At 36.1% G+C, this 267,185-nt stretch overlaps 26 protein-coding genes, 2 long non-coding RNA genes, 1 other non-coding gene and 3 pseudogenes across 42 annotated transcripts; 12 read left to right on the top strand and 20 right to left on the bottom strand.

The window, feature by feature from the left end:
• The first annotated feature begins 21,957 nt into the window (after nucleotides 1-21,957).
• LOC147551848 (uncharacterized) lies at nucleotides 21,958-23,567 on the top strand. The gene is made up of 3 exons (XM_086667662.1): nucleotides 21,958-22,401; nucleotides 22,532-22,661; nucleotides 22,824-23,567. Exons 1-3 carry the CDS (start codon nucleotides 21,999-22,001, stop codon nucleotides 23,515-23,517), a joined length of 1,227 nt encoding a protein of 408 aa, XP_086523788.1. The 5' UTR covers nucleotides 21,958-21,998; the 3' UTR covers nucleotides 23,518-23,567.
• A 1,527-nt stretch (nucleotides 23,568-25,094) lies between these two features.
• On the bottom strand, nucleotides 25,095-33,288 carry LOC147551847 (zinc finger transcription factor YY1-like). 2 transcript variants are annotated; one of them, XM_086667663.1, is made up of 7 exons: nucleotides 33,058-33,288; nucleotides 31,536-31,963; nucleotides 30,444-30,502; nucleotides 28,512-28,711; nucleotides 27,495-27,584; nucleotides 26,507-26,650; nucleotides 25,095-25,941 (listed from the first exon to the last, which is right to left on the bottom strand). In XM_086667663.1, the coding sequence occupies exons 2-7, from the start codon at nucleotides 31,610-31,612 to the stop codon at nucleotides 25,381-25,383; spliced, it is 1,131 nt and encodes a 376-aa protein (XP_086523789.1). In that variant the 5' UTR covers nucleotides 31,613-31,963; nucleotides 33,058-33,288; the 3' UTR covers nucleotides 25,095-25,380. The 2 variants fall into 2 exon arrangements, with proteins under 2 accessions (XP_086523789.1, XP_086523790.1); XM_086667664.1 differs by lacking the exons at nucleotides 30,444-30,502; nucleotides 33,058-33,288 and having other exon boundaries at nucleotides 31,536-31,929.
• An 860-nt stretch (nucleotides 33,289-34,148) lies between these two features.
• On the bottom strand, nucleotides 34,149-38,946 carry DNK (P-loop containing nucleoside triphosphate hydrolases superfamily protein). The gene is made up of 6 exons (XM_086667661.1): nucleotides 38,794-38,946; nucleotides 36,956-37,913; nucleotides 35,937-36,404; nucleotides 35,372-35,749; nucleotides 35,220-35,287; nucleotides 34,149-34,634 (listed from the first exon to the last, which is right to left on the bottom strand). The coding sequence occupies exons 2-6, from the start codon at nucleotides 37,601-37,603 to the stop codon at nucleotides 34,427-34,429; spliced, it is 1,770 nt and encodes a 589-aa protein (XP_086523787.1). The 5' UTR covers nucleotides 37,604-37,913; nucleotides 38,794-38,946; the 3' UTR covers nucleotides 34,149-34,426.
• Nucleotides 38,947-42,989: 4,043 nt separating this feature from the next.
• Nucleotides 42,990-55,846, bottom strand: ABCD1 (peroxisomal ABC transporter 1). Of its 2 annotated transcripts, none has more exons than XM_086667658.1 (25): nucleotides 54,438-55,846; nucleotides 53,459-53,669; nucleotides 53,056-53,329; nucleotides 52,664-52,888; nucleotides 51,429-51,626; nucleotides 50,804-51,258; nucleotides 50,378-50,513; nucleotides 50,225-50,303; nucleotides 49,540-49,778; nucleotides 49,125-49,435; nucleotides 48,943-49,051; nucleotides 48,605-48,860; nucleotides 48,412-48,520; nucleotides 48,161-48,251; nucleotides 46,976-47,100; nucleotides 46,722-46,871; nucleotides 46,570-46,642; nucleotides 45,509-45,689; nucleotides 45,272-45,430; nucleotides 44,716-44,877; nucleotides 44,402-44,638; nucleotides 43,984-44,144; nucleotides 43,832-43,884; nucleotides 43,666-43,744; nucleotides 42,990-43,566 (listed from the first exon to the last, which is right to left on the bottom strand). In XM_086667658.1, exons 2-25 carry the CDS (start codon nucleotides 53,518-53,520, stop codon nucleotides 43,480-43,482), a joined length of 4,011 nt encoding a protein of 1,336 aa, XP_086523784.1. In that variant the 5' UTR covers nucleotides 53,521-53,669; nucleotides 54,438-55,846; the 3' UTR covers nucleotides 42,990-43,479. The 2 variants fall into 2 exon arrangements, with proteins under 2 accessions (XP_086523784.1, XP_086523786.1); XM_086667660.1 differs by having other exon boundaries at nucleotides 53,459-53,615; nucleotides 54,438-54,855.
• Nucleotides 55,847-56,898: 1,052 nt separating this feature from the next.
• Nucleotides 56,899-62,543, bottom strand: LOC147551844 (serine/threonine-protein kinase SAPK7-like). Of its 2 annotated transcripts, XM_086667657.1 has the most exons (10): nucleotides 62,224-62,450; nucleotides 61,930-62,075; nucleotides 61,749-61,823; nucleotides 61,552-61,653; nucleotides 61,408-61,461; nucleotides 61,235-61,327; nucleotides 61,045-61,137; nucleotides 58,414-58,518; nucleotides 58,220-58,318; nucleotides 56,899-57,479 (listed from the first exon to the last, which is right to left on the bottom strand). In XM_086667657.1, the coding sequence occupies exons 2-10, from the start codon at nucleotides 62,047-62,049 to the stop codon at nucleotides 57,144-57,146; spliced, it is 1,077 nt and encodes a 358-aa protein (XP_086523783.1). In that variant the 5' UTR covers nucleotides 62,050-62,075; nucleotides 62,224-62,450; the 3' UTR covers nucleotides 56,899-57,143. The 2 variants fall into 2 exon arrangements, with proteins under 2 accessions (XP_086523783.1, XP_086523782.1); XM_086667656.1 differs by having other exon boundaries at nucleotides 61,930-62,543.
• Nucleotides 62,544-70,142: 7,599 nt separating this feature from the next.
• LOC147551843 (uncharacterized protein At1g01500 pseudogene) lies at nucleotides 70,143-71,353 on the bottom strand (annotated as a pseudogene).
• A 1,327-nt stretch (nucleotides 71,354-72,680) lies between these two features.
• Nucleotides 72,681-79,726, bottom strand: TH1 (thiamine biosynthesis protein). The gene is made up of 10 exons (XM_086668100.1): nucleotides 79,080-79,726; nucleotides 78,680-78,931; nucleotides 78,120-78,194; nucleotides 76,839-76,914; nucleotides 76,662-76,737; nucleotides 75,345-75,479; nucleotides 75,099-75,163; nucleotides 74,825-74,952; nucleotides 73,627-73,883; nucleotides 72,681-73,479 (listed from the first exon to the last, which is right to left on the bottom strand). Exons 1-10 carry the CDS (start codon nucleotides 79,182-79,184, stop codon nucleotides 72,951-72,953), a joined length of 1,698 nt encoding a protein of 565 aa, XP_086524226.1. The 5' UTR covers nucleotides 79,185-79,726; the 3' UTR covers nucleotides 72,681-72,950.
• Nucleotides 79,727-87,252: 7,526 nt separating this feature from the next.
• On the top strand, nucleotides 87,253-90,583 carry LOC147551841 (patellin-3-like). The gene is made up of 4 exons (XM_086667655.1): nucleotides 87,253-88,858; nucleotides 89,444-89,568; nucleotides 89,659-89,800; nucleotides 90,000-90,583. The coding sequence occupies exons 1-4, from the start codon at nucleotides 87,386-87,388 to the stop codon at nucleotides 90,252-90,254; spliced, it is 1,995 nt and encodes a 664-aa protein (XP_086523781.1). The 5' UTR covers nucleotides 87,253-87,385; the 3' UTR covers nucleotides 90,255-90,583.
• A 2,125-nt stretch (nucleotides 90,584-92,708) lies between these two features.
• On the bottom strand, nucleotides 92,709-94,879 carry LOC147551840 (alpha/beta-Hydrolases superfamily protein). Its single transcript, XM_086667654.1, has 3 exons — nucleotides 94,709-94,879; nucleotides 93,855-94,144; nucleotides 92,709-93,342 (listed from the first exon to the last, which is right to left on the bottom strand). The coding sequence occupies exons 1-3, from the start codon at nucleotides 94,823-94,825 to the stop codon at nucleotides 92,811-92,813; spliced, it is 939 nt and encodes a 312-aa protein (XP_086523780.1). The 5' UTR covers nucleotides 94,826-94,879; the 3' UTR covers nucleotides 92,709-92,810.
• Nucleotides 94,880-96,029: 1,150 nt separating this feature from the next.
• Nucleotides 96,030-98,904, bottom strand: LOC147551839 (MICOS complex subunit MIC10-like). The gene is made up of 3 exons (XM_086667653.1): nucleotides 98,656-98,904; nucleotides 97,804-97,949; nucleotides 96,030-96,235 (listed from the first exon to the last, which is right to left on the bottom strand). Exons 1-3 carry the CDS (start codon nucleotides 98,786-98,788, stop codon nucleotides 96,191-96,193), a joined length of 324 nt encoding a protein of 107 aa, XP_086523779.1. The 5' UTR covers nucleotides 98,789-98,904; the 3' UTR covers nucleotides 96,030-96,190.
• Nucleotides 98,905-105,355: 6,451 nt separating this feature from the next.
• On the bottom strand, nucleotides 105,356-115,638 carry LOC147551838 (uncharacterized). Its single transcript, XM_086667652.1, has 13 exons — nucleotides 115,305-115,638; nucleotides 114,662-114,827; nucleotides 112,016-113,364; nucleotides 110,928-110,935; nucleotides 110,339-110,514; nucleotides 109,682-109,742; nucleotides 109,228-109,326; nucleotides 108,977-109,071; nucleotides 108,082-108,195; nucleotides 107,795-107,862; nucleotides 106,705-106,815; nucleotides 105,983-106,208; nucleotides 105,356-105,697 (listed from the first exon to the last, which is right to left on the bottom strand). Exons 3-13 carry the CDS (start codon nucleotides 113,266-113,268, stop codon nucleotides 105,584-105,586), a joined length of 2,325 nt encoding a protein of 774 aa, XP_086523778.1. The 5' UTR covers nucleotides 113,269-113,364; nucleotides 114,662-114,827; nucleotides 115,305-115,638; the 3' UTR covers nucleotides 105,356-105,583.
• A 2,803-nt stretch (nucleotides 115,639-118,441) lies between these two features.
• LOC147551837 (uncharacterized) lies at nucleotides 118,442-122,342 on the top strand. Its single transcript, XM_086667651.1, has 3 exons — nucleotides 118,442-118,692; nucleotides 121,229-122,060; nucleotides 122,149-122,342. The coding sequence occupies exons 2-3, from the start codon at nucleotides 121,229-121,231 to the stop codon at nucleotides 122,163-122,165; spliced, it is 849 nt and encodes a 282-aa protein (XP_086523777.1). The 5' UTR covers nucleotides 118,442-118,692; the 3' UTR covers nucleotides 122,166-122,342.
• Nucleotides 122,343-126,936: 4,594 nt separating this feature from the next.
• Nucleotides 126,937-150,399, top strand: EBS1 (EMS-MUTAGENIZED BRI1 SUPPRESSOR 1). Its single transcript, XM_086667650.1, has 37 exons — nucleotides 126,937-127,632; nucleotides 129,129-129,563; nucleotides 129,675-129,828; nucleotides 130,667-130,838; nucleotides 131,306-131,379; nucleotides 132,198-132,294; nucleotides 132,379-132,491; nucleotides 132,617-132,732; nucleotides 133,833-133,890; nucleotides 135,333-135,485; nucleotides 135,591-135,689; nucleotides 135,791-135,958; nucleotides 136,966-137,034; nucleotides 139,118-139,203; nucleotides 139,599-139,761; nucleotides 139,907-140,041; nucleotides 140,151-140,256; nucleotides 140,353-140,447; nucleotides 140,547-140,659; nucleotides 140,839-141,040; nucleotides 141,336-141,404; nucleotides 141,574-141,719; nucleotides 143,164-143,265; nucleotides 144,010-144,157; nucleotides 145,065-145,121; nucleotides 145,218-145,348; nucleotides 145,607-145,695; nucleotides 145,854-146,206; nucleotides 146,301-146,384; nucleotides 146,893-146,957; nucleotides 147,071-147,173; nucleotides 147,310-147,468; nucleotides 147,598-147,738; nucleotides 147,838-147,881; nucleotides 148,273-148,387; nucleotides 149,205-149,357; nucleotides 150,007-150,399. Exons 1-37 carry the CDS (start codon nucleotides 127,466-127,468, stop codon nucleotides 150,181-150,183), a joined length of 4,911 nt encoding a protein of 1,636 aa, XP_086523776.1. The 5' UTR covers nucleotides 126,937-127,465; the 3' UTR covers nucleotides 150,184-150,399.
• A 951-nt stretch (nucleotides 150,400-151,350) lies between these two features.
• On the top strand, nucleotides 151,351-154,674 carry LOC147551835 (protein FAR1-RELATED SEQUENCE 6-like). Of its 2 annotated transcripts, XM_086672044.1 has the most exons (4): nucleotides 151,351-151,848; nucleotides 152,145-153,190; nucleotides 153,563-153,700; nucleotides 154,089-154,267. In XM_086672044.1, exons 1-4 carry the CDS (start codon nucleotides 151,823-151,825, stop codon nucleotides 154,157-154,159), a joined length of 1,281 nt encoding a protein of 426 aa, XP_086528170.1. In that variant the 5' UTR covers nucleotides 151,351-151,822; the 3' UTR covers nucleotides 154,160-154,267. The 2 variants fall into 2 exon arrangements, with proteins under 2 accessions (XP_086528170.1, XP_086528169.1); XM_086672043.1 differs by having other exon boundaries at nucleotides 153,563-154,674.
• Nucleotides 154,675-155,796: 1,122 nt separating this feature from the next.
• Nucleotides 155,797-160,137, bottom strand: LOC147551834 (uncharacterized). 2 transcript variants are annotated; one of them, XM_086672162.1, is made up of 9 exons: nucleotides 159,415-160,137; nucleotides 159,183-159,323; nucleotides 158,334-158,843; nucleotides 157,650-158,084; nucleotides 157,096-157,265; nucleotides 156,851-157,019; nucleotides 156,363-156,590; nucleotides 156,151-156,266; nucleotides 155,797-156,070 (listed from the first exon to the last, which is right to left on the bottom strand). In XM_086672162.1, exons 1-9 carry the CDS (start codon nucleotides 160,132-160,134, stop codon nucleotides 155,899-155,901), a joined length of 2,661 nt encoding a protein of 886 aa, XP_086528288.1. In that variant the 5' UTR covers nucleotides 160,135-160,137; the 3' UTR covers nucleotides 155,797-155,898. The 2 variants fall into 2 exon arrangements, with proteins under 2 accessions (XP_086528288.1, XP_086528289.1); XM_086672163.1 differs by having other exon boundaries at nucleotides 158,628-158,843.
• Nucleotides 160,138-160,199: 62 nt separating this feature from the next.
• Nucleotides 160,200-163,410, top strand: LOC147551833 (protein FAR1-RELATED SEQUENCE 6-like). Of its 2 annotated transcripts, XM_086672333.1 has the most exons (4): nucleotides 160,200-160,591; nucleotides 160,888-161,933; nucleotides 162,306-162,443; nucleotides 162,832-163,010. In XM_086672333.1, the coding sequence occupies exons 1-4, from the start codon at nucleotides 160,566-160,568 to the stop codon at nucleotides 162,900-162,902; spliced, it is 1,281 nt and encodes a 426-aa protein (XP_086528459.1). In that variant the 5' UTR covers nucleotides 160,200-160,565; the 3' UTR covers nucleotides 162,903-163,010. The 2 variants fall into 2 exon arrangements, with proteins under 2 accessions (XP_086528459.1, XP_086528458.1); XM_086672332.1 differs by having other exon boundaries at nucleotides 162,306-163,410.
• A 1,129-nt stretch (nucleotides 163,411-164,539) lies between these two features.
• On the bottom strand, nucleotides 164,540-169,658 carry LOC147551832 (uncharacterized). 3 transcript variants are annotated; one of them, XM_086671556.1, is made up of 10 exons: nucleotides 169,375-169,658; nucleotides 168,158-168,878; nucleotides 167,926-168,066; nucleotides 167,077-167,586; nucleotides 166,393-166,827; nucleotides 165,839-166,008; nucleotides 165,594-165,762; nucleotides 165,106-165,333; nucleotides 164,894-165,009; nucleotides 164,540-164,813 (listed from the first exon to the last, which is right to left on the bottom strand). In XM_086671556.1, exons 2-10 carry the CDS (start codon nucleotides 168,875-168,877, stop codon nucleotides 164,642-164,644), a joined length of 2,661 nt encoding a protein of 886 aa, XP_086527682.1. In that variant the 5' UTR covers nucleotide 168,878; nucleotides 169,375-169,658; the 3' UTR covers nucleotides 164,540-164,641. The 3 variants fall into 3 exon arrangements, with proteins under 3 accessions (XP_086527682.1, XP_086527683.1, XP_086527684.1); XM_086671557.1 differs by having other exon boundaries at nucleotides 168,158-168,883; nucleotides 169,375-169,656; XM_086671558.1 differs by having other exon boundaries at nucleotides 167,371-167,586; nucleotides 169,375-169,500.
• Nucleotides 169,659-170,040: 382 nt separating this feature from the next.
• On the top strand, nucleotides 170,041-176,729 carry LOC147551831 (YTH domain-containing protein ECT3-like). Of its 2 annotated transcripts, none has more exons than XM_086664791.1 (8): nucleotides 170,041-170,514; nucleotides 172,195-172,259; nucleotides 172,986-173,139; nucleotides 173,219-173,292; nucleotides 173,848-174,351; nucleotides 174,934-175,146; nucleotides 175,327-175,500; nucleotides 176,310-176,729. In XM_086664791.1, the coding sequence occupies exons 2-8, from the start codon at nucleotides 172,206-172,208 to the stop codon at nucleotides 176,451-176,453; spliced, it is 1,317 nt and encodes a 438-aa protein (XP_086520917.1). In that variant the 5' UTR covers nucleotides 170,041-170,514; nucleotides 172,195-172,205; the 3' UTR covers nucleotides 176,454-176,729. The 2 variants fall into 2 exon arrangements, with proteins under 2 accessions (XP_086520917.1, XP_086520918.1); XM_086664792.1 differs by lacking the exon at nucleotides 170,041-170,514 and adding an exon at nucleotides 171,008-171,137.
• Nucleotides 176,730-177,684: 955 nt separating this feature from the next.
• Nucleotides 177,685-188,731, bottom strand: TIC40 (hydroxyproline-rich glycoprotein family protein). Its single transcript, XM_086664790.1, has 14 exons — nucleotides 187,578-188,731; nucleotides 186,673-186,769; nucleotides 186,416-186,473; nucleotides 186,277-186,294; nucleotides 184,038-184,317; nucleotides 182,679-182,785; nucleotides 182,510-182,585; nucleotides 182,067-182,145; nucleotides 181,926-181,966; nucleotides 181,365-181,410; nucleotides 179,783-179,877; nucleotides 179,346-179,449; nucleotides 179,226-179,273; nucleotides 177,685-178,059 (listed from the first exon to the last, which is right to left on the bottom strand). The coding sequence occupies exons 1-14, from the start codon at nucleotides 187,795-187,797 to the stop codon at nucleotides 178,003-178,005; spliced, it is 1,326 nt and encodes a 441-aa protein (XP_086520916.1). The 5' UTR covers nucleotides 187,798-188,731; the 3' UTR covers nucleotides 177,685-178,002.
• Nucleotides 188,732-189,696: 965 nt separating this feature from the next.
• LOC147551828 (KTI12-like, chromatin associated protein) lies at nucleotides 189,697-195,718 on the bottom strand. Of its 2 annotated transcripts, XM_086667926.1 has the most exons (10): nucleotides 195,639-195,665; nucleotides 195,267-195,518; nucleotides 194,116-194,219; nucleotides 193,277-193,333; nucleotides 192,963-193,048; nucleotides 192,018-192,103; nucleotides 191,672-191,787; nucleotides 190,546-190,596; nucleotides 190,333-190,418; nucleotides 189,697-190,084 (listed from the first exon to the last, which is right to left on the bottom strand). In XM_086667926.1, the coding sequence occupies exons 2-10, from the start codon at nucleotides 195,418-195,420 to the stop codon at nucleotides 189,916-189,918; spliced, it is 909 nt and encodes a 302-aa protein (XP_086524052.1). In that variant the 5' UTR covers nucleotides 195,421-195,518; nucleotides 195,639-195,665; the 3' UTR covers nucleotides 189,697-189,915. The 2 variants fall into 2 exon arrangements, with proteins under 2 accessions (XP_086524052.1, XP_086524051.1); XM_086667925.1 differs by having other exon boundaries at nucleotides 189,697-190,083; nucleotides 190,332-190,418; nucleotides 195,267-195,718.
• Nucleotides 193,496-194,106, bottom strand: LOC147551829 (uncharacterized). Its single transcript, XR_015237341.1, has 2 exons — nucleotides 193,835-194,106; nucleotides 193,496-193,739 (listed from the first exon to the last, which is right to left on the bottom strand). It is a non-coding gene; the product is annotated as an uncharacterized LOC147551829 (long non-coding RNA).
• Nucleotides 195,719-205,803: 10,085 nt separating the features above from the next.
• On the top strand, nucleotides 205,804-206,970 carry LOC147551827 (uncharacterized). Its single transcript, XM_086667924.1, has 2 exons — nucleotides 205,804-206,070; nucleotides 206,251-206,970. The coding sequence occupies exons 1-2, from the start codon at nucleotides 205,933-205,935 to the stop codon at nucleotides 206,797-206,799; spliced, it is 687 nt and encodes a 228-aa protein (XP_086524050.1). The 5' UTR covers nucleotides 205,804-205,932; the 3' UTR covers nucleotides 206,800-206,970.
• Nucleotides 206,971-207,426: 456 nt separating this feature from the next.
• TRNAH-GUG (transfer RNA histidin (anticodon GUG)) lies at nucleotides 207,427-207,498 on the top strand. The gene has a single exon. It is a non-coding gene; the product is annotated as a tRNA-His (tRNA).
• A 708-nt stretch (nucleotides 207,499-208,206) lies between these two features.
• LOC147551825 (protein YLS7-like) lies at nucleotides 208,207-214,180 on the bottom strand. The gene is made up of 4 exons (XM_086668771.1): nucleotides 214,048-214,180; nucleotides 212,048-213,478; nucleotides 209,842-210,119; nucleotides 208,207-209,365 (listed from the first exon to the last, which is right to left on the bottom strand). The coding sequence occupies exons 2-4, from the start codon at nucleotides 212,673-212,675 to the stop codon at nucleotides 208,556-208,558; spliced, it is 1,716 nt and encodes a 571-aa protein (XP_086524897.1). The 5' UTR covers nucleotides 212,676-213,478; nucleotides 214,048-214,180; the 3' UTR covers nucleotides 208,207-208,555.
• Nucleotides 213,477-222,335, top strand: LOC147551824 (putative aldo-keto reductase 1; annotated as a pseudogene).
• Nucleotides 222,336-222,584: 249 nt separating this feature from the next.
• Nucleotides 222,585-223,395, top strand: LOC147551823 (perakine reductase pseudogene; annotated as a pseudogene). Its single transcript, XR_015237467.1, has 3 exons — nucleotides 222,585-222,698; nucleotides 222,809-222,962; nucleotides 223,110-223,395. The product of XR_015237467.1 is annotated as a perakine reductase pseudogene (transcript).
• Nucleotides 223,396-226,271: 2,876 nt separating this feature from the next.
• On the bottom strand, nucleotides 226,272-233,495 carry LOC147551822 (monooxygenase 2-like). The gene is made up of 5 exons (XM_086670285.1): nucleotides 233,163-233,495; nucleotides 229,981-230,055; nucleotides 229,686-229,890; nucleotides 227,107-227,335; nucleotides 226,272-227,026 (listed from the first exon to the last, which is right to left on the bottom strand). The coding sequence occupies exons 1-5, from the start codon at nucleotides 233,387-233,389 to the stop codon at nucleotides 226,443-226,445; spliced, it is 1,320 nt and encodes a 439-aa protein (XP_086526411.1). The 5' UTR covers nucleotides 233,390-233,495; the 3' UTR covers nucleotides 226,272-226,442.
• Nucleotides 233,496-234,759: 1,264 nt separating this feature from the next.
• On the bottom strand, nucleotides 234,760-236,374 carry LOC147551821 (shaggy-related protein kinase kappa-like). Its single transcript, XM_086670436.1, has 4 exons — nucleotides 235,676-236,374; nucleotides 235,411-235,503; nucleotides 235,245-235,304; nucleotides 234,760-235,182 (listed from the first exon to the last, which is right to left on the bottom strand). Exons 1-4 carry the CDS (start codon nucleotides 235,700-235,702, stop codon nucleotides 234,856-234,858), a joined length of 507 nt encoding a protein of 168 aa, XP_086526562.1. The 5' UTR covers nucleotides 235,703-236,374; the 3' UTR covers nucleotides 234,760-234,855.
• Nucleotides 236,375-239,987: 3,613 nt separating this feature from the next.
• On the top strand, nucleotides 239,988-240,584 carry LOC147551820 (uncharacterized). The gene is made up of 3 exons (XR_015238068.1): nucleotides 239,988-240,077; nucleotides 240,184-240,394; nucleotides 240,494-240,584. It is a non-coding gene; the product is annotated as an uncharacterized LOC147551820 (long non-coding RNA).
• Nucleotides 240,585-242,130: 1,546 nt separating this feature from the next.
• On the bottom strand, nucleotides 242,131-243,962 carry LOC147551819 (small ribosomal subunit protein mS77 (rPPR2)-like). The gene is made up of 2 exons (XM_086668598.1): nucleotides 243,281-243,962; nucleotides 242,131-242,315 (listed from the first exon to the last, which is right to left on the bottom strand). The coding sequence occupies exons 1-2, from the start codon at nucleotides 243,960-243,962 to the stop codon at nucleotides 242,131-242,133; spliced, it is 867 nt and encodes a 288-aa protein (XP_086524724.1).
• Nucleotides 243,963-251,971: 8,009 nt separating this feature from the next.
• LOC147551818 (shaggy-related protein kinase kappa-like) lies at nucleotides 251,972-257,503 on the bottom strand. 3 transcript variants are annotated; one of them, XM_086670287.1, is made up of 13 exons: nucleotides 256,833-257,503; nucleotides 255,425-255,694; nucleotides 255,146-255,238; nucleotides 254,977-255,036; nucleotides 254,617-254,889; nucleotides 254,194-254,268; nucleotides 253,735-253,791; nucleotides 253,416-253,556; nucleotides 253,291-253,341; nucleotides 253,110-253,205; nucleotides 252,794-252,877; nucleotides 252,595-252,697; nucleotides 251,972-252,397 (listed from the first exon to the last, which is right to left on the bottom strand). In XM_086670287.1, exons 2-13 carry the CDS (start codon nucleotides 255,572-255,574, stop codon nucleotides 252,309-252,311), a joined length of 1,272 nt encoding a protein of 423 aa, XP_086526413.1. In that variant the 5' UTR covers nucleotides 255,575-255,694; nucleotides 256,833-257,503; the 3' UTR covers nucleotides 251,972-252,308. The 3 variants fall into 3 exon arrangements, with proteins under 3 accessions (XP_086526413.1, XP_086526412.1, XP_086526414.1); XM_086670286.1 differs by having other exon boundaries at nucleotides 255,425-255,690; XM_086670288.1 differs by having other exon boundaries at nucleotides 255,425-255,668.
• Nucleotides 257,504-258,108: 605 nt separating this feature from the next.
• HSD5 (hydroxysteroid dehydrogenase 5) lies at nucleotides 258,109-261,504 on the bottom strand. Its single transcript, XM_086670123.1, has 6 exons — nucleotides 261,205-261,504; nucleotides 260,029-260,221; nucleotides 259,262-259,347; nucleotides 258,994-259,125; nucleotides 258,700-258,867; nucleotides 258,109-258,613 (listed from the first exon to the last, which is right to left on the bottom strand). The coding sequence occupies exons 1-6, from the start codon at nucleotides 261,385-261,387 to the stop codon at nucleotides 258,293-258,295; spliced, it is 1,083 nt and encodes a 360-aa protein (XP_086526249.1). The 5' UTR covers nucleotides 261,388-261,504; the 3' UTR covers nucleotides 258,109-258,292.
• Between the last annotated feature and the right edge of the window lie 5,681 nt (nucleotides 261,505-267,185).

Below are 267,185 nucleotides of genomic sequence, written 5' to 3'. Positions count from 1 at the left end.
AATTTTTTTCCTTTGTAAAGTTCTATAATTCAAGAACACCTATAATTCATTATTATTTGAGCTAGAGTTGTTATTTTCACATTTTCAATGTTTATTTAGACATATGTTTTAACGTTTATCCAGTTTCCTAATTATCTCCATCTTTTATATTGTTTTCGTATTTTATGGGACACAAACATCATAAATATGATGTAAAGTGAACCAGATCAATACACTGAAAACCGTTTATAATCAAATTCTTTTCGTGGACTCATAAATTGAAATGCTTACCAAAATTTAAATTATTTTAAACAAAAAAAAAAGCACTTTGAGTCGTATCTTTTGATTAAAGAAATGTTGAAGGCTTCTTTCCTACTTCTTCGTTACCAATATATAAGTAGTTAAGTACACCACAACACTCTTCATCACAAAAAAAAAAAAAAGTACACCACAACAGTTTTTCTAACCAAGCAAAAAGACTAAACAACTTTAGAAATAGAAATGGATGATGAAAATACTCTGCTTTTGACTCTAACCCCACAGCTGAGCTCACTTTCGTTGAGAGAGATGTATCCATGTGGGCAAAAGAGAAAGAGAGAGATTTGAGGTGACTGTAGTCTGTAGGGACGAAGAAGGAAGAGAAGTTAGTTTGAAACCGTCAATCAACAACATACCTCTTGATTCCGTCAACATTTGGTAGCCGAAGTAGTGAAAATGTTGACATCAACTCTAAACTCTGAAGGTCTCAAGTTCGATTCCAAGAAGAGGTGTTTTCTATGAGTTTTTTTTATTAAAACCAGAATTACATTCGTTAGTGAATTGATCCACATCATTACAAGGTATTCGATTGTTAATTCCTTTGAGAACTACATGAGAGCTACATAAGTAACTTTTAAAGTGCCTCATGAAGGGAAAGGAATAAGAAGACACAATTATAGAGAAAAAAACCCAAAAAGTTGAACAAATAAAAAGATACTCAAGATCGAGAATGAAAAGACCCTAAAAGTCGACAAAAATATTGTACTAAGATTAAAGGTGCCCCAACCGAGAGAACCACCGCCACCATTAACGGATAAAGTTCAACTTCCGAAGCCTTCATAGCATGTTGACTGTTGATGTAGATTTTTTTTTTGAAATCTGGTAACTTCATTCATTGCCGAGGCTAAAGGGATTACAAATTCAAAGTTACAAGAAAGAAAACAAAGCATAACTCTAACTCTAATTAGCTAATAAAGCTTGTTGGGCTAGCTCGTGGGCCAACGAATTGGCTTCTCTAGGGCAGAATTAGAGTGCCCATAGCAGGTTGGTTGAGAGCAGCTGTTGGGCCTCGGCCAGTAGTGGTGCTATCCGCCACGTTGTTTGATCTCCACCGTCAGATAATGCATCTATGATAATCCTGCTGTCCCCCTCATATAAGACCCGTTGTAGCCCTAATTCATTTCCCATTTGGAGAGCCATCAGACAAGCTCTTGTCTCTGCTTCAAGGGCCGACAAAACCTCAACCTTCATCGATTTGTTTGCGATTACTCTTCCTTCCTTGTCTCTCGCTACTGCTGCTATAGCTGCTCCTGATCTTGAGAAAGCTCCGTCGAAATTGATTTTAATGTTGGGTTCAGTGGGGGGTATCCAGGAGAGATTACTTGAAGTGAGTGTTGAACTTTCAGATCTGTTGAAGAAAGCTCTTGATTTTTCAAAAGAAATATCGATTATGTGGTTGATGTTGAGGATTTTGTTGGAGAAGCATGCATTATTTCTTCCCTTCCAGAAGTTCCAAAGCAGATAAACACCATACACCAAATCTCTTTCGTTTTTTTTTATTTTGAAGTAATTTTTTTTTAAGAAAATTACTGGATCTGGTTCATACTCTATATCCATTTTATTTGCTGCTGCATGTACCATCTCTATAAACCGAGGGCAAGATCCAAATAAATGATTCAGAGATTCTGGTTATAGATGGCAGAGATGACAGGTTGGATCTATATTGTGATTTGCTCGACTAATACTGGTTAGTACAGGTAATCCATTCATTACTACTTTCCATAAAAATAAGCTCACCTTCGTATCTATACATGTATTGTTCCATAACTTGCTCCATGGGAAGTCTAAGATTGGTCTATTGCTTTGAGTATTTGAAGGAGTTGAAGGAGATGTCCTTCGACCAAGGTGACAATGCGAACAATTTGTCGGATAGGACAATTGATGTGGAAGATCATCAAGTCCGATTGATTTAGGGATCGTAGAGTTGTAGCTAGAGACCAACTACGATCGTCGAATTACGAAGTAATTCGCGGCTAACTTCGATCGGATCCTACAACGGGTTACACATAAGAGTGACAAATTGATCTAGGATATGACTAGTGGGAGTGAGATATAATCATGGGAGTGTCCCATAAACATATCTCATAGGCCTAAAAAGGATTTAGGCAAAGATAGTACAAAAAGGCAAAAAACAGGGTTTTGGGCCTAGACCGGTTCGGGTACTTCTAGGACTCGGATTGGGCTGAATTTTGGAGGGTTAGTTGCTGATATAATAAACATTATATCTGCCAATTTTCGTAGTGTTTGGACACCTCCTCCTTAGGGAATTGAGAAAATATCAATAGTTGCTATTTTCGACTATTTCCCTAAATCTTATTCTAAAGGGTGTTTTAGGAAACCTAAAAGGAGGTGAATTCTTATTAGGGTTCTATATAAAAACTCTTAGGGCAGAGAATAAGGTGTGTAATTTCTCTCTAAGCTTTCTTACTCTACCACATCAAGTAGAGAGGAGAAAGTGAGCTAATTCCCATTAACTATCTATCTAGTCAAGAAGAAAGGAGTTCTTCTTCCAACCACCATTGGTGTGCTAGCTATACAACAAGGTGGGAGATCAAGTTGATTACTCGTGTCCCAAGTAGAGGAGCTACACTTGAAGCTCTTGGTCTTCTTTAATCAATTCAATTAGTTCGAGGGAAAAGCGATTAAGGTAATCTACTATCTCCATTAGTTTAATTACTAGTTTTGCATGATGATCTTGGGGATACTAGTGTTAGACATTAGATGTCGTTATCCGCTATAAACACTAGTATAAAGGTATAAAACCCTACAGTATTGTTTGTGATTTGTTTGTAGTATGATTTTGTGGAAAAAATCCCTTTTGGATGAAGGATCCAAACCCATCTATCTTCTGTCCAGCTTTGAGAAATAGGGATCTTTAAAATTTCCTTGGCCGATTCTTCAATGAAAAGGTCATTTACTCTGACTTCAGACTGTTGATGTAGATTACATAGGCATAACCAAGAGAAAAATATCTGGTTTTGTCTATGCAAACCCTAGTTGAGATAACCGGACCAATTTGGCTAAACAGGTCATGCAATTGTTACAGATCTATCAAGATCTCCAACATAGAAAGACACACTTCCATGCAGGGGCGTGTTTGAGGGGGTGCGACCGGTGCGGTCGCACCGGGCCCCCTCAAACCACCAATTTTTGTGAAAGAGATAGGGGCCCCTAAATATGGATAGTATTATAGTTTGCCAGTCAATAATTATCTCAAAAAGTAATGCAGCCTAGTTGGTTAACCTCTTACTTAACAACCTTGAGGTCTCATGTTCAAAACTCCTCGTTGGCAATTTTTATTCATTTTATCAACTCATTATTGCCTGTTTTTGCATATAAAGATTCAGGAGAAAAAAAATATACACAACTTGTATTTATCATGATAAAAAAAAATTTATCTACCTTTGTTCATTTGTGATATTTACTAAATGTATTAGTGCGCAAAAAAGTTACGTTCTAATATTATCAGAGAAAGGGCCCCAAATTTTTTTCGCACCGGACCCCCAAATTCTCAGCCACGCCACTGCTTCCATGAACTCCAGTTTGTTGATCATCCACTCCGACACCCGCTATTAATCCTACTACAACACCACCACCATTGTTCGCCATTAAAACAACACAAATAGTACCGACGAGGATCAAAAACTCAAATTATCAGCAATCGATTATCAATGGATACAACAGCTACCACACCGATCTGGAACCCTAGAAACTAGTTATGGAGGGATAACAGACTACTAAGGAAAAGTAAAAGACTCCGGCGAAGGGAGAACCCTTGAGGAAAAACTCAGATCTGTGAAAAGGGTTATATATATATATGTATATATAAATAACGTGGGTTATTAAAATATAAATAACGTGGTTGGGCTTTAGGTTTGTTCTGGTAAGGGTTACCCGTATAACATTGTGGTGCATTGCATATAACCCACAGTGTAAATAACAAAAATGGGCAGTATATTGACACTGGAAGTTTTTTTTGGTTTGGTCTGGGCTGCTAAGTTTGGGTCCAATTTAGCTATATATTGACAATGGAAGTTTTTTTTTGAATGAGATTACTCAATACAATACCTTTAAGCAATGTGTCTATGTTAAAGAGGCATCACGTTTACTAGCTATATAAAAACTAAAAATGTCCCTGATTTTCAAGTATAGGATATACCCGTCTTACAAATCCCATTTATGCAAAGGAAAATCTTATATACACTTAGCATTTTTACTTGAACAAAATATACCTTGGATGCAACTGTATGTAACATAAAAAGGTGAGTGTATTTAAAACAAAAATGAGTACTCCATCTCCAAGAACTTCATGAAAAAGGGTTAACGTAGCAATAATGGTGCCCAAAACTATATCGGCGCTTCCCTTTAAAAAAAGGAGAAACATATTGTACTATCTACTACTAAAAGATGGTCTTAAAAGATTAATAAAGGCACTTCCTTTTTAATCTCAATTATTTCTTCATTGTTTCTCAATTATTCTCCTTGCAATCTTCTTCTTCTTCTTCTTACACAAAAAAAAAAAAGCAAAAAAATATTATAGAAAGTAGAAACCACTCTTAAAAATTAATAGAGCACATTTCTATCCATTATTCATGTTGCAAGCTTGATATTTTTATATGGTGTCATGAGCATATGGTTTTTCTTCTCGAATAGCTTTTCAAAAACAATTGATGTGGCATATATGGTGCCGAAAATTATGGTCACGATTTTAGGGAATAAAGAAAAATCTCTGGGATATAAATTTTGTTCAACGAGATTTGAATTCAAAGACATCTTCATTTTAAATCCAAAAATTAGATATTTTATTCTTCTCCCCTTAATCTTCGTCTCCTCATATCTTTCTCTTATCTCTTCCACTCCTTCTCTCTCCTTATACGATAATAAAATAAGTATTATATCGTTTCTTAGCTCGAAGATAGTAAGCAATTCAAATTTTATATTCACAAAATCATGTTCATCTACTAGTAAATTGATCAATCTCAAGAAAACAAGTGAACTAAATTGAGGATGTAATAAGCATACTCATTATCATTTGTGTTTGAAGATTTCTAACATCAAACCCCATATTCTTCTATTTTCTTACTTGAATGTGTAGAAGTTCCAAAGACCTTCCTCCACGGAATCAATTACCCAATACTCTTAACTACAACACCATGGGGAATCTCCATTAAGGTTGTGTTTGTTTTTTGTTTTTTTCAGATCTGAAATCTGAATTGGACACCAATTCAGATTTCAGATGTTTGTTTTTGGATTTAAAGAAATCTGAAATTTTTGCTGAATTGGGTGATGGTCTGAATGGGCTGAAAAAGAGTCCATATGTTTCAGACTTTAAAACAAGTCTGAAAAATAAGTCCAACATCTGAAATTCGACAAATGACGTTTCTGCCCCTGTATTTTAGATTTTTTTCTCCCGCCGGCAACACCACCAGAACCACCACCGGCAACACCACCGTCAACACCACCAAAACCACCACCAAAACCACCACCGGCAACACCACCGTCAACACCACCGTCAACACCACCGTCAACACCACCAAAACCACCACCAAAACGACCACCAAAAACACCACCAAAACCACCACCAAAACCACCACCGGCAACACCACCAAACCAAACAACAACAAAGCACCACCGGCACACCATCAACACAAACCAGCACACCATCTCACCACCATCACAAACAGTCGGACCACCACCACCATCACAAACAGTCGGACGCCACAACCACCACAAACAACATCACCGTGGTTTGGCTTATTGTTGAGAGAAAGATAGAGAGAGAACCAGAGAGAAGGTGAAAGAGATCCGACAACTTACAATCGGTTAGAGAGAGAGATGGCGACATGTTTCAAGAGAGAGAGAGAAGGAGAGTCGGCGAGAGGCATCCAGAAAGTGAGAGAGTAGGCGGGAGGTTGGAGTTCCGGCGAGAGGTTTCCGGCGGGGGGAGAGAGAGAGGAGAGGCAGACTTTTTTTTTTTGTTGAAAAGAGGAGAGGCAGACTTGTGGAAGAGGAGTATAATGAAACCCTACCTAGGGTTTCTAATATTTTTATTCCCAACCAACCTTAGGGTTTGTTTGGCCATATATGTAATGAGGGGTATAATTGACAAATTCTTAATTCAGCCCCAACTATTCAGACATAAAAAACAAACATCTAATTCACAAAATGGTTAAGCTAATTCAGATTCAGCCAATTCAGTTCAGCCAATTCAGATTCAGCCAATTCAGATTCAGAAGCATATAAAAAAACAAACACCACCTAAACCTTCAGTCTATTACGTTTTTATTAAAACGGTATATCAATTAGATTTTGGTTATTACAAAATAAATTTCTGAATACTCAACAAAAAAGTAGTTTAATCAAAAATAGGGTTCTTGTTTATCCAATTGTACATTCACCCTAACTCTGGTTGACATTGTAATTCTTAAAAATTAAAATCGTAATCAGAGAGGGAAATAGATTTAGAGAGAGAGAGAGGCTCTAAGGTTGGTGATGGTCGAAAGTTACGGTGGTGGGAGAGTGAGGTGAAGATGAGGATGAAGATAAAGTTCAAAATCAATTAAGTCAATTTTTAGACTGAAAAATGAATATATTCTATAAGTCAATGTTGATCGACTGGGTCATTATTCACATCAAAATTTTCTTTATGTCCAAAAATATCCACTAAAATTATTATAAGTGCAAAAAGAAAAATTGTGGTAAGATTAGTTAAGATATCTTTCCAATATTAAAATATATTTTTCATAGACAAAATAAATTGATATATTTAAAAGATATATAATCAATATTTCCTAAAGTATTCATCATCTAACTATATATGTAGTTGATGTCTTGCGTAACCCTTACAATTTTTTAAATTTTGGTTAAAATGTATAGTTAGCAGCAACCACTTCTAATTCAAACGTGATTTGACCCTTCTGGAAAGAGTTTGTAAAGAAAGTGGAAAAATGAGTGAAAATAATGATAGACAGGTAAGTTTTGTTTTGACTCCAACCACTCAATATCCTTTACCTTTTTTGGGCCTAACACAACCCCTAAACCTAATGGTGATTTGTTGACCGGGTCGAAAGGCTGTTAGCATCCATCTCTGTTAGCACCAGGCTCAACCGCTCTTTTCTCTATTAACACCGTCAAACTATGTAGGCACCAGTCAAGTGGAGTTAACCCTAACCCCTCCATCCATCTCTTACAAAAATTTCTCTTCCTCCATTTAGACTTTCTCTCTGACGTGATTTAGCTAGCCAGCAAAAGCTTCTTCCTCATCTTCTTCTTCTCCAAGCCGAGGCAAAATCCTAAGTCGTCCAAAAGGCAACAACGACAATGGTGTCGGATTTCTCACCGACGGTGGCAATACCGAAACAACCTTGAGAGACGTCAATAGCCCGAGGATTCGTCTGAGCTGTTCAAGTGCACGGTGATCTCCAAGGTTGGAGACATAAGCGCACAAATAATCAAACTGAGGTCCGGCTAAAAGACCTTCAAGTTCTTGAAGAGCTTCAATCAGTGATTGTACACAGTGAAGTCCAACTGGATTTAACTTCAAAACCATTGTTCCTTCAAGCAAGAAGCAAGGGACCTGCTTGTCTATCTACAAATTTCACCAGGAAATCAAGGTACCGATCTGTTTGGATTTGGGAAGTACAACCTGGGAATGAGTTTGACTGTGTTTCAGTTTTGCAAGGACACTCGCAGGATGTGAAGATGGTTCAATGACGTCAACATATGGATATTTTATTTTCTTGTAGCTATGATAACACCATTAAGGTACAAAAAGTTCAAAAGCATTTCATTTGGTTCCTTTTCAGATGAAAAACTCAATTAAAATGGCTGGCCTTTAGGTTTTATTAATTAAATGGTGATAACGTCTTCTTAATGCAATTGAAGAAAAAAAACTTTGTTTTGAAGAAAAATGAATTAGGGTTCATTTTGTTTATTTGGAAGAAGGAAATGCAAGAAGCAAATGAAGGTTAAGGCCACCCACATTAAAACCGGTGCTTATAGAGAATTCAGGTCAATGGCCATTGACTCCAGTCAATAAAATTTTCGGATGCTAACAGCCTTTTGACCCGGTGCCTTCAGAAGCACCCATAAGGAAAAGACAAAAAAGATGAAAACAAAAAGTATATTCAACCCTCATTTTGAGTTTCTCACTCTTCTAACATGTTCAGTCGTGGAGAGAGAAATCCTTATTTTCTCACAGGTTGTTTAAATGAGGGTCCAAAGAGGCGGGTCATGTAGACTTGTTAAAAATAACGCTAACGTTGAAAGTCAATCAATACTCCAAAATTTAATATCTTGTTCGAATTTAATTCTCTACTTGATGAGTAAAAAATTATCAATGTACTTTTATCCCATAGATCTTTTCCTTTTTCGAATGAACACTTTAATCGTCAATTGAGAATCTCAGATTTTAAAAGTTATATAAAGACCCTTAAGGCCATTCTACGAGGGCTTGGAAGCCCATTTGTATCTATATCTACTTTATTTATTGCCCATATTACATGGGATAAATTTTGATAATAAATTGCTTCTACCGAAACTCGATCCCAATACCTCATAGGTTTTAGAGGGAGTGGTCAACCACCGCATCAAAGTGTGGTGGACCACATATGATACAGTTACGAGATTACAAGTCCTGAAGTCCAGTAAATATCTAAGATCTAATTACAACTTTTTATTTTATATACATAAATAATATTTGTCATGATAAACCAACTCAATCCCTTATCAAAGGGATAAGCTTGACAACCCGTTTTTTTCGGAGTTTGATAAAGATTGCATCGAACGACTGATATAAAATTATCTTCATGTAAATCGACTCAAAATAGAAGGGTATTAATGTCAATAATTAAAATAAATTTTAATACACCAAAATAAGTTATGATATCCCTAAAATAATTATCACCCCACATATCTTAACGTCCATTGCCCTGTGTTTCTCTCTTATTTGATTTTCGATTTGTTTCTCTCTCCCTCTCTCCATTTCTAAAGTTTTAAGAAGATTTTATGTCCAATCTCTCACTCCCTCTCTTTATGTTTTGGTGTTCTCCCAGGTCCATTTCTGCAATTCTTTTGGTTTGATTCAACCCATCTCTCCCACTCTCACTATGTATTAATTCGAAGGCCTAAGCCAAAAGTGATAGAAACCTAATTTATACTTAAATTACATATAATCTTTAAAATTAAGATATATTTACAACAATCAAATTTTAGATTAAAACTTTAAACTAACTATAAAGATCACATAATCTATAAATAAAATCTACATGTTTTAGTTTTAAATAAATTTAAGAATTTAGGTGTAAAAACTCTGACATTCATCGAATATTTGTTGGATCTGCTATCAACACTACAAAAATCGCGAGTATTGCCGACGGTCAAATATATGCCGACGAAAAAGAAGTGCGTCGGCAAGCTAAAAAATACGGAATTTCCCCGGGACGACCTATGCCGACGTCAATTAGTAAAAACCGTCGGCGGAAGTCCAATAGGACCGACGACTCTTCCTAAAACCGTCGGTGACTATTTTATCGCGACACATTTACATTTGTCCGTCGGTAAAGGCCGTCGGCAATATTCGCGATTTTTGTAGTGCAAACTTATTAAAAAAAAAATAAAAAATTGTCAGACTTGAGGCCTCTTTTGTGTTGCGGACCTTAGACCTCTTTCATTATGTTTAAATTAAGTGACTATCGTACTCATCATATCTTCATGATGTATCAATGCCTTGTAATGACTAACGTAGATCGTAATCGATTTTTAAAAAAAAAAAACATAAAGAGCCAAAGGTATTTCAACAAAAAATAAAAAACATAAAGAGCCAAAAGAGAATGAGGCCATCAGACTGACAGGAGGAAAAAAAAAATACTAAGACCTTACTTATCCCCACCAAATGAATAATTAAACTACAAGTTAGGTTACCTGACTATAAGATCAATTCTATCTCTTCCATCCCTCTTTAAAATCTTGGGTGGTGGACCACTCACTATAGAAGAAAATAAGGAAGGTAATGCCTAACAAAAAAAGGTGTACTTGTAAGTTGCAACTACAAAAAGATGTGTCAACAGTTGGTAGCCCAAGTGGTTCCAAGGTGTTGACATAAACTCCAGAAATCCCTAGAAGTCTCAGGTTCAAATCCCAGAGAAGTGGAATCTTTGGTTATTTGATTTGAGATTATTAGGGTGTAAAATAATGTAGTTGGGCTTTAGGCCATTGTCTTATTGGGCTATAGGCCCGGTCTTGTTTCAGTTTGAGTGGGCAGTTATTGAGCGTAAGGTTCAAATCCCAGAGAAGTGGAATCTTTGGTTATTTGATTTGAGATTATTAGGGTGTAAAATAATGTAGTTGGGCTTTAGGCAATTGTCTTGTTGGGCTATAGGCCCGGTCTTGTTTCAGTTTGAGTGGGCAGTCATTGAGCGTAAGGTTCAAATCCCAGAGAAGTGGAATCTTTGGTTATTTGATTTGAGATTATTAGGGTGTAAAATAATGTAGTTGGGCTTTAGGCAATTGTCTTGTTGGGCTATAGTCCCGGTCTTGTTTCAGTTTGAGTGGGCAGTCATTGAGCGTATCACATCTTTGATGTATCAATGCCAAATGTAACGACATACGTAGATCGTAGTCGACTTCCAAAAAAAAAAAAAAAAACTACAAAAAGATGTGTTGTAGAGTGGTAGTAACATAGTTCAACAAAAAAAAAGGTCGCGGCTTTGGGGAATAAAGAAAATTCTCGAGGGAATCCAGATTTTTTTTAAAGTTCTCCGGAGAATAAATTTTTATAGGGAATACAAAATACATTTTTTTGAAAGTTCTCCTCCATCTCATCACCTCTCTCTGCCACCTAACCTTCTCGCCACCTCATCATCATCTTCTCCGGCTCGCCGGCCGGCCAATTTTCCGGTCGGCGACCTTCAAACATAAAAAAAAAAATTATCTTTTTCCTCTCTCCTCTTTCTCTCTCTAAATTTTTTTTTTCTCACAATCACTCTTCTCTCTAGATCTGGTTCACCAGATCTAGAGAGAGAAAAGAGTGATTGTGAGAAAAAAAATTAGAGAGAGAAAGAGGAGAGAGGAAAAAGATAAATTTTTTATTTTTTTTTAATGTTTGAAGGTCGCTGACCGGAAAATTTGCCGGCCGGCGACCTTCGCCGGAGAAGATGATGATGAGGTGGCGAGAAGGTTAGGTGGCAGAGAGAGGTGATGAGATGGAGGAGCCTTTTTTATAGCATCTTCTAAAATTAGAAGCCCCTTAGCAATAAAAAGAAACATAAAAAGTCAATCTTATTTGACTAGTTTTAAGAAAAATCTTTATTCCCCAGAGAATTTTCTTTATTCCCAAAAGCCGCGGCCAAAAAAAAAGAGTGGTAGTAACAATTTTTTCTGGTAAGTAGGGACCCACAACATGCATAATATATTGGTGATGTACTGATATCAGTTAGAAGGTCCACTCCACTCCGCTTAACCGAGTGGATTAGGTCCATTTAATTATAGGAAACCTAGTAGGATTAGGATTCCTATTACAACCAAGATTGATGTAATTTAGATAAACATATACTTAGATATAGTTTTATATTTCTTAAACACCTTCTTGTAAACCTATATAAAGGAATTAACCCATAATGTAAAATCAAGTTATTGTGAATAAACAAAGGTTTTACCTAATCTCTCTCACGATCAACATATCATCTTCTTCTTCTCGATTTCACCGAAGCTCTCTCACTCCATCTCTCGGTCTCACCCGAAGCTGCTACATAGCTCTCTCGGATTCAACCGAGATCACTCACTCTCTCGCTCTCGGTTTCACCCGAGAGCCATTATCATAGCTCTCGGGTTCAGCCGAGAGTTCTTACTCCTCCTCTCGATTTATACCAAGAGCATCTTCTTCTCACTTCTCGGCTTCAACCGAGGTATTACTACATCACCCTCGGCTTCATCCGAGTTGATCATCAAGAGGTTATTACCTCTTCACATGGTATAAGAGCCAGAATTCAATTTTTTTAAAGATGACTACTCCCGAAACTTCAGAAACCTCTCAAGTTCATCATAACATCAATAGTGGGCCGTTTGATGTCCACCATTCGGATTCCCCCACTACTATTCTTATCACACCCTCCTAACCGGTGATAACTGTCCCTCATGGTCACGAGGAATGACTAAAGCCTTAAGAGCTAAAGCTAAGTTAGGATTCGTTGATGGAAGCATCGAAAAACCAACCGATCCTAATGAACTAGAACAATGGGGACGATGTAATGATCTCGTTTCCAGTTGGCTCATCAATTCCGTTGATCCACCTCTTCGATCCTCCATCTTATATGATGAAACGGCCTCCGACATATGGCACAATCTCTATGATCGTTTTCATCAACGTAATGCTCCTAAAATTTTCCAATTAAAGAGAGCGATTTCTTGTCTTAGACAAGACAACTCCGATGTTTCTACGTATTTCACCAACCTCAAGGCTCTTCAAGACGAACTCAATTCCTTGATTATCACCGAGCCTTGTACATGTGGACATGGTCGTTCCTTACTTGAATGAACAAATCAAGATAGGGCCATGGAATTTCTTCAAGGACTTAACGGTAGATTTTCATCTATTCGGAGCCAAATTTTATTGATTGAACCCTTTCTTTCAATTCTTCGAATCCATTCACTTATTAAACAAGAAGATGTTCAACAAAACTTAGTCACTCTTATGAGTATTGACTCCAACAATGCGGCACTTGCCGTTGGAAACAATGAGTATAATCAAACTCGTTTTAACGGAACCGAGAGACAACGTACAAAGCCCTCGTCCTTTTTGTGAAAATTGCAAGATTCATGGTCACGATGTTACCTCTTGCTACAAGATACATGGGTATCCACCCAACTATGGTCAAAGAGGACGAAAGCGTACCCGACAAGAACCCATCAACCTCTCGGTTTCAGACCAAACCGGTCAGGGGGTGCCTACAGCAACCTCCTTCACTAATGAGCAATACCAAGGTATATTGGCACTCCTTGACCGCAATAGGCAACCAACCGCAACCAATTGTCACGGCAACACCAACAAGGATCCTCTAATCAACCTTACCGGTAAGTACTACTCTTCTTTTCATCCTCCTTGGGTTATTGACTCGGGAGCCATCAAGCATATTTGTTCAAATATATCTCGATTCTCCTCTTATTCCCTTGCACCACCGGATTTATACGTCCGTTTACCGGACGGTTCACGGGTAAAGGTTGAAAATATTGGTACCGTCTATTTTTCCAATAGATTCTATCTTGAAGATGTTTTTCATATTCCATCTTTTCAATTTAATCTCATCTCTATTTCTCAAATTTCTAAATCACTTCGTTGTATCGTCTTATTTGACCGGAATTTGTGTCTTTTTCAGGACCGAACAACGAAGACGAAGATTGGGCATGGTAGTCTTCATGACAACCTTTATTTCCTTCGCACGGAGCATCCCATCCTTTCGATTTCTAGTCTAGCCAAAGATAGTTCTAGTAATGAGTCTTTTGTTTTATGGCATTGGCGTTTAGGCCATCCATCTTTTAGTCGTTTTCAATATTTTCATTCCAAACTTCCATGTTTGAATTTTAAATTTTTATCTAATAAAGTACCGTGCGATGTTTGTCCACTTTCTAAGCAATGTCGTTTACTTTTTCCATCTAGTACCACTTCTTCCTCTCACATATTTGAGTTGGTACATGCGGCTTTATGGGGACCTTTTCCGGTCCCTTCCACCCCCGGGTGTCGATATTTTCTCACCCTTGTCGACGATTATTCACGTTGTACTTGGATATTTCTTATGGATTCTAAGTCCGAATCAAATAGAACAATTATGAATTTCTTTACCTATGTCTCAACACAATTTAATTGTAAAATAAAGACCTTTCGATCGGACAATGGAACCGAATTTATCAATTCCTCTCTACAAAGTTGGTTTATCGAAAAAGGGGTTACCCACCAACGTATTTGTACTTATACACCTCAACAAAACGGGATAGTTGAACGTAAACATCGCCACATCCTTGAAGTGGCACGTTCCTTACGACTCCAAGCTCACTTCCTCTCTCTTTTTGGGGAGAGAGTGTTCTCACCGCGGTTTATTTAATCAATAAATTACCGACACCCATTCTCGATGGTAAATCTCTCCATGAAATCCTTATAGGTGTTGCTCCCAATCTTTCACATCTACGTGTCTTCGGATGTCTTTGTTATGCTCGAATTCCTTTGGTTAAAACCAAGATGGACGCCCGCTCTTTCGCCGGTATATTCCTTGGATATCCCAATGGACAAAAAGGTTATCGTATTTACGATATCTCCACACGACGAATTTTTGTCTCAAGAGACGTCACATTCGTTGAAAACAAGTTTCCCATGTCCCCCTCCTACTATTCGGCTACACCAAACCGCTCCGATCCGGAACCGTTTCTCTCCATCGAAGACGATGACACTTTCATATTTCCAACGACCGGCAAAAACCCCACCGTCTCGGCACCAAACAGCAGCACCATCACCGATGGAGCTGCTGTTCCTGACGCCCTTCAGCAGATCACCGATTCAGGGGTGCCTTCAGACACCCTTGTTGGACCGGGTCCCGGTCCGTTACCAACAACACCATCACTCGGGGTGCCTTCAGCAGCTGCTAATGACACTCCCCAACCAGGAACGTCCCCAGCAGCTGCGGACAGACATGTCCCCGACGACTCTTCGTCGGACTCACCACCTTCTGAGGCTAGTTCCGACCAGTTGGTTGAAATTTCCGGCCGTCCAACACGGTCTCGCCGACCACCATCCCACTTGGATGATTATGTGTGTTCTAACACTAGTTCCGTCAAGTACCCACTTGAAAACTACTTCTCCATCAATTCATTCTCCACATCTCATCAACAATTCCTATCTTCGGTATTGACTACTACCGAGCCTAGCTCCTTCACTCAAGCAATGAAGTCGTCTCATTGGAAGGAAGCTATGGCCAAAGAAATCTCCGCTTTGGAAGAAAACAAGACATGGTCTGATGGGCCTAAAAGGTTACCCTAAAAGGTCTCCACCCGATGGTATACGGGCGTCAAGTAATAGTTCCGGTAAGACCGGTTCGTTCCTCAGAGACTAAGTTAAACTAAATTCTAACCTTAAGACTATTGAGATTTAAAAATGGTTTGATGGTAGTAAAATAAAAATAAAATATAAAACTCAAAAATAAATAAAGAAATAAGTCGGTATTCAGAAAAAAAAAAAAAAAAAAAACCTAGGGTTTTCGAATCCGTCTTCCTAACAATTCTAACGACAATTTAATTTTGATCTAATTAGAGAGTTCTTTATATAACTCAGGTTTTAGTCCAAGAACGGTCTAAAAACCCGGAAGATTTTATCGTTAAAATAGTAAAAACTTTAATAAATTTACCGAGAAAATAATTATTATGACTTCATCTAAAACCCTAGATAGAAAAGATTTAGCTACTCATGCTAGAAACGATAAATATTTGAATTAGTATAAGAAAAAGAAGAAAGAAACTTAACTTTTCTGCGATTTTCCCACCAAGCAGAGCCTAAGGAAGTGATTTCCTCCTGTTTTTCCAAGAATTCTGCCAAACGCACCCTCTGAGGAAACGATTTTCTCGTCTTCCCAGAAATGGATTCTCTGAGAGAAAATTATTTTCTCATCTTCTTCAACTTACTTTCTCTCTCTAACTGTCTGTTTCCTTCTTTATCTCCTATTTTAATCTCTCTCTCTATGTTTTCTCTTTCTCTCTCACTAGAAACAAGAAACAAAAAGAGAGAAAAAAGAATCGAAAATAAAACAGAGATGATAATTGGTTTTCAAAACTCTAAACAAAACTCTCTGTTATTGATCCTTCTACAATCTCTCTCTCTGTAATCTCTCTATCTCTCACAAACCATGGGATTACAATCGAAAAAGAAAAATATAATGATTAGAGTTAAAAAAAACTTTTCTCTCTCTCTACTGTTCTCTTAAAACCGAAATCCAACTCCCCTCTAAACTGTGTTTTTTTTCTTCAAACCCGTCCTCACTTCTCCCTCTCTTTCTCTTTTATAAACGCAAACAAATCGAATCCCATTTCAACTCCCAAATCTTCCTCCAATCTCGGTCATCTCTCTTCCATCCTCTCGGTTTTAACCAGCTCTCCCTCTCTCTCTACAATCCTAACAACAATATCCTCCTTCAATCCCTCTCTCGGGTCTCATCTCTTCCTCCTTCTGTTTTGATTTCGAATCCTTTCACTCCCTCTCTCTCGGGTCTCTTTAAACTGTTTGAATCAGTTTACATGAAGCATTAGGTAGAGACGAGAGAGAGGAGGAAATAATCTTGTTTCAAATATGGTTGTTTGGTGTGAGAACGATCTGGTGTATCGCGAGCTACATAAAGAAGTTGAGACAGTCCATCGGATAGAACTATTGTACACGTGCCACAGTAACTTCCACTGGATTCGCCTGTGGAGCATCGAGGGTCAGCTGTGTCTGAACACTGAATCAATCCCGAACAGCAATCACGTATTTAACCCACCTGTCCCAACATCAATACCGAAAGAATACCGCTTACGACCAGATTATTCCGCCTCCCGCTAGATCTGCACCACGTGTCATGTAGTTGACTGGGTTACAATCTTTGACTCCGATCTTTGACTTGGGCTAACTCTCTCCTCCAGACTCCAATTCAACTCCCGTTTTCGCCGCCGGACTCGTCTTGAACTCTACTTTCATCCGAGCATCAAAATTTCCAAAATCAAAAAATGACTAAACTGCCCCTCATGTGTGTCTTTCTCCCGATTTTAACTGTTTTTCACACCGAACTCCGTAAAAGACACCTGAGAAGGAAAATCAAACAAATGATCAGAATAACCTGCTCTAACTGGACTAACTAACCCGAGTTAAGAGATTCAGATGGGACATTTTCATGTCTCATCATGGTCCATCACTGATCTTCCACCCGGCACGCGACCTATTGGTTGCAAATGGGTATACAAAATTAAGTTTAATTCCGATGGTTCCATCGAGCGCTATAAAGCTCGTTTAGTAGCTAAAGGTTACACCCAAATCGAGGGACTCGACTATAACGACACTTTTGCCCCAGTCGCTAAACTCGTTACTGTCCGTGTTCTCCTATCTATTGCCGCCGTTAAAGGCTGGTCTCTCCACCAGTTGGATGTTAATAACGCCTTTCTCCAAGGCGATCTACATGAAGAAGTCTACATGAAACTTCCTCCCGGATTTTCATCTCAGGGGGAGTCTAAAGTATGTCATCTTCATAAATCTTTATACGGTCTTAAACAGGCCTCCCGTCAATGGTTTTCAAAATTTTCCTCCGTTCTTATTGAACGAGGTTTTTCGCAATCTAAAAGCGACTATTCTCTCTTCACTTTCCGTTCGCACTCCACTCAAATCTTTGTTCTCGTCTACATAGACGACATAATCATCACGGGAAATAATGATAATGCTATTTCCAAGTTAAAGTTATTTCTTAACAAATCTTTTTCACTAAAAGATTTAGGTTGTCTACAGTACTTCCTCGGTATCGAAGTATCTCGCTCATCGCAAGGCATTTTCCCATGTCAACGGAAATATGCTCTTGACATTCTAAAAGATTCTGGCTTAACTGTGGCACGTCCCTCTGAATTTCCCATGGATCAAAAGCTCCGTCTCAGTCCTACCGACGGTATTCCTTTAAAGGATCTGTCAGTCTACCGCCGACTCATTGGCCGATTACTATACCTAACGGTCACACGACCAGACATCACCTTCGCAGTAAATAATCTTAGTCAATTCATGCAAACACCTAGTCAAGTACATTTAGATGCTGCTCATCGCGTTCTACGATACTTGAAAGGCACCCTTGATAAAGGAGTCTTCTTATCAGCAAAAAGCTCTCTTCATATCACAGGACACTATGACTCAGATTGGGCAGGTTGTCCTTCAACCCGTAGATCAACTACTGGATATTTTACAATGATGGGTGATAGTCCACTCTCTTGGAAATCAAAGAAACAACCAACGGTTGCAAAATCATCTGCAGAAGCAGAATATCGAGCTTTGGTCATTCGCACTTGTGAACTACAATGGCTCAAGTATTTACTACTTGATTTTGGAATTGATCACACAGACCCGATGACAGTTTACTGTGACAATCGGGCCGCAATCCACATTGCTGATAACCTCGTATTCCACGAACGTACGAAACACATTGAAATAGATTGCCACATCGTTCGTGAGAAGAATAAAGACAACGTCATTGTCACTCGCTTCATCACTTCAGACAACCAGTTAGCGGATATCTTCACCAAGCCACTTGGAGCAGAACCGTTCAAGAACATTATTGGCAAGTTAGGCGTTACTTCCATTCCCGCTCTAACTTGAGGGGGAGTGTTAGAAGGTCCACTCCACTCGGCTAAACCGAGTGGATTAGGTCCATTTAATTATAGGAAACCTAGTAGGATTAGGATTCCTATTACAACCAAGATTGATGTAATTTAGATAAACATATACTTAGATATAGTTTTATATTTCTTAAACACCTTCTTGTAAACCTATATAAAGGAATTAACCCTTAATGTAAAATCATGTTATTGTGAATAAACAAAGATATTACCTAATCTCTCTCACGATCAACATATCATCTTCTTCTTCTCGGTTTCACCGAAGCTCTCTCACTCCATCTCTCGGTCTCACCCGAAGCTGCTATATAGCTCTCTCGGATTCAACCGAGATCACTCACTCTCGCTCTCGGTTTCACCCGAGAGCCATTATCATAGCTCTCGGGTTCAGCCGAGAGTTCTTACTCCTCCTCTCGATTTATACCAAGAGCATCTTCTTCTCACTTCTCGGCTTCAACCGAGGTATTACTACATCACCCTCGGCTTCATCCGAGTTGATCATCAAGAGGTTATTACCTCTTCGCAATATCCTATAGGTTTTGAACTTTGAGCTTTATTTCATGAAGTCTGGCGCCAACCCTATTAAATATTGGATTATTTATATATATGGGCAGGATCTGAGTTGCTCCCAATCCTTTCAACAAAAAAAAAAAACAAAAAAAGTTGCTCCCAATCAACCGCACCATCAATGGGTATGGGTGATGGAATGAGAGTGGACGCAAGTTTCATCCACCTTAATGTGTGATGGATCAAGGGATAGAAAAGAGAAACTTAGAGAAACTTTATTTCGTGATCTTAGTTTTGTATGGTTCCTTCATCCTTCTACGTCTTAAATATTGTGTTGGGTGATAATGTACTCTAGAAGATCGAGAAGAGTACATTGAATTTTGTAGAAATTAAATTTTTCTAGAAGATCTCTAATAATGGAAGTCTCTCCTAGAGAGAGAAAGGGGAGAAGATAGAAAGTGAAAGAAGATATATGTTAGGGACTAAAACATAAACAAGAGAGAAAAAGAAGACAAAAGAACAGTCTTGGAAAGTTAAAATCTGACTTCTTAGCCAATGCATAGAAAATCACAAATGATCATATCGGCATTTCTCGTACTTTAAAGGTCACGCGGGAATCCGGTTACACATTAGGAAGCCAATCGGGAAATAACCCTTAAAAAAAATATAACCATGTATATTATGTATAATCATCAATTAGAATCACAAAACATCAAAAATCCGAATTAACAATCACAGGTTTAGGTCCACAAAAATCTCAATGTACTCAATCTAAATGTGCATTTGCTTGAGAAGTGGATGAAGAACATGGAAGTCGGTGGTACTTTGCAAGAACACAATTATCACAAACACCGCAATTCTTAAAAAAACTAAAAAAAATAATATTCGAATTGATAAGAGAAAATGCTCTAAAATGGGATGGCCTAGCCGTAAATGACATACATTACATTTTATTTTAATTTGTTTCTAAATTTTTTGAAGTTCCTAAAGATTTATTGCAATCTAAATGAGCAGATGCCACGAATGGATATGCTCTTAGAGCATCTCCAATGCGGCCCCCAAAAAGGAGCCGAAGTTTTCTCCCCTATTTTCCAACAAGTTGTCGGGTTGGTTCGGCGCCACTACAGAAAGAGCGGTTTGGTTGGTTACTGGATCTAATCCTCCACGAAAAGTAAGAAATCCTGCGTATTTTGACCAATTCAAGGTGAAAAATGGGGTTGCTCTCTTGACAAAACTTGGATACTCAAATTGAAAAACCCAAAACTTGGACTCTCTCTCTTAGAGCATCTCCAATGCAACACTCAACTTACAAAACTCAATTTGACACAGAGAACTACTTGAGTTTTTGACAAAAAAACACTCTCCAATGCAACACTCAACTAGAGTATCAATATGATGTGGCAACAATAAATATTGAGATACTCAAAAGAAAACTCAATTGTTGAGTTTTCTTTTGAGTATCTCAACATTTATTGTTGTATCTCAATTAGTCCCATCAACATTATATATATTAAAATAAGAACCAAAAGTAAATCTAAAGTAAATGTTGAGTTTTTTTGAGTGTTGCATTGGAGATGAATTTTGAATTGAGTATCTCAATAGTGCAACCTAGGAAGAGAAACTCAACTTATACCTGACACATTGGATTAATTGAGTTTTTGTTGAGTGTTGCATTGGAGATGCCCTAATGCAACACTCGATTTCGATCTCAAAATGATGTGGCACCATTTAATGTTGAGATATCTCAAAAAGAAACTCAATATATTTGAGATTTCTTTTGAGGATCTCAATTGATCACTCAATATTAAAAGCAAATCTAACCATATAAAAAATGACACCTAAATTATTTTTATGTTTTTTTAGAGTGTCGCATTGGAGATGCCTTTGAATTAAGGATCTCAACATTAACATCTAGGAAAGAGAATTTCAATTGAGCCCTTGACACATAGGATAATTTAAGTTTTTTTTGAGTTTTGCATTGGAGATGCTCTTACAAAATCTATATACAGTGTTTTCTGAAGGATTTACAAGATATTAATTAATAAGATGTATATGGTACAAATAATACAATAATCTAAAGGGATTAGAGTGACAACAAAGATTACACATTAATAATTCAAAATTTAAATTCAAATCCCTCATTTACTCTTTTAAGAATGATCACGTACAACTTTCTTCATTAATCTTTCTCTAATCTCATGAGAAATCATCGATTAAGAAGATTGGAGCGGATATGCAGCACGGTCAGCCTAGTGAGATTGGCAAAAATAGAAAAATGTAATTAGTAAGTTAATCAATGGCTTGTGAAATTTATTAAGAGGTGAATTGTGAAATGATTATTAGAGTATCCTCACTTAAAACCATCCCTAGATAATTTCCATTAAAGCCAAGAATATCTTGTAAATTTAAGTATATGTAAATATCATTAAAAATGTATACAGACCACTTTCTAACAATTTGCTTCGGACCTCAAAAATATCCCGACGGACTCTAGAGATAGAGAGGGAATGAGAGACTAAGCGTGGTGGACAGTGGTGGTAATGAAGATGAAAGACAATTTCTTTATGCCTTCTAACAATATTGTACTCCTCCAAGCACACATAAATCAAATTTAAACAGTGGTATAAGTACAATGAAAATCTTCTTAATATTCGACACGTTGATTCATTTTTACTAAACGATGATAGAAAAAATTTAAAATTTGAATATAAAAAACCAATTTTTATCTAGATGAGTCGGCATATCAACGATTAAATAATTATTTTCTTTCTACTTACAGCATTTTGGATCAAATCTTTCCATCCACAAAATATGTGGACTTGATGGATAGGGTTTGTTCTTGCCTAAAAGAAACAGAGGAAAAGAATCAAGTAAAAGTTAGACGATACCCTCTTTCCTTCCTCCTCCTCGTCCACTGGCACCACACTGACTCTTACCTACCTACCAAATCCAGATTTCTCCTTTTTCATTTAAACCTCTCATCTTTCTCTTTCTTTACCACCTACTCTCTCTCTCTCTCTCTCTCTAGAGTCAAATTTCTCCTTTATTCCTCCCATTTTATATTTTCTCTCTCTCTCTCTCTATCTCTTAACATGGGACGTTCACCTTGCTGTGAAAAATCACACACAAACAAAGGTGCATGGACTAAAGAAGAAGATCAAAAACTCATTGACTATATCAACCTTCATGGTGAAGGTCGCTGGAGATCTCTCCCTATATCTGCTGGTACATATATATATTTTATATCAATCTAATTCCTACCCATCTTTCTAAATTCATTTTCCTTTTATGGGTTCTCTTTGATTTTTCTCCTTCATCATTTTTTTCGACAATTCACTCTTCTCTCTCTCTATAGGTTTACTTCGTTGTGGTAAAAGTTGCAGACTTCGATGGATTAATTACCTACGTCCTGATCTTAAAAGGGGGAATTTTACTGATGAAGAAGATGAACTCATTATCAAACTCCATAGCTTACTCGGAAATAAGTATTCCCCCTTTCTCTCTCTCTCTCTCTCTCTCTCTCTATATATATATATATATATATATATATATATATATATATATATATATATATTATACCTTCACTTTCTCTCTCTAGATCAATCTCATATGGGTTTTGTTTTGATTCTTCATTATTTTTCTAATAGATGGTCTTTGATTGCTGGACGATTACCTGGAAGAACTGATAATGAAATCAAGAATTACTGGAATACATATATAAAAAGAAAGCTCTTGCGGAGAGGAATTGATCCTAAAACTCACCAACCCATCTTCAAGAACAACAGCAACAGCAGTAGCAGCAATGGTTCTTCTTCCTACCCAGAAATCATTAATGGTTTTTCTTCTTACCCAGAAATCATTAATGGTTTTTCTTCTTACCCAGAAATCAAAATTGGATCATCAATTACTAATCAAACTCATCATCTTGATATTGATACCATTAAAGATGCATTGTCAAAGAGCAATAGTACTGGTATGACTGTTGAGATGGATGATCATCATCAATCAGAACAACAACATAAACAAGTAGAAGAAGAAGAAGAAGAAGACCCAAGTCTTGATCTTAATCTTGATTTATCATTAAGTCTTCCATTTCATGAATCACAACCTATTTCATCAAATAGTAGTGCAGAATCAAAGGCAAAGCCTTCTGAAGAACAGACACTATCTTCTTCTACTTGCCAAGTGTTTGATGAAAAGCCTCGACCAACCATCACTACTCAATCTGTTTGTTTTTGTTTCAATTTAGGGTTTCATAATACTCAACCTTGTAATTGTGATCAATCCCTGCCGTCCGGAATGACCATCTCTGCTAATGATCTTCATAGATATTATAGATAGCTGAATTAATTTTAATTAATATATAATCAAAATATATATAGTACATCAAATATTTCTTTCTTTTGTGTGAAAAGATGAAAGCACAAAAGTTTTAGTATTATTCTTTTTATATTTGAAATACAAAATTTAGGCTGGCAATTTTTTGAAGCAATTTGAGTGTAGAAACTTTTAAAAAGATTGAATTCTTCAAATCTAGGGATATGGAGAGTTTGAACCCCACTACCTCACTCCACTATAGATGGATAGTGTTGAAGGGATTTTCTAGTTAGGTTTTATTTGGATCTTTATGAGGACTACTCTAGCATAGGTTATAGGTAGTGCACTGCTAGTTGTAGATAGCCACAATTTTTTTTTTTCTCGAAAGACCCATACATATTAGAATTAAGTTTTGGAATGTTTTTCCAGAATGTATTGTCTTGAGTTTTCCTGATCCATCTGGCTAGCTTATCACCAAGATATTGTGATTTCTGGTTGTGTAGGAGAACTGAATACTGTTGAACTTAGAGATGAGAGCTTTGACTCGTTAAATGTGAGTTGCAGAATGCCAATGCATTGTGTTCCAGAAATCGTGCAGATGTCGGATTGGACTTTCGTTGTCGCTTTCAATAATTATGTGCTTGTAGTTATAAGTAATCGCCCATCGGACTTCAAATAAAATGGCTTTGGCTTCACTCTCCTCGCTCGAACGAGCTCCAAGAGTTTCTACTTTTACTTAAATGAATTTGACATGTGAACCATAAACAATTCTAATACAATTGTTAATATCAATAAACGAGATATTTGTTTTAATTTATAGTATGGGTAAAGTGGCGGAGTCCAACGTTGAGAACATAATCGTCTAGTAGTTTAAACTACACCAGCCAACAACTGGTAGCCCAGTTGGTCATTGCATATACTTTGCAATGCTGAGGTCCCAAGTTCGATCCCATGGAAGTGCAAATCCACTTTTTGTGGCCACTTCACTACCCAGAGTCTTGTGTCCCGCGAGCACGGGTTATACCCTCTTATATATGTATGCGAGACACTTATACATGTATATGAGACAATGACTAAAGGGTTGCTCTGCAACACTAAAATAAACTCTTTTACTTATTCAAGTAGAAAAGTAAAAAAAAAAAGAAGAAGTTGGTAATGCAACCATTCCCGACTTGACTGAAGTTAAAAAATTGACTTTCTTGTAGAGATTGCCCGGAGGTTCAGCCCAGGCATAAACCAGATCATCTACCTGCCTATATATCATTGTGACAATATTTTATACATCATTTTTAGAAGTAAAAATTGAAGTGTGACATTCTTAACTATCCAATCTTGGTGTGTACATTTCAACCTTGTAACTTTGTTCTTCATTATGCTTCATTGAAGTTATAAAGTTCTCTGGATACGAAGATTAAGCTTTCATCTTCTAGTTCAGGCAGGAGAAAAAGCATGCACTTACTTATATCAGCTTTGATGGACTATAAGGTCCTAATAGAATTGAAGATTATATACACAATATAGCTGATTGTATTCCCTAATGATAATAATATAATTAATACTTTGGCCATATAATCATCTTCATGCCATCTCTATAAGTTATCTCCAAGAAGTGAACTTGTTAATATACTTGTAACAGAAAATTACTCATGGCTCCAAAAATAACAGACAATACCAACTGAACTACCTAACATTTGGATGTGTATATAAGTTGGGTTTAAATAGTAAAACAGAAGTTGGGACTTCATCAAAAAAAAAAAAAAACAGAAGTTGGGTAATTCAAAGCACATCAAAAAACTATAAGAACAAACCCCCCTGATATTTACCATGAGGACTACGATTATATAACCACTTAAAACAATGAACTCTTTCATAAACAGAGACTTGAATCTAATCCTCGTCCTCTGTCTCTTCATCATCTTCATCGTTGTTATTTTCACCATACCTCCACCCATCTTTTTCAACACTATCACGATCTTCTTCAGTTTCTTCACTATCTTCTTCCTCGTTCATGTTATTGTTCAACCAGTGTTTTCTCGTTACATTTACATTGACAGGAGCAACATTTGGTAGTGCCCGTGGAGGTGGTACTTTCTTCTGCGGAACTTTAGCAGGTTGCTGTTTCATGATTGGTTTTGTTTTTAGTCGCTTAATGTTCTTTCCGCTACTGTTTTTTCTTGCATATGGATCTCGATCACTACCCTCATCCATGTCAATGTCAGCTTCCGACTGGTGTTTACCATTATTCTCTTCTGGGTTGTGACCGGGATGCTCTCTTCGTAAATGTAGGTTCAGTTTATATTCATGAATGTAGGATTTACCACAACCTTCATAAGGACATGCATAAGGACGATCGGAGGAAGCAGAGCCGTAAACCACAGTAGGAGGTTTTGTAGCAACAGGAGTTTTTTCTAAAGGCGGTGCTTGTTTCATGATATCCGTCCCTGTATTCTGATGCATATATATTGGAAACTCATATCACTATTTAGGGTTATGTTCAAACAACATACTAGCACGTTAAAAACATTGGAGGTTAATTACAAGGTTGGTTTACTCGAACTCAGCAATTGGGCTCAGTCCCACAAACTTACGAGTAACTAAAAGGGAGGGTGGTTTACTTGAGCTTGGCAATGGCCAGAGTCTCACTGAAGTTTGCTGAACTCGGTCCTAGTGCAACCCGAGTTTGCAGGACTCCACGAGCCCCCTCTTTGTTTCTTTCTACATTTTCTTGCATCTTATATGCGTATGTTTTCTATACACACACACACACACACATCGAACTGTCTTTGAGTTTTATTTTGTTCGAACAATCTAATGTAGTATGAACAAAACCTACCACTTAATTGGGTTTTCAAGAAATCCTATATTGAGGTTACCAAACAATTTATATCAACCGCCCAAAGTCGTGACTTTTGTCCACCACTGTGCATAAAGTGGAAAATATTCACGACTGAAGCAAAATCAGGATTTCAGAGAGTTACTACCAGAAGACTATATGATCTAGAGGAAAACCAACCTTTTCATGGTGAGCCTTGATGTGTGATTTCAGCTTGTACTCATGAGCATACCTCTTCCCACAATCAACATATGGGCAAATGTGATAGTTTTCTTGTGAATGTGTCTTCATATGTGCCCTCAGGTTAAAATCCAGAGAAAAAGCCTGCATATCCAGAGAATCACGATCGATAAACAAAAATTCCATATATTGGTTTCAGCTATGTAAAACTGCGGATTCATTGGGCGTTTTTGTATATACTATTTAATTTTGTGTCTTGTGTTTATACATATATTAACTAAATAGAATGTCATTTATTGTTAGCTCATGATATTTAATCAAGGTAAAGGGGCTTCACAAGTCCAAGTAGACATATGAAAACCGTCAAAGGACTTCAAACCATTCAGACCAACAACATCCCAAAGAGTGATCAAACCTTTAAATCTATTTGTATGATTCTTTCCTAAATCTCCTAAGGTATAGACTTGAGGAACTATTGTTATAGTTATAGTTGGTAGGTGGTTTTAATAATCTGAAATTTGAAATAATTTACGTGTAATTTTAGTTGTTATGCTGTTTTATCCTTCATTGGAGTTAGATCTTAAAATATGTTACGTGATCCAATTGATGTGTTTTCATCTTGCAAAACAAGTACGAATTTGAAAGACGACTCGTTTTAAGATATGAGTTTAATAGGGAAGTATATGCATACAAGAGCTCAAAATATTCAAGTATTTACACAAACAAAACTCAGATTCAACGTCAGAGTATAAACAATAAACACAACCTTAATCTAATCAAGAGATTTATATGGAGCCTGCCGTTTATAAGAACCAGGAGAATCCTATACTTCTAAAGCATGAGATAAGAGTGCCAGTCGTAAAAGGACAAAATTCATAATCAATATGCAAGAAAATACAGCCAATGAGACATAAGATAAACAGTAAAACTTCAAGAACCTTGGTACATTTCGAAATAAATAAGAACTTGGAGAGCACAAGATGATCACCTTACCGCAACCTTCATGAGGACAAAAGAAATGCTTCTCTCCAGTATGGATAAGAAAGTGCCTTTTCAGCTTGGAACTGTCCAAAAATTTCTGCAACAGAAAGACATGAAGCAATTGATTGTTCTTGAACTGATAGTGTGGTCTGGAAGGGTGGAGATGGAAAACAATATCACAAGGTTCAAACTCCTTCAGGTTAGAAGGGACGATTATGATACCATTAGGTACAAATCTCTAGGAGAATATATATGTATACTACATGGGTCATATTCATATACCTACTAAAATATCATGAACACTGAACCAAAACATAATTAACAAATTAGAAATATAATCCATATGAAATGAAACATATATTTTGCACACGTAAAAGCAAATGCCATAAACGTAGATCTTTTACCCCATAACTAGAGACAAGAAATGTAAGCTTTACTCAAGTCCATGAAGTTTGTAAAATACCATTTGAAACGTTAAAAAGAGAACTATTATTTCCTAAAAGAGAAATACGAACAGAAATTGGACCCTGTAATGAATAAAAAATAATAATTTTGCAACTGATATTGGTAGATCTTGTCATGCCGACGACTTGATATAAAAAACAGAGATTTTCGAACTATCTAGGGTCAAAAAGAAGAAGAGTATGCAAGGATAACAAGAGAAAACTGCAAGCATATTTCGAACATCTGAGGACTGAGATGACATGGGGCGAGCAGATATGGATATTTCCATTGATTCACGAGGAAAGGGGACCCTTATCAGACTTGACCAACTCCGAGTTGGTCAACAAATCAACCTCAACTAGGGAATTATCAAGTCACTAAAAGCATAAAGCACATGTTAAAGATGAATAATTCGGCTAAAATAAGATCTCTGCAGATGAAAATTCAAGTGACTTCCAAAGATTTAAAACATTGAAGACATCCAAGATCCCAAAGATCTGCCTGTAGGTGTCATAATTTTGTCTTTGACAAAATACAATTTAAAACAGTAGTGAATAATGTAAAATAATGAAGATAATACCCGTCCGCATCCATCATAATGGCAAACATATTGTCTCTCCCCATGGATGTGAGAATGCTTCCTCAAGGCCCCAGCATCAATGAAAGTTTTACCACAGCCTGCGTAGCTGCAAAGGAAAAGAACTTCTGTCGTCGGTTCTGGTTCTGGCTCTTGTGCAATGGGCTCTTTACGTTTGCCTTTTGAAGACTTTAACTTGTCCACTAAAAAAAGGTAAAGCATAAGAATAAGAATAAATTTACATGACAAGTTTAATCAAAGTTTTGCACAAGGGGAGTATTCATTTAGCATAAATCACCCACGGATTGTTTGTAGAAAATGCATTATTTTGTTTTGATGACCTCTGCTCCAGTAAATGTTATATTCTACATTCCAACATAAGCTAACCATCTAACTGCCCGACCTGATCAGTTGTCTTGTATACAAACATTACCTTATTGAAAGTTGAAACAGAATTACACTAGACCCATTTGCCAACGAGTATGGATATCTAGGAGATCGGAGATCCTACTTACATTTTTCATTGATCAAAAAGAAAACAAGACTACAAAGCTACTAGAGGAAATACTTTGGGCTACAACACAAAAACACCAAGCATAGAATAAAACTGCCGGAATGCGGGGGCTAATTGCTACTTGCAATCATTCTAAGAATTAAATATCATTACAGGTGAGTGGTTCCCTTAGCCTTGAGGAATTTTGAAGGGATAATCCTTACATAGGAGAGAGTTAATGACGATAATCTAGAGCTCGATTTTGGTTGAAGGTGTTAAGCAATAATTTGACTAGGTTAGGATTATAAGAATTAGTTTCTATCTTCATTAATGTTTGTAACAGGTTTTACTTAGTTATTTAGGAGGGATAGCTTGTTATTTCTTGACTGTTTTTTCACAATTTAAGGTTCGTAGTTGCTGAGCCAAATATTGGTCAGCTTTGACCAGTCAAGAAGTTAACATGTTGACCTGAACTACAAGTGTCGAAGTCCACATGCACATGAGCGAGCCCTCCATAGAGCCATTAACGAGGTGGATCCAACAAAGCTCTACCACCTGAGGCTAACTCTAACCACAGACAATGTTGGGAGGTCGAGATAAGTCTCCTACGCACCTTGGACCTTGTGTTGGCCCAGAGGCAGATAAAGAAATGGATTCGAGATAGCTCTGATTCTGCTTTCATCATGGTAACAAAGTAGTGAGGTCTATTGAAGTCAGCTCGGCACCTCGAGTTATCCTTGCCTAGAGAGAACGACAGTTACGCGGAAGATTCGCTTCTCGCCCACGAACCATTATTGTAAGAAGATAAGCACTTGATTAGATATTATCTTCTAACGAATAGAACACGTGGCTCACATCAAGCCGGTGCTTTGCCACCGCTTTCCAAACCCATATAAGCATATCAGGTTAAAAGGGAGAATTCCTTCACGCTCTCAGTGAATTACTTCATAACCTGCAACACTTGACCGATTTGAGCGTCTGAATGACTTTCTCACAGGTCTTCCCACCTCCCCAACCCAACATCTCAGATCACATTCAGTGGAGAAAGGACATTGAGTAGAGTTTACAAGGATCAATTTTCTAGGAGATACCCGGAAAACCACTTTCAGACAGCATCAAAAGCCAAATAATGGAAGAACTAAAAGAGCTCTGTAAGGGTAAAATTCCAATTAAGATGTTTGATCCTATGGTTTCGTTGTGTTTGTACTTAAGCATATGATAAAGCGTTGAGTAAAAAAAGGTGTAGTACTAACACAACCATTCTGACACTGGGTTATCATCTATTTGCTAGAGAAACCTTTTCCTGAATCCAAGAAATTGACTTCTACAAATACCATTTTATGCTGTTTGTAGGTCAATACTAACTACATCTACTAACTAGTAATTTCCCCTCCAAAAAATAAATACTAATGATTTTGATTTTAAAAAAGAACGATACATACCTGACACCCATTTCAAAAGAAAGCATTTACCACCAGTTGCCACAACATCTTGTGGCACCCTGGAAATAAAAATTGGTCACTGTCAAAGCCTATATTACAAAATTTAGAAAGTAGAATGAGACTTTTGCTGGTAAAAACATATGGCTGGGAAAAAACATCAGTTAGGAAAATTATCACATTTATGTGACCATGCCATTAAGGCGAGAAAAGGTATAACAGGTTCCCACAACAGATCCTAAACCAGTGCTAACAAAACTTTAATGGTAAGTAAACTGCCTCCTACTTTCAATAAAATATCAGTGATGTGCTTAAGAATTACAAAACCGTGTGAATATGAAAGCAATGCATTCTGGGCTCAAATAGACAATCTAGTAGCCTTTATTAGGTATCTTGAGTTAAAGAAGATATACATCGTCTTTTTATAAAAACAATATCTCGCGTCTGGTTTAAACAAAAGGACCAAAAGAACCAGGAAAAAAACAGTGATCATTAGTAACGGGAATGACGGCATGTGGCAAGAAAACTGAAGTTTGTCAAGAAAGTTTACGACGGACTATTACGGAATAACAATAGCTTTTTGAAAGCTGGTTTTAAGAACCTTGGGAGAATGAATATTGAGACCTACTTACTTGTAAGAGAAGAGAAAATACTTTTAAGCTTCAATGACACTAGACTGAAGGCAACTAAATTTTTTTATTTACTTAACAATATATAAAAACAAATCTAGGGTTTCTTTCACCACCAACTCAGAAAACTGAAAGTCTGAATCTTTATACAAATTAGTAAAAGGGTAATTATTTATAAACCTGGAACCTCAATTGACTAAATGCAATTTGTTTTTTTCTTTTCTGGATGGACAATGTAATCCAACTTTTCTATAAACAAACTGAAAAAGAAGAAGTTTAATAATTTCAATCACTAGATCAAATAACCAAATAACCAAATTTGCAGAGTGTAATCATAAATTGGCACTTCAAATTTGGGCAATTTAAACACAAACTAGAAATGGGCAATTTAGCAAATATTGAAAGAATAAACAGATAGAAGAAGCAATGAAGAATGAAAGAAGTTGTTGATTGATTGTATTCTTACCATTCCTTAACCCATTTGACAGCAGGAGCCTTGGACTTTGGAATTGCTCGTTTCTCATATAAATGGTAATTATCCATCAAGAATTGATCCTACAGCTAGGGTTAGGGTTTTTTGAGAAAATAAGAACACAGACAATGATGGGTAAAAAGATAGAGGAGAGGAAAAGATGAAAGGGGTATGAAGAATAAGAAAGAAGAAGAATTAAAGAAAAACGGGGTTGAATCCTGATCTCATATTAACGTCATTAACAATCATGGAAACAAACTAATGGTGGTTTTATCTCTCTAGAAGAACTCTAGCATTTCTCCCCCTCTCTCTGTCACACACATGGAAGACTGGTTGATGGTTTTGTCCTCTGGTATTTACAGACCTAATTGGGCTCATGCCTGTTCACAAAGCTCAAAAAGGTCACTTCCCACCAATGTTTTCTAAAGGGGTTATTTAGAATATAGACCCCAGTTATTTACCTATATTAGGGATCCACCCCCAAAACGATAATGTTTTAGGGGTTACCCCCATTCTCTATTTTTCCGTCAAAAGCCCGTTAAGTTGCGAGCGTGTCAGTCACGTGAGTTTCTTTTGACAAATTTGCCCTCCCCATCAGCTTTACAGTTGGGGGTCTTTCCCTAAATAGTTGTTTTACAGTGGGGGTCATTCACCATTTTAACACTACTTCCTATTTTTCATAAGAAAGTTGTGATTTTAGTGAAAACAAAGTTCAACCCTCTTCTATGTGAGTAACTAGGTCGAGGTTTAACCTGAGTTTTGGAGTTCAGCTATAATGGATTTCTAGAAAAGAAGGTTTTAGATAATTGCCAGCTAAAATTCAGAAGTTTTTCAATCTTTTTCTCTTTTTCTCAAGATCATACTGTTATTCGTGTAATGTAGTTGGTATTTCAATCTGTTCAAGATCAAGATCAAGAGAAAAAGATTGAAATACCAACTACATTACATGAATAACAATCTGATCTTGAGAAAAAGATTGAAAAACTTTTGAATTTTTTTTCAAAAGCAAAGAACTTTTGCTTAATTGCTTCAAATTCAAGATCAAGTACTAAATTGAAGAACACAAATTTACGAAGAAAACATTAAAATTGAGCATAATGACTCAAACCTAACAATTATCTCCAATTTTAGCTGGCATTTATCTGAAACCTTCTTTTCTAGAACTCTATTATAACTGAACTCCAAACCCAGGTTAAACCTCGACCTAGTTACTCACTTGGAAGAGAGTTGAACTTTGTTTTCACTAAAATCACAGCTTTCTTATGAAAAGATAGGAAGTAGTATTAAAATGGTGAAGGACCCCCACTGTAAAACAACTATTTAGGGAAGGACCCCCCAACAGTAAAGCTGATGGAGAGGGCAAATTTGTCAAAGGGAGCTCACGTGACTGGCACGCTCGCAACTTAACGGGCTTTTGACGGAAAAATGGAGAATGGGGGGTAACCCCTAAAGCATTATCGTTTTGGGGGTGGATCCCTAATATAGGTAAATAACTGGGGTCTATACACTAAATAACCCTTTCTAAAATAACACTATTTTTTTTTCTTTTTGGATATTTTAGATAAATAAGAAAATTATTCGGAGTACAAAGTTTTAGGTGGAAATTTTTCTTTTTGTTTCTTCCAAACACTACCTACTTTTAATATTTTCTTCTTCCTCCATCTTCTTTTTCCACCACCATCAATTTCGACGACCATTAACTCCGACGACCATTAACTCCGACTGCCATCTCTCTCTCTCTCTCTCTCTCTCTCTCTCTATTTTTCTATTTTCCAACGAAGGGGAGGTCCCTTTCGTCAGAACCCTCGTCTGGTTTTTCAAACAAAGGCTCGTCTAGAAAATCAAACGAGGTTGTCTGATTCTACCAGAGGAAGGAATCTTTCCTTCGTCTGGTTTTCCAGACGTATGGTTACGACAAAATCCCTTCGCCGGAACTTAGAAAGAGAAGGATGGAGAAGAGATAGAAGAGGCAAAGAAGTTGTCGGACAACTCCGCCCTGCAACTTCTGTCAGTGACTTGAAAGTTGTGTTTGGGGATTGCTTTTTGGATTTTTCACCTTTTTTTTCCCGAAAACTTTTGTTTCCTCACACCACCCACCTTTTCTTTTGTTGAATCCATTTGAGATGGCTCATGTTTTGGAAAGATCAAACTCTTCTCCAAGTTTTAAAATTCTGGGATGGAAAATTTCGTTATTTATCCCAATCCACCACCATTGTTCTCTTCCCACCTTCCAAGATTATCAGCAAATTTTTTATCGTGGACATGAATAGAAGAGAGACTAGTAGGATCAGATAGGTACGCCAATCTGTGGTGGCGTGTCCGCCATTGGTGGTGGGTGGAGGAAGAGAAGAAATTACAACCAAAATGTTTTTCAGCCGTGATACGGTGATACCTAAATTCAATCGGGAAACAGGCTGGCATAGTGTCATTTTCCAAACCCTAAATTATACCACCATCAACACCAAAATAAAACTTTGCAACCTCTCCCAACACCAAATGTCCAAATATCAGTTTTCTGCAGATCTTTTCTACCATCTCTCCATTAACTAGTGATAATCTTGTTCGAGTTAGATATAAGTATTTGAAAAAGAAATACTAAGACACAAACAGAAAATTAATATAAGATTCAGAGAAGTCAAGAGTAAAATACATTAGGCATCCGAAAATAGATAAAAGATCCAAAGATCAAGAGAGTTAAAAGAAAAGTAATCTCGGTTTTTTTTTACTTTTACAACCCAGACATGCTCTACTTGTTATGGCGAAGCGATTTTTACAAAACTACAAGTAGAATAACAAAATGCACGTAACAGTTTAAAACTATTTCCTGGATCTCTTCTGCGGTGAACTCGGGATCAGCAAAACCAGAGAGGAACAAGAGAGAACGGCTACCCAGACAGGACCGACATAGCTCGTCTAAAATCTAGGGAATTCAGAGCCGACTCTGGGAAGTGCTTCCTATCCGGTACCCATAATCCTTTTCCAGGCATTAGTATATTTTGATTTGAAGTTCTTGCATTATCGCCAACTTTTGGACAAGGAACTTCTTTCTTTTTCTTAACGAACTCAAAGAACTCAGCCACTTGACGAGCATACCTTCAAATACGAAAAGTCAAATGAATATACAGGAAAACGAAGATAACAGAATTAAATCTTCGGAACATGCAAAGACTAAACACGAGTAAATGATATATCGAACAATAAAGCCACCAATAATCCTATATAATTATATCATTCTAAGTTCAGTTCCATTGTCCCATGTATTAACAATTTAGTAGTCCTGCATATGATCTATTAGAAGAATAAGACACCTCTATAGACCGTTTTTTCACATACGGTATACCTGGTTTCCTTCTTTAAAACAATAAAGGAGAGGAAAAATAGAACTTTTCTTTTTTGAAACAGTAAGAATTCGAACCCTGATCTCTCCACAGTAAAGACAAACATGTAACCACTTGACCAAAGTGAGTCTCATCATAGCCAAAATAAAGCATAAATGGTAATCCGTCAGCAAGCACGTAAGAGCCTTTTAGCTCCATATCAAACTTTATCTAGTGCCACATGCTGGTTGCTGGACCAACAGAAATAAGCATAACTAGTTGCAACTACTTATGTGACAAACTTTCTATGACTAACAAACATAACTTTATACTAGTCAAAAAGCATGGAATGTGATCTTACTGCCTCTTTGCATCGATATCTTTGTTGAAATCAATGTTAGGTTCGCAATCCAGAACTAAAGCAGGAACCTGATAATAAACAATGAAACCTCAGAGAATATAAAATGAGAAATGAAGGATTAAATTCTACAAGAAGATATTAAGTTGACTGACCTTTTGAATACTAGAATGCATATGGTCGCCCTCCAAGTAGAAAACCCTATCTCTTATATCAGGATGCAAGGATTTATCCATATGAAGGGGTAGCTGACTGACAGACAATACACCATGGTTGCCGCTCTCGAAAGGGAATAACCAGCTCTCGTGCTTTTCATGTAAACCTCGCAAATAGTCCAAGGAAACACCACCTTCCTCTGCCCTCCTCCTATGCATCATTCGCTTGTGGCAGGTATCAGGGCTTGCTCTCAGATAGATGAATCCATCAGGGATCAGTCCAGGCAGAGTTGAAACAACTGGGTCAAACCATGAATCATATATGCTTATCTCCATCTCATTCATCCACTTTGCTTCATGTACAGCTCGAACAAAAACCTTTATCATGTAATATGTAGAACTTAGAGAAGGCATAAAGCTTGCTAACCCCAAAAAAAGATTAAAAAAAAAAACTTATTTGAACATCAGAAAAAAAAAACGAAGCAAGATTTTCAAATTCAAATAGAGAAGAGTGCGCAATTCGGAAGTATAATTATGAAAAATCAGTACAGAATTGATCTCGTACCATTCTGTCACTGAAAACACTCCTTTCCATCAGTCTAAGTGGTTTAACTCCACCGGAGGATTCTCTTTCCTGCATGACCCTTGTTACGAACACATAATTTTGGAATGTATATGCATACCTCTGTGGCTCAGCATAGAAAGCATCCAATATATTGAAGTGATCGGGTCCAATATCTTGCCACTTAGAAATAGGTTCAGGAACCACCTCAACAAGATCTTGGAGCTCAATGGTTTCATTCGCTATTCTCTGAAGAAAAGTGGTCTTCCCAACACTAATATTTCCCTCAACACAGAAAGTCAATCTTTTGCTATTAGAAGGCTTCCTATCTGAGTTTGGGCTATCCTCTTTTACCTCTTCATCTACAGTCTCTTTGATGAATGACGTTATACTCTCAGCATGGTTTTTGTGAATAATCCCTACAGAAGTTTGCAAGTATTCAACCATTGTCTCATTAGCCTTCCCAAAAAACTGCACAGGAGCACACATTGACAACTTATTAGGGAACAATCTTATGCTAATAAAGAATAAAAATGGACAACAAGACCAGATACTTTAACTCTCTAAGGATAATGCTTCAAATTAACTAGGTAAGTGACACTTTTTTTAACTCAAGACAATTATCACTTTGACAATTCACACACGACGGCAGCTTAAATAGTTTTATGATACCAAGAACCTATATATGATTTGTACATTAAATCATATATACATTAAATAATAGATACAAGATATTCAGCCGCATATCCACCAAGCTTATGGATTAGAAACCATGCCAAGATATGCAACATAATCACTATATCAAAGAACATAAGTTGACTCAAGAAACTATATACAAATATATTCAAAATAATATCAATATGTTCAAATTGCACTTATTCAGTTCAAAGCTAAACATTTATATCAAACAACAAACTAGAAAAGCAATTAAACTTCTTCTAGCACATTTTTGGTACCCTAGATATGGGTAACTGCTGATATTTGTATAGAATGACAAAGTAGAGAGAGAAAGGGTTGATTACCTTATCTTTGTATAGTTGTTTGAGTTCAGCAACTCCTTCAATACCCTTATTCACAAGTTTCCTCAAATTTCGAGGACCAACACCAGGAATTGTCAGCAAATCAGGATTGCCTGGAAGACTGGCACCACCACCACCGCCGCCGGGAGACGAACTTCTCTGTCTCCTCTGAAACCTAGACGGCTTATCTTCACAAGCTGACGAAGAAGAAGAAGATGATGAAGAACCATCTTTAGCCGAAACAACTTGAAACCCATCACCAGTTTTGGTGTGAAACCAAGCAGACCTAGAAGAAACCGATGATTTACCCTCTTTAAAAACTACCCAAGCCCTACCAGGTGAAGAAATCCCATTATGAACTGAACAACGATAAACTCCTCGATTACAAGTAGAAGAAGAAGAAGAAGAGAAGAGAGCAGAAGCAGCAAGCTTTTTAGAGAGAGAAAGAGTGTTGTTAGTTGTAGTGGTGGCGGTTATGCCTCCGACGAAGGTGGTGGCGGTCATAGGTGGTAACAAGGGAAAGTTAAGAAGAGGGAGGAAGTTCAAATTCTTCTTCTTCTTCTTTGTAGAATCACTGATTCCAGATAGAGGAGTGGGGAGTGATGTACAGATAATAGGGCCGGGAGGGCTTCGCCGTAACAACTTTTGCATCACTAAGCATTTCACATTAACCTCCCTCTCTCTCTCTCTCTCTACCCTTTCCTCCGACGATTTTGATGATGAAGAATGAATGAAGATGAAGATGAGGAGAGAGAAAGTGCAGATGTTTTGAGCGGGAGAAAATGTCAAAGTGAAAGCTGAAAAGTTCAGGGGTTTCGCTGCTGGAGTCTTGAAAAGAGGGGTTTTAGGGTTTTGGAAGAAGATTAGTCCAAAATAAAGAGAGTTAAATTGGGAAGCGGATAACGGATATATCTATTCGATGGTCTCCTCGGATTTAGTACGATCCAACGGTTCATAACTTCTGTTTAGAACATTGAGATAACTAAATTTTAAGATGACTTCAAAATGAAAGCTACAATGTCAAAATAGTCTTGACTAATAAGTTCAATCATCTAAACAATCCAAATCAGAATGAAACTCTTCTGGATATTGTTTGTTGTTTACATAACCACAACAAAAAAGTATACTCAACCCCTCTCCGGGGACTCCCACTTGAACCGCCTGTGAGAGAAACAAGAGTTTCTCTCTCCTCTCACATGTTCAGTCACGTGAAGAGAGAAACTCTTGTTTCTCTCACAGGCAGTTCAAGTGGGAGTGCTAGGAGGCGGGTCATGTAGACTTGTTGTAACCACAATCATACAATCTACAGCAGGCTCTCTCTCTGATAAGATATTGTTTGACTCTCATGTGAAAAACATTCTCTAATTCCTTCCACAACTATCGGTACAAATATTTAATTGTCGAACTTCTCTGAGATGGACTCTGAACTTCAATTGATACTTTTGCAGAAGGTTTATTCTTTGATAGATTCATTCAGTTATCTTTCGAACTAACTTTAAGTTAAGTTGATAAGTACGGGAACCTTATCACAAACGTAAGATTTAGTAATCGATCGTAAATGCAAGATTCAGTAAGCATAGCATTCGTTTAAACAACCCCTAAGCTTAGGATTAGTTCAAACAAAACCCAATTACAAATTAAGAAAATCCTAAGAAAGAAAAAGTAAGATTAAGTAAGTTCAATCTAATGAGCACAACCAAACAACAAGTAAGCTCAACAGCTAATCAATAAAAACAACAACTATTATGCGAGACCAACCAACAATAACAAATATTAAGAAAGATCAACAATAATAACAAATATAAGGGAGAAACACTAAGTATGAACAAGCTGAAACAAACCTATGACGGTTGAGAGAGAAAGAGGGAGAGAGAGAGCATATGGTTCTTTAGGGTTTAAGCAACAATAAATTCAGTAAACAACAACCTAGGATTTCAGGGTTGGGTTGCTGAACCTGGAAAACATGAAATCATAATGCTTAAACAATCCGACACATTTGAAAACAGAAACATCAATAATAATTTAGGGTTTTAGGGTTGCTTTGTAGGACCCGAAGAACATGAAATTGAAATGCTTAAACAAACTAACAAATTCGAACGGTTGAAATTGAAGTACCTAGTTTTTCAGGGTTCAGACAACGACAAACTTCTCCCAAAACTTAGGAATTCCTCTGTTAACCAATTCCATCGATTTGAGTATGATTATATGTGTGATAGCATCTACTATACCAGGAATGTTAATGAACCCAATTATTGCAATTGTTCAGGATGCCCTTTTTTAGCTTTTAGGGTATATTTCTTAGTTCAAGATCCCTCTTACTAACTGGAATCAAAGAATTAGTAGATCCGTTCTGCCTAAAATGGGAATGGTTTGGGGTTATGAACTTATAATCTGAAGATCGACTTGATTATAAGTTCATTCCACACCGGACCAGACCGGAATAGGATTATGTACATTCTTACTGTGAGAAGGGGATTCGAGCGTATGTAAATAGATACTATGTTTATATATGGATCCCTACGTCGTTACATTCCATTTAGGATTAGAAATAGGCGTAACCGGGACCTGCTTTTTACATATCTCTCATTATTTAGGTACCATATTCACTTCTTTGGGCTTCTATTGAATCGAGAAGTAGGTTTGATTGTACATCTTTTTGATATATCTAAGATATCCTCCGAATAATTCAAACCGAAGCAATTGGATGTCCGACTCGGGCCAATATGACATGCGATAGAAATACTCCAACACTCCACCTTTGTCATATATTCCATACATCACACTAGATAAATATCATATTCATGGAATACGATTCACTTTCAAGATGCCTTGATGGTGAAATGATAGACACACGAGACTCAAAATCTCGTGCTAAAGAGCGTGGAGGTTCGTGTCCTCCTCAAGGCATAATATTGAGAATGCTCATTGAATGAGCAATTCAATAAGAGATCTCGGATCGAATCGATATTGATAGACCGAGTCTCTGTTGATACGAAGTGGACTCCCCATTCATTAGATAGAGAAGATCTCTAAAATTTCGTGATCGGCTGCCGAACTTATTCCAGTTCCAACAACTCGGACTCGGATCAAGACCTAACTATCGAGACTTTGGGTTATCTTAACACATACTTTGTGAAATGGTTCATCGATGTTTGTTGCCGGGGGCAACAAGATCAAGTTGGTAAGGATCAAAATATTCCTTCATGTTTCCATTGCTCCCTATGATCGATGATCATAGAGGGCCCCTTTACCATTCTGTATAAATGGGTTGTTCTATTTGTACAGATATGGTAGAGGGGCACATCCAATCCTTCTTTGTCTATTAGTTCCCAGCTAGTTGCTTCAGCGCGGGGTAGACCAGCTTGGTAGCTCGCAAGGCTCATAACCTTGAGGTCACGGGTTCAAATCCTGTCTCCGCAACATCATTTTTTTGTCAATTTTTTTTTTTCTGGTCTGTAAACCGCACTCTCTACGCCACCATGTTTTCTTGTCGGTAAACACCTTGAAATCAGACCATTATCTTTCTCAAAGGTCATCTTCTCGTTGTTGGCCGTTTTAATGATGAAAATCATGGAAATAGCGAGAGTTAAATTTCTTAATTCGATAAAAACAAATTGATAAAGGTTTGAGACTTGCCCACTAAATGGGTATCCAAACATTTCATAAATTTTCGTTTAATTTTTTCTCCATTGAAAGTATTGGTTTGTTAGAAAGCAAAAAAAAATCCCATGAACGTAACCTACCAGAGGTACCAATCCTCTCCATTTGCAAAGAATTAAATTTAGATTTTGGCCAATATTTCGCCAAATATGGAAAGAGAAACGTTTTGGTCATTTCGCTACAAACATTTTGAAATTTAACACCTTGCATCAAACATTGTTAGGAAAAAGTAGGTAAATTTGGTTTCGGTCAGTGTTTCAGTAGACAAGAAAAGGGAATGATCATACACACGTAAAGTCGACATTGTTGATGGGTTAGTACAACATATTGGCCACAAAAGCTCCCAGTGGCCGCGCACCTTTATTGGAAATATAATCGGTGGCCAATACGCGGGCAACTGTTTTTCTTATATGGACAACTATCTTATATGTACAACGCAAAAAAAAAAAAAATTATATGGACATCAATTTTTAAGGGTACAACTCTCTATTATTTTCACTCAAGTCCTCTTAGAATCAGATGTATTATTTGATGACCTCACTCTTTCTCCATAAACCGTGGGTTAGTTTAGTCTTCATCTCTTCTATTACTTGTTCTTCATCATCACCCAAATTTGTAGAGAGCGAAATTCTTTGGAGAAGCATTGGTGGTTATGGCATCAAACAAAGGCAAGGGAGTTGTTGTAGAATCTTCCCAAAGACAAAGGTTAGAACCCTAAAACTCTAAAACCAACCATGAAGGAGAAGATGGTACTGATGGCAGAGAAAATCAGAGAAGATGTGGAAGACGAAGATGGATCTGTTGGTTTCGACTCTGAAAATGAGGGTGAAGAGGAAGATGAATCTGGTACTTCGGGTTGTGCAAAAATATGGCATAACAGAACATCACTTGCGACGAAAATCTGGCATAATCAGAAAACTTGCCAGATTTCCGTCGCAACTTAGCTTCTGTTATGCTATATTTTCGTCGGTTTTCTGCGAAAATATGGCATAACAGAAGCTAAGTTGCTAAGAAAATCTGGAAAATTGTCCGATTTTGTCAGATTTTCGTCGCAATTTATGTTCTGTTTTACCTCATCAATGTCATTAATGCCTATTATAGAAACGTCTGGTAAAACTTCTTCAGGTGCAGATTGAGAGATTTTGTCTTCTTCATCCATTTAGGGTTTGATAAGAAAAATGGTAGAAACTACAGTTTACTTTTAGTAGAAGTGAAGAAAGAAGAATAAGACTAAGAAGAGATTTTGTCTTCTTCATCCATCTAGGGTTTGATAAAAAAAATGGTAGAAACTACAGCTTACTTTTAGTACAAGTGAAGAAAGAAGAATAAGACTAAGAAGAAGGAAGAAGATAACGAAGAAGACAGTTTAGGTTTTCAATCTTTAACTATTATTTTTGTTAGTAGTCCACATGTTACTAATTATTAGTATTTAAGACTTTATGGAGTTGTCCCCTTATTAAATCAAAGTCAACTAAGTCAAGCATAATTGACTCGCATCGGACCCGAAAATAGTTGTCCATATAAGAAAAACGGTTGTCCGCGTATTGGCCACCATATAATCCAGTAGCGCGTCGAGAGCATCATTTTAGTGACAAAACCATAAAGTTGGGACATTCTCCAGACAGTGTGAATAACCTATTAGACTACAAAACCAGGAGGTTATGGCAAAATCTAATAAGATTTGAAAGATCAAATTGAAAAAGATTTCCGATCGCAAGTTTTCTTCTCCATCCCATAAAGATATATATATATCACCAAAGATGACAGTACTTAGAGGTGGTAGTGGTGGTGGGAGGAGGGGGTGGTGGTAGTGGTGGTGGGAGGAGGGGGAGGAGGGGGAAGAATGGAGATAATAGTGGTGGTGGAGGTGGCTGAAGTTGGAAAGAGATGACGAAGAAGTTTTGTTCCCCGAAAAGTTAGACAAAATCCACATTACTCCTGAAATTTTATATCCGAAAATTTTCTTGCTTCCCCAAAGTGACAAGTATAAAATAACTGCCTCCGTACCATCATTTAATATCTAATAAAGTATCCCATTAGACATGATTTTTAACAAAAACTTAGAAATCTTACGTAACACTTTAAGTTTTAAAGTTTAAGTGTGCTTTTGGAGATGCTCTCAGCCTAGCATCATAGCATATTAAAGAGAGAATATGCTAAGCTCATTCTTACACTTATTCTTACATTTTAAAATTAAGTCAGAAAACCAGAGCTAGAGTTCAGCCAAATTAATAACACTGAGGTATTACCCTAGAAGCAGAATGACTTCATTGCTCCTTCGCCAATTACCCTTCCAGTAATAAAAAAATGGGACCACTGTTTTACGCTATAGCATTAATCACAGTTGGTATTTGGTAACAACAGCGGAAAACAGTCATTCGAAATGAGTTTCCATTTTACTAGCATCGATAAACCCAGCAAAGAGCACTAAAACCAGAAGTTCATCAAGTTTACATACCATAACTGGTGATGCCCTAGATTTCTCTCATTTTATTTTGTAGGATGATAAATGATGAAATGGAATCGCGTATTCAAGGATTACACCATAAATTGGACATATCCATGCCAACCTAAACTGACACAGATATGCATATACACAAAAGACTTTATTATGTACTTACAATTCTACTCCTTCCTTATTACTAAATCACCATGTCATTCTTCATGTCTTCCAGCCAACTTCTTGATTCCCATTTTGGCTCAGAATGACATCATGAACATAAAAAATAAGAAGATCAATACCAACCTTGTCATATGAAAGTAACAAAACTTTGCTGTACTTACCCCCCATCGATCTTTTCAAGCACCGATTACGCTTGCCCCAAGGATAACCCGTCTAGATCTTTTCAAGCATGTCGTTATCTTATTTATTGTTTAATTGAACGGAGCTCCCATTTGCCTTCTCCATCGATTAACCGTAACTCCAATGAATGGAATGGTATAAGAGCCGGTCTCTGTGACAATAGACGTATATAAGAATGTTAACAGAAAATCGGCGGTCGATAAATTTTTCCAGTCGAAAGACAATTACTGGATAGTGGAACATGAGTTACCTGTGAGGAGGTAACAACAGTTATGCCCATGTCACTTGCTATCCTGTATAGGTGCTCTTCAACATCTATACTTGTAGCACTGAGAAAAACAAAGATCATTTGGTAAGTTTAGGTTCAGGATTTCTATCTTCGACAATGAACTACCGGAAAAAGGAAAAAGACGTACTTTGTACACTCGTCCAGGATGCCGAATTTCGGGTTGTGAAAGAACAAACGAGCCTGGCAAGCATAATATGGAAAAAATCAAGATAACCACTCTACCAATGATAAAAATAACAATTAACTAGAATCGGCATTTGATAGGGTTGATGGACATACCATGCCCAGTCTTTGCTGTTCCCCGAGAGATAGAATGTCTTCCCAATTTAGATCAGCATCCCATCCTCCTCCTTGCCTCTCTAGAAGGTACACTAATCGAACATTCTCTAGTATAGATCTCAAATGGGTGTCCAGCACATGCTTAGCATCGGAATTTTCACCTTACAAAAATTAAGTAACAGATTTTTCAGGGGAAAACAATAACAACAATAATAGACGAGCCAAACTGCAAGCAGATAAGGTACAGAATAGATTAGGGCCCAAAAATCATCGCATTTTTATTGAAACTCGTTGGTTGTGGAAAGTTCAGTGAACGATGTAATTCTCCTTCACACTAAATGTTCTTGCAAGTTTTGAAAACAAGAAAATTCCTTAAGAGGTGGTGGTGAAGACAGTGTTCCTTTATGCAACAAATTACCTCTTCCGGACATTTCCAATGCTTTCAGTTCTGCTTCCTCTAGAGAAAGTGGATAAATTATTTGATCCCTTAAAGTTCCCAAACACGTATATGGCCGCTGAGGAACATAGAATACACCACCACTTGTTTCTTTACTTCCACTCATATTTTGGCAGGGTCTAGTCAACCTTCCACTTACAACAGGCCATAGACCTCGAAGGACTCTGAAAACAGAACTTTTCCCACTTCCATTGGGACCTAGGAATTTCAAGAAAAAAGATTTATCAGAATCATCCCAAGTTCCTGAAAGGAAATGAGTATAGTTTTTCACTAACCTGTAACAAGCAGACTTTTGCCTGGTGTTATATCGCATGTCAACTGCCTAGCTAGGAGTTTCTGTGTAGGGGTGATAATATCCACTTCAGAGAAGGAAATCTTATCGTCATCAACAATCTCACTTATCTGGAGCGAGGATGAAGAATGAGGCAGAGGAACCTCTGTGCAACAACAGTGAATAAGAAGAGTTTATAACTTCCAAATGATTTGTTAAGAGAGAAAGCAGTGGAAATCCGTTTCAACGAATATAACCATCCACCAGCTATCTAAGAAAACTTCCTCTACAATCGGATAAAAAAAGTAGCAGAACGGCAGAAATAAATATAGATTTGATTTGAGAAAAATGGAAGACGCCAAATCTTCGTACGCCAAAATTAACATGTCTATTTAACCAAGACCAGCAGAAAATTGGGTCTTTGGCCCAATACCCTGTTTCGATAAATGCCCCCAAGGGTACGTAAGGAACACACCAACTGGGCAGACTAAAAAAGAGTGATGCGCACAAAGTTGAAAATAGAAGGGTAGTAAATGTGACCATGAGAAGCTGATAATTACCGTTTTGAGCAGCATCAAGAAATTCTTCAAGTTCAAAAATTCGATTAATACCACCAGAAAGCTCAAGAAATTTCTTGTTTAACTCAAGGATATCGCCAAAGGCTAAGAAGCTCTGTGATACTACTGATGCTAGGAAACGCAAAGCATGTGCCAGTTCACCTGTATGTAGTCAAAAGAATGAGGATGAGACCAACATACCCTCAATCGTTAATCTCGACATTCTAAAGATCCGTTCACCTTGAGTAGCTGTTAGTGCCCTATCTCCCTTGTGATCCATAGCATATAGCAAACTGAGTCCCCAAGTAACATTGTGTGGGAGCTGCTTAGTCACAAAATCATCCAGTATACCGAAAAGCCACTTCTTCCTCAGAAGTAGCCTAGAATGATCAAGCAGGTTAACGAATCTTGAATCAACCATCTGTTCAATATTTAGCATCTCATCAATACTTTGAAAACTGTCAGCATATTAAGAATTCACACACCTAATTCCTAAAATTGAACATGTGAAGATAACCCAAGATTGTGAACAATACAGTTTCAATGTAGAGTGGGTTTTGAATTAGTCACAAGTAAGTAACTAGCGCAGCAAATTGAACAGACTGAAGGGTCACACTGATACTTGGTTTAGACAGGACAGGATGCTACGCCAGGCAGACCAGTTATCATATCAAATACAAGTTCGTGACAAATTTATGATCCAGTGCATTTTATGATGCTCTATTAATAAAGAAAGCAAAATAAAGAAGCGTCACTAGCTGACTGATGTAAGCTTTTAGGCGGAAGTTTCTTTAGAGGTTTCACATTTAAGCTAACAAATGATTAGCACTTAACTATCAACTTTATATTAAGATAACACATTCAACTTTAGCTACTTAATTTGATACTCTGAGCTACTTATATAGAGATATCTGCACTATAAAAACTCTACAACATACTAATGCCCCTAAAACTTGCTGCCGAGATACATATCAACCTTAGGATTTTCTCCAGTCATGATGTATCTCGAAAGTAGTAAAATATAACCCCTCTACAACTTTTAAGGAAATTAACAAATAAAACCTAATTTAGAAGTAAGTGTAAGAAGAATTTTGTTAAGCAAGTTTTTCCAAATAATTTCCCATAACAAATGGAAATAAGTAATCTAAAATAAATAAAAGTTACTAAAAAGATAGCGTTGATTATGTCGCAGTGAGGAGCTAATTGTGGATGTATCAACCCAATTGTGCATGCATCAGATATATTCTGGAATTTAACCATAGAATAAGTGCTGAAATTATTAAAAGAAAAAAAAAACTTACAGCTTTTTCTCGAGAACCACCACCAAAAAATGCAACAGATTCAGCATGGGTGCGGAGTCTTGTATGCATAAACCTGATCAATTAATCATGATATTAGGTAGAATGCATCCACACAAAAATATATTGAGAACGAAAATGAAGCTCGGGATAACCTAAAGGTTCCTTCAAGTTGTTGTTCTTGACTTGCTAGGTCGCCGAATTCAGGTGTGACACTCCTTAGGAAACCCAGACCCAGTAACATGTAAGTGTATAAAATGGCAACTCCTCTTTGGCCAGTTAGTAACTTCATTCTCCATGTAAACCTGAATATGTTGAGTAAGAAGATGAATGAAGCATGAGCATCTTTAAACTTAAAACTGCTGAATTTATTGTCTAATAGGCATGAATAATAACAATGTATACTCACCAAAGAATATCAACTGAAGGCTTTACCATTCCTGTGAGAAGTCCTGACAAGTCACCGGTCAACTTTTCCACATCGTGTGTCATTCTCTGATCCGCATCAATATCATCACCTGACATGTGGAGTACCTACAAGGGAAAGATGTTGAACATGTATCTCAGTTCTTGAAACACCAATAGATGTCTAAAGAAACTACAAGGACAACTAGGACATATCAGGTCAGCTCCAAGATTCATGTGCATGAAACTTGCAAATTGATTCACACTACTTCATTGAGTTTTGGAAGCGCAAACACAAACAGCACCAAATGCGTAGGTCAGGCAGGTAACATAGTTCGACCTTTCAGATATGAAACAAATCCACCTAATGAATGTTCACTGATTTAGCAGCAAATGTGTACGCCAGGCAAGTAAAACAGAGTTCACTCAGTTTAGAAAACACTTTATAGAAACATTTCATTCAATGTGGAAATATTAGGAAAGTCATGAAAATGATGGAATTGCTTCTTAAGTGATGGAAACATTATAGAGATTTTTTTAGAATGTCAACAAACGATTAAAGAAAAGATTTTTGTAGCTGGTTTTTCAATAATAATCGTGGTGTATAGAAGTTACAAACCAACATTAATAGTCGTGTTAGATGCTCATATAAGACATAGAAGGTTGCAATAGGAAATATGTGTAGTCAAATACTAATTAACTAGAAAAATAGAAGCATTTTGTGGACCCCATAAAATTATTCCAGACCACGAATCTAGTAGGTAAACTGGTAAAGTAACTAACTGGCTCAAAATATATGACAGCTATTGCCACCAAAATTTCTTATAGGTGACTGTCAAAATCAAAATCTTTATGTCATCTTGACCTCAATATATCTGAATTCAATACCACGTTTAGAAGTCATAAATATCGTGCATCCAGGATAATGTTTCTCTGTGCATGTTCAACATCATTCTCTTCGCAACCACCATCCACATTCACTACCTAATGTGCAAATAGCGCATTCCAAAATCCATATAAGTATTTAACCACCAATTACAGTTGTTTAGTTAGCCTTCAGCAAAGAAATTCACAGGTAGACGAGACATGGTTATAACATAACAGACAAACAGACCCTACGTGTCTTATAAGTTATAACATAACAAAAGCAATTTCAGATTGTTACATGCTTATGATCATACTCAACTACCTTATGAAACGCATTCTGCCTCAGGTAGTTTTGCAGTAAATGCTGAGTCAAACGAATTCTCCAGCCCAAAGCCAGTCTGGCTGCCAAGTATCTGGGAAGTAAAAAGGACAAAGTAAGTTATCAAAATATAGTTTTCTACAAGGAACATATTTGAACAGTCTCCCATTCACATTTTTAATGCACGCAGATTTTTAGGTAAAATTTGTTATATCAACTTCCCAACAAGGATATATCTTCTCGAGTTGAGGTACCTCAAAGAAGGTGCAACAATAGAATTTGCTGCACTTTGAAGCACACTGATGCCCGTTAATTTAATAAATGCTGCCTTATCCTGCTCAAGAACATACTTAACACTGGTCCCTGTAGAACAAAGACTTAGTTAGATAAAAAAAAAAGAGACATAGAAGAACGTTGATATGTGAATCACATGATATTTGGACTAACCGTTCAGAGTAGCAATACGGTCTGAGATCCACGTCCTTGATACAACAAGTAAAGCTACAGCAAAAAGTTGAGCTCCCTGTCTATCAAGCAGTGTTGGTACCAGCACTTTAAACATTGCAGCAACCCTCAGGGGCAAAGCCCTCGGTGCCTTTTTTAGCTGGGGAACCAAAGGCAGTGGAACCTTATGGTCTACAGCAGGAGACATTTTAATTACTTCTGCATCATATGGTTGTGCTTTGGGTGAAAATGCAGTATCCTGTGGAAAGAGAAACCCCAGAAGCATTAGTAAAAAAATAAAAGTTGTATTGCAATTGAACTCAACCTTTAACAACTAAGACCTTTCTAGGAGCAAAAGCTCGTTGAACAGTCATTGCATCACTTTGGCGGTCTGTCCCAGATGGCACACTCATATTGGTTTCAGTTTCAGCGTTCTCTGAAGAATCATCCCTACAGAATTCAGAGAAGTCAAGAATTCAAATCCTGATGTTGTATAGAAGAGACTAATAGCTCGAGTACTCACAACAATCTCTTATGATGAACTCTCCAACCTCCTTCCCCATCCAAGGACAACACAATGTCATGGAAAGCAACAAGTGCAGGGCGATGTGATATCGTAATGCATGATGTTCCCATTGCTCGTACTTTAGCACAGAAACGTTCTTCCATGTCAGTGGTAACAGCACTTGTGCACTCATCAAGAATAGCAAACTTGGGCTTGTGGTAGAACAGCCTTGCCATTCCCAATCTTTGTTGCTCTCCAAGAGAGAGTTCCTCACCCCAGTTTATCTCTTTTTCCGAAGGGTAACGATCTAATAGATACTCAAGGTCAACCTAACGGAAGGAAAAACTGTCAAATATAAATCATTTACGAGTAAAGACCACCAGAATAGGGCCCTAACAACACGGAGTTTACAAAAGGAGAGAGGAGGGCATACATTTTTCAAAAGCTCTACCATTCCAGCATCTGTAAGTGGTTCTGTTTCTTCACTCGCTGTAAGAGGGTAAATTAACTGGTCGCGAAGTGTCCCTACAGCTGTATATGGTCTTTGTGGAACATAAAATATCTCCTTATTGAGATCAGAACCAACCCCAGGTTTTACAATATTGCCAGATACTAGTGGCCACAGACCTCCTAAAACTCGGAAAAGAGAACTTTTTCCGCTACCATTTGGACCTTCAGAGAAAATATGAAATATGTGAGTACTCAACGCAAAAACACTATTTCAACCATGTCGATTCAGGGATCAAGGAAAGATACTAACAAAATAGTAATATATGAAACTCTTAAATGAACTAATCTAGCGTCAAATGAAGTTGCATCGCTCAAAATAGTAATATATGGAACTCTTAATTTTAACACCAAATTTTCTTTTTGGTAATGCAAGCAAAAAGAATCTCATGCAAGACATTAACGAAAGCATATCAAACTAAAATTCATCAGCATACAACACCTATGTAAACTTATCAAGGAACAAAAAAAACGTATTCTAGCACAATGAGAATAAAACTTAAGCCTACCTAGTTAAAGCTCATAAGAAATATAAACATCTCGAGAACAGGCTACCAACAAATCAAAGGAGAATGGGTAGTCCAGATGGAATACGGTCTACCAGAACTTACCTGTAATTAAAAGGTTAGATCCTGATTCAACCCTTAGACTCAAATCATCAACCAGCACATTGCCTGTTGGTGTTACTACCTGAAAGCACCTTTACTAATGAGAACGCCCAAATAATATGCTTCAAAACAAAGATAAATCATGTACTGTCGTACCTTGACACCAGCAAACTCAATATAATTAGCTTCACTTGAAAAATTCCTACTTCCATTTCTTTGGATAACAAATTTATCGTGCATACTTAGCTCCCTTGAGATGACCATTAATTCATGAATACGGTCAGCATAACCACTGAAAAAGGAAAAGAGAAATTTCAAAGCTTCAGTGGGTCCAGTAATCCAGTGGTAGATCTAGGTAGCAAATGACTAATCAAGGAAATAACCCAGGCAAATAAAGGAGACTTCAAGTTTCCAGCCAATAAGGAATTTCTCAAAAGTCTAGCTAACCAAAATTGTTCCATCGCATGTATTAGTTGTTCTAGGTAGTAACATTTCAGGAATTATAAGGGCATGCAACATGACCCTACGTTTGATATGGAGAAAATGCGTAAGCTGCAAGCCGAGGATAGCTGAATCAATTACCTGAGACGATTTAACCGCCTTGAACTGATAGAGAGAGTCCCCAGTGACTGAAATAAAGATATTATGACACTTGTATGATATCTTAGATTGCTCAACATCTCTGCCCGTCCCAAAGTTGAAGCGTCAGGTCTCAGAGTGCCAGAAAAAAATGGCTCAATAATCAGGATAACTGCAACTGTAGCACCAAGATACTTCAAAAGGAAGTCTTGGATCATCCCAAACCACCAATGATCATGTAGAACAAGTTTCATGTGCTCAACAAGTGTGTTGAACTTCTGCTGAATATGAGATTCTTCTCTCTTCTCGCCTCCATAAAATGCTATACTTTCTGAATGGGTTCTTAGCCTTGAATGAAGCTCCCGATACTCCCCCTCAAATTGCTGCTCTTTGGACATCAGTTTCCCAAATGCAGGACTGAGTTTTCCAATCAGTGCCCCTGCCCCTGTTACGTATGCCTGAAAGTAACAAGGAACGAGATTTCACAAACTTCCAGAGAAGTTAATGAGAAAAAAACTAACTTGAAAAAGGGAACCAGCATCAATGGGAATCATGGACTAAAAAACCCGAAGCCGGCACTACTTTATAGAACTGTAAATAATTAGAAAGTCCGTGAAGGAAGGAGTACCAATATCCAAACAAGATATTTAGGGCTTGCATAAGAACACAAACGCCAAGTGTACAGTAGACCATCGGTAACAGCAGTCAGGTCCTCCTGTATGAGATCACTTAATTCTGAGCAGAACCTAGGTATGTCACTCGCTATTCGTTGTTCTGGATTAGTGATTCGTCCATCAACATGGGACATTTTGTAGTATGCCATATTCTGAAACAAAAAGCAACCTTATAAGTGTAATAAAAATGCAAGTTAAATCAGATGTATCAAATAATATGATATAGATAGTTACATAGTTATGCTTATACAGCTGGATACTCTTCCCAACCTACCTACTCGGTCTTGTAGCAGTTTCACAGAAACAGGTTCCTCATTCACCTTAATGACTACAGAGAAAAACTCTCCTTTTTCCAGGGAAAGTAAGAACTAAGGTGTAGCACTAAATTATTTAATTACTTAGTGAGTAGCTACTAGACATTACCATATGAAGTTTATCTAGAACTACATAATCAAACTCAAAAGGCTGAATCTAACAGAGAATGCTCTTCTTCACCAGAGATCAGCTTGAAAGAAACTTAGCCAATGAGTCATGACTATTAATTGAGACATACCCATGTTTCTATTGATTATGTCAGAAGGACTGAGTACCGAAGTGTATTGCACCCAGCCAACTCCGACTAAGGGGGCATGCAGGATCCGGTATCAACTTCATGGTTCAAATGTCATATTACATTCACACATGACACATGTATACAAGCCATTTTAAGTGATCATTTTTTAACATGTAGCATAATCTAGGAATGTTGGTGTCACCTTAAACACATACTATGACCATGTGACGTGTAATGAAGTGCAAAATGCACTAAAAAAGATGAACCCTACGGTTCTCATTAACCTAATTATTTCTCATTAACTTAGTAAGCATCTTATACTAAAGACACACATATGTCAAGGATTTTATTTTTTTTCAAAACCTAAAAGAGAAGGTTGGTCTCCTAAAAAACTGGTTCGCAGCCCCCTCTGTGAGCTTTTCTTTCTTTCAGCAAACCTGAGTTGTTTGAGAAGACCAGATTAACATAAATGCGTTTATTGCTCTACTAGTCTACTAATGTGAGAGAGTGATTATCTCATCTTAATTTCACATCAATAATGTACCAATTGCCTGTAAAACTAGGAAAAACAATGGAGTATTATATAACAATCTAATATTAAATGATTAACAAGTAATACTACGCTGCACTACTAACCTCAAAATAAGTTGAATGGATAAGGTCAGTCAATATTTTTCTGAATCGGAGACTTAAACTCCCAGTAATGTACTTCGAAGTCGAAAATAAGGTTGATTGAAGAAAACATAAAACAAGATTTTCAATGATCAAGCGTAAAAAGATTGGTATACGTCGAAGAAAAGCAGCCCGAAATAGGAATCCTTGAACTTTCGCCAGTCTATTGCTCAAAGTGGTTCGTAATGCCTGCAAAGTAAGTATTGAAAAGGTTTTAAGGTTCATATACTCCCCAAATCCATGTGGTACACTTGGATGACAATAGAAACTTTAGGGACACATTTTAATGCAACTATACATATCAAACAACAAATAAATGAATAAATCAAGCGTCAGTCGAAAGGAAACAGACTGACCACTATAGCAACAAGAGTAAGAAGGTCTTTTGCACCAAGTCGGCCCATCCGAGACAGAAGAATAGCTGCTAGTATTTTAAGTGATCTCAATCTTCCTTTCTTTGGTTCCTTCTTTACAACCTTACCACTTCCATCCACTTTATTTGAACGTTTGTTATCACTAAGAGATTCAGTGCAATTACCAGAAGAATCAGATTTTCTTCGGGAACGTGACTGCATGTATGCAGCTGTTCCACCAGCCACTAATACACTTGTGGCAACAGCCAAGATTCTCCTGATTGACAGTAACAAAAACATCAATTCTCCAACTGCATTGATGGCTAAAGAAGAAAACAAATTATAGAAAATAAAATAGTAAACAAACTACTAATAAAGAAAACATTGGCACCGGAGTTGGTAATACCTTCTCGAAGCCAAAAGACTTCGTCCATGCTCAGTCAACTGCAATAACTGAAGAGACGGCATAGTCTTGATACGAGTCTTTCAGCCAAGTGTATTAGCAGGTGGTAATTTATCTTGGTGATTGAAGGAACCGTAACTCTAACATGCTACCATACATCCTACAGCAGAATCACATGAACTATGAGCTGTTCGCAAGCATGTCTTGGTAAAAACTGCAAGGAATAATTAATTGATATAATTACAATGAAGGACTTCCATTGACAAATTCCAGGAAATGAGATGGTAGCATATGTGTTATCGGACCATGTATTAGTGGTTAACCACGTAGAACGTCTCGACTCGACTCTTGACCAAGAAGGTCATAGTTATGAGACACCAAGGTCGTGATAACAGATTCTTATTCATACAAACTATATTATATATATATATATATAGGAATAGTAAATCCAATGTTAAATAACTTGGTAAGCTAAAGTTACACTAAATATACTAAACTTGTTCAATAACCTCAAGTGCTAACAACCAACATTACACTTAAGATTTATTTTCGCTTATTTGTAACATCATATATAAATTTGTAAATTTGAACTTTGTTAACCTCTCTAAGATTGAGTCTTTACCCTGACTCAAAACAGAGAAAAACAATCCAACTGCCCTATCATGGAACGATAAAATTGTTTCAAGATTAAATAGTCAATTTACATTGGATTCTTATTAATCCCAACTCAAAAACCTTACTTGAGATAAGAAATTTTGTTTCAGTATTTCACTAAAAGTGTGGACTTTGAGATTAATACATTGAAATCATTACTTCAAGATCATTAATTTCGTTCAAGATTTGTATATAAAGTATTGAAGACCCACAACAAATCAATTTTGAGCCTAAATCCATGATAAGCAAACAAGAAAGAAAACCCACAAATCATGGAAGAAGATAAAAAAGGCTGAGGATCAAAACCCCAAAATAAGAAACAATTTACCTCAATCGAAGCTGAAAATTGATTCAACAGCGATGACCAGATGAGCTACAATAGCAACTTCAGAAGAAGTATTAATCGAAAATTGCACACCTATGTTCAAACTTTATCTATCTAACATCTAAATAACCAATCAGATAACAAGAAGTAAGAAACCCTAATTTAATTTAACCTATTCCAGAAACCCTTTAACAGAACGAGTATAAATCCCAATCTTTTGCGTTTGAGTGCGTGCTAGAAAGAGAGAGAGAGAGAGATAGAAATGAACAAGAAACTGTTGGTGAGAAGTCTGAGAAACTTTACAAATGTGACGTCATGACTTAGGGCCAAGAGAAGACAAGGGTACAATTGTCCAACAAGATATATACAAATTCTGCTGCCACTAAATTTGATGGTTCGATGGGCTGCAGAAATCTAGACCATTCATCCGTGACTTTAAGAACATACCTATCTACAACATCTGTCAACATTTGATAGGAAAGAAAGGCTAAGTTCTAGGGTAATATAAAAATAAAAAATTAACCCACTATGTGAGACTTCCACATGTGGTGAGAAATAAGAATTTTTCTCTCCTCTCACAAGTTCAGTTACGTGGAGATAAAAAATATTGTTTCTCTGGCATGCACTTAAAGTGGAAGTCTAAAGAGACGGGTCATTTAGCCTTGTTGTTCAGTATAGGCGTGTGGCATGAGAAAATCCCAAATCTAACCCCTCTGTGGCTCCATCCATCTTTATAGGGTTACGGTGCATTAAATTTTCTTCTCAAGTTACACTAACTTTTGGACTGATTGTATCTGTAAGAGTTTAAGGTAAACAGTTGATTGGTTGATGTTTTCTTTCACTATTAGGAGAAGTAGAGTTCGGATTTGGTTGATTTGGTAGAATTTTGATGATTCCTGGACTAGTTGGAGACTTCGAGGTGTTTGAAGGATTGAAATTTATAGGCATACTGGTAAGTTCTTTTAAGTTTTCCAAATTATTTGTGGATAGTGATTTTGATCTTGCAGGTGGAAATTTGTGGGAGTATTTGGAGTTGATTGAAGGGTTGCAAATGTCTCAAAGTGAAAGGGAAAGAGAGAGAGAAACACATGAGAGATAGAACATGGGAAACGGTTTTCACATGTGGAGGGTGAAAAAAAATTTAGGCTTTTTTCCTACATTTTTTCCCATGAGAAAACGGTTTCACATCTTTTTTTGTCTAACCAAACACTAAATCCACCTTCCCGTGAAAACAACTTTTTCGCCTATTTTCCCACGTAACAAACCGATGCTAAGTTAAAATTTGGTTTTATTTAGGCCGCTAATTTGGGGAAATAAGATAATTATCCAGGAAAAATGTGGAAACCCCAAAACACATAAACCAAACAAACCCTTAAAGTCGTCGGCAGTAAGTCGCCGGCCGGAGTTAGCCGGAGACTTTGTTCTCTCTATTGTCTCTCTCTTCCCTCTCCATCTTCTCTCTCTCCCTTTCTTCTCTCTCCGTCTCCCTCTCCCTCTTCTCTCACTATCTCCGATGAATGGGTTCTGGTTTGAAGCCAAACGAGATCTGATCTCGTCTAGAAACCAGGACTCCGGCAAAAGGGCTCCTCCCCTTCGTCGGAGATTAGAGAGAGAGAACAGAGAGAGGGAAAGAGAGAGAGAGAGAGAGAGAGAGGGAGAGAGAGAAGTTGAGAGTTGTTGGAGATGACTGGGATTTGTCATGGAGGTCGCCGGAATTTATGCTGGAAGTCGTCGGTGTTCATGGTAGAATTGGAAGAGGAACAAGTTGAAAATGTAAGGGTTTAAGTGTTTGGAGGAAAAAACATATATATTTATATATATATCCACCTAATATTTTGTACTCCGGATAATTTCTTTATTTCCCCAAATCACCCACCTTTATTTATTTTTCATAAGTTTTATTTTGAGGTGAAGTTATTTAAGTAACTGATTAAAAAGATAATAAATTAATTTTTATGGTTTTAGGCACCACCATGACTTTTCAAAATACTCTTCCAACCCAATTTTTTATTGGGTTCTTTTATGGATGACTTTGGCTTTTTCGAGCTCAGATGTTTTTTATCAAATGATCCAGAGAGAAATTCCGAACTTTTGTTTCTGTTAAACGAATTTGCTAGCGTTTTCATCTTGTTCGTTGTTTATGTTAAACAAATTTTGGTTATTGTATGAGACCGACTTATTAGGATTTTCAACTTGTTTTTGTTAAACGAATTTTATGTTAAACAAACTCTAGAGAGAATTTTGCAAGCCTTCGCAAACAATTTGCATGCCTTTGAAGAACTTTGAATATATTTGCAAAAAGTTAGCAAATTTCTCAACCAGTTTGCAAGCCTTTGCAGGTGCAAAGTGCTTAACAAATTTTACAAGTGCAAAGTGCTTAAGGAATTTTGCCGTGCACAAGGCACCGGTTGTACCCTAGTAAATCAAAAGAAAGAAATGGGAAAAGAAAAAAAGAGAACTATACTTTTAATAAAGTTACACCCATCTATTTCACACAACTCTGGATAGTTCAGATTATCAAACGTGGGTTTAAGTTATACCCATCTTAAACCCCATATTTTAGACTTCAGAGCTAGAGTAGTATAACTTTTTATACAAACATCAAAAGCATCCTCTAAGAGTAGTTCCAAATTCAAAATTAGCTTAAGATTTAAGAAACTTGTTCTTGTAAAATAATATAACAAGGGTAAGACAGAGTGAAGGAAACCCTTAACTGATATGGAACTCTCCACTTGCATGAACTTCCTTAACGCGCTTTTCGTATTCATCTTCATCGTCTGTATCTTCTTCTTCTGCAGCTGCTGTTGGTTCCTTAACTTCTTCTTCCTCTTCTTCTCCTCCCCATCCGAACCCACTAACAGACCTGGAAGACGGTGGAGGAGTTCTCGCTTCCTCAACGATTTTCATTATGTCTTCGACACTTTGGAGGGAAAAGCTAGTTGGGGTGTCTCGTTGGTAATACATTGCTTGGGCCGACTCTGTTAGTTCCCTCGGCAAGTTCTTCAGGAACCATGGATGACTCTTGATTTCCTTCAGAGTAATTCTCTGCAAATTTTACTCAATGCTTAAGTTATTTTAGAACTATGAAAGTAAGAACCAGTAAATGAAATGTGCCGGTGATTTTCAAAATGTTAGGATTTGATGCACGTGTTGTAACAAAGACTCCTCTTTGTATTGGGTGTAATATGCAATGCAAATGCGAAAAATGGCATATGTAAGTAAATTAAATTTATCGATATCAGGATAAAGGTAAATTTTCATAATCTTAAAGGTCCATCACCTATTTATTTGTTATTAGATGCTCTCGCTAATTATTCACAAGCGCCATGACCACCTGTGAAATTTCATGGCACACAAAGCCATTTGAAGTAGTAGACATAAACCAAACGGTTGCTACGTATGTCTAGAATCAATTTCATATACTCAATATCAATAACTATGGCTCTCCAGCTGGGGCATGATTAGCCCTAGGCTTAGAGGTTTACATCAACCATTATAACCGATGCTGTAGAAACATTTATTCACCAATTCAAGGTCAATATAAGCATCAATGGAGGTCAGCTTAATGAAGGGCGCGTAGGACTAGGGAACCGATTATTTTGTCGTAAAGCCCATTAACCTACCCTTATTATGCTTTTGCATTGTAATTTTCTACTTACTTCCATAATTTACTTTGTATTTTCTTCTTTTTCTCTCTCTCTGAATCATAGACTAGCTAAAAACACTAACTCGAAAACAAACATTTTCTGAACTAAATGCTTCGCTATTTTTGAAAGTGCACGTACCCGGGATGGATGGGCAACAAATATGCGAGAGAGGAGATGCTTGCAGTCTTGAGATACATGAACGTAGTCGGGGATTTTGTACTGAACAGCCATTATTCGCTGCAAAAGAAGGGGTATTCAGGAAACATAAACGATTATGTAGAGAAGTTATGAAATCAATATGATACTAATCGAAGAAAAGGAAGGACACTTACTCCAATAGTCTTCCTGAAATTCTTGGGATCCTCTTGATCTTCAAAAGGGTAAGCTCCCACCAACATAACATAAAGAGTTACTCCACATGACCAGACATCAGCCAACTACAGACACATGTAAAACAACTCTTATATGTAAATAGACCCTTGAGTGAAACTTAAACTAGTAGTTGAAAGTGTCATATTGGTATAACACAGTATAGTCTCTAAATTATGAGGCGGCGTTAGCCTACCATTCAATTCAATCTACCGAATCACCACTCGTTCAACCTACCAAACCTTTAACTAATGCAGATTTGTTGGTCGTTATTTTCAAAAGAAATATATTCATAGCTGAAAGCTTTGACAAGCAGAAATGGACACAAAAAGCAAAACAAGGCAGGATAAACCTATTTTGTAACTTCATCCATCAAGAAAATGTAGCTGGTCATTGAAGTTCATAAAGAAGATTAATTAGCAATAACACACACTGATTTCTTCATAACATCAAGGGCTTAAGATATATCCAAAACATAACAAAAAAAATTATTATTATCTTTCTCTTCTTTTTTCCGGAAAATATGTATACATTTCAGTTAATCATAACATCAGAAAAGAACCATAACAATAAGTGGGTTGATATTTAAGAAATAATTCTGAAATAAATAAATTGAACAAGTATCGACAATAGAAACTTATGTGCCAAAAAATCAAGCCAACTAGTAACTATTAAGTAATAAATATTTAAATTAAGTAACTTTTCTATCCTTTCTTCTTCAAGTTGTATGTCTTGATTTTTGAACAATTAGATCTTTACTTCGTCTTCTTGGTAGGGGGTTCCCGAAATCATAGTTCCCCGAGCCAGACGAAGAGTTTCGGAGACGGATACCATCCCCTTCATTGGAATAGTGTAGAGAGAGGGAGAGGGGTGTCTGGTGATGGTGGAGAGAGAGAGAGAGAGGTGGTTATTGAAGGAGAGAGGAAAAAAGATGAAAATAAAATTAATTCCAATGAAGTTCAACGGCAAAGGGTTGGCTGAGGATCCTCGATCGCCTACTATGGAAGAAGAATAGATGAAGTAGAGGAGAAAGCGAGAGAAATGAGGTGGCTAAAAGGATTTGAGAAGAAATTTAGGGTAGAACCGAAAAGAGATAAAAAAAATTCGGGGGCCAAAAGGAAGCACAGACACAATAGGGGCCAAAATGGCCAGTTAGTCACACATTGGGTGCTAATAAGGAATTAATCCTACTTCAAAATACTTTCGACTTGACCATAAAACATTATAAACTTCAAATTTTCCATTCAAGTATATTGATGGCTTTCTATTCCAATTTATTTGAATGGTTTGAATAAACAAAGGTCACTGAAGCTTCACCTAATAATGGCTTTGAAATGTCTTTCGTATATTTAGTAACAGTGACAGTGTATATATGATGACTACATAAAGATTTCATGTGTCAAACATTTATTGCAATTTCTCCAACAAATTATGTTCTTCCTTTGGATTCCTTTGGAAGAAATAACAAAATTCACCACCGGTGGTGCACTCCTTCCAACCCAGCCGGTGGTGCACTCCTTCCAACCCAGGAAGGTTTAGCAATTGGCGCTTACTCTTTATACTTGTCCTATACTCTTGTGCACTTTCTAGGAACTACTTAATGAGATTTCTCACCCTAAGTGAGCAATTATTATAGCCTTAGGCCCTTAGTGTAGGCAGCTGTCATAGAATTTCATTAAGCATAGTAGTCGCTTGTTATAGCCCTGGTGGATTGATGTAGAGGCAAGGGGACTATCAAGGCCCCCTTGTTTTCATTATATATTATATATAATACGCATTGAAAATTAAAGCCCCTCCTCAGATAAAGAATAACTTGTTGTAACTTTATATCGCAATCTACTGGCAACCGAGTTGGTTAAGGCGTTAAAGCAGCATAGGCTCGAGACTCACAAGGGACATCCCTTGTCATCTCATCACACAATCGATGCAACCAATGCCTACAATAATGACGTTTAAACTTTTAAGTTTGTGATAACGAAGAGCAATACAGTTGCCCCACGTGTTGTCTTACCTTACCAAGTCAAACACTTGTTCTAATATGTTCTAGTTCCATCCTCCATTATCTCTATACGATCAAATCAGGATGAGATCTGCTATTAATAGGATCCAAGTCTTTTGTTTATTAAAAATTTTCTCTATATAACAATAAAAAAATGTGGATATTGACAATGATATGGATCTACTTTTCTAAAACCTAACATTACTTGTCTGTATAAAATATCTACTCATGTATACTCATATAATATATGAGATGACCTAATACTACAAATTAAATGCAGCCATTTTATCCATTCATTTTTGCCCATGAAACTCCTCACAACAACCCATTCCCCACATGACCCACCCATTATTCTTTCATAATGAATAGTTATTACTATGAAGCATCCAAAATGGACCCACTACTACAAAGTGTGCTGTTTAGTAGTCAATCTTACGTCAACAATGTGGGATCCACCACAATTTCGTGTCCATTCATATAATCAAAGAAACACTAAACGTGGCACTTTATTCTACCAACTTGGTCCACACGTGTGAAAACTACTAGCATTAGCAAATAAAATAACCCATAAATTTGAATGAAATTACAGTTATACCTTTCCGTCGTATTCTCGTCGTGAAAGTACCTCCGGTGCTATGTACGCTGGTGTTCCCACCGTTGATTTAGGTCTCGAATGAAGCAAAGATGACTGTCATTAAAATTTCACAATTATGCCCATATAAAGTAATCAAATTTACAAATCCTGCCATTGAAAGAAAAATATTCATTTTATTTAGGTCACTTACTTTTGAGTACCCAAAATCGCAGATTTTCAGGCGTGGAGCTGGACTTCCATCTAAGAGTGTGTTTTCAAGCTTCAAATCTCTGTGACAAATTTGCTGGAAAAAGAAGAATCAAGAACATAATTAGAATCGAGATTTAGGGCAAAACTTCTAAATACCAACTAAAATTTCTTTACCAAGAAATGACAGTAATTGACGCCTGAAATGAGCTGCTGGAAGAAATATCTCGCCTGAAAGTTTCATGATTTTTTCAGAAATTAGTGTTGAAATTTGAGGAAAAAAATGAATGAATGAATCAAGAGATAGAGAGAGAGAAAGACCTCATCTTCACTAAATCTTCCAGCGTTACAGATTCGCTCAAAGAGTTCTCCACCAGCTGCATACTCCATAACGATAGCGATATGCGTTGGAGTCAAGACGACCTACAATCAAAATCCAGTAAAACCCTAAGAAACCGAAGAATTGAATCAAAAATCATAATCTGTTAAATTGAATCTAAGAAAAAGAGAATCATCACCTCCTTGAATCTGATAATATTTGGATGACGAAGAGATCTATGATTTATGATCTCTCTCGCCACATTCTCATCGATCTACAATCAAAATCCAAAAATTTGTTCAGAAAAACCAGAGAGAAAAACTAGAGAGAGAGAGAAATAAAACCTAAATATCCAGATAGATAGGTAGATAGATAGATACCTTGTGACCTCGCTCGATGTATTTCATGGCAACAAGTTCTTTAGTTTCCTTGTTTCTCATAAGTCTAGCAACACCAAAATTTCCAGATCCAATATCTCTAACAAGTTCATACTTCTCCATTTTTCTTATCTCAATAAAATCAAAACCTAATAAAAAGAGAACCCTAATTGAGATTAAGTTTCAGATAATGAATATAGGTTTGTACTAGTAATCTCGATTTGGTTAAACAGAGATCTTGAAAAACGCCTTTTTTTCGAAAGTTGATAAAAAGAGAGGGAAGAAGATCGGAATTACAGAGGTGAAATATTTAAAGGAAGAAAGCATGTGATGAGAGAGTGATTTGAAAAATGGACATTAGGTCACATCCTTCAAATTCTATCCATTATTTTATGATTTTCCTTCGATCTGTAAAAACGCCGTTCTCTGAGGAAGGAGAAATTGGTAGGATAGAGAGAGAAAGTAGAGAGAGAGATAGAAAGAGGAATTCTGATTCTTTCTTTTTTTACTACTCCTAGTACGGTGAGTAGAAATTGAGGAGTGATTGTTCATGGCTTCTTCCTCGGTTTAATCCATTTTGGCCCCTAAAAGTGACCAACCAATCCAATTTACCCCCTAAAGATCACTAGTTTTCATAATGGTCATGTATTTAATTTTCGTTAGTCAAATTTGACGGTTAGATTTTTTATTCTCTTTTTGTCCTTCTTTTCAAAAACAATTCCCTATAGGGGATATGTAACTCTTCTTAGTCGAAAAAGGAGTAAGCGACAGGCGATGACCAAGATTTTCAGCAAGCGACCACCACCATCATCATCATATATTTTTTTTTCTTGTTATTATATATCTTCTTTAATTTGTCTTCTAGTTTCATCCCCAAACTATTCTTCGTCAGATCAAATTCTTTGAGAAGTGTCGAAGACAAACGAGATACTTCCCTTGGATCTGTTTTTGTGTGATGAAGATGAGAGGACGTTTTAATCCATTTTTATTGATCTTCAAAAGATCTATTTTGGGGAGAGAAAATAATAAAAGTAAAGATGTATAGAGTAAAAAAGATAGATGATGATAGGGGACGTTGGCGGTGCTAATGGAAGGAAATAAGATGAAGGTTTTTTTTTTTTGTCGTATGAATAGGCCCTGGTGAGTGGTAGGTCGGTAGTCTACAACGACCCCTACTTTGATAAAGAAATATAGATAAGACATGAAATGAATTCATTTGAAACAAAGGTTGAAAAGACTAAAGTTAACTAATGAAAATTGAAATCGATGCCCATTTTAGAAGTTGGTCATCTTTAGTGGCTATTTTGATGAATCGAGAGAGAGAGAGAGTTGATGTGATAGCTAGTTAGAGGGGTAAAATTGCTCTTGAGTAAAATATGGTGGTAAAAAAGATATGGTCAAATCCTATTTGGCTCCCTAGTTTATAACGAATAGTATTTTTTACCTTAATTTATTTCAAAATACAAATTTAGTCCCACATATGTTACATCAATCCTTCACGTTTGATTGTTTATATTTCCTACTGTTTCCATCATTATTTCTTTCTCTCTTATTTTTTTCAAGTTAATTCTTATTTAGCCCCCTACTGACCAGCTTCCTTCATGGCTCCTTATTTTCTGTAAATTCAAATGTGACCCAATTTTTTGATGTAAATGTCCTAACTACCCCTCTTATAAATATTTTTCGAAATAAAATCAAAAAGAAAATTTGAATTCCACCTCACTTCCCTCTCCAACACTCATATCTTTCCACGTCACCTTTCTCTATCTCCATCTCACCTCTCTCTCCAACTCACATCTCTCTTTATCTCCAACTCACGTCTCTCTCCCTCCAACTCACCTCTCTCTTCTACCACACGGTTGCCGACTGAAAAGTTTTTCGGGCGGCGACCTAAACATAGAAAAAAAACTCTCATCTCTCTCTCTCTCTAAACACTCCGACGAAGGGGTTTCCCTTCGCCAAAGTCAGCATGTTCACGAACAGACCTTCAAGGTGAGTTGGAGAGAGAGAAGTGAGTTGGATAGAGAAATGTGAGTTGGAGAGAGAGAGATGTGAGTTGGAGAGAGAGAGGTGAGATGGAGATAGAGATAGGTGACGTGGAGATATATGAGTAATGGAGAGGGAAGTGAGGTGGAGTTCAAGTTTTCTTTTTTATTTTATTTTGAAAAAATATTTGTAGGAGGCGTAGTTAGGACATTTATATAAAAAGGGTCATAAAGGAAGCTGGTCACAAAATAGGGGGTCAAATAGGCATTATCTCTTTTTTTCCCAGCACTTCCACTCTTTTATTCTTTCAACTATGAAGATGTGGCTCTTAACAAAAAAAAAAAAAACTATGAAGATGTGGATTACTGGAAGGTTGGAAATCCTCAACAAATATAAAAGAATCTTCTTGACTTCTTTACCTTAAAAGAAGACGGTTTCCTTTGACGATAAGCCCAACTTGAAAGAAGAAAGAGAGGGCGAGAGAGAGGAAGGAAAAACATGAAGCGAAAGAAGAAAGATAGACAACAAAGATAAGTATCCACTGTAGAGCCAGGAACTAATTAACAAGTTCGTCATGTATCTACTCTGAAAACTCGAAAAATCACACGATGGATAGTTAAAGTAGAAATTCATCCTTTATTGAATTGTACTAAATGGTACGAGTAACTTAAAAATAAACTAAATGTAAGAATATGATGACGTAAAGGTCTTTGTGTAGTCTTTTAAGCGCAAGATATATTTACTAATGCCGCTCATAAAATTTATTTAATTTACGATCTATCTTCGTATGATGTATTTATTATGTATCCATATCATGTAGACATGTAATGAACATAATGGTTCTTTGGAATCCACGTCAATGTCGGGATACAAGATGACCCATAACGGCTTACGAACGAAACAATGGAAGCGGCCAAATTTTCAATTAGTATAATATTAACTGCACCAGAAGTCAACCAAACAACCATGCTACCTTAACTCCCACTTTTAACTACATTATACTATTCCATATTTGAAGGACAATGACATTTCTACACAAAGTTCTTCCTTTACACTTTGACACGAGATAAATCAAATAGTTACTTTCAGTTATTTTCTAGAGATACTCATCATCCCATCTCCAAAATACCGAGAATAACAACTAGATCTAGCTTAAGAGAAATGCTATTTGGTCGGAAATTTGTAGTCGACTACAGACCGACAGTTGATGTGGACGGTTCCTATTGATCTGGGTGTTTTCTCTCTCCCCATAGTTTGACCAGTTTGAGTAAACCACATTAAATTCTGGTCTCTCATCCGTCCAACCAATAATATAGTATTCGCGTAGCAACATATGAGAGACAGTTTCCAAATCTTACGGTTATTTCTTAAAACCGTCCAAATAGTCCAGACTCCAGTAGCAGGCTGGGTTTTGGAAGGACAGGGACGGTGATACAATGCTGCCGACACTCATATAAATAACACTCTAAACCTCATTGGGATGCATGCAACTAAAAACTGATGGCACATGCTGTGGCATATACCTTCCTCAACCTTCACGTGATCTTTCAATGCACTTTTGTCCATTTGGTACACTTGTATTTCACACTCTACTGCTGTACCAAAACGTTAGTAGATATTAATCTATATTATTATAGAGAAATAGTCGTTATTTGAGTCAAAGTGCGTTACATAATAATAAAAAACAATATCAACAAGTGGTAGTCCAGTCAGCAAGTACATATATTTCGTAATGCGAAGGTCTCACGTTCGATCTCATAGAAGTATAAATCTAAGAATATTGAAGTTGCGTATAAATAAAATAGTTTATGTGGGTTGTAGGCCATTTAATTCGTCAGACTTTTAGGTTTTTTAATTTCGTCGGATTATAGGTCAGTAGTAATTTGATAGTCATCGTGCTTATCACATCGTATCGATGTATCAATGTCTTTGTAATGATCGTTGTAGTCAAAATTCTAAAAAATAATAATAAAAAGTAATATTTTCTTTGTAAAGAACTAAAAATTATCAAAATATTATGTATAATTGTATCCGAAGTTTAAAATATATTGACATATGAAGCACATGAGGTGTCCCGAGTAACGAGCGCCCTCTAGTCTCTACCGCCCGACGGCCCAAGGAAGCTAAAATGGACAACGGTTATTTCCCTAATGGCCCCCAACTTTGTGACCAGCTTCCCGCCTGGCCTCCTACTTTACGAAAAATACCCATATGGCCCCCTTCCGTTATAACACCGTCACTCTCTCTCCTCCGTCATGTTTTCTCTCTCTGTCAAGTCACGCCACATCATCTGTTACGCCACCTCATCATCTTCTCCGGCATGGGTTGCCGGCCGGCCAAATTTCCGACCGGCGACCTTCAAATTTTTTTTTTCTCTCTCTAAAAAAAATTTCGTAAAGTATAGAGAGACAGAGAGAGAGAAAAAAAAAATTTTGAAGGTCGCCGGCCGGCAACCCATGCCGGAGAAGATGATGAGGTGGCGTAACAGATGATGTGGCGTGACTTGGCAGAGAGAGAAAACATGACGGAGGAGAGAGAGTGACGGTGTTATAACGGGAGGGGGCCATATGGGTATTTTTCGTAAAGTAGGGGGCCAGGCGGGAAGCTGGTCACAAAGTTGGGGGCCATTAGGGAAATAACCTTTTTTTTTTTTTTTTTTGAAACTTATCTCTTTCAATATGTGTAAATATACTCCTGTACTCTTATAACAATAATGTACCATTATAAATACTTCATAGAGAGATCACTAAATTTTGCCCTTTGATTACTATTTTTTTTGAGAAATCGACTACGATCTACGTTAGTCGTTATAAGGCATTGATACATCATTATGATGTAATGAGCACGATAACCGCTTAAGTGAAACCAATAATTAAAGAAGCTTAAATTACTTTATTTAGTTCCTACATTACACGAGATAAATCTTGGTGATAATCTGCTTCCACCGAGACTCGGTCCTAAGACCTCATGGGCTTCATAGGATGTCCTACCACTACACCAAAAGGTGGTGGACCCCTTTTAATCACTATTAGTGTCTTTTGCGTTCTTCATTAATATCTGTTAGAGACTCGTAATTTCACATGCTATAACAACGATAAGATTCTTTTTTTTTTTTGAATCATCGGTTATTAGATTTTCTTAAATCTCACTTTCATCATTTCATTATCAAAGGTCAAATCTCCAAACTTTTCTACATCTTTTCATCAACCATCACACGCGACCATTATCAATCTAGATCGGACAAGGTCCATTCTCGAGTTTCTTCGAGAAACCTAACTTTTTTTATCTCCATTTTTTTCCTTAGGGTTCTTCAAGAAACCCTAAGCTTCCATCGTTTGTTTTCTCAGTTTCTTCTTGAAGATCGAGACCCAAGCCTTGTCGAGACCTCACCGTCTGACTCCATTTTCTGAATCCCAACTTTCGTGCTCTGGTCAACCATATGTGAGTCCCTCGACTCTCCTTTGCTACACCATTTCAACTCCTACACATAATCCTAATACTCCATTCAAGGAATTATCACTTTCTCTCTAGGTTATAAACGAGAACCACACCACCACAGTTGAGTAGACCCGCAAAGTCTGTCGGTGTAGCATACGACTACATCATCTCAACCGAGCATCACGGTCTATTAACCAAACCTATATTAATCTATCAGGTTTGTGCTAAAACGGGATTGAAGGTCCGATTTCAACTGAGACTTTGAATTCACTTTCTTAAACTAAAAAACCCCTTTCTGATATGTGTTGCCGGTAAGGAGTCAAGGAGATGGTGGGGTGTACTTGGAAAGACACTCTGACGCTCAAGTCAGATCAGAGTTGCATCAAATGTTGAAGGTAGGCCTGTAAACGGTAGCTTATCGGATTGGATATAGGCATATCCGTATCCGATAATTATTTGACCAATATTATAAATCAATATTCGAACCCGATAATATTAACGGATATCTAAAATGAAAACAAAATTTTATATCTAAATAATAAATCTCAACCATACATTTTATATGTTATTATTAATAAATTTTTATTTTTATTATTTTTTTATATTACTTAACGGATACTTATATTTATCGGATCGAATATTGGTGTATCCGTATCCCATAAGCAAATTTCCTATAAGGAATATACAAATCCGTATCCGATATCCGAAATTTCGAATATTTTCTTAAAATTCGAATATGGATACAAATCGGATGTCAAATATTCGAGTGTCCATTGACAAACTTAATCGACGGGTAAGGATTGGATAACTTTTCAAGACAATTGTGTTGTTTATACTTTCTTGCATGCATGGGAGTGGTGAATCAACGACTTAAAGAAGGCTATGTGGTAGGATCATTAATAAAATCTTTTCTATCATAGCGAATATGATGGAATTTCGAGTTAAGGCAACTAGATATTTGACGTTTCTGTGTGACCGACATTTTTCTTAGACAGAACAACACTCAAGATGTCAAGCGTACTCGTCCAGACCTCTCAAATTAGTCAAGGTATGGACATTATGTTAGTCAAAATTAGTACTAACCTACCCCCTTAAGTATAGCAGACTTATTAGATTCCCATGGTCACTTGTTAACATCATTGCGTATCCTCTTTTTCCTTGAAGGAATCTAATCATTTGCTATTCAATCATTCAATATTCATAAGCAAATCCTATCAAGATCACATGTGAAACCACTTTGATCATTAGGTTGTGGGACTCTAGCACATGATAAATTTATGTTTTCTCCACTATATAGACTACTTTTTTTTTTTTTTTGTTGAACTATATACAAACTACTTACTGACTAAAACAACTATCCAATAACTGTTGTCGTATCATGCATGCAAATGTTTTAGAGATGATCAAACCCTTGACAAAAAAAAAAAAAAAACATTACAAACAATTCAATGGCGAAATATTAAAGAAAAATATTTGTTCCGTCAAAATAATTTGTTTTAATAGTTACATAAACCAACATTAATATGGACACCAAATGCAAAATAAAGTCTAACGGCAATTAGGTCCGAAAAAATTGAGGTAACGGCAATTCGTCCATCTACTTGGGGTGTCTCTTACATTTTTAGTAATGACAAAACAAAAATGGTATTCCTAGTTTCTCTCTTTTGATTTTAGAGGTAATTTCTAGAAAGGTCAAAATAATATTGAAAATGAGTAGAAAAGCACAAAACATTTGAAAATTATTATTCATGTCAAAAAGTGTGCAAATACTAAAATACCATTTTTTGTCATTTTGTGTAACTAAATTCTTTTATTTTTCTTTAAACTTTAAATCGATATAACTTTTGTTTGAGATGTCGGATTTCTATAAAAATTATATATTTAGAAATGATTTTTCATTAGCTTTCTAACAAGATCCACTTTCAATACTTTTTTTCTAAAAAAAAAAACCCAGAAAAAAACGGCGTTTTTTTGGCCTTTACGTTTTTCTGCAAACTTGTTTGCAGCAATCTGTTATGCAAACGTGTTTGCAGCAATCTGTTATGCAAACGTGTTTGCAACAATCTGTTATGCAAACGTGCAAATGTGTTTGCAACAATCTGTTATGCAAACGTGTTTGGAACAATCTGTTATGCAAACATGTTTGCAACAATCTGTTATGCAAACATGTGTTTGCATAATGTAAACTGCAAATGTGTGTCTGCATTCATCTGTATGCATTGCATTTCTACAGCAATTTTCAACGTCCATCTGTATCGATCCCCGTACCTCTCCCATGTTAAGCGAGTGCTCTACCATCTGAGCTCATCCCTTCTTGATGAATGTTTTAAGCTACATACATTTATACAGAAGAGAGAGGCAGAGAGAGAAAGAGAGAGAGAGAGAGAGAGAGAGAAAATGGGGACAAAGTGATTTTGTTACAAGATCTTTTTCACATGAAAGAATGCTCAACTCTAAAAACAATAACAAAAAAAGTAAATTAAAGGAAAAAACATGAATGAACATATTTGTATGCACTCACAAGCTTACTCTAATTCCCCCACAAAAATGAAAGAAAATAACATCTCCGCAGTGGAGGAGTCATCCAGTAAGGATTTCCCCTTACGTAGAAAACCCTCATCAAGAAGAAGTAAAAGGAGAAAACTGAAAAAAAAAACTAAATTTAACCATCTAAATGATATACTACCTCTGCTCACTTCACAATGTTTATACAAACGATTCCGTAGTCCTAGATTAACGGAACAATCTTTCGCTTGAAACAACTCAGGGGAGTCGGGCAAGAAGATCAGATTTCAAATGAATCTTCTTCGAAATGCTCTAGTTGTTGCTTGGTAAGAACGCATTAGAAGACCAACGCCAATTTCGGTCCCAACACACATACCCAAACCAATTTCAACGCCAACTCTAACACCATAATTGAACCACGAGAGTTGTCCATCTTCATCGTAGTAACTATCTTGTGAGTTATAGAAATCATTTGAAAGTTTCCCCTATAATTCATAATCATCAAATTCTGCGTCTATTTCCTGTTGAAGCTCAAATGGGATTAGAATTAGTTTCAAGAAGAAAAATAGAAAGAACATGAAAAGTATCGTAAGCTGGTTAATATATCAATAGTGTAAAGAAACTAAATACAGAAAATTACTAGTCATAAAAAGAAAATCGATATAAACCTCTTTGAAATAATTCGGTGAAACAGGCGACACTATACAACACTAAGTACTGTTCAATACAAAACTTCGATAAAAATCCCCAATCATCCTTTGCTCCTAATCTCTTATATACGTTCCAAAAGAAGTCGTGAAAGCAAAGTACCGCTAATATCACACCATGTATATTTCTATATACTAGTTTAATTTGAATTGAGGTTTTAAAATGGAAGCAATTATACAGAATTTCATATTAAGATTCATTTTCTATACAAAAGACACACATCCATATCCTTGGATCTTCAAAACATCCACATATCGATCTTATTAAAATTTTGCAGATATGGTAATGGCTTATGGTGTCCTTGGTAATCGATATAACGAAACAAGACAAATAGGTTCTAAAAGGAATTGGTTTCCCACATTACGGAAAAAAGTGAACAATTTTCATCTAAAATCATCCTAAATACAATTGCCTATGAATCAAATATGCAATAGTTAATCAATTCACAAACAATCAAATCATAAGAAAGGAATTTGCTTCAAATTACCTGCAAGTTCCTGTTTCGAAAGACACCATTCATGGCTTGTGGGAGTTTCTCAGTTTCTTCATCCTCAAGAATAGCATCAAGAACTCCATGTCTGAGTGATTTTCGTCTAGGGCTAACATGAATCGTCTTTGTAAGAAGGCTATGAAATCCCAAGTTTAGGCTGAAAAAAAAGCAGAAGAACCAGATGAAATTGTTGAACTTGTATAACAATCCATACTCCACCCTTTCTTAGGATCAGTCTCCAACTCTAAACTCCTGATGATCATCAAACCCTAAACTACCATTTCCCCATGGAAATCCCATCCGTTCTAACGACCCACATAATATCTTCCTTCTCGTAAAACGAATTACACTTTTCAATCTAAAAAAAATTACACTTATAAAAGTGAATCTCTGAAGATGTAGTTTTAGAGAGAGAGAGAATGAGAAATTTTGAGATTGATAATGACGAAGAGATCACCTTTACTACGATTAGAGTGAGTTGTATAAGTGAGACAGTTCTGATCGGAAAGCCATGAAATATTCTGCACGTGTAAACTAGGGTTTCGCCAGTTCACAAATCACAATGAAATCCGATACACCATTATTGCTACTGGTATTTGTTAGGACCAGTAATACTACTACCACCACCGTTTTCGTGGAGAAGATTCGAAGAAGAGGAATCAAACAAGGAGCATCGAAGAAGAACAAAATGCAAACCCTAGAAGATAGGAAAATAATTTCGAATTTTTAAGAAAGTAAGGGAAGTTTGATGTGTAAGGGTATTTTGGGAACGAAAAAATAGAAAATGACCTGATTGATAATTACTCATATTATTTTAAACCTTATACATCATTATCCATAATATTATAACAACTTTTAGTTAATAGAAAAAGATGATGGTTTTTTTAGTTATTATGATAATTTTCTGAACCCAAATAGTTATTTCCTCTTGATTTTACACGAAAAAAATATCAACTAAACCATTTCTTTCTCTCCATCATTCTGGATATCCATCAACAAATCGAAAAATCTGCTTCATGAAACAAACTCGTTAATGGACTAGAGCAGTGAAATAATGATTGGTTTTGTAATCATCTAATGATTGGTTTTGTAATCACGATCTATGTTTCTTCTGTTTGGGATTTGATTTTCGGTTTCGACGAAATCAAAATGTGAACAATTTTGTTTGCAACGTATCTGTTAAGATTTTTGACGAGATACAGATTTTTTTTTATTTTAGTTCTCTCCTTTTGTCTTCTTGTTTGATTTATTATCTTGTTTCCGGTTTTAATTTACTCTTATGTTTGACGTGCTTTTGTTTCTCTGTTTTCGAGCATACGAATAGAACCAAGATGATCAGATTTGTTTAATTAGGTTCAGATTTATTGAATCTGGTTTAGATCTTGTTTGCTCTATTTGGACCAAGATGATGTAATTTGTTCGATATTTTGAATCCTGACCGAACTACTGCCTTTGTTGTTTAGATTATTATATTTTGGTAGATAATATATTGACAAATAAAAATCGAACAAAAAATTATTGAACCCCATGTAAGTCAGAATGTAGTTTGACTTATTCGACCTCTACTTAATTGGGGGACAGAAAATGGAAAAGACTCTGAAAAATTCAGTAACAAGAAGAAAATGTCTAAAGATTAAAACAGTCGTATATTAGAAGCAAATAATTATACTTTAATAGATCCAGTAATTGTTCACAAGAAAGCATTTCCTCACATCGTAACATAAACTTGGTAGATAAATATTAATCCACTAATCATTAACAGGATGGCTATGCTCAAACCTAACACAATGGGCCAAATTATTACCAATTTATAAGAACCAGTATGGGCCTCCAAAAAATCTCAATCAGAAAGCAGGAATATCCAAGCAGGAATATCCAAGCAGGAATTCTTTCAATCTTATTTCTTCGGTATTGATCTAGTAAGCACAGCTTGCAGTTTCTTAGTCTCGTCATAAACAGATTCACGATCAAACAATGCCGATACTACAGCAACTCCTTTCAAATTAGGGACACCGATTTCCATCACAGAGCTTGCGTTTCCCATACCAATACCACCAATAGCAACCACAGGTAGTTTCGAAGCTAAGCAGACAGTTTTCAGCCCATCTAAGCCAATAGTTAGGTTGTTTTCTTTTGTTAACGTTGGGAAAACACCGCCGCTTCCGATATAATCTGCACCATCAACCCAAGCTTGTAAAGCTTGCTCTGGTGTCTTGCAGGAGACCCCAATTATTTTCTCGGGCCCAAGAAGATCACGGACCAGACGTGCTGACATGTCAGATTGGCCAACATGGACACCATCAGCGTCAGAGGCAAGGGCAACATCTACTCGATCGTTTATCAGTAGAGGAACTCCATGGGAACGAGAAATTTTCAAGCATTCCTTGGCTAACTCCACAAATTCCCGTGTGTCAGCCTCCTTTTCTCTGTAAAGTCGAAGGAAACTTTTTCCTTTTATTAATATTAGAAAGTACAATTTTCAACGAACAAAGGTTCGAAGTCTGAGAGGGTTCTGATGTTGATTCAAGGTTCAACCCTAGGTTCAATTTAAGGCATAACACACTGGCACTAACCTGAGCTGAACAATGGTAGCACCTCCTTGTATGGCAGCTTCTACAGCGACTGTTATGGAGCGCCCCCACTTCCTATTCATCCTGGAATCGGTAACCGCATACAGGAGGAGATCATTTGGATCGAAACCTATCCTCCTAGAGGACCTGCTGAAATTATGCTTCAGCTTGAACAGGTGATCGAATGGACCTTGAGGCCCAGTTCCAATAACAATGTCTTTACCGTATTCTAGGGCTGTCTCCACATAGCGTTTTGCCACCTGGATCAACTCAGAGAAAAGATATAAGAATCTCATATTCTAAATACGCCAAGTAATCAGAAAGAAGAACAAAGCCAATAACACCTGCTCAGAGAATAGGAAGTTTCACGACCCGATTAGCTATTGGCTTATAGTATCAATCGTCAAGTTAACAAACAAGGAAACAACTTCCGAAACAAATAATTCATTTAGACTCCTACGATTAAAAATGGTTTCAGAAATCAAGAGTTACAAGAACATACATCAGTCATGTAGATGAAACTAATTCTTACATCCATTATCCACATTCCATCCCCTGGCTTTATGTCATTCCTGCTCCTAACTTGTGATGCACACGAGCTGGAAAGCAGCCTAGACCCACATTGCTTAGGAAGAGCATCTGTGAAGGGATTATAAGCAGCTTTTCTAAATACTGACAAAGCCTTTTTGGCACGCTTGGTGCCTAAACTAAACGATTAGGTGAGGAAGCCGGGGTGGTCTAGGTCAGGCACTTGCGGAAATACGCACGTACCTTAATACCGGAACCTAGGGTGGTGGCTGAAAAGAAATATATGACCAATCTGGGAGAGTGAGTGTTACATTAAGCTCCTGGTAAGAGGATGTCTCTTGATTCTTCTTATCACTTTCAAGTTTCAAGCAATACAAAAATCACAATTCCAAGACCATTATAGACTTTCTCATGAAAAGGAACATCCTAAAAGTTTGATCGTTGCACACAAGGTTTATTTGAACACACTCAGTTACACTGACAGAAATTTTGATTAGGTGAAGGAACACTATGAAAGTAAATACATGCACCATGTTGGACTAAGCTCTCCTATTGCAAATCATGCATAAATGTTAAGACGTAAGAACCACACGAATCTATTTAAACAACTAAGTTTTTGCCAAGTTCATTGCAATTTAGTAAGGATCTGAAAACATAAGAAGATAAAGATTACCTGAACAGCAGGTAACATGGGTGAACCTTTTGCTAACTCAGCCGCTATACATGATGCCAAAGTGCAACCAGTTCCATGAGTATTACGAGTGTATACACGTGGTCCACGTAACTCGTGAAAATTGTCTCCTAAAAAATAAGAAGAATCGACTTGAGGCATTGAATTTGAATAATAGAACTTAGGAGTCTTGATGCAAGTAAAACCATTACTACCCGAAATAAAAGGGAAAATAAAGTAAAATGATGCACCGTTTTTAAGAAATATATTAGTCTACCATCAAAGAGTATATCGACGGCATCTAATGGAGCAGGGAGGTCACCACCTTTGATAAGCACATGTCTGGAAAAGAAAATGTGATATTGTTAATCTCAACAGGAACCATGTTACATTCTTCTCCTTTTGTCCCAAGGAATTGAGCTCTTTCGTAAGACAAAATTATTCTATAAGTGGGTTCTGTTGTGTTCTTTAAAGAGCATAGAATCAAGGCCAAATTCTGACTAGAAGAGAGACTACAACTAACCGCGGCCCAAATTGATGGATAGACTTCGCAGCAGAGCGCATGTCAGCAACTGTTTCCAGTTGCACGCCACCAAGTAAAGCAGATGCTTCTTTCAAGTTTGGGGTCACTATATCTGCCATTGGCAGAAGTTCCTTCCTATGATAAAGGTTCTAGAAAATTAGAGTTGCAGTAGAGTTTTAACAAAATTTAATAAGCTTAATGGAGAAGAGAAAAAATAAAATCGATAATCGTCTTGCATAAGACTTCCCACAATGCAGCTTCAACACACTCCACTTCCAATTCAGTTAAAGAAATGCAAATGCTTCAAGATAACTTAAGGAATAACCTTCATAAAGGAATGGAAGTTTATATGCCAAAAATACTTTAGGAGATTGTTCAACCCAAAGCTTTGTCCTCCCTCCCTCAATGTTTCTTTCATAAATAGCTATTTCCCATCAAAACAGATAAACTAAAAGGACTAGAAGTTGGCAAACTTTTAATCTTTAACAAGCATAGTCCGTAAAGGTAATTCATTTGTGTATCCTGGTGTTTCCTTTTATGTTATTGTCATCATTTACCAAATAAAAAACTCAGAGCGAAAAACAACTTTTTCAAGCCAGTTACCCAGTGGAAATTTGTTATAGGCATCCTCCGCCAATAAGTACGCACACAAATTCAGGTAACTCGACATATTTTTATTTCGTAGCGAAGTAAAAAGGTCCACTTATGTGTATCGAATCAGCCAAATCCAATTTGACCAAAACAAAGAGGTACACTGATGTTACTCAACCTTCATAATCATATTCTACTTCAATCGTTTTGTGATATACAGAATAAAAATTTGATATTCATACAAATGGAGAAGGTGATTCAGGTTTCTGCAATTTGCTAGCTCCCAAAGGCAATAGACCATTAGTCACTAAGGAAATACGATCAACTATCCTTTTTCTTCTTCATTATCAGCACCATTTTCCAGTTTGTTTAAATGGACTAGATAATGCAAACCTCTTATCAAGCTGCCAACTCTAGCCCATCTACATCTCATATGCACAATTCGATCTAATATACCATTTCTTTTATGCAAAATCATACTATTCTAAAATAAGAAGTATATGTGAGTGCTTTGATGTATAATAGACTTTCATAGGTTTTCTGACAAAAAAAACTTCTATAGGTTTTCTAAGAAAAAAACACTTCTATAGGACCACTTCCTTTATTTGGATGATGAGCTTATGCAGTTGTCTTTAGTTTATACCCTTTGGGAAATTTGGGATCAACAGTGTAATGTTTTACAGAACATTATTCGTCTTCTACTCAAAAGCATTCATAGTTACATACCAAAGGCCTGCGAGGATCGAAGGACCAGCTAGTACGTCACCGCTAGTAGATACCATAACCGGATCAACTACTAAAGCTGCCTTCAAAGATGTGCAAAATCAATTCAGAAGATGCCTCAATTGCAGAGATCTTATCTTTTGAAAAGAAATAAGGAATGAAAGAGTAACTGTTACATACCTCTAACCTGAAATTCCTTGAGAATACGGCATAAAAGTTTGACTACCTCGATAGAAGGAAGCATACCAGTTTTTACCTGAAAGCTTACCAAAGGCAAACTCTTGTCAATTACATTAACTAACAAGTAACAACCAACAATTTTCAGCGTCTCAGATCTTAAATGATTAATTGGCCAAACAATACCAAATTTAGTTCCCATTTAAAAATCCAGAGAATGCTAATTAATCTGGTCACCGATTACAATATCGTCTGTATACAATGGCACCTTCCTCGACCAAACACAGTTTACGGTCGCTCTATGTGGACAGGGATCTACAACCAAAAGATGAAGCTAGATAGGCTTACATTGGTTAAAGTTGGCAATGGCAAAGCAAGAAGTTTTGGCACGATGCTTAGTGTACTACAACTCCTATGAGGTACGTACATGCAAATCTGTTTGTTATTGCTACAGAGAAGGAGGGAGTGACGCAGGAACACTAAGAGAGAAGTTGGGAAAGGAACAACTGAAACCTCCATTTAAGAAGAAACTTCAACGACTGGGCAGATTGAGTATGTTGTGCTATCACTACACTTGATTGAGCACGTAAGAATTACCAATGAGGATAGAGAAGTAAAGGAGATGAGGGCATGAGTATCAAGAACGGGTACCTTAAGTTTGTCAATGCCAACGGAGAAAATCAAAGATATACTACGGAACTCTGGAATATAAGGTCTCCCAGCAAAGTAAGCTTTGTTCTTTGGGCTGCAAAGCTGGCAAAATTGCCTGCTGAGGATCAACTTGTAAGAAGATGATCGCTCAGGCCTAACAGATGTGGTGTATGTAAGAAACAGACCGAAAATGAAAACGAACAAATAGGTGGTCTTTCTGGCAATGATAAATAAAAGTTTTCCCCTCGCATCTTGGTCATTTTTACTTTTTCGTTATTCCGTGACCACCTATTCATGCATTGTGAAGTATCCTTCTTAAGTTCGGCAGTTCTTTCTAATAGCCTCAACATCTCTAGGTGCATGCCACAAAACTTCCATATGTTGTTCGATCAATGGGAATCAACTCACAAACCAAGAGAAGGAAAGCAAGTCTGAAGCTTAATACCCCATACAATTGTATGCGGAATTTGGAATCAGAGGAACAATATTCAAGGGGAAAACAGTGAAGACTGGTGAAATTTTCAAGCATTTCTATACAGCTGGTTAGGATTATGTATTTTTTATGTCCTAACACCATATAAGACTAACAGTTCGACTGACATGTGTATTAATTATCACCATTTCATGACTTACCACATCAACGTCCATGTCACTCAGCACAGACCTTAATTGTTGCTCAACAAAATCCTCTGATACAGGACTAACGCCCTGATGACAACAATAGATGTAAAAAAATGAGTAATCTTTAAAAAATAACAAAACAAATTTCAAGTTTAACGGTAAACAATAAAAGCTTTTTGGTTTTCGAGAGTGTTGTCCTGCTCTAAAGTTAAAATTATGAAACTTCAGTATTCAAATAAATCTCGAATTCTATTGAAACCCAAATCATTAAAACAAGAACGTAAAGGATTTTCATTCGACGTGTTTAGAGCAACTTCAAAATTGTTTTTTTGTGTTGTCAAAGAGTTTAAGGGTTTGGTTTTTTTGCTAAAAATGGGAAATGTTCAACAGTGACCTGCCAGTGCAAAATTTGGAAAATCACAAGAAATTTGCCAATTATTTGCAATTTCTCTATTCCAATTCTTAACAACCTAATCATCTCTTACTTAAAGTGACCTATATGCCTCATATCTTGTATTCACCATTAAATTTAGTTATAACAGAAAGAGAACTGAGTATAAAGATAATTCAACCTGAACCCCCTTTGTATTTTGTGCAGTAATGGCAGTGATAACAGTAGAACAATAAACCCCACGAGCTCCACAAGTTTTAAGATCAGCTTGAATACCAGCACCAGCACCAGAATCAGAACCAGCACAAGTTAATACATGTGGAATTTTATGTTTAAAACTACTACTCCTATCATCTTCTCCCATTGCCTTTACCGAGTAATTCCGTCCACTAATAGTTCTGAAAGGCAATCGTTTGGATTCTACACTACGAATCTGTACGAGAAATTTTGAAAAACCCTAAATCTTAGCACAACAACGAATTGAAATACGTAGTTTTAGAGCAAAATTCGGAATCTAAATAAGTTCGATAGTGAATGAAGAAACTAGGTTTACATATGTATGGAGAGAGGGAAGTGATTACCTGGAGAGAGAGAGGATAAGTGAGAAATCCAGAAGCCATGAGAGTTTTAGGAAGAAGAAAATTTCCTTGTAAAAAGCTAATAAAGCGTCCATATCCTATGCCCATAGTGGGGACTCGCGGCACAAGGAACGTATTTTTCCCCCCAAAAAAGGGAAAGAGGAAATGGAAAACAAAAAAAGATTCCGATAGAAAATATTTTTGTTCTCCCAAACACTTCACCACTATTATCGACAAACTGCTATTGCTCGAGACCTTTTGGAACAATGAGGATAGAGAGAATTTAACACAAAGAGAAGGTAGGAGAAGGAAAAGAAAAATAATAAAAATTAACTCGTTCTTGATGAATAAATCAAATTATAAGAAAGAAAAGTATGTCTAATTCTAATTACGCCCCTCTAATCTTTCTTTACTATCTTCAGTAATGCTTGGAGTATTGCAACAGTCAAATTCTAGAATAATGCAATGAAACAAGACTAAGTTTAGATTTTTAACTAAAACAACTTGTTTTTCTTTTTGTTATTGAGCTTAGTCTTCTATAGCAACCGAAAAATTCTAAAATAATGTAATCAAACAACAAGACACTTGTTTTTCTTTTCGTTCTTGAACTCAGTCTCCTATTATTTCATTTTTTTATCCTCCTTGTTGGTGGTTTTTTTCTTTCTCTTCTTCGTATTAGTTTATTTTCAATCCCTCTCTTCCCTCTTCTTTTGAAGTGGTTAGGTAGATAAATATAAGAAGTTCAGATGCCTTATAAATGGGGTTGTCCTTTCAACAAAAAAAAAAATGGGGTTGCCTATAACGTAATAACATAATATGAGGGGAAAATTTTATAGGCAGCTTTTATTATTATCTATTATATTAAAACAGATCAGTCTATTATCTAGGGGATAGGTCTGGCGTTAGTCAAGAGGGATCGGATGGGGAGGAAACCTAGTTACTACTATAGGAGGTTCTTTTCCACGTGAATACCCCCACAAAGTTGTTTGGGTAATGGAAAGTGTCTGTAACAGGAATGAAGGCTCCTCTAGAAGTTCTCTAATGTGAGGTAAAAATAGATATTTGAGGAGAAAGTCATGTGTGCAACATGAGTTATACAGACGCCACATCCGTTAAGGGCACACCATTCAATACACACTTTACAACCCCTTTCCTTGCTTGTAACAACCAAAAAAATAAGAGAAAAACATTAGTAGAAACACGAGGCTATTGAGTCAGATCGAGTCATGGGGATGCAGGTTTTCCTAATATGCCCATACACCCGATCTATATATGTCCGAAGCGTTGATCCTACATAAGAAAAAGTGTAGAGTATAACGTACAAGTTGGACTCCGAGTAAGAATATTACTAGAAAATAAAACCCAATGTCTTATTTCTTTGACCGCAGTTGCCATTACGGAAACAAATTTTGCTATGTGAACACTAGAAACTCAACTTTTACTCGTTTGGTAGGGAGACCTACACGGCTAGAAGGCCAACACTTTGGGGAAAGCTAAATGGTTTCAGGGGTGTGAAATTTTAAATGGAATATGCAAGATTTTGAAAATTTTTCTGGAAAACATATTTTATGGGGAATATGGTTCAAAATAAAAAACCCTCCACCTCACCTCCCTCCGCCTCACCTCACCTCCCTCCGCCTCACCTCACTCTCCCTCCGCCTCACCTCACTCTCCCTCCGCCTCACCTCACCTCTCTCTCCCCCACCATTCTCTCTGTCTTCTACGACTAGGTCGCCGGCCGGAAAATTTTCCGACCGGCGACCTAGCCGGAGAAGACAGAGAGAATGGTGGGGAGAGAGAGAGGTGAGGTGGAGAAAGAGTGAGGTGAGGTCGAGGGTTTTTTATTTCCCTATAACATCTTACGAAATAAATTTGTCAAACTAAATTGACCAAGTCTTCACATCCCGAAAATTATTTAGCTTTCTCCAAAGCACTGGTAGGCTAGAACCATCCTCAAAGAGAACTTTGAAGGTGGAATTAACTCACTTCATATGAATTCTCACAAAAAAACCATTTAAATCTAGCCGAAAATTACGTTTGATTTTTTTTTTTTTGAAGAAAGAAATTCCTTTTCTATGGACATCCATGAATGACATAAAAACAACTTTTTGCCTAACTCTTTAAATGACCCTTGCTATTCCATATTCAAACTATAATCTAATCTTTATATCATAATCAAAACTTATCAACAAAGATTACAATTGATGTAGAATTTAAGAATTATCCTTTCAAATATATTAATAAAGATTCCCAAATATTTATTTAAATTAAAGAGGAGAATCTTAATTGATGAGAAAAGGAAGAAAAAACAATCTTTAGAGACAACTGTATTTAGAATAAGTAGGTCCCATATAAATTAATTTTGTTCGATAATGTCAAAGATGGCCTCCTCAAACCCTATCACTAATTTACTCTATGTATATCTGTATGTTGGTGGTTTCCACATCTTTTTTCTTTCTTTTCTTTATTTTTCTTTCTAGGATTTGCTGGATTCTTCTTTCTTTCTCTCTCAAACTAGTTGTATCTTTTTGCCTTGTTGGAATGATCTTCAATCTAATTAAGATATTTAACAATATAAATAAAGATTTGTTGGATTCTTAATCACTACTCCAAATTTATAATTATGTTTGGTAGCCGGAAATGCAATGATTTTTAGTCGTATAAAATATTCATAAATAATACAGTTCATAAAAAAACTACCAAAATCCCAAAAAATAAAATGGACGGGCAAATTTAGGCTTAATTAATTAATAAGAGAGAAAAAAATATTATGTTAGAGAGATAAAGTAGGTCGATGTTTGGGGAAACATGAAAATTTTCCGCGTTACATAATTTCCAAATGAAAGAAAGGTTCTTTCGTCCAAAAATCCTACAAAAAGGCGCTACTCTTCGCCGAAACATAGAGGAGAGAAGAAAGAGAGGTAAACGGAGAGACAAAGAGACGAACAAAGAAAGACACGAGAAGGGAAAGAGATAGGAAGACGAGGGACGGGGAGAGTGGGCGGAAGGGGAGAGGTTCAATGTTTTTTTTGTAATTTGGTCAATGGGGATTTGTACTCGCCTTTAGGTTACAAAAAGGTTGCATTAAGTTAATTGCATTAGGGGTTTCCCCTTCGCCGGAGTATTTGGAGAGAGATAGAGAGGAGAGAGAAAATAAAAATATATTTTTTTTTTAAAGAGAGAAAGAGGAGAGATGAATTTTTTTTTTTTTTAATGTTTGAAGGTCGTTGACCGGAAAATTGTCCAACCGACGACCTTGGCTGGTGAAGACGACGAAGTGGCGCGAAAATGAGGTGGTAGAGAAAGGTGATGAGGTAGAAGAGAGAGAGGTGATGACTAGTTAACGGTGTTATAACGGTAACTCAAAAAGGGGGTCATTTGAGTATTTTTGATAAAATATGAGGCTAGGCAGGAAACTGGTCGTAAAATTTAGGGCTAATTGGGAAATAACCCTAGTTAATTTTCAAACATATTTGCCATTTGGTTTGCGAAGTGTTCACAACATGGTTGAAAAGAATTGCATTGCGTGGGAAATATAATACTCAAATTAAAAAATATTTAGATAGGGTTTGCAAAGGGTTTCCAAATGGTTGCAAAAGGAATGCAACATGGTTACAAACCGATTTACAATACATTTGAGATAGAATAGTCAAATTTTAAAAATATTTGCATTGAGTTTGCTGATCATTTGTAAGAATTGGTTGCGAAAGGGTTGTGAGCTAGTTGCATCCCAGTGGAGGTATAATAGTCCATTTTTAACATGTTAGCATTTGGTTGCCTTGAAGGTGGAATGACCATTTAAAAAAGGGTTAATTATGTGTTGGCCCTCAATTTGTGACCAATCGTCGTTTTAGCTCTTATAAGTGTCCACCGGTTCGATTTAACCTCCAATAGACAAAAAGATTTCAACATTTTCCGGAAGTATCCTAGGGGTCCAAAAGTTCTCAAAAATTGTAATTTCGTAAAAACAATAAAGTCACCTCATCTCTCCTCCATTTCATCACCTCTCTTCTCCACCTCATCTCTCTCACTACCTCATCTTCTTTTCTGACGAAGGTCGTCGACTGACCAAATTTTTCGACGAACTTCAAACGTAAAAAATAAAATAAAAATCGGCCGACCAAATTAAAAAAGTATTAATTCTACAATATTTTGCATCGAGGAAATATTTTAAAAGAAATATAGGTTTTACAAAATATAACTTGTTTTCTTAGCCAAACGAAATAAAAAATCAGATCGTAAAATGAATGCATTAGGATGTGTAGCATTATAAGGTATGATAGTCGATTGCAAGAATAATTGAGCTGCATGAGATGAATTGGTCAATTTCAAAAAAATATACCAATAATTGGTAGCCTAGTTGGTAATGTATCTACTGTGCAAGGCAGTAGTCGTAGGTTCCATATTATGAAAGTGCAATTGTTTACATTAACCGTGAAAAATACTTTTTAAAAAATACATGAATTTAAACAAACGAATTATAAATTGCTTTTTTGTAACTAAAAATTAAGATGAGAGATTAAGTTAATAATATATTGGATTTTTAGTGATATAATTGTTTTAACTAAACTAATTAGAGATTAGGTTATTAATATAGTGGATTATTAATGTTGTAACTACAAACCTTTTTTACCGAATAAAATACGTCTAGTTAAGTAATAAGAGCAAGCTAGTTCAAAAAAAAAAAAGTAATAAGAGCAAGCAAATAATAGGAGGTTAGCTATAGGCATGGTGTGCCTAAAGTCTTATTTCTTTATAGTTTCTAAACCAATGAAGGTAGAAAAAAATTCAAAAAAATAAGAGGAAGGTGAATGTTGGTATAATATAGAATTGGATTCCAATAATATCTTGTATGACAACTATCAATTGCCCACCAACCAATATTTTTCTTCCCCTCTCTGTCATCATTTTAATCACCACGAAAATGTCTCTCTATGTTTTTCTATAATTTTATTTCTTAATTATTGCTACTTCTAGTTCTAGGTATAACTTATGCTACTGCTAGAAAATTGCAAACAAAATGTAGAAAAAAGGTGGAGATTGAGGCGAACAAAACTTCCATGGGTTCAAGACAATGCGGTCTTTTAACGCAGTTGAAGATTGAAGCAGAAATTCCTTGTACTCTATGATAGATATTCGAGTACGGTTGCCCTCAACATACATTCTTTGTCAACTCCCTCTATAAAGTACTCTAAAACAAGCAAAGGTTTAACGGGGTATAATTGAAAAATGGATTTGGAACAAAGTCATTCCTTTAAAAGTGTCATCTCTTCTTTGGACTAGTATGTTAAATGATGTTACAACTATTGAGACTAATTAAACCTTTACGCAATACATGAATGTCTGTTAACGGAAATAAATTGTTCTTCAACAAAAAAAAAAGTTACATGCTCCCTTAAAGATCAGTTCATGGATTACTTATATTTTTTATTTGCAAATTTATCTCTTTTGAATCGGAAAGATATTCATGATGATGCTATTGATCGTCCTAGTTCTAGGTTTTCAAATAATTTATATGATCAAATAACGTTTCAACAGAGATTAGGAATAAATCATTGAAAATTTTGTGCACTCTTGGGTGTTGTTTGTTGTTCATGTAAATTTTTGGACATAAAGTGAAAGACACCCCTAAATCAAGTTAGTTATGAGGTTCAAGGGAGTAGGGTTGGCGGGATAAGGAAGGAGGGAACGGTATGATCTTGGTAGTAATATTATTTGACCTCTGTACTTATCTGGAGTGGCAGAGCATCAAAACGTGCGTGGGACAGTCTCTGTTTCTTTTGACTCTTTCTCTCTCTCTCTCTTCCTTTGCGGCTTTTGCTGCGAGCCGTTATACAGTTTCTACCAAACAATACAAACTCCCTGCATACAAAACTAACCGTTGAAGCATCTTTCCCGAGATCTGTGCCGTTTACAGAATCGAGACATGATCCACGTCATCATCACTTCTCTGGTGGGGCCATTATTTTAGTGCCCTTAGCAACAAAGGGGTGGTAGTGGTGACATTCCAATATATGAGTTTTTTTTTTTTTTGAGACCTATCAATTTCCAAAGGTTTATTCGTTTTAGTTTGTCGTGAAATTTCCTCAAATATTTGTGTTATACGTTAGAGATATTTTAAGTCTCTCACTCTCTTTGTTATTTGTTTGAAACATGAAATTATAGACATTTCGAGACAAGTTGGTGTCATGGGCATTTTTTGACGTTTATGGATGTTATGGACGTCTACATATGTCTATAAAAGTCATAAATTGTATTAAGAAAAATATGTTATTTCATATAATAAGACAATAATGATAATATTAAAATAATAAATATCCACCAAATGTCTAACAATATCCACGTATCAACAGATGTTTACGAAAGTAGAAAAATATATTTTTGAAATGTTAGTACAAATACATTATTTCATATGATTAGACAATAATAAGATTTTATAGGCGTACTCCAAGTTGTTATACGCAATCTAGCTAAAGGAAATCCCTAATTTGTTTAAATGAAATGTGTGTTTAAGAGGCAACACTTCAACTAATGCTTGACCTAATGACACCGATTGCCAGTACTTTGGCATATTCTTCTTACTTCTTGGCCACCATTTTTTGTTGTCCTTATTCCCTCTCAACTCTCTCTATTGTTGGGGGTGAAAGGGAGGACCCTCCATTTTATCATAGGCACTCTATTAAAACCTCCATTTTGAAGGCTTTCACAATAAATGTCGTCAGATTATCACAGAGGTCACAGAGGGAAGTGCCATTAAAAAAAATTAATAGATAACCTAAAAATCCTAATTGACACTTTAACTTTTAGAATTTGAATGGTCATTGGAGACGCTCTTACATTGTAGACACATAATAACTAAAGAATTTTCATTTTACTGCGCAAGACAAGTGATAAGAGATCTTCAAAAACTTGACACGCACGATTAATATATACTTTTTTACACCGGAGTTGCCCTTACCCAGCTAGTTGACGGGGCCCAATATATATTAAACATCATATATCAAGTTCCAAGCGAGCCATTTAAAAAAAAAAAAAAAGTTCCAAGCGAGCCACAAACAATACTACACATTTATTAAGCAAACTTTTGTCAATACAATGTATCAGATGTTCAAAAAGATGGCCAAAAACCTCTCAAGAAATTCTAAATATGAGGGAGATTCAAAATCAGGTTGGATGAGTAGGTGACAAAAACGTTTGAAGGCTAGCTAGATTAAGCTAGATATAGATTTTGTTGGTAAAAATAAATAAATTTTGAGAGCCAAAAGTACAAAATGTCAATGACCATTTGTATCTTAATAAGTTGTCTCATGTATATCATTAGTTGTACGATGCACAATATTTATTGTACTTCGCGAAATTAACATACAAATTGCAATTTATTCCACAGAAATAAAATTTATGTTAGAACAAATTGCAAGATGTCTTGTACAAAGTTATTTTCTAATAACTCTATACTTAACTTTGGGCTTTAAGACACTTTCTTTTGCCTCTGGTCCTCCAGCTACCATCTCATATTTGGTCTCTTTATAACCTTAAAACTAGGGCTCATCGTTTTAGTACTCGAACAAAATTGAAGACAAAAGAAAATGACATTTCATACGAGAAAGGCAAAAAAACAAATGTTTCACCTTGTTACAATATTAACGGACCTAACGGTAACAATGGTTCTTTCAACAAAAAAAAAAAACGGTAACAATGGTTTTAGTTTTAGCCAGGCCGGCTGGTCTTCTTCTTCTAAAACCAACGAAGTAGAGAGAGAAAGAGAAGAAAAGCAAAGCGAGAAAGTAGAGAATAAACGGCTGGAAGAGAGAGAGAGAGTTGGTGGTGGGCCCATTGACAACAGACATAGAAAGAGAATCGAGCTGGCTACTCTCCTAATTAAAATCTGACAGACTGTTTTTTCGATTTACTTACGTGTACCAACAACTTCCCCACCACCCCATTACAACCACTGATACATCTCTTTCTCCCGCTCATATATTTAAGAAACATATAACCCGCTCACTCAAGACCGTTGATTTCTTCGTTTTTTTATTTGTTACGTATCTCGAGGAATATCCGATTAAATTTAAGAGCTTTTGGTTGAATTTCTCGCTTTCTTCTCGGGACAGATTGAGTATCTCATGCCACCACTCTTTCTTCCCCTACCGTTGAACCTCCCCCTTCCTCTGTTTCTTAAAAGCACTTCTCCCTTCTCGTTTCTTTGCCAAACCCAAACCCCTCTTTCTCTCTCTAGTTTCTCTCTCTACTTTGATCATTTGTTCTGCACCGTCAGATCAATCCATAATACTTTACGATCGACCTCATCTATGGCTGAGGAAACTAAACCATCAACACCGGCAGCGGCGCCACCAGCAACTGAGGTGGTAGCAGCGGTGGTTACTGAAGCAGTTGTTTCTGTTACTCCTCCTCCATCAGTGGTGGTGGAACCGACGAAAACCATTGAAGAAGTGGTGACTGTTGTTGCTGCTGCTGCTGTAGAAGTTGAGACAGAGAAACCAAAGGAGGAAGAAGAAGTTGAAGGAGCAGAAATTGCTCAATCAGTTTCATTCAAAGAAGAAAGTAACATAGTTGCTGATCTTGAAGATCCTGAGAAAAAAGCCCTAGATGAATTTAAACAACTTGTTCAACAAGCTCTTAACAATCATGAATTCACTGCTCCACCTCCACCACCAAAATCAGAAGAACCAAAACCAGAAGTTGAAGAAGAAAAACCAGCTGAAGAAGAAAAGAAAAAGCCAGAAGTTCAAGAAGAAGAGAAAAAACCAGAAGTTGTAGAAGCAGAGAAAAAATCCATTTCTGAAGCAACTTCTTCTTCTTCTGTTGAAATCACTCTTAAAGAAGCAGAACCAGCCCTAGTTCCAGAACCAGTCAAAGAAGTGGAAAAGGTAGAAGAGAAGAAAGAGGAGAAGAAGGAAGAGGAAAAGGTAGAAGAGAAGAAAGTGGAAGAGAAGGTGGAGGAGAAGAAAGAGGAAGAAAAGGTAGAAGAGAAGAAAGAGGAGGAAAAGGTGGAGGAGAAGAAAGAGGAAGAGAAGGTGGAGGAGAAGAAAGAGGAGGAAGAGAAGGTAGAGGAGGAGAAGAAGGAAGAGAAGAAGAAATCATCATCATCATCAGTAGTTGCTGAAGTATTTGCAGCAGTAGCAGCTGTATTTCACAAAGATAGTTCAAAATCAAAAGAACCAGTAGAAGCTTCTTCATCTGTTCCAATTCCTGAACCTATTGTTCCAATTATTGAAGAAACAATTGAGAAAGCAATAGTTATTGAAGAAGAAGTTCCACCACCAATCCCTGAAGAAGTTTCAATCTATGGAGTTCCTCTATTAGCTGATGAAAGAAGTGATACTATTCTCCTCAAATTTCTAAGAGCTAGAGATTTCAAAGTTAAAGAAGCTTTTACTATGCTTAAAAATGTTGTTCTTTGGAGAAAAGAATTTGGAATTGATGCCCTAATTGATGAAGATCTTGGTAGTACTGATGAGCTTGACAAAGTTGTTTTCACAAAAGGGTTTGATAAAGAAGGTCATCCAATTTGTTATAATGTTTTTGGGGAATTGAATTCTTACTCTGATGTTGAAAAAGGTCAGAAATTTTTGAAATGGAGGATTCAGTTCTTGGAGAAGAGTATTAGGAATCTTGATTTCACACCTGGTGGTATTTCTACTATTGTTCAAGTTAATGATCTCAAGAATTTCCCTGGTATTTTCAAGAGAGAACTTCGAGTTGCTATCAATCTTGCCCTAACTTTGCTTCAAGACAATTACCCTGAATTTGTTGCTAAACAGGTATCCCTAAATCTAACTTAATTTTCATTTTTCAATTTCAGTTGGTGTTTTCAAGTTGATTGCTTTTTTATATCTCATCAAAAAAAAAAAAGTTGATTGCTTTTCTGTTACTCCATATAGTTATGGTTATACTAGGATCTTAGGGTATATATGATTAGAATTTGTTTCCATATTAGATCTAAATATGATTTAGGGTTTGATGAATTCTGATCCACTAAACATCGAATCACGGCAAGCCACAGACTCTAGGCAGATATCTTATGCCTAGGCAGATATCTTATGTTGATTGCCGTGATTAGTGCTTTCTGATTCTGATCCACTAAACATCGAATCACAAGCGGCAGACTCTACGCAGATATCTTATGTTGATTGCCGTGATTCGTGCTTTCTGTTTCTGATCCACTAAACATCGAATCACGGCAAGCGGCAGACTCTACGCAGATATCTTATGTTGATTGTCGTGATTCGTGTTTTCTGATTCTGACCCGCAAGCCACATAGGATTTCTGACAAGAGTCTGCCCTAGTTTTTATTGTTCTCTATCATTACTCATTGAACTTAATTGTTTTGGTGGTTTCTATTTCAGATCTTCATCAATGTTCCATGGTGGTTCCTTGCTGTTAATAGAATGATTAGTCCTTTCCTTACTCAAAGGACTAAGAGCAAGTTTGTTTATGCTGGTCCTTCCAAATCTGCTGAAACCCTTTTCAAGTCAGTCTCCCTTCTCTCTCTTTCTCTTGTTCTCTCTAGTTTGTTGTTTGTGATGTTTGTTGATTGGATTTCTATTGATTTTGGAAACAGATATATAGCTCCTGAACAAGTACCAGTTCAATTTGGAGGATTATACAAGGAAGGTGAACAAGAATTTTGCACTGAAGATGCAGTTACAGATATCACCATTAAACCTGCAACTAAACAAACTATTGAATTACCTGTTACTGAGGTGGGTCTTCTTGTTTGATTGATGAATTTAATTCCCCCTTTATTTTCTCAATCAAAACAATACTTTTTCCACATACCCATGTCTTAAAGAATCATTTATAGTTCTATTAGGGTCTTGTTTTTTCCAAAATCAACACAACCCATTTCTAGTTTGATCTTTATCAATTTAGTTTTTAAATCAATTTGATTGTTGATCACAGGTTAGCACTCTAACTTGGGAACTTAGAGTGATTGGATGGGAAGTAAGCTATGGTGCTGAATTTGTCCCAGATGCAGAAGATGGGTACACTGTGATTGTATCGAAAACTAGGAAGTTAATTCCTACTGATGAACCAGTTCTTACTTCGAGCTTCAAGATCGGCGAACCAGGGAAAGTTGTACTCACCATTGATAACCCAACCTCAAAGAAGAAGAAACTTCTTTACAGGTCTAAGATCAAATCATCTTCAGATTAAAACTCTGATAATGATGCTGATGAATTTGATTTGAACTTGAAGAACCTAAACTGCAAATAACAAAGGGTAAAGAGAGATACCGAAGCTGCAAAATTGTTACTTTGGGATTTAGTATCAATCAAGATTGTGAGATTTGGAGTTTGGTTCTTTATTAATTTTATTTGTTATATTTATTTGATTTATGGGGGGGGATTGTTGGTATTGTATTATGTTAAAACAAAAATGTGAAGTTGGTTTCAGTTTTGGTGTTGGTTTGTGATTATTACTGAACGAGAAAGTGTGAAAAACAATTGCTATTAATTTCATCTGTAACATTATTTTTATGTAAATTTATCTTCTTTCTTTTCTATTTCTAAAATGTGAAAGATTGTTTCTTAATATGTTCATCTTTTCTAGGTTATTTGTCATTCTAGCTGTCTCATCTGTACATACAATCCATTCACATGAGAATTTTGGAGCTGGTGTAGTTGTTTGTCGCTCCTACAGTCTCGTCTAAAGAGAAGAGTTGGTTACGTCTGTACATACAATCTATACACATGAGAGTCCAACAGAATAGGCCATGGGTTGTGCAGGACTCGCTCGCGGCCTTCATGTGAGAGAATTATAAGAACACACGAGTAGTGTACACACAATAGCTCCCAAGTAGCTAGTGACATTTTTGACAATCTTTTCCAAAATATCACAAATTCCAATTTTAGTTTCTTAGCTGGTTTTGAATGGCTAGACTATAATTGATAGAGTTTGTTGATGTTTCCAAGCGGTTGATCAATACCTAAGTACTTCTTTATCAAAATTTAGGGTAGTTTTTGTTTGATTTTTCTTCTCTGAAAACAGGAATATGATAATTACTTCTATTTCTCTAATTCAAAATTTGGTAATCCCATCTGAGCTCTGATGGTTAAGAAGCCAAATTTAAAATTGATGTCATTTTAGTACCTAATCTTTTGACCTAATAACAAATAAACTAATGTAAAAAATATACAGTAGAACGATAATGAATTAAATTATAAGAAGAAAGAATCAAAGCAGAATTTCATAGAAAAATTATTGTCCCACGTCAATTCCAATGTACAGACTAAGTTAGTCAAGTGAAAGATGATGACACTTTGATGGCATGATTACATTTTGAATGAAAAATGAAAAGAAAAGAAGATGAGGTATTGTATGAGCCATACTTTGAAGTTTGAAGGTGAAGGTGGACCCATAAGATTCATATTTATGAGTTTTGAGTGGGTGGGAGTGGGAGAGATAGTCCATTCCAATCCAGTCTTGGAACACATGTTAGACATCTCATGTGCTCATGACCCCTCATTTCTCTCTTATGTTGTAAGTATGATATTCAATAACTTTATGTGGGAGAGTTAGTCCATTCCAATCCAGTCTTGGAACACATCTTAGAGCTGTTCAAGGTCAGTTCGACCTACTCCCGCGAAGGGTTTCCCTTCATCGGAGTATTTAGAGAGAGAGAGAGGGGAGACAGAAATATATATATTTTTTAATGTTTAAAGGTCGCCGACCGGAAAATTTTCCAGACGACGACTTTCGCCGGTGAAGACGATGAGGTGGCAAGAAGGTGAGGTGGTAGAAAGAGGTGATGAGATGGAGGATAGAAGCTGATGACTAGTTAACGGTGTTATAACGATAACTGACAAAGGGGATCATCTAGTTATTTTCGATAAAGTATGGGGCTAGGCAGAAAATTGGTCACAAAGTTGGGGGCTATTTGAGAAATAACCTTAAATATATGGTACTCTAAATCTGAAACAATATCTATTCTGACTGATAATTACACTATTTAACATATCATTACATCAAATAAATGACTTGAAAACGTAAGTAGTCAAATAGCATATGAAATTTTTTCCTTTAGTAATTCTGCCCTCACTGCAAATTCCAAAAGTTCCACGATAATCTTATTATGCTACAAAGTAATTAATCTTATTATGCTGTAAAGTAATTAAATTTGATTTAGACATGTTGTCATGCTGGATGTGTGATAAGAAGATAACCTTGATTAGGGTTGGTTACTTTGTTTCTTCTAGCATATAAAATATCTTTATCTTTCTCAACAACTTGTGTCTACAGATGTCATCTACAACTACAAGTCCCTCTCCCTCTCTCTATCTCACAGTGGGTCCTAGACAATATTCTCTCACTAGATAACTTGATTATAGAAATGGGTAATATCAATGTTATTTATGAACAGCTAGTGCTTCCTTTATCTACAAGAAAGAAGAAACAATTTGAATTCATTTAACCCTAACTCCTTCCAAATTGTTCATTTTTCTCATGAGAAGTTTGATGTCACTATCTACCTTACCATAGTTATCATTATTATTATGAAGAATAAAGGTAGATCAACTACCTCCTTATCCCTTAATGCACTTAGAAAGAGTCATCCTCACCCAAGTTAACTGTGGTGAATAAGTTCACTCTTACACATTGAAATTCAAATTACTGAAAAAATGGTTATTAGGAATTCATTAGAGTTGAATCAATACATACATATACAAGCAATTACAAGAATTAATGTAGATTAACTAATGTTATCATTGTTTACTTCTTGTTTATAACAAGCCCATCATTCAACCAATTTCTCATAATCGAAAACGCCATGTCAGCGTCATCGTCTTCTTCAGCGGACTCGGGCCTATGAGCAAACCCATGACCACGGCCCTCGAAAACTACCACCTTTGAACCTCTACCTATGTTCTTCTCTAAATCATGTAAGAGCTCAATTGAACAAAGCGGATCGTTATCACCCGAAACAAACAAGATTGGCACCTTAATGTTATCGGCTAAAGAGGGGTTCATTCGTGTTCCATAAAAACAGACTCCGATTCCGAAATAAGATCCTTCATCTTGAGCTAGTGTTTCTAGTACTCTTCCTCCCCCGTAGCAGAACCCAATTACACCAAGCTTCTTTGACATATTTGCAGCTATAAATTCATCAACCATCCATTTTGCACATGCCTTTATGTCTTTCGAAATTCTTTCTGGAGATTGTTTAGTCATCCAGTCTTCGAACTCGGTTTTGGGTCGGTTCTTTTTCCATGGATTCCCTCGAAACAAGTCTGGCACAAGAACACTACAATCAAAATGGTTAATCAACAAAGCGTGCATTTATCACATAAGGAAGTCGTCTATAAACACAACTATGGAACACAAGATTTACATATTAGGAAGTTGGCTTCGAGACTCAGGCATCGCGAGTGACTTACGAGTCACTCGCTGAAAACTCAGATCATCAATTATTATAATTTTTAATGTACATATTACGTATATACGATATGATGTTTCTAAGCAAAAACTCTTTATATTTATACAATATCATTCGAATCAAGGTGTGTGGTTTAGTACTCAACTGTGTTATTTGAGCTCAGGCTTTGGCCACTGGGCTACCCTTGAGCCCAAGACAACTCGCGAGTCGCAAGTCAAACTACTTCGCTCTTACATCGACGCTCAAAACGGTTATTATGAAGACAAAGATAAGTTAGAGTAGTCATCAGGAGGATGTGTGCTATAAGTGAAGGTAAAGTGTATATAGAAAAGTGAAAGTGGAACTTCACTGTTTAATATTTCAAACGTTAAGAAGCTTACTTGTAACCATTGCAAGCAATACGATATGCAAAATCTCTGGTTGATGAATCTTCAAAGCCATAAATATCAGACAAAAGGAGTATGCCGGTTTCGTTGTTGTTCTTCACTGCTTTGAATAAATAAGAACGAATACCATCTTCTTCCTCCCCTAAGGTAAGCTCGATTCCGTTAACAAGCTCACATGTCTCATCATCGTCGACACCCACTTCCAGTTCCACTTGACTACAAGACACTACCAATGTGTTCTTTGTTGGGTTAGGGAACCCTTTATGACTGAAGCTGCATCTTCTCTGGATAAAAACTGAAATATTACAGTCAAAAGAAGCAACTTTCTCCCAAATATAAAACCGGGTGAGAGGTAACCGAAACACGTAAGAAATTCTAAATGAGATCAATACAATGCCTATTTCGAAACCGTCAAGATACTAACAAGCCCATTAGTCTCTAAATTTTCTTTCTTGTATTTAGGTATTAAGGACATTATAATATTGCGTCTGCAACTAGGCACCTAGGAAGAAGACTAAGTAAAGAAGTTAAGTCAAGTACAAGAGGTAGATGATTGTGTGTTTTTAGTTGTTCCATGTCAAATGACTATTGAAATAACCTTGTCAAGGTCAATTATAAGAACAAGATACTACTTATCTACCAATTCCTGAATAATTTCATGAAGAAAACTTTTCTTTTCCTCTTCTTTCTTAGCAATAGTAAAAGATAGGGCCCCTTCAAATTTAACCAAACCTAGGTATAAGATGGCAATAAAACATGTAAATGAGTTCAAATTTGAGGATTTTTCCATCAAAGAATGGTCAAAATAAATAGAAGAACATTGAGAAGTAAAATGGAAGAGTACTTACAGAAGAGAAGGAATTAGGGAAGAACAGTTTCTTGCTTGTTCTATTGATGCTGGAGAGGAGGTGAAGGTGTGTAGTCTTTGTTGGGACTGAAATTGATAGTGTTGAAGCCATACCCATCTCTGCTCTCACTCTATTCTTTTAGTCTTGACCATTCAATCCCCTTTATAGTTGATGATAGAGAATAGGACTTTAAATCTTGGTTTTGACCTTACAATCCCTTCAATTTGATGGAATACAAATTTAGCCCTCAATTGGATTGTTCATGGGAAGAAGAGGAAGACAAAAGAAGTTTGTTTTTATGTTTGAAGGTTGCCGGAAAATTGGTCGGCCGTCGACCTTTGCCGGTAAAGACAATGAGGTGGCGAGAAGATGAGGTGGCATAGAGAGGTGATGAGATGGAGGAGAGAGAGGTGATGAAGTAGGGGGCTAGACAGTAATCTGATCACAAAGTTGGGGCTATTTGAGAAATAACCCGTAAAAATATGAACTTTTAGCATACGCCAGTGTAAATGTAGTTTTTTGCACATCTTCTGAATAGATTATATGGAAAGGGCGTTAGCAACTAATTGTCATGACATGTTCTAAAAAGATTGAAGAAGTTGATAGATTCAAATGACATAATCTGAACCTTCCCATCATCGAAATTGATGGAGGACATAGACAAGAAACAAAAAGTAAAAACAAAGAGCAAAATCACATAGAACAAGTCCCAAAAGACCCACAACCAGCGCTTTCGAGATCATTTCGTCAATTTGACAAAACTAGAACTCAATTGTTGCTTTGATCAAAACTTGAGGTCCGTAAGTTAACCACCAAAGAAAGAAGAAAACCAAGTCTATTTTTTTTTTTCTTTTTGAGATCTATGTTAGTTGTTACAAGGCATTGACACATCATGAAGATGTAATAAGCACGATAACCGCCTAATTTAAACCAAAAATGAAAAAAGTTTAAAAAACCCAACAACTAAGAGGTCTAAAGCCCAAGAAACTATTACGATATTTATATAAATTTTGATGGCAAACTGCTTCCATCGAGACTCGATCCCACGACCTCATGGGCTTAAGAGGGGCATCCAACCACTGCCCCAAAGGTTGGTGTAGAAACCAGGTCTACTTTAAAATGAGTTCTCTAGGAAAAATTCCTTAGTCATTTTCATCGTCTCTCTCTCTCAAGAAAGATGTCTCCTTTCCTCAAGTTCTTCTGTCTAGTCAAGAACTTCGGAAATTACTAGCTGTAAATATCATATTACCACAACAATATAAAGAAAGATTATCAATAGTATCTGTGAGAAACTGAACTGTGCAACCTTTGCAACAAGATCGATCGAACGAGGCTTCGTAAAAATTATTAAACGGAAAATAAAGGTGGTTACTGTATGTTTATCTTTGTTCACATTCCTCAATCAAAGAGTACATAAGATCAAAAGCAAATGTTTACCCATGGAATACAAACATTCGCATGGCACAAAATCTCAAAAGATGTTCATGCCTTAATAGCCTCTGACTCCAATCCTGAATCCTGTTCAACCTGGCAACAATAATAATCCAATTTAGTCCCTGTTGAAGTCTAATTTGTATGATGGAATCGGTCCAGAGAGAATAATAGTTACAAATTTATTGTTGAAGACATACAAAACTCAGAAGCACTTTAGATAGTATTAAACAACCAGAGTAGCTCAGGTCTTCAGTTAACAAAGAAAAGATCATCTTAAGTGGTAAATCAGAAGCAAAACTATGCAAACATCAGAAGGGTCCTCCGCAGTTCCCACTCTTAAAAGAATATTGACAAATAATCGGTGATCATAGTAGCCATTAATTCATTCAAGAATTTGCTGAAAGGAAAATCGAGAGGTTGGTTTGTTTATTCGATGGAGTATTCATTACAAGATTTCATAATAATTAACTTATTTTTCACTGTGAATGCTGTTGTTTCAACCTTGAGTACCACAATAAGGTGAAATTTCGAAAACAAACTCAAATTTCGTTAACCAACACCTTTGCTTCTATCCACTACATGTATACAAGGCTTTGCACCTGCACTACACGCAATTGGGTAGGAAGTGGATTTTATTTGGGAAGTCGTAAAAACTTTTAAGTTCAAAACATAAGCTCTTAGAATTAGGATGTATATGCACATAAGCTGTAGTAATAAGTTCAGAAAGAGACCCTTAAACTTAGAAACCATGCGTATGTTCAGTTGCTGCACATAAGATTTATTTGGTAATAATATGGAAAGACAGAAACATGATAATCTTCCGAGACAAGCATGACTAACCAAAGGACGTCACTCTCAACATCCAGGCTACCCTATTCCGAAGGAGTAGACAATGCATTTGGGCTAGGAATTTTCTTTCTTAGATTTTACCTACAACTAGGAGGCCATAATAAGGTCTATGTAGTTTTTGGGACTCTTTACAAACTGAGTCTGTCTTCCTGTGTCTGCCTTTTCTAGGATTCTGCATTTTGTATCCTCTTCCTCTTAATTCAAGCAAATTGTCCAAAAAAAAAGTATTATACAGTTGGATAAAAGGACCTTAAAGTAGAAGTTATGTGTATTTCCTTGCACACATAAGGTTGTATGGTCCATGAAAAATTGATACCACATGAACTGGGGTTACTAAATTAAATTAATAATAACCATAGTCAAAAATTGTATAGATGTGTTTAAAGATGTAGACATTTTATCAGTGTTTCTAGTAAATTCAGGAACATAACCTTGAAAGTTTCACAAAATAAATGTTGTCATTCCTTCCCACAATGCATGTTTATCGTGGGTTCACTACTGAGAAAAAATAACCAGAAGAAAAGAAAACTGAAAAAGTATAATGTAAGAAACCCGTTTCTTTTAATGTCATCAATGACCAAGGGGCTGTTGTTTAAAGAATGACAATCACTAGTTCAGCAACACCAATTAAAACTTGAACAAACCTTTGGACCAAGCATGTGCAGATCATTTTGCAATATAGAGTCCCTCATAACAAGGGAATAATGAAGCAGATATCATTCATGTGGGTGGGAGAAACACGAGAAGATGGGAATAACACCAAATAGGATTACTCAATAAAAATTCAGAGTAAAACTGATGCAATATCCTACCTCATGTACAGGAACTTGTGGAACTTTTGATGGAGGTGTCCACTTTGAGGCAGATCCCTCAAATTTTTGAGAACACTCAGTATATGCAGATCCAATTCCTATACCTGCACCAAGAGCAACGGATGCCCATCGTGACACAGGACTCCCTAGATCAACATATTAAAATAACTTTAGTCAATCATTCGACATGATACAAAACTACAAAGCAATAATAATTTAACAGTTCTCGACTTAAAGAGACTAATATGATTATATCGTAAGAAACAACATAGACTTTCTAGTGCGAGCAAACACAAGGAATTACAAAGTACGTAACAACATTATTCAATATTATATAGTGTGTATAAGCACAGGCACGGTTAATGGCATCGGATAACACCTTAAATTACATAATCCCTCTGCCCATTCCTAGTGAACATATTCTTTGAGATGTTTCTTTTATCCACCAAGGAAGGGTATACGACTATACGAGTGCAACCATTATAGAAACTCAAACCCTACCCTGAAATCAAACTTACATGGGAAATTCCTAATTTTGTTTTCGTATTAGTGATGCTTAATCTAGGGTTCATTGGATTCTTGACAGATATATTGTTCAATCACTACCAATAATTGAGGCATTCAAACAAACAGATTTTAATATGAAAATACATATAGATGAACAATTATATTTACTTTATGAATCAACGAAATGATAATCTCAAGCAAGAAAATGAGAAAACCCATTGACCATTTTTCCTTGAAGATCAGAGGAAACCCATTATAGGACTAATAAGGCAATTAAAACCCTATGAAAAAAAGGGTTTTCTGATCATTTTAGATGAGAAAGAAGAAGATGAAGATAAAACTCACTACAGAGAAGGAGACCACCGAAAGCACCAGCCAAGGTGGAGTAGGCAACCCGACGAAGTGTTAGATCGATACAAGCGTCCCATTTGGCATTCAAGTCGTATTCTGGGCGAGGGATTTGCTTGTTTTCCGCCATTGAAATTATTTTCTCTCTCTTTTTCTCTCTCTCTCTAGATTTGTATATGCAATGAGAACCAGAGAGAAACTAGAACGAGGGTTTCTTGACCACAATTATACGCTACTTCCAGTCACATTATAGTATGGTAGAATCTATATTTTAGAAGGTCGATATTGTTGACCAACTTGGTTTAGGGACCCTTAGGGTTAGGGGTGAGCAATGGTCGGCCAAACCGACCAGACCGAACTCGGTCGAACCAAACCGAATGATTTTTAGGCCGAACCGAACAATGTTCGACTCGGCTCGGCCGAAAAAATAGTCAACCGATCATTGTTTGGTTTGGCTTCGGCTTGGATTTTTTAAAACCGCCAAAATCGAACCGACCGAACTATACACATATATATATATATATAGTTTATCTATATTTTGTTTGTTATGTGATATCTATATCTAATTGTACATACATTATATAGTACTATAACTGAATTACCATTACTTTATATGGATCGTAAACTAACAAATAAATTTTTAGTTATTCAAATCGGCAATAGTTTAAAGAGTGAAATTGAATTTAACTCTCATTCTTCTCTTCAGTTCACTTTTTTGTTAATTTTTTATTTCCTTATGTTAGTTCGGCCGGACCGACCAATCGAACTCAGTCGAGCCGAGCCGAACCGAGTCGAAAGAAGTCGATTGACGATTTGATCGACTCGACTTCGACCGATGATTTAGCCAAACCGTAATTGAATGGTTCGGCTTCAGCTTGACCTTAAATGGTCGGCAACCGACCACTGCTCACCCCTACTTAGGGTACACAATGGTTCACTTGGTCAAAGACTATACGCACCACACCCTCCCTTCTTCCTCAAGATTGGCTATTTATAGTCGTTTGGTTCGCCCTCGTCTTGATTCAATTTGGATTATTCACTCATGAGGGTATAAACTGTCCCTCGACAAAATGTGTAATCTCAATATGTGGAGATATGTTTGGGAGGTGTAATCATTGAAGATTGAGAGTACATTCTGAAAAAGACACCTTCCTCCCTTATTATATGGAAGGTGTTATTCCCGATTTGAACCTACTTGATCGTATTCAACTATGTGATTTATTTTTATTTTTTTTAATCTTTTGTTGACTTAATTCAACTAATTTCTTGGTCGTCAAATTCTTTCAGGGGAGAGAGTAGAGCTTGATCTTGGTTGTTTAGCCTGACAAAAGTCTATGTTTTTTGTTAGAAAAAATTTGTCTGTCATCCACAAATTGTCATTGTCGGTGATCATATGTCTTTTTTAGTGAGGGTTGTCAATCAATAATCTTTCCCCAACAACTAGAGTGACAAAAAGAAGAGCGGTTAACGGGACATAGAAGAAATTTCCACCCTGATACTTATGGGAGGCCCCTACAAAACTAGTAAACTACCCCGAGAATATTCCGAAAGTCCAAAAAGAAAAGAAAAAAGGAACATATTTTTGCCATTCCTATTGACTTCGTACGGGCACTCCAGGAGGAAAGTCTTCTTCTTAAAACCCCCAAATGTGGCCAAAAAACTCACTAACCCCCTCTTCTCTTCTGACTCCTTGAAACAGCAGAGTTGCTATAGTAGAGAAGACGAAGACGAGAAAAAAGAAAAAAGGTCAGTCTTTTCTGTTCTTTTATACTCTCTCTCTCTCTCTCTCTCTCTCTCTCTCTCTCTCTCTCTCTATCTGCTTATATACATATATTGTATCATCTCTCCTTACTGTATTCAATTTAATTATGCTACTCTCTTGACAATGGGGGTACTTGGAGATTTCTTGTCTTTGTGTTTTATAAATTTTGAGAGTTAGGTTTTGCCCTTAAAAAAGATGAATCAATGGAATGTGTGTATCATCATTATTATGAATCACTAGAAAAGAAAGGAAAAACAAAAGGGTAGCTTTCTTCTTCTTCTTACATTTATTCGAAATCATGTTTTCTTAGTCTAAATTTGTTTAATTTCAGCTTCTTAGTTTACTTACTCTTTCAATTATTGGAAAATATAACCATCATAGACATGCTGGTATAAGTTCATTTCATCTACTTATACAAGAAACCCCCAAATTGTTGAAATAAATGCAAAAATTGCTATTCTAGTGTTTCTGATTGATCTTGTTAGAAATTTCGTAGTTAAATCAATAGCGTTTTTGGATTGTAGAAATTTTTTAGTCTTGCATCCTTTTGTCACTTTTACGGAATCTTGCATCCTGTTTCTCTTGTCACCCATATGTTCAATGGGCATCATGAGGAATAAAACATAAAAAATAATTTGAAGTTCTTCTCTATCAAAGGTAGTGGGCTAGGTATTTCCAGAACTGTTGCATCTCCTAAGGAAAGCGACCACTCTATGTGGTGTTAGTTTACGGACTTAGCCCTCGGGAGGGACACTCAAATTTACTACCAGAGTTTGGTCTATTAAGAGCAGCAGGCTGTGTGTGTGGGAGGGGGGCTACGCCCACTCCCACCTCCGGACTATCCATTTAGTATTTCGGCCTTTCGTCCTCTCGGACTGGATTTGACCCATATGTAAGACTATTATCTGTCTCCTATAATTTTTTTTTCCATAGAGTCAGTGTTTTAGATCTCACTGAGGTCACCACCAACATAATGTTTCTCTCTATTGAGCATGGAAAGTCTATTCTAGAGCTTTTTGCCGTGTTGAGATGGGACTTACTGTGACGCGTGCCTACTACATATAGGTAATGGACCAATGAGTATTTCCATGTAAGATGTATGTATTGTGGATATGCCTTTATACATCGTTCCCTATTAGGTTTTAGGTTAGCTGAGCTGCTGAGGTATGTCTAAGGAAGTTTCAAATGAATCAAAGTTTTAGAGTGCTTAATGTCTGTATGAAGGACTCAAGGAAAAGGCTCTGTGCGGAAGCGAACATCATACTCATACAATTAGCTAAGCTCCTAGGATGACTTGATGAGCATTTGGAAAGATAGTCGGGCAGTTTAACTGTTTAGGGGTATGTAGAATGACGCTGGTGAGACAATGCATGACGAACCACTAAATACTAATTAAAAGCAATGAGGGCCGAGTGAAAATTTTGTTGTAACTTGTAAGGTCGCATTATGGAGTTGGGAATCATGTAGTACTTTTCATCACTTGTTCTAGATGTGCTAACAATATATAATATGGGGGGTCACTTGGTAATTGGTAAATACTACTTGTTCACGATGCTTGTGGCAAAATGCATTACTAGAATATAGTGTGTACCTATAAAATGTTAGTCATAAATTTTTAGTGAAGGGGAATTTTCTTGTCGACACTCATTACTTTGAGATGTAATCAGGAGTTTCAGCCGTGAAGATACTCAAAACTACCGTTCTAACCTTTGGTCTAAAAATAGCGGAAGATGATTCTAAACATTTCATAATTGACCATAGTGGATACACGCGGCAGTTTTTTGATCACATGAATTCGCTTAGTTCATGGAGTTCAAATGTTCGATATTAGAATGAAGGACATGTTCAGAATTGTTTACAGTTCTTGAAGGGTAACCAAGAGAGTAACAAGGAAGTAGAATGAGGTTGCGAGGAATGAAATGCAGTCGCTACTTTTTTTTTTTGTTTCTTTGCAGAATGTTATAAAATGATGATATAATTAGTTATGCTAACAGGAAATAGTTGGGACTTCTAAAATTAGTGTTAACATCTCCTAACTTGTTATATTTCATTTGTAGTAAGGAGATTCCTCAGCTGACATGGATGACTATGACTCGGAACTAGACGAGATGGAATTAGTTGCAGCAGCAGCTGGATATTACTACTACTGCAGTGTGGATAAGCCGATCCCTCGTAATCCATCTCATGGGAAATCTGAATTTATGGACGAAGTATTAAATGCAGAAGATGACAGATGTCGAGAAATGTTCCGGATGGATAAACACGTGTTTCACAAGTTGTGTGATATTCTTCGACAAAGAGATCTCTTGCGAGACACCCATGGTGTTAAGATAGAGGAGCAAGTCGGAATATTCTTAAACATCATCGGCCATAATGAACGTAATCGAGTTATCCAAGAGAGATTTCAGCACTCTGGTGAAACTATCAGCCGATATTTTAATAACGCTTTGAAGGCAATCAAGTCATTGTCACGTGAGTTTTTACAGCCTCCAGAGCCAACCACTCCATCTGAAATCCTCAACAGTACGAGATTTTACCCATATTTTAAGGTATGGACTTCCAACTTCATATTCCTATCATAAACCCAACTTGGTTTAGGTGGTATCATGTGTTGCGTTCACGGGAGAGAGCAGGGTTCAATCCTTGGTATCAACGTCCGTGGTCATAAAAAATCATGGAGACAATTCAAAAAAAGAAGAAAAAACTTCATACTCTCTTGTTTGATTACTTTTTCGTCATTTCAATCTTTTTTCTCTCTCAGGATTGTATCGGAGTGATAGATGGGATGCACATCCCTGCATATGTGATAGCCAAAGATCAACCACGTTTTCGTAATAGGAAGGGTGTTTTGACGCAAAATGTATTGGCAGCTTGCACATTTGACCTGCAATTTATATTCGTATTTCCTGGTTGGGAGGGTTCAGCTGAAGATTCTCGTGTATTAAGAGCCGTCCTCAATGACCCAGATCAGAATTTTCCTCAGATCCCTGAAGGTCTTTCTATATATATATATCTACGTCGTTATTAGTCATATACATGTATATTTTGGCTAAACTTGTTTTACTAATAACTGTGGTCCTTTGTTACAGGCAAGTACTACCTTGTCGATGGAGGGTACACGAATATGACAGGATTTATTGCACCATATGAAGGATTTCGTTACCAGATTCATGAATTCAGAGGAGCGAATCAACAACCGAAGAGCGCACAAGAGCTATTTAATCATCGGCATGGATCACTAAGAAACGCAATCAAGCAATGTACTGACTTGTTACAGACTCGTTTTCCTGTCCTTAAGCAAGCTCCTCCATATCCATTTCACACCCAAAGAGATTTGATCATAGCTGCTTGTGTTTTACACAATTTAATTCGACGAGAAGAAAGAAACGATTGGTTATTCGTTTTGAACTCTCAAATGACAGGTTTAGAAGAAGTACATGAATCAGATGATCAACCTGAACCATTATCGAACACGACAATGCAGGACCAAACCGCATTTTTGCTTCGACATTCAATTGCAGCAACAATGTGGAATAATTTCATTAATGAATGGGATTCATGGTAAGCAAGATTAGTATCATAAGTAGTTTAGTTTCATCTTGATCATGGTCTTGTAAAATTTTGCATAGAGGATGACCTGTTCTTCTCAGGCAAACTTTTTTTTTTTTTTTTTTATCATCTACTGGGTTTTTTGTTGTCAAGATATGACCAGGATTGGGGACACCAAACCCTAATTAAATGAGAAAGGTTACAATGGGAACTTGTGTCTCTAGTCTGGAAAGGATCTTTTTTTGATTTATGATTTTGGAAGAGATATACTCATTCTTAATTGATGGCATTGATGGTGAAATGACAGATTTTGAAAGAGTAGGAGATCATTTTAGAATTCAAACCTGATTGAATGCCTGGCCACCTTCCCTGCCTAGTTAGGTCCGGGCAAGATTTGGAGAGACATGGCCACGTAATTGGCCGGAATTCAGCTGGTCACATAATTTGGTCGGAATTCAGTTGGGATTGGTCCGGAAGGTCATTTCTCTTTAGAATTTAGGTAAAAAGATCTATAGCCTAGCCTAGTGGTGAGCTATCAACAAATCGTCCTCGACAAAAGATACAATTCCTAAATTATCAATTCATTGGCCGAAGTGAGTTGGCGATAGATTGCCATGAATAGGACTGGGAAAAGAATGTGAGAACCCGAATCCTGTTATGCACATTCGAGAGAATGCACAAGTATCCGAAACTTGAAGGCGGGTTCAACCGGACCGACCTCATGTAATAAACGGATTGGGCTTGGGTTTTGAAGTGTCACCCAACATTCTGCATGATACATTTGTAATTGACCTACACATTCCACTTAATAATGTTTTCTATTTACCAAATAATATTTACGTACTTCTCAACAAAAAGAAAAAAGATTTACGTACATCTTTTTTAGCCATGTGCATATAATACATAATAATTTAGGTACATTATCTTTTAGCCATGTGTATATAATACATAATAATATACATTACTATGTATAGGTGTGTTGGTCAGTTGGTGGACCATAGAAAGATGGTAATGACCAAAATGACAAAATATAGTGGTGATCCCATAAAAAAGAAAATAAATGGTTTGCAACCAAAAAAAGATTAATGAATTCTTACATACTCCGTATTAAATATACTTTGATATTGAAAATCCGATACCGGATAAATTCGAAAGACTTGACGGGCTTAGACACTAAGATTTTTAAGATGAACCGTCCGAGAGCCCAATACCCGAAAAATTTTAGCCTCAATAAAATAAAAACACGAAATGACTTTATGTCCAAAAAGAAAACAACACAGAATCAAACAATGCTTAGCCTTCTCATGTTCTATTAGGCTTATCAGACTAATGCCTGTTAGAAGGTTTAGTTCTTATCTGAGACATTCATGAAACCCAGGATGGCAATTGAAAAAACCAGGGATCTATAATTTTGATCAGATTACAGTTTAAAACCCTAAAGCAAGGAACATTTATCAGCTCCCATGAATAAAATCCAAAGCTACTCTTTCTCAAAACCTGGTATTCCAAAGGCGCGTTCGGGAATTAGAGAGAAGTCAAACCAGTATCAACACAGTTTATATAATCTTTATTACTTCTGGTACACAAAATTGTCAAGAATCATAAACAAATGGACTAATTCGGTGAGAGAAAGTGTGCTCGGATAAGTGAATATTCTTTTCCGGCAATCCAGACACCAGTTTGCGACCACTGTATATCTTCCTCCCAATCAAGATTTTCCTCCAATACCTGCTAACAATGAAGTCCACGCGAAAAGAATAAATAGCGCATAATGTGGGACACTTCCAAGGGCCTTTCCTAGGCCTCTCTATCTGGTCAGGCAGGACCCAAACCCATGAAAATCTTGGTTCACATCATACACATGAACTAAAACTTCATACACATGAACTTTTTGGTTCACATCAAAAGAATTGTGGAAAAGAAACAAGTGTGTATATTTATAAATAAAAAGAAATTTTTTTCTATTGAAGTACCCAAAACACAGGTGTACTAGAAAAATGTATTTCAATTTACCTCCAAGTGTTCATGGGGAAGAGGAATTCCAATTGAACGCATTACATTCTGGGAAAGAGGTCTTTTACAACGAGACCATCGGAAGACATCAACAACAGAGTCGCGGTCGGAATAACCTCTCTCGCCGTTTTGTTCATGTAAATTGCTCGCTCGAAGCTTCACCTTCTCTATTTCTTGAGCCTGGAATGCACTAACCGCCTTCTCCCCATTGAAACAGAGCTCATACCTTCAGATATTATTACAAATTATTTAGCTCTGGAAAGATTCAGAATCAGTATCATGAAAACAAGATTTTCAGTAATGCATATTTTTCACCAATAGTTTGGTATCTGGAATAGTTGCACCGAGCATCTGTTCGACTGAAAACTTTGAACATACAAAGTGTTTCCCACGTTTTGTAAATATCTATGAGACCATATAGAATGTGGTTTTCCGAACATTGCAAGAGGGTTATCTCGGTTTAGTAGTCCAGAATGCCAAATTAAAGATCCAAATAAAAGAGCATGGAAAAACAAATAGTTCAAAAAGACCAGAAAACAATGTGGAAATTGATGACAGTTAACATGAAGAAACTAAGCTTTGGTTCGAAGTTTCAAAAAAGAAATGAACTAAACTCAACAAATTATGTAGCAAGTAAAAGAATAGCAACTATCATATGGCTGCATCCTACTTGTAGAAATAGATTCAAAATAATGCATACATTTTTTTTAGAAAGTCGATACCTGGTTGAATGTGTTTCTAAGTAGAGAACATCTCCCTTCTTCAAGCGTGCAGATGTATAAAGCGATTTCTTCAGTCCCTTATCAGCAACTACACTTATACTATATTTAAGCCTGGTGCAATCGTCAACATTTGAAACAAATGAGTGCATGCTCAATTGCATTGATGAAATCTATTGAGATAAATTTCCAAAGGAACAAACAAGAAAAAAAAAAAAAGATGAAACATTGTGTGTAGAAGTGCTCACTGACATTTTCTTTATTATATTCATGCAAGTGATCACTAATGGGTCAGTGTCTACTCAATTAGGACTGCCTAACATCTATAAGATAGAAGATCAAGAGTTCCAATGACCAAATAACTTAAAGTCGAGGTATGTATAACCTTCTTTTATATACAAAGTTCCATCATCTACTACGAAACATTCAATAATTTTCAACTAGAACCTGACAGGTGAAAATGGCAAAAACAATATCAGTTTTTTTCTTCTAAGAAAGAATTTGCCAGAGATTTTAACTTCTAATGTTCTTTTCTTTTATACATGTAATTTTGTATGTATAATCTGCTTTTTCTTACAAAGTTCCGTACTGATGGAGTTTCGAACATTTATTTGACCTCACATTTACTTTATATATTATAGTTTAATCTGGTGAAGGTATATACTAATTATTTTTGTAATTAGTTTTGACAACTCCAGACACCGTGTAAAGTTAGAGTTTTCAGCAGATGAAAACAAATCTATAGGTTCAGATGCACTAATAGCTATAACTTTGTTAATCTGTCAAGTACAAAAGGTCAATTTATAAGGCCAGGTAGACAATAGTCACTCTAGGAAGAAATAATTAAATCTAATGTTTAATCATTTGAATCTATGCCCCCTATTGAATCCTCGAATGGTGAAGAAAATCAAGAACTAATAACAAGGATATTTATGCTTATAACATCTCATTTGAATTATTTGACGGTTTGACCAAATGAAGTAATGGATCGAATAAATCTTGAATAACAATAACAATAATAATGATAAGTAATAATTAATAAATAAACAAAAAAAAAACCTCAAAACTATCCAAGGGAAGGTACAACACGTACCAAGGTTCATTGGATAGGCTGTATTGAATTGTTACTTCTTTTACAGATCTTTGCTGTCGTAATGCATTCTATAAAATGAAGTCCGTTAGTGTGTTCATGATTAAAAGAACAGAAAAGTAAAACATCACAAGGATGATATAGGACACATTTCTGAAATAAATAACAATTAAAGAACATAAAAAGTGGTTCCAATCCATTTTACTGAGATGAAAACATATTATAATGGAACGAATACTTGGTGGCGTCAGCCGTCAAGAATGAAAAATAGAAAAATAAGGTTCACACACCGAAGCTGCAGCTCTTGTGGTTATCGTGCGCTCAACTGCAACTGGAGCCAAAGTATGCTCTGATGATAATGGAGGTGTCAGACAAGGTTGAAGATCAATGGTCCCACCTCCTTTCTGCAAAAAAACATTAAAACATGCGAGCAACATAATATACAATTAGAAATATAAGCAACAAAACACCTTTCAGATAATCTGATGAACTCAATTGATAGAGGTGAATGGAAGCATATGGGAGATGTCAAAAGAGGGATTCTAAGGCCCAAATTCTAATTTGGCATGTCCTATACGAATGGCCCACTAGGACCTTGGATATTGCGGGCCTGATCCACATCGGTCTTTATGGAAATTCTACTAGTTTTTAAGTATTAATTAGGATAGTCAAGTGTCTTTAACGTATTTAATTTCTTTTAGAGTCCCAACAGTTTAGAATTTCAAAGGTCTAAAAGTACTTGAGTATGGGAGGTCAACTGTCAAGGGCTAGTTATGGCTATATATATGTTGTGTTCCTGCTGTTTAAGGGGACAGAGAGAGAAAAACTTTGGCAGCTTTCAAGCTATCAATATTTGTGTGATGCAAAAATATCCCTGTGTGATCCTAAGGGATCTAGGAGTGATTCCTAGCTTATAGTAGTAGTGTAATATTGGTGGTTATCTATCTTATAATACAATTATTTTCTTCTCCAATTTTTTTCCCCTTCTTGTCCTACATCATCAATACACAAAATACAACTTGAAATATAAAAAATTTGAAGAAACAGAAACAAATACTATAAACTTAACAGTTGAAAATTTTCAGTTCGTAGACCAAAAAAAACTTGTCAGAAGAACTTCTGGAAGTTATAAGAAACGATTATACTACGGGAGTACGAAATTAACCAAATGTGAAAGTTTCTTACCTTCACGATGCAGCACTTCTCAACACGGTAACTACAACCAGTCGCAGCTCCCCAGGCACGGGAACGCACGTTGTTTCTGAAAGTAGACGTATAACCTACAAGAAAAGTTAAAATTTCATGAATGATCAATCATCAAATACAACCTTAACTGCAAATAGATGCATATTAAGTACAATATTAGAACATCACCAAACTTCTAAGTAATTCTTGCTCCAATAAAAAAGAGTTCCGTCAGAAATTTATAAACTTACACTCCTGTGGTGGCAGAACTCGAATTGTTACACATAACTCATGGATAGCAGGTGGAGGACGGGATGTTGTAGGTCGGTAGTAACCGATATGCATGAGAACTGTCAAATAAGAGACATCACAAAACATAATCATTATCTCATTACAGCAAATAGGTATTTGAAAGGGAAAATTAGGCAAGACTCCCTATGAAAATTTTCCTTTTGTTAAAAATTATCTACCACTTTTGTTAAGTTTCAGCTCAATATGAAAGGCTTGGACGAGTAAGGTTTGCACAAATCTACACATATTTCCCACATGGTTCGAACGGGTTTGCATAGGTGTAGACAGGTTTGCGGCCAGTTTTTCCCAACCCCAAAGAGATATTGTCATGTATTTTAACCAAGACTGATACAAAATTGGACCTTCGGCCTAATTTTCTATCTATTTAGAATGCGTTAGTACCAAGTCGCGTACCAGTAACGAGATCTGAATCATCTGTGTATACATCTGTTCCCCAAAGCTGGCTACCTTTGACCTGCAAAATATAAATAAATACATAAAACATTCATACCAAATATTGTTCGAGCAACAGGTAGTCAAGATTCAACAAAGTGAATGAACTATCGACTATCATATTATATGGATAGTAAAAGTGAAAAGGTACATAATTTATCACTAAACCACTTCATCCACTTGCTGCATAGATTTGGGATCACAATACCTACACGTGCTAAAATAACAAATTAAAAATGTTCAAAAGAGCTGCAATAGAGATTAGATTAGCACATCTGAGTCAGGACATGTACTGGCATTAAAAGTCCCAAAAGTAGAAGTCCACCTTTATTGCACAACTTTTTTGCAATCAAAAGAGATACTAGACCTCCATCAACACTAATTCATTGAGACAATGTTAGGAAATTAAAATGCCGTCATTAAATTTCCTTAATATCAGCAAAGGCTCCAAATAACTAATAATGATGCAACCAATTTCTTTTCCTAATCAACGCCCATAAGCTCATGAAGGACATGAGAAGAAGAACGAAATAAGCTGTCAAGTAAATCAAATACACTAATCAAGCACAATGTAGATGTTTTATTGTTTGTAAATGAGATTTGATGTAAAGGGCCTACCTGACGGTTTGTAGAGGTAATATATTCTGCTGGTATATGAATCTCCAGTGTTGGTCCGCCTGAAGAAGTTGTGCCATTTTTATCATCTTGATTTGCAGAAAATTCCTTCCACGAGTTTATTAATTCTTGCATACACTCGCCCGCCTTATAAATAACAGTTGATACTTCGGATTTGTCTGCTAAAAGACACAATTTTTAGCGATAACAGAGATGCAGTTAAAAAGAATACTAGCAAAATTACCAAGTGGAATTGGTCCTTATTTATCTTTTACATCATGTAACACCAACTACGTTAACCTAATGCATCTACCTATTTCTTCCTAAGTTTATTTTCGAAGAGGAAAATCACATGGAAGTAAGAGAGTGTCAGGATTGTAGAATGAAGCACACCAATGACAACTAGAAATGAAAAGTTAATTGAAAAGACAAAATGGTCATTATGAAGTGCTGTTAACTAAGACGATGAAGTGAATTCAATATCTGAAACTGAAAGTAATAGTCTTCTTTGCGCATCAGAAATGTCTCTGTTGGGTCTAACTTGAAAAACTGAATCAATGCAGCCACATATGTATAAGAATGGGTAGCTAACCTTGCAATCTGCAAAAAGAGAAATGCAGAAAATAAGCAAATAGTATTCATAGAAAACTGTAAGTAAAAAAAGCATAGAGAAATATGTTTCAATATCATTTACATCACTGAACTTGTTTGCTTTGCATGGCGACAAGAATCATCATCTTTATATTCACATGAAACATAATGAAACAACCTAAGACTGCCTCCTGATAATGTTTGCTAGACAGTTTTCCAATCCTACGATATTTTCTAATATTTAGGCATAAGAATGGTTCAAACAGCGAAATTTTAATATTTAGTGTACGGATCTCATCACGAGTCACGACTTCCTTTTTTAAATATTATAAAGGAACTGCCACAGTTAAACAGGATCCTAGTATTTGTTATTATACATCTAGGAGTGGCTTAATACAACACTAAATATTCGTTACGTGAAAGAATTACTCAGGATATGTATTTCTGTTTGTATGTAACATTAATTACACTGACTGGGACAAGCTATTTGACAAGGTTAGTTAAGGGAGTCCTGGACAAACACAGTCTTGCTCATATTTTTCTTATCTAAGTTACTACGTCTTTTTTTTTTTTTTACTTAACTTTTACATTTGAATAAATCATTGTAAAATTATACATTATATATGCACACATAATATACCCACTGAAGTGATCTAAGTTTCTGGAAATAATACCTGGGTTCCCTATACAAGTGCAGACACAGCAATAACAACTAAAAGAGAGCAGCTGTGCTGTATTTATTCAAATCAAGAACTATGTACAAGTTATTTCATGTCACTCGTTACGATGTTAATATGGGTCCCATAGATCAGAAAAATGCAACTTCAGTATCGCATCCACCTGATAAACAGATAACTAGATACCAAGCGTAAAGACATCTTTCGATGTAATAGAGAAACATAATTACAACGCTTAAAGAGTGAAATGGTGGATGCATAAATTCCCCATAGAGATAATGTGAGGGACAGGCTTAAACGATAAATTTTTGAAGAATAATTATTTAAGATTTAAATGTAATCAGTAAGTTATCTAGACCTTGATCTTCATTATTAAGCTATGATAGCTTGCTGCTCAGGAATAGGAACTTACTCTGCATTATCCCGCAAGCGAGAACGAAAACGAGGCTCCCAGTTAGTTCTTTGAGGAGATCCCCGTGGACGAAGCATCCTCTTCCGCTGCTGAACACCATTGCCAAGACCTTTTTCTCTTTCTTTACCACCATCGACCTCCATGGACCCTTCATCTGGTTCCTTTTCAGAAAACCTACTTTGCTTTTCGCGCCTATCAACTTCAACGTCTACATTATTTTCCCTTTTCAAGTCTTTAGAATCCCTACCAACAGATCTCAAGCCATCAGATTCTTTGTATCTCCTCCGTTCCATTACTGCATTTTCCGGTTCAGGCATCTTCAAAGATACATCCACCAGTTCTTTTTCTTTTTGTGAACCTTCTTTATCAAAACCTTTCAACCCTTCTTTGCTGATGTGATCCTTTTCTCTTTCCTTCAATAGATCCTCTTTTTGGAGACCCTTTCTTTCCAACTCCCACCTTTCAGGATCTCCTTCCTCTCTTGTTGATTCTCTACGCTCACTGCCACTATTGCCTAGCGGGTTCCGGTGGTCAGGTCTGTCGACTTCTCTTTCTCCCCAATCTTTGTTTTTCTCGTGTTTACTTCTCTTTTCGTTATCTTTAGGTTTATCTTCGCCTTTTATATCAACTTTGTTCTCCCCGACAGCCTCATGCGCTTCTAAATATTCACGCCCTAAAACTGTGGAAACTTCCTTACCAATCTCAGTCCGGACATGCGAACTGCTTCGCGAAATATTCCCATAATCCAAACCACTGTTAGTTTCAGCGTGCAGTTTTACTTTTTGGTTTTCTGTCTCTTTCCAAGTTTCAGGTGACTGTCTACTATCCAGTGTGTGCTTTTCCACATGAGGCTCGATATCATGTTTAAATTCATGAATATTATTATTATTAACATCCATCCTACTTTCTGACGTTAGAGCTTTCTCACCTTTTGCACATTGAGGGTCCCTTTTAGCCTCAGTGTATGACTCTTTAGATTCTACCTTTGCATCTCGCAATGCTAACCTGCTTTCAAGATTGGTCATTGTATGTGAAGGTAGACGTTTATCACTTTCATGAGGTTCAGTTCGAGCGATTTTCGCTGGCCGACCATCTGATCCTGCCTGAAAATGTGGTTGGTAGCATTCAGTAGTGACTATCTGAGACAGCTTCCCAGAGAGATTATTGTGATATCCACTTGTTTCTTCAGATATGTGCTTCAAAGTGGTGGGATGTCCACCATCTTCGTGCAATCTTTTAGGAGCAGAGCTCATAATGTTCCAGATGGACCTTATCAGTTTCTACAAGTATTATGACCAAAACATGGGGTTCCCTGTACGTTTCTGATAGAAATATTGACTTAGTACCGCCTGCATGACAAGAAAGGGCTGTCAATTTTAAAAAAAATAAACACACAAAAAGGACTTAATTTAGCAGTTGCAAAGGTTATAAACTTCTAATGATATATTGTTCACTTTTGCATTATTGGGATTTTTTTTCCTTCCGAGCAGAATGCATGTGTGAATTCCTCCTTCAACTGATGAATTTCAAGACTTGGAAAGGAAAAAAAAAATAGTAAATCATAACTAATAACAAATATTTGTCACTGGAAGGCTTGGGTTGAACCAATGCAAATCCAATAAATACTGTGCAACTGGTGAAAGCACACTTGATAAGTTGAGAAACCCGAATATCCAATTTTCACCTGAACTGATAGTGGCACAAACAACGTGCCTGTTCTGTTCAACAATCAACATTTAGACCATCTCAATCTACATTAGGCTACCTAATAAAAGTCATATGTATAATCTATTGAACAAATACCACATATACCAGAAAATAGAAGCTACATCAAAATCTCCCTATATGTATATAGCACATAAAAAATCAGCCGATCTTATTTATCTCATATTTCATTATTAGTTTGTTGCGTATTTTTTTCTCTCGAGATGCCCAGAATATCCCGATCCTCAAGTTAATCTAGAAGATTACTTACTTTAATAGTTTGATACGGTTAAGAAGATTTTATTGATGCCAACTATGTTTCAAGGTCTATTAAGTTTTGCGGGGAAAATTTTATCTCCTTAAAGAAGGAAAGATGTTTGGATTCTTCTACCTCATCTACATATCTAATATTATGGGAAATATAGAAAGCAAGAGATAAGGTGTTTTTTTTTGAAGCTTAGAGATAAGGTGATTTTAGGAATACTAAACTTTTAAGCTAATAGAAGTAAAATTAGACACATTTTATATCATTTAGGGGGAGTTATTTGGGACTTGGGAGGCTATATTTGCAACTACATAATACTTGATAACTTTTGAATGGTCTTTCGAATTATATATGGACCTTGTACTTGTAAATGTAGATTGATATGAATTGAGATAAATAAATGTAGTACCAAATTATGAAAACCAAAATGATTCACGAATAAAGCACTGTAAAAACGTAGAAGATATGGACGTTTTTTGGGATGGAAAAAGCCGTGCTCTATTAGAAAATAAACTCACGAAAAAAAAAAGTATTAACAATAATATTTGTCATAACTACCAAAAAGAAAAATCACTCAAAATGTATATGCATACTACTTTCAAAAATATAAATATGGTCGATTTACAGCATTGACTACTCATCTAATTATTCTTGATAGTGATACAGATTAAACTTACCTCAAGTTTCAAATCGCTTGATTATGTTGCCAATTGAGAATTTTGCTATAAACTGGCGTTTTCTGTGACCTTTTCAACAGGTAATCCCCAAAACCATTTCAGATAAGATAGTTACCCTAGGATCCGGACTTCCAAGAAACTAGATTAGTAAAGCATGAGCAATCTCCTGGTAAATGAGGGTAAACATAATTTGAAAAGGAGCAAGAAATTAGTAATTGACTCTCAACTTTCAACAATTAAACGCCAATAACAAAAGAACATAAAATTGAACCACTTATGGTAATCAGAACTAATTTCATTATAAACAAAAGTTTCACTAGGGCAAAACAACAATTAAATAAACTCAAATTAAGAACCCAAAATTCATTAGCGATATAAAAAGAATTTGACTTGGTTCCCAACTTAAACTTCCAACTGAACAAATGAATTGTAGATGAGTTTCAAATTCATATGAGATCAATCAAACAAATGGCAGTAATTTGAAAACCCAGATATTTGTTCACTTAACTAGTACATAAAGATCTAAAAATTGCATGGAATTAGTAATAATTAGGGTTAGTGTACCAAACTGAATCAGAGGAGAAGATGAAATAAAACCCTAGGATCAAATTGAATGACGAAATTTTTTTTTTTTTTTTTTTACCTTGCCGTCGACCAGGCGCTGTACTCGGGTTTTGTCTCCTCCGTTTAAGTTTTAAGTGTTGGTAGGGTAATTTAACAGAGAAAACGATCGTTAGTTATCAACTGACCCATCACCCCTTCTTTTACGGAATACGACCCCCCTTCCACTTCATTTCTCCTGATGAGGTTAAATCATATCTGAAATATGTAATCTCTAAAATTCATAGTTTTTTTTTTTTTTTAATGAAATAGTGGAATTCATAGTTATTAAATATAAGTTATTAAAAGATATACTTATTTGACGTAATAAATTTGTCAGGTTTTAGACCTCTTTCATTTTTTTGTTTAACTTAGGCAGTTTAGTCGATTTCTCAAAACGAAAAAAACCCAATTATTATTGTTATTTATTTTTCGTATCTTCCTTGTCAAAATGTTTACAAGTGTCTTCTATATTTTCAATGACATTTTTTCTCTAAAAATTCACCAAATTTATACTAAAATGTCTACAAATGTTTATGAAACCTACTTGTCTTCAAATGTTTTTTATTTGGTATCCAAAACAAATAACATAGACAATGGAGGAAATTCGAAGTGTCCCAAACGAATAACACAAACATTTCAGTACATTTTGTAGAATTTGAAATGTCTTAGACGAATAACAGACATTTCAGAACACTTAAAATGTCTCAAACTTATAATACAAACATTTAGGGACATTTCCAAAAGGGGAGTTACTAAAAGCACTCGGCGAAATTGCTATCCGCTGTGGGTGCCTGTTAGCACTTGGTCCGCCCAACTCTTTTTTTAGTTTATTTATTTTTCTTCTTGTTGTTCTTCATCTTCGTTTCTTCTCCTCCTAATTTTCACCAACACTTTATCATAGAAATAACCTTGTTTCCAAACCCATCATCATTGATCAACAATGATGAGTTAGAGGTAAACAACTTTGTTTTAGAGAGAGAAAGAGAGTAAAATTATAATGGAAGAGTTTTGATTTCGAACCAACTTATCTAGGATGAGGAGTTAGAGAGAGAAAAACCTTAACCGAAAATCACCATTAAGAATACTCTCAGGAATCTTACTATCGAACTGGTCTCGAACTCGGACTAGTCTGAGACCTTGCCTAAGGTTTCAGATTGGTCAGTCTGAGACCTTAAGCAAAGTTTCAGATTGACTAGTCTGAAACCCAAAACCTTACATGGCTCACTTCACAACAAAGAGAAGTAGTTCTCGGAGTAGACCAGTCTAAAACCTCTCTGACTAATCTAAGTCTGAAGCCTTGCTTTGGATTTCGGATGGGTCGATTTGTGCCCGAGGTGCCAATAGATGTTTAGGGTCAAAGGAGATCGACCTTAGTCAATTTTGTCCCCCGGGTGCTAACAACAACTTTCGGGTGCTTTTAGTTGCTCCATTTCCAAAGTCCCCTGCCAATAAATCTGACATTGATATACATATCCGCACCCACTACCCCTTTAGTTTTTTTCGCCAAGGTTAGCTAAGTCAAAACGCATTTTTGTCTCGTGATTATCTTAATTGAAGTCCGTCGTGATACGTCGCAGAACCCTAACTTAGAGTATCTCCAATGGGACACTCTAATAAAATTCTAAAAGTCCTAGTTGTCAAGTGTGAATTAGGATTTTTTTTTCCTAAGTGTCAAAATAAAGACATTCTAAAGTTTTCTCTATTAATGGAGATCTCTATGATAACTACACTTAATACCCATGTCACTCTTGAATTCAATATGAAAAAGTAATAAAAATCAAAGTGTTTATTAGTTAAAATTTTATAGTCACACGTAGAGAGTCTCAAGAAGACACTATAGGTTTAGAGTGTTTCTTGAGAGTCTCCATATTAATTGCCCCCACATCATCTCCAATGCAAGACTCAAGAAGAACTCAAAATCCTATGTGTTAAGTGTGATATTGGATCTCTAAATAGGCTCTTTCCTATTTAATTGACTATTTAGAGATACTCTATTGAAAAACCTTCTCCTCAACAACACTCAATAGTGACTCTAAAAACCTATATTCTGGAGTAAAATTAATTGATTTGTTTATGTGGCACTTAGAGATCTTCAAGAGGACACATTAAATTTGAATTTAAAGTGTCCTCCACTCCTCCTAAGAGCTTCTCCAATGCAAAACTTAAAAAAAACTCAAATTGTCCTCTGTCTTAAGGTTCAATTGAGTTTCTCTTCCCTAGATATCAATATTGAGATCCCCATTTCAAAAAACATCTCCAATGCAACACTTTAAAGACTTACAATTAACTTAGGTGTCATTTCCTAGATGAGTATATTTGTTTTTAACATTGAGTAGCCAATTGAGATCCTCAGGAAGAAAACTCAAATATTGAGTTTTTTTCTTAAGATATCTCAACATTAAATGATGCCACAACATTTTGAGATCCAAATTGAGTGTTGCATTGGAGTGAAAAACTCAAATTGACACCTAGGATTATTGTGTTTAACAAAAATCCTTCTTCAGTGCAACACTCAACTTGAATTCCAATATGATGTGACAACAATAAATGTTGAGATACTCAAAATAAAACTCAATTGTTGAGTTTTTGAAGGAGTTGAAGGAGATGTCCTTCGACCAAGGTGACAATGCGAACAATTTGTCGGATAGGACAATTGATGTGGAAGATCATCAAGTCCGATTGATTTAGGGATCGTAGAGTTGTAGCTAGAGACCAACTACGATCGTCGAATTACGAAGTAATTCGCGGCTAACTTCGATCGGATCCTACAACGGGTTACACATAAGAGTGACAAATTGATCTAGGATATGACTAGTGGGAGTGAGATATAATCATGGGAGTGTCCCATAAACATATCTCATAGGCCTAAAAAGGAATTAGGCAAAGATAGTACAAAAAGGCCAAAAGCAGGGTTTTTGGGCCTAGGCCGATTCGGGCACTTTTAGGGCTCGGATTGGGCTGATTTTTGGAGGGACGTTTCCTTTTGTTATGAACATTAAATCTGCCAATTTTGGCTGGGTTTGGACGTCATCTCCTTAGGGAATTGAGAAAATACCAATAGTTGCTATTTTCGACTATTTCCCTAAATCTTATTCTAAAGGGTGTTTTGGGAAACCTAAAAGGAGGTGGATTCTTATTAGGGTTCTATATAAACACTCTTAGGGCAGAGAATAAGGTGTGGAATTTCTCTCTAAGCTTTCTTACTCTACCACATCAAGTAGAGAGGAGAAAGTGAGCTAATTCCCATTAACTATCTATCTAGTCAAGCAAGAAGAAGGTCTTCTTATTATCCAACCACCATTGGTGTGCTAGCTATACAACAAGGTGGGAGATCAAATTGATTGCTCGTGTCCCAAGTAGAGGAGCTACACTTGAAGCTCTTGGTCTTCTTCAATCAATTCAACTAGTTTGAGGGAAAAGCGATTAAGGTAATCCACTATCTCCATTAGATTAATTACTAGTTTTGCATGTGATCCTGGGAATACTAGTGTAGACATTAGATGTCATATTTCCGCTATAAACACTAGTAGAAGGGTATAAAACCCGACAGTGGCGTCAGAGCCTCTTGCTATTAACTAGTTTTTGCTAAGAATCGAACTAGTTCATATTAGATATAATTGATAGTTTGATAAATTGAGTTTATAAAAGTATTTTAAAAGTGTTTTAAAACTATTTAAACTCACAATTTGATAATATTGAATGGGATTCAATGAATTTCAAATTAAGAATCAAATTGATGATTAAAAGTGTTTTAAAACTCAATTAGATTGAATTTCGGACTAATCCATGCTTGATTAAGTTGATAGTTATGTTTAAAAGAGTTTTAAACATAAGAAATTGATTGATTTTGAATGGGATTCAAGAATTTTTCAAATAGATTTCAAAATTGTTCTTTGAAAAAGTTTTCAAAAACCTAGACTTTGATCCAAAATTGGTTTGATTAAGAGTTGTTTTCAAGTTTTGGAAACTTTTGAAAAACAAAGATTTTTGGAATTTTAGAAGTGTTCTAAAAAGAAGTGTTTTGAGTTTTGGGAAACTCTCAAAACAAAATTTGGAAATTTTAAAAGTTTCTACAAGTTTTGTAAAAATTTTAGAAGTGTTCTAAAAGATTTCAAAATTTTAAGAAAAGTTTTAAATTTGGAAAATAGCAACTTAGAGTTGCAAAAGAAAAGAAAAAAAAAAAAAATTTTTGGAAACTAGGGTTTTGAAAAACCCTAGTGTCCGGCCAGGAAGCTTCCTGGCCGGACCGGGAGCTCCTGGATGCGTCCTCTGGACGCATCCAGAGCAGCTGCTGAGACGCGTCTAGGACGCGACCAGCAGCTGCGACAGAAGCTTCTGGACGCGTCTTGAAGACGCGTCCAGAGCAGCTGTTGGGACGCGTCTTGGAGACGCGACCAGCAGCTGCGGAGGGAGCTTCCTGGACGCGTCTAGGACGCGTCCAGAGCACTCGACCAGACGCGTCTTGGAGACGCGTCTGGGAGGTTCTGGGTGTCTCGGACTAGTCCGAGACACCTAGTGCTGGTCCGGTCCAGCACCAGACACGTCTAGGACGCGTCTGGTACATGGACTAGCGTCCTGGCTCCAGCCAGGACGAGACCAGGCCTTGATAGGTTTCGGCCAGGACATGCCGGCCTATGGGCCGTGCTATGTCCGGACCTTGTCCGAGCCCTTTTCTGGGCTTGGGCCGGGACTTGTCTAGGACTTGTCCCGGGCTTTTTCGAGGCTTTTCGGACCACAAAAAGGAACCATCATTCGAGTGGGAGTTTTTGCCAAAATTTCTTCCGATTCCAACCAAATAATTCCAAAATCAATCCGGGCCATCCAGAAGGCCAAAACGGATTTCTCTTTAAATTGATTTATGAAATCATTAAGAATCGAACCAATGTTTTTCCGAAATTGACCCGGGCTTTCAAAACCCGAAACGGAGTTTTTCTTAAAGATGATTTTAGAAATCATAAAAGATAAAACCGGAACGCACCACTAGTTGAATTCTTCGAATTTAGACTTAAGGTCCGTAATGTGACATGTGATGTCAACAAAAGTATCTCCCAAGATAATCATGCATATATAATTCTTAGCCTTGATATATTATATGATTGCATGTGATGTGAATGCGGGAAACTAGTATGGCCATAGATTTATATCTTTATTCTTGTTTTAAGCACGGATGGGTGCATGCTTTGTAATTAATTTTAATTTCAAGTTTATACGATCTGCGAATCGTTAGAGTCTTGTAATTAGAGTTTAGGGTCAATGAGTCCATTGAAGAAAACTCAAGGATGGAATCCAAAGGCGAGTGGGAGAAATCAATGGAGGTTCAAGGATGGAGATCTAGACGAACCAAAAGGCGAAACAAGAAGAAAACCAAAGGAGATTAGATCTTCTAGGTTAGGGGCCATACTAGGATCCATGTCTGCTTGATTTACTTTCTCGCGCGCATTTACTTACTTATTTACGCTTTATGTCGTGGATGTTAGTTAGGCTAAATAGTTCACTATAACAAACGCCAGACTAGCGTAAAAGTCCCCAAAAGTAATCTTGAGTAATCGCCTATCCAGATTAAGACACTCGTTGCGCCCTTGTTCGAGGAAGGTGGGTCGGCCTTCGCAGAGTACCTCCTCTACCTTGGGACAATGCGGGTAGGTCTATAGAAGAGGCCTACACGTCTAAATGGTTCTACTCAACGAGATCAGCAAGAGAGTCTTGGATACTCGAGGCAAAAGGATAGATTAGTCATTCATTAATGAAATCTATCAACCAAGAGTCATAAGGTATGATCAGTGAAGTAGTTCACTCACCCGGAACGACGGAGTCAAAGGGTAGGGCCTTCGTCCGCTTTACTCCGAAGAACTGGGGTCTTGGAATCACTTATTCAATCGGGGACGATTTTTATTGAATAATGTGGGAAAACTAAGTTTTTCAAAATGATAACGAGTTTAAAACTTTGCCATTTCTTTTATGTAGATGACAAAAGATATTTTCAACTTCCGCTCACTTCTCGACAAGGAGAAGCTAAATGAGCACAACTTCCTTGACTGGGAGAGGAACCTGGGAATAGTTCTCAGGATGGAAGGAAAGCAACATGTACTAGAAACTCCAATTCCTGTATTGGATGATAATTCGACTAAAGAAGAGATAGATGAAGAAAGGAGTGTGCGGAAAAAGGCAGAGCCTGTAACTTGCTTAATGCTAGCAACCATGGAACCGACTCTGCAAGAGCAGTTCATAGACATGGATGCTTACTCCATGATGCGACAACTTCGGGAAATGTTCCAGAAACAGTCGAGATTGGAGAGGTTTGAAACCTCTAAAGCAATTATGGACATGCGCCTTGAAAAGGGAAAACCAGTTGGGCCTCATGTTCGTCAAATGATCAGGCTCATGGGCAAGCTGGCTAAACTAGGTTTCCCTTATAGCCAACAGACGGCTACCGACACTATCCTTCACTCCCTCCATAGTGGTTTTAATCAGTTTAAGATGAACTACAACATGAATGGATGGGATAAAACGTTGGAGGAACTTCATTCTATGCTTCTAACAGCCGAAAAGGACGTCGCTATAGTGGAGACTAAGAAGGACGTTCTTATGGTACAAAAGGACAAAGGGTTCAAGAAAGGTGGAAAACAGAAGAAGAAAACCGCGTCAAAAGGAAAAGGCAAACGAGTTGCCAAACCTAAAGACAAAGGTCCTCCTCCTGACACCAAATGTTTCTACTGTGATGGCAAAGGCCACTGGAAAAGAAACTGCCCTAAGTTCTTGGAGGACAAAAGGAATGGAACAGTGGCTTCCAATTCAGGTATAAACAGTTAACTTATCAAATACTGTAAAATTCCCAAACCTAGGTATATGATACCTAAAATTGCCCTATCATTGTGAATGTACAGGCGCAGCTGGGAACTGAGTATTTGGCTAAAGAAGACAAGATCCAAGAGGGAGCAGAAGCCTCGACTGCTAAGGATGCTGAAAGGGATCGAAGTCTACTTTAGGCACTATTCTAGATTAATAGTTTTTCTAGTTTTTTTAACATCATCTCTGTACTAAGTATTACGGAGAATCAATAAAGAACTTTATTTCTAAATTGGGATGTTAATAAGTGCTAGATTTAACAAACTATACCAAAAGATTCTAAACTTGGTCAAAAACCTATAAGATAGGTTCATCGGAAAGGGATGAGGACAACAGGTCCACTATAACCAAAACATGAATCAAACTGACAAGAAAGAAAGTCTTGAGTCAGAAACAGAAATTGATCTTCAAACGTACTTCTAACCTATCCATATTTGGAGTGTCCAAAAGGATTAAGATGAAGAACACGAATCAAACTCTATCCTCCAAAATCCATTAGTCTAGACATAGCTTCTCACAAAACTACCAAAGTCCGTCTAAGCTTGTAAAGGCATTACAAAATTAGCTAAAGTCTGACGCAATTTCTTTAGAAGAAATTTGGGCTTTTTCCACAAGCAATCAAGAGAACAAAGTGTTTGTTGCTCATGATAGTATTCTTCTAATAATTAGCGCACCTAGTAATCTGGGAGAAAAACACTAATTATTACAAGAATAAGTGGGAGAAAAGTACAAGTCGATTTAATTCGATCATGAGAAAAATCATGGAGTTTCATGAAGAACAATCATGAAACTTGTACAAGACGATTAAATTCGACCAAGAGCAACAAACTGCGACTCCTTGGAAAAGGAAAGGTTAAAGATATGATCTTGTAAACCCACCGCACAAAAGCGAATGTCATTCGCAGGAGAACTCTCAAAGCGAGTGAAAGTGTCTCTAAAAGAATATCTCAAAGTAGTTGAGATAACTCCAAATTGTTGTTCAAAAGCCCTGAAAGGTCAAAATAAAATCTTAAAGACTCAGAAAATAAAGGTTATTTCTGAAGAGATAAAAGACCTGCGCAGAAACGGAAACTGACTCTAGATTTTGGCTAGAAGCCAAAATCATCGTGGAATCCATATCTCGTCAAGACATGAAGCTTGATAATTTAAGTCAACAGAAGACCTAAATTGGTTTTCCAAAATAGAAAACTGAGAAGGATGGAAACATTCATGTTTCCCGAAACGAGACAAGAAGAATAAAGATTCTTCCAATCAAGTTATGTCCACAAGCATGCTTAAGAAATCTATCGACGGATTAAAAGCACGCAAGAGTTAGAATCTTCGATTCAAAAGGCAATCAAAGAAGTTTGATTCCTGAGGAATGAAGAAAATCTTGAATCACGAAATTTCAAGAAGGTAAGTGGGAGTAAACAAACCTTCCGGGTCCGTATGCAGAGTACATACAAAAGATTGAGTACGACATAAGGTGTTGTATAACAGTAACGAACTGACTCAATAAAGGACCACACACAAAAGGATAAAATGCCATTTTGGGCATCTGAAGATCTATAAGCATAGATCAAAAGGATGATAGGATTAGAGAGACTCAGTACGCTGAGATGCTTGAGATCCGAAACAGAAAATCTAAGACTCGGAAAGTCTAAAAGAATTTCGACCCAAAAACTCATGACAGAGGGCGTTGCAAAAATCGGAGTCTGAAAAGACACCGATGAGCTAGCACGCATGAGAGAGACATTTATGTTCGAAAACATAAAGTCAATCATGTTGGACATGATTAGCATTTAAACATCCGAATTCGGATTGGAAAACCGAAACACTACTTAGTACATCCTAGAAGGCTAAAGGATGAAGTAGTACAAAATTGAACATGTCATCGTAGCAAACTTTCAGACATGGAAGGAAAGTAGGCTAAAAGTGTTTAAGCCGGGAACTGTTGCAAATACTACATAAAGAATTAAAAGCCTTAACTCTAGTAAAAGTTATTAGAAATTATCAAGGTTGAAGATAACCGTCTTCAAATTAATTGATAATTAGCAAAGTTTAAAACCGACTACCACGGTAGTCAAACTGAACTGTCACCTAAGACATAGTATGAGAGTCATACACAGTCTAAGGCATGAGGTATAATTTTAAACCTCGACGAGTAAAACTGAGTGGGTAAAAAGAGTTTTACGGAAGAGGCTCAGATTTACAACTCTCGTTATCAGAAATAATAGAGTTATTTCACAAGTCGTCTAAATTTGGTTTAGTATTTAAACGACAGTCCATTGATGATAAAACATTCCGAATAGGTTTGTCAGATACGTGATCTGATGAATGAAACCCTATTAAGTGAACTTGGAATATTTATTATCAAATCCCTGGTCCAGGTCATTGCATGGACAACAATGACTCACGAAGACTAGCACGGGAGTCGATGGGATAGCGCAGTTTCATGGGCTATAGGAATAGTATATTCTATTCGACTACGTGGGTGTGTAAAAGGTTTATACACTGGATAACCCTCAAATGAGAAGTACATCACTCGTGATGAACGTCAATACTTCTCATAAAGACAATTGGAGAGATTCCTCAAAACATGAGTGCTCCACTCATCTTATGTAAGGAATGCCCGACTTTGGTTCCGTTAAACGCCGCGCCGTAAAAGGAGGTTATAAAGGCGGACACTGGGAAGGACAGGATAGACATGAAGTTAAGTGGGAGCGCAAGAATGGATTGTGTCACCCTAATCACATTAGGTACAAAGTGTCTCAAGGCCACTTGATGAGTAGCAACTGAAAATGCGTGGCCGCGCTCAAACGGATTAAAAGTTAATCGTTTGTCTTTTACAGTTGTACTCGGATATCAAGAAAGTCTGAATGACGTGACGTATCAGATGGGATACTAAATTGACACGGGAATCGAGGCATTGCACTTGTTCTAAGTCCAAGTGGGAGTCTGAAGGAGTTGAAGGAGATGTCCTTCGACCAAGGTGACAATGCGAACAATTTGTCGGATAGGACAATTGATGTGGAAGATCATCAAGTCCGATTGATTTAGGGATCGTAGAGTTGTAGCTAGAGACCAACTACGATCGTCGAATTACGAAGTAATTCGCGGCTAACTTCGATCGGATCCTACAACGGGTTACACATAAGAGTGACAAATTGATCTAGGATATGACTAGTGGGAGTGAGATATAATCATGGGAGTGTCCCATAAACATATCTCATAGGCCTAAAAAGGAATTAGGCAAAGATAGTACAAAAAGGCCAAAAGCAGGGTTTTTGGGCCTAGGCCGATTCGGGCACTTTTAGGGCTCGGATTGGGCTGATTTTTGGAGGGACGTTTCCTTTTGTTATGAACATTAAATCTGCCAATTTTGGCTGGGTTTGGACGTCATCTCCTTAGGGAATTGAGAAAATACCAATAGTTGCTATTTTCGACTATTTCCCTAAATCTTATTCTAAAGGGTGTTTTGGGAAACCTAAAAGGAGGTGGATTCTTATTAGGGTTCTATATAAACACTCTTAGGGCAGAGAATAAGGTGTGGAATTTCTCTCTAAGCTTTCTTACTCTACCACATCAAGTAGAGAGGAGAAAGTGAGCTAATTCCCATTAACTATCTATCTAGTCAAGCAAGAAGAAGGTCTTCTTATTATCCAACCACCATTGGTGTGCTAGCTATACAACAAGGTGGGAGATCAAATTGATTGCTCGTGTCCCAAGTAGAGGAGCTACACTTGAAGCTCTTGGTCTTCTTCAATCAATTCAACTAGTTTGAGGGAAAAGCGATTAAGGTAATCCACTATCTCCATTAGATTAATTACTAGTTTTGCATGTGATCCTGGGAATACTAGTGTAGACATTAGATGTCATATTTCCGCTATAAACACTAGTAGAAGGGTATAAAACCCGACAGTTTTCTTTTGAGCATCTCAACATTTATTGTTTTTTTGGAAGTCGACTACGATCTACGTAAGTCGTTACAATTGGCATTGATACATCATAGATGAGATAAGCTTGAAAATCGCCCACTCAAACTCAAACAAGACCAGGCCTATAGCCCAACTAGACAATGGCCTAAAGCCTAACTACATTATTTATATCCTAATAATCTCAATTCAAATAACCAAAGATTCCACATTCTCTGCGATTCGAACCTAGGACCTCCAAGGCTTTCTGGAGTTTATGTCAACACCTTGGAACCACTTGGGCTACCAACTGTTGACTCAACATTTATTGTTGTATCTCAATTGACACACATCATCATTTTATATATTAAAATAAAAACACAAGAGTTAATCTAAAGTAAATGTTGAGTTTTTTGAGTGTTGCATTGGAGAAGTGGTTTGAATTGAAGATATCAATAGTGTCACCTAAGAAAGAGAATCTCAATTCATACTTGATACATTGGATTAGTTGAGTGTTGCATTTGAGATGAACTAAGGGTCTTTAAAATAACAACCACCAACCTTATTTTAGAGATCCAAGTTAAGTGTTGCATTAGAGATGGATTTTGAAGAGAAACTCTAAAAAAATCTTATGTGACACTCTAAGATTTAGAGTTTGAGTGCTGCATCGGATTTAGAGATTCCGTGCAAAACTAATTTTTTTTTTCTATTAGTCCTATTTGTCGAGTTTCAATTGAGATTTCACTCCTAAGTGTCGAGAATAGAGACCCTCAATTCTTGTATGTCTCCAATACAAACCTCTAAACTTGTTATTTTACTTATGTGACATTGTTTTTTTTGTAAAATAAAAATAATCAGTTATTTTGGAAGTATTCGAAGACTTGAATTCTATTAGTTGAAATTTAAATATTGATGAGTTGGACAATTAGAGATATCTCAAGAGGACACTCTAGAAATAGATGTTATTTTAGAAAGAGTGTCCTCTTGAGATCTCTTTATCCCACCATCGACACATCATTTTTGAGATCTGATGAGTTTTGCATTAAACACGATTTATTAAGAAAAATTCAGAAAATCGTACGCGACACTCCGAATTTCTAAAATTGAGTTTTGCATTGGAGATGCTCTTAACAAAATCTCTAAAGATCCAAATGTCTTAAAAACTTTGAAGATCTGATAAATGTTCTGAACGAATAACCCCCAGTGTCCCACTAGAGATGCTCTTGTGACAGTCCGAATTTCTAAGATTGAGTTTGAGTTCCCACTGGAGATGCTCTTGCGAGTAAAATAGATTTTAGTCGTCCACTTAACGGTCAGACAGAAAGATAGAAAGACTCCTAATTTTTGAAGTCAATAAAAATAAGAGTAGCGCTAACCCTAGATCATCGATCCAACTCTAAATTTTCATTAGTTTTGTCATAAAACGATGATCCAGGGATATTGATCTTCAACAAAGCTAACAATGACAGATCACAGATCTACTAGGTATTTCACAGGTTCGTTCCTAATCATCCTTTTCATTTTGAGCTTCGTTGGAAGTTCTTTTGCTGCTGAGAATCGTCGACCGAAGAACGTCCAAGTATCGCTTCGTGCTAAGTGGCCTGGAACTCCATTACTATTAGAAGCCGGGTATTGCTAAATTTAACTTCATTTCTTCATCTTTCTTGATTTAATTGAAATCTGAATTGTTTTTAAATTCTAAGTAGGAAATGTAATTGAAAAAAAAAAACCAATGGGAAAAATTCCCACTTTCAATGAGCAATCGTTCTCTGTTCATGGGTATAAACATTATTTAAGTATTAGTACTTAAAATGAAACTCTTGTAATTCTGTAAAGTTACACACCCTAGATTCAATTCAAGGCATTTAAATTGTAAAGTAGAATCACAGTGCTGGTTTTATACAAACTATTGGTTTGGGTTGAAAGAAAAATGACCTGCAATTCCTGTTTTTTTGTCAAATTCGACAAATGTATACAATTAAACTAACTTTATATCTACTGAGTAAGAGGAGGCGAGTATAGGGTCCTGTTAGTCTAGATATAATACTTGCAAAATGTAGTCATTTCTGCAATTCTCTCATGTTCCGAATCATTGTGCCTTTTAGTTTTTCCCTTTTGTATTTCGTGTAGTTGTTTATTTATTCTTTTTTGGTTTTTACAATTCTCTGTTGGTGGCAGTCTGACGCTTTTTAATTTCCTTGTTAGTAACTTTGGATGTGGGTTGGCTAGATAATAGTGTTCTGAATGAATACCTCATAAAGTATTAGCTTCAAACAATGTATGGGTTGTTGCCTTGGCTTGGATATGTATTCCCTGCTTATATTTTAGAAGAGTTAGTCACTTCAAAGAGCTGTTTAATTGTTTACCTGGTTTGTGTTTTTGTACGCATATAAGTATCCGATACATGTATGAGGTACCGGATACGACAACCTTAAAACTCCCAACACCGGAAGTGGTGAACATGAACACAAACACACACACACAAACCTCTTAAATTCCAATCAAGTATTTATATCTTTTTAAATGGAAGAGTGACTATGAGAAGTAATTGTTTCTTGTAGACTAAGATTTAGTGTTTAGTATAAAGAGTTTCATATTATAAACAGGTCCAACCAATGTTAGTCTTGGTTCGTACTTGTTTAGCTCCCCTGGATGGAAGTTCTGAATTTGGTAGAAGACACCCCAGATCTTGGCGTCACGATCTCATCTTTGTTGCCAACAAAATATAGATATAAATATGTTTGGGGGAGAGAGAATTTCCTTATTTTTGACCCCGCGTTGACATAACTTACGATACATCAGAATGATGGTAATCTCTCGAAATTGGTACACGATTGTGTGTATTCAGTTTTCCTTCCATGTTACATTCTGTTCATGTTATAATCTATATGCGTGCTAATATCAAATCAATATTTTTTTTTCTCTTGTTAAAAAGAATAATCATTATGTTCTCTTGGGAACTAATGTATGTATATGATATTGACTTAGTAAGCAAGCTAGTATGATATTCTGTTGCTTGAAACACAAAAGCCTAAATGTCGATCCAACTTGTTCATGTAATATGTCTGTTGGTCCTTACTAAAGGGATGCTTTTATGCCTTATTAATTTATTACTTTCGTAACAGTGAGTTACTCTCTAAAGAATGGAAGGATCTATTTTGGGAGTTCATTGAAGTTTGGTTACATGGGGAGAGTGATTCCGAATCTACCACAGCGAAAGATTGTGTGAAGAAGATTGTCGAATATGGGCGTTCCCTTGTAAAAGAACCTTTGTCATCAATATTTGAATTCTCTCTTACTCTCCGGTCATCATCCCCTAGATTAGTCCTCTATAGACAGCTAGCCGAGGATTCTCTATCTTCTTTTCCACCAGCAGATGAACCCAATTCCAGGTATGCCAATGGGGACACTTCAGAAGAACCAGGTGTTAGCCCTGGAAGCACCGGAACAGGCGTTAACCTGCTAGTTCCTAATGGAAAGTGTTGCTGGGTTGATACTGGCGATAGTCTCTTTTTCAAGGTTTCAGAATTGCAACTATGGCTTGACTCCCATGTGGGATTGTAAGTTGTATTCCTTCTCTGATGGTTCCTTATCATCGTTTTTGGGATCTTATTACTCAATCGTGAGTTCGTGACTACCCGTCTATTAAAACTTCATTTTTTTGTTGCCAGGACTGGAGACTCATTTGATCCCCCTGAAATTTTTGACTTCGATCATGTTCATTTTGGTTCAAGTGTTTCAAGTCCGATTGCGATTTTGTATGGCGCTCTTGGAACAGATTGTTTTAAAGATTTTCATGTTGTCCTATCAGAAGCATCAAGAAAGGTTGTTACTTTCTGTTCCTTATATCCTTGTACAGCATGCATGCCATTTTCTGTTTTACTGTTTTCCCCCTTCTTTCAATTCGTTTTATAGTAATTTCTGGCCAATTTCAGCTCTAAAATAAATGTTGGTTCTGGTGGTTCAATTATAGTTGTATTAAAAATTTGATAATTACATAGTGGTAGTGAGAGGTTGATTGTTGCACAACAATGCTCTATTTAAAGGTCTTTCAGGCTAACAGTTGAAGCTCATCTTGTGGAAAGGCCTCAGGATGGTATTACTTCATTAGAAAAGTGTAAAGCAAAGTTTCAAAAACAATAAAGGTGTGGAAGCTCGTCACAATTTATCCGTCAAGGTTCTGGTAGTGGCTGATCGTGATGCTATTTTGTATAAATTGTGACAATGAGCTCCTTCTGCATATCTACTGAATGCTTGCTGTAGTTATTAATATATGGTTCCTTCTGTTATGCTTTAAAAATGAAGAATAAGAAATAAATTAAGTAACTTTTAAGTCACCTGTTTTTTCACGGTTTTGTTAGTTAGACGGTAATTATCAGTGATATGTGTAGTATTTTGAGGTCTTATCCTCCTTTCGACAAGTGATGATTGCGGATCTCTCCCCACCACTTCACTTAAAGGAGATTATGTAAACTATAAAATGGAAGTTTGTAGTGGCTGAACTCAATTTGCAATTTTGTCTTTCTTTCTCCTGGTTACCGACTGGTTCTTTCTCCTTATTCTGCTATTATCTCTTTTGTTTAGTGGGGGATCAATATTTTCTAATTTGTTAGACTCATCTACTTTCACTTGATAACATTCTTATTGGTTTTGATACATCTAGGGGAGAGCTAAATATGTCGTCAGACCTGTACTACCTTCCGGATGTCTAGCTACAACTGGCTCTTGTGGTGCTGTTGGTACAAGAGACGGCGTAAACTTAGGTGGTTATGGTGTAGAGCTTGCTTTGAAAAATATGGAGTACAAAGCGATGGACGACAGTGCAATAAAGAAAGGTTATTACGTTGTTGTATACTTATTTCTTAATCATGGTTTTATGCTGAGCTTATCTCAATGCATTCTTAAATTGGTTCTTCATAGGTCTGAGACTCTAGTCCTATCCCATATAATATCAAGTGTATCTTCACTTTGTTTTGTTACGCATGTTGTTTGTTGCTGGTCTTCTTAAATCTATTAGTCTTACGCTGTAGAGTATCTTAATCTGTTAAGTATCCCACTTTTAGAATTAGAATCACCTACTTTTGTTCATATGTTTCGATAAGTATCAACTCAATCATGCATGTGATATAGGAAAACTGATTTTGATTGTTCAAAATAGATACATTGTCTTTCTTACTTCCTGGCATATAAGAAGAAGATGTTCAGATATCCTATTTTATTTGTACTTGTATTATCTTTGCATATGGTTATTTCAACTCTCACATTGAACCTGTTCTGACTATAGTTAGTGCCTGAGCTGCAGGTGTTACTCTAGAAGATCCTCGAATCGAAGACCTTACGCAAGATGTTAGAGGGTTTATATTCTCCAAAATCTTGGTTTGTCTGCTATAACCTACTTAGTATTCACCTTTTTTGTGCTATGTAGTGGCACCTTTTACAGTAAGCGATATGCCTCTTTGTGTTGTTGCAATTACACTGTTGTTATCACAGTGATTTTCAAGGGGTGTGGAAACGGCTTATCATAAAAAAAATAAGCAAATGAAGGGCACAACCCTCATAATTGTTTTTGAAACTTTGAATGAATACATTGATAATGAAAGTAATTACAACCCTCATAATGGCTGTTGCACGAAGGCTTTTGTTCTTTTCATAATGCAAAAGAAGTTATAAAGCCACGACTTTGTTAAGTACACCACTTGAGTAAGGCGGATCCCTGGTTACAAAGCATCACTGAACCAGTCTACCCCTAGACTGAGAGGATGATATAGAGCCTAATTAGATAATTTTCTTTTGAACATTTTGAATTAATCTTTATTGAGAAAGAGAAAGAATACAAAGGTATTGGAAAGAGATTGTGACGAACCGGCTATGACCTAATCTCCTTCCAATTCAAAATAAAATCCAAGAAAGTGAAACTACTAGCCCAAGGCAAATTTCTGGACCAATGAAACAAAAGCCCTAGAACATCCTCAATTTCAATACTATTGGGCTTGTTAGACTCTTAAAAGATACAAGAGTTCCTAAATTTCCAGATAGACCACACAATCGCACTCGGAATAAGATTCCAGAGTTCTTTCTTAATCCCCTTTATGGTTCTCCATTGTTCCAAAATCTTGTGGAGAGAAAGTGGACTACACCGTTTTTCCAGATAGCCTTATTAGATAATCAGTATGTTTTTTTCTGTCAACTGTCAGGAACGCAAGCCTGAGATGACTGCTGAGATAATGGCTTTTAGGGACTCTCTGTTGTCATCAACTGTATCAGAAACACTGGATGTTTGGGAATTGAAAGGTACGTAACATCATTTCTTCTACCAATATTAAGTTTTCCATCTTTTTAAGACAGTCACTTACATAACCCCTTACCTTTTAACAGATTTAGGGCATCAAACGGCACAAAGGATAGTCCATGCTTCTGATTCTTTGCAGTCGATGCAGGAAATCAACCAAAATTTTCCTAGTATAGTTTCTTCCTTGTCAAGGATGAAGGTATGACACATAATGATAAAAATTCACTAATTTTCTGTGGACGGGATAACTGGAACCTGTGCACGTGAGAATTGGAACTTTATGTCCACTAGTTCGGAAGTAATATATTTTCTTACTTCTCACAGCTCAATGATTCAATTAAGGATGAAATTCTTGCTAACCAGCGAATGCTTCCGCCTGGCAAGTCATTAATGGCTCTGAATGGTGCTTTGATTAATATTGAAGATATTGACCTCTATATGTAATGCTTTTTCCATCTCTCTTCTCTGTCTCGTTCTATTTTCTACTATCATATCCTGTAAAGGATCTTGTTTTGATATTGGAATTCCACCTTTTATAACACTTTACCATTTAGTGTCGACTCGTGTGTCTTGAACCTAAGGACTAGTGTCTAGTAGCAATGTGGCATTTGAGTTAAATGTTGCTATAACTGAAGGATACATTTTTTTATCTCTAGTTGGTGAATGCTCATTTCTACATTTTTCTAAGTAGCGTGGCACTTGCAAGATTCACATATAGACTTTCTAGTATGTAGCTGGTGCCTGGTTGTAGCGAAGTCGAAAAAATTCTTCTGGGTGAAATTTCAGGATTATATATATATATATCCCAGCGGGATGACGAGATTACAGATTAGAGGAGAATAAATAGTAAATCAGACTGTTAAAATGTCCATATTTATCCCCTCCTTTGATGAGTGATGTGAACCTATAACTACTTAATTACAATATCTGCTTATATGTTTGCTCAGAGACCACTTAATAAACCTTTCACCTTTTCTTGATTAAAAGTAAGAAATAGCTCAACATCAGTAGACCCCAAAATCCAGAAGAAATAAACAAATAATTTTATTTACTCCAGCAATATTACCAAGTTCGCAAACATATTTGTCATTTGCAAATTTTTTTTTTCACCTTAACCCTTTACGTGACGCTTTGATTGTAAACTTTTCAGTTCTTATGCCTGAAGGCTGTAAACCATTCTGGATCACTGTAGTATAATAGCATAGTCAGGCATTCAGTGGCCGGAATTAAACAGAAGATTTTTTTGGAGAGGAGATCAGTTGTAGTTTCCTTGTCACTATTAGGCTTTCGAAGTTAACTAATCTGACTTAAAGTTGGCCATGCATCTTGGATTTCTTCTGGAAACTCAAATAAAAGAAAGGAATTTTCTTGTAAGCTAGACTTAAATTATTGATATTTTAGAAGAGTTAAAATCATCAGTATTTCTATGTTAAACTGAAAACAAGAATACCAGTGTTACTTCTCTCTGAACTTCGATGCTTGATATTTCATGGTCAATCTAATATATTTCATTCTGGATTTCTTTTTTGTTTTACTACAGGTTGCTCGACATGGTCCATCAAGAACTTTCTTTGGCTGATCAATTTTCGACTATGAAGGTCAGTGAAGTTAATTGTTTTGCTTTCTAGCTAGCTCATCACAAAAACGAATCTTGTGCCACTGTTTCTGTATGCATTTTCTCTCAGATTTAATTGTTTATATAATAAGTTTTAGCTTATCCTACCTCTGTGGCTGTTCCAGTTTATGGTTTCACCATCCAATTTCAAGTTAGTAAGGTTAAGTGAAAGGCACATTTGTTTCACTTTTCCCAGAACCTCAATTCTGTGTCATTGACTCATTTTATACTCCCTTCCTGTTGTATTTTGCGCCCTTAATTTGCTACTTCTCACTGAAATGGTTGTTAGTCTTATTGGTACATGAATAGATTCTTTTCCATATATTGCACCTTTTGATAATGGAACTAATTCAGAGTCCTAAGGATGTAGCAATGTGCCTTCTTTTCTTTTGCCTAGTGAGCACCTGTTGTTTCTATGAGCGCTAGCCAGCAATCCTCTCTGCTCGATATTGTAACTTTCGTGTTTCGCGTGTTGAGCTCAGAAATACATTTATTTGCTAATTGGAACACCTCTGTTGTCTGTCCTAGATTTCACTATTTCTTGGGAGATTCTACTTACAACATTTTAGACTTACTCAGTCACTTAACTTACCTAACTCAATATTACTATCTAGGAAGTCTGTACATTCTTTAAACTCTTTACATTTTAATTCAGCTTATTTATAAAAGAAAAGGATTGTTGAAGAACTCGTATTCCTTTACTTGACTGTAATTTCTGTTTCATTCTCTCTAATGTTGATGTTCACTCACCACTAACACGCACTGAATTTATTTAGTGTGTTGGAGGCATGATTTAACCAATGCTGCTGACCCTGACCTAGCGAACACGAGAGTGTGTCTTAAACTGGGGGATCTATCACGCAACTAGGTCGGGGTCATGTCGGCACCCTCTGAACATGGTGTTAGACATGATTCTTGAACTTTTTAATCATGTTACATGTAGCAGTTGCACAAGGAGAGATCAAGACATCTAGGCTCGTGAATTACAAAACAATTCATAGTCCAGTGTAAATATCCCGATTACCGATCCATTTAAGTAAGAGTTATACACGATAATAGTACCAAACTACCAGCAATTGACACTACCATTATTTTTCTCATACAACGCTAATACTAAAGCGGGAAGACTGTAGAATTTATTAGCAGTGATTCTACTTAGGAAGGCAGGTTGAGGTCTCACACTATCACAGTTTATATAGTTAGTATTTTAAGATCAGCTAAACTACTAAGTTGTTGGCGGCTTTTTAGTGGAAGGAGACTTACACCTAGCTCAATTGTCCTAGATCATTAGGTAGGAACTTGAATATCAAGACCAATAAGCTAACGTCTTTTGCTTGCCATGTTTTATGTAATGTCTTCATTTATTATTAACTAGGGATTTTTGTTCCATCAATGTTCTTAACATAGTGATTTGGAACATTTCAGATCCCTAAACATACTATAAGGAAACTTCTATCTACTGTACCACCTTTGGGGACAAATTCATTTCGTGTTGATTTTAGATCTACCCACGTCTATTATCTCAACAACTTGGAGGAGGACGCGATGTACAAGAGATGGCGGAGCAACCTTAATGATGTAGGTTCTTTTTTAACAAATGTTTGGTTCGAGTTGTTACATGTCGGCTCAGAGGATGTCTGAACCATGTGTTCTGCTTACATTTGTTTCCTTTTTCTGTTGTAGCTTTTGATGCCAGTTTTCCCTGGTCAACTTCGTTATATCCGCAAAAATCTATTCCATGCAGTTTATGTTCTGGACCCTGCCTCGTTATGTGGACTGGAGGCAAGTTGATTTCCTGGCAGTTGACTGCGTTTGTTTCCTATTTTTTGCATTATATGTTGTTGTTTAAATTCCTAGGACTTCTTCCTTTTCTGACCATGCAGTCAGTGGACACGATTATCTCTATGTATGAAAGTAATTTTCCGGTAAGATTCGGGGTTATGCTCTACTCAACAAAGTTGGTCATGAAAATTGAAGAGAATGGTGGAGAAGTTCCTCAAGTCTCTGTACAGAAGGATGGAAGTCACGTTGTGGAGGATATCTCTAGCTTGGTAATGTGCTCTTTTGAGTTGGATTTTGCTTTAGTTGGACCATCAATGAAAGTCGGTCTCCTTACGATTCTTAAGTTCCCACAGAACCGGGAGTCGGATAAGTTATTTATTCATTTATTCGAACTATATACTTACATAGTTACACATAAAAGTAACATAAATGAAGTACTTCATATTACGAAGCAAAAGTTGCTAGCAGTTTAAAGTTGCATCTTTCATGTATAAAATAAAAAGAAAATGATGAAATAAGAGGGGAAATGGTACGGTTGGGGGGGGGGGGGGGGGGGGGGGGGGGGGGGGGGGGAGGAGGATGAATTGGGGTTTCCATACTACATAGTATATAGCATGTGGATGCCCAAGTAAGAGTAAGCCAAATGATTTCCCTGACTGTACGCAAATATATCGTTCCCATGTTAGTGTAAAGACATTAATGCAAGAATAGTTTAATCTTTTGGTCCTTTGAATTTGCGGTAACCTTGATCGGGAACTTAAATCCCACTAGACACACCTCCTTTTTATTTACTATTCTGATTTTAAACACCTACTGTGTATCTGTTAATTAGATTAATAGGAAATCGGTCTGAAGACCCAATTTCCTGTTGTTCTTGGTTAAAAAGACGTGCCAATATTTTTTGAACTTGGGCTCCCTATGCAAACTATTGGTACATGTGCGAACTGTGTAGACCTTACATAACATGTGCGAACCTGAGCAAGCCATATTATGTGCGAACCTGAGCAAGCCATATTATGTGCAAACCAGTTTAAAGTTTAAACCTTACATAGGTTGCTGAAGGCAAGAAAATTTTATATATCCTGTTTGACAAAAGGAAATTTTGGCCTAGAGAGTTTTGGCCATTTTTCTTAACTTACAAAATAGAAAGTTCTAGGCCGGTTTCTTTAGAGAATATGGAGTTGATGTCCTCAAACCTCAACGGTTTGGAGACAATGTTTCTATTGATTTGTCGGGACTAGTAGGATATGTTTGCTAATGCTATTTTACTGTGCAGATTATAGGTCTTTTCATTTATATAAACGAGAACAATGGGCCTCAAATGGCTTTCCAGTTTCTTAGCAATGTAAGTCCAAGTGTTTTACCCATTTCTCATAATTCATGCAATTTGAATGCAGAACCTGGTTAAGTTTCACATGTATATTCGAGTATTTGACAGTTACAGCCTTTTGGAGCAAAAACTGAGCAGTGTAGAACTTGGTGTTACATTATTTCATCTTACTTTTGCGTTCCTTTTTTTTCTGAGAATTTGCATGAATATATGTAGATAATCAAGGAAGGACTTGAGAAAACTTTTGTTAGGAAGTAAACTTGATAGTAACTTGATTATAAGAAGATTGTTGGCTACTTTACAGGCTAGGGAGTTCCCCTATTTATAGTACCTCATTGACAACCCTTAACCTCCATGAGGCGGCTACTAGACACTTCTACGTAACTCTATTATATTTCGTAGACAGCTCATTAATTCCCAGGACTTCAAAAAATCTGACTAATTGGTTCTTTCTAGACACTTCAGGTAAATGTATATGTTTTTTGAAAAGTTTGAATTAATTAAGGGGAAAAAAATATACAAAAAAATTGGTTAACAGCTTGAAGATATTAGTTCAAGATATCCGCCCAATTAGAAATGAAATCAAAATACGACATATTATTTGCCCACCCAATATTTCTGCTCCAATGGAATAGGAGACCTAAGACACACTCCACTTCTACAATAAGACTATGCGACGAATCTTTGAAAATGCCGTCATTTCTAGCTTTCCAGATGGCCCAGCACTTCAGGGAAATATTGTCTATTATAATCTAGAAATAGTGATTAGCTTGCATCAATTTTCTTTGTTTATGTCATTCCTAGCCTCCTAGGGATTTATTTGATAAATCATGCTACACATTTTGCTGTCACTTTGGACTTCTTAAGGTTAAAAAGGAAGCTACTGAGAAAAAAATTCATGCTGCAGTAATGTGGTCTTTTGCTTTATAACATAACCTTTTTGTTACTTAGTCCAACTTAGCTGCGACCCGTTTACAGAGTAACCTTGGTCTATCAAGGGTAGATGATCCTTGTGAATACTCAAGGTGTTGTAGCCTGTTGAAAGATAAACGTACCTATGTTTTCATTTGAATGCAAGCAGTTCCATTGCAGACATCATTTTTTTTTCATTTGATCAGTAATTACTCCTTCAATAGTTTCCAGCTTACATGTCTCGACTTAGGCTTGGGATCAGTTGACCCCCCTTAAGATAGGGGAATACCCCTAAGCCTAACTATTGTTATTAATAATATCAGCAACCAGGAGAAATAAGAGTATTTAAATACTAAAATTTATTGAAGTTGAAGGAAGTATAGGAGTTTCTAAATATTAAAAGTAGTTTGAGCTAAAATGTGATATATCTAATTACTCATTAGGGTGTATGAATTCTACATGGAATACATTTTATTTAAAGTCAAAAAACAAAACTAGATGGAAATTGATTTTTTTTCTTTTCCAAAAAGATCTTTATCTGATACTGATTCCGAATTAGACTAGTGAATTAGAAATTTGGGACAAATCGGTACATTGAGATTTATCAAGTTTATTGCACATATGGCTGGTTCTGTTCGTATAAAATGGGATCTTGTACTCTTAGAAAGAGTCATAATAAATTCGCTGTTGCAATCTATCTTCCTTCTTGCTTTCTATTTATTTGTTTCTAGTATCTAATTTTAATTACCAAAAACTCCATATTGGCTACATTATCTTTGTTGTTTTGAAGTTCTGAAACAAAGCAAATAAGTGTAGTAGCTGATGGAAGTTAAAAGCAATTGAAACATCATCAATAACTTGAAACACAACTGGATGTACGGAACAAGAAATGGTGGCCCATTTATATTTATTCCAAAGACGTATTCTGTGTTTAGGAAGTTATCTTTTTCTTGTTCAGTTTGAAACTTTGAAATAGTTTTGAGTTCGAGTATAATATCTTAGTTTGATCTAGATATCATTATATTCCCATATTTTGACTTTTGGAGCTGGATGTTTGCATCTTTTTCTGCCAGAAGGCGATGACAGCCTCTTTCTAGTTTTACCCAACTGTAACATTTGTTCCGTGGCATTATAATTTCTTCCTTGCGCCCATTTTGACAATATAGCCTTCAACATATTCTTGCAGGTAAATAAATTACGTGAATCAGAAGACCTCACTGAAGAAACACTTGAGGCACATCATGTAGAAGGAGCATTTGTCGAAACACTCTTGTATGTATCATGAGTAGATCCATTTAGTCCTAGACAGTATATAATAACCATTTGGTGAATGCAAAAGGACCCTTCTCTCAAAAAAAGAAAAGAAAGAGTTTTCTGTAGAGTAGGCAAAGAAGTCATGCTTGTTCTATTTCTTCTTTCAACAATTTTGTAAGAGTGAGCATATATTGTATGCTTACTTTTGTAAAGATGCAAGTTAAAATAAGTAGATAACTACAGTTATGCAAATTGGAAATGGCACATGACTTCTAATGCTCCAGTGTTGGAATGTTCAATTGCTTTATATTTAGTATAGAACTTTACTACAAATGTTATTAATCTCGTGTTACTTAGTGTTAAGTTTCTTCATCTTACATGGGCTTTAATGCATGGATGTGCTGATTGTCCAGACCGAAGGCGAAATCTCCTCCTCAAGAAGTCTTACTAAAACTCCAGAAGGATTTGACGTTCAAGAAAAAGGCCGATGAGAGCTCCCTTTCTGTTTTCAACCTTGGGTTGTCTAAGTTGAAATGCTGTCTCTTGATGAATGGGCTCGTTCTGGAGTCCACTGAGGTAGTTGCTCTTTCAGTTGATTTGAAAAGTTCAATGCATTTTTACTGTTCACTTTGTTGTATATCTTACTATCAGCAGCTAGGAAGCACTTAAACATTGAAACCCACTAATCTCCATATAATACTCTTGAATCTCCTTTCCCTAGGATGCAGTATTGAACGCTATGAATGATGAGCTCCCTAGAATCCAGGAACAAGTTTACTACGGTAATATAAACTCACATACTGATGTTCTGGACAAGTTTCTCTCGGAAAGTGGTTATCGTCGTTATAATCCTCAGGTATAAAGTTTTTTCTTGTGAAACTTCTTTGGTTGGATTTGAGTATGCTATATTCTGTTATTAAATGAATCACCTAGCTTAATCTTCCATTATTTTTATGCTGACATAGATTATGGGTGAAGGGAAGAATCAAAAAAGTTTCAAATCACTTTCTGCATCTATTCTGGGAAGTGATTCTTTGCTAAGTGATATCAGTTACTTGCATTTACCTGAAAGTAAGTTTAACCCATGGTCAGGGATACTTCATAGGGTTGAGGATTACATTTTTGGTCATAATCTTTTGACTTATGATTGTAACTCATCTGTTCCAGCTAGCAATGATGTTAAGCCTGTAACTCATCTCCTTGCCGTCAACCCAACATCAAAGACAGGGATAAAGTTGCTACATGAAGGACTTCATTACCTGGTTTTTGTTTAATAACTTTTTGCTTCATTTCTTATGGCTTTCTTCTTTTGCAACTTTTATGTTTCCTTTCTTATATGGAAACCTTGCGTTGCGGCGCAGATGGAAGGGTCCAAAAGAGCCCGGCTTGGCATATTATTTAGCACTGAAAGTACTGCTGCATCACCAACTTTTCTATTTGTTAGGGTTTTCCAGTTCACTGCAGCATCATTTAGGTTTGTTCTATCTCTAGAATTCACTGGATAGTTTACGGGATCCTCCTAGGAGCTTTAGTTATTTCATTTGGTTTCCTCTGTTTGTGAGTTCGATGTGTGTAAATTCTTATATTTACATACTTTTGGCCATGTGTACCATGTAAATGATTTAATCAGCTTGTTTTATTGATGACGTGCAGTAATAAGGAAAACGTATTGGTCTTTTTGGAGCAAGTATGTTTAAATTTTGAGAGGGAGTATATGTTTACAGTGGATTCTGGAAGCACCCCCTTGTTCTTAGAAAAAGTTCTTGAGCTAGCTAAAGCAAATGGATTACCTTCTGAGGATTATAAAGCTACTCTTTCAGAAGTTTCTACTTATCCAAAGAACCATTTGGAAAAGGTACATATGAATGCACGCTCACCTTGCTTTCCAAATGACACATTATTCTTCTTTTTTAAAAAGGCATACACATTTCAGTAACTATATGCGACACTGGCATGTTTAGAAGTTACGTAGAATTGGGCTTGACTATATAGGATACAGACTTGTTTCTGAAATTTTCTTTATGGATTTTAATATATGCCTTGATTATTAGTTTGTGATCTGTTGAAGTGTGCTTGATTGCTTATTTTCTATAAAGAGGTTTACCAGAAATAGGGTACACATTACATGACTTAATTAAAAAGGTATGCAGGTTTCCCAGTTTCTAACCAGACAAATGGGACTCGAGTTTGGGGCTAATGCAGTGATCACCAATGGGAGGGTAAGTGCTGTTATTGATTTCTTGTTTTTATCTGAAACCTAGCATACTACTTCATTGTATTTGCTTCATTGGTTTTTAGCACATTTAACATAAGAAGAATATGTTATGCATCCTGTGGGTTGTTCTAGGTCCTTATTTGCATTATATGTTGTTTCTTGTATTACTTCAGGTGGTGCTTCCTACTGATGGCAGCACCTTTTTGCGTCACGATCTTAATCTTTTAGAATCAGTGGAGTTTGAGCAAAGAATAAAGCACATAGTGGAAATTGTGGAAGGAGCAGAGTGGGAAGATATTGACCCCGATAGCATGACAAGGTCTGATTTCCATAGCCATATTTGTATGCTTGCAGATAATTTGGTTATAGATATCGTATGAGCTCTGTTTTAGTTCCAACATCCTAGCTTTTATAGTTACCACAGGAATCTTAATCTCCATTCAAATGATCGTGGGATCCATGAGAGGATTTTGCAGTTTGTCCACTGGCTGTCAACGTTACATGAGCATCCTCCGTACCAATTTGGATATTTATGCTTTTCATGACTTCATTAAAGGTTTTCCAGTGTGTATGTTTATGGTGAACCTTGCATGCCCGAACAAATAAACTTGACCTTGGTCGGGCTTTGTCAAAGAAACAACCAACTGAACTGTTTCTTGATGTCCGACCCAGAGGGTTCACACTTTTGAACATGTTAACTTTTGGAGAAATGACCATACAGGTTTTATAAGATATACTTTTTGGGCCCACACGAAGATGATCTAGGGGTTGATCTTTGGAGAGGATGATTTATAGATCATCTAGGCCATTCTCACGCAATTATATATTCTAGAACTTCTAACTCTATCGAAGTTAAGTTTTTCTGGCGATTCATTTATTTCTAAAATTTGAAACCAAAATTTTGATGAAGTACTATGTTTTAGAACATCGTGATTTTATATGAAGACAAGGATATTGTCATTGTTGGGATCATCTAAATCCGGACCCTACAAAAGTTCTCATAAAATTGTGTACTGTAGATAAGATTGCATGTTGATTGTGCCTCTCCTATAAGTTTGGATTTTTTAAATTTGTGGAAATGATAAATCTTGTAAAATTCAATGTTTGTTTTGATCTATCCACCTCCAGTACTTTATCCATGTAGGATTACATTTACGGACCTCAAGGTATGTCCAAATCCTGTCCTTCTTCCTTATCTATGTGAAATTGTGAACCATTTGGGCCCTAATAAAATGATAAGCCACTTTTGTCGAAACTTAATTTCTTGAACAAGACAAGAAAGCTTTACGAAGGACTCGAAAGTAGCACCTGAATAACCTTGCTAGTTCCATTTAGTCTGCTTGTGATAGGTTGGTTTGCGAATTTTCCTGCCCAAGGGTGTTGTTTGGCAAGTCTTGGGTTGGACCTGATCAGGTAAGGAGACACTGCAACACAGCAGATTTGCAGCCCTCCTATGTCATGGCCTTTTTGCAGTTATTTCAACTATTTACTTCATCCTTCTACATTGGTTTTCTTAAACTTTGTTAAATGTATCATATGATCCATATCTATTTGGTTTCCTTCTTTGCAATAATCACTTCCCTTGGAAACTGAACTGGTGTACACTGTTTTAGTTTCTCTTATAATCCAGTTATTTCTGTTGGACGCATTGTCTTTGTTCTACCTTAGGGTTTATAATATACTTGTTACTAGTTAATGCTTATTCCCTTCTATGTAACATCAATGATAAATTTCTTAACATTTGATCTAATTATAACGTGCAGCAAATTCCTTAGTGATGTTATCATGTTTGTTTCTTCATCAATGTCAATGCGAGAACGCAGTTCTGAAAGTGCTCGTTTTGAACTTCTGAATGCAAAATACAGGTTCGCACTTTTTTCTGCATTGATATGAGAAAGAAAAAGAACTTTTCTATTTGCGTATTTGGGCCTACTCTGTTTCTAGGTTTATGAGCTAAAAAATTTCTAGTTCTACCTTTCATGTTTCAGTTGTCCGAGTGTTGTATAAGGTGTATTTAGTAGTAACTGAATCTTCCTTCCAGTTATGCCCCATGAAACAGTTGAACGTCTTATAACTTTGATCAGACTCCAACACTATGTTGGAATGTTTGTTCTGATTTTCCTGAGTTGAAGACCACAGATGGGCATGATGTACTCACACTTTCCATAAATCCTCTTCATAAACTTTTTTTTCACCAATGTTTCCATTTGAGAAAGCGTCAGCCATATTCACTTATAATTAGTGAAGAGTAGGAGCCATTGAATAGGTAATGTAGCAAATTCATTTTGCTGAAAGGAGTCCAATACCTGGAATTTGTACAAGTATTATTTTGTGTTGATTGTGGAACACGTAGTGATGCTGTAATCTGTTATTAAAGCAATATGAGAATATTGAGTTTGGCGTTATTATAAAGTCATATCAATGAAACCCACTACCTTTGGGTTTAGAGTGGGAGATCTTACAAATGTATGGATGTGATATTGTACATCTGATCTATTATAGTCAAGATTTTGGGTTTGACTCCTTTCTACATGTACTTTAAATTTTATGACGTTCTTGATTGAAATTTATAACTGTTCTTTAATCAATACTTCATTTTTGTTTTGCAGTGCCGTTGTTATAAATAATGAAAATGCTAGCGTTCATATTGATGCTGTAATTGATCCATTAAGCCCATCAGGCCAAAAAATTGCTCCTCTTCTTCGCATACTTTCAAAACATATTCAACCAAGTATGAGGATTGTGCTTAATCCATTGGTGAGTTTTCCTATATAAATATGCTCGTGGTTCACTCTTGGCATGTTCTCAAATATTAATTGTTCATCGCATATATTCAAAACTGAAAACTTTTAAGTCCAAAAGTCGAGTAAGCTGTAAAATCGAACGTGCAAGCTAGTGAGCCACCTTCAGTAGCATAGTACTAAACAACAACCGTTAATGACGAGTTGACGACTAACAAGAAACTCTGCTGCATGGATGTTTAGAATCTTGGGATTGCACTTACTGCTATTTGTGTTGCATCTAGTATGCAATAAAGTCCTGTCTGACTTGTCAAGGAGACATATATCCGTCATAGAACAAGTCATATTAATCTTAGTCATGTATAAGCATACTTGATCCGTTGATCTATTGGCTTAAATAAGCTTTTCAGTCTTCCCAGATACAAACGGTTAACACCCACAAGACTAAGTTTTTTAAGTTGGCTGTTTGGAACTAAACGTTGAGGACATTCAAAATTCTCTTTTTAACAAAATGGACATTCTAATACATACTGACAAGCACAATTGAACGTATGCAAACATCAAGTTTAGAACGTAACATGTGGAGATCGGAATCAATATAATTATACGTGAACAAAATAGTCAATCTAAGAGAGGGAAACAAAATGGTGCAGGTGTCTTCACATTTAAATCATCTTCAGAATTTAAATAAATTTGATCAAGCCACTTTACACATTTAAATTATTGAATATCCCAGATTTACAGTCTATAAGATTATGCACTGGATAGCCTGTGCTACCATTGACCTTTAATTTTCTAATAAATGAATTATTTGCTTCACTATGCTTAGACTTTATTTGTAAAATGCACATGAAGTGAAAGAGTATACCTTCAAACATTTTGTTGGATTTTACTAACAACATTCATTTTCTCATCCCTGGCAGAGTTCCCTTGTTGATCTGCCACTGAAAAATTACTACAGATACGTATTGCCAACAATGGTATTGTGGATATCATTCAGTACTCAACGTGTTTATTAATACTAATCAACTTAGAGATTTCTTGCTTGTTGTACTAATTGAAACATCTTTTTTCAGGATGATTTTAGTAGTAACGATTTGTCAATTAATGGTCCTAATGCGTTTTTTGCAAACATGCCATTGTCCAAAACCCTCACCATGAATCTTGATGTTCCTGAGCCATGGCTTGTTGAGCCTGTCATTGCAATGTATGTATCTTCGTGAACAAAAATAGCAGCGTAGATTTTCGTTTTCAAGTGATATTACTGCTACTTTCAAAAGCTGAACCATTATGATATGTTCTGGTACAATGATATAGTACTTAATTGGGAGGCTTGGATGATGTAACAAGTCCAGATCTCAATTGTCTGTCTTTCTTGTAAATATTATTTCTTTTAATAAATTTAGTCAAAGTTTCAAAAAAAAAACTGAACTATTAACGTGTCCGTCGATTTGTTTGCTTCCAGCCATGACCTGGATAATATCTTGCTGGAAAACCTAGGTGACACAAGAACACTGCAAGCAGTATTTGAACTTGAGTCACTTGTTCTAACTGGTATGGTAACTGTTACCATCTCCATCTGTAGATTATACTGAACTTCCATGGACAGTCTGACTCTATGTTGTTTATTTGGTGAAGAATAACTTTATAAAGGTGTTATCACTGCTTATGTGATGTTTCTTAGTTCTCACAGATAAACCGTTTTGTACCAGGTCATTGTTCTGAGAAAGACCATGATCCTCCTCGAGGTCTGCAGTTAATTCTTGGAACTAAGAGCAAGCCTCACTTGGTCGATACACTTGTCATGGCCAATTTAGGGTACTGGCAAATGAAAGTTTCGCCTGGGGTCTGGTACCTCCAACTTGCTCCTGGTAGAAGCTCTGATCTATATGTGTTTAAGGAAAATGAAGATGAGAGTGAAATCAGACCTTTCTCAAAACGGATCACCATAAATGATTTGCGGGGAAAATTAGTTCACCTGGGAGTAGTGAAGAAAAAGGGGAAGGAACATGAGCAGCTCTTAGCTTCATCTGACGATGATGACAACATTGGAGAAAAGAAAAATGTTAGACCTTTCGTTTTCTTGTTGTAGATACCGTACTTCTCAGACTCTTAAATATATAGGTAATCATGCTATTTCCTTCGGTATATTTTCACAGGGAAAATGGAATACAAATTTACTAAAGTGGGCTTCTGATTTGATCGGTGGTAGTGAAGTTACAAAGAGGAAAGGAGCATCTGTGGTAAATTACTATTTTCCCTCTTTATCCCATGAACTTGTTTCTCCATAAGTACAAAAAATTCTGAATCGTAATTTTTTTTCTTTAGCTGTTTTAGCCACCGAGTAATCTTAATTAATTGTTAATGTTAATGCTATCATGACTTGAGAGCAACCTGCCATGAAAATATAGCTATTCTAAAATCTTAATCGGTCATTAAAAGCATTATGAGATGTCGCTGTAAGTGAAAATAAGCAAAGGAAAGCTAGAAGTGTTAAAGGTTGTAACATGTAGATCTAAGATAAAGCTTGATTTTGGAGAACATAGGCAAATCAACGGTTTGGAAAATAGTCAAATACACGGAATAGATAGTAGGACAGATGCTACTTTTTTTAATATAAGTAGCAGATTTATTAGTTTCATTGAGTATACGTTCATTCACTAACATTGAATTCAGCGATCATACGACTACTGCCTGGTAGCATCCATCTTATCGTTTTTGGCTGAAATACTTTATCTCATTTTCCTTTAGGAGCACCGTAAGGATGGAAGACATGGAAAAACAATTAACATATTTTCAATAGCTTCTGGGCACTTGTAAGTCTCTTCTCTCTCCTATGTATTACTGCCTGTCATATTTCTAATTTTCATTAACGAACCAACTTAAGATGCTCTATATGGAGAACTAATATAATCATCTCTGTCTGTAGGTATGAACGCTTCCTCAAAATCATGATTCTAAGTGTTCTTAAGAATACACATCGGCCTGTCAAGTTTTGGTTTATAAAGAATTATCTGTCACCTCAATTTAAGGTTTCAATCTTTCTCTTTTCGTTTTTTTTCTCTCTAACTATTTGAAGACTTACGAAGGGTAGATATAAAGTACATTCAGATACTACTATAAAGTAGTGTATAGTAATGGGGTTATTCGTTCTAATATCTTGTCCAGGATGTTATACCACATATGGCACAAGAATATGGCTTTGAGTATGAGCTGATCACCTACAAGTGGCCTACATGGCTACACAAGCAGACAGAAAAGCAGCGTATCATCTGGGCATATAAAATCCTGTTTCTTGATGTCATTTTTCCGCTTTCCTTGGAAAAGGTATCCTGATTACTGGCGTAAAATTGTGAAAACTGATAATCATATTGATTTTTCTTTTCTCTCCTGTGCATAGTGATTTTCATTTTTCGACGATGGAAATCATTTTAACATCTTATGGCTCATATGCAGGTTATATTTGTGGATGCTGATCAAATAGTCAGGGCAGATATGGGAGAGCTTTATGACATGGATCTGAAAGGGAAACCTCTTGCCTATACACCGTTTTGTGATAACAATAAGGAAATGGATGGATATCGGTTTTGGAGCCAAGTAAACTCCTTTCTCATTCTTCTTACGGGACCGCGCATTCACTGTATTAGGCCTATATAGTATAACTTAACTCATGTTATATTTTTTGTTATCTGAAAGGGTTTCTGGAAGGATCATTTACGTGGAAAGGCGTATCATATAAGGTTGGCTGTGCATCTTGTTAAGTTTTTGGTCATCCAACTCAAAACCAATTGGCAATGAGCGGAGAGGACCTATACATTATATTCTTGGTTGCTGTGGGACTATTCTCACACGCCCCCTCACGTGTGGCGTGGTTAGCCTAACACGTGTTTTTTTTTTTTGTTTCGGGTGATGTGGAACACGTGTGGATTTTAAGCCTAACGTGTGGGCCTAGCTCTGATACCAAGTTAGGTTTGTGGTCATCCAACTCAAAACCAATTGGCAATGAGTGGAGAGGACCTATGCATTATATTCTTGGTTGTTGTGGGACTATTCTCACACATCTAAATATCCGTTTTTTATGATATGATACGCTTGTACTGAGATTTAGTCTAACTTCGCACACGCCTACAGTGCTTTGTACGTTGTGGATTTGGTGAAGTTCCGACAGACTGCAGCAGGAGACAATCTTAGAGTTTTCTATGAAACTCTCAGCAAGGATCCAAATAGTTTGTCCAATCTTGATCAGGCAAGTCTATATTTCATCGATTTCAATCAAAATGATGGGAATCCCTTCATATCATTCTTTATTTGTATCCAAAAAATCTGCAAATTCACCGGTGTAGCTCACGCGGAGTATGTAAGTTAACATCGTTAGATCGACAAGGATTAAGTGTAGAATAAATTTATCCTAGACCCATATTATCCAAGAGCCTAAGATGCCCCCGAACCATATGCATCAGGGTTAGTCCTATTAAATGAACTCCTACTCAGATACTCTTGGCCGGACGTGCTTCTCATTTAATCAGTATGATGTGAGATTTTATATGTACATCTGTGAACTTGCACTACATTATCATAGGCTGACATTTTTTGTGTATAACGTAACAATGATTTGTCCAAAAAATAAAATAAAATCGCAAGTAAGAAGTGGACTTAATAACTAGGACAAGAAAGTATATGTGTAGATGTAGAGTCGTATGTAAGTACTCCTTGCTGGTGTGAAATATCGATACCCGTACTTGATTCCATGTTACCTAGCCCAAAACATTGGAGTGCTCAGAATTTGTGTATAGCGTCCTTGGATGGTCATTTGATTCATTAGAAGTGTTGTTTCTTATAACCGCAAGTTCAAGGTTTTTTGTTTCAATTAATGAGAAATATTATATTTATACACATTATCTAATGTTTCCTCTGAAGTCTAAACCTTGGACTTAGAGTCAGGTTTTAGTTACTTTCAGGAATTTCAACATATTTAACCCGTTTTACGCAGTTTGGTTTTATATACTATACGTGAAAAACCTATATGTAGATGTTATAAACTAAAATTGCTTTCAATGTTTCAGGATCTTCCTAACTACGCCCAGCATACAGTACCTATATTTTCTCTGCCCCAAGAATGGCTTTGGTGCGAGTCATGGTGTGGAAATGCCACAAAGTCCAGGGCAAAGACCATTGATCTCTGTAATAATCCCATGACGAAGGAGCCCAAACTTCAGGTAATTTGAGTATTTCAAACTCTTTAGTGCGGAAAAAGAAAAAAAATTCTTCAAAAAAAAGTTTTCTGGGCTATCCAATTCCATTAATTTTTTGAACTGCATTTACCCATAAAAGCAGCTTTGTCTTAATTGTGGGGGGATTGCAATCATTTTTAAGAGGGTCTGTTTTAGGCATAAACCTAACCACCTTTTCTTTATGGCTCGGAACCAATCGGCAGAAACTAATTTTACGTATACCTGTCCTAATAGTGAGCTGATCCTCAGTATTTTTCGAGACCCTAAATTCCATGTTTGTACAAAGCTAGCATTTGCGAAATAATAACATTGAAGTAGGATTTCGGATCCCATGGTTCTCTCAAAGAATACTAAAGGGTCAGTCTCTGTTTGGTTATTGAACATCTCAGATATTGTAACCTGCTCCATGAATTAGTTCTAGTTCATGTTGGTTCCAGTTCTAGTCAGTTTCGGTTATTCAAATATTAGATTCTTGGTTGAAAAATATAAAGAAAAAACCAGAGTATAAAGATCTCGATCTGGCTGCAACGACCAACTGTTTCAGTTCTTACTGTTCCAATTTAATCTGGGGAAACTTTTTTCTCCTTCGTCCAGCAAAGATGTTATCATATGATTGATCTTCCTTTCCTCACAGGGTGCAAGAAGAATTGTACCTGAATGGCCGGATCTTGATTTAGAGGCAAGACGATTCACTGCCCGAATTTCTGGTGAAGAAATCGATTCCCCAGAGAGCGTGATTACTCATACTCCAAGCGAGAACTCCGGAAGCTCTGCTCAAGAAGAAGATGGTGAATCCAAGTCGGAGTTGTAAAATCATATAACATCCCATCTTTTTTTTTACGCTCACAATATTGTACCATCATAGCCATATTTTCTAGGTTAAATTAGCTCTGCATTTTCATCTTCAATGTGGAATAAGAGCTAGGAGGGTGAGATAAAAGAAAAATATCAAAATTGCAGCCAATTTTTTATAGTAGTAACTTGTTTAACTGTAATCATTTCTGTCATAAAGAAATTTTGGTGTTTATTTCTCAGTGTACTAAGTTATCATTTATCTTCTTTTCTTTTTAGACTCTGACAATATCTCTGTTAAAAGAGAAACTCAACAGTGGCCTACTGTAATGTTTTTTTTTTTAATGAAAGTACTCTAATCAAAACCATACAATAAAAGCTTACACCTTTTAAGTTTCTAGAGAGAGAGAATGGGAGAGATGGAGAATTTAGGAAGGCGTGGATGTGATTCTATTATCTAGTTTGCTCCACTAATCTAACACATTTGAAGGTTGTTCAAGGAATCAAGGTGTTTTGAGTTTCATTTTTGAAGCACTACCTAATTCAAATAATTCTTTCAAAAAAAAAAAAAAAACCTAATTCAAATAATTATATATCTTATGATTTTTATTGGGTACAAACAAACTAAGAGCATCTCCAATGTGACACTCTAACAAACACTCAATAAATTCTAATTGTCAAGTGTCAATAGAGATACTCTTTCCTAAATGTCAATATAGAGACTTTCTAATTTTTGTTAGTCTCCAATGAAGATTGGTAAAGTCTCTATACTTAATACACATGTCCCTCTACAATCCCACTAGATAAAAAGTAGTTGAAAAGTAAGGTTTTTTATTGGTTGGAATTATAAAGTAACACTTACAGAGTCTCAAGTAGACACTCTCATTTTAGAGTTTCTCTCCCTAGACACTCTATAATAAATGTGTCCACATCATATTAGAGTGTCTAACAAAGTGTTCCATTAGGTTTCAAAAAAAATAAAGTGTTCCATTGGAGATGATTTTTTATCAAAAACTCCAAAAAGTCATATGTGTCACTCTGAGTGTTAAGAGGTTGAGTGTTCCATTGGAGATGCTCTAAATAATTATTTGGACTCATGAATCTATACATTTATGATTCATTCACTCAAACACACAATAAATTTTACGGAAAAGAAAAACAATTTTTCCATCATGTTTATTGGAAACAGGAAATTGGGCCGGAGGCCCAATTTCCTGTTTTGTTTGGTTAAAAAGACAAATCAAAGTTTTCTTATTTTAGACACCATGAAATCTTTCAAAATAGGGCTGGAGGACAATTTTAGAAGCACCACATTTTTAATACCTTAATTAGCCTTCTTATTTGGGGAAATTTACAACATTCAATTTGGCCAAAGATTTCAGTGGGAGAGAAAAACCGAGAGTTAACCGAGAGGGTTGTATTTGGGCGATTTTTGGCTATAGCTTTGCTAGGGTTTCGATCAATTTTCTCTATCAAAACAACAATTTCTTTTAGGTTTAGCTTTGAATCTCTGGATTTAGTTTTTGAAGTTGAATATTAGGGTTTTCAATTAGTTTTTGGAAAGAATTCTAGAGAGAGAAAGTACATTTTGATCAACTATTGGAAGATTTTTCTAGGGTTTAACATTGTTTTCTTCATTATTGGAGTCATAGACAACAATGGAAGGAGAATCTTCTGTTTCAAGGTATAATTTCTTCTTAGTTTGTTTGTTTTCATTCATCAACAAATATAAGATATATTTGCACAATAGATTATGATTTATGAATAATAATTTTGAGTTATTCATGATAATTTACTATTTGATTTTGATTTCTTTAAATTCTGTTCTATAAGATTAATTCTGTTTACAAGAGTTAGGAAGATTAATTATATAAGATTAATTCTGTTCTATAAGCATTGCAAATTGTTTGCATTGCTTTTGCAGTGATTTGCAAATAGTATTGTTATTTATTATAACTCATAACTGTTTCTTTGTTACAGTTTGATGGTTCCGACCGTTCTTGGAGTATTTCAACATATGGGCAATTTTGTTTGTTCGAAGATTGGAAGTGATAGTACTATACTCCATTTGAAAGAGTTCTTATGCAAACAATGGAATGATTTGACTCCATCACTTTTCGAATTGAGTTGCAAAATAAACAACCAAGATATGAAGGTAGAATCTGATTTACATTTACAATCAATATTTTATTATTGTTCGGCGAAACATATTCACCTTATTGAAATACAAGTTACTATTACAAATCATGCAAGTTGTTCTTCATCTACCGTTACTACCGCGTCATCATCAAATCATAACACAAGTCCAAGTGCTGTTCCTTTACTTTCTAGTACTTGGGCATTCATTTTTAAACATGTAGGTCAGAAATTTCCAGGTGGTGTACATGAAATACGTATGGAGTTAATAAAATACTCTCTTGAGTCGGGTTATGGATTTCGTTTTGTGAAAAACGATCCTTATAGGGTTACAGTGGAATGTGCTAGAAAAGAAACTGGATGTAATTGGAGAATTCATTCCACGAAATTCTCCAAAGAGAGTGATATCTTTATTATCAAAACGATGAATAATTGTCATACTTGTGGTGCTGGACTAAAAGACATTAAGAAACGTCGTTTCACAAGTGCTTTGATAAAAACATTGGTGATGCATAGTGTTCAAAGTGATCCATCTATCAAGCCAAGGCAAATTATTGATTATATATTGCATACATATGGGTTTGATGTTAGTTACTATTACTCTTATACTGGCAAGGCACTAGCTTTGAAGGATATTCACGGGGATGCATCATCGTCTTATCATCATTTAGTTTCTTATGTTGATGCTCTACGAAGAAGTAACCCAAATAGTTGTGTGAAAATTGAGATCGACTCTGATTCAAAAGAATTTCAACGTTTATTTGTTGCATTTGGGGCTTGTATTCATGGATTTAGATTTTGCCGTCCGATTCTTTATTTAGATGCAACATTTTGCAAAGGAAAGTTTAGTGGATGTTTATTAGCTGCAACGGGCAAGAATGCCGAAGGAGGTAAAACATGTTCTTTTCTGCTTTGTTCTTGTATTTATTTTGTTCAAATCATTGCAAGCCTTTGCAAACTGATTTGCAGTGCTTTGCAAACTGATTTGCAGTGTTTTGCAAACTGATTTGCAGTGCTTTGCAAATCAATTTGCACATTGATTTGCATTTGTTTGCAAATTGATTTGCATTGTGGGTTGCATTGATTTGCATTGTGGTTTGCAAATTGATTTGCAAACTGATTTGCAAACTGATTTGCAAATTGATTTGCAAACTGATTTGCAAATTGATTTGCAAACTGATTTGCAAATTGATTTGCAAATCTTCTACAAATGCATTGCAAACATGTTGATTATAGTGTTGTTCCTTTTATTGTTTTTGCAGGTTTTTATCCACTTGCATTTGCGCTCGTAGACACGGAAAATCAAGCTAACTGGTTATGGTTTTTAGAGATTCTTTATCAGATTATTCCCGAAAGAACTTACACATTTCTTACTGATAGACATCCTGGACTTATAAATGGTATATCTACTGTATTCCCTTCGAGTCACCATGGTTATTGTGTTTGGCATTTAAAACATAATATATCTACTAGAACAAGAGATAATAAATATGCATCATCTCACATCCTTGATCTTTTCACTCGATGTGCTTATGCACCAAACCATTTAGAGTTCAAACCTCTTTTTGAAGAGTTAAAAACTGTTGGTGGCCAATCTTTTGAAGCATTTCTTAGAACAGCACCTGTTGAGAAATGGGCAAATGCTTACTTTCCAGGCAACAGATATGGTGATACATGTTCTGGTATAGCTGAGAGTTTTAACTCATGGATTTTAGAAGGTCGCAGCTATCCAATAACACCTTTGGTTGACTATATTCGCAAAAAGTTGATGGTTTTGTTTTCTACTAGACGTGATCTTGGGTATAGTTGGACCACTATTCTTGGACCGGAGATGGAAAAAAAGCTTGCTGAAGGATTGAATAAAGGTAGAGTTTTTAGAGCAATACGGGCTTCATCCTCGACTTTTGAGGTTGTTGATGGTAGATCTTTTCGGGTGGACCTTGAGAATCGTTCATGTAGTTGTGGGTATTGGAGAGTACACGATTTTCCTTGCTATCATGCTCTATGTTGTATTTCAGGTGCAGGTTATAGTCCATACGACTTCATTAGTGATTTCTATCGTTCTTCTCATTATTGTGCGTCGTACGAGAAAGTTATTGAACCTGTGGTTGATTATGATCTTCCGAATCATCGTCCCGACGAACTTATTTCTTTACCACCGACTGAGAAGAAGAAACCTGGAAGACCAAGGCAAAAGAGGATACCAAATAGTGGAGCAAAGTGGAAGAGGTCGATAAAGTGTAGCGTGTGTCATACATCTGGTCACAACAAGAAGACTTGTAAACATGATGTTTGAATCAGTTCTCATTACATTATTACTTTTAACAATAAGACATGTCAATTTAATTCATAAATTAGTTTTCATTAGCTTTCACTTGCCTTTTTGCATATGTTGTCTTTATTTTTATTGGATGAACAATGTTGGTATAATTGCTTATAAATAGTATGTGAACCTTAAGTCTTGGTCTTGGAGCTGATACAGTTTGCAAATCAGTTTGCAAATCAGTTTGCAAAGTCTTGCAAATCAGTTTGCAAATCAGTTTGCAAATCAGTTTGCAAACCAGTTTGCAAATCAGTTTGCAAACCAGTTTGCAAACCATATAGCGAACCACTGCAAACTGATTTGCAAACCTTATTGCAAACTGATTTGCAAACCATATTGCAAACTGATTTGCAAACCATATTGCAAACTGATTTGCAAACTGATTTGCAAACCATTGCAAATCATATTGCAAATCATATTGCAAACCATATTGCAAACCACTGCATACAAGATTGCGAAGTCATAAAAAAATTCAGAATCCTTTTGCAACTTCGATGGAAATTACTTTTGGGAATAGTTGCATATCCTTCAATTTTGATGAGTTCACGTATTATTTTGATGAGTTCAATTTTGATGAGTTCACGAATAAAAAAATGAAGAATAAATCTTTCGAAAAGGATTTAATCTTTCGTTCATCCTGCATCTATTGAAAAATATTTAAAGAAACATATGAGTATGTTGTGACTATTTGAATAAAAAATCTTGTTTCCAAACCACTGCCAATCATAATGCAAACTAATGCAAATCAGTTTGCAAATCACCGCAAATCAGTTTGCAAACCACTGAATAACAGATTGCAAAGTCACCAAATAAATTTAGAATCCTTTTGCAACTTAGATGTTAATTAAGGAACTCAATTTATGTACACAATGTATGCAACATTTTGATGAATTACAAACTAATTGGATTACGTGTCTTTTTACAGGAGTTCGGAGGTGTAGTCCTCGTTTTTTTTGTCGAGATTTAAAAAACGATTAATTGAATTACAAAATTAGAAGAATCAAGCTTGTAAACCACTGATTTGCAAAGACATGCAATCCACTGCAAATCAATTTGCAAACCACTGCAAATCAATTTGCAAACCACTGCAAATCAATTTGCAAACCACAATGCAAATCAATTTGCAAATCAGTTTGCAAACCACTGAAACCTAAATTCATCAGACCAAATAAGTAACCAAATAAATGCTCAACATAATAAGATTAAAAAGCTATTAAAGATTCATCAAAATATTCACAAACACATTCATCAAAATATTCACAACAAACACTATATTCAAACGCCTTTTTTTGATTGAATCCAACAATATTTTTCATCTGAAACAATTTCAGCAACTATCTTTCCTCTAAGTTTTGTTATCTCATGAGGGTCAATCTCCATTTCTTCAAAATCCTGGCCTTTTGTAGCATTCGAAATGAATTGACATACATATAAACCACAATCAACTCTGTAAAGAAAAAACAAGTCATTTAGCTTATAAATTAAAAAAAATTACTTGATTAATAAGCATGATTAATTTATACTTACGACGTTTCTAGTTGTTGTGGGCAGTCTACTTGCACTCTCTTAATTCTTGATGGAGGTTTTGGACGCAAATTATCCGTATTGTAAGCATAAATAAGAAGACCTTCCACAATATTTACCTAAAATATAAGAAAATACTTGATTTAAACATTGTAGTATAAGTTTAATTACACTATTCATTTTATTTATGCGAATTGTGGTATATATATGTTTACCGTATTTTTCGCACATGCGGAGAATTTGTCATTCGTTTTTTTTCTTGGCATCATGGAGTTGAAGTGAAACCATTTCCATGGTTTCATCATGCACAATATCAGAACTGACCAATGATAACCAGTTGGATCCTTATTTCCCTTTGAATGATTAAGCGGGAATATCAGCATTTGAGAAGAAACATCAAAGTTGCATATCTTTGTTGTCAAACTATCGGTCATCTTCGGCTTCTATTGAAAAATAATTAAAGAAACATGTGAGTATGTTGTCGTTATTTTTCAAAGACATCATTGCAACTGAGTTGTAAAGCTCTGCAAATCAGTTTGCAAATCAATTTGCAAATCAGTTTGCAAATCAATTTGCAAATCAGTTTGCAAATCAGTTTGCAAATCAGTTTGCAATATGGTTTGCAAATCAATTTGCAAATCAGCAACATATAAGAACAAATACAATCAACGTACTAAGAAAAACAAAAATTAAAGATACTTACGCTATCAAAGTGGCTGATGTAAGTGAATTTCTTTTCGGTCCCTTCCTTCTTCAATTTATATGCAAACCAATCGATGATTGACCCATTAACAAATCGATTTGATAGAAGATCTTCTAATTGATCAACTGTTATGTTGATCCTCTCTTCTTTTGAACACCATACAAGATCACTAAAAAATATTGACAAACACTTCTGTTATTTTAGTAAAGTAAATTTTGTCTAAAAACACAGTAAATGTGCATTACCTTCTACGGTAATCACACCAATCTTTCTGAATTGCATTTTTCTCTTTTGATGTCAACATTTTGAAGATTTTACACCTTGTTAGGTCAAGAACATTTCCATATTCAACTGGTGGATCCTCAAAATCATCGTCATCAATTAACACCGTTTTTCCCTTTTCAACTTGTTGTTCCTACATTTAATAGAATCAACAATGTCATAAAAAGATTTGTTAGACTTCAGATATTAATGAAAAAGATTAAAAAAAAATGAAACTATAAAGCAAGACTCTGCAAACCAGTTTGCAAAGCTCTGCAAAGCTGTGCAAACAGCTCTGCAAACCAGTTTGCAAAGCACTGCAAATTAGTTTGCAAAGCACTGCAAATCAGTTTGCAAACAGCTCTGCAAACCAGTTTGCACAGCTCTGCAGCGATTTTAAAGAGCTTTGCAAGTCAATTCAAAAAGTGATACCAAAATTCAAATTCATACAAGAACAACGAAGTAATCGAATGTACTCAACATAATAAACTATTAAAGATATTGTTTAGAACACATGTTTTTAATTGTTCTCATTCACCTTTGAAGTGTGTCCTGCCTTTTTTTGTTTCTTTTCCTTTTTAGTGTAAACAAACATAGGGTCTTCCAGTTGTTTTCTCTTAGGACGCTCCTTCACACCCTTTTCAATGGATCCTTTAACTATTTCCCTCAATTCAGCAACATTTTCATCTCTTTGTTGTTCCTCATTAAGGCCTTCCATTTCCACTTTCCCCTTTCCCTTCTCTTTCTTCATTTCGGCATCACTTTCTGTTTTTTCCTCATATTTGTTTTCCTCGTTTGCTTTTTCCTTTTCTAGTCCCTCATTTATCTCCTTCACAACATCAACTATATCTTTGCTCACATCATGTTCATCCAATTCCTTTCCAACTCTACTATCTTCATCTACACCATCTTTTTCATCTCCCTCGCCCCTCTCTTCATCTTCATGATTAGTTTGTTGGAACTCATCATTAACCTGCATTAAGTACATAATAAACATTTATTATTTTTTACCTAAAATGCAAGGCAATCAGTTTGCAAATCAATTTGCAAATCAGTTTGCAAATTGATTTGCAAATCTGTTTGCAAATCAGTTTGCAAATCAGTTTGCAAATTGATTTGCAAATCAGTTTGCAAATCAATTTGCAAATCAATTTGCAAATCAATTTGCAAATCAATTTGCAAATCAATTTGCAAATCAAGACTTTGAGTACAAAGATCTTACATTATCACTCCCAACATCATCTTTACTGTTATCTTCTGCATCTTTACCCTGCCCATTTTCACCATCTTTTTCATAATTTTCTCTCCCATTTTTACTGCTCTCTCCTTCTTCATTATCATCATTGTCGTCTTCTTCTTCTTTCTCATTTCCAGAGCTTTCTTCAGCATCTTGTGCTTTTTCTTCATCATGTTCATCACCTTGTTCACCACTATTTTCTTCATCATCTTCATTTACTCCTGCCTCAACTTTGCCGTTTTTTTCTAAATACTTCACTCTTCTTGTTAATTTACTTACTTCATTCTTGAGCATTTTGATTTCATTCGCTTGATCATCAATCCTTTTCTCAAGAATGGCAAGTGTTGTTTTTCCAGCTGAAGCATCATTTACTGGCATTGGAGGTCTTTCCTTTGGCATTGGGTGATTTCCAATGCTCTCATTTATTTGCAAATTGTTCGAAGAAGATAGTAATAGAGTTTCTTCATGACTAATTTCTAGGAATTCATCATATACCTGCATTAAGTGCATAATGAAGAACTTATTAACAATTTTAAAGCCTGCATTTCAAAATTAATATTTAAAACTATATTAAAAAACCTATATGCAAACTATAAAGCAAAGCTCTGCAAATCAGTTAGCAAATTGATTTGCAAATTGGTTTGCAAACTGATTTGCAAACTGATTTGCAAATTGATTTGCTAACTGATTTGCAAATTGATTTGCAAACTGATTTGCAAACTGATTTGCAAATTGATTTGCAAACTGATTTGCAAACTGATTTGCGAAACTTAGCAGACCTCTTGCAAACCAATTCTCAAGGAAAATAGTAACATTTAACAACAGAGATCTTACATTCTCACTCCCAACAGTGGCAAGATCAACTTCTTTCAATGTCGATTGTAATATTTGAAGATCCCATCTTGTTACTCGTGGAGTTAGAGCTTCATTTCCTTCAATCGGTTCAATAATTTTCACTTTTTCACATATAAAGTACTACAAAAAATAACAGATCGTTAAAAATCAATTTGGGAATGAGCAATAATGTCAATAACATGAAGTTAAAAAGAACATATTATAAACTTACCAAAATAGCTACTGCACAACCAGCAAAATGTGAAGTTGTCTCACATTTTGATAACTTATCCGCTAATTCTCTGTGTATATCAGCAGCCCAATTGAAGTCATTGATTTTTTTTAAATCAATAACAGCACTAATTGCATGCTGTGGTATAATTCCCGGACCATTAGCATAAAAAAGTGTCGCTAGCATGTAGAGAAGCAGCAACTTAACAAAATCCTCATCAAGTCCTTCATCGTATTCTTCCTCCATCTTCGTTGATAGTTCTTTCAAACGAGTACTGACATCCGTCTTTTTTATCTTCCCTGATCCATTGAAATATTTTTGGATGAATTCACTATTTCGTAGGTTTCCTTTTGGAAATTTAATACTCCCAACGTTTGGCACCCCAAACAATAATGCCAAATCATTAGTTGTAAACGTTATACTTTTGCTTCCAATACGGAATTCACAACTACTAAGATTGAAGGTTTTGAGTACTTTGTTCACTGAATCAGTTGTGTTATCCTTCTTACTAGTTGTAATCCTCTTCTGCAATATTGCATCAAACAAGTTTCCGAATGGTGTCTCTTTCAACATCCGGATGATGTTCTCGTTAATATTGTTCTTGAAATCATCTAAACAACTGCACAACCCGTTCAAACTAGATCGAATTGATACCTTACGTTCGATACCAGTAGATGTATCGACCGATTTGCTTTGCTTGTTTTCTTTTGTTCGAGCCATACTGTGCTTCAAAACAAAGTTTTCTTATTTTAGACACCATGAAATCTTTCAAAATAGGGCTGGAGGACAATTTTAGAAGCACCACATTTTTAATACCTTAATTAGCCTTCTTATTTGGGGAAATTTACAACATTCAATTTGGCCAAAGATTTCAGTGGGAGAGAAAAACCGAGAGTTAACCGAGAGGGTTGTATTTGGGCGATTTTTGGCTATAGCTTTGCTAGGGTTTCGATCAATTTTCTCTATCAAAACAACAATTTCTTTTAGGTTTAGCTTTGAATCTCTGGATTTAGTTTTTGAAGTTGAATATTAGGGTTTTCAATTAGTTTTTGGAAAGAATTCTAGAGAGAGAAAGTACATTTTGATCAACTATTGGAAGATTTTTCTAGGGTTTAACATTGTTTTCTTCATTATTGGAGTCATAGACAACAATGGAAGGAGAATCTTCTGTTTCAAGGTATAATTTCTTCTTAGTTTGTTTGTTTTCATTCATCAACAAATATAAGATATATTTGCACAATAGATTATGATTTATGAATAATAATTTTGAGTTATTCATGATAATTTACTATTTGATTTTGATTTCTTTAAATTCTGTTCTATAAGATTAATTCTGTTTACAAGAGTTAGGAAGATTAATTATATAAGATTAATTCTGTTCTATAAGCATTGCAAATTGTTTGCATTGCTTTTGCAGTGATTTGCAAATAGTATTGTTATTTATTATAACTCATAACTGTTTCTTTGTTACAGTTTGATGGTTCCGACCGTTCTTGGAGTATTTCAACATATGGGCAATTTTGTTTGTTCGAAGATTGGAAGTGATAGTACTATACTCCATTTGAAAGAGTTCTTATGCAAACAATGGAATGATTTGACTCCATCACTTTTCGAATTGAGTTGCAAAATAAACAACCAAGATATGAAGGTAGAATCTGATTTACATTTACAATCAATATTTTATTATTGTTCGGCGAAACATATTCACCTTATTGAAATACAAGTTACTATTACAAATCATGCAAGTTGTTCTTCATCTACCGTTACTACCGCGTCATCATCAAATCATAACACAAGTCCAAGTGCTGTTCCTTTACTTTCTAGTACTTGGGCATTCATTTTTAAACATGTAGGTCAGAAATTTCCAGGTGGTGTACATGAAATACGTATGGAGTTAATAAAATACTCTCTTGAGTCGGGTTATGGATTTCGTTTTGTGAAAAACGATCCTTATAGGGTTACAGTGGAATGTGCTAGAAAAGAAACTGGATGTAATTGGAGAATTCATTCCACGAAATTCTCCAAAGAGAGTGATATCTTTATTATCAAAACGATGAATAATTGTCATACTTGTGGTGCTGGACTAAAAGACATTAAGAAACGTCGTTTCACAAGTGCTTTGATAAAAACATTGGTGATGCATAGTGTTCAAAGTGATCCATCTATCAAGCCAAGGCAAATTATTGATTATATATTGCATACATATGGGTTTGATGTTAGTTACTATTACTCTTATACTGGCAAGGCACTAGCTTTGAAGGATATTCACGGGGATGCATCATCGTCTTATCATCATTTAGTTTCTTATGTTGATGCTCTACGAAGAAGTAACCCAAATAGTTGTGTGAAAATTGAGATCGACTCTGATTCAAAAGAATTTCAACGTTTATTTGTTGCATTTGGGGCTTGTATTCATGGATTTAGATTTTGCCGTCCGATTCTTTATTTAGATGCAACATTTTGCAAAGGAAAGTTTAGTGGATGTTTATTAGCTGCAACGGGCAAGAATGCCGAAGGAGGTAAAACATGTTCTTTTCTGCTTTGTTCTTGTATTTATTTTGTTCAAATCATTGCAAGCCTTTGCAAACTGATTTGCAGTGCTTTGCAAACTGATTTGCAGTGTTTTGCAAACTGATTTGCAGTGCTTTGCAAATCAATTTGCACATTGATTTGCATTTGTTTGCAAATTGATTTGCATTGTGGGTTGCATTGATTTGCATTGTGGTTTGCAAATTGATTTGCAAACTGATTTGCAAACTGATTTGCAAATTGATTTGCAAACTGATTTGCAAATTGATTTGCAAACTGATTTGCAAATTGATTTGCAAATCTTCTACAAATGCATTGCAAACATGTTGATTATAGTGTTGTTCCTTTTATTGTTTTTGCAGGTTTTTATCCACTTGCATTTGCGCTCGTAGACACGGAAAATCAAGCTAACTGGTTATGGTTTTTAGAGATTCTTTATCAGATTATTCCCGAAAGAACTTACACATTTCTTACTGATAGACATCCTGGACTTATAAATGGTATATCTACTGTATTCCCTTCGAGTCACCATGGTTATTGTGTTTGGCATTTAAAACATAATATATCTACTAGAACAAGAGATAATAAATATGCATCATCTCACATCCTTGATCTTTTCACTCGATGTGCTTATGCACCAAACCATTTAGAGTTCAAACCTCTTTTTGAAGAGTTAAAAACTGTTGGTGGCCAATCTTTTGAAGCATTTCTTAGAACAGCACCTGTTGAGAAATGGGCAAATGCTTACTTTCCAGGCAACAGATATGGTGATACATGTTCTGGTATAGCTGAGAGTTTTAACTCATGGATTTTAGAAGGTCGCAGCTATCCAATAACACCTTTGGTTGACTATATTCGCAAAAAGTTGATGGTTTTGTTTTCTACTAGACGTGATCTTGGGTATAGTTGGACCACTATTCTTGGACCGGAGATGGAAAAAAAGCTTGCTGAAGGATTGAATAAAGGTAGAGTTTTTAGAGCAATACGGGCTTCATCCTCGACTTTTGAGGTTGTTGATGGTAGATCTTTTCGGGTGGACCTTGAGAATCGTTCATGTAGTTGTGGGTATTGGAGAGTACACGATTTTCCTTGCTATCATGCTCTATGTTGTATTTCAGGTGCAGGTTATAGTCCATACGACTTCATTAGTGATTTCTATCGTTCTTCTCATTATTGTGCGTCGTACGAGAAAGTTATTGAACCTGTGGTTGATTATGATCTTCCGAATCATCGTCCCGACGAACTTATTTCTTTACCACCGACTGAGAAGAAGAAACCTGGAAGACCAAGGCAAAAGAGGATACCAAATAGTGGAGCAAAGTGGAAGAGGTCGATAAAGTGTAGCGTGTGTCATACATCTGGTCACAACAAGAAGACTTGTAAACATGATGTTTGAATCAGTTCTCATTACATTATTACTTTTAACAATAAGACATGTCAATTTAATTCATAAATTAGTTTTCATTAGCTTTCACTTGCCTTTTTGCATATGTTGTCTTTATTTTTATTGGATGAACAATGTTGGTATAATTGCTTATAAATAGTATGTGAACCTTAAGTCTTGGTCTTGGAGCTGATACAGTTTGCAAATCAGTTTGCAAATCAGTTTGCAAAGTCTTGCAAATCAGTTTGCAAATCAGTTTGCAAATCAGTTTGCAAACCAGTTTGCAAATCAGTTTGCAAACCAGTTTGCAAACCATATAGCGAACCACTGCAAACTGATTTGCAAACCTTATTGCAAACTGATTTGCAAACCATATTGCAAACTGATTTGCAAACCATATTGCAAACTGATTTGCAAACTGATTTGCAAACCATTGCAAATCATATTGCAAATCATATTGCAAACCATATTGCAAACCACTGCATACAAGATTGCGAAGTCATAAAAAAATTCAGAATCCTTTTGCAACTTCGATGGAAATTACTTTTGGGAATAGTTGCATATCCTTCAATTTTGATGAGTTCACGTATTATTTTGATGAGTTCAATTTTGATGAGTTCACGAATAAAAAAATGAAGAATAAATCTTTCGAAAAGGATTTAATCTTTCGTTCATCCTGCATCTATTGAAAAATATTTAAAGAAACATATGAGTATGTTGTGACTATTTGAATAAAAAATCTTGTTTCCAAACCACTGCCAATCATAATGCAAACTAATGCAAATCAGTTTGCAAATCACCGCAAATCAGTTTGCAAACCACTGAATAACAGATTGCAAAGTCACCAAATAAATTTAGAATCCTTTTGCAACTTAGATGTTAATTAAGGAACTCAATTTATGTACACAATGTATGCAACATTTTGATGAATTACAAACTAATTGGATTACGTGTCTTTTTACAGGAGTTCGGAGGTGTAGTCCTCGTTTTTTTTGTCGAGATTTAAAAAACGATTAATTGAATTACAAAATTAGAAGAATCAAGCTTGTAAACCACTGATTTGCAAAGACATGCAATCCACTGCAAATCAATTTGCAAACCACTGCAAATCAATTTGCAAACCACTGCAAATCAATTTGCAAACCACAATGCAAATCAATTTGCAAATCAGTTTGCAAACCACTGAAACCTAAATTCATCAGACCAAATAAGTAACCAAATAAATGCTCAACATAATAAGATTAAAAAGCTATTAAAGATTCATCAAAATATTCACAAACACATTCATCAAAATATTCACAACAAACACTATATTCAAACGCCTTTTTTTGATTGAATCCAACAATATTTTTCATCTGAAACAATTTCAGCAACTATCTTTCCTCTAAGTTTTGTTATCTCATGAGGGTCAATCTCCATTTCTTCAAAATCCTGGCCTTTTGTAGCATTCGAAATGAATTGACATACATATAAACCACAATCAACTCTGTAAAGAAAAAACAAGTCATTTAGCTTATAAATTAAAAAAAATTACTTGATTAATAAGCATGATTAATTTATACTTACGACGTTTCTAGTTGTTGTGGGCAGTCTACTTGCACTCTCTTAATTCTTGATGGAGGTTTTGGACGCAAATTATCCGTATTGTAAGCATAAATAAGAAGACCTTCCACAATATTTACCTAAAATATAAGAAAATACTTGATTTAAACATTGTAGTATAAGTTTAATTACACTATTCATTTTATTTATGCGAATTGTGGTATATATATGTTTACCGTATTTTTCGCACATGCGGAGAATTTGTCATTCGTTTTTTTTCTTGGCATCATGGAGTTGAAGTGAAACCATTTCCATGGTTTCATCATGCACAATATCAGAACTGACCAATGATAACCAGTTGGATCCTTATTTCCCTTTGAATGATTAAGCGGGAATATCAGCATTTGAGAAGAAACATCAAAGTTGCATATCTTTGTTGTCAAACTATCGGTCATCTTCGGCTTCTATTGAAAAATAATTAAAGAAACATGTGAGTATGTTGTCGTTATTTTTCAAAGACATCATTGCAACTGAGTTGTAAAGCTCTGCAAATCAGTTTGCAAATCAATTTGCAAATCAGTTTGCAAATCAATTTGCAAATCAGTTTGCAAATCAGTTTGCAAATCAGTTTGCAATATGGTTTGCAAATCAATTTGCAAATCAGCAACATATAAGAACAAATACAATCAACGTACTAAGAAAAACAAAAATTAAAGATACTTACGCTATCAAAGTGGCTGATGTAAGTGAATTTCTTTTCGGTCCCTTCCTTCTTCAATTTATATGCAAACCAATCGATGATTGACCCATTAACAAATCGATTTGATAGAAGATCTTCTAATTGATCAACTGTTATGTTGATCCTCTCTTCTTTTGAACACCATACAAGATCACTAAAAAATATTGACAAACACTTCTGTTATTTTAGTAAAGTAAATTTTGTCTAAAAACACAGTAAATGTGCATTACCTTCTACGGTAATCACACCAATCTTTCTGAATTGCATTTTTCTCTTTTGATGTCAACATTTTGAAGATTTTACACCTTGTTAGGTCAAGAACATTTCCATATTCAACTGGTGGATCCTCAAAATCATCGTCATCAATTAACACCGTTTTTCCCTTTTCAACTTGTTGTTCCTACATTTAATAGAATCAACAATGTCATAAAAAGATTTGTTAGACTTCAGATATTAATGAAAAAGATTAAAAAAAAATGAAACTATAAAGCAAGACTCTGCAAACCAGTTTGCAAAGCTCTGCAAAGCTGTGCAAACAGCTCTGCAAACCAGTTTGCAAAGCACTGCAAATTAGTTTGCAAAGCACTGCAAATCAGTTTGCAAACAGCTCTGCAAACCAGTTTGCACAGCTCTGCAGCGATTTTAAAGAGCTTTGCAAGTCAATTCAAAAAGTGATACCAAAATTCAAATTCATACAAGAACAACGAAGTAATCGAATGTACTCAACATAATAAACTATTAAAGATATTGTTTAGAACACATGTTTTTAATTGTTCTCATTCACCTTTGAAGTGTGTCCTGCCTTTTTTTGTTTCTTTTCCTTTTTAGTGTAAACAAACATAGGGTCTTCCAGTTGTTTTCTCTTAGGACGCTCCTTCACACCCTTTTCAATGGATCCTTTAACTATTTCCCTCAATTCAGCAACATTTTCATCTCTTTGTTGTTCCTCATTAAGGCCTTCCATTTCCACTTTCCCCTTTCCCTTCTCTTTCTTCATTTCGGCATCACTTTCTGTTTTTTCCTCATATTTGTTTTCCTCGTTTGCTTTTTCCTTTTCTAGTCCCTCATTTATCTCCTTCACAACATCAACTATATCTTTGCTCACATCATGTTCATCCAATTCCTTTCCAACTCTACTATCTTCATCTACACCATCTTTTTCATCTCCCTCGCCCCTCTCTTCATCTTCATGATTAGTTTGTTGGAACTCATCATTAACCTGCATTAAGTACATAATAAACATTTATTATTTTTTACCTAAAATGCAAGGCAATCAGTTTGCAAATCAATTTGCAAATCAGTTTGCAAATTGATTTGCAAATCTGTTTGCAAATCAGTTTGCAAATCAGTTTGCAAATTGATTTGCAAATCAGTTTGCAAATCAATTTGCAAATCAATTTGCAAATCAATTTGCAAATCAATTTGCAAATCAATTTGCAAATCAAGACTTTGAGTACAAAGATCTTACATTATCACTCCCAACATCATCTTTACTGTTATCTTCTGCATCTTTACCCTGCCCATTTTCACCATCTTTTTCATAATTTTCTCTCCCATTTTTACTGCTCTCTCCTTCTTCATTATCATCATTGTCGTCTTCTTCTTCTTTCTCATTTCCAGAGCTTTCTTCAGCATCTTGTGCTTTTTCTTCATCATGTTCATCACCTTGTTCACCACTATTTTCTTCATCATCTTCATTTACTCCTGCCTCAACTTTGCCGTTTTTTTCTAAATACTTCACTCTTCTTGTTAATTTACTTACTTCATTCTTGAGCATTTTGATTTCATTCGCTTGATCATCAATCCTTTTCTCAAGAATGGCAAGTGTTGTTTTTCCAGCTGAAGCATCATTTACTGGCATTGGAGGTCTTTCCTTTGGCATTGGGTGATTTCCAATGCTCTCATTTATTTGCAAATTGTTCGAAGAAGATAGTAATAGAGTTTCTTCATGACTAATTTCTAGGAATTCATCATATACCTGCATTAAGTGCATAATGAAGAACTTATTAACAATTTTAAAGCCTGCATTTCAAAATTAATATTTAAAACTATATTAAAAAACCTATATGCAAACTATAAAGCAAAGCTCTGCAAATCAGTTAGCAAATTGATTTGCAAATTGGTTTGCAAACTGATTTGCAAACTGATTTGCAAATTGATTTGCTAACTGATTTGCAAATTGATTTGCAAACTGATTTGCAAACTGATTTGCAAATTGATTTGCAAACTGATTTGCAAACTGATTTGCGAAACTTAGCAGACCTCTTGCAAACCAATTCTCAAGGAAAATAGTAACATTTAACAACAGAGATCTTACATTCTCACTCCCAACAGTGGCAAGATCAACTTCTTTCAATGTCGATTGTAATATTTGAAGATCCCATCTTGTTACTCGTGGAGTTAGAGCTTCATTTCCTTCAATCGGTTCAATAATTTTCACTTTTTCACATATAAAGTACTACAAAAAATAACAGATCGTTAAAAATCAATTTGGGAATGAGCAATAATGTCAATAACATGAAGTTAAAAAGAACATATTATAAACTTACCAAAATAGCTACTGCACAACCAGCAAAATGTGAAGTTGTCTCACATTTTGATAACTTATCCGCTAATTCTCTGTGTATATCAGCAGCCCAATTGAAGTCATTGATTTTTTTTAAATCAATAACAGCACTAATTGCATGCTGTGGTATAATTCCCGGACCATTAGCATAAAAAAGTGTCGCTAGCATGTAGAGAAGCAGCAACTTAACAAAATCCTCATCAAGTCCTTCATCGTATTCTTCCTCCATCTTCGTTGATAGTTCTTTCAAACGAGTACTGACATCCGTCTTTTTTATCTTCCCTGATCCATTGAAATATTTTTGGATGAATTCACTATTTCGTAGGTTTCCTTTTGGAAATTTAATACTCCCAACGTTTGGCACCCCAAACAATAATGCCAAATCATTAGTTGTAAACGTTATACTTTTGCTTCCAATACGGAATTCACAACTACTAAGATTGAAGGTTTTGAGTACTTTGTTCACTGAATCAGTTGTGTTATCCTTCTTACTAGTTGTAATCCTCTTCTGCAATATTGCATCAAACAAGTTTCCGAATGGTGTCTCTTTCAACATCCGGATGATGTTCTCGTTAATATTGTTCTTGAAATCATCTAAACAACTGCACAACCCGTTCAAACTAGATCGAATTGATACCTTACGTTCGATACCAGTAGATGTATCGACCGATTTGCTTTGCTTGTTTTCTTTTGTTCGAGCCATACTGTGCTTCAAAACAAACAAACATTTATTATGTTTAAGTGAAAAATATTCATCAAGATTAGTTATATGATTCCAAAATCCAAATACAACATAGTACTATTGCTAGAACATACTAAAATTCATTTATATACTCTGATGATCTTATCATACTAACAAATATCAAATCAAAGCTAATAGCCAGAAACAAAGTAATATACCAAACCTGATTCACAAACCCTAATTAATTGTAATTCACAAATCACCAAACCTGATTCACAAACCCTAAGTAATATACCAAACCTGATTCACAAACCTGTTTACCTCAAATCGAAATTGTAATTCCAAATCACCAAGAAAAGGGCTAATTTAGGTTTGATTCACAAACCCTAATTAATTTTCTTTAGCACCTTGATCAATGGGGTTCTTTCTATTTGATTCAATCATTCGGGTTTTTAGACAAATAATAAATCTGAACAAAAAATCAGTAAAATAGGAAAAGAGAGAGAGAGAGAGAGAACCTGAGAGGGATAGTGGAGAGATTTGAGATGGAAACGATTAGGAAGCAATGAAAACCCTAGTAAATCAATAATAACGATTTGGGAAGCAATAATAACGTGTAATCGTGTAGGGAATGTTTTGTAAACCCTAGTAAATCAATGAAAACCTGATTTGGGTTGAAATACGGGAAAGAGAAGAATCGATTTGGGTTTGTAATTTCAAACCGAGAGGGTTGAAGTACGGGATAGAGAGAGAAATACGGGATAGAGAGAGAAAGAGGGAAATATCAATCTGATTTGGGTTTGTAATTTCTCTAACAAATAAGGTTAATTTAGTCTTTTCTCTATATGAAATAATTTACAAAAATGCCCCGGGGAGCTGAAGCCTACAAAAAGTTGATAGATCCTTTTTAACCAAAGCCTCAATTTTTTAGGGTGTTTTGGCCAAATTTCCCTATTGGAAACATATATGATATGATCCATGATCAAGAAATTACGAATCATAACATATCTTTTAGGGAATAATAAGAGAGAAGGACGGCGTTGAAACTGGGTGAGTTTTATTCATGACATTTATTTTAAGAGAATGACATACTTCATAAATTTGTTTGGGTGGCTGGGGAATATGAACATTTTGCTCGCTTGGACTCTTGCCTAATTAACATTCATCCCCACTTGTGGGATAATATTGGAGATGGTAGAATTTAGAGATGAATTTTTTTTTTTTGATTTTAATTTAGTCCATGAATTTTTTTTAATTTAGTCTCAATTTGTCTGTTTGATCTATAAACACCAAAAATATATTAGGAGAGAAATACCAAAAATTAGAATTTGTTTTTGGTGTACAAAGAACCTTTGGTGCTCTGTAAATACCAACCACCAAATGATCCCACATTTCTAGATACCAATTAAGTACTGTAATTAACTAAACATTTGGGCGCTTTGATCCAACGATAAGCGACAGTTATGAATTTTGATAAGAGAAATCTCAGCCGTCAGATCTGATAACAAGGGTTTTAGCACTTCACCTTTCCTCTATTTCTTCGACTCTTCTCTTTCTTTCTCACTCTCTCTTTGGTTCCTTCCTCAGCAGCTTAAAACCAGCTGATCTGAAGTTTTCACTACTATTCAGATCTTCAAGCTGTTTTTAGGGTTATAAAGGTAGCTCTCTCTCTCTCTCTCTCTCTCTCTCTCTACCTCTCTCTCTCTCTCTGTTGTTCTGAACTCATTTTTAGTGAAGCTTATAAGGAACATAAGAGATCTTAAGTAGTTAGTTTATCAAAAAGGGTTTTCTTTCTTCCCTTTTTTCATTCATTTCTTCGACTCTTCGACTTGGTAGTTCATGAAAAATCGATTTTTTTCAGCTGGAAAGATTTTTCAGTGTTTGTGCCTCCACAGTCATTTACTTAGAACATTTTTTTGTTTTTAATTCATTTTAGTGTTTAATTGAGTGAGAACTTTGGAGGATACTGAAAGTAGTAAAAAAGATATTTTTAGGACCATTTGTTGGATTAGGGTTTCATGATTCGCTTCTTTATTGTTAACTTTTTGTGGTTCCTATTATATTCTGCTGAAGAATTTTCTTATCTTTAAAGAATCTCTTTTCATTTTGGATGTCACTATTGATTCTTCTAGGAGACGCACCAAATTAGTGCTTCTTCTTTAATTAAGAATAAAAACTTTGTTTCAGTTTAAAATCAGACCATTGTAAAAATTAGGTATTCAAGTTGATTCATTAATGGGTTTGTAGTATTTTTTTGAATCAAACTAAACCGCCCAATAAAGTAAGCTGTTTTGTCTATAGGTTTATAGAACAGTATAAGTCTCTCTTTTGGTAGAAACTTGTAGCTCATAAAAAAGGGACTTTTGTTGGTTTTCTTTTGGAGGTTGTTTTACTTTCCAATTTTATACAATTTTTTGTGTGTATGTTTCGAAGTTATATCAGATTGTCAAATATTTTACTGGACAAATATTGAGCTTTTTTCTTTTGCCTGGTCTTTAAGTTGTTATTGCATATCAAAATTTTCATTCTCCAACCTGATGTATAGGTATGTAATTTATGTTGAAATGTTTCATAAAATAAATAAATTATGTTGAAATGTTTATAATTAAGTTTTACACAATTGGTATTAACGGTTAAATAATGGCATGCTACTTGTTAACCAGTAGTATTGGATACTACCATATATATTGGACATTGTTATTGGAATTTCCATTAGCACTTGATGTCTAAAATGTGGTCAGAGGCACTTCAACTATCAACTCTGTGTTTTTCTTACTGACACACTAATGCAAACATCTCAATATAACGTTGATGGATCAGAGTTTTGTAGTTCTTTTTCTCGATTGCAGTTATTGAATCTTGCATATTTGATTATTTACTACGTGCCCATTATGTTTTCACACAAAGCTATTGAAAACCATAAACTATACTAATTAGGAGTTTTTTCAGAAAGGAAAAAAGAGACTTAAATGTGCAAATTAGTAATTAGGTTTTGAGCTTTAAACAAGCCTTATGTATAGGTGTCGCCTCTGGGCTATATTTCATGTCACCTATTGTTAGCACCATTAGTTTGAGTACTCGGGCCATGTGAATTTAAGTAGCTAACTACAGTGTGTATTTGGTGTCTGCTACGAGTATTTTTTACCAACTATTCCCAATTGGTGATCCGTGATAGTCTAGATTTGTTTAGATTTTTTTTGTGCAATAGCTGAAGGGACTTTTTTTCGAACCTTGTCTTGATTAGCGAACATCTAAGCATCATGTCAATGAGCTGCAAATTAATACCTTCGAATTTAGCATCTAATAACAACTTGTCCTCTTTCACAATTATTTACTAGATAAGGAGAAGATGGAGACAGGACTGAAATCTACTACAGTAGCTAGTTTGACTAAGCAAAATGTGGTACGTGATCATTTAGCGTTTTTTAAAAAAGATTCTCCTTGATAAGCTACAGTTTGTGTTACTATTTATTTATGTGTTGTTTACTGCTTGTAATGAATCACGGTAATCTGCCCAAAGTGTTCCTTGTAATCTTTACGTTCTTGGAGGTCATGTTCTCATGCTCGATATTGTTCAGAGGTGATCTTTTATCAGATTTAGACGTAACCGTCTTAGTATCAGGTTACACTAACTCAAACACCAACTTCTATAATGTAATGGTCTATATTGCTTAACATGAAAAAGTTATCACTACCACTATAAGAACATCAATTTCTTGCTTGAGGAATTCACTAGCTTTTCTCTCTTTTTCTTACTCTCATCTATCCGAGCTTTCGTCATTCTGAATCTCATTTTGTAATCTGTCCATCATTGATCATTCTTTTGTCCTATTTCAAGAGTTTCCAACTATACATAAAATATTTGATCTCTTGTTAAGTTATTATTAGGATTACAAACTCCAGATCTCTCTGACTGTTATCCAACTCTCCCCCCTAGTAGAAATTAATACCTCAATAAGTCATGCATTTACTTCACCAGTATGTAGGTACAAATGATCACTTCAATATTTTTAGGAGGAGGTGGCTTCCCTGTAGTATTTAACTTCCATTATCATCTTATTGGTGTATTTATTTTATCTCGGTAAAAAATCATGGTAATATTCTTCTAAGTTAATATTTTAAATCTCAGATGTCTGGAAAAGATGCAACACGATCTAATTCTGGTTCTTCAATAAGTTCTTCCCGTGTTGCGAATTCTACCACGAGCAGAGAAGCTTATAAAAAGATGATTTCAGAACATTCTGTCTATTATCCTCCTAGCTGTTATGGTTACTATTATCCTGGTTAGTGTCTGTGAAGTTCATATTTTACTTGGGATGTTTAGTCTTTGGCTGAAGTTGTAACTTGCATAATCATTTGCAGGGCATGATGGAGCATATCCCGACTGGAATGACCATCATTATCATGCAGGAGATGGATCAGAGATACCGTACTCGGTGAGTTTAATTTCTCATCAGTTATAAATTACCAGTTTGTAATGAGATGACCGTGGTTTTTACATGTGGACTGGGGTTGATCTGTCAGATTAGGCTTTTGCAGTGTGAATTTTGATATTTCAGACTTCACTGCTATTTATTTATTTGAATTTGTATTCAGCTAATTCTCTGTCAACTGTTCAATCTCAAGCATTACTCTGTGATCAATCTTTTTGGAGTTCTAAATTTCTATTCAGATCTGTATAAAAATCCCTACTAGCTAGCAGATACTATGTTGTTTGACTTTGTATCTCTGTAACTGTGATCTGTCGTTAGACAACTGACGTATTCTTTCAGAACAATTTAGTTCAGTAAATTCACTACTCGTCTTTGATTAGTTATTGGAGGAGTTGCATTTTTCGTGTGACAACTATTTGAATTTTTCGCAGTATGAGTCGTGGGATGTTAGAGAATAAAAGGAGCAAATATTTTACTTATTGTCTTTTTACGGTTAATTTTTCAGTTTGTATTTGTTACGGTTTTTATTGTTTACTGATATAAACATGTTCATTTTAGGTTCCTCAAATGGGGATCGATTTTCGATCTTCTGGGTCCACTAAAGGTTACTATCCTGTGGGAAAGTACGCTTCATTCAATAATCAACAGGGGTTGTTCCAACATAATGGGTACACGTACTACAGACCAAATGGACGAAACTGGGCTGGCAGTGACAGATTTAGATCAAGAGAGGGGTTTAACAGAAATGGAGAGTTTGAAGCCTCCACTGAGCTAAATCGTGGTCCTAGGGCTCGCAAAGCGAGTTCATCAGTTGAGAAGGATAAGTCCCTCCTGTCGTTCCCAATAGACAAATATAACTTGCAAGAGTTCCAGACAGATTATGAAAGTGCAAAGTTCTTTATCATAAAGTCCTATAGTGAAGATGACATTCACAAAAGCATCAAGTATGGTGTGTGGACAAGTACGGCAAATGGTAACAGAAAGTTAGATGCGGCATTCCGCGAAGCAGAGATGAAATCTGGTGAGACATGCAAAAAGTCTCCAGTCTTTCTCTTGTTTTCAGTGAGTATAAATCTACGCTTGATCCCTTAAACTTCCAATTTTTCACTGCTTGTGATGTGATGTTTTTGCTCATTTGTGTAATTCTTGCTTCGAAGTTTGAAATGTTAAGTAGGCACTTCGTACACTCGCAGCACTGTGTGTGATTGATTCCACAACAGCACAATAACCCCATTTCAGTTTTTCAGATGTACCATTGATTTCTTTTTTTACTTCTTTTTTTCTTTCATGTTTACTTAATGGTTTACTTAATGGTTGGTCTTCAAAAAAGTAAATATGTCCATACATGCTCTTTCCCATTTATTTTCATTCTTTATTTGCTACTAAATTCCAACTGTTGCAGTCTACATGTTGAGTCTTAGTCATGAGCTGTTTTCGTGTGTGCATGGATCTCCCTTGTGAACTTGTTTGACAGTTAAGCAGCCTGTTGTTTGATATTCCTGTCATCACTTAATTAATTAGGTTTTGGATTGGAAAACCTGTTGACTGCTATGTTGTCGTTCTTCTCTTTGTTTTCTTTGTATACACACTGTCATACTTGTATTATACCACACAGATCAATAACCATTTGACGAAAAATTTCAGGTAAATGGGAGCGGGCAATTTTTAGGCCTAGCCGAGATGACAGGGCAAGTAGATTTCAAGAAGGATATGGACTTTTGGCAGCAAGACAAGTGGAATGGTGTCTTCCCTGTGCAATGGCACATAATTAAAGACATTCCAAATGTTCAATTACGACACATCATACTCGAAAACAATGATAACAAACCTGTGACCAATAGTAGGGATACTCAAGAGGTATTTCTTAATTTTTAACAACCTCCTTAACTACATTATTTTGTTGTACTTCATCTTGAAAAGCTCGTTTATGGCTTGAAATTTTATTGATGTCTAAAATAGCACATCAACTAACTTGGACAAATATTAGTTAATGTTTTTCATACTTTATTCTGATGATAATAATTATACCTTTTGAAGGTTGGATTGAAGCAAGGTTTGGAACTGCTTAGCATTTTCAAGAGTTTCTCGGTGAAAACATCGATGCTGGATGATTTTAACTTCTATGACGATCGGGAGAAGTCTCTTCAAGCCAGGAGAAGCAATAAGATCGCACATTCACAAGTCGAGTTTGAGAAGAAGAACGAGTTCACGGTAACTACTTGTTTCTTTTCTCATTTTACATTGAGTTGTTGTTTGCAACTTCAGTATGCAAGTAACGAAAGAATAATTAACATACACCTGTTGAAAGTGTTTTGAATATGGGTTGATAGCTAATCCGGTTTGCGACCCACAAACCCGCTTACAAGGCCTCGGCACGAAAATTTGAACCCGTTAGCAGGGCTGGTATGCAAAGCAGGGTTCTTGTTATGTCGGTTACTACTGTTAGCGGTATTCATATATGTTTGGGGAATTAGAAAGTGAGTCGGGGGGATTAGGATTTCAGTGGCTATATAAATTGAAACTTAAGGGATATCTTAATGTCGAATTCTCACGAATCCCTTGTGTAACATGTTTGCTTATCGTAGTGTTAATCATCACGCCGTTATTCGTTGTGGAGTTCTGACCAACCGAACTACGTAAATATCTGTGTTTAATTTCTCGGTTTACTTGATTTCGTCACAACAACACCAAATCATCACCACCGCCCATATCAAATTTCAGGAACAAACACTAAACCAGGTAGTTTTGGTCGTGGCGTAGCAATTTACGCACGCCGTGATTCACACAGTTAGGTGTTCATCTGATAAGTATCACAATATCAAGTGAAACTCTCTTCTTGGTAAGATTAGAAAGCTTAATTTTGACGATTTGTATAGATTAAAAGCTAGAAAACATTGTGTAAATCCTGGCAAAATGTTATGTAGCATAAAACCTATATGCGAGTGGCCACGTTTCGATTTCACAATCTATAGTTACAGTTGTATAATTTCAAATATTAATTTGCCTACTTTGTTTGGCAGAAACATTTGGAAGCAGCTGCGATAATGAAGCTCGAGGAAGCATCAATGAAGAACCAGAAAATTTCCGATGCCAAAATGGCCCTCATTGAGCTCACCAAAAACCTCTCTCTCAATCCTCCGCAGCAAACTCCAGTTGGTAAATGATAATCTGTAGGGGCGCAGCTATTGGACGTCCGGTCTGCTTTTCCTGCTTGGAACGAGTAGCAAATTATCTTCTGTTTTAGATGTTATGTATCGCTTTTTCTCGAGTGTTTTGTTTGTGTTGAGGTTAGATTTTTAGGTGACTTCATTTTTCTTCCTTGTTTATCAAATTTCTGTTTGTTGAGTTGAGATAAAGATATGTATTTCTGAGTTAATGATTTCAGTTGAGCTATTTAAAGTTTTGAGCAGGAGGATTTCCAATTTAATAGACCTTGATAATGTTCTTGTTTTATATTTATTCTCCTCTTGAACTATATTAAACAAATACCTATTAAGATAAAGAATGGCAAGGATTTAGTCCCGCTGACAGTTTTCTTGTGTTTCCCTTGACTGACTGCTGTATAATTGTTGGGCAGAATCTCTATAATGCATAGATGGAGTTAGACCAAGAGTTGATGCCTACGGATCGTGTTTGACAGTAAATTCAATCTGACAAAAAACTCCACTGGTTTTCTTCTAATAGAAACCTCATTTTGGGGTTTCGACAACTAAAAAGGAACGAAACTTGGATGGGATTCGTTCGACTCGCAAACTCGTGGAACCCCATTGTAATTTCCGAGAAAACGATGATGATGGTGGTGGAAGTGAACAGAGAAAAATATTGATCACCTACAAATGGCTAGCCAGAGAGAAATGGACATGATGAAATGGTGGTGGCGCCGATGGTGGTGGAAGTGGAGAAATATATTAGAGCTCACCAACAGATGGCTGGTCAGAGAGAAATGGAGATGATGTGATGGAGATCGTGGCGGTAGTGATAGAAGTGAAGAGAAAAATATTGAGAAAGCTCAATGACAAATGACTAGGCATAAAGCAAAAGAGATGACAGTGGTGATTGTGTGATGGTGGTGGAAGTGAAGATATTGATGAAGCTTGCCAACAAATGGCTGGCTGGTCATCCATATGATGGCTACCATTTTCGGTCAAAAAATAAAAAGGGCGACAGAAAATTTAAAATTTCTTTTTATTCTTATGAAATGCTTCCAAGAATCACTTTATAGGATATCCTAGTAATTGGAACCCCTTCTCCAGAGTAAGGGAAAGGTCAGGCTTATTGGTGCGGATTTGTTCGAAACTAACTTGTAAGTTGGAAACCAGAGAATTCTGGTTAAGTTGGAAAGCTTTTAAGAACCACAATCGACGAAAAAGAGAAATCAAGATGCCCAAGACACTGTTTGGGTTCAAAGGAAATTTCATACTCAATCATACAAGCCTCTATCATACCTTGTTGGATAGCACCTCTCCTTAAACATTTCAACTTACTGACACATTTTCTAGTACAAAACTAAAGGTAACATTAATTAAATACATTCTTTAAGCTAAATGGAGAAACTGTGAAGAGAAACTTCTGTCTCCATTTCCACACTCCATGATTTCCGCATAAACTCATTCCACTTTTTTGTTGGAATATGAAAATATTGGCGAAAATGTAGGATTCAAGATCTAAATTCTACCCCTGACAAAATTACCGATTTCGGCCGTCTCAAGGAAATCAAGGTCCTGTAACTCCAGGGAAGAGCTCTGAAATTTTGTTGAACACATCCATAACCTGAGAGACAAACAAATAAAGATAATGGACGTTAAATGTAAAGGAACTCGAAAGAAGCCTGACTTTTTTTGTTCGATACATGAGACTCGCCTAATCTGACAAACCAAAAAGATCTAGCTGAGTCATTTGTACTCATTTCAGTCAGATTTACTTTAAATCTGAATAGAAGAAAATAACAAACTCCTCTAACGTTCTATTTTTATTTTGGGTTAATTCCGTTTTGGCCCCCGATTTGTGACCAACTCGCCGTTTTGGCCCCTATAAGTGTCCGGCAGTTCGTTTTGGCCCCAATTTCCTGTTTGGCCCCAACATATTTTTGTAAGCTTCTCCATTATACCCTTATGGCAATTCTGTAAATTAAATGTATTTTCTTTCTCTTTGTCCACCTCACTAAGCAATTGCCACGTCATATTCGTCCACATAAGGTCGCCGGCGACATCATTTCCTGCGACCACCATTTTTTTTTTTTTTTTTTTTTTAACTTCTTCTTCTCCAACCATCTCCTTCTTCTTCTCCAACCATCTCCTTCCTTCTTCTTCTCTCTCTCTCTCCTTCTTCTTCTCTCTCTCTCCCCCTCTTCTCTCTGTGCTAGGTTTCTGGCGAAGGGAAACCCTTCGCCGGAAACCTAACAGAGAGAGAAGAGGGGGAGAGAGAGAGAAGAGGGGAAGAGAGAGAGAAGAAGAAGGAGAGAGAGAAGAAGAAGGAGAGAGAGAGAGAAGAAGAAGGAAGGAGATGGTTGGAGAAGAAGAAGGAGATGGTTGGAGAAGAAGAAGTTAAAAAAAAAAAAAAAAAAAAAAATGGTGGTCGCCGGAAATGATGTCGCCGGCGACCTTATGTGGACGAATATGACGTGGCAATTGCTTAGTGAGGTGGACAAAGAGAAAGAAAATACATTTAATTTACAGAATTGCCATAAGGGTATAATGGAGAAGCTTACAAAAATATGTTGGGGCCAAACAGGAAATTGGGGCCAAAACGAACTGCCGGACACTTATAGGGGCCAAAACGGCGAGTTGGTCACAAATCGGGGGCCAAAACGGAATTAACCCTTTTATTTTTGAAGGGGTTAGTCCTGTGGAAGAGTCACATGTCTATACAAGTACCTAAGTGTTTATATGCTAGTGGTTACATAGTCTTCCTAAAACCAAAAACAGTAAGATTCTCACCTCCTTGTCGTTCTGGTATTTTGCAATACTGAGGGGGTTTTGTGAGCACTGCGAAAGTAATAAGATGTCAGAGACTTCAACCATAATGTTCAATCAAAATACATTTGATTAGTGGCTTACATCCATGATAGCAGCTTGAACTCTTGGATTCTGAAACGCCATCGCAACATCAGGATTGGCCATAATTTTTGAAATGACTTCTTCTGGGGTAAGCCCAATTTGGTCTGCAGTGTCAAATTTTCGAATCTCAGTGGAAGTTGAAATCCATGATTTATTGTACTTGGGTTAAATAAAGTAAAAAAGTTAGGAAAAAATGAGATTTAGGCCCCATGGCCCATAGGATACCCATATGGGTCTTTACATGGCCCTTTAGGGTCCAAGATGTCTTTAAGGATGACAGTTATAGGGCTTATTCAATTCATGACCTACTACTTACTATATATTCATGTCACATAATGGATGTATTGTGATGACTCTTGGAGTAATAACTGCTCAAAAAAAAATGGTGCCATCTCTCCCGAGGAAAAAAAATCCAAGAGATTTAGTATCTAACTCACCAAATTGTTGCTTGACCTCTGGACTGCTAAGATCAAAATTTTTCAAGGAATCCATCATTCTGTTGTCCCAGTCACTGCCTCCACCCATATTGTTTCTGGAAAAGCAAAAGATAGAAGTTATCACTACCTAAATCAGAGGTTACCCAAGTACTACGACCAGCTAATACACGAGCACTATCGCCCTACTGGAATGGGAGAAAAACTGGATAAATTAGTAAAAACTTCAAACTAAATATGGAAATTTATTTTCCCTCGTCCAAGGCTGAATATCTATTTGCCTGGACTCTTTGTACATAAAGTATGTATCCAAATATTTTTCTCCCTTCTCACATGATCAACAGTAACAATTAATTACCTAAAAAATATATACAATTACTAAGAGAAGTTACAAAGTATAAGTCGTAAAACTCCCAATGCATATTGAGGGATCTAACATGAAACGGAGCGATATTATTCCCCAAAATAACCATACAAACCAAGCTCAAATGGAGAACAATGCACTTTTTGGAAGTCAGTGGCACTTGCATAAGTTTCTCTAAACACAACTCCAATATATAAAAGAAGCAATCGTGAAGTTATTTTCAGGAAAGAATAAATAAATCCCAGTTTAAGGTCAAATTGTTTCTGATAGATTGGCAGTTTGGACTACTTGCAGCACATACCCATTAGTTGGTTTACAAATGCAACATTGCCTCATGTTTTGTCTACTCTGTGTACTTAATGAAAACTAAATTAGTTAAGCATCTGAAAAGGAGAAATCTACGTTCTTACTGGTTACTACATATAAAGATTTCTGTACGAGCTAGGACATCAGCATTGCAAGGGTTAATGCATGAATGATTTTGTAGTTTGTACATGTGTCTGACATCAGCGACATGTCTGCGTCCAAATTCCGAGGAGACCAGAAATTCGGGAAAATTTTTGTTTCTGAAATCCAAGACTAACCAAAAGAAGGTACACAAATAGAGACTTTTTATTTGAGATGAGTCATCCTTGTAGAGTAGAACAAAGACCACTTCAAGCACAATATGAATAACGTGACATAAAGATTAAAGTGTGTAAACTCTTAAGTATATGGAGCGGTGTAAGGACTGTGCCACTAAAAACTTTTAAGAAATCCCCATACTACAGTGTTCTCGAGAGTCGAGATTAGGTTAAACTGAAATGTTCCCCTGAACCTCCCAAAGTGCCACAACTTTTACTTAGTTTTTCCATCTAGAGGCACACCACAAGACTTCAAATAGTTTTCCACTAATATCTGGTTAACTGGTTGAAAGCCCCTTATGCCATATAGCCCGATAACCTACTTTATGCTTAACAAAATGGTGAAGTCACTAAAAGTTTGATGATAGGTTACGAGAACCAGAGTAACAAATTTCTAGAAAACAACAGACACACATGAAATAGAGTAAAATGCCAACTAAAAGGCGACAATGACATAAAAAAATAACCAGTTACACTAGTTGTAGGATGTACTAGCCTGGAAATATACGAGCATAACCGACACCCAATTAGCATTAGTCATCCAGGTACAAACTAAACGGTGCAACGTACAGTAGTACTAGTGAGGCAAAGAACTTACAGCATGTCGCTCAACTGCTGACGATATTGCGGATTTTGAAGCATCCCTGCAAATAATATGATTCATAGATTTGCTGTTGTTAACTTGATTACTTCAACCAATAAGGAATCAAAGGGGCCGCGTTAAATCAATATTTCTATAAACCATAGAAAGCCTAAAGATATTTCACTTTAAAATGATCATTTCAACTCATCCTTTAATTGATCACCAATCATACTAAACAAACAAGATACTACGAAGCATGATGGCACACTTAAACATGTTCTTCAAGAGAGATGTCTCGTACGGAAAAAGTCGAAACGGGCATAAAAAGTCGATTTTTAGGGCATTAGAAGGATCTCCCCATTAAAAATCTACCACTTAGGTTACAGTAGCACCTTATTTCATGCTCACAACAAAATCAATAATGCCGTCTTCCCCTGATTTGAGTGATTCTATAATGTACAATCATTTCTATTGTTATATCATTGGTTAGTTATTGACTTGTGGATATGAGATGCGCTCCCCTAATTATAGCTTTCCCTGAAAGGAAAACTGAGGAGGTCATTCTAAAGTACTTACATTTGAATGTGGTAGGGTTCCTCATTTCCTCAGGTAAATAGCTGCAAAACAGATGGAGAGGCACTTCTATCATGATAATGAATTTAAAATAACTAATAACCATCAAGACAAACAATAAACAATATATGGAAGCCTACTCACGGATAAACCATCTTTTGCACTGTTGGATCTTCCATCATTTTCTCCAATGCTTCCACTGACAGGGGGGAACCCGGTTTTCCTGTTCATGGACACACTTTACGTGAAATAATATAAGGGGCAAGGGACACTAAAGGACCCGCCTTGAATAAGCTATCAATGTAAGAATATCATATGGTCAGTCCTAATATGTAATCATTTTAAATACTAAGATGATCTCATTTGTTTGGCCATTAGGTAAAGTTTCTTAATAACATTTGATGTAACCCACACATCATAGTCTTACATCACTAGATAAACCAAAGTTTCCCATCAATATGGATTTAACTCCTTCCTGAGAATAAGTGCCCCATAAAAGAGCCGAGCAACAACTACATCTGATCTGGTAGACATTAATCATCACTGTGTGGTATAAATGCATCTCAAAATCCGCACATTTTACTCACCAGTAGACTGAGTGGATTGGGACGTCCCTCCGTAAGAGGCTTCTTCCTGCTTTGCTGCTGACCCGTTTTGAGATACCTTCAAAATATGTCCAACAAGTTAACATCAAGTAATAAGCAGATATGACCAAGCACCAAAGCATCTATAGGGGTAGCTCAATTCTGGACTCACCACTTCTGCATATTGAACATTCTTGGTGCTACTTGCTTCATTTGATTCTTGAGAACTTTCTAAAGGTTCCTTTTGCAAGACTTCTTCCGGAGACACATCTACAAAAGCTGCATAACAAATAGCGTTAAACCCAGGTAAGAGAAGTACTAAAAAATATAAGTTCAAGCAACACTATAGTTGTCACTGAAAATAGTCACCACTTTGATCCGCAGAACAACTATTTTTACTTCATTTAAAGAACAACAATCATGTAACTAGAACCACACGACAGTAAAAACACGAAACTAATGAAATATCCTACACTACATAGTTGGTATCGCAATTTATCATGGTATAATGTGTATCACCCCCCTAGCCAATGTGCAAAAAGATCCGCCATCAGCTATTTAGATTCTTTGAACCACATAATTTTTTATGGGCAATAACTGAAAGAATTAGTTCAACACAACTATTCATAACCTCCACGTGATCACTGATTAACCCAAAGAAAGTTGCATATGCACATGAGTTTGCCACTTGATCTATAGAATCAAGCTTTCATCATCTTTCTTCTCATACCTTTGACCAATTTCATAGATAATAACGTGCCTTCATTTTTCGGGCACCTGCATACTAATACATTTACAACATAGACATATTTCATACACTCTCCATGCCTGGGAATCCTAATTCCTGAGTTAGTCAAATTGGGATCTCCACAAAGTTGACTTAACCAAAAAAATTCTAACTATCCATCATAAATATGCAACTTAGCCCACTGGCCCCACTGCATCAGAACCCTACAGGACTCTCTACCATTGTCATTGGGCAATCCATGCTTTAACCCAATATTTCAACCTTATAAGCTGTTGAATTCCTTACTTTGAGTGATGCATTCAGCTATCAGTTGACTTGAGGCATATAACTTCATATATTAGTATACATCCTTGTTACATTTGAAACGTATTTGAACATACGCAAAAGGCCTAGTATGTTTTTATGTAAGGCCTTGTATTGTTGATGCTGACATTTGAACAAAACCATCCTTATTTACGGAACTCTTAAATTCATCGAATGTACTTGTGTCTTATTTCTTAATTTCTACATTATGAAGCTCTGACTAGAGAAAAATAGTAAGAACGTAAACATGTGAAGCCCCCAAGTTCAGTGAAAAACTTTTGCTTCAGAACACACAGAAGTGAATAAATGATCAATGGAAAATGCAGTGGATACATAGTAGTAATGTATGAACAATTTTACTGTACAAAAAGTGCTGCAGAATATAAGATAGGTTCCTGAGGTTACTAAGGATATAACCTCGGAAGTATAAGTTTATTGTCTATTTATTATCACTTAAAGATATATTCAAAGTCTAAATACCGTATTTTTTTGGCTCCTTCATCTCTGTCTCTTTCTTAACTTCTGGGGGAGTAACTTCTGAGGAAGGGGCAGCTTCTACTTTACTTGCCGAAACATCCACTGTCACGGCAGGTTGTGAAGGAACAGGAGAAGCGGAGGTTCTTGGCATCGATGTTGGAGGCATTGGAAATGGAAATGGTGATGGTGATGATCCTGGGGAGAAGGGAGAGTTACCGAGAGGACTATTTCCCTTGGACATCTGCCCCATCAAAGTATTCATAGCCTGCTGCATAGCATATTTCTGAAAGAAAGTTGCACATAGAGGTTACATATTTTAAATTAAGCAAGACACATTTCAATTAGCCAAGGAGCTCTGCTATTGGTTCTAGATAATGTCATATTGTTCACTGAAACATTATCTATAATTTACTCATAAGATAATTCAACCACTAATTCCCAATAATTGAGTTAAAGTCAGGAGACTTAAAAAACCAAGTGTGCCGCTTAAGAAATATTTTTCCTACTCCTCTTAAACACATTGACGAGGTTAAGAAGCATCCAACACAAAATTAATTGGTAGCCAAGAGTGAGAACAGGAAGAAAGCAGAAAAATGCTGCTCTATTTGAACTTCTATGGAGCAAATGGGGCTTATTGATATGGTCTATCCATCATTAGACTGGAGGTAGGATATGTGTCAACCAGTTAATCACCCACTAATCAGGCAACTGGCAGATACCGACGTCCGTACTGGGAAAAGAAATAAAAGGGAACCCACTTTTATCCACATATATTCAAGAGAAACATCCAAAAACACATGTTTGGTGATATTTCAGAAATCTTGACTTGTTTTTTTTTTTTTTTTTTTTTTTTGAGAATTCGACTGCGGTCTACGTTAGTCGTTACAAGGCATTGATGCATCATGGAGATGTAATGAGCACGATAACCGCCTAATTTAAACTGAGAATGAAAGAGGCCTAAAGGCCGACAACGAAGAGGCCTAAAGCCCGACAAATTATTACATTATTCATAGCCTTAATTACATAGGATAAATCTTGATGGCAACTGCTTCCACCGAGACTCGATCCCACGACCTCATGGTCTTAAGAGGGGTGTCCAACCGTTACACCAAAGGGTGGTGGACGAAATCTTGACTTGTTATTGTGGAGAATATAGTGTGAGAAAAGGCAACTCAATACTTCAAGAAGCATTTGCGAGCCAATAAGTTTGGTGATATTGTTGAAACCTTGACTTGTTATTGTGGTGAATTTGGAATACGAGAAGGCTACTAAATACTTCCAAAAGCATATACGACCCCCTAATTTTCTTTCTCATACATATATAACCCTTGAAGAATCACATGAAGAGACTAAGATGTGAAAGTTTTGACTTGAAAATGGACATTGGCACCTGTTTGATGCGGACTACGCTGTATATTACAGAAGTTATTCATAGAGCTTTCTGAGTTCATTTTCAGTTTTCTTTTCATCTGACATAAATAAGTTTATATTTTCATTTTGTTATATTAAGTCATTTCCCTTCTGGTTCTTCATTATTAATTTGTTACAGATGATAAAAAGATTTTGCCAGATCTCAAAACACAAAAGGCCACCAAGGGAGTAGTGTCATCTTTGAGCAGATCAACGTTTATGATTTGGAAGACAACTATACAGGATACAGTAAAAAAATTAGTGATTTAGGAGAAAATAAAGCTCCAAGGCCTAATAATCGTTCAATTAAGTTTTCCAAGAAAAGTTGGCAAACTACATGATGAAACTCCAAAGAGATGGTTGATGTCTTTCAAAGGATACTCACATGATGAGGGAGACCAACTATGCTATCATTATTATAAAAAATATATTTGTTATGGTTGGTCGGGCAAAAAAATTCAAGCCAACTCTACAGCGAGCAGTTACAAAGTGACATCAGAAGCTCCGAGCCTCCGACAACCAGACGAAAGAGATTATTTAGGTTTGGAATTATTAACATGCGACACGAAGGTTTGTATTAGCATATGTCTAACACATTAATGTGGCAACATCTCAACCATTAAGTTTGGAAAGGACAGTTCCATGTCAGATGGAAGATCAGACATAAAATACAATTTATACATTGGCACCATGCATGTCAAAATTATAATGAACATAATTTATTAACTAGGTTGAAATTTTACCGAGGAAAAGTATTTGAGAAAGAACTTTATAGAACACTAAGAAAAAGAGGGTGTAAACCTTGTTATATGTCAAAAGGTAATGGACTCACCTTTAAGTTTGTCGCCACCTGCAACATGGGATAATGATTGTTAGATATGAATGAGAAAGATACGGGACGACTAATTAATCGATGATCCCAATCAAAATAATATAATAGGTAAAGACATAAACAAGACTCAAGCTTTTACCCAGGAAAATAGTGCTGAGAGCCCAACTCCAACTCCAACCCAGAAGAGAGGTGATCCTCTAGAAACATAACCAGGAGTTTAAACAGAGAATTAGTAGGTCAAAACATATGGAAGTTAAAGATGAAGAATATCAATAAACATGGACATGTGTATGTTATTTTTGTTCAAATGCATACACAACCACATGGTGCAACCATGCACCAAAAGAAAGCAAAACATAATTTAAACTAGTAAGAAGAAGAATGAGGGGAAATTACATCTGAGATGATGGAGGTGGCAGTTGTTGAGGGGCGACACCAACAGAAGACGTTTCTTTGCCGCTTGAGGAAGATATGCTAGCAAGAACCTCAACTCCTAAAATATCAAGTTTAGCCAGATGACACTTAGGAGGAATTATAAAGTATAACAAACATGAAAATGTCGGATAAAGGAAAAAAAGAAAAATTTCAGCAGATTAACTTCCAAAAACTGGTAGGACAAAGGAAATAATGTGTGGTAAATAAAATGAACGCTACAACTCTCACAGATGTACAGAAAGGAGAAGTTCTCTAGTAATTTCTGTTAGCACTTGCAGAAAGTAAAGCATCATCACAAACCAATCTCTATAGACACCAATCTCAGGAGCGACGTAACTGAGTCTATGCTTAGTCCAGAGCCTTAATGAGCAGTTCATAATCCAAATAATGATTTTGGACCTTGACACACAAAACATTATTAGGAACCGCGTAAGAGAGCCAACGAGAGTGGTATAGTGTATAGTATAAAGTGTATTCAGCTGTAAAGGCTTCAAATTCATATGGGTACATACAAAGCCACTGTCCAATATGATGGAGGGAGTGTGGCTTATAAGCTACAACAATGTGCCATGATATTTCAAAAATGGTTATCACTAGTTCAGCTCATCAAACATGGGTAGGTAAATGAACTAGTGAATCCATATGAAGGGAAAGTGACACCAGCAAGTAGGTTAAGTAATTATCCTACATTAACCTACTTAAACTTTCCAGTTCTTAGGACTAATTCCTTTCGGGTTCTGTTTTCTTTGCTGAAAAGATGGAATCTTTATGATCACAGACAAACTAAATTCAATTCACAATCACTTGCTTGAGCAGAAAATAAGTGAAGAAAGATTAAGAATCAAACAATGAACAAAAGAAAGTACCAGTTTTTGATACTTTTCGAGGAACATGAACTCTATTATCTCCACTTCGCTGAGGATTAGACCGAGCTGAGACGACGATTTTGTTAGTGGTGGAACCATTTCTTCTTTTGGAGAGATTAAAAAGGGGAAATGAAGAATTTCTGATTGAAATTGAATTAGTAAGATTAGGTGAAGAACCAAGTAGAATTTTAGGAGAAGAAATTAGGGGAAGGGTTTCCATTTAGGTAAACTTCTTAGGGTTTGCTTAGATTTCTCTCTCTAGTTCGTTCAGGAATTTGAGAGTTAAGAGAATCAATCTGATCTCTCTATTTCTCTCTCTCAAGGGTTTAAGAGAGTAGAGAAAGAAGTAAACCTATTTGGATAATATAAAGAGTGTTTCCTTCATCCAAGGCGCACGTTATCATCCACAGTAACAAAAGCGTTAGAACTGAAAAGAACACCAAAAGTGTTTTTTTTTTTGTTGGCGTCGCATATAGTGTGGGATTAAGCCCTTATTCTCTAATGACACATTTTAAACTCTCTAAAAATGGAGAGGTATTAAAGTATACAATATCACCACACAATATCTTTCGACAAAAATAAAAAAAAAGTATATATATTACTAGCAAGCTTAGCGTATTGGTTTGAGCATAGATATATTATTACTAAAAAAAATAGTCTATATTGTGGTGTAGTATCAAGAGAGTATTTTCAAGAAAAATGAGAGTAAGTTGTAAACCTATTTGTTTTTTTAGAAAAATCGACTACGTTCTACGTTAGTCGTTAGAAGACATTGATACATCATGAAGATGTGATAAGCACGAACCACAACCTTCTTCTGGTTTTCCAGACGAAGGTCGTCTGGATCTGGAGTCCAGATCCAAACGAGTTTCACCTGGATATGGAGTTCAGATCCAGACGACCTTCGTATGAAAAACCAGACGAAGAGACCATTCCCTTCCCCAGAATTTAGAGAGAGAAAGGAGAGAAGAGAGAGAAACAAAAGAGAGAGAGGCAGGAGAGAGAGAGAGAGGGAGAGAGAGAGAGAGAGAAGAGAGAGGGGGAGAAAGGGATGAAAAGAGAGAGGAAGAGAGTCGGCCAGATTTAGGGTTGGAGGGTGGCAGGAGTTAATGGTGGTGTGAAGGGAAGAAAGAAGGAAACTTTTTTATTTCCCCAAAACTTGTTTGGGAGAAACAAAAAATATTTGTTTCCACCCAAAACTTTGTACCGGGTTTTTTGGGCTTTCCCCCTCGTCACTAATTGGTAATTGAGTTTACCCCCCTCAATAATGGGTAATTGAGCTTACCCCCTTGGACTTACTATTAGTGACAAAAACACAAAGGCTATGTTTGGCGTACGTGAAATAATTGCCACTACCAAGAACAACTATTCTTCAATATGATTCATATTAGAGATTTACCTCATTTTATTGTTTGATTTGGTCAGGAATATGATTAGTAAAGATTGATTTTGTTTATATATTGTTTACTTTCTGATTTTATTATCACATACCAAACATATCCTTAGTAGTTTTGACAAAAAAACTAAATTCAAGGGGGTAAGTTCAATTACCAATTACTGAAGGAGGTAAACTCAATTACCAATTAATTGTGAGGGGGTAAGCTCAAAAAACCCACTTTGTACGCCGAAAAACTTTCTTATTTCACCAAAACATCAAACCTATTCAAACCAAACACCAAAACCTAGCCTTTCTATTAAAGAAAATTTTGGTTAAAAAATTCATTTTGTCATTAAATAAACCATTAGTCCAAATTAACATTTCATAGATCCATGGGCCGCAGCCAGGCTGCCAGGATAATAAATGATTTTTTTCGTTGCAAGATAATAAGTGAGTTTTGGCTAGCCTAACGAGTAAAATCAGTAAATAATCCTAAAGTAAGAGCTTCCAAGTTCCAACAAGGGTGGGAATCTACAGTCCCCAGGCCTTATATACCTGATACAGAATGCCCAACTTTGGACGATCACATTGGGTGCCCAAGACAGATACTACCCCGACCGGCCCGCCCAATTGTATGAGCCAGGCTCTCACTACACATTTTTTACTGATAGCTGTCGAAAGTACATAAAACCTCAGCAAATGAAAACCAAGCATCCAAAAGCCAAGAAAGGAAGACAAGAGTTCAATCAAATTCAGTACATTATTCACTATACCCACTCAGCTGAATAAAACTGGTTTTGGAATATAACATTGGAATCGTTTCAGACTACCTATTCGAACATAAATAGTTTTGAATTTTGTTAAATATTCTCTGCTATGATACACAGAAAGAAGTTGTCGAGTTTTTTTGACAGTAAAATAAGGTACGAGGATAAGTAATTTTACCCCAAAATATATATATCAAACAGCTGCTACTTCCCTGTTCAAGTAGTCGACGAACATCCTCTTCGCACTATCTGCATCTGAAGGTGGGGGTCTCCCACTCAAGCTGGATTGAGTTGTCAATTTTATGAATGTACGTCTCAAGCTCCGTAGCTGTGGCAACCCAACCGATCTCTGTATATTTATGTGAGTAGCTGGTTAAGGTCTCAAAACACCGATACAAAGGATTTGGCATGCACATAAACCACTCTCTTTCTATACTAAGGTTATGAAAAGAGAGATATTTTATCTAATTGTACTTGTGAACATTGCATGTTGATTCAAATTCGTCACGAGAACATCGGTATGCATATTAATGCAATGTGAAGTGTGAATACCGAATAGATAAATTAACGATAACCAGAAAAGAAATAAATTTAAATAATGAAGGATATGGTTGGCAAATGTTGACCAAGAGAAATGCTATTTGTAGGTCCTCCAAGTGCCAGGGATTGTGCTTCTACTATTGCATTTATAACCTCCTACATAAAAAAGAAAAAAAAAAAATCAAGATTTATTAAAAAAAAAAGTGGACCAATTTTGCCCAAATTTTAGTTATGTTTGAAAAATAATAGTTCAGATACTAGATAGCTTATAAGAAGTATCTACCTGTGTTGCACGATCCATCACATAAAGTGAATTTGCCTCTGTTACGCGACCCTGAACACAACAAATTTCTTGTTCAGAAATATAGAGATGCACAATATGACATAACTCCCATTCTAAACACCTGATCATCAAACTTCATTCCGCTTTAGTAATTTAATTTCCCTAGAAATAGGAGTCAGGCATCGTGTTGTCCGCGTAATGATGGAGACCATCTTCCTATTGGGCCTCACGGCCATGGTGATAGTGGGCCTCACGGTCAAGAAGCTACATTAGCGTAGTTTCTATAATTAAGTATTTAGGGTTTCCATAATTATGAGTCTTAGCAATCAAGGAAAGTATTATTAGTAGTTATCTTATTTCCTTATTTGAGTCTATCTAGGAAAGTACAATCTCTATATAAGAGAAGTCTAGTCTGTCTTTGTTAACCAGATCAGAGAATATTATCAACCAAGTTTATTATTAATCAAGTTTATTGTTTATCGTTATTTTATCAGTTTTATTTCGTTAGTTTAGTTTATTAATAATGGTAGATTCCATTACTTTTACGCTTCCGCAACAATCTACATCACGTAATTTGTTAGGTTTCAATACTAAACCCTCTATGGGGCTTAGAACATAATGAATCACTCTGAGAAACCATGTCACTGTGCAAACTAATAGATATAGGGGCCAGATGAGTTTTCGGACGGACTTGGTCCGAGTCCACACTCCACATCATTAACCCAATAATAAAAGTGTGCGGCAAACTAGCCCAAGAACCGTGCCTGACCTTTTCTGCGTAAGACAATACAATGATATAACAGATATTATTTTTCAAAAGTACTCTCTTCCTCTCTCATTTGTTCTTCTGCAGGGCTTTCAAATCTTTCTGATCTAAATCATGACCGAACCAATTTGTGCTCAAGAAACAGTCCATTGACATTTATAGTCTTTCAAGTTTGTGACATTTGGGAATCAACTTATTATTTTCACCATTCAAAATTAAGATTCTGGACCAATCTGCTACATGCCTAACCAAATTACTATTTTAACTTTTGCATATTAATGGAAAATGTAGGCTTATTACTTAAGTTCTGAACCCTCTTATTGGAATAGAGAGATGCTTATGCAAAAGTCTGATACTTACAGTTTGAGTGGCAATTGTTGGCTGAAGAACTTTCACATCTCGAGACTTTGAATCCACTTTCTTGGTCAAGTATGATACAACATCAACAATAGCAAGAGATGATTGTCCTATTCCCTCTGGTTAAGAAGACACCATGAGGAAAAACAATAAAATAATTTAATAGTATCTGAAACCATTTCTAATCTACTCTCCGTATATAACTCAGAAAACTTAGTTAGGTTACTTGCATGCCTAAACTTGAAGAAGGAACATTACATCTATTTTTTTGTCACCCAATTGAAGCCGGTTTCTGTAGTTCATACAATTAAATTCTATTCATACTAATTCATGAATTTTAGAACAGTACCTCTAGAAGGATACAACTCAAAAAGTGGAGAATCCCATCGATTACGCCTATCTGGCCTCTCAAACCTTCTAACCAAATCTTCGAATCTGTCCAATCAAAGATAAAGAAGGATACAACTCAATAAATTTAGTAGTAGCAACAATAAAAAAAAACGGTAGAGGCCTAATATAAAGGTTCATACAACTGAAGGAATTCATTTGGAATTTGGCTACGGGGACTAATTGGGGATTTATAACCAAACATTGGTAAGACTACACGTCCTGAAATTCCTTTATGCTTTAGCACACATTTTGCTTTCATAAACTCAGAACAACAACAGAAACTATATATATATAATAGGTTAGAAACTTCTAAGAAAATGGGAACAGTAACTAACTAAAACTCTCGAAATGAAATAAACAATATATGAAGTAGATGTAGTCAAAATGGTTGCTCTGACTCAAGCCCATCTAAGAGTGACAGCTTGCGCCTATAGTGGTCTATGAATCTCATCATGCCACAATAAGTAATGATATAAATCATATAATATCTGCATCATGCTCCCCAGCAACCCACTTTTGAACTATGCATGGATATATCTAGGAGATCAGTTTGTACTACGGGGTTATTCTGGATATTTTGTTTCTACTAAGGGCTGAAGGTTACCTTATAAAACAAATTACAGGTTTAGCAGAGGTATTTTTTCTTGTTCATGGTGACAAATAGCTACATGAACCAATTATCTACTACTAGATACACTCTTTAAAAGACGAAGTAATCAATAGAAAACTGTGCATACACACAAAGGCGGGAGTCCGGACCTTAGAAGTAAAAAACCAAAAGAAACTACGGTGTATATAAGCATGCAATAAAATTAAAATAAAATAAAATCAGGTGCAGTTACCAAAAAACAATAACGGGATCAAGATAAGTTATTAGTTGCTTCGAACTAAAGTTTGAACTTACATCTTATCGTTATATGAGGCTTCCCCCTTCCCTTCTCGTTCTTTGTTCCATTCCCTACAATTATTTTCTTCTAAATCACAATATACCTGTAACAATGGAAGAGTAGGAATAGTAATTAAATCAGATATACTACATGTGGTATTTGTAGAAAAGTCATAATTTAGCATCAATAATCTAAGTATAGCAGAAAAAAACATGAAAAGGTTGTCTTAATAGCAGACCATTTTACTCCCTATTTCTTAGAATTGCAATGACCAAAACAACAAGAAATGGTAGTATTACAATGTGCAAGCAGAAGATTAAGTAAGCCTCACCACACAATATCTTATTCCAGCAGCACGGGCCAGGCACCATAATTCATATCGATAACCCTGTGACCGCAAATATTAGCCCAGTTATTTTACAGTTCACAAAAACAAACTGCTGAAAAATAAAAATAAGTCAGAGTAAAAGAGAAATGCATAATCAATGAAAACTGAAAAAGCCATGAAATTGGGATCTTAAAGACTTCCATGATACCTTTCACAAATATCTATCACAAAGAAAATCTTTTCTTTTCTTTCGTACATTTTGAAAAGTTACAATATAATTTAGCAAGTAAACCACAAAAGAAAAGACAGATTTTGTAAATGACTATATGTGTCACTATCATACATTCAATTTATAGTCTTTTTTCTGAACAATATCCAATGACACCCAGGGAGCTCCTACAGGAGCAACAATAGAAATAGGACTTTATAGTTGCTGACGGATTCCTCTCATCGGAATCCAGATTTCCTGTGCAGCCTTATCCATGAATCACAATTTGTGAACTGTTAAACTCTTAGGCACACAACAGTGAACACAAGGTTCATAAGGCAAGAGGCAAGGACCTGCAAAATTGAGCTGAAGTTTCTTTTGGAGTTAAACATCATTAACTCCAATGGAAGTTAGCTTTACAGAGGTAGATCCAATAGGCATAGCAACACTATTTCTACAAAAGGACACAAATTAGAAACGTCAAAAAGGGTACGGGAAGGGGGGGGTTTGTGTATAAGTTTTCAGATGAATCTTTATTTTCTACCAATATCGTAATATAACCCGCACACGCGTACATACAAATGAAAAAAACACATACATGGAAATACGTATGTCATGGAAATGTACTGCTGACCTTAATGCTGTTTAAAGAGTCTACAATAACAATATCGTCTTTCGACAAGGATCTATCAACTTCAGATCTGAGCACCCCCCTTAAGTTCTTTTCTGCAGTCATATCTACAGAAATGCAAGAAAACCACATACATTACAGTAAGATATTTACTACTGTTAAACAGTTACAAAGTGAAAGCATACATAACTAGTAAGAATTAAATGCATACATACAAACTGCAAGTGAGAAGCCAGTGACAGAGTCGTTGTGGAAATAAAATTGTTCAATTTAAAGGAATGTTTTTTAAATCTTCTAACCTCCTACCAATTAAGACACTCACTCCCGACCACATAAGGTTTTTGCGCAAATAACTTGATTGGAGGAACCCTGAATGGGTTCAGAGGAGGCGAACACATGATCTCTACGATGTTTAAGTTATAAAGTATTCAAAGTTTGAAGTATTTACCAACCGAGAAGGCATTTATGGTAATCCTGTAGGTGGTGTTTGCTCTTTATTCTCGAATTCTGTATTTTTATCTGATTGAAGTGAATCATTCTTCTTAAAACGGGCTTGGTTGAAAAATCCTATATCTTAATGGAGTCAAATTTGAATATTGGTTAACACATTATAAAAGAAGACGATTTTGGGACTTCTAGAATTAAAGCCAACACCTTATAAGACTCTATCATCAAGGCGAAGGTGTTACTGGAGTTGTTTTGAGAGTAAACTTTAGGTGCTAAAGATAGCCAGAGAAAGAGTTTAGTACTATCTCTTTCCCAAACAACTTTATGGGCTAGAATCATAAAAGATAATGAATTTGAAAACATCATCTCTTACATTACCTCAATATTATTAACACTAAGGAACATTACTAGGTATCACTCAAGAAAACCCTAAATTCCTTTAAAGAGTAACTAGAACAAGTTCAAATTATAACCAGACAACTACACATGAATGATAGTAATATAAACTAAAAAGTATCCTAAAACATATTCTTCCTCCCATTGATCAAATCCCATACTTTGTAGTATCCACTTATAGAACCCAATTAGAGAGTATTAGGGATTGCTATCTAAACACAACTATTTAAACTGGAAGGTTAAAGATAGATGATTGCAACTATATTTGAATTCTAGAGAGAGAGAGATAGAGAGAGAGAGAGGGAGCTAACCGGCGTAGCTTTGATTTCGATCAAGATGAAAAGAAGATTCATCGATAATCCGGACGGTTGGCTTCTGTTCTAGGGTTTGAAGGGCATCGGACAAGCAGGAAGCAGCAGTCGATTTACCGCTACAAGGCTGCCCACAAATCACGACCAAGGCCATTTTGAAGAAAAAGAAGAAGAAATTTGCTATGACGATTTCACTAAGTTTATATGAACTTCTCTTCTTCGTTGATGTTGTTAAGAAGATAATTCAGAACCCTAAATTAGAAGAAGAAGAAGAATCAGCAGGAAGTTGCATCAAGTGAGATAAAGTAACAACCTTGTGTGTTGATATAGTGAGAGAATAAACTCAGACACCTCAATCAACTCAGGAATCACCTTTTCCTTCAAATACAAGAGTGTGAAGAGCCAACAACTAGGGCTAGGCTACCGGTTGTTTAGGAATAGATTTGTTGGGCTTTAAGTCTCTTTCATCTTGTTGGACTTTATTCATTTTTCGGTTTAACTTAGACGGCTGTCGTGTTTATCACATCTTCATGGTGTATCAATGTCTTGTAACGATTAAAATAGTCGATTTCTCAAAAAAGAAAAAAAAGTGTGAAGAGAGAGGTTAGAGTTTTAAAATCCAATCTGGGTCGTTGGTGTACCTTATTATTAGTTATACTCTTAGTGCTCATATATCTTTTTTTTTTTAATTATAAATATTTACGTCTTTTCAAACATAAGGTAGAACAAAATTAGTCACGGAATTCCACCCATTAGGATTTGACAATGAGCATTCTTCATTTGGCAACTGGTCAGGAACAACATTTCGTATGATTAATTTTAGGATTGACTAACCAACAACGACATAAATAATAAACTAGATTCAAATGCTAGTAAAATAATATCCTAATCTTAATCAGCATTGGCCAAAAGAGCATGATAAGCAAGGGTTCCAGACACGCCGAACGAATAAAAAAAACAAGACCATGATAAACAAGAAATATGAGATAACAAGAGATGACCATATGCATGGCTACGGGCCTATGAAAATACACATGAAAGAAGTGAAAGAATTTGGGAAGAAAAAGGAAATAGAAAAACGATAATATTTGCTAATCAGACCACTGCTGCAAGTCTCAGTCTTAGCATATCTTCTAGGAAATATTTTAAAGTCCATCCTAAGGATGAACAAACACGTAATGATCCTTTACATCAAATTTTAACAAAATCTTGTGAGGCCGGATATATGTTTGGAAAGTGTGGAAAAATTGAGAAAGCAATTGAAGTTTTTAATGAAATTGGTATAAAAAATGTTACGAGATGGAGTAACTCCATGATTGATGAAGTAGCCATGAATGAATATAGAAATCAATCTTTGCGACTATTTTGGAAGATGGGTTCTGATCGAAACAGTGTAACTTAATTTTATTGGTGTTTTAGGTGCGTGTAGTCATTCTCAATCAGTGGACGGTGGGTCGTCAAATATTTTTCGATATAATGAATTGTTTGTTTTTTTTTTTTTTTTGAAGCCACGGGAATCGATTTCCATTCATAAGTGATAAAAATCACATTGTTTACATGGATGTAATTGTTATTTCTCTCTTCCAACTTCATGAGAGTTGCATACCTTTAAATGCAAAGTACCTCATGAATAAGACAGAAATGGGACTAGACTCTGACGAAATGTAACGCCCCAAATCTAGATTTCCACGTCGGCCGCCATGAAAACCTAAACTCAAAGCATTTCTTCGTAGAACAGTAAACATAGTCGATATATCCATCAAAAGAGACAAATAATATCAAATGTGAAGCTCATAAGAATCAATAAATCATCTAAAAGAAATCCATTAAACTTCCTTAACTCAAACAATGGTTCTGAATCATCGACACGTAGGTCGGACAATAACGAATGAAACAAATAACTATCTAGAAAGTGAAACTCCAAATAACTACCTAATCTCGAAAGCGAAAACTAAGAAAGAAGCTTTGAGCTGACGAACTGGGATCAAGCTGGTGGCGCTCCCCTATCTCTATCACCTGAAAAATAGTAGGCTGGGTCAGAACCCAGCTAGTAGATTTCTAATTACCTAAGGTCTAAATAGACCAATTCAACACAAAACCAAGTATCGAACAACAGAACAATAATAACAGTCCATTATGTTACACCTTTCGTGCTAACACAATTGAAGTCAACCTGTTACACGGTTGAAGAGATTCATACAATACAACTTCCCTTTTGGAGGGGCATAACCAATTTTGAGGTCCACAAGATAGCGTCACTTACCATTCGTGTTTGCATCGACTTAAACCTCTCAATAGACAAAGGATACCACCCAAAAAGGGAATCCGTGCAACACGAGCACAGTGCAACACGAGCACTTTACATATGAGCAGGAGGCGAGCCAACCTCTAGTTGGTAATTACTTCTCACACTAGAAGTATGTGGTCCACAAGAATGATCTTGTGTTTGCATCGATCATCCTGTCGAGCCAACCACCTATGGATTACAACCGTCAATCCATATTAGAACCCAAGCCCCTGGTCCACTAGGTTGTCCAATATCAAATTGACAAACCCGTGTTTGCAATCGACCCACATGTCGAGCCAACCAGTCTTAGTTCAATCCATTAACGAAACTCAAGATCATGGTCCACCAAGTTATCCAATATCGTAATGGTAACTAGTGTTTGCAATCGACCCACATGTCGAGCCAACCATTCTTGGTTCCGACTAGCCTATGCTTTCTAGGTTAACAACCTAAAGCAATATATCACACACAACTATTGATAGCACTTATGCTCCAATATCATACACATCATCTCATACAATCAATTATCAACATAAATAACATAAACACAAACAATTCTTAGTATCTAGGCTGCTGTCCGGGTGTATATATATACCATATTTATATAACCTAAATAACCTAGGTTGCTGTCCGGGTATATGTATACTCCATTAATATAACTATAATGATCTAGGGTTACTATGTTATTGTTGTAATTAGTTTCTAATCATAATATATATATATATGGTATCACTAATTAGTTCTAAGTTGATGATAACCTAGTAAACAACAATGGTTCAAAGCTATTATAGTACTACTATCCAAAACTAGGTTAAAAATTAAAGAGGGCTATATAAACCCTAGGGAAGAAGAAACCTACTTGATTTTTTGTAGCACCAAGAAGAAGAAACCAAACCCTTTAGTAACCCTTTGAAGCTCCCTCACTTTCCCACACTTCTTCTCTCTAGAAATCACTTTCTCTCTCTAGGTTGTATTACCTTCTTTCAATTCCCAGCTAATGAAAAGAAAAGAAATAAAAAGGGTGAAAGAAATTAAAGGGTCGGGAAGGGTTAAAGGGTTTTCAAGCTTTATAGGGGTGTTGCTATTTGCACCCTCGTTTTTGCTAATAGCACCCCTATAAAGTGAGGGTGTTACAATCTCCCCTCCTAAAAGGAAATTTCGTCCTCGAAATTGAACGTACCTAATGAGGGGAAAAGATGAGGATAACGAAGTTGCATATCATCCTCACGCTCCCAAGTAACTTCCTTGTCATTGTGGTGATGCCACTGAACCTTGACCATGGGAATCGTCTTTCGGCGAAGAACATGCTCTCTACGATCAATGATACGAACTGGTTCCTCTTCATATGACACATTTGGCTGGAGCTCCAAATCATGGTAATCTATCACTGTATGTTGATCTCCATCTCTCACATGTTTTCGAAGCATCGAAATATGAAAGACATTGTGGACTCCTGTGAAGCTTGCAGGCAAGTCAAGACGATAGGCTACTTTTCCCACCTTCTCAACTATTCTGAAAGGTCCAATATATCTAGGAGCCAACTTTCCTTTCTTACCAAATCGCAAAATACCTTTCATAGGTGACACCTTCAACAAAACCTCATCTCCAACAATAAACTCCAAATCCCTTCGTTGGTTGTCGGCATAACTCTTTTGACGACTTCGAGCTGCTTGGAGCCTACTTCGAATCAAAGCAATTTTCTCAGAAGTGTCCCGAATCACCTCTGGTCCTTCTAGTTTAGCGTCACCTGCCTCTGTCCAACACAATGGTGACCGACAAGGTCTCCCGTATAATGCCTCGAAAGGTGCCATGCCAATACTAGATTGGTAACTATTATTGTATGCGAATTCCACCAAAGGCAAATGATCTTGCCAACTCCCTCCAAGATCTAGTATTGAGCATCGCAACATATCTTCAAGTACTCTGTTAACTCGCTCTGTTTGCCCATCAGTCTGAGGGTGAAAAGCTGTACTGAAATGTAAAGATGTCCCCATAGAGGTTTGGGAACTCTTCCAAAACCGTGAAGTAAAGGACGAATCTCTGTCTGAAACAATAGACACTGGGACTCCGTGTAACCTGACAATCTCCTTAATGTAAAACTGTGTCAGTCGGTCCCCACTATCTGTCGTCTTCACTGGTAGGAAGTGAGCCGACTTAGTCAACCTGTCAACTATCACCCAAATAGCGTCAAAGCCTCTACTAGATCGCGCTAAACCTGTGATGAAGTCCATCGATATATTTTCCCATTTCCACTCTGGAATGGGCAACGGTTCCAGGAGTCCGGATGGATGTCGATTTTCCGCTTTCACCATCTGACACACATTACACTTCCTCACATACTCCGCAACATCTTTCTTCATCCCTGACCACCAGTACTGCCTCTTCAAGTCTTTGTACATCTTGTTACCCCCGGGGTGAACTGTGTACTTACTTCGGTGTGCTTCATCTAATATATCCCGTCTCAAGACCGGATCTGCCGGTACATATAATCTCCCTCGAAATCTCAATACGCCGTCCTGCCCGGTACTGAACTCAGTCTCAGTCCCTTGCATTAACGAAACCTGTTTCTGGCATCACTCATCATCAATTTGGGCATCCACAATACGATTCAACAAAGATGGTATAACAACCATACTACCCAGAAATAACGAGTCAATTCCTGACCCAACCACGTCAATGTCGTATGTTGCTACATCCTCCAACATCTTCCACTGGTTCATCATCAATGTTGCCACGATACCCCTCGGTTGTCGGCTTAGTGCATCGGCTACCACATTTGCCTTACCTGGGTGGTATTGCAACGTGAAGTTATAATCCTTCATCAACTCCAACCACCTGCGCTGACGCATGTTCAACTCCTTTTGTGAGAAGAGATACTTGAGGCTCTTATGATCGGTAAAGAGATCGAACTTCTCACCATACAGATAGTGCCTCCAAATCTTCAAAGCAAACACTATAGCTGCCAACTCTAAGTCATGAGTTGGATAGTTTTGCTCATGTGGCCTCAACTGCCTAGAAGCATAAGCAACCACTTTATCTTTTTGCATCAATACACACCCTAAACCCTGAATAGAAGCATCTGTATAAATCACAAATCTGGTGCCACTCTCTGGAATGACCAACACCGGTGCCGTAGTCAACTTCGTTTTAAGTTCTTTGAAAGCCTCATCACACTTCGTATCCCATGAGAATGTCACTCCCTTCTTTGTAAGATTCGTCAAAGGTCCTGCAATACTTGAGAACCCCTTGATGAACCGTCGATAATACCCAGCCAATCCCAGAAAACTGCGAATCTCAGTAACCGAGGTAGGCTGCTTCCAATTAAGCATAGCTTCAACCTTAGAAGGATCAACTAATACTCCGTCCTTAGAAATAACATGGCCTAGGAATTTTACTTCCTCTTGCCAAAAATCACATTTCTCGAACTTCGCATATAACTGATGTTCCATCAGTCTCTCTAACACCAATCTCAAGTGATCTTCGTGATCCTCCTTAGTCTTGGAGTAGATAAGAATGTCATCAATAAAGACAATGACAAATTTATCCAAGAAGTCCCTGAACACCCGATTCATGAGGTCCATAAACACTGCAGGAGCGTTAGTCAAACCGAAAGGCATAACAAGAAACTCATACGAACCATAACGTGTCACAAATGCCGTCTTAGGAATGTCCTCCTCTCGGACTCGTAACTGATGGTACCCTGACCTCAAGTCAATCTTAGAGAACCACTTGGTCCCTCTCAGTTGATCGAACAGATCGTCAATCCTTGGTAAAGGATATTTATTCTTCACAGTAACCTTGTTGAGCTCTCTATAATCAATACACAACCTCATTGACCCATCTTTCTTTTTAACAAAAAGAACGGGTGCACCCCAAGGGGAACTACTCTGACGTATGAACCCCTGATCTAGTAATTTCTGAATCTGGTCCTTAAGCTCTCGCAGTTCTATCGGAGCCATTCGATAAGGAGTTCGGGCTATAGGTTTAGTACCCGGTTCCAACTGAATGCAGAAGTCAACCTCTCTGCGTGGTGGCAACCCTGGTACATCTCTGAACACATCGTGGTACTCACTAACCACATCAATACTATCAAGCCCCTCACTCATTACCGGATGCTCTTCTAGCTCTACGTGACTCAGGTGAACCTCTCTCATCTGACAAGTCAACGCTGACACTGTAAACACTTCTTCCCCTGGAAGAGAAAATGTGACTGTCTTGGCATAACAGTCCACAAGTGCATGGTATGAGGCAAGCCAATCCATGCCTAAAATCACATCATACCGCACCAACTCAAGCACAAAAAGGTCTGCAGCGAAGTCTCGCTCACCCAATCTAATGATACACCCCTTACAGATGTGGTCTATCACAATCAAACCACCCCAAGCAGAAGACACCGAAAAAGATCTCCCACATCGATCTAACTCTATGGGTAACTTACGAACAAAAGAAACAGAGATAAATGTGCCCATGGCACCAGGATCAAATAAAATTTTACCCATTCTAGTATGAATAAGGAATGTACCTTCCACCACATCAGTAGGTGCGCGGTCATCTCTAGGAAGGATGGCATTCAACTGTGGTTGTTGCCCACGTCCCTGTGGTCTGCCCTGCGGGTTACGCTCATGATGACGCCCCTGATTTCCTGTCTGAGCTCTAGTCCTCCTCGGACAATCAAAAGACCTGTGTCCTACTTCCTGACAATTAAAACAAACCCCTCTAAAGGGTCTCTGTCCCACATCATCAACATTAGCCACTGGCGGTTGCCTATCTGTAGTCATCACTGCCATATCCCGGTTGCCTCCCTCGACCCGAGGCCTCTTACCGTCCCGCTGACCATTATAGTCGTTGCGCTGATTCCAACCAACCTTCCCATAATTTCTACTGTTCCCCTTCTGTTCACCCTTGCTTTGCACTTTGATTCCTCTCTGCTTCTTTGCCTCCTGTATCCGAGCATCGTGAACCTTAGCACAAGAAACCACCTTCTGATAGGTGTCGAAACTAGGTTGCCCTGCAATGTACCTAGCAATGTTGTCACGCAACCCATTTACAAACCTCTCTATCTTTTCCTCCTCTGTGGGAATCAGTTGAGTAGCGAAGAGGGAGAGTCTGTGAAACTCATTCTCATATTCCAAAACTGATTGATTCTCCCCTTGCTTCAATTCCTGAAATTCCCTCTTAAGTGTTTGTTGTGCCGAGAAAGGAATAAAGTTTTCCATGAAAACCTTCTTAAATTCTTCCCAGGTGAACCTCAACGGATCCACTAGCCTAGACTGAGTGTCCCACCAAGTAGCTGCATTCTTCTTCAACTGGAACACTGCCATCCGTTGCTTATATTCCTCGGAGCAATCAAATGCCACGAACATCCTCTCTATCTCCTTACACCATTCATATGCCTCTACCGGTCCTCCAGTCCCATCAAATATTGGCGGTTTCATTTTCATAAACTCATGGTAGTACTTCAACCAGGTCATCTCAGTCGGTGGCCTCAGATTCACAGCAGGACCTCCCGTCTCTAGTGTCGGATTCTGCGTCCGAGCTTGTTCCCTTGTTTGAGCCTCTACTGCAATGTTAATCAAATTTTGCAATGCGGCTGCATCAATTGTCACTGTATTTCCTCCGTTCAGATTAGGATTTGTGGTCTCATGACCCCCTGACTGTTCATGTGTACCCTCTGGTGCTGTAGAACCCCTTTCCTCAGGTAGGACACCTCGACCTCGACCTCTACCACCCCCTCGGGTGCGAGCACTGCGACGACCTCTGCCACGACCAGTAGCTCCTTCGCTAACCATAACTCTATTCAAATCCAAGAGGGAAATCAAGTCAAAACTTAGACAGTCAAGAGCCCCGTACAAAATTAACTACGTACTATGCGCTTAGAGGGGTTGAACCCTACACACTGATCCTAGGATTTATTAACCTAGAGCTCTGATACCACTTTGTAACGCCCCAAATCTAGATTTCCACGTCAGCCGCCATGAAAACCTAAACTCAAAGCATTTCTTCGTAGAACAGTAAACATAGTCGATATATCCATCAAAAGAGACAAATAATATCAAATGTGAAGCTCATAAGAATCAATAAATCATCTAAAAGAAATCCATTAAACTTCCTTAACTCAAACAATGGTTCTGAATCATCGACACGTAGGTCGGACAATAACGAATGAAACAAATAACTATCTAGAAAGTGAAACTCCAAATAACTACCTAATCTCGAAAGCGAAAACTAAGAAAGAAGCTCTGAGCTGACGAACTGGGATCAAGCTGGTGGCGCTCCCCGATCTCTATCACCAGAAAAATAGTAGGCTGGGTCAGAACCCAGCTAGTAGATTTCTAATTACCTAAGGTCTAAATAGACCAATTCAACACAAAACCAAGTATCGAACAACAGAACAATAATAACAGTCCATTATGTTACACCTTTCGTGCTAACACAATTGAAGTCAACCTGTTACACGGTTGAAGAGATTCATACAATACAACTTCCCTTTTGGAGGGGCATAACCAATTTTGAGGTCCACAAGATAGCGTCACTTACCATTCGTGTTTGCATCGACTTAAACCTCTCAATAGACAAAGGATACCACCCAAAAAGGGAATCCGTGCAACACGAGCACTTTACATATGAGCAGGAGGCGAGCCAACCTCTAGTTGGTAATTACTTCTCACACTAGAAGTATGTGGTCCACAAGAATGATCTTGTGTTTGCATCGATCATCCTGTCGAGCCAACCACCTATGGATTACAACCGTCAATCCATATTAGAACCCAAGCCCCTGGTCCACTAGGTTGTCCAATATCAAATTGACAAACCCGTGTTTGCAATCGACCCACATGTCGAGCCAACCAGTCTTAGTTCAATCCATTAACGAAACTCAAGATCATGGTCCACCAAGTTATCCAATATTGTAATGGTAACTAGTGTTTGCAATCGACCCACATGTCGAGCCAACCATTCTTGGTTCCGACTAGCCTATGCTTTCTAGGTTAACAACCTAAAGCAATATATCACACACAACTATTGATAGCACTTATGCTCCAATATCATACACATCATCTCATACAATCAATTATCAACATAAATAACATAAACACAAACAATTCTTAGTATCTAGGCTGCTGTCCGGGTGTATATATATACCATATTTATATAACCTAAATAACCTAGGTTGCTGTCCGGGTATATGTATACTCCATTAATATAACTATAATGATCTAGGGTTACTATGTTATTGTTGTAATTAGTTTCTAATCATAATATATATCTATGGTATCACTAATTAGTTCTAAGTTGATGATAACCTAGTAAACAACAATGGTTCAAAGCTATTATAGTACTACTATCCAAAACTAGGTTAAAAATTAAAGAGGGCTATATAAACCCTAGGGAAGAAGAAACCTACTTGATTTTTTGTAGCACCAAGAAGAAGAAACCAAACCCTTTAGTAATCCTTTGAAGCTCCCTCACTTTCCCACACTTCTTCTCTCTAGAAATCACTTTCTCTCTCTAGGTTGTATTGTCTTCTTTCAATTCCCAGCTAATGAGAAGAAAAGAAATAAAAAGGGTGAAAGAAATTAAAGGGTCGGGAAAGGTTAAAGGGTTTTCAAGCTTTATAGGGGTGTTGCTATTTGCACCCTCGTTTTTGCTAATAGCACCCCTATAAAGTGAGGGTGTTACACGAAAAAAGATAGAAAAAGGATGAGAAGATCCTAAAGATCACGAATGAAAAGACCCTAAAGGTCACCAAAATAACTGATAATACAATTTAAGAAAACTAATTTACATTCCCGTTACATTCTCCAAAAAACCACCTTTGTTGCCGGAAAACCGCCTTTGTCGTCGGAAAACAATTTGTAAATAATGAATTGTTTGTTGAATATAAGACAATTTGTAAATGGGATACCAATTGAACCAACTTCACAATTATGGGGTGCTATTGAGAAGCAATTGATAGAGATGAAACCTAATTAGAAGTAGAACTCTAATTAGAAGAAAACAAAAGTCAGCCGTTTAAAGACTGGACAGAAAATAGAAAGAAACTCAAATCAGCCACTAAATACAAATTAGAAACACTCAAATCAATGGTTAAGAGACTGAATTGAAATTAGAAAGAAAATCAATTAGCAGTTCAAAGACTTGTCAGAATATTATTTTAGAAAGTCTGTCTGAAAACAAATCCTATAAGTAGTAGGGTAATCTACTAATACTCAGACTCACTCAAGATTCAAGAAAACAACATTCTATTTTCAGAGAATCAACCGAATTTCCATCAAACAATCTCTCAGGTAATTCTTAACTAGTTCTACTTGTTCATACTGCTTTAATTTCATTGACAAAGAAAACCACAACAAGAATAAGAAGAAGAAACAAAGAAAAACAATGGAAGATAAGATGGTGATTACCAACAAAGTTATGGAGATTAAACACATTCTTTGTGTTTCAAACAACTCTGAATTGGAGTTGTTGAAAACTCTTCAATCTCTTCAATTCATTCCTATCTCCTTCGATATCCTTCAAGTATGTATACCTTCTTCTCCTCTCTGTTTTATTTATGTTTTTCTTTTTTCTACTTTGGGTTTTTAAATAGAGTATCATGTGTTTATATGGTTTATGTTGTTGTATAAAAGTCAGAGTTAGGTTTATATTAGTAGGGTCATGGTTTAAGGTTATAGGATTTAAAATTTCATCTTTTTACAGGATACTCAAATTGGAAGGATTGTTAATGAAATCAGGAGGAAATCAGAGTCCACGAAAATCCGTCAACTTTCCCGAACTCTCGTCACTAAATGGAAAGTTGTGGTAGATGAGTGCGTAGAGAAAAACAATGCTACTAAGAATCATCCTGAAACTGCTACTCAGAAAGTGATCAACAAAGATGAAGATAAATTTGTGCCAAAAGATGTTGTAGTGAAGTGCTCCAATAACGCCACCCTTCGTATAAAATTCGGATCAAGGAAACAACAATCATCGCAAAATATAGCTGCAGAAACACCAACCACAAATATAAAGATGGAGCATAAAAAGGAAAATTTATTGGTCACCGACAACAAAAGTGATCAAGTCCAGAAAGACGAAGAGTTTACACTCCGAGCAAAACTTGAAGCCAGCAAGAGAAAACTTCATGATGGGTACGAAAGAATACAGAAAAGACAAAGAACCATAAAGACAATTGACTTTAATGATTTTCCACAAAACGTAGTTGCTAATAACCTTCAAACTAAACCGAAGACCCGAAATGTGCGCTAACGCATTATGGTAGCAGGTTCGCCCAAGTGGAGGTTGTGGAACAAAGCCTTCCAATTGCATTTGAAGAGAAAGTCTGTCGTTTGAAGCTTTTTTATTTTACGTAGTTAAGACACTTACGGTGATGTAATTTGATAATTGGATACAGAACTACGTGATGCTTGATCCCTTTTAGTTTTGGAGGATTCAACCCACTATTATAGAAAGATAAAAGTGGGTTGAATCCAGGACGTCCAACGTTGGATTCCGACCTAGAATTGTCCCACTTTTTGGGGCGTCTTATCATTTTTGTTTTTGTTTAATTGAACATGCCATTGTATTGTTCAGCACAAATATATAAAAACAATTTTTCATTCATTATACAACATGTAGATATTACTCCATATTTCCTTATTGATTAGACGAACCGACCATCTTCTTGTTGTTACTTTGTTCCTGAAAAAGACAGTAGTTGTAGCTTTTGGGGTTTATGAGTTAAGTCTGCTCAAAGTGAATGTGGATTACCTCATATGTTGCAGGAATGAGGGAGGAGGTGGTGGAACAGGTAAAGAGTTGTTTGGGTTTTGAGTGTGCAAGATATTTTGGGTTTCCGTCATTATAAGTTTAAGTAACTGATTATAGCAACATTATGTGGCTGTAGTTTAGTGGTGAGAATTCCACGTTGTGGCCGTGGAGACCTGGGCTCGAATCCCAGCAGCCACACTTTTTTTTTTTTTTTTCTTCCTTTCCAGATATCAGTTTTTGAGGATTTCTTTTTAACTCACCAAGATTCAGCTAAAAATCAACAACATCAACCCATCAAAGGGTCTCTGGTTAGTAATAGGAAGACAGTCTTTGATTCCTTTACGGGTTTAAGTCTTTCAGACTTTAATACGAATTTTCAATCCCCAAACAAAAACATTGGACCATATGGTATACGAGTAATTGTGCCTAAATCAAGAACAATACAGTTGGGATTAAAATGAGCATTATTACATCTTAGATACTTCTATTTTTCATGTTCTTCTTCAGTGTCATCCATTTAGCCATGGATCACTTTCAGGTTCGACAAATCCAAACAATCAAAGCGTACCAACACATCTGTGCGCGGTTCCGTTCCTTGAGGCGCTTGACGCACACTGTAGTTGGGGCACCCGGCCGGTAACAAGGGGGGAAGTTCTTCTTATGAATCGAATTCGTCCACCGCCTCAAACATGTCTACTGGCTCGTCTGTAAAGAGGCGACCGATTCTGGTCCGAAGACGGGGGCTAGAGATCCATTAAAGTGGTGCGTGTAGGGAGGCGTAGGCCCGAAGGTTAAAGTGGTGCATGTAGGGAGGCGTAGGCCCGAAGGCCACACTCAACACTTAACTACTCGGGTTTGAGATACAATGTTTCCACAGAATCAAGGTAAAGAGATGATTATACCAACTAGCACAAAACTAGGCATTGGTTAGCCCAAATGACATAGGAAAATCTATTTCAAACAAGAATAACATAGAAGATAGTATTTGCCTGCTTGAAATGATTAATGTAAGTTACAACATACAACAGCTATAATGAGTAGACCAAAAAATCACTTACATAAATATTCAAAACCTACTAACCATCGATGCCGACGATATCTCTCTGACTTTTGCAGTCTTGCATGAAATCAGCAGATCGTCATCCCTGTAGCTGAAGAGTTAAATACTCCATGTTATAGGGAAAAAATATAGTAATTATAACTACCCATCTAAAGTACAACAAAAGATATTGATGTAATATTGTGCAGAATAATCTCATTCTTGTGTAGGAGATGTTTCAGATCCTTCGAATTCTCGGCGAATAATTTCAAGAACGAGTTCATTCCATGTATCCACTGGGCCTGGCATACACCAATGCAAACAATCTTGTGGTGGGGGCTCTCCATTCGGGCCTCGTTTTGTTTTCTTGTTTGGATCAGGGTTTCGATATGGACCTGGATGTCCATCGTGTCGGTACCCAAAGGCTTCTGTGATGTCCATAAATCTGAGTTTTGATCCATTTTTCGACTTCTGAACTGCACTTTTAAAGCCCATTAACTGTTTCTCATGCATTATATTTGTAAACCCATTTTCGACTACTTCGTCAGCTGGTTTTACCTTTCCGGTGCAAGATCCACCTGTATTCCAAGCTCCACCTTCGTAATGATCGGGTGAAAATGAACGCACTATTGTTAGGCCCGTGTAATTAGGGTAAGTTGAAATTGAGGTGAGGATTGTCTCTGTAGAGATACCGAAAGCTTCTATGTTGTTGACTTTCATCCGGCGGGTTTTATCGGGCCAATAGAGTTGAGCACCAACAACTTCATTGTTTAACATGTAAACAGATTGTTTGGCAAACCAATGACCAGAAGAGAGAACAACCACATCGAATTGTGGAAGGTAACTCATGAAGTCGTCATCGGGAGCATCTAGGTGAAGCTTTACCACTCCTTCAGGGGCAAAATCAATGGGTTGCGATGTTCTACGAACAAGCCAAGATGACCATATTCGGACAATCATGACATTGGTTGACCTGAAAAACCAACGTTGCATATGTCTGTTGCCTCGGTTTTTTGGAACTTCCACCTAAAATCATCACACAAAAGGTGTAAGACTGGGCATCGGAAAGTAAAGTTCATGAATCCTTCCAAAACTAAAGAATAGCATACCTAAGTTGTTGGCATGGTAATAATATGTATATTACTATATATGTGTGTGCGCAGATATATAGATATGTGTTTGAGTACGTGTGTGAGGGAAAAGAAATTATATTTTAGATGTCAAGACTCTAATTACACAATGAATTATTTCTCCTAAGGAGAAGACTTTCTTTCAACATTGTACCGTTTGTTATAAATCCATCTCCATAATCACAGGAGCAACGTTGATAGTGGGTCAGAGGTGATTATAGAAAAACATTCTTTCTAGTAGCTAGAGTGAAATTGTTCTTTTTCTAATTTTTTGTGAAATATTTGTTTTTTTTGAAATACTTTTATGAGTTTATCCGCTTCGAATTACTATAACCCGTTTGACTTTGAGAAGGCTAAATGAATAGTCCTTACCTGCCAAAGAAGGCAGAGCATAGACTCCATTTGGTTCCGAGCAACCGAGTCACCAATGAAAGCAAGTGTCTTCCCTTTCATCAACTCCAAGAATTTCTTGCCATCAAACCGTGGGAGGTCACATTGTGATGGTTTCCATCTCCAGTTCTCATAGTCCTTGTCAGGCCTCCCATTACCCTGACAGTTCTGCATCTGAGTTAAAACTGGACATGTATTGTTCGTATAGAGCGGCCCAGATGAATCATAAAACCATTTGCCATGATAGAGATCACACTCTCCTAAACAACAGCCAATAAGTTCACATATTAGTTCAGAGACAGAGAAAATCTAAAATCACCTGAATACATAAACGTATGACTTAACCTGTCTGAGTAGTTTAGTGTGATTTAATTGAAAATGAAACTTCATCAACCATAATTGCCTAAAGAAGAACTACTTGACGGAACGAAGGATAACTCAAGGAAAGCCGTAATTAACGAAATGGTATAGATCCATGATGTATATACCATGGATCTACTTTTAACCCCAAATGACGAAAACCTATATGTATCTTTCACATGATTGCTAAATTGTCTCTAGGAAAAGCAATCAATGAGGACATAAATCTGTTGAAGTTTTATTGAAGGAAAAAAGTACAGTTCTATATTCAAATCCAGAGAACACGGTCGGTGGATAGGGTTTCAAGAAGCAAAAGCTACAAACATGTCCCAACAAGATCTAGCTAGTTGGCTCTGAGCCTGCAATTATTAAAATGAAGTGATATCTCAGGTGAACCACAAGAGAACTTATCTCCCCGATGCTTGGTACTGAGCTGATATACTTAAATCATGATTTTGCGCTGTTTTAGACAAGCCAAGAGTCAAAACATTCTTAATATCTATTCTGCAACGCGCTCAGGATACTAACAGATGACCAAATCTAAAAGTATCAAGAGGAAATAGTTACATCTATCAATGATTTCATTGTGCTCAGTTAATCTGTGCATATGTATTGGTTGAAAGTTTTGTTCAAATCAGCCAATCAATGAGTTTAAATAAGCCGGACAAGTGCAAGAGTTATGGTTCCCTCGAGGCCTTGATCATAGATGGATTTATATTAAATAAACACGTAGAAGCAACAGGGAGATCTTGAGAATCTTCTATTTCTCGCATAATGTTTTCTGCAGTTATGCCATATACGTATAGGTAGGTGGGCAGCGTGTAAATGATCGGAAACTACCTTTTCATGATACTTAAGGTCACTTTCTTACTTCTTCTGTTCTTTTAGTGGTAAAAGAAACTACAAATTCATTTAGATGATATTAAGATTAGCCAAGATTGTCAAAGGCGAAAAGCAAGAGAAGTCTAAAACTAGTTGGGTGGAAATGGATGGGATGGGGCACCCACATATAATAAAAGTACATCTCATATTGTACAACATGGTTAGTCGTTATACGATATACATGATACATAAGTCAATTTGATCACATATAATTGACACACTACTATGCTACATAACATAGTCATTTGCATGACCAACCAACGACTAAACTATTACAACTCACAAAGGGGTCAACTTAAGGAGGCTCGATGCTCAAATAATATAGTCTTTAAGAGCGCATGAAGCCCAAGTTCTCATACATTCCTCCGTGTGAAAACAAGTGCAACCATTGGGCGTCTAAAACGAGATAGAGCATAAGCCCAAGTTTAGCAAAAAAAGAACATGGGAGTCGAACAAGGGAGTAAAAAACCCTCCTATATACCTAATTAGATAAATTTGGTTTCTACCTAGCAGGTATCTGCAAATGCTCTAGTCTTTCAAATGCAAACTGGAAGCTTCTTCCTTCTCTCATAATCAGATTCACTTGCAAGATTTCTGCATGAGAACTAACTAACCTTCTCTAAATTCCCTAATGTTTCACACCAATCTCATTATTTGTTGAAAGACAGACATTTTTCCTTCTTATTTAGGTTCAGTTTCAGACCTAATAATTCGAACAAAATCTTTCTAGGTAACAACCATTAATAGCATGTAGATTTAGTTGCATCTAACAAAACTGGGGTGTTCTTATAAAAGCCCTAATTAGGAAAGCATCAATTGTTGTAAATCTCATTACTTAAATTAATAGCACACAGAATATTATGGATTCATTCCTTTATCAGAGTCATTCCAAGATTATTCTCTTCACCATATATATATATATACACAGAGAGAGAGAGAGAGTTACCTGAATCTATCTTGCCTGAATTCTTCAACGGTGGGGGAGGAGAAGGCAATGAATCAAAGATTTTATCATCGTTTTCTTGAGTTTGAACATCCTTTTCTCCAGTTTCAGTACCCATTTCCTTCGTTTCAACATTATCTGAATCATTGAACAAACTCTGGGGAGAAGGAGAATCCACAGATTTACCCTCTTTTCTATTCGAAGATAAATCTTTTTCTCCTCCTACCTGAACAACAGTCACTGAATCATTAGACAAACCCTGAAAAGTAGACTGAACTATCTCCTCATCTGAACCACCAGTTACATTCTTCAAAGATTTATTAGAATCAGATGATGATGATGATGATGATGGTGAATCTTGAGGAAGAACAATTAGACTATCGTTTTTGGTGTTAGAAGAAGGAACCGACGATTCAGATTTTCTTGAATGATCTATATTATTAGTCCTGAATAAATTTTCATTAACAGTAGTTGAAGAAGAAGAAGAAGAAAGATCTCCAGGATTTGAAATCAAAAGCCAAGAAGCTAAAATAAGAAATAAAGCTAATCCTCCAACTGAAACAACAATTGATGAAATTGATTTCGGCAAAGCTAATATGCCGGTAAAGCTTTTTGGTGATCCCGGCGTCATTACTTTCTTTCTTCTCCTCACAAACAAATCCACAATCTAAGATAACATCATCAAATCAAATCAAATTACAATGCACCTTCAAACAACAAACTTCTTTAATTCCACTATCTGATGATTCTCTCTGATCTGATAATATCTATGAGAAATTCCAATTACTCTCTCTCTCTCTCTAACTTTCTCTCTCTTACCGACCAATCTTGATCACAAATCGGGGAAGAAAGAAACAGATTTAACGATTTCTGATGGGGAAAACATAAAAACCCCCAATTTTACGATAAAGGGAAAAAGAAAGATAGACTTCTTTTATGATAGAAATTGGTCTGATGGTTTACCTAAACAGCCCATTCCTATATGGAAAGGTAATTAAAACTAACACTTTCTTTAATTAATAGTACAATCCTATAAATTTAGGTTAAATTTAGAGCTTCAATGTACTTTAATAAATTCCTTGATTTCCCATAATCTTTTTTTAATAAAGTCTTTCATCGTGATTTAGGGGCTTGTTTGGCTCACGTCAATAGAAAGCGATTTTTAGGGTTTGTATTGATCACATTCCAAAATAATATTTTGTCTTTGTTTCAACAAAAAAAAAAAAAATATTTTGTCACACTAGATTGAGTAATGAATTTTTTTGTGACAGCATTGAGTAGAGTAATGAATTCTGCCAAGGAAGAATATCAGATTGGGTCGACCTAAAATTGGGCAAACTAAACACTTGTAATGGCCACAAAAGAACATTGAAATATCTTAATGATAAATTTTCTTTTACTAGAGTGACAATTAAGTAGAAGGAAATAAGAAATGTTAATTAATTCAGACGTTTGGAAGCCCCCTTTGACGGAGGAACTTAAAGTAAACTTTGATGCGGGTTATAAGGAAGGGCAAGCAAAGCTTGCAGCTGTTTGCAGAACCTCAACCGGTGACTTTGTGATGGCCTTGGCTCACGAAACAAGCGCTACATCGACACTTGAAGCTGAAGCTAAAGCAGCACTTTTAGCCTCAATGTTAGCTGCAGACTTACCTCAATATGATTTTATTATCGAAGGGGACGCCTTGAATGTGGTAACGGCTTGCTCAAACCTAAAAGACGATATACCATGGAAGATTCGATCTATTGTGCTTGATATTAAAAATAATACTGCACTTCTCAATAAGTGTAGTTTTGCTTATTGCCCGAGAAATGCGAATAAAGTCGCACATTTGCTAGCTAATTCTTATACTAGGAACAATTCTGACACACCAAATGTATTGATTACGGTTCCTGAGGGTATTGTAAGTCAGTTGGAGACAGATAAATCCAACATTTCTATGATTTGAGATTAAATAAAGTTAGGCTGAGCCTATTTTCATCAAAAAAAAAAAAATAAGAAATGTAGAAAGACTCGTGAGTCATACCTATGAATCATAGTGTTTCGTTTTCAACCAAAACAATGCTATTTTCTCTCTCTACATTGTAGTTTTGGTGAATAAACTATTGCTTGTTTTCATTAGTGTCTTAAATATATGTGTGATTATGGTACGATTTGGTTGCCTTCAATAAATTGTTGATTGTTTATTTTTGGTTTCCTTTTCGTTCTTGTCATGTAATTTGTATGTCCCATTGGTCCAACAACTTGCATGGTGCATGCAAAATGAACAAAAAACATTACAAACATATTTGAAAACCATCAAATTAAATTTTAATACTACAAACAAAATCATATCAAAAAAAGATAAAAGACATTATCAAATAAGATTAAAAAAAACATCAATATAACTCAGAACATATCTGGTTTTCTAGACAAGATGACAATTTGTAGAAAGGAAACAACAATCTGTATCAAACAAACAACTGTTTACATATAGCTAACTACAGTTTGCATCGTTCTTATAACGAATAAAAGGATACTTACTCTTCTAATCCTTCCACACCGTCTTGGCTAGAATAAAAGGACACCACTTAGCTCCCATATGGTACAAGGAAGAATTGACCATGTCTTATTTCATACGACAGAGTTGATTAAGAACATATAGACTAGGTTCTGATGATGTCAAAAAGTGATTTTATAGGTGTCACTATGACGATGAAGAATCAACAAACATATTGCAAAAAAATCCTTCTTGATTCAAGGAACAAACACCTGCAAAAAAACTCAAAAACCTTTCCGACGCTCGTGCGTAAGAGTGATGTAGTTAAAGAATTGTTTTGAATTTAGAAGATAAGCTCATGCCTAAATTACGGCGAAAATGTGATGGTTATATAAGTTCGGTTGGTTAACCATGAGAAACGACTTAGATGATGCGGTGGTAAGAACCAATGCATTGATGGCCGTTAGGATAATCACATTTCACCGACATACCCCTGACGATTTGTCGGTCGTGAATAGAAAGTGGGCGATTGACGTGCTTTGGCCTCCCACGTCCCGTTGCCTTGTTCAAGCTTATCTTGGAGCTTAGGCGAACCGTGCTTGTAAAGTTGATCACTCTTCCCCCTTTCCATGTGTTTGGGTAAATTTGTGCCGCTTCCACCTTCCATGTTGCAGGAGTTTACGGAGTCAGACCGATTTCCTCAATCCTCCCTTCATGGGCTAGGATCCAGAGCAAAGTTTTAACCAAGACTGACCTGATTTATTTTAGAGTCAAATAAGACCTAAGGCGCCTAAGAGACTCGTATAGACCAATGGAACTCATGTCAACTTGTTTGTATTTCGGCCATTTTGTTAACTTATTGACTTGGTCAAAGCTGACCATTATTTGGTTCAGCAGGTTTGAATGTAAGTTCCAACTTACAACTCAATATGAAATTCATGATAATAACCACGTCCTTCGGGTCTATTGAGGTCGTGGACCACTCACGCATATGACCAATAGAACAAATTAAGTGGTCGTGGACAAATGTCTTACTCAAACAGAAATGTCGTCGTTGGACACCGTTACTTTGGCGACGATCTACGAATTTATTTCATCATCTTGATATATCCATACTTTTTTTGAGAATTCGACAAAGGTCTATGTTAGTTGTTACAAGGCATTGATACATCGTAAAGATGTAATAAGCACGATAACGAACTAATTTAAACCATGAACGAAAGAGGCCTAAAGCCTAACAAATTATAGCAATATTTCTTTTATTTATAACTTAAATTACATAAGATAAATATTGATGGCAAACTGCTTCCACTTTTGATGTCCATGTTATATGAGGGAATATACCTACTATGCATTTTAGTTATCGACCAAGAGGTCGGAGTGGGATAATTCATTCGGGTCGAATAGACTTTCTACATCAAAAGTTATTTTAAATCACTAATTAAGGAAGCCAATCTAGCTCCTTAAAGTGTAATTAAATTAGAAATCTTGTTCTCAATGCTAAATCATCCTCTAAATTCTAAATCAGCTTAAGCTTCCTTTAATCTACTTAGGGCTGGGAAAACGGTCTGAAACCCCGCGGTCCGGCCCGAACCGTGAGAGACCGATGACCGAAGCCAACCCGAGCCGGGCTAACCCGTCCCGACCCGTAAAGCCCGTCCGAGTCCCGGCCCGATTAAGAACCCGATGGTAGAGCCCTATAGGTTGCTCGTTTGAATAACCCGAATAATAGCCCGTCCTTAAGCCCGAAAGATCCGCGTGTTTTTCTTTAATCCAACAGCTGAGATTAAATAATATCTCAGCCGTTGGATTAAATCCAACCACCCTATAAATACCCCTTCTTTTCTCAGGTTAAACCTTAATGCCTCTCACTCTCACCGAACTCTTTCCGCCTCTCTCTCTCTCTATCTCTCTCTCTCTCTTTCCGCCGCTCTCTCTCTCTCTCTCTTTTCACCCCTCTCTCTCTCTTTCTGCTTCAAACTAATCTCTCTCTCTTTTATTGACCGAACCCGCCTCTTATCTCCATTAAAGACCATTAGGGTTAAACTCTCGAAGTCTCTCTGTGCTGTTTGCATCTACTGTTTGTATATCATCTCTCGAAGTCTCTCTTTTATCGTCCTTGCCTTGGTGCTTCAAAAAATGGTTAGTACATCATCTCTCTGTGATTTTCCAGTAGACTACATGTGGGTTGAACTCTCGAAGTCTCTGATCTCTCTGATGCTATGTTCATAATGGGTATACGCTGATGATCTTCGGATCAAAGGACGCTGTTAAGCCTTCAAACTCATCTTAGAGTCAGATCTATTTTTTATTTGATGTTATTTGATTTATTTGATGTTATTTGTTGTTTGTTTTTATTGTTAAAGGTTATAATGTATTAATGAATAATGTGTATAATGTCATTTGTTATGATTTGTGTGTAAAGATCTCGACTCTAACGAGTCAGATCTGTTTGATCAAACAGATCTCGACTCTAACGACTCTCTTAACATTTGATTTTATGTGCGTCATCAAAGATATGGATAGATACGGACAGGGGTAAATCTGACAAGAAATTTTTCAGCTCACTAACGTCTAACGGAGTAGAAGACAGAAAAACGAAAAAGGGGGGTCATATTGGAAGCTTTAGGGGGCCATTTTGATCAGTTGGTCATCTTTAAGGGGCTAAAATGAAATTAACCCTTTTTTTTATAAGTCATTCGATTTTATCGTGATTTAGGAGGCATGTTTCGCTCACGTGAGTAGAAAGCAATTTTTTGGGTTTTTTTTTTGTTGAAAGAATTTTTTGGGTTGTATACTTGTATAGTTATTTAATGATAGTAGACCTACACCCCAAAATTAAAATATATACCGTGTTGACTCTCATTCTCGATTTTTCTATTATATATCAGTTACGTGGTTCACGTGTCAACTATATGTATGAGTTTTTTTTTATATTATAGGCATCTAACGATTATATATACGAGACCTTCTGTAACTTCTTTAATCAACCAAACTTATTGGGCGACTAGATAATATTGGGAGCCTTTTTTCATATGTTACTACTCGGTAGCCTAGCTAATATATCTAGCCAGGCGGTTGAACCTGTCTCGGACTTCGGATAACCTATTTTCCTTTATATTTCTGGCTTTTTCTTTTGATGAAATATTTATATTTCTGACTTATTTTGATCGGTTCTCATCTCGGACTAACTTCGAGTTTATGGACCGATCACTTTCGGTCGATACTGCAATTTGAGATCTTTGATTCTTATGTTGTTACATTATGATGAAATTTCCATCATATTTGAAAACCCATAAAAATAAGAGGAATACGAGGCTGCGCCCGAACTACTTAATTGGTATTTAACGAAAAAATCAAAAATGAGAGTCAACCATCAACATATTTTTATTTTGGGGGTGTGGTCCAATCATCATTATATAGTTGGGGGGTCAATATCTAAATAACCTATATATTTTCTAAAGGGTATTTTGTCATAAGTCACGTATGTGATTGGCACGTGAACAATCTAACTGATATTTAACAGAAAAATAAAAAATGGATGTCAACACCATACATATTTTCATTTTGAGGGCGTATTCATAATATCGCTAGATAACTGGGGTTCAATGTCTAAATAACCCTAATTGTATTGGTGAGTGATCACATTTCAAAATAATATTTGGCACACTAGATATTTCTTTTTTGTTGCAAAGGCACACTAGATTGAATAATTAATTCTTCCAAAGGAACAATATCAGACTCGGACAATTAAAGATCGGTAAGGTAGACAAAAAGGATTGAAATATCAGCAGAAAAAAGTTACTCAAGCCAAACTTAGGTAAAAGGAAATAAAAATAAATAAATATGACACGTTAGTCCTCCCTATGAATCTCGGTCGCTTCATTTTTCAACTTTTTTCTTTTCGAATGGTCAGCGTGCCTCGAACTCGAACCCTAGAACAGAGGAAGTCCCTAGGGAAGTCCCAAAAGATATAAAAAAGATCATCATAACTCATAACATATTGATTTTACAGAACAAACAACAGTTTGTTTAAAGCAAACTATTGATGTCAAAATATTTCTTAATCCGATTATCAGTCAGAGTAAAGATATTTGATGCTAGATCAAGTCTGGGTTGATGATTTTGCTTCTTTGTGATCAATCATGCTTCCGATCTTGAAAATTTGGGAGAAAACCTGCAAGGAGCTCGGAAACCTCTCCTGCGCTCAAGACAGAAAGATTTTTCCTGCTAATAAAAATTGAGTATTAAGTGAACATTGGAGTTCGTACCTTCTTCGAATTGATTTGATGCCCTTTTATAGGCTACTTTGAACTGACTGTCAATAGATGGCGATGATGAGGCGGTTGAGATCCCCCGTGTTGTATTAGAACTACTATTCTATAGTTAGGAGATTTAGGTTTTTCTTTTGGAGTTATCTCGTATCATAGATATTTAGAACTTCCTCTATTCTAGGATCCTCGGTAGATTATTTCTGAGTCTAGGAGATGTTTCCTTCTTTAGGGACTCTTGAAGCTCAAGTTAAGCAAATACTTAAGATTCTCACTCACTGAGATCTTTGATCAGATTCGAGACTAAGTCGGTAAGCATTTGGCATGCATCTACCTTCCCATGCATGTTTTGGACTTAAGGTATCGACTTTACTTACGTGGACTTCCCTAGCCTTTCCCTAAATCCCAGCGCAGACCTTGTCGTATTTGAGTTAGGGGGGCTTAGGCGCCTAGGAAAATCATGCCAACCCCCCGAGTTTCGAGCTTGAGTAGCAAACCTCTTTTGGATTCAAACTGAGAGAAACATGGCAGAGTTTGGCTTGTGTACTCAAAAAATGTTGATATGTGTTCTGCTTTTATTGCAAATTGTTCAAGAATAAACTGTCAAAAATCAATTAACAAATGATGGTTATAGAGATTGGAGACATCTCAATGAGAGGCTTAAAGGATATGAACTTAGCAGTGACCACATATCTAACATGATCACCTGGATAGGATTACGACTTAGATTTCAGAAGAATCTTACTATTGATCAAGTTGTACAGAAAGAGAATGAACATTAGAGATTATTGTTACAAAAGTTGATTTCAATAGTAAAATACCTTTCAAAATAAAATCTTGCATTTCGTGAAACCTACCACAAAATCGATTTCTCCAACATATCTTCCCTAAAATCGGTTACTGGGATATGTCTCTACTAAATCGGTTACTGGAACCTCTAAATTACATAAATCACTTGTCTTTTCTCCACAAATGTTGGAATCTAATATAGGAAAGATTACTGAAATATGGTTATATTTCTCTCTCTTTCCCTCTTCTAGTAATGTTGACATCTAATATATGAAAATTACTGAAATTATTGAAATTGTTAATTTGCAAAGAAAATTTTGATAACCCATATTCAATAAATCATGAATTCCACCTCCGGTGGGCATCGAAAATGAGACTCGAAGTTTTGGAACAGATGCACTATCAACTGACCTATCAGTTGTTCGCGATTATAATGATTTAAACATGCATTAATATAATCAAAACTCTTGTTATGTACTTTCATAAAAATGGCCTAAACCACAAGTACTAAATTTGGGTGAGCTCCTAAAAAGTTTCACGTAATAAACTTTTAGTTAATTATAAGAATAAGAATTTATATTTGGGGCGCTTTTATAAGCACCAGGTCAAATGATTTTAAGAGGGTGGCCATCTCATTGACTGAGCCACTGAGGTGACCTCGATTTTTTTTATCTTCCAAAACAAAATTCATTTTTCTTCAAAAACAAAACCTAGTAAGAGTGTACTACTACTGACAATCTCCGGCAATATCAAGGCATCTAACGTGGGTGTCTTGCTTCCCATGGCATCTGGTCCGGGTGTAAGTAATTTGTTTTTCATTCCCTTCAAAATTGGCATCCCTGTTCAAAATGCAATGAATGACTAGAGTTGGTGTGAAGCCTTGGCCTGCAATATTTTAAACAAAATATGAACTCAACAACTGCTTCGATAACATATTTTAAAGTAGTAAATGTCAAATTAACTATTTTAATGAATATAACACATCTGGTGGTCTTGATGTACTCACCCTATTCTGAGACTAGATACATTTTTGGCTAGATGGAAAGACAGGGTACATTAAGTAATTTTATTATTCTATCTGTACGAGGTTTCGTATTTCGTGTATATTTCCTTCGTATTAGTTTCACGGTTGTTATAACCTTAAGATTGTACATTGGTTATAAATACACATAGAAAGAGAATTACAAAGATCACCTCAATTTCTTTGATTAATAGTATTTCTTTAAATACTCATGTTTATAAACTGGAATACATGAAATTTAGAAAAGATTGTGAAATTTGGTAACCATATACAACAAATAGAACTTATCTACAATTTGATGAATTTGGAGGTAGTTTTTAGAATTTAGATATCAATCGATAGCTGCCGCTATAATGTGTTACTGTGAATTCATCAACACCTAGCTTAAGTTATGGAGCCCAAGTTCAACATCATGGAGTGATGGAGGTAATGAAGATGAAGGACCAAAGGTTGTGAGAGAGAAAGAAACTTAAGGGATTAAAACATAAATCAATGAAGAAAAAAGATAAAAGCCTAAAAGCGCAAATTGGTAAAAAAATTATTTGAGGGGGTCATGCGGGAAACTGGTCGCACTTTTGGAGGTCAATCCTAAAATAACCCTTAATTAATTTATGAACATGGGGTTTTATGAATATTAAATAGTATGTCAATGCAACAAAAAAACAATTAATAGATCTAACTTGATTTTTAAACATACCCCAAATTCAAAAAGAAGAATAACCCAGACTTACAAACTCTAATTTTTGAATGATATTGCTCTGTTTCTATTCAAAGTTTCAAAAAAAAAAAAAAGTATTGCTCTCTCTCTCTCTCTATGTTGCAGGTATCTAGAGTGGGTTTTGGTTTGGTGAATGGACTCAACAAAGAAACTAAAACTCTTATGAATCTGGGTATTCTATAATTCAGTATGCTTTTAGTAAGGGAATTACTCTCTTTGATACATCAGATATACATCCACATAATGAGATCATTCTTGGGAAGGTAATCTCTCTCTCTCTCTCTCTCTCTCTCTCTCTCTCTCTCTCTCTCTCTCTCTCTCTATGTCTGTCTCTAAATTGATTGATGTTATTGTGTATATTAGATTTCAGAGAGTTTGTTTATATGTACAGGCCCTAAAACTTCTTCCTAGAGAAAAAGTTCAGTTGGCAACAAAATGTGGGATAACTGTGATAGGGGATGGAAAATATGGGATTAATGGCAAACCAAATTATGTAAGGCAAAGCTGTGAAGCTAGTCTAAAGCGCTTAGATGTCGACTATATTGATCTCTATTACCAGCATCGTATCGATGTGTCCATACCTATAGAAGATACTGTAAGTTTCATTTACTTGTCAATGTTGTTGTTTTATTCTTATCATTCTTTCCGGTTGGTTATACTTGGGTCGTGTTTAATTCGATTAGGATAATGAAATTTTTTAGAGGAAGAGATTCTTTTTGACATAGCTTTGATGATCATTATGTTTTGATTTCATTTGAATGTTTCCGGGAAGTAGATAGGTGAGCTCAAGAAGTTAGTAGAAGAAGGAAAGATAAAATATATTGGCTTGAGTGAGGCCAATCTAGACACAATAAGAAGGGCTCATGCAGTTCATCCCCTCATGGCCGTGCAGATGGAATACTCTCTTTGGACTTTGGTCGCGTAATATTGAAGAAAAAATAATCCCACTTTGTCGGTATGTGTACATGCTTTTCGTTTTCGAACTAAACATGTTAAGACAAACAATCTTTTAAAAGAAATGAATGACTAATGAAAACGGAATTTAGGCGTAGTTTTTTATTTACATACGGCAACTTGCTAGTAGGAGATAACTAATGTCAATCTTCATATTAACTTGGTCCTACATCATGTCATTGATTTAGGGTTTTCCATCTTAATTGTTTTACCTATTTATGCCTCCTTGTAGCCATTGATTTATGATTCATATTATATAGTGTTTATATACCAAAGTAGTATTTTTTTCTTATTGAAGTTTGGATATTATGCCCCAACTGATCTTAGGGAGCTTGGTAAGGATAGTGGTCTATAGTCCGCTAGGACGGGGATTTTTCGCAGGAAAGGGAGTTGTAGAAAGCTTGCCCAAAGACAGTATCCTGGTACGCAGATTCCAAAAAGAATCAATTTTTAATGCTTTTAAGATTCTTCTTCACCGAATGGTTTCTTGTTTCTTAAAAAGAAAGATTTACCCTAAAATTTTTCTTCATAGACTAATCATCCAAAATTCACCGGAGAGAATTTGGAGAAAAACAAGCTCTTATACGACCGTGTCGCCAACTTAGCTGCCAAATATGGTTGCACTCCGCCTCAACTTGCTCTAGCATGGCTATTACATCAAGGGAGCGATATCGTACCAATTCCAGGTATATTCACCATTCGTAAAGAGAATTTTGTTCTCGCATACAAGAACATAATATCTTACGAAAGAAAAAGTGTTATTTTTCATAGTAAGATATGTTACGATATCGAAAGAAGTGATTTTTCTGTGTTCTTGTGTCATATCTGTTTAGGTACAACAAAGACTAAAAACCTAGATGACAACATTGGTTCCTTGGAAGTAAAACTCTCACCAGAAGAGTTGAAAGAAGTAACTGATGCAGTCCATATTGATGAGGTGAGTGGGGAGAGAAGTTTTGGACTTTTTTCTGCTTACAATTGGGAATCTATTGCTAATACACCTAAGAAGTTGCACTAGTTCTATCTAGATTAAGTTTGGGGATGATGTTTATTTGAGGTTGAAACTACCCTTTCTTTTTTTTCCTTCTTTTCCAATTATCAATCTGAAAGTTTTCAGAAGTAGATTTTCAAAGAAAATTTTCTCAGAGTTGATAATCTAAAAAGTGATGGTGGGAGTAGTATATATACACACTTTTGAAGAGCTTCCAATCCTTGGGTCTTGCCCACATCTTATCCTTTTTGAAAGAGCTTAATTTCTTTTGGCAAGAGAGAGAAATATACTAGTTTCTTGTAAAAATATATTTTTGAAATGAAAGTATATTTTTGAAATGAAAGGGTCTGATTTATTGTTCTATTTGTTTTTTTCTTTTTCTGAGATATTGTTCTATTTGTTTGTCTATCTAATTTTGTCGACGTCTGGTTTCTTTTATGAGGTAATAAATGTACTAAGTTGAGAAGACCATAGTAACCCTTAAAGTGGATCTACTTGTGATTAGGTGTATTAGGTTACTTAACCACTTCCCATTAGGTAATTAGGTTTTACAATTGAGTTTCTCTTTCTTAGGTTGCACAATTGAGATATTCAATTCAAAATTCATCTCCAATGCAACACTAAAAAAAACTCAACATTTACTTTAGATTTACTTTTAGTTCTTATTTTAATATATAAAATGTTGATGTGGACCAATTGAGATACAACAATAAATGTTGAGATACTCAAAAGAAAACTCAACAAATTCGAGAAAAAAAAATTTATTGACTTCAACCTCATCATCAATTTCGATGTGTCCAAAAGAAAAATCAACTTCTGCCTTAGAAGTCAATAAATTTTTTTTTCCTAAAAGTTCAAACTTAAGTTTCATTCGAGGCATTCCAACAAAAAAATTCTATAAACAAAACTATGCAGGTGGATCCAAGATTTATGAATAAGAATATGCTAATGTATTTCCGAATTGGTCAACATGTTGTTGTGAAAAACATTAAATTGTTGCATCATGTTATAGTAAATTAAGGATGCTACTATATGCAACTTCAGTTTTGCTAAGGACAACTATTAGACAAAATTAACTAAATAAAACTAACTAAAATTGTGTCCTAAATTGCTAACAAACACCAACAACAAAAATCAAAGTATAACCGAATCTCTCCTCCATTCTATACACAACTCTAAAAAAATTATTACACAAAATACCTAAACAAAATTAATTGAATTTTGTCTTAAATTGCTAAACCCAACACTAAAAGCAAAAAATCAAATATAATCGAATTTTTTCTCAAACTTCAAATTTCTATTACCATAATTAATTATTCATAAATAAAATTTATTCGAACATTAAACTAAAAAGTTAACCAAATATAACAAATAAAAAAAATATTATATTCCAATCAGAGCATTCCATGCTGTAATTTGAAGTAAAATCCAAAGAAAAAAAAATCAAATATAACCTAATTTTTTCTCAAAAAATCTTTGGTTCAAATTTCTATTACCATAATTAATTATTCATAAATAAAATTGATTCGAACATTAAACTAAAAGTTAACCAAATATGAACAAATAACTAAAAAAATATTATAGATTAGAATTTTGGTTTATCAAGTCCAACGGATATTGTTCAAAAAAAAAATCCAATGAATATATTTTTAACAAAAAAAATCCCATGAGATATTCATAAAATCACTGTGCATATTCTTATGCTTAGTTTAAACCTTAATAATGTATATTTCATAAAATCATACTACATAAAAATAATGTATATTATTTTAACACGTTTAAGTTTTTTTTTTTAAATATTAGGTAACACTAATACAACCAATTTTATTTTTGTTTAATAGTTTAATAAAAGAAAAAATTGTGTCTAGTAAATAATTTTGGAAAGTTAAAACATAGTTGTAATTAGCAATCTAAGATTCAAAAAATTATTTGCTAGATAAAATCAATAAATCGATCTTTAGTGTTGTTTAGCAATTTAATAAAAAATAAATAGTTGTGTCTAGCAAATAGTTTTATGAAGCAATTATGCAGCTTCGTTTAGCATTTGTCTAAATTAATCCTCTCCACCTAAATCTCAGTTTAGATTATCCTTACATTTTTGATCCATTGAGCCACTGACCCTACGATTATGGATCTACAACTCATGCACTCATGATTTAGTATCTATTATATAAAACAGAAGGAAAAAATGATGATTGGGACAAACATCCTTATTTAATAAAGTTTATTGTTCAGAAGTCATTTTCAAAATTTAAGGTATAGACCTTCTTAGAAATAAACTAACTTATTAAAAAAAAAAAATCCTTCTTCGAAATAAAATACCTAATTTGAGAAACAAGAAACAAAAGATATTGCAAGGGTTAAAAAAAAGAAATTGAAATCTCTCTCATAAAATAATTAATTTAAAAAATAATGAAAATATCCACTATATAGCAATAATTAATATTGAAAGTCGTAAAATTTGTTTAATACAACTGTTCGTGCCCTAGGGCACAGGATATACCCTAGTTTTAATTATAGGAGAAATATACAATGATTTACTTTTTGACCCCTTAATTTGTGACCAATTTCATTTTTGGTTCTATATTTTTCGTAAACTCAAAATAAACCCCACTTTTGTTAGGACCGTCAGTTAACTTTAACTGTTAACTGACAACCTGAAATGATGGTTTCTTTTGTATGGTTTGAATTCTCATTTTCTTTTCTAAAAGTTAACAGTTGAAGTTAACTAATAGTTCTAAAAAAAGGGTGAATTTTAAATTTACGAAAAACAGAAGACTGAATAAAGTTGGTCATAAATTAGGAGATCAAAAGAAAACAAGAGTAAAAGACATATTTTAGAAAATATCTTTTGATTTTTCTTGAGAAACAGTAAGGTTCAAACCCCGATATATATGATGAAAGACGTACATATTTCCACCATACTAGAGCGTGCTTCAGATATCTATTGATCATGAATGAGTCTTTCAACGTCCCAGATATTATATTGCTCATTGACATATGATTGATTCTAAGTGAGAGCAACATTTCTTCTTCTTTTTTTCTAAAATATAACAAAATGAGTGATGAATTTTTTTCGTTACACATTCAAAAGACACCTCAATTTATTAGAGTACCAATGAACTTAGCTTTGGTCTGTCCAGCTCCCATATAACACCGTAAAACAAACATAAACTTAATCGTTTTTATTGTGACCATTTTCATCTCCTGAAGACAACGTCAATACAGTAGCTAATGCCCCATAATCATATTGAGCGGATTTAACAATCCGAGGGATAAATGTATAGATTAATGAATCTCGAATAAATTTCGTAAACCATATTCTTCCAGATCCTCCACCTTGTTGGACCCATCCGGAAATATAGGATGCAGTAATCAAAATTGCAGTCCTCCATTTCCTCTCCTTAGCATATAACTTCATTTCTTTTTGTATGTCATCACACATTATCTTTCCACCATTTCTAATGAATGAATTACCGATACGACGACCTAAAATGACTGCATCCTCTAGCGCACAACAACCAGCTTGCCCTAAATCTGGTGTCATTGGATGCATAGCATCACCGGCTACTGTCACTGTTCCTTTTGAGACCTGCCCAAACATAAGGTCCCATGGGTACCTAAACAATAATTGGGCCCATGATAATGTGGACAAATCGAAGTGATTTATTACTTCATGGACGATCGAGGGGAAGTGAGCCAAGTCTTCTAATATAGAATTCTGTATCAACTTTGAATCACCTGATGCCATCTCTTCATCTGAAATTTACACACTCCAATTGATAAATTTACACTTTTAATAAGAAAAGAGAAAAAGGACAGTGATCGAGAGATTTTACGCTTATTAAGGATAGATTGGTAATGGTAGAACCAGTATACTGTTCTATCGTCGAGAGTAATAATACCACAACGACGACCCTGATCTACGAACTGCTGGAATTGTTTCATTCTGTGTCCTTCCGGAAATACAGCTAACCCACGCACTGAACATCGACCTGACTTAACTGGACTTTTCAATCCCAACCACTTTCCGACCACAGAGTGTACCCCGTCGCACCCTATCAGAACCTGTCGGTGTCGCAACAAGATATATACATAAAGATAAATATATTGGCTTAAAGGTCCAAAATGTCTACAGGATTAAAAAACAAGACAATTTAAGAACTCCTAGAGATTTTAATCTATCTATTATAATGAAACAACTCAGTCGGTTAGGGGAGGGATAAGTCTGACCGTCTATTTTTATAGGGAGCTTGATATAGTCACATCCGACGGCTGGTATAAATCAATCTTTATGTAAATAGACTCAAAAGAGAAGGGTAATAGTGTCATTAATTATTATTTTTTAAACACGACGTATAATAGTTAGTTACGTAGTTCGTTTTGTAAGAAGAACTTTGTGGTGTATTTGGTTGCAGGATTCCTACCAAAAATGAAATTTGGTAGGAATCAAGATTTTTTGGTCTGTTTGACCACTAAAAATCTTAGGACTCTTGAATCCTAAGGATTCTTAGGTCCAAAATTTTTATTGGATCAAATTCTTTTTGAGAATTTGTTTAAAAGATTATATTGGACCAAACTATTTCTTTAAAAAGTTTTTTTTCGCGAAAAATGTTTTTCTTTTTTGAAAACCTATTTTTACAAGAAAGCTTTTTTTGAGAATTGTTATTCCAAAATCCTTTTCTCTCCAACCTTACTTTTCGGAAATCATTTTTTCAGAAACCTTTTTTTTTCCTGATTTTTTTCGAAAATTCCTTAGTTAGAATATATGTCATTTCTCGCTTGGCACCTTAAAGTGTGACCGACTTTTCCTGTTGCCCGTAAGTTACCATAATTATTGAGATGTACCTCCTTATGATTTTTTTATGCCTAGACTAAAACGTCAAATTTAAAGTTTTACTATCTTCCCCTAATTTTGTTTTAGTCCTACAATTGATCTCTTTCCACTTTTGATCTTCATTATGTTTCGTCAAATTTAAAGTTTTACTATCTTCCCCTAATTTTGTTTTAGTCCTACAATTGATCTCTTTCCACTTTTGATCTTCATTATGTTTTTCTCCGTCTATCTTTAAAAGGGTTTATCTCAAAAAAATATTTATTTTGAACCGTAATTAAAAAAAACTTGGCCCCCTTTTTTACCAATAGAAGGGCCCCTCTGAATAAATTTCAAATGAATACTTTCCAAAAATCAATTATATTCTGGAATATTTTTCATTAATGGTGGTGGTCGAAGAGGAAGAAGAAGAAAGTTGTGGTGGTGGAAGAAGGAGAGAGAGAGAGAGAGAGATGATGTAGACAACAGAGACAGGGGCGAGCCCACATAGGGGCCCGTGGGGGCGCGTGCCCCCACGACCCTAATGCGGCTCGAATGTGTTAAATTGCACTTGCCGTTATATTATGTATCTATAGTTCCGCTTTTTAAATAGAAATCTTCTCTAGCTTAACCGGTGAACCATGTGGAGTACATTGTGGAGGTCTTGGGATCGACCCACACACACAACACTTTTTTTTCTAGAATTTTCACTACTTACATTTTTTTCCTAGAATGTCTACTATTTACGCCTGGCCTAAAATTGGTTCTTATTAAATGAACTAATTAAATTTTGACCTCCTTAAAGTGACCAACTTAATAAAAACGGTTTCGTAAAGATGATGAATTTTCTAAACAATTCTGTTAATTTTGATTATGTCTGATTTTTCAGTGACTTGTACTTTCGACTTCAAGATTGATTTTTTACACGTTTGTTATAGTAGACATGTTATTAGAAAGAAAAGTTTATCTTCATTTTTTCTTCCATTATGATCACTTCCTCTTCATCATCTCCACCATCGTTTTCTTAATCTTCACCACTATCTCTTCATCCCTTCCTTTGTTTTTTTATTTTAATATTTTTTTGGAATCTAGTTGGGAGAAAGATCCCCAGACTATATTGATGAGAAAATTAGAGATTACTTGTTATACATCAAAAGTACTATGAAATATCTTCATATGAAATTCTTTCACTAACTATAACGAAAAAGTGCCCCCACTCATAAAATTTTCTGGCCTCGCCACTGAACAGAGACAAACCAATTTATTTGCAAGGTGCAACAAGGGTAGATTTGAAGAGGTTGAAATATATTTTGCCATTGGGAACCAAAACAAATTGGCAGACATAATTGGAGGCCAAAACGACTAGTTAGTCAATAAATTGGGGCCAGAACGGAATTAACCCATAAAATTATGAAGTCAATCCACTTATGACCAATTGGGCTTTTTCAATTAGAAAAAACCAATTAGGCCTTAACATAGGCCCAGTCACCCATTGGTTTTTATCACTTTTGGGCTTTATTTGAACTTGGCAACCACCTATATAACATGTGTAGTGACCATCATGTGGTCCACATAAATTTAGTTCTATGCTTGGATTGATTTTACCTTAGTAAGGATGCTTGTTCCATCCTCCAAGCTTAAGATGACATTTGATGAATGTGCGGGTGTAATTTCATCTTTTGTCTGCTGGGCTTCAATGCATATGAGCTTCGAAGAGAAACGGATCGTATCTACTGGCAATTCATTAGCTAAAGCTTCAACCAATGCTCTCCTAAGAATTGTTCGTGGCCCAGTTGTTAGCCATTTACTCCTGCATTATTCACAAACACTTCGTTTATTAAGAAAACAACTTATACACGTACTAGAGTAGCACAACATAAAGTCAAGACTTCAAACTTACCCTTCTTCACTTAGAGATTTTGGAGTTAGGGAAGCTACTGTTGTGACCCCATTTGCAACATTAGTAACATACGACCTTCCAAATATATTTGACAAAAAAAAAAGATAGAATTAAAAGATTTATTGTAACTTAAAAGCAAAAAACATAAACTAATTAATGATAAGGTGCTCCTGATTAGGACTTGTATTCTACACAAATTTCAAAAGTTTCTGATTCAGAAGAGAAGAGAAGAAGAGAATCAGTTTAATGATGAAACTCTTGAATTAGTAGGAAATATTTATTATGTGTTGAATGGGTGACTTTTTTGGGCTATATCTGATGGAGGCACACGATCCAGAGTGGAGACACAAAGGGTCACATCTGATGTTGGGCGTGAGTGGCACGCTCGCGTTCCACTGTGATCCTGATCGCACAACTATTGAATGCTCATTCGCCCACGTTTTTATGGTGCAAACCATGAAAAGCACCGTATAATCTGTGACTACTCTAACAATAAGTGAGTTGTTTATGTTAAGTTTCTGGTCATCCAACTCAAAACCAATTGGCAATGAGTGGAGAGGACCTATACTTTATATTCTTGGTTACTAGTTATTCATTCTCCCATGTGGGACTATTCTCACACGCCCCCTCACGTGCGGCGTTCTTTGAGCCTAACACGTGTGTTTTTTTCTTTACGGGTGACGTGGAGCACGTGTGGTTTTTAAGCCTATCACGTGTGGGCCTAGCTCCGATACCATGTTAATTTTGTAGTCATCCAACTCAAAACCAATTGGCAATGAGTGGAGAGGACCTTGACCTTATATTCTTGGTTACTAGAATCCCATTCTCCCATGTGGGACTATTCTCACACGCCCCCTCACGTGTAGGGTTCTTTGACCCTAACACGTGTATTTCTGGTTTTTTTTTTTATATAATTTTTTTGTAGATAGTACTTTAAGGATTATTTGGCCTCCAATGCATGCAGCCACCATGGTACTGTTATATTCGCTCAGCCCCATCCTCCTCTGTACATTGGTTGAATAGATTTGCAGTGCTAGAAATAATAAGGAAGTGGTAGAAAGAAGGTTTCCATAGGACAAGATTAGCCAATTGGTTTTGAGTTAGATGGCCACAAACTTAACAGTTTAATATAAGAGAAGTTTTTTTTTTATTTGTTTTTGGTAGATGTGGTACTAAACTAAAACTCACTACTTAAGTTAAAGCTATTACTACTTTGTACTACATTTATATCTGATTTGAAACCTCAATAACTCACTTCATCAGAAATGGAATTAGGCGAACTTTAAGTCTAAATTCTAGATCTCGACGAGACGAATCCACAAACTAAAGAGTCTGATTCTAACAACTGCTGCTTAAATTTCTTATAAAAATATTAGCTTTCTTTCCACTTGAAAAAATTCACGTCCAAATATTTCTTCAAACGAACCAAACAGACCATAAGTGATTAATCTAAGTTCAAATTCCCTTTGTTTCAAGAACATATAGAATATTGTGATTTTCTAAATTATATACCGGAAATTTTATGAATCAAGTAAAAACCAAAAATGGAGGGTGAGAAGTAGAATGAATAAGAATAAATGAAAATGAGGTGAGCGCTCCTTTTCCTTAAGACAATATTGCACCCTGTATAGTGTACCAACCGTATGACACTATCTTTCAGGATACAACGACTTTACTTTTCTTATAAGGCAGTAATTGAAATCGGGTGAAGTTTCTTTAAGTTTTATGAACTCTAGACACTTTTTCAATTGCTATATTTTCCTTTACATAGTTGATCTAGTTTTTCTAATTTTGAATTGATATTACTTCGCCTAACAAAATTTTGGAAAACTATTTCTCTTAAAATTAAACATGGTTAGTAAAACATAGAGGTGAGTAGCGGTCGGTTGTCGACCATTTAGGGCCAAGTTGAACCAATGAATAACGGTTTGGCTAAATCATCGGTCGAAGCCGAGCCGATCAAATCGTCAACCGCCTTCTTTTGACCCGGTTCGATTCGACTCGACTGAGTTCGATTGGCTGGTCTGGCCGTACTCACATAACCAAACAAAACATGAGGAAAAAAATGAACTTAAGCAAGAAGAATGAAAACTCAAATTCAATGTCACTCTTTAAACTATTAACGATTTGAATACCTAAAAATCTATTTCTTAGTTTACGACTCGTATTAAGTAATGGAAATACATTTATAGTATTGTATAATGGATATGTAATTTGATATAGATCAATTATATATATACACTAGGTTTCCTCCCCGTCCTACGGACAGGGAAGATCCCTCTTGACTAACGCCTTTGAGGAAGAGAAAAATTAAATTAAATTACAACATAAATTACATTAACTTCCCTTAATTTGTAAATCATATTCCGAAATCAATAGAGGAGAGATAACCGTGTGTTTAAAGAGGAGAGAGAAAACTGTATTTATGGAAGAAATATCACTAACAAAAAAGATTTAATAAAAAAAATTGGGAGGATTTAATTTCAATTTTAGGTGAAATAATTAGACGGTTGAGAGAGAAATTAGGAAGATATGGAAGAGTGGCCACAATTTTCTATTATAAAGTTGGTAGTTTATGTAATCCGTGGGAGAAAAAAATTAGGGAGAGAAATATGTAGATAGTTATTCTAACTAATTTTGACTGATTTACAAAGATACCCTTCTTTTTTTAGTGTATTTACGTAAAAAGATTTTATATAAAAAGATTTTATATTATCCGTGAGATGTGTTCCGAACCAAATCTCGAAAATAAAATGAACGGCCAGACTTATCCCCTGAATAACCGACTGATCTGTTTTAATATAATAGATGTATGTATAGTTTGGTCGGTTTGATTTTGGCGGTTTTTAAAAACTCAAGCCGAAGTCAAACCAAACAATGATAGGTTGATTGTTTTTCAGCTGAGTCCAGCCGAACATTATTCGATTCGGCCTAAAAACCATTCGGTTCAGTTCGATCTAGTCAGTTTGGCGGACCGTTCCAAAAATCTGCATTGGGTTATACAAGAAAAGGTTTGACAAGAGTTAGTGGCACCCATTTATTGAGTAAAGGCTCTAGTCAAACCTTAAGTATCCTACCAACTTATGCTTTAGATATAAGGATATGATTCAAACTAACCAAATAATAGAACAACTAAAGAAGAAAGCAAGAGCTCTTGATGGAAATTAAGAGATGAGATATACTTCTCTAAAGGGGAGTAAATGGAGGCGAGTTTGTGAGAAACACCAAGTGATTCAAGAGCAATCCAAGCATTAGAGGCAAGGGTAAGAGTTGAACCTGTGACTCTGAGCTCATCCGATCTCTCCAACACCAAAGCCTTCACCCCAACCCTCTTCAGAGCTAAGGCTGTAGCTAGGCCTGCTACTCCACCTCCTACTATTACCACTTCTTCAATTTTATCTACTCCCATCTCTCTCTCTCTCTCTCTCTCTCTCTCTCTCTCTCTCTCTCTCTTGTTATTCTCCCTGTTTCTTTACTTCCTCTCTCTTAATTCTCTCTGTTGTCTATGATGCCTTGCCTAAATTAATGTCAAAGCTTGTATTTAATTGTTTATACAAGCTTTCACATTTCTCTACGGAATATTAGTTTGACTATTGAGGCCAATCACATGAGTTGATAAAAAGTTGGAGCTTTCTACAAATTGAGAAATGCTAGATGTACAATGTCGACTCTGGGAAAAAAAAAAAACATTGATATTGAGGTGGATCCTATGCGACATTTGGAAATTTAAAAGCAATTATTGCTGTTCTTTTAGAAAAATCTATGGGGAATAAAAACTTCAATCAACATGATTTGACTTTGGGACATCTTTATTTTGAGTCTAAAAATTGAAGATTTTGTATTTTGGTCCCTAGTTTTCATTCCTCATCTTTATTTTGATTCCAGTTTTTGAACTTTTCATACGTAGAATAACAATAAATCATCTAAACTTTCTAAATGCCGTATAGGATGCACCTCAAAATTTGAGAACTTCATTAGAGAATAAACAACAAATAAAGAAACACACATTTCAAAGTGCAATAAGAAGGGCTTTTTCAGTTAGAATATCTTCACAAGAATATTTTGTTTTTGACTTTGCGAAAGAATGTGAAACAATTACCCATTTTAATGAGTATACTATATTTTTCTTGTCTTCATTAATGTTTATGATCCTTAAAATTGGATTTTTTTTTTTTGCTGCAACTTGTTTTTGTTGAAAGTTAGTCACATTAATGTCAAAGCTTGTACTTGTTTAATCAAGAAAAAAAAAAAAAACCTGCTTTTTTTTTAATATGAAGGGCTATTACAATTTCAGTCCGAAGCAGAGAATTGTCATCTCCGGCATGGATCAAGTGCAAACCAAAAGTAGGACAACACAAACATTATTGGCCCAACTGTTTTGCTACCCTGATTTAGTGAAGGTACTTCTATTTCGAGTTCCAAAGAGATGATTGAAGTGCTAGAGTAATTGATAAGAAGCTCTTGAAATATAATACTTCGGACTTTTCTACTCATTGTCAATTAGTTTTGAGTTGAATCTACAAGCATAACATGCTCGGAGCTAGACCTAAAACACGTATGACACAGGTGAGAAAGAGTAGCCCATATAAATGAAAAGAAATGTTATGATGATCGTTCTCAATTCATTGCAAATTGGTCGAACTAGATGGCAACAAACGCAACACTACATGCCTTCATATTATGCAGAATGCAGTTTCTCAGAGAATTTTGTACTGCACTGAATTAACAACCAATCTCTGAATGAAACCAAACCTGCATGGCTGTTTTTGTAGAACAATATAGAATTATATGATCATATCATAACCGAAAAACACTTACCAACAGAAAAACTCAATTTAGATAATAGCATAACACCCAGGCAAAATAACTTGACATTTACAAATTATGGAAGTACAGAAAAAGTGATTTGAAGACGTAGACTTTACAAACCTGATAGGTATAAAGTTTGACATATATCAAGGGCATTCGCTGATTCATCCTATTGTAGTGCCTCGCAATACGATTGACAGTCTCAGGTACAAACTCAAGTAGGAGATTTAGATATAACTCTCCCTTGTCTGTTGTTGAGAAAAAACAATGCTTAAGGGCAACAATGTTAGGATGATCCAACATTTGCATAATCTGCATCTCCCGATTCTTATACCGCTTGTCTTGGAGAACCTTCTTGATAGCAAAAATTTCTCCAGTCTCTCTACATTTGGCCTATAAAAGCAAAAACTACATCACAATTTTAAATTCATTAGAAAAAAAAAAGTTCAGATTACCTGGAAATCTACACCAAAAGACCCTGTGCCTACCACATGCTCCGCTATGTAACTTATTGTCTGTTGAAGAATCAACAGTTTTTTTTTTTTTGACAATAAAAAGGCCAGCATAAGAAAAAAGTGCACCAGATATAAACTAAATTACTCCTTAGTCCTCAGTCCTAACCTGCCTGGACTGACCATTCCGACCACCAATTGTAGTCGATATTACATGTCCCGCCTCCGCACCTGTGCCATCAATTACATCTAGTTCACTATCCTGCAATGTATGGCAATCCGAATAATCAAAGTCAAGTAAGTTCAAATAAGTGAGATTTCCACATCATCTTGTCAAAAAAAAGAGTTTTTGTTTTCACTTCTCAAGAAAGAAAATTAGGTTTTCCACATCTCTAACATGGTAGTGAAGAATTTGTTCTAATCATTCCCCATACCTCATTATTGTGAGAATAGTCCCACATGAGAGAATGAGTAAATAACAACCAAGAATATAAAGTATAGGTCCTCCCCAGTTGGATGGCCACAAACTTAACATGAGAAACTAGCAACCAAGAATATAAAAGTATAGGTCTTCTCTACTCATAGCCAATTGGTTTGTGTTAGGCTCAAAGCACAAACTTAACAATTATTTCACACATATTCGCAAACTATCACTTATTCTAGAAGACGAGGCAAACAAACTATCACTTATTCTAGAAGACAATTATTTCACACATAAATGGATGAACTTTTGAAGTTGTTAGTTGTTTTGGAACTTTTGAAGTAATTACTTGTTCTGGAGCTTTTGAACTTTTGAAGTCGATTCATAATACCGAGACGGGAAATAAATATTTTGATTCAAATAAAAGTCGTCTTACATCAAAAACCCATTTCAAAGTCGTCTTACATCAAAAACCACTTTCAAAATATGACACGTATTCAAAACAATAAAAAGTTTCATAAACAAGAGCATCTTCAACTTTCTTAATCTAACGGCAAAGAAACATAACTACCTCCTCTATCCGAAATCATAAACGAATATAAAAGAATTGAGGAAAATTAAGCACGACACCGAGTCTTTCTATATCTAACTGTACTATTTCTATCCTCATTTACAATTCTAATAAGTTCCATCGGCAGATTTTAAGGTAGTCGGCGGCTTGATTTAGTTCCCTAATAATATAAATAACTTCAAAATTTTAATAACTTCATGATTTTAATAACTTCGGTGTATGGATTTTAATAACTTCAAGATTTTAATAACTTAGGTGTATGGATATTAATAACTTTAAGATTTTAATAACTTAGGTGCAGGGACGAAACCAGAAATCAGAATCACCGGGGGCCAAATGCAAATAAACGTTTAGAAAAATTCTCTCTTTTATACTTTTTCATACACTACTTAAAATTATTGTTACAAAATATTTACGTTAATTCATCGAGATAGTACGGTGACAAAATAAAATTTGATATTTTACAAGAACGATCACCTCATTATACCAAACACAATGAAATCGTTGAAGTGTATTAAACTAATAGACGATTGAGAACTTAAACCGTTTCAAGTTATTGATCAAGTTATCAGTGTTCAATGGATTGTACACAATCAGTTTTTTCTCAAAACTTAACCGACAAAATTTATCAGTTTAAACGCTCAAATGCTCGAACTTTTATATTAAATTTAACGTTGACCATTATATTAACGTGATATGAGTTTTTGGATATAAATTAAATATTTTATTAATTACAAAATTTCATCAAATATAACACAACTAGAATAGTTGCACTAAAATCCATATCTATTTACATACGACAAAAATAGTCGACATTTACATACAATTTTATCGATATCTATATGCAATACATTAAAGTTTTAAGTATTTTAAATATATATTCAATTAGGAAATTAGTTTATGATAGAATGTTAACTCTTAATCACAATCCAAATATAAATTAGTAATACTACTACCATTAGAGATAATTGGCCTCCCCATATGGGTTTAACTATGTTGAGGTCAAGGGGGGTCATGGCCCTCCTGGTCCCAACATAGTTCTGTCCCTGCTTAGGTGTATGGATATTACTAACTTCAGGGATTTAGTAACTTAGACGTATGTATTTTAATAACTTAGGTGTAGAGATTTTAATAACTTCAGGATTTTAATAAATTAGGTATATAGATTTTAATAACTAAGGTGTATAGATTTTGATCACTTCAGAATTTTAATAACTTAGGTGTATAGATTTTAATAACTTCATGATTTTAATAACTTAGGTGTATTGATTTTAATAACTTAAGTGTATGGATTTTAATAACTTAGGTGTATGGATTTTAATAATTTAAGGATTTTAATAACATAGGTGTATAGATTTTAACAACTTAGGTGTATTGATTTTAATAACTTTAGGATTTTAATAACTTAACTGTATGGATTTTAATAACTTAGGTGTATAGATTTTATTAACTTTAGAATTTTAATAACTTAGGTGTATGGTTTTAACAACTTAGGTGTATTGATTTTAATAACTTAGGTATATGTATTTTAATAACTTCAGGATTTTAATGACTTAGTTGTATAGTTTTTTAATAACTTAGGTGTATAAATTTTATTAACTTCAGAATTTTAATAACTTAGGTGTATGGATTTTAAAAACTTAGGTGTATGAATTTTAATAACTTCAGGATTTTAATAACTTAAGTGTATTGATTTTAATAACTTAAGTATTTTAACAACTTTAGGATTTTAATAACTTAGATGTATATATTTTAATTACTTCAGGATTTTAATAACTTAGGTGTATGGATCTTAACGATTTAGGTATCACTATTTTAACAACTTAGGTTTTATGGATTTAACAACTTAGAATTCTATATCTAACTGTACCATTTCTATCTTCATTTACAATTCTTGCAAACTCTATCTTATGCTCACCTTTAGGCTTAAATCTAGCGAAGTAGTCGGCTTGATTTAGTTCCCTAATAATATGAATAACTTAAAAATTTTAATAACTTTAGGATTTTAATAACTTAGGTGTATAGATTTTAATAACTTTATTTTAATAACTTATATGTATAGATTTTAATAACTTCAGGATTTTAATAACTTAGGTGTATAGATTTTAATCACTTCAGGATTTTAATAACTTAGGTGTATGAATTTTAATCACTTCAGAATTTTAATAACTTAGGTGTGTAGATTTTAATAACTTTAGGATTATATCAACTTAAGTGTATGGATTTTAACAACTTAGTATGTAATAACTTTTGGATTTTAATAATGTGTATGAATTTTAATAACTTTTGGATTTTAATAACTTACATGGATTTTAATAACTTCAGGATTTCAATAACTTTAGGATTTTAATAGCTTAGGTGTATGTATTTTAATAACTTAGGTGTATAGATTTTTAATAACGTTAGGATTTTTTGGCACCTATTGAGTCTGCCAACTTGGGTTGGGAGATTATTCTATTTCTCTCTCTACTACAAAATTTGCATGAACTTTTGATTCACACCTGCTTTTCAAAACTTTTGATTTACACCCCCCACGTGGACGGAAACGTTAAATTCTAGTTAAATGTCACTTGTACGAATCATACATGTGAATCAACACAAAAATGCCCTTATGTATGATTTTGACATCGACCCCCACTTTTATATCGATATTAGAACTATACCCCGTTTTTTTTTAGAACTTTTGATTTACAATCCCACGTGGACGGAAAACTTTTGATTTACATTTTAATTTCCATCTCCAATACCTTCTTCTTTTTTCTTCGATCCATTAATCAACTTCATCAACCACAGACAAACTGTCATCACTAACATGAACCTAGAATTTGCAATCCTGCAATACCTTGTAACTTTTAATTGAACAAAAGTTACTTGATTATCTTTTGACAACACTAAAATTCAAGAAGACGAACCACTCTTAAAAGGAGGGAAGTCAACCTATTTTTCATGTGCACTCATTTGGTCATGCTCTTAACGTGTTTGTCAATGGGAAGCTTGCAGGTATATGTCTGACCCTAGGAAACCTAAGCTTGGGTTAAATAGTTCTTTATATAACTAACAAACATTTCTCTAAAGAGTTAAGAATACTTCGTCACTGGGAAACTTAGCAGGAACAGTTATGATAAGATGTCAAGTAAGTTTTTCTTACTGTATCTATGCAATAATTGGAACTTTTGTAGGTAGTGGAACGGTGGAAATTATATGGTCAGCCTCGACATTCCCATTACACTTGTACCAGGGAAGAATAACATCGACCTTCTGAGTGTAACAGTGGGATTGAAGGTCTGTACTGATCTAATGCCACAAGCTTCCCAAATATATTGCAAGCCCATCAACATTCTGAGGTAATCTCTGAAGTGGGAATCATCTAATTTGATATATTTAATTTCAGAACTATGGAGCATTTTATGACTTAGCGGGCGCTGGTGTTACAATTTTCTGTATACTAGGATGAGACTTTAGCTCGATAACACCTCATTTGTTTGAGTATTTTCGTATGCCTCTTCGAATGATAAAAAAAATGAGTAATGATGACGACGGATTGTTATGCAAAGCGATCTACCAATCCATTTAATCAAATTGCATACTAAAAACTGTAGTAATATTGCCATCTCCTAAGGTTTCAAATTTTGAGCTTAGGAAATCACTCTTCTTTCACATGGCTTTTTTAAGTCCGAAGGATTAAGTAGTCAAAAGAATTTTGTCTCTCATTTTTCCGTATCTTTTGATTTGGATATACAAATTGGACTGAAAGGTGTAGATTTAGATTTGCCTGGTGGAAGTTCTTCAGACTGGGACGCAGATTCTACTTTTGCCCAAAAATTAACCTTTGACATGGTACAAGGTAAATAACTGCTTCATTTTATGGCATACTTTTTATTTGTACTTGGGATAAACTTCAACCAAAAACAGAAATGAGGAGTTACTAATATCGTCACGGTGTTCTCCAGAGTAGCTTCGATGCGCCAGGAGGAAGTGATTCAATTGCGCTCTAGATTTTACAGGGATGGGGAAGGGTGAGGCATGGGTAAACGGCCAGAGCATTGGTCGTTTCTGGCCAACATATAATGCTCCACAGAGTGGTTGCAGTTCTTGCAACTTCAGAGGATCTTATAGTTCAAGCAAATGCCTCACGAACTGCGGAAAGCCATCTCAGACATTGTAAGAATATGGCTTTAAGATCATTTAGCATCTGCGCAATTATGACAATTTTCTCTACGATTTTGGATTCTGAATTATGGCTATTATCGACGATCACAGATATCCTGTCCCACGGTCATGGGTCAAACCAACCGACAACACATTGGTATTATTCAATGAGATAGGCGGCGATCCGACTAAGATATCTTTCTCAAAGGCTTCCAACTTCTACCACTTCTACCAATACAAGAAATTGGAGGAAAGCTTCTATCACATTATTAGATGGTTGATGATGCTTTGTGAAATTTACCTTTGTATCCTCCCTATTGTCTCCTTTTCTCAAAAATTATTAGAACCTGCAAAAAATCATAAACCTCTCTCATATTCAGGATAGACTTTTGACCACCAAAAAAGTCACCATTACCACTTTTTTAAATAACTTCATCAGACCATTAACTCCCATTCAACAACCACTCCCAACTTCATTTGAACTCTGCTACCTCTTCAATATTTAATGGACCACCATTAAACACCTTCCCAATTCCCAAGTAGAGAGAGAGAGAGAGAGGAGATGAGTGGGTACTCAAAGATTAGAGTTCTCAAGACAACCAAATCAAAATCTGTAGATTTTTCAGACCTCATTTCACCTTCTTCCTCCAAACCCACCAATCCTTCTGCAACTCCAAATCTTGAACTTAACTTTCAACCCACAGAAACCAACAACAAACCAAACAAGCTTAACCAAGACTATGAAAATTTTGATGATAAAGGAGAGAGATTTGGTGTTATTTTGAGCAGAAGCTACTCATGGTGTGTTTGGTTGCAGGATTCCTAAGTAGGATTCCTATCAAAAGTGGAATTTGGTAGGAATCATGAATCCTTGGTCTGTTTGGCTACCAAGAATCCTAGGACTCTTGAATTCTAAGGATTCCTAATTCCAAAATTTGTATTGGACCAAAATCCCACCCTACCCCTAGGATTTGTTAGGATTTTGGATTAATGAACCTAAATTTCAAACTTAAAATCAACAAAAAAAGTATTTCCTTCTACAAAATCATTTTTTTTTTCAAAATCATTATTTTTTTCAACAATCATATTTTTTCTAAATACATTTAAAAATACTCAAATAATAATGAATCATAGGTTTCTTAGTTGCCAAACAAACCAAAAAATATTACTTGGATTCATGAATCCGTGGAATCATGAATCCCAAGGACTCATGAATCCGCGGATTCATGATTCCGCCATCCAAACACACCATCAGTTTCTTCTCAAAAATTGAGAACTAATTCATTAGAGAATAAACAACAAATAAAGAAACCCATGTTTCAAAGTGTAATGAGAAGGGCTTTTTTCTGTTAGAAAATCTTCAGAAGAATATTGCAGAATCCATGACCAGTCAGCTGGTTCAATTTCTTCACCTACTAAAGATGATGATAATAGTAATGATGTTAATTGTCATATATACTCATGTTCACACAGGATCAGAGACAAGAAGAAGAAGAGTAGAAACAAGTTCCTAGAAGTATGTAAGGCTTTCCTAGGCTTTAGTTATTTTATTATTATTATTACTATCAGGCCGAGACACCCGAGATTCTTGACCAAACCCTAACTCAGTGTCTCGACCTAATCTCGTCTCGAGAGACAGCTACGACCAAGACGAGACCCGAGATTTTGGGCCCTTGACACAAGCTACATAGCTTTCAAAGGAGGAGTATCTCCTTTCTCATTCACCTTCCTCAAAAGTTCTTCATCAACTACACAGAAGCCTTTGTCAGAACCCCAACATTCTCAAGTTCTAAAAATAGAGTCAAGGCCTTGTCTAAAAGATTCTTGTTCCCATAAGCTGCAACCATGCTTGAAGTGCACCTATCATCTGGTAAATAACCCAATCTTATGATCATTTCGATGGTCTTTTTTACTTCTTCTCGATCACCACCAACTACTCTTCTATAACTTCATCTTATCATATCATCGATGTTGCGTCTTGCTTGTTCTGGATCACCAGCTTGTCCATGGGCCTCACCAAGTAATGTGCAAGACTCCAAATCGGCTTGCATATGTGCAAACCGCATCTTGGTATGAATCCTTTGGGTTGCATTTACTAAAGTCATGATCATCGATTTGTTGGTTCTAATATGATGGAGACCATCAAGACGGGCCTCACGACCGAACTAGTTAGAGGGCCTCATGGCCGAGTCCGTTAGGGTTAGAGTTTAGGAGTTTCCATGTTTTAGTATTTCCTACTAAGTCTAGGTTTAGAAGTTTCTATGTTTGAGTATCTTTGATATTTAGGAATCCTAATTTGAGTCTATCTAGAAGTTTCTAAGTTCCTATAAAAGGAAGTCAGGTCTGTCCTTGTTATTCAGATCAGAGAATATTATCAACCAAGTTTATTATTAATCAAGTTTATTGTTTATCGTTATTTTATCAGTTTTATTGCGTTAGTTTAGTTTATTAATAATGGTGGAGTCCATTACTTTTACGCTTCCGCAACAATCTACATCATAATATCAGGTGGAAAATCTCGACACATGATGTCAAATGAGTGTGCATGAGCTTCAAGTAGTCACAACTATTTGCTTGGAAAGAATCAAGGTCCAAGACATGCTCAGCCATCTGCACCACAAGGCAGAAGTAGATAAACGTTCTATTTTATATAATAAATCTACGGAAGTATTTTAAGTTGATTTTGAATAAGTTTTACACGCATGAAATATCGATAAGGAGGATTTTAAGTTAGCAGTTAAGTATTTTCGCATGTTACAACAATATATAACGTATCAATGAAAAACTACAGGTTAAAAATCAGGAAAAAAAAGTGGGATAAGCAGCAACTGACCTTGAAATATAAACCCAAATTTCGTTCTTTGGTCTTATCAAACAAAGTGAGCCAATCAATCCTACTGGGTTGAAGAATCTCAGTCCATTCAGTCAGAAGTGAAGATAGTAGATCCTCCTCCTCCTCAGTCTTCAATGACAAGATTTTTTCATGAACCAGTTTGCATTTTCCAGTGATATCCTTGGGTTCTCCAGGGGTAATGCGCTTGTCCGCTTCATGAATACGATCAACAATTTCAGCAAACCTTGGATCTGATAAATCAAGACCATAAATATCATACGTAATCTTCTGCACTGGAAACGGAACAACCTCCTCCTTTTTTAATTCTTCTTGGGCTTCAAATTTTACTTCACGTGCTACTCCAAATTCTTCTTCTTCTTCTTCTTCTTGGGATTCTTCTCGAAATTGACCTATTGTCCAGTTGAATATTATTTCTCTCAACAAACCTCTTCTTATACCAACATAATTAGGAGGAGTATCTTTAAAAGATCTCCTTTTGTCTATCATATCTCCAAATACTGAATTACTTACTTCCCGAACTGTTTTCCAAAAACCTTGATTAAAATTTTGAGATGGGTTGTTGTTATCAAAAGGTGAATCAAGCATTTCTGCAAGTCCACCTTTTTCCAACTCTGATATTATAATCAAAAGCATTGCATTAATGGTTTCTTTATCACAATCTTCTGGGTATGCATCAAAAAGCTCACCTTTCATGATCCAAGCGAATTTAGTTAAGAAGTCAGTCATGGGACCACAATCTTCTTTACATTCTACATAATCGACTGGTTCAGCACGAAAAAACCCAATAAAGTCTGAGATAGAGTAAGGAGGCAACAGCCGATTTGGGGTTTTGTTTAAGTTTCTATACAAACCGGTGCAGTAGGATCTAAAGGTAAAATACTTCTAGAATTTTACACAAATTAGAGTTAGAGCTTCCATATTTTACACGAATAAGGACATATCAGATTTTCTAGAACAGACAACGGCTTGTAGAAGCAAACAACAGTTTTTATTGAGCAAATAAATATTTGTATCGAGAAGCATCGTTATAAAGAATAAAAAATACTTACTCATTGTCCTGCCTAGAATAAAAGAACGTCATTTAGGTGCCATATGGTACTAGGAGGAATTAGCTATGCATATGATAGAGTTGATTAAAAACATATAGGATGGGTTTTATAATGTCCAAAAGTGCATGCTTTTAGGTATCACTCTGGTGATGAAGAATCTATAAACATATTAATAAATTTTACTTTGTCTTTCTGGAAACAGAACTTGCAAAAAATCATAAACCTCTCTGATGTTCAGGATAGACTCTCGCCCTCAAAAATTATATTAAGTCACTAATTAAGAGAGCCAATCTAGCTCCTTGAAGTGTAATTAAATTAGAAATCTTGTTATCAATGCTACATCATCCTCTAAAATCTAAATCAGCTTAAGCTTTCCATTAATCTACCTACCCACTATGACTTGACCCACCAAAAAAGTCACCATTACCACTTCTTTAAATAATTTCATTAGACCATTAACTCCCATTCAACAACCACTCCAAACTTCATTTGAACTCTGTTACCTCTTCAACATTTAATGAACCACCATTAAACACCCTCCCAAAGCAGAGGAGAAGGACAGAGAGAGAGAGATGAGTGGGTACTCAAAGATTAGAGTTCTTAAGACAACCAAATCAAAATCAGTAGATTTTTCAGACCTCATTTTACCTTCTCCCTCCAAACTCACCAAACCTTCTGCAACTCCAAATCTTGAACTTAACTTTCAACCAACAGAAACCAACACCAAAACAAACAAATTTAACCAAGACTACGAAAATTTTTATGATAAAGGAGAGAGATTTGGTGTAATTTTGAGAAGAAGCTACTCAGTTTCTTCTCAAAAATTGAGAACTTCATTAGAGAATAAACAACAATTAAAGAAACCCATGTTTCAAAGTGCAATGAGAAGAGCTTTTTCAGTTAGAAAATCTTCAGAAGAATATTGCAGAATCCATGACCAATCTGGTTCAATATCTTCACCTACTAAAGATGATGATAGTAATGATATTGTTAATCATCATACCCATCATGTTCACACAGGATCCGAGACAAAGAAGAAGAGTAGAAACAAGATCCTAAAAGTATGTAAGGCTTTCCTAGGACTTTAGTTTATTTTAGAGTTAATTCCTATATGACCCCCTACTTTGTGACCAGCTTCCTTTATGGCCCCCTTTTTTTTCGTAAATTCAAATATGACCCTCTATTTTCAAGTAAATGTCATTACTACCCTTCTTAATTTTAAATTTAAAACATTTAAAAAACATTATTTCCACCTCACCCCTCTCTCTCTCTCCACCTCATCTCTCTCTACAACTCACCCATCTCTCTCTCTCCAATTCACCTCTCTATCTCTCCAACTCACCTCTCTCTCTTCCAACTCACCTCTCTCTCTCTCTCCAACTCACCTTCATCTTCCCCGATTAAGGTTGCCGGCCGGAAAATTTTCCGGCCGGCGACCTCCAAAAAAAAAAAAAAAATTCCTCTCATCTCTCTCTCTCTCTCTAAAAACTCGGGCGAAGGGGGTTTCCCGTCGCCGGAGCCGTGAACAGACCAGATCTGGTCTGTTCATGAGCAGATCTTTCGTCTGTTCTAGAAGATATCTCAGGAGAGTTAGAACCTTCAAATGTTTGTGGAAATCATTTCTCTTTTGTTTCTTCTGCTACTTCTCAACTCGTCATGGAACGAATAATGTCTCAATCTGTAAGTTTCATTCATAAAGAGCTCTTTACAAACAGAAATCTCAAATTATATTCTGGGTTTCATTTAGATTTTTGAAGATGGGTTTTGATCTTTCAACTTGGTTTTTGCCCTAATTTGTCAAATTGATGATTTCTTTTCCTGGGTAACTTAAAATCATAAAATTTTACGGAGTATTCATTTCAAGAAAAACCCAAATCAATTTCTGGTTTTTTGTTTAATCTAAAATGGGTCTTTTGTAATTTTATTTTTGTCCCTTATTAAAAGCAAATTTGTCACTCTCTCAATTATTCCAGAACTTCTTTTTAGTTTCTCTCACTAAAACCAGACAAAAACTAAATAAGTAGTAGGGTTCTCTGTTTTTATAATCAGTTGACCTAACTAAATAGGGTCCATTTATGAATAATCTGAGAGAGAGAGACTCTTTCTTTCTGTTCAAAATTTTACCAACTTCTTTCATTGTCATTTCCATTGATTTCAAATCAACTTTTTTTTACTTGAAACAGTATAAAATTACTGAAATTGAATGTGGGTTTTTTGTTTTTGTTTCAGCAAAATGTTTCCCCTCGTACATCAGGAAGACTCTCTCATAGTAGTAGTGGTCCATTAACTGCTTGTGGGTCATCTACTGATAGTCCCCCTGTTTCTCCTAATGAAATCGATGACCCAAATAAGGTATTATTATTCTCTTCTAATCTTCATCTTTTTTCAATCCTCTTATTATCTCTTGTTTATATTCTTTGTTGATCTCTGTTTTTTTACTTCCTTTTCTCTCGCCGACTCCTGTATCTTGTTGATCTCTGTTTTTTCTAGAGAGAAAAACTGAAATAATTCTGTTTCCCAAGCTCTCTCCCTCTCTCAACAATTTACTAGTCCTATTCAGCCTGTAATAAGTTTTCATTTCCTGATTTCCACAGGAATCCTATTTCCTGATTTTCTTAATGACGAATATACCCTCATAAAAGAACAAAATACCCATCTTTTCACATTTGGTGATTTCACATTGTCTATGATTTTAGAGAGAGAGAGAGATGAGAGGAATTTTTTTTTTTTTTTTTTGGAGGTCGCCGGCCGGAAAATTTTCCGGCCGGCGACCTTAATCGAGGAAGATGAAGGTGAGTTGGAGAGAGAGAGAGAGGTGAGTTGGAAGAGAGAGAGGTGAGTTGGAAAGATAGAGAGGTGAATTGGAGAGAGAGAGAGATGGGTGAGTTGTAGAGAGAGATGAGGTGGAGAGAGAGAGAGGGGTGAGGTGAAAATAATGTTTTTTAAATGTTACAAATTTAAAATTAAGAAGGGTAGTAATGACATTTACTTGAAAATAGAGGGTCATATTTGAATTTACGAAAAAAAGGGGGTCATAAAAGAAGCTGGTCACAAAGTAGGGGGCCATATAGGAATTAACGCTTTATTTTATTACTATCAGACTGTTTTTTCTTTGTTGGTCACTCTATAGTGGAGTTCAATGTTTTCTCAAAGGGTTAAAGTAATATTTGATATTAATATTTTGTTTTTGACTTTGTGAGCCATATAGGAATTAACGCTTTATTTTATTACTATCAGACTGTTTTTTCTTTGTTGGTCACTCTATAGTGGAGTTCAATGTTTTCTCAAAGGGTTAAAGTAATATTTGATATTAATATTTTGTTTTTGACTTTGTGAAAGATTGTGAAACAATTAGGGTTAATTTCCATTTTGGCCCCTAAAGATGACCACCTCACCAAAATGGCCTCTTAGAGATGACCAGCTTTCAATTTGACCCCCTTTATTTTTCCGTCTATTCTTCCGTCAAACGTTACTGATGTATCATGCTCTTACCCAATTTACCCCTCCGAGTACAGTTTTTTGTCAGACCTAAATTTTGTGAAGTTGGGGTTTTTATGGGAGTTATTTAGACATTGACTCCCAACTATTTACCGATATTAGAACTACACCCCTAAAGTGAAAATATGTGTGGCGTCGACTCTCATTTTCGATTTTTCCGTTAAATATCAGTTAAGTGGTTCACGTGTCAACCATATGCATGAGTTGTGACAAAAATACCCTTCACTTGATATTTAGGTTTACTTATACATCGACCCTCAGTTATTTAGCAATTTTAGGACTACACCATGAAAATATGTTTGTTGTTGACCATCATTGTCGTTATTTTTGTCAAATACCAATTAAGTAGTTTGTGTAAGGTTTCATATTCTTCTTATTTTTATAGGTTTTCAGATATGACGAAAAATTCATCCTAATCTAGCAGTATAAGAATCTAAGATCTCAAATTGCATTATCTACAAAAAGTTATCATTCCATGAACTCAAAGTAAGTCTGAGAACACGATCCAAATAAGCAAAAGATATCAAGAAAAATAGGTTACTCGAAGTCCGAGACGAGTTCAGGGTAGATATATTGTATAGGCTACCGATTGGGAACTTATATAAAGGGTTTACCCCAATATTATTTGGTCGTCCAATAAATTTGTTTGATTGGAGAGATTAGAGAAGACCTCACATATGTAAACTTTAGATATAGAGTCTAGTTCTTAGTTAGTTTTAGATTTGTTACTTGTAATATAAAGAACTCATGCGTGTGGTTGACATGCAACCCACTTTACTGATGCTTGACGAAAAAATTGAGAATGGGAGTCAACTAAAGACATTTTCATTTTGAGAGTGTAGTCCTAAAATTGCTAAATAACTGAAGGTCGATGTCTAAGTAAACCTAAGTGAAGGGTATTTTTGTCATAAGTCACGCATGTGATTGCCACATGAACCACTTAACTAATATTTAACGGAAAAATCGAGAATAGAAATCAACGCCATACACATTTTCATTTTCTTGTATTTTTTTTGTTAAAAAGACAACCCATCTTTTTAACTAGCTAGGCCTCAAGTAAGTTATAAAAATAGGCTTGAAGGACATTTTTAAAAGCACCAACTTTTTAAGAGTCAAAAATACCCTTCATTCAATTAGAAATACCTGGTAATAATCTAACTAATAAATCAGGAACCTGAGTTTTTCTCATGAACGAACCGAGTTGGATTGTCGACGCTGATTAAAATTTCTGGGGTTTGAATCGATTTTGGCTATAAGATAGGTTGATGTTTTTAGGTTTTGGTGATTTAATCTATTTGCTTGTTGTTTAAAGAGGCTTTTAAGGGGTTTGATTTAGTTTTTGGTTCTAAATTCTAGAGAGAGAAAGTTTTATATACTTTCAAAGGAAGGAGAATTTGATAGTGTTTCAAGGTATAATTCAACTTCTTCATTGCTTTATTTTCATTGAGTTATGAATGATGAATGATAATTTGTTAGTTTTGATGTTTATGTTCAAACTTATTTGATGGATTTATATGGAAGTTGTGAAAGTATAGTTGATGCAAGCGATGTGTTTGATAAAATGCTTAAAAGAGATGTTGTTGCTTGGAATGCAACGTTAGTTGGTTATACACGACTTAGGTTGGTTGAAATAGCTATATGTTAGATGAAATGCCTGTGAGAAATATTTTTTCTTGGACAATCATGATTGGTATTTATGTTCAAATTGAGAATTTCATGAAAGCTTTGGAAGTTTTTCGAATAAATGTAAATGATGGTGCTAGAGTTTGACTATTATTAATTTGTAGGGGTTTTAGCTAGTTTTTCGATACAACATTCTATTAGACAATATATAATAATTTGTAACAAATTTCATGTTAAATCCTATTCAAAAATTAATTTGCAAACCATTTGCATGGCATCGCAAGGTGTTTGCAAGGCTCTGCAAGGTATTTGCAAAGCTTTGCAAGGCTCTGCAAGGTATTTGCAAGGCTCTACAAGGTATTTGTAAGGCTCTGCAAGGTGTTCGCAAGGTTGTGCAAGGTATTTGCAAAAGTCATGCAAGGTGTTCGCAAGGCTCTGCAAAGTGTTCGCAAGGCTCTGCAATTTGTTTGCAAAGCTATCCAAGGTGTTTGCAAAAATCATGCAACGTGTTTGCAAGGCTCTGCAAAGTGTTTACAAGAAATTTTAGTCACGCATGTGATTGCCACATGAACCACTTAACTAATATTTAACGGAAAAATCGAGAATAGAAATCAACGCCATACATATTTTCATTTTCTTGTATTTTTTTTGTTAAAAAGACAACCCATCTTTTTAACTAGCTAGGCCTCAAGTAAGTTATAAAAATAGGCTTGAAGGACATTTTTAAAAGCACCAACTTTTTAAGAGTCAAAAATACCCTTCATTCAATTAGAAATACCTGGTAATAATCTAACTAATAAATCAGGAACCTGAGTTTTTCTCATGAACGAACCGAGTTGGATTGTCGACGCTGATTAAAATTTCTGGGGTTTGAATCGATTTTGGCTATAAGATAGGTTGATGTTTTTAGGTTTTGGTGATTTAATCTATTTGCTTGTTGTTTAAAGAGGCTTTTAAGGGGTTTGATTTAGTTTTTGGTTCTAAATTCTAGAGAGAGAAAGTTTTATATACTTTCAATGGAAGGAGAATTTGATAGTGTTTCAAGGTATAATTCAACTTCTTCATTGCTTTATTTTCATTGAGTTATGAATGATGAATGATAATTTGTTAGTTTTGATGTTTATGTTCAAACTTATTTGATGGATTTATATGGAAGTTGTGAAAGTATAGTTGATGCAAGCGATGTGTTTGATAAAATGCTTAAAAGAGATGTTGTTGCTTGGAATGCAACGTTAGTTGGTTATACACGACTTAGGTTGGTTGAAATAGCTATATGTTAGATGAAATGCCTGTGAGAAATATTTTTTCTTGGACAATCATGATTGGTATTTATGTTCAAATTGAGAATTTCATGAAAGCTTTGGAAGTTTTTCGAATAAATGTAAATGATGGTGCTAGAGTTTGACTATTATTAATTTGTAGGGGTTTTAGCTAGTTTTTCGATACAACATTCTATTAGACAATATATAATAATTTGTAACAAATTTCATGTTAAATCCTATTCAAAAATTAATTTGCAAACCATTTGCATGGCATCGCAAGGTGTTTGCAAGGCTCTGCAAGGTATTTGCAAAGCTTTGCAAGGCTCTGCAAGGTATTTGCAAGGCTCTACAAGGTATTTGTAAGGCTCTGCAAGGTGTTCGCAAGGTTGTGCAAGGTATTTGCAAAAGTCATGCAAGGTGTTCGCAAGGCTCTGCAAAGTGTTCGCAAGGCTCTGCAATTTGTTTGCAAAGCTATCCAAGGTGTTTGCAAAAATCATGCAACGTGTTTGCAAGGCTCTGCAAAGTGTTTACAAGGTATTTTCTTAGAGTAGGGTTAGATTGGTCTTTTACTGAAATTGAAAATTACATAATTGCCATCAGGGAGGTAAAGCGTAAAAAACTTTGATGAATCTTTTTTAACAAAAGTCATAATTTCTTAGGGAGTTTTGGGCAAATTCCCCCCCCCCCCCCCCCCCCCCCCCCCCCCCCCTTGCAATTTAACCTCCAAATCCAGCAAACTACCCTCATATAGCGGTTGTTATGGAGATGGATCGTGGTTGCCTTTTTCTTTTCTTTTTTTGTTTTTTCATGTCAAGAGCTATAACACATTTGAGAGCGAAGTAGAGAACTGTCGTCTCCAATATGGATGAAGCGCACAACAAAAACATTTTTAGCCCAACCATTTTGTTCCCCTGATTTATTAGGGTAGTTTCATTTCGGGCTATGCTACAGAGAAATATAATACTCAGAATTTTTTACTCGTAATCAATTAGTTTCGAGTTGAATATCCACAAACATAACATGCTAGGAAACGGATTGGTTTTGAGCTAAATATCCACAAACATAACATGATAGGGAACATGATAGGGAACGGACGTATATGTGATAGGCCCACCTGTTAATCAAGAATATAATATCTAGGTTCTCAATTCATTGCAAATTGGTCAAATTAGATGGCAACAAACTCAATACTACATGCCTTCATATTCGGCAGAACGCAAATTCTCAGAGAGTTCTGTATTGCACTGAATTAAGTATTAACTACCAAGTACCAACTTCTGAATGAAACCAAACCCTCATGTTGTTTCTGTAGACCAATATTAGAATTATATGATCATATCATAATCGAAAAAACACTTCACAACAGAAAAACTCAATTCAGATAATAGCATAACACCCAGGCGACATAACTTATCGCATTTCCAATAATAAGAAGCTCACAGGCAATCAAACCGAGTACACATCAGAGTAACAATCCCAAACCCATACTAACAAAACTCAAATCTCACTCAAAAGCTTAAGTACGTAAATCTTAGCTCGAAAATTTAAATAGCACTATAAGTCATCATACCAGATCACGGTTGGAGAGCAAAATGGTGGACGGAAAGGCACGTCTCAGACTCTCAGTAGCTAGTATTCACTTAACTGTTCAATGCCATGAACAAGTTCTGTTTTCTTGCATGCTCGGGAATAAGTCGACTCAGTATATGAGGTGAGATGTCCGACAGTTCTGTATGAAACAACCAAGAACAACAATTAGGAAATGGCCAAAAACAAAACTGTCTTGGTTCTCTCTGATTGGTTGAGTCAAATAACCGAGTCATATGCGCATAGGTTGGGGCTTGGGCTCGGGGCTGGGGGCATGCTCAAACCAAGTTGCAAATGCCACAAAATGTCATGATAATAATCTAGAGTTCAAAGGTCTACCTTGGGGTTTAAAATTGAAGAGTGGAGGAAGAGGGCGACCATTTGGAAGTCTGGTGTTTGGATCTCTCAATTCATCGAAGAACGGGTGAACACAAGCATCCAACTGGATTCAACCATATTCACAAACAAGAACATCATATAAGCACATTCAACTCAAAGTGAGGGAATTCGATTGGTAGGAAAATAAGTTTGGACTCACCGCCGTGGACCGCAGATTGGGGGAGTACTGCAGGAATCTGGAGACCAGGTCAACCGCTTCCGGGGGCAATCTCTTTTGGAAAACCTGAAGAGGAGAATAAAATGAAACTCACCGTAAAATTCCTGAAAGAAAGTTAGGTATATTATGTGAGCGTGTCGGACACTCTATTCAGTTCTCAAATGACATAATAGTGATTCATTGAAAAAGAATCCATCTTAGTATGTGAATTTCATTATTTGACCAAGCCGCTGACCTATATCTGGTATGAAAGTCGATAAATTATAAATAAAATAGGAAAGGATTAATATATACACACCTTGTGCCATGGATGAGCCTTAATCTGCGGGAACTTAAACTCGATATAATTAGGATTCATGCACTTTATCTCTTCCCTGGTAGGTGTCCCCAGTACCTGATTGTTCAATTCCCACAAAATGCCTCAAAAATTTCCAAACCCAAAGACCAATTAGGAAATGTGATAAATGATAATTGTTTACCTTGATTATCTCAACTAATTGATCTACCCCACTTTCTCCGGGAAACAAGGGCTGTTTGTCAGATAAAATGCTTCAAAACGGAGTAAATTGATAGCGTGAAAAAACCTGATAGAGTTCTACGCTACCTGACCAAGGAGTAGCTCGGCCATCACACAACCTGTAGACCACAGATCTATTGCTGTTGTGTACTCAGTTGCGCCGAAGATGAGTTCAGGGGCACGATAATATCTAGAGCAAATGTAAGAGATATTGGGTTCTCCTTTCACCTGAATAAAGAGACATAAGAACTAATTTCCAACAAACAAATAAACAGAACTTCATTTTTTATACAGTAAGATTCAAAGCGTGGCCTCCCTCCCTAGTCCCTAGTAGAGAGGCACACATGTTACAACCCAACTAAAGTGGGATTTACGAAGACTTCATAATAGCTCATGGAAAACTTACCAATACTTTTGCACTTCCAAAATCACAAAGCTTCAGCTGATGAGTATGTGGGTTTACCTGAAATTAGCAACTTCGTAATCTCAGACTAAGTAGAAAGAAAAAAGAAAATCAATTCACGTGTTTCCTCTGTAGGGTAATTGCTATATTCTGTTACATAACCTTTCGTAAATCCCAGACAGATACAAATTACAACCCGATTACAACCCGTTCCTTGTCAATAGCTAGTGAACTACGGCTACCCAATTTCAAGGGCTTTCTCAGATTTACGTAGGTAACTAAACGGAGTGAAAAATAGTTGTGCATTGTTACTTTTTTTTTTTTGAAACTTTGAATTAATATTATTGTAAAAGAATATACATTGGACTAGAAGGGCTATGATACAGCATCACTGTCAGATACTCAATGTATAGCATAGTTCATAAGAAAAATCTAAACACTGGAAACTTAGAAGATTCTTACTAGTAAATTCTGTGGCTTAATATCACGGTGACATATGCCGATGCAGTTATGAATATAAGCAAGAGCCCTGCAAATCTGCACTAAAAGTCTAAAGTTAGTGAGAAGTATCATTAAATTACAAAATATGATATACTCCTTCCAGAGTATTCATATTCAACAGTGACAAACTAAATTAACATCCCTGCATGCAACATAAGCAGACTGAAGATCATCATGCAGACATTGGTTTAACTTAAGACATGGGTTGGGATATTATAATAAGACAGTCCAAGTAATATGAAACATTAACTAGGATGATAGGATCAATAAAATACCAACCAAATAAGCACTATTAGCATCGATGAGAGATTTCAGAGTTGAGCTTGACATTTACAAATTATGCAAGTACAGAAAAAGTGATTTGAAGACGTAGACTTTACAAACCTGATAGGTATAAAGTTTGACATATATCAAGGGCATTCGCTGATTCATCCTATTGTAGTGCCTCGCAATACGATTGACAGTCTCAGGCACAAACTCAAGTACGAGATTTAGATATAACTCTTCCTTGTCTGTTGTTGAGAAAAAACAATGCTTAAGGGCAACAATGTTAGGATGATCCAACATTTGCATAATCTGCAGCTCCCGATTCTTATACCGCTTGTCTTGGAGAACCTTCTTGATAGCAAAAATTTCTCCTGTCTCTCTACACTTGGCCTATAAAAGCAAAAAACTATCTGAGGAATCAAAAACAATGTTACAAATTTGAACTTCATTGAAAAAAAAAATCAGAGTTCAGATTACCTGGAAAACTACACCAAAAGAACCTGTGCCGACCACATGCTCTGCTATGTAACTTATTGTCTGTTGAAGAATCAACAGTTTGATATGACAATAAAAAGGCCAGCATAAGAAAAAAAAAAAAAAGTTCACCAGATTAAAACTAAATTACTCCTTAGTCATCAGTCCTAACCTGCCTGGACTGACCATTTCGACCACCAACTGTAGTCGATATTACATGTCCTGCCTCAGCACCTGTGCCATCAACTACATCTAGTTCACTATCCTGCAATGTATGGCGATCCAAAAAATCACAGTCAAGTAAGTCCAATTGTCCAAATAAGATAGATTTCACATCATCTTGTCAAACAAAAAGGCTTTCCACTTCTCAAGAAAGAAAATTAGGTTTTCCACATCAATTGTCCAAGAAAGAATTGTTCTATTCATATTCCAGACTCATAAAGTTACTTACTTTATCATCATCTTGCTCCAGGTTACTATCTCTCAAACTCATGTCAAGCATCTGCCTCCCAAGCCAGTCAACAGAACTAGATGAACTTTTGAAGCTGTTAGCTGTTCTGGAACTGCCAACACCACCATGACCCAGACTGGTGGACGCCATAAGTGTCCCTCCCTATATACTAAGACTAACAACCGCTACCCTTTTGATGGTCTACTTTCACTCTTCCCTCCATCTCGTCAATTTCCCTGTGATCCTGATGGAAGAATAGCTATGAGCTACCTAGGTGAAACACATACATGTCAGGTGAACACAGATATAAAAGAACTAAATTTTGCATTAGTAAGAAAACGAATAAGATCTAATTGCGGGTCAATGTGAGTCTGTGACTACGAATTTCCACCAATATTGAACAACAAATATACTGATTAGAAAGCACCTAAGTTCATTACCCACGAACATTTACAAATGTTACTTATTAAAGGTGTTTCTTAACAGGGTCGAAATAACCAATATCAAAACTAATAAAGGATAGATACACAGTTCTCGTGTTGTCCCTTTCTTTTGTCTGTGCATATCTTCTAATATAATCAAATTCTATTTTGGTTGTACCTAATCATCCGAAGAGATGCCTTGTCTTTTAGCTCATAAACTTAGCTCTTTCTATCTTAAAATTAGGGATTAGGTTCATTCTACAATCTACACTCTACAGCTACATATTCGATTGTGGAGTTCACTAACCAAACTCAATAATTTATCAGTACACGTGTAGAGCAAAAGTCTACATATAGTGATATAGAATGCCATGTCAGCATGGAATCGTGTTTGCCCATGGTTTTAGATTTATTAATTTACCGAACAGTCCTTGCCATAAGCATAGGAATGCCACTACACCACTAGTGATATTAGAAGTTCTTGAAGCAAGCTCAAAACCAGTGAAAATTTAGTTCTTGGCCTATTATGATTCTTCTAAATAGGTGTGGAAATCAATTCTACTCGACGGTAAGATGTGGAAATCTAGGGCATTTGCTTAGTTGATCAGTTCCCATGTTTGAATCTGAAGATATTACTGTAAAAGAAACATGAACAAATTTGAACAAGTAAAATCCATCTATATAAAATCCCTAACATCTCAAATGAACCTGAGTAAACTTCACCAAACTAAATACAACCAAAGACAAAAAGTTCAGAGATCAAAATACGAGACACTATCACTAATAATCGGATCTACAAGCAAATCAATTCTCATAAAAATGAACTAAAATAACAAACAAAAATAGAATCAAACAGAGAGAAATTACTTGTCTTAACAATAATATATATTATATATACAAATGAAAATAAAGCATTATATAATAAGAAGAAAAACCCTAGAATAGATAAAAGATGTAATTGAAGAAATAAATGGACTACTACTAACCTGGAGAAAATTCAGAATAGAATCAAATAAATTCTCACAGATATAGAAAAAGGTGGAATTTAGATGAAAATGGTAATCTAAAAAATATTGGTTATCAGAATTTAGGTTTTTCTTTCTCTCTCTAGTTTTTTTTTTTTTGCTTTCCTCTTTGGATGGTGGTGGTGGTGGTGGTGAGTGGGTGTGTGTCTTTTATTTATCAGACTGAGACTGAGTGAGTGAGGAAGGGCAAAAAGATACAAATGGAATGGGGACACTTGAGACTCTTTTATTATATACTGTATGAGACTTTCTTTTCTTCCGTCATATCTGGGCCTTGAAAAAGGATTTTCTGGAGTGAGAAGATACAGTCAGTCCACTCTTCTTGACTTTAGTGCCAAATATTAATTGATTGATTGATTGCCTCTTTTCCTCCTCCATCTTCATCCTTACTCTCCCTCTTACCTCTCCATCAGCCACGTGACAGTGGGATCCCTTCATTTCTTTCATAAAAATTGGTTATGTCACAGTAGAGTGAATCGTGCTGATAACGCGGGATGATGCGGATCAGTCCCCTAGATTGCTAGTGAAATTGTCCGTTTTGACACTTTTATACATCATGATTTTTAAAAATCTCAATAGGGAAGGGTGTGTAACCTCTTAAGAGGAGCATCACACTCTGTCTCACCACCGATGTGGGATGTTTACAACATAGTCCATATTATACAAATTCATACCACCATCGCTTTAGCGAAAAAATATTTTATTTGTGCCTTGGCAGAGTGGACATCTTGCATTTGCATGCATCACGTTCACATGACACACATGGTCATGAGATTGTGGCCTATGTGCCTTTTGTGCTGAGTCCTTTTAGGGTGCATTGCGCGAATGGGCGATCAAAATCTTGAATCACACGGTCAATCTCTTCTTCCTTTCGGATGGAAATTAAATAGATAGAGTCTGCAAATAACAAAGAAGACACTCTGACGCTATTTTTTGTGGAAGGGGGGTTGGATTAGGATTTTCTTCTCCCCAAAAAATATAGGGCTTCGCGATGTGAAAGTATAAAGAAGGGGATGGGGAGTTTGGTATAAAGAAGGGGATGGAGAGTTTGTATAGGGGCACAAATATTCCAACTTCCATAAGAAAAACTATTTGTTTTTCAATAAAAGGTCCAAAGAAACTTTTTACATCCAAATATTTGATCCAAAAGAACCCGAAGAGTATAATTAACTTTGAGTCAAATTCTGAATGTGAGTACTGCAATAGCCAAACCAATAAACAAACGAGTAATGATGAGTAACACAGTAAAAATTTCTTATTTGAAACGATATCAAGTGTTTGGAGCTCAAACTTTTATTATTGTCTATCTATTTGATCAAACCGCAAGTATATTCATACTCTATAAAACCTGCATTATTAAGTCAAAAACAAACACTCAGTGCCCTAAATCAAACTGAGAAATCAGACCGCATAGGACTTGATTATTCAAACTTTTGTTGTGATGAGAATGTCAAAGGCGCAGCTGCTACAAGTCTTCTTGGAGGAGGGGCCTCTATTAGCTTCCTTGGAGAGGAGGACTCGAGTAGTGGCCGTCCAGTACCCATATAGGAAATAGCCCTTCTTGATGAACCATTTGATGCGAAGAGGATACGAAATGTCCACGTTAAAACGTTTGGTGCAAATACTCTATAAAGAGTGAATATGTTATACCAATTGGGTAATTTCACATACGGGTCGCCTCTACATGCCCCAGATACGATTAACTTGGCAAACTCTTCAACGTGCCCGTTATTTGGAGGAGCCTAAAAAATCAAACATCAAACTTAACATTATTTATCGAGTGGACTATAGTTCTGTTTACACCAGAGTTACACCAAATAATACTTACTTCTCTCTCTTCCCTCCATTGCATCTCTGCTGCCCCTTCCTCTAACATCAACCTGCCTCCTGCAAGTTCGCTCCCAATCCAACCGTGTGTTGCCACAGTTATTCCGACCTCATCCCCCACTTCAAACCTCAGTGTCTCATAGAAATTTATAACTGCTGCTTTAGCTGCCTAATTGCACAAAATACAGTATCCGAACAAATTATATATAAGAGAACATAAACTTCGAAAGTTCTAGGAAAACGTAACTTCTTTTTCAAGCAATTAAAATAGATTGAGGCTGTTATGATCACTTACAGCATATAGGCTCATTCTAGGCATAGGTAACCAACTCTCGATTGAGGCATTTACAACGATTCGACCATTGCTCCGTCTTAGGTAAGGAAGTGCAACAAATGTAGGATAAACATTTCCCCAGAAATTAATGTCCTAGCATTAAACCAATTAAGAACAATCGGAGATTTTAGCATAATCTATTAGTACCATAGTACGTAGATGTTACATTTTTCAGTTAAATGATGTGAAAATGTTTACAGACAAAAAAGCACAAACTTAAGAGTGATACCATCATATGAGGAAAAACAGAGGTGTCAGCTGCTTCGTCAAAGAAGAAGGTGTGCCCCAAGCTAGCTGTGTTTACTAAATGATCCACTGCCCCAAACACAAGATAAACAATATCAAGATGTAATTAAATTACTTATACTACTAAGAGGGAAAATATCTCTGAAAAGGCTAGTTTGCATCAAATGAGCAAAGACTATACATCCGTGCTCCGCAATTGCAAAAAATTTGCACTTCCTGAAATTGAATAATGCGAAGAGCTTGTCATATAATTCGACAAAAGTTACATCGAATTTATGGCATGTGTGTTCTATTTCGGAGACATTGATTAGTGCACAACTAACAACTTTCACATGCCTCCATAATTGCTCTCTTTCTTTTCTTGTACAAAGTATTGGCTCTTATTGCTGCAATTTTGCTACATGATTTTAAGGACCTTGGTTAAATTATATGTGCTAATAGCAAATTCTGGCTAGCTAGGGTTACAATGATCATCTTGATACAAGATCGAGGCAAGTAAATTTTTGACATGTGAGTAGTAGTCCTAACACCACAATGAAAACAGAGAAGATTTTTATTGGCCTAGACATGCTAATGTGGAAAGTTATTTCGTTCAGCCCCGGTCATAAGTTTGCAGAAAGTATAAGCGTAAGTCATCACTAATTGGTAAAGAGAGCAATTCTAACAAGGATAGATAGAACAGATACCAACTTAATACATTACAAATGTAGAAAGCAAAGCAAAATGCATTTATATGATGAAAAATTATACCATGGCCATGGAAGTTTATGGTTTCGTCGATGAATCTTCTGCAATCATCTTCTTTGACCACGTCTGCAGCTATGACCATGACATGTCTAGCACCGAGCGTCATTGCGTTGTCTTTTATTCCCCAAAGCCTGTATTCTCTCCTTGCCACCAATACTAAATTTGCCCCCCTCTTAGCATATTCATATGCTATTTGCTGCACTCACAATCATCAAATCAAGAAAACTAGTTCATTCGGCTATAACTACTCACAAGATTCAACAAAAAAAATATAGAAAGAAAGTACATCCGCATCCTCGTGAATGGTTGATGGACTAGTGGATTATCGAGCATTCATGTGCATTTTTAGAATTTTGCTGATCAAATGCAAAACAACACAATATTGATCTAATGTTAGTTTTAAAATGCTTCAGTCATATCCAACGCGGCCAACTATATGAAATTCAATATGTTCGGGAAAATGCTAAACGACCAGAAAAATGGGCCGACCACAGGCCGACGTGGCCAGCAACCAATGGAGTGATGGACGGGGTTGAGAGAGGCCAACTATATGAAATTCAATATGTTTAGAAAAATGCTAAACGACCAGAAAAAGGGCCGACCACAGGCCGACGTTGCCAGCTCCCATTGGACGGGGTTGAGAGAGAAACGACCCGTCCAATGGGAGCCGACCCATTTTTCTCTGGTTGTGGTCGGCCTATCTTTTTCGGGCCCTTTAGCACCGATGACATGTTTAACCCGTGGTAACCTTATTCTACCCAACACATTGTACCATCAGTGGCAGTGGGGATAATCCTTTGTTCCATAGACGGGGGTGCTATTCACAACTAGCCAATTAAGAATTCTCGAATGTACTAATATTAGCCGTGCATCAAAGATGCAGTCAACGATTCTCTGGGAGGCCAGAGTTACCTCGAGCAAACATATTATGACATTTTTACTATGCTACCGATACTTGTACTTGCTCTGCTATTCAACCAGTAGCATCATGAATCATCTCCAGCTAATCATTAGGCATTAATTATTAGGCAGGTTGTATGTATCTTTCTTTTTTCAGCTGCCATGAGAAGCTATCTTGTTATTGTATTTAATTAACTATAAAAAAAATCCTAATTAAATAAATAAATAAATAAATAAAGATAATTGGGTAAACTTCATAATTATTCAACAATTAATTACCTCTCCAATACCAGAAGAAGCTCCAGTGATGATAACAACTTTATCTTCCATGTTTTCACTGTCGAAAGTATGATAGAGCCACTCACATGCATGTATGAATGATAAAGTTGGCCATGCAAAGGCTAACATCACCATACTTGCAGGAGGCACCACCAAATTCATGAAAGAATTTAGCAAATCCATTACTTACAATTATCTAAACAGAGAAAAGGGTATGTATTAATGAATGTGGGTATGTGTTTTAGAGTGAGAAAGTTAGAAGAAGAAGAAGAAGAAGAAGAAGAAGAAGAAGAGGGTGAAAGAGAGAGAGAGAGAGAGAGAGAGATTTTGAGATAAGAATGAGAGGAAGAAGAGGAGGTGTGTAACGTTTAGTGCTCAACATTCAACACACAAGAGACTTGTTGCATGGCAACTTAATTTTGACACGTGCTTATAATTTGTATATCTTTGCTTTAACAAATGGAACAGAATCTGTTCTCTAGTTTTGGATACTAGCTAGCTATCCCAAAGTTCAAAGTTCAAAGTTCAAAGTTCAAAGTTCAAAGTTCAAAGTTTAAGGTCTTATTGTATTCACATATGTTCCTATCAAAAAAAAAAATGTTCACATATGTTGAATTCTATACAATATTAATAGTTGCATTTGAGGCCATTTAAAATCAGACACAAAAGTAGGGGATTGGGCCAAAGGTCCAACGAGTTTTGGATTTAAAGTTCCTGTCTCCTGTATTATACATAAATAATTACATGTCCACCTGTCAAATAAATGGAAATCACGAAATTAAGGCATATTTTGTTTACGACCTTACTAAGCGACCGTTTTTAAGCCGATGATTCACTACCACAATGCAAGCCTATATAAACGACTCAAGTTTGGACTGGAACAGGCTCTGATCTTTTATCCCTCAATTAATTGATTTTCAACCTAAAAACAGTGAATGACTTGAGCATGAAAATTACGAAACTAAGGCATATTTACGACATTACCAAGTATCTCCTTTAAGTCGATGATTCACCACTGCCGTACAAGCCTATATAAACGATTCGAGCTTGGGTTGAAAAGGGATCTGATCCTTATCCCCCTATTATTTGATTTTCAACCTGGAACACTGAATGGACTTGAGCACGAAAATTACGAAACTAAGACATATTTTATTTATGACCTTACCACGATGTCACCTTTAAGTTGGTGATTAACCACCGTTATGCAAGCCTATATAAACGACTCAAGTTTGGACTGAAAAGGGCTCTGATCCTTATCCCGCGATTATTTGATTTTTAACCTATAACACTGAATTGATATCTAACCTGGTTTGTGACGCGCCAACTCACTTACAAGGGAATGGTAATTGTCTGCCGCTCGAAATTTTGGACCCTCTAGCAGGGTTGATGTTTGAGGCAGAGATGGTATGCAAAGAAGGGCTCATATTATGTCGGTTATTATTGTTAGCAGTATTCGCGTGTATATTTGAATTAAAAGGAGGGAGTCGGTGAGGTGGTGTGTCGGTGGGATTAAGGTGTTAGTGGCTATATAAACTGAAATCCTAGAGATATTTGAATGTCGAATTCTCACGAATCTCTTGTAAAACTTGTTTGTTTATCATAGTGGAAATCATCGCTCTGTTGTTCTCCGTGGAGTGGGTCTCACCAATCGGACCGCATAAAGCTTTTGTGTTCTGTGTGATTGTTAACTGTACTATTGTTCTTCTTAGTTTACTTGATTTCGTTTCAACACTAAAGGTCATAAAAGTTATCCTAATAGCCACTTTTATACCCATAAATAATACTATAAATGATAGATTTTCATCATCACCTAATATTGCTCCTTTAACCTTTAAATTTCGATAATGGATGCATTGTCACTGAAGTAAGGGCCCAAGCGCGTGTTCCGCTTCTAAGACTGAGAGTTTGGCACGGGAGCCCGAAACCCTCCCCAGAACGCTAGGGTCAGATAAGAGAAAGACCCGTCCGGAGCCCGACAAGGGTAGTGTTTGCCCGGTCTGCCTCTAGATAATGGGCGGGTTTGGGCTCCATTCATAAAACTCCCACCCGAACAATAAACCCGACTTCAAAACCCGTCTCATAAGCATGAACTTCAAGTTTATGTATAAGCACCCCAAACTTTGGTTTTCCAATATAAAAGGCTTAGTTTTATAAAAAACCCTACCTATTCCCGCAACTTTGTGCCGCTCAAGCAAGGTCAGACTCTGAGTGTTCCAAACCCTATCTCTCTACAACTATCCACCGTCTAAGCAAGATCAGACTTTGCGAACAGAGATAGACCACCATAATAAATCAATGGTTTCTTCAAAAGAAGAATAAGAGATGAAAGAGAGAGGTAGATCTCAAGTTTACTGCAAATATGAAGTAAAAAATCTTTTTTATGGTTATATCGACTAGTTTTACATCTCTTTCTTGGGTTTGTATATATCATAAGATATGAATATCTCTTGTATACATATACATCATAGATCGGTATTTGTATCTTAAATTCGTATTTCTCTTTCTTTATCTCTTTTATAAATTTGTTATGTATTTTTGCTTGGTTTTGATTTAGTTTCTTAGATCGCTCTTTCTATAGATTTGTTATGTGATGGTTTTGATATGTGTTTTCTGATTCTGTATTTCTTCATAATTTAATTATGATTTTATTTTGAAGATGATATCCATCAATATGTTGTGGGTTAGATGTTTAATCCATACTTCTTGTCATTTTTTCTCTCATTAAGATGGATGGCCTAATACCCGATCCACCCGAAGTCCATAGTACCAGGGCGGGCTTTGTGCAGGTTTTTTTTTTATCCGGCCCGAGCCCCACCCGACAAGTCAAATGAACATTGATATGGGGTACCCGGAACGCCCAAACCCGGTTTAAAAGTACCCATGGGCGCATGAGCCCGACCCGTTGCCTACTATGTTGACCAAAAACCACATCAGGGCCTTCAACGGTAAAGTGTCCATTGAGACGTCAAACCTAACATAACACACTTGTTCTTTCGGGGCCAGCCCAGAAGTGTCTCAATGGGCTCTTGTCGACTGAACTCCTAAAACTCGTGTCAAAGCCCAAACACGTGCAAACAGTTTCCACGTGCACAAAACTCCACGTGTTTGAATCTCTACACATCCAGTGCTCGACACGTCTAAATCTCCACGCACCACGTGGAATAGGACACTTAATGAAGAGATCATTTACGTGTCAACTGCACCCACGACGACAGAGATCTCAGACTTGGTCAACAAGCCTCCAAAGGTAAATATTTTCCCCATTTATGACACTTATAGCGTGGCAACATCTCACCCGTTGGTGAGATCATGTACACGCACACTCGGAGCAGTTACCAGATGACATGCACAACCGTTGTGCATGTACAACCAGTGTACACTTCACCCCATCCCATGTATCATGTCATGCATTTACTCCGTAATGGTCATCCATTACTCCTCCCAACGGATCACTCCTCATGCCTATATGAAGAGGAACACCTCCATTTCTCAGATCACCGAAAGCAGAGGAAAGCAACTCTTACTTCTCTTCTCCACTCGCTCATTGTTCTTCGATTATTCTTGAGACGTTTGCATACGAGTTCACTTGGTTCTGGTTGTTGACACTACTAGACGTCCTCAAGGTATTAAAGCTTTCTCCTTGATCGACGCTTCCTGAGATCTTCAAGGAGACCAAAGCTTTCTCGACGCTTCTAGTAACATTTAAAGCTCACACCTCTGATCATCTTCTCCCGTAGACTCGAGCTCGGGTCATTCTACGAGCCTTGTCATTCTCTGATTACACGTCAACGGTGACACCCTAAGCATTCTGTTTATTATCCTTTATTATACTTTGTTGACTTGACCGTCGGAGGCCCCTTGACAGACACCATCCCGATGTCCCCCAAGCCTTCACGAGTATGTTTTTTTCTGCTAACCTTCTTTTGCAGATTTCTTCTAGACGTTGTTGGTACCCATCAATCAAGATCTCGACGTTTGGAATTCTAGAAGACGTTCACGCTTCCAATCTTCCGACTTGTGACTCTTAGACTTCTTACCGTCTACACCTACCCCTACCGCTTCTTTAATCTCTATTTGCAATTGACAATGCCGACAACAAAGTAAGCATTGTAAGGACGCTTGCTTGCCTATATGTTTGGCCCATGTTTTGTCGGACATGAATTTACAAAACGACCAAAAATAATGTCAAACGTAAAATTGAAAAATAAATAAAAAGTTCTTATAAATGATGGACGTTTATCAAATACAATAAAGTTATCTTTTGTTGTATTACAATATAATAGAACGGAATTTATGTGGATGTTTTTCCCAGTCATAAGTTTCATGAGAGAGATCAAGTACAAACATAATTAATTGTTATAGCTGGAGTTATTAAGCGAAAATCTTACATTTTACTGGAATCAAATCAGCGTATTCAGATAACTTGACATCTATTGTGATATATAATTTTCTAACACGCGTGCCCTCAATGATTTTAGATGGTGATATATGAGCCCGTATGGCGCCATTTATGAATTAGCGCTAGTCACTCAATAAGCATTTCCAATTGAAGACTCAAATTGAAAAATTTAAGTGCCACCTAGGATTTTTTGAGATTTTAACAAAAAACCTTCTCTAATGTTCAAATTTAATTGGTGTTTCAAGATGATGTGACAACATTTAATTCTAAGATGTTTCAAGAAGTAACAAAATATTTGAGATTTCTTTTAAAGATCTCAATTGTCCACTTAATATTAAAAATAAAACTACCAATTTACGCAATGACACTAAAATAATTTTTAAGATTTAGCATATCGAACTTGAGATGTTTTTTGAATTGAGGATCTCATTAGTGTCATCTAGGAAAGAAAATCTTAATTAAGATTTAACACATAGGACATTCTGAGTTGTTTTTAGTTTTACGTTGAGTTTTCTTTTGGTCAAGAAGATTTGACCTAGGGGCATCTCCATTTCAGGTCAAAAAATTGGATTTTACGTTTTTTTGCTCCCTAATCGTCATTTCCTAATGTCTTCTCGCTTCTACTCTCTTCCCCTCTTTTTTTCTCACTCGTTATCTCAATGTCTCTCTTTGTCCTTCTCCCTCCCTCTTTGTTACTGTCTTTTTTTCACTTCACTCTCTCTCACTGTATATCTATCTCTCTAACAGACACACAATTTCGAGGAAGATAAATGTTCCTTTCTTCGGAAGCAAACTTCAAGAAGGGTTTCGTGGTCGACCAACCGCAAATCTCTCATGGTCGTCTGAGCACGAAATATTTCGTGGTCGATTGATCACGAAGTTATAAACTCTCGAGGAGGGTTTCCACAACCTTCCTCGAGGTATAGAGTTTAGGGAACGAGAGATATCTACAAATAGATAGCGAGAGAGATATGTATGGAGAGTGCGAGAGAGAGAGAGAGAGAGAGAGAGAGAGAGAGAGAGAGAGATCTACAACGAAAGAGATCAACGATCTACAAAGAAAGATAGTGAAAAAGAGAGAAAGAGAAAGAGAGAGATAGTGAGGTGGACAAAGGGTCAGAAACGATGGTGGTGGTGGTCGAAAATTGTGGTGGTGGCAGAGAAGGTAAAGACGAAGATTAGGGGATTTGGAAACAATTAAGTGAATTTTGGGCTAAAAAAAATAGAAAATGCCCCTGAGTCAATTAGGTCTTTAGGGCCCGTTTGTTTCGTGGGAGAGTCAGAGTAAGAAAATCTAACTTTTTCTAATAAGCAAGAAAATCAATTTTTCTGGGTAAGAAATGATACTTTTAACTGTTTGATAGAGTTGTGGGAAATCGGAGTGCCTTTAGAAAATAGTTTAAATAGTGTTGATTTTTTGGGTCATTCAACCCATAATAGTGTGGACTCTTCTTTTATTAACCTAATAACTGAAGGTGCCTTTAAAATTCGTCACCATCTTCTCCAAGAAGGCAATAACCCTAAAATCGGTCTCCATCCCTAAAATCGTTCTCCATCCTTCTCTTGAAATTAGTTGCAAATG

The sequence above is a fragment of the Eschscholzia californica genome, unplaced genomic scaffold (genome assembly GCF_041429995.1).
Source record: "Eschscholzia californica isolate CP2 unplaced genomic scaffold, dmEscCali1.0.p SCAF_3, whole genome shotgun sequence".
NCBI classification, from domain to species: domain Eukaryota; kingdom Viridiplantae; phylum Streptophyta; class Magnoliopsida; order Ranunculales; family Papaveraceae; genus Eschscholzia; species Eschscholzia californica.
The sequence above is the reverse complement of the archived record's forward strand: the minus strand, read 5'-3'. Positions and strand labels throughout refer to the sequence as shown.

What these genes read in the sequence shown, in the direction of transcription:
- LOC147551841 (XM_086667655.1), top strand. Translation starts at nt 87,386, where the DNA reads ATGGCTGAGGAAACTAAACCATCAACACCGGCAGCGGCGCCACCAGCA. An exon ending in CTGAATTTGTTGCTAAACAG is followed by an intron (nt 88,859 to 89,443) that starts GTATCCCTAAAT and finishes TTTCTATTTCAG; the next exon opens with ATCTTCATCAATGTTCCATG. An exon ending in TTGAATTACCTGTTACTGAG is followed by an intron (nt 89,801 to 89,999) that starts GTGGGTCTTCTT and finishes TGTTGATCACAG; the next exon opens with GTTAGCACTCTAACTTGGGA.
- LOC147551831 (XM_086664791.1), top strand. Translation starts at nt 172,206, where the DNA reads ATGGAGACAGGACTGAAATCTACTACAGTAGCTAGTTTGACTAAGCAA. An exon ending in GTTTGACTAAGCAAAATGTG is followed by an intron (nt 172,260 to 172,985) that starts GTACGTGATCAT and finishes TTTAAATCTCAG; the next exon opens with ATGTCTGGAAAAGATGCAAC. An exon ending in CAGTCTTTCTCTTGTTTTCA is followed by an intron (nt 174,352 to 174,933) that starts GTGAGTATAAAT and finishes GAAAAATTTCAG; the next exon opens with GTAAATGGGAGCGGGCAATT.
- LOC147551825 (XM_086668771.1), bottom strand. Translation starts at nt 212,675, where the DNA reads ATGACGCCGGGATCACCAAAAAGCTTTACCGGCATATTAGCTTTGCCG. An exon ending in TTCAGGCAAGATAGATTCAG is followed by an intron (nt 210,120 to 212,047) that starts GTAACTCTCTCT and finishes GCTGTTGTTTAG; the next exon opens with GAGAGTGTGATCTCTATCAT. An exon ending in TGCTCTGCCTTCTTTGGCAG is followed by an intron (nt 209,366 to 209,841) that starts GTAAGGACTATT and finishes TGATGATTTTAG; the next exon opens with GTGGAAGTTCCAAAAAACCG.
- DNK (XM_086667661.1), bottom strand. Translation starts at nt 37,603, where the DNA reads ATGCAAAAGTTGTTACGGCGAAGCCCTCCCGGCCCTATTATCTGTACA. An exon ending in TGCATTCTAGTATTCAAAAG is followed by an intron (nt 35,288 to 35,371) that starts GTCAGTCAACTT and finishes GTTTATTATCAG; the next exon opens with GTTCCTGCTTTAGTTCTGGA. An exon ending in GATATCGATGCAAAGAGGCA is followed by an intron (nt 34,635 to 35,219) that starts GTAAGATCACAT and finishes TCGTATTTGAAG; the next exon opens with GTATGCTCGTCAAGTGGCTG.
- ABCD1 (XM_086667658.1), bottom strand. Translation starts at nt 53,520, where the DNA reads ATGCCGTCTCTTCAGTTATTGCAGTTGACTGAGCATGGACGAAGTCTT. An exon ending in CCGTATTGCTACTCTGAACG is followed by an intron (nt 48,521 to 48,604) that starts GTTAGTCCAAAT and finishes TTTGTTCTACAG; the next exon opens with GGACCAGTGTTAAGTATGTT. An exon ending in TCTTGATGCTGCTCAAAACG is followed by an intron (nt 44,878 to 45,271) that starts GTAATTATCAGC and finishes GTTGTTGCACAG; the next exon opens with AGGTTCCTCTGCCTCATTCT.
- LOC147551832 (XM_086671556.1), bottom strand. Translation starts at nt 168,877, where the DNA reads ATGGCTCGAACAAAAGAAAACAAGCAAAGCAAATCGGTCGATACATCT. An exon ending in CCACTGTTGGGAGTGAGAAT is followed by an intron (nt 167,587 to 167,925) that starts GTAAGATCTCTG and finishes CACTTAATGCAG; the next exon opens with GTATATGATGAATTCCTAGA. An exon ending in ACATCAGCCACTTTGATAGC is followed by an intron (nt 165,334 to 165,593) that starts GTAAGTATCTTT and finishes ATTTTTCAATAG; the next exon opens with AAGCCGAAGATGACCGATAG.
- LOC147551839 (XM_086667653.1), bottom strand. Translation starts at nt 98,788, where the DNA reads ATGGCGGAAAACAAGCAAATCCCTCGCCCAGAATACGACTTGAATGCC. An exon ending in CGGTGGTCTCCTTCTCTGTA is followed by an intron (nt 97,950 to 98,655) that starts GTGAGTTTTATC and finishes ATGTTGATCTAG; the next exon opens with GGAGTCCTGTGTCACGATGG. An exon ending in CACAAGTTCCTGTACATGAG is followed by an intron (nt 96,236 to 97,803) that starts GTAGGATATTGC and finishes TATTGTTGCCAG; the next exon opens with GTTGAACAGGATTCAGGATT.
- LOC147551834 (XM_086672162.1), bottom strand. Translation starts at nt 160,134, where the DNA reads ATGGCTCGAACAAAAGAAAACAAGCAAAGCAAATCGGTCGATACATCT. An exon ending in ATGATGTTGGGAGTGATAAT is followed by an intron (nt 158,085 to 158,333) that starts GTAAGATCTTTG and finishes TACTTAATGCAG; the next exon opens with GTTAATGATGAGTTCCAACA. An exon ending in CCGCATGTGCGAAAAATACG is followed by an intron (nt 156,267 to 156,362) that starts GTAAACATATAT and finishes CTTATATTTTAG; the next exon opens with GTAAATATTGTGGAAGGTCT.
- EBS1 (XM_086667650.1), top strand. Translation starts at nt 127,466, where the DNA reads ATGACAGATCACAGATCTACTAGGTATTTCACAGGTTCGTTCCTAATC. An exon ending in CTTGACTCCCATGTGGGATT is followed by an intron (nt 129,564 to 129,674) that starts GTAAGTTGTATT and finishes TTTTGTTGCCAG; the next exon opens with GACTGGAGACTCATTTGATC. An exon ending in CAAAGAACCATTTGGAAAAG is followed by an intron (nt 141,041 to 141,335) that starts GTACATATGAAT and finishes AAAGGTATGCAG; the next exon opens with GTTTCCCAGTTTCTAACCAG.
- LOC147551848 (XM_086667662.1), top strand. Translation starts at nt 21,999, where the DNA reads ATGGATAGGGTTTGTTCTTGCCTAAAAGAAACAGAGGAAAAGAATCAA. An exon ending in ATCTCTCCCTATATCTGCTG is followed by an intron (nt 22,402 to 22,531) that starts GTACATATATAT and finishes CTCTCTCTATAG; the next exon opens with GTTTACTTCGTTGTGGTAAA. An exon ending in CATAGCTTACTCGGAAATAA is followed by an intron (nt 22,662 to 22,823) that starts GTATTCCCCCTT and finishes TTTTTCTAATAG; the next exon opens with ATGGTCTTTGATTGCTGGAC.
- LOC147551837 (XM_086667651.1), top strand. Translation starts at nt 121,229, where the DNA reads ATGACAAAAGATATTTTCAACTTCCGCTCACTTCTCGACAAGGAGAAG.
- LOC147551838 (XM_086667652.1), bottom strand. Translation starts at nt 113,268, where the DNA reads ATGAGCTCTGCTCCTAAAAGATTGCACGAAGATGGTGGACATCCCACC. An exon ending in TTAGAAACACATTCAACCAG is followed by an intron (nt 106,209 to 106,704) that starts GTATCGACTTTC and finishes TAATATCTGAAG; the next exon opens with GTATGAGCTCTGTTTCAATG. An exon ending in TTCCCCATGAACACTTGGAG is followed by an intron (nt 105,698 to 105,982) that starts GTAAATTGAAAT and finishes CATTGTTAGCAG; the next exon opens with GTATTGGAGGAAAATCTTGA.
- LOC147551828 (XM_086667925.1), bottom strand. Translation starts at nt 195,420, where the DNA reads ATGGCCTTGGTCGTGATTTGTGGGCAGCCTTGTAGCGGTAAATCGACT. An exon ending in TCGAAATCAAAGCTACGCCG is followed by an intron (nt 194,220 to 195,266) that starts GTTAGCTCCCTC and finishes GCATTTCTGTAG; the next exon opens with ATATGACTGCAGAAAAGAAC. An exon ending in CAACAATTGCCACTCAAACT is followed by an intron (nt 190,597 to 191,671) that starts GTAAGTATCAGA and finishes TGTTGTGTTCAG; the next exon opens with GGTCGCGTAACAGAGGCAAA.
- LOC147551847 (XM_086667663.1), bottom strand. Translation starts at nt 31,612, where the DNA reads ATGGATAATTACCATTTATATGAGAAACGAGCAATTCCAAAGTCCAAG. An exon ending in ATTATGATGGATGCGGACGG is followed by an intron (nt 27,585 to 28,511) that starts GTATTATCTTCA and finishes TTTCTGTTGCAG; the next exon opens with AAATTTTTGGACAGTTCCAA. An exon ending in TCAAGGCTCACCATGAAAAG is followed by an intron (nt 25,942 to 26,506) that starts GTTGGTTTTCCT and finishes TATATGCATCAG; the next exon opens with AATACAGGGACGGATATCAT.
- LOC147551833 (XM_086672332.1), top strand. Translation starts at nt 160,566, where the DNA reads ATGGAAGGAGAATCTTCTGTTTCAAG. An exon ending in GGAGAATCTTCTGTTTCAAG is followed by an intron (nt 160,592 to 160,887) that starts GTATAATTTCTT and finishes TCTTTGTTACAG; the next exon opens with TTTGATGGTTCCGACCGTTC. An exon ending in GGGCAAGAATGCCGAAGGAG is followed by an intron (nt 161,934 to 162,305) that starts GTAAAACATGTT and finishes TTGTTTTTGCAG; the next exon opens with GTTTTTATCCACTTGCATTT.
- LOC147551835 (XM_086672043.1), top strand. Translation starts at nt 151,823, where the DNA reads ATGGAAGGAGAATCTTCTGTTTCAAG. An exon ending in GGAGAATCTTCTGTTTCAAG is followed by an intron (nt 151,849 to 152,144) that starts GTATAATTTCTT and finishes TCTTTGTTACAG; the next exon opens with TTTGATGGTTCCGACCGTTC. An exon ending in GGGCAAGAATGCCGAAGGAG is followed by an intron (nt 153,191 to 153,562) that starts GTAAAACATGTT and finishes TTGTTTTTGCAG; the next exon opens with GTTTTTATCCACTTGCATTT.
- LOC147551827 (XM_086667924.1), top strand. Translation starts at nt 205,933, where the DNA reads ATGGAAGATAAGATGGTGATTACCAACAAAGTTATGGAGATTAAACAC. An exon ending in TCTCCTTCGATATCCTTCAA is followed by an intron (nt 206,071 to 206,250) that starts GTATGTATACCT and finishes ATCTTTTTACAG; the next exon opens with GATACTCAAATTGGAAGGAT.
- LOC147551819 (XM_086668598.1), bottom strand. Translation starts at nt 243,962, where the DNA reads ATGACTGACTTCTTAACTAAATTCGCTTGGATCATGAAAGGTGAGCTT. An exon ending in GACTGAGATTCTTCAACCCA is followed by an intron (nt 242,316 to 243,280) that starts GTAGGATTGATT and finishes ATAGAAGAGTAG; the next exon opens with TTGGTGGTGATCGAGAAGAA.
- LOC147551822 (XM_086670285.1), bottom strand. Translation starts at nt 233,389, where the DNA reads ATGGGAGTAGATAAAATTGAAGAAGTGGTAATAGTAGGAGGTGGAGTA. An exon ending in GAACAAGCATCCTTACTAAG is followed by an intron (nt 227,336 to 229,685) that starts GTAAAATCAATC and finishes CGACACCGACAG; the next exon opens with GTTCTGATAGGGTGCGACGG. An exon ending in CCAATCTATCCTTAATAAGC is followed by an intron (nt 227,027 to 227,106) that starts GTAAAATCTCTC and finishes TGTAAATTTCAG; the next exon opens with ATGAAGAGATGGCATCAGGT.
- LOC147551840 (XM_086667654.1), bottom strand. Translation starts at nt 94,825, where the DNA reads ATGGGTATGGCTTCAACACTATCAATTTCAGTCCCAACAAAGACTACA. An exon ending in TCCCTAATTCCTTCTCTTCT is followed by an intron (nt 94,145 to 94,708) that starts GTAAGTACTCTT and finishes GTTTTTATCCAG; the next exon opens with AGAAGATGCAGCTTCAGTCA. An exon ending in ATTGCTTGCAATGGTTACAA is followed by an intron (nt 93,343 to 93,854) that starts GTAAGCTTCTTA and finishes TTTTGATTGTAG; the next exon opens with TGTTCTTGTGCCAGACTTGT.
- LOC147551821 (XM_086670436.1), bottom strand. Translation starts at nt 235,702, where the DNA reads ATGTGGGACTATTCTCACAATAATGAG. An exon ending in GGAATGGTCAGTCCAGGCAG is followed by an intron (nt 235,305 to 235,410) that starts GTTAGGACTGAG and finishes ATTCTTCAACAG; the next exon opens with ACAATAAGTTACATAGCGGA. An exon ending in CTTTTGGTGTAGATTTCCAG is followed by an intron (nt 235,183 to 235,244) that starts GTAATCTGAACT and finishes TTGCTTTTATAG; the next exon opens with GCCAAATGTAGAGAGACTGG.
- TIC40 (XM_086664790.1), bottom strand. Translation starts at nt 187,797, where the DNA reads ATGGAAACCCTTCCCCTAATTTCTTCTCCTAAAATTCTACTTGGTTCT. An exon ending in TCGAAAAGTATCAAAAACTG is followed by an intron (nt 186,770 to 187,577) that starts GTACTTTCTTTT and finishes TTGATATTTTAG; the next exon opens with GAGTTGAGGTTCTTGCTAGC. An exon ending in GAACCCTACCACATTCAAAT is followed by an intron (nt 181,411 to 181,925) that starts GTAAGTACTTTA and finishes TATTATTTGCAG; the next exon opens with GGATGCTTCAAAATCCGCAA.
- LOC147551818 (XM_086670287.1), bottom strand. Translation starts at nt 255,574, where the DNA reads ATGGCGTCCACCAGTCTGGGTCATGGTGGTGTTGGCAGTTCCAGAACA. An exon ending in TGGAGCAAGATGATGATAAA is followed by an intron (nt 255,239 to 255,424) that starts GTAAGTAACTTT and finishes CATACATTGCAG; the next exon opens with GATAGTGAACTAGATGTAGT. An exon ending in AGGCTCATCCATGGCACAAG is followed by an intron (nt 252,878 to 253,109) that starts GTGTGTATATAT and finishes TCTCCTCTTCAG; the next exon opens with GTTTTCCAAAAGAGATTGCC.
- HSD5 (XM_086670123.1), bottom strand. Translation starts at nt 261,387, where the DNA reads ATGGATTTGCTAAATTCTTTCATGAATTTGGTGGTGCCTCCTGCAAGT. An exon ending in CTTCTTCTGGTATTGGAGAG is followed by an intron (nt 260,222 to 261,204) that starts GTAATTAATTGT and finishes TTGTGAGTGCAG; the next exon opens with CAAATAGCATATGAATATGC. An exon ending in CATAAACTTCCATGGCCATG is followed by an intron (nt 259,348 to 260,028) that starts GTATAATTTTTC and finishes TGTTTGGGGCAG; the next exon opens with TGGATCATTTAGTAAACACA.
- LOC147551844 (XM_086667656.1), bottom strand. Translation starts at nt 62,049, where the DNA reads ATGGAGAAGTATGAACTTGTTAGAGATATTGGATCTGGAAATTTTGGT. An exon ending in TCAATTACTGTCATTTCTTG is followed by an intron (nt 61,328 to 61,407) that starts GTAAAGAAATTT and finishes TTCTTTTTCCAG; the next exon opens with CAAATTTGTCACAGAGATTT. An exon ending in TTGTTGCCCATCCATCCCGG is followed by an intron (nt 57,480 to 58,219) that starts GTACGTGCACTT and finishes TAAAATTTGCAG; the next exon opens with AGAATTACTCTGAAGGAAAT.
- TH1 (XM_086668100.1), bottom strand. Translation starts at nt 79,184, where the DNA reads ATGGGCATAGGATATGGACGCTTTATTAGCTTTTTACAAGGAAATTTT. An exon ending in CTTATCCTCTCTCTCTCCAG is followed by an intron (nt 78,932 to 79,079) that starts GTAATCACTTCC and finishes TTTCTCGTACAG; the next exon opens with ATTCGTAGTGTAGAATCCAA. An exon ending in TCGATCCTCGCAGGCCTTTG is followed by an intron (nt 75,480 to 76,661) that starts GTATGTAACTAT and finishes CCTTTATCATAG; the next exon opens with GAAGGAACTTCTGCCAATGG.